The 288,358-nt window shown below is 41.0% G+C and overlaps 8 protein-coding genes, 1 long non-coding RNA gene and 1 other non-coding gene across 15 annotated transcripts; 3 read left to right on the forward strand and 7 right to left on the reverse strand.

Annotated features, from left to right (window-relative positions):
* The first annotated feature begins 7,964 nt into the window (after positions 1-7,964).
* Positions 7,965-93,704, forward strand: EYA3 (EYA transcriptional coactivator and phosphatase 3). 2 transcript variants are annotated; one of them, XM_010996888.3, is made up of 18 exons: positions 7,965-8,070; positions 30,844-30,940; positions 39,565-39,608; positions 44,439-44,518; positions 48,705-48,771; positions 51,370-51,506; positions 57,474-57,611; positions 63,769-63,854; positions 66,482-66,665; positions 68,550-68,689; positions 72,758-72,841; positions 74,085-74,174; positions 76,278-76,336; positions 78,316-78,476; positions 80,771-80,885; positions 81,855-81,976; positions 88,012-88,112; positions 90,018-93,704. In XM_010996888.3, the coding sequence occupies exons 2-18, from the start codon at positions 30,908-30,910 to the stop codon at positions 90,096-90,098; spliced, it is 1,722 nt and encodes a 573-aa protein (XP_010995190.1). In that variant the 5' UTR covers positions 7,965-8,070; positions 30,844-30,907; the 3' UTR covers positions 90,099-93,704. The 2 variants fall into 2 exon arrangements, with proteins under 2 accessions (XP_010995190.1, XP_010995192.1); XM_010996890.3 differs by lacking the exon at positions 57,474-57,611.
* A 2,662-nt stretch (positions 93,705-96,366) lies between these two features.
* On the reverse strand, positions 96,367-102,995 carry XKR8 (XK related 8). The gene is made up of 3 exons (XM_010996893.3): positions 102,602-102,995; positions 100,230-100,426; positions 96,367-97,896 (listed from the first exon to the last, which is right to left on the reverse strand). The coding sequence occupies exons 1-3, from the start codon at positions 102,892-102,894 to the stop codon at positions 97,187-97,189; spliced, it is 1,200 nt and encodes a 399-aa protein (XP_010995195.1). The 5' UTR covers positions 102,895-102,995; the 3' UTR covers positions 96,367-97,186.
* Positions 102,996-103,550: 555 nt separating this feature from the next.
* SMPDL3B (sphingomyelin phosphodiesterase acid like 3B) lies at positions 103,551-126,641 on the reverse strand. 2 transcript variants are annotated; one of them, XM_010996887.3, is made up of 8 exons: positions 126,284-126,640; positions 116,996-117,209; positions 113,714-113,811; positions 109,776-109,919; positions 108,593-108,765; positions 107,300-107,480; positions 107,086-107,219; positions 103,551-104,183 (listed from the first exon to the last, which is right to left on the reverse strand). In XM_010996887.3, exons 1-8 carry the CDS (start codon positions 126,369-126,371, stop codon positions 103,818-103,820), a joined length of 1,398 nt encoding a protein of 465 aa, XP_010995189.1. In that variant the 5' UTR covers positions 126,372-126,640; the 3' UTR covers positions 103,551-103,817. The 2 variants fall into 2 exon arrangements, with proteins under 2 accessions (XP_010995189.1, XP_031320340.1); XM_031464480.2 differs by lacking the exon at positions 103,551-104,183 and adding an exon at positions 104,246-105,132 and having other exon boundaries at positions 126,284-126,641.
* An 11,380-nt stretch (positions 126,642-138,021) lies between these two features.
* RPA2 (replication protein A2) lies at positions 138,022-151,103 on the forward strand. Its single transcript, XM_010996886.3, has 9 exons — positions 138,022-138,304; positions 138,548-138,657; positions 140,506-140,607; positions 140,736-140,849; positions 144,090-144,164; positions 144,679-144,795; positions 148,875-148,982; positions 149,156-149,250; positions 150,408-151,103. The coding sequence occupies exons 1-9, from the start codon at positions 138,292-138,294 to the stop codon at positions 150,490-150,492; spliced, it is 819 nt and encodes a 272-aa protein (XP_010995188.1). The 5' UTR covers positions 138,022-138,291; the 3' UTR covers positions 150,493-151,103.
* Positions 151,104-154,144: 3,041 nt separating this feature from the next.
* Positions 154,145-167,643, reverse strand: THEMIS2 (thymocyte selection associated family member 2). Of its 3 annotated transcripts, none has more exons than XM_010996884.3 (6): positions 167,485-167,643; positions 164,976-165,116; positions 162,071-162,481; positions 157,807-158,882; positions 155,229-155,385; positions 154,145-154,790 (listed from the first exon to the last, which is right to left on the reverse strand). In XM_010996884.3, exons 1-6 carry the CDS (start codon positions 167,576-167,578, stop codon positions 154,738-154,740), a joined length of 1,932 nt encoding a protein of 643 aa, XP_010995186.3. In that variant the 5' UTR covers positions 167,579-167,643; the 3' UTR covers positions 154,145-154,737. The 3 variants fall into 3 exon arrangements, with proteins under 3 accessions (XP_010995186.3, XP_064349948.1, XP_064349949.1); XM_064493878.1 differs by having other exon boundaries at positions 167,510-167,631; XM_064493879.1 differs by lacking the exons at positions 157,807-158,882; positions 162,071-162,481.
* LOC135322896 (uncharacterized) lies at positions 155,385-158,709 on the forward strand. The gene is made up of 2 exons (XR_010383915.1): positions 155,385-157,178; positions 157,704-158,709. It is a non-coding gene; the product is annotated as an uncharacterized LOC135322896 (long non-coding RNA).
* Positions 167,644-194,721: 27,078 nt separating the features above from the next.
* Positions 194,722-211,692, reverse strand: PPP1R8 (protein phosphatase 1 regulatory subunit 8). Of its 2 annotated transcripts, none has more exons than XM_031464477.2 (7): positions 211,546-211,692; positions 209,616-209,676; positions 205,241-205,316; positions 203,769-203,989; positions 202,091-202,235; positions 197,556-197,620; positions 194,722-196,179 (listed from the first exon to the last, which is right to left on the reverse strand). In XM_031464477.2, exons 1-7 carry the CDS (start codon positions 211,599-211,601, stop codon positions 195,826-195,828), a joined length of 978 nt encoding a protein of 325 aa, XP_031320337.1. In that variant the 5' UTR covers positions 211,602-211,692; the 3' UTR covers positions 194,722-195,825. The 2 variants fall into 2 exon arrangements, with proteins under 2 accessions (XP_031320337.1, XP_010992071.1); XM_010993769.3 differs by having other exon boundaries at positions 205,241-205,394.
* Positions 207,919-208,084, reverse strand: LOC116156987 (small Cajal body-specific RNA 1). The gene has a single exon (XR_004140952.1). It is a non-coding gene; the product is annotated as a small Cajal body-specific RNA 1 (non-coding RNA).
* Positions 211,693-216,282: 4,590 nt separating the features above from the next.
* Positions 216,283-248,541, reverse strand: STX12 (syntaxin 12). The gene is made up of 9 exons (XM_031464476.2): positions 248,292-248,541; positions 236,342-236,411; positions 234,686-234,785; positions 230,589-230,726; positions 225,217-225,260; positions 223,803-223,908; positions 220,560-220,632; positions 219,086-219,168; positions 216,283-217,813 (listed from the first exon to the last, which is right to left on the reverse strand). Exons 1-9 carry the CDS (start codon positions 248,407-248,409, stop codon positions 217,721-217,723), a joined length of 825 nt encoding a protein of 274 aa, XP_031320336.1. The 5' UTR covers positions 248,410-248,541; the 3' UTR covers positions 216,283-217,720.
* An 8,288-nt stretch (positions 248,542-256,829) lies between these two features.
* FAM76A (family with sequence similarity 76 member A) lies at positions 256,830-277,191 on the reverse strand. The gene is made up of 9 exons (XM_010993767.3): positions 276,993-277,191; positions 275,645-275,709; positions 273,155-273,209; positions 272,152-272,304; positions 268,141-268,298; positions 263,540-263,626; positions 260,671-260,806; positions 258,256-258,357; positions 256,830-257,628 (listed from the first exon to the last, which is right to left on the reverse strand). The coding sequence occupies exons 1-9, from the start codon at positions 277,071-277,073 to the stop codon at positions 257,542-257,544; spliced, it is 924 nt and encodes a 307-aa protein (XP_010992069.2). The 5' UTR covers positions 277,074-277,191; the 3' UTR covers positions 256,830-257,541.
* Between the last annotated feature and the right edge of the window lie 11,167 nt (positions 277,192-288,358).

The raw sequence follows: 288,358 nt of genomic DNA on the forward strand, positions 1-288,358 counted from the left end.
GTTCCAAAATTATATAAAAGCTCTTTGTCTTTTTAATTAAAAGACTTAGTCTATTTTTATAATGATATAATTTGGAATTCATTTATATCTGTCTTAAACTTTATGGTAACTCCTATGCTAAAATTCACTAGCTCTCTTCCTTATCTTTCTAAACAAAGGAGAATGGATAATCCAGTGCTTACCATTCTCTAAAGCACTTGGATTAATAGCTTCTCATCTTCTCAAGTTTCCTGATAAATATCAGGACTTTAGGATTTATTATAATTTTTTTCTGTATCTCTAAGCTCATAAAAGCTTCAGAGTATACCTTCTTTATATCCATTCTATTCTGGTTTTTAATCTCTTATATAGATATGTATCAGGCATAATGCTAAGCACTTTACATATATTTAATCTTCATACAGCCCTATAAGGGCTTCCTCCTTCTCCTTCTTTTTCCTTTAAGTGTATTTTAAAATCTCCATTTTAAGAGGGAGGGTATAGCTTAGCATGCACGAGGTCATGGGTTTCATCCCCATTACTTCTGTTAAAAAAAATCTAGTTATATCCACCCCTGCAAAATAAAATAAAATCTCCATTTTACAGGTGAGAAAAATGAGGTGCCAAGAAATTACTTGACCTGCCCAATGTCAGACAACAAGGGGAGAGCCAGGGAGTTCTGGGAGAACAGACACAATCTGTTTCCAGAGTCCTTGTTCTTAATCTCTACACAGTCCACTATGATGGGGCGAGGGGAAGAAAGTAAACTTTACAGATACGTATAATTTAGAAATTAATAGTCTTCTTAATCCTACCCACAAGAAATATCCATTGTTTTAATTTTAAATCTAGCTACAGAATACAAATACCCAGTTAACTGCATTCTTACGGGAAGGTGCAGCCAAAATTAAAAGCAAACATTCATCCATTATCTGGTTGGCAGGAAACCTGAGAGAGACTTCCATTTGATCCAGCTCAAGCTCTCGAATTGGACAGGGATAAAGGGTGGGAATAGCTCAGGTTAGTTGTGGGCAGCTGGCAATGATCCCCACCTAAACAGGAGGGGAAACACAAGTAGGAACAGGGGGCCAAAGTGGGTGAGATTAATGTTAAATAGGGTGAAAGCAGGGGCAGAAAGCAGGTAACCCCAGATGAGTCCAGCCAGAAAGGATGATCCAGCACCAGTAAAGCAAGGGGCTGGTCTGGTCTTGTGTTGCCCATGAAGACAGTCCCAGTTAGGTGGAGTCCCAAGGCTGTGCCAAGACAGCTGCTACTGGACATCTGTGCATGAAGATACTGTCTCAAGTATGCTCATCAAAATAGAAAGGCATCTTAGTAGGAGAGTGTTCGACACTACAGGGGTATGACCATAAGTGGGAATCAGGCATCCAGAAATGGTTGAAGTGGGGGCCATTATACATAGTACAAGAATGGATATACATGATGGCTTAAGCCAGCATTTCTCAACTGTTTTGATTTCAGGATCCTTTAACATTCCTAAAAATTATGGACTAAAAAACTAAGGACTCCAAAGGGCTTTTGTTTATATGGATTATAGCTATTGGCATTTTCTCTTTTAGAAATGATAACAGAAACTTTAGCAATAAAGAATACACCAGCAGCTATTCCATTACTCATCAGAGCAATGACAGTATCGCAGAGTCTCTAGAAAACTCCACCACATTTCTGAGAGAATAAGAATGAAAAATGTAAAATAACAAATTAGTATTATTTTAAAGTAGTTTTGATTTCACTTACTTCCTATAGCATCTCAGAGACCTCCATACTTTAAGAACAACTGGTCTAGATAATAGTGTCTTAAATTTGTGTAGTACTGTCTAGACTACAAAGCTCCTTGAATCAGGAAGGGTATTCTTATTCCCATTTTATAGCTGAAGAGCACACTGCTGAGGAGCAGGAGAGGGACTCAGCTGTCCTGCTTCCAAAGAGGTGAAGCTGAGACAGCATCTCAGCATTGCTGCTGCAAATGAACTTCTCAGGTATCCCATGTTCCTGGGACTTGCTCTCTGCTACAACACTTGTCATTCTACTCTTGGCTTTCTCTCTGCCAGAGGCCTGGTCATGTTCACCCTGCCCCTGGAAAGCTGTACAGCTGCCTGGGATTCCAGACTGTCTGGCAGGAATTAAAGGCAAGAACATTAGATGCTCAGATTTCCATGTGAGGGCGTCTAACGTAATCATCAGGTAAACATGGAAGGGTCTACTTAGAAGGCAGATAGTGGGAACTGAGTATTTCAATGTTACATTCACACCTTCTCAGTCAGGTTTCAGCAAAGGAAACAAAAATCATTCTAGGTGTTTAAAGCAGAAAGCAATTCATTTCAGGAAATTGGTTGCTTATGAAATCGTTGTAAATCATTGAAAATCTGGGGGGAAAAGGATCAGAGGCCAACTCTGGAATTACTGATTTTAAGAACATACCTCTCTCTACAACTAAGATTCAGGGGTCAGAAAGCTAGGATTGGGTAACTCTGCCTTGGCAGCCACTGTTGCTACAACTGCCTTTCCAACTTATGGAGCTGGAGACTAGAAATGGAGAGACTTCTGCAGGAAAACCCCATGACTCAATTATGACACTACTGGCCAGTAGAAACAGCCAAAGTGCAGGAAAATGGCCTTTTCCTCATTTCCACCTTGTAAATCTTACCCAAGGGCATCTAATTGGCAATACCTAGTTTTCACCCAGAATTCCACTTGTAAGGGAGCCTGAGAAATGCCATCTTTAACACTCCCACTTCTGCAGGATAGAACGCTCACTAGAAGGAAGTGGGAACGGATGTTGAACCCCAACTGAGCATACTCAACGCACAAGATTTCTGACTATGCGTTGATTGGAATGTGAGCTTCATGAGGACAGAGGATTTTGTCTGATTTGTTTTGTGCTGTGTCCTCAGAGCCTAGACTATTACAAATTAGTCACTAAATAAAAAGGTAGATACACATCAAAGTAAGTGTTTCCTCAAGAGCTCTTTGGGTGAACATCAGAAAGGTAACAATAGTGGCAAGAGGTCCAAGTTACTCTGACTGTGCCTGGGATCTATGTTGCCTTCCTTGAATCACGATGAGTTAGCTCTCTGACTAATCTGACCAACCAGTGAGGATGGAAGTATGATGCTGCATCAGTTTCCAGGCTGCCTTAAAAGAATGGCCAGCTTTGGAGATCTGTCTCTGCCATGTAAAGAGTTGAACTCCTCTGATGTAGAGACCATGTGGGGAGGCTCTGAGACTACACAGGGGGCCAGCTAAACCCCGCCTGTCAGCCATTCCCATCAAGTGCCAGGCACATGAGTAAGGCTGTGTTGGACCCTCCAGACTAGCCTAACCGTCAGTTAGAACATTACCAACTAACTCTGGGTGATGCCATATGGAAAAAAAGAATCATCCATCTGAGGCTGCCCAAATTCCTGCCTCAAAACTTGTGAGATATAATATAGTGGTTCTTTTAAACCACCAAGTGTTGGGCTAGTTTGATCCATAGAAATAGATAACCAGAATGCACTTCAAGTGTGATCTTAGTGAATAAAAAGCTGCCTGCAGTAAGGATGCAGAAAATGTTCCATGTATATCTCATGTAGATTTCCAGGGTTATAGTTTTAATCCTGTATGGTGAGGTGTCCTGAAAGACCTGAGTTTTGTTCAAGAATCATTCTCTAGAGCAACAGATCTTGGATGTTGCCAAATGATACTGATTTGTTGAGGGGGCTGGAATAAAAACAGTATCAGTAACCATGTGGAAAAGATGTCTGTTAAAGTGAAAATAATACATTTAGGAGACTGGAAATGCTTTGTGCTAAAGATAGCGATGGTTACTGCATATCCTGAAAGTGTAAATTTGGCCAAAACTGTGAAAAAAACCTATAATAATCTCTATGCAGGGCCAATTAGGCATAAAGTGACCCACATATTTATTACAGCAATGACTAGATTGCTACGAGCTCTTTTTCAAAATTAATTAATTATTGTGGTTAAAACATATCACAAAATTTACCATCTTAACCATTTTTAAGTGCACAGCTCAGTGTACATTTAACAGTAGTGTTAAGTATATTGACATTGTTGTGGAACAGAACACCTAAATCTTACCTTATAGAATTGAAAGTCTATACTCATTAAACAATTCCTCTTTGTTCCCTCCCTCCAGTCACTGATATATTTATGAATTTGACTTATGAATTCTGATAGATACCTCAGATAAGTGAAATTATATAGTATTTGTCTTTTTATGACTGGCTTATTTCACTTGGCATAATGTACTCAAGGTTCATCCATATTGTAGCATGTGACGAGATTTCCTTCCTTTTTAAGGCTGCATAGTATTCTAATGTATGTGTATACAATATTTTGTTTATCCATTCATCTGTCAATGGATATTGGTGGTGCTTCCACCTCTTGGCTATTGTGAATAGTGCTACTATAAACATGGCTGTGCAAATATCACTTTGAAACTCTGTTTTCAATTCTCTTGGCTATATACTGAGAAATGGGATTTCTGGATCATATGGTAGTTTTATCTTTAGTTTTTTGAGGCACGGTCATACTGTTTTCCCTAGCAGCTGAATCATTTTACAATTCCACCAACTATAGGTTGCTTTTAGAGGTGCAACTGTCATATCTATAATAAGATATTGCCTTAAGTACAATGGAGAGATCAACAGAAACAAAACCCAGGTCATTATCCTTCAGATACATCAATCAGGAGAGTTTAAGCTGATCACTATTTCAAGACAGTGATCATACATTCACTATGTCTTTTTAAATGAAATATGTAATTTAGAAACCTTATTTTTAGACAGTTTTAGTGTAATTGGGCTTGTGTTTTGATTTACATTTTGACTTTTGTTTAGAAAGACTTAGCTATAATATTTTAGGACTATTTTAATAACTTTTCTCTTGTGTTAAAATTTGGATGCATTATAAATCAATAAAAAAATGTTAAAAAATTGAATGCAATGTTTCAAATCTATAAAAAAATATATAAAAATATCTGAGTAGTTACAGCTCAGCTTCAGTAAAACCATAGTTTGGGCTTATTTCTTTAGATCTGTCCCCAAGAGTAGTGCAGTAGGGCAGGAAAAAAAAAAAAAACTCCAACAAACATTTCCACTCCTAATGACCATGACAGCAGCAAGCAAGAATGTTTGAAATCAGAGAAAAGAAACCAGTAAGTAAATGAATTCATACTTGCTCTTCCTGTAGTTTGAAAGGAATCATGGGCTGTGAAGTCTTGCAGACCTGGATTCAAGCCCTGGGTTCAAGTTGCTTAACTTATCCCTGCCTCAGTTTTCTCATCTGTATAATGGGGATAATCATAATACTTCCCCAAGATTGCTGAGAGAATTAAAAGAGAAATAAGAGCACTTCTATATCTACTAAGTACATAGTAAAGTGTCAAAAAATATCTGTAATTACTTTTTTGGTTTATTGGGCACCTCCTATATGCCAATCACCCTTCTAGTGCTGAGACTTCAGGTGTGAACAAGAGAGATAAAGACCTGATTGGGGCTTACTTCCAATGACAGACAATAAATAAACACGGTAATTTCAGATAGCAATAGGGACCATAGAGAAAAGGTAAGCTATGAGAAGGGAATGCAGGAGCTACTTTAGTCATGGGAGGCCTGTATGAAACCTTCAGAGGTGAAATTTAACTGAGATTAGCAAAAGGAACTATTCATTGGAAGCTATGGAGAAAAGTGTTTGAGAGAGCAAGAACAGTATGTGCTTAGACCATGAGACAAGAAAGCTTTGTTTGTATAAGAAGCAGAGAGAAGAATAGGATGGCTCTATCTGAGGATAAGGGAGGCTGGAAATGACATCTGAGAGTAAGGAAGGGCAGGCCAAGAAGGGCCTTGCAGCCCATAGAAAAGAGCTTGGGCTTTATTCTTAAGGGATTGTAAAGAAATTGGAGGGTTTTTATTGCTATTAGGTACAGTACTCTTTGCTTGGGGGAGAAATTTGTGTGCTTTCTTGCAGCTGTGTTTTAGAATAATGTGCATGTATATGCTTTAGGAGTAACTTTTCTGGGAATACCACTTTGGTTACTCATGGGCTCCCCCTGGTGGTTTTGGTGGCTAAACATACATGGTTTTTGATGAGCAATAGCCAAGCAAATAAGCCATTGACCCCAAGGCAAATGAGCAATTGATCCTTTTAGTCAACAAACATTAATTGAGTGCCCTCAGTGTGACAGGCTCTGTTCTACTGCTGAAATGCATCTGTGAACAAAACAGACAAACATCCATGCCCTCATGGAGCTCACATTCTGGTGTGTGTGCGTGCGCGTGCGCGTGCCCTGTCAAGAGGGAGGGAGAGATGTTAAATCAAGTTCACTTGCAAATTTTTGGGTGGGATAAATGTTATTATAAAAAAAAATTAAGTGAGGGAACTGGGCTGGAAAGTGCAGGGAGGGTTATAGTGCTTCAACTTTACATGTAGTGTCCGGAAAGCTCTCATTAATAGGGTGACATTTGAACAAAGATGTAAACGAAGCAACAGGGTGAATGATGCAGTTATCTGGAGGAAGATCATTGCAGAGGAATCATCAAGTACAAAGACCCGGAGTCTATGCACAGTTTAGAGAAGATTAGCAAAGAGGCAATGTAACTTGAAAGGAGGGATAATGGAGAGAGTAGATGAGGTTATTTGTATTGGAAGGTATCAAATCTGAGAGTCCTCTAGGCTTATGTAAGGATTTTGGTTTTCATTTGAAATAGGAATCCATTTGAGAAGGAACCTGATCTGATTAAGGTTTTAACAGGAGCCCACTGCTGCTGTGTTACTAGATCGTGGAAGGGCAAGGGTATAAAAAGAGCAAATGGTCACACATTGACTGTGGCTTGTATTAGTAGAGGCAATAAGTTATCTGGAAAGATTCTGAAGGCAGATCCTGCAGAATTTACTGATGAATTAGATGTGGGGTGTGAGAAAGAGGAGTCAAGAATCTAAGTAAATGATATTACTTAGTAAATTGTTGCCATAGGAAGAGCTGATCAGAGATGGTACAGCCAAAAAAAGAAGGGAAGAAAATACTTTAGAGGTGTATCAGTTAATTAATAGTGTTTAATTTTTCTGGATTTTCTGTCTTTTGTGAAATTAAAAAAATTTTTAATTTGTGATTTCTCATTCTAAAGATTCATTTTAAAAAATATTTTACTGATTTATTATTATATTATCTAATCATTTTATTTTGGCGGGAGGAGTAGGTAATTTGGTTTATTTTTAGAGGAGGTACAGGGGATTGAACCCAGGGCCTCGGGCATGCTAGGTTTGCGCTCTACCACTGAGGTATACCCTCCCTGCTAGAGATTTGTTTTTATACCTAACATTGTATTTGTTTTATGGATTTCCTTAAAGAGAGCCCCCAAATTGAATAAACTTCAGGCCCCCATGAAACCTGAATTCAACCCTGCTCCTTGCCCATATGGGGGTAGAAACTTAATGAAGCATTTAAAAATTATGTTTCTGATTAAAATTATATAAAATAATGTGCATGAAATAGAAGTTAAGCTCAACACAATATTAGGAATAAACTAATATTGGGGATTAAAAACATCACCTTGGGCTAGCCTCCCCTCAAAGTGCCTTCCAAAACTTCCCATTCTTTCTCTCACAATTTTTCTAAATCTACCAAATACATCCAACATTTCATGTTCTCTCTAGGGAGATAGGGATTCCATGCATTTTAAAAAGATCTTGAAAAATGAGTGTTGAGATGGCTTTTTTGTTTGTCTGTTTGTAACCAGGGTTGCTTGTGCCTCAGTGGTACCAAGACCCGGGGACAGCAAGAACCAGCCCAGTCGCACCAAGCACCACCGAGTTGCCGAGCGGGGCGTAACCAGGGGCGGGGCTCCCGGGGGCGGTGGAGTAGGCGGGGTCTAGGCCTGACACATGCGCCGCGAGGCTTCTGGCGGAACGAGGTGTGGATGGTGTGATGACCCTGGCCGCCGACTTCCGGTTCCTAGGGATGCGCATCCGGGTTACGCTAACGCCGCCGTTTCCTCCACCCGCCTGATTCTGCTGTGGGTCTGGACTGGTCCCCATGTCCTGCCCTGGGGCCTCTGTAGCCTTTGGGTGAGTCTCCGTCGCGGACATGGTCTGAGTGCAGCCGGTCGAGTACAGCCTGTAGAGGGACAGGTCAAGAGTTCTGTCCCCGTCCCTGCGGGTGGGGGTTCTCTTTGCCTGTCCCTTGTCCCTGCAGTACTTCCTGAGCTCACCTCATTTCTTTCCCCTACACCGGCTGAGTCTGTCTCGTCGCCGCTCACCTCTCGCCTCACTGTTTTTCCTTAACCTTATCTGCCCCTAAAAAGCCCTGGTTTCTTGCCTTTCGCCTTAGCGCTTTCTTAAGCCACTGCCTCTCTGTTTTGCTCCTGCTCTCACTTCCCCGACCCCTGATCCCGGGATCTCGCTTTTACCCACCAGGACGGCCCACCTCCTCGTGCTCACGCTGCTGCACTACGAAACAGCCTGTCTCTCTTTCTTGGGTCCGAGGTCCTGATCCCCTAGCTTTCCTCGTCTTTGACCCCTAACACCTCCCAGGACGAGTAGGTGGCATTTGCGCCTCCCCTGGGGTTCTCCCGCCTTTTCTTAGCTAAAGGAGGCTTTTGCCTAAGCCCCAGTCTGGGCAGATTTACGCCCAGGGGGATGTTTTCCTTAAAGCGCTGGGTTAGACTGAACTCTGGTAACTTCCGTAGTTAGGGAACAACAAAGGCGTTCCCAGTTCTTCGCTGGAGCACAGTTTGGGGGCCTTTCTCTAAAGCAGGCTAACAGGTGGCAGGCACACGGAACTGCTAGCAATTGGGCTTGTGTAATCTTGTTAATTGACAGGCCATGAGGACGTCCTGTCATTTTTGTGTTCTCTATCCCAAGAGAATGGATATGCACAGCTGGGGCAAAAATGCGGATGTTCTGGGACGATCAGCTCTGTTTTCTGCATGGGATAGTTGCTATGACAGAGGGCAGAGTTTCTTGGGAGTTTATTAGCCCCAGATATATAAGCTTATTGACAAAAATTTTAGTATGCTGTTAAACTGAAACGTTTTCTGCTAAAGAGTTTACTGTAGTAATTTCAAAGTGTATTTTCTTTAGTTGAACTCAGCGTGCGTGTGTATTTTTAACCTTGCCTCTTATATATTGTTTCTTCGTTTTTACTGTATTGACAGGGCTTCTATTTCTCTTCCTGTTTCTCCATAAACCAGACATTGGAGCACTTTATTACTTAACATATTCTTCTGACTTTTTTTTTCTTTATTGTTTTCACCTTAGTCTTAAAGCTTTTTTTTTTCTCTCATTTTGAAGCTTTAATTTCTCTGTAGGCTTTTAATCATCTCGAAAGTGAGGGGTTGATTTTAATAATGGTTAATGTCTTGTTTCTCAAATTTTGTGATCTGAGGTATATTTAGAGGCACAGAGTTAGATAACTTTTATTTTTGTCTTTCTAATGTTTTTGGTGTATGTCTAGCATTTGATTGCAGATGTTTTTGTGTGATCAGTTTCTGTAATCGTGAATTGTGTTCTAAAATTTAGTACTTCAGTGAACAGAATAAATACAACTTTTAGCATCTGCTTTTTGTTTGATTGCTGAGTTATAGAAAAGTCTTTCCCATTATGTATTATATGTGAGCATAGCATAGACCTTGGCTTATTCCATAATTGGGCTGATCCCTTCAGCTATTTTTAGCAAAGGACTTTGGAGCTTGGCCATATTAGTCCTAGAAGCCACAAAGAATGACCCTTCTGGTTGGCTTTCAGGACTTACCTAACTGGTGAGGGAAGCGCTTTTGTACCTCCTGGCTCCTGTTCAACCTGGCCTTAACATCCTTAAAAACTAACCCCATCCCATCCTTAAAAATGAACCCCAATGAGTATGAGCTCACACTCTAACTACTTCTTACCTCCAAGTTGGTGGATCTTTTTTTTAAAGTCATGGAAACTGTAGATAGACCTATATTTGGATTGATGGAAGGCCCTCTTTCAACCTTTTTAATTTCTGAACTTTTTAAAAATTAAAGTTCTTAGGAGTGTTTATTAAAGTATAGTTGAGTTACAGTGTTGTTTATTTCCAAATTTTTTATTTCTTAAGCATGTCTAAGTCTAGAACCTAGATTGATTTCTGTAGTTTGCAGCTGAAGAGAACCGTAGCTTTCAATCTTACACTTTCATTTTACAAAATATGGAAATCAGGATTTAAAGAATTGGTGGTGATTTTTCCAAGGTCATTTTTCACAAATAGAGAAGTTCTGTATGTACACTTAGGGAAATGGATTTTAGTTCTTTCAGAGCTGTAGGCTGGAGAGCACAATATACTATTTAGTGGTTCATTTCAATAAGTTTATGTCATAGGAATGAAAATTTTAGGATAAGAAATTTGTGACAGATTTTAAAAATCAGGGCTGAAGTCATTTTGCCTTCAAGGGGGACTCCAGAAAGAAACTATGTTGTACAGAAGTAGAAGTTGAAAAGTCTTAGGGAGTCTCTTTCTTTTTTTCTAAAACCACTTTCATCTATTATGATATAAATTCCACATAAAAGCCCTTACGTGGACGAACTTCCTATAGTCTCATTAAAGCAGTTGTGTTCATGGTTCTGTTCTTTGTACAGAACACTGATAGACTTTCTAATTACTGAGAAGCCACACCTCTTACCAAGCTGCCAAACAAACCAACAAAAAAACTCAGGAGAGGAAGCACTGTTGGTTTTCTGTAGGAGTTTCAGCTTTAGTTTGGTGAGGTCTTAGTTTGTAACCCTGAGGGCTCAATTTAAAGTACATTTCTGCATATTAGTTTCATACCAGGTTTTTTATTTTGTTTTGATTTGATTTTTTCATTAGTTTTTGTCATTTTACTTGATACTGTACTTTGTTTTACATGGTTTAGTTTCTATCCTTGGACACTAAGATATGTTTTAAGGAAAATTCAGTTTTAAAAATTCAAAAGTTTTACACCTTCACCGTGTCCTTGCCATTTGTACCTTGTGGTACGATGGGTTTTGTGATCTGCCTAAGCCACAAGATGACTTCTTTCTTCATTTGTTTTGCTCACAGACAAAAGGCATATAGGACATCTCTTTTGGTAGTTGTTCGTCTGAAAGATTTTTGTGTTCTGCATATAACAATGTGATACTTTAACTTATGCGTGATTTATTGGAGAAAGAATAGTTCAAAATAGTTCAACATAGAATAGTTAACATAGAAATAGTTCAAAATGTATTTAAGAGTATTAGGAGTAGTTTATTTTTCTCATGCATTCATTTAACTGGTTTATACCAAGGGGTTGAATTGTTACATTTAAAGTAAAGTGGACTTTCTATATGTTGATTAACTTAAAATACAGGTGTATGTTTTTGTACATAATATATGGTTTAAGCTATAAACTGCCTTACTGATATGTTTTATTGGCAGAAAACAAAACAATGGAATAAGCAGCCACATCATCATCTTGATAATTTTACTTGATCCCATCAACCTAAGTCCTAGGGTATCTAATTATTAAATGTAGAAATAATTAGGGCATTTTCTCTGTTACTTATAGTATATTTTAAAAGATACTTGGAATACGGGCTTCACACAGTTTATTTTTGCTATTTTTCCCTTTTAAATATATAGTAATACTCTTCAGAAAAAGAAATGTGTAAATAGTGCTGACTTATTGTAAGTAAGTTAACAGATCAGCCCAAGGCAGTCAGTGCTTAATAATCTTTAAAGATCTTGCTACAGATTGTGTTGGATGCACTTCATCTTATTAGCTGGGTTAATAGTTGTACTAATTAATTTGTTTTTATTCACCCTAGAAAATAATTAGCAATAATCTTTGTAATACGTTTCTTTCAGCAAATTTCTTTTTGATACCTACTTTGTACAATCATAATAATACATGTACAGACATTCATGTGAACTAGGTGACATTATACAGGGCTGATATTTACACCTAAATTTTTAATTTGATTTTATTTGTGCATATTAAGACTTAACCTGCATCATCATGGTATAAGAAAAAAATACAACATAATTAGAATTAAAATAAGCTGTAATCCTAAGAAAGTGTCACTTCTTATCAGTACAATGGTAAATGAATTTTGAAACTAGATTTTATGATTTTTCTTTTGTTTTCAAAACACTTAGAAATTTCCTATCATTATTTGATAGTCTGTATCACAGCTTAATTAATATAAAGTCATGTTCTTTGTTTTTAGGTACAATTAGATAATTTTCATTTGGGAAACTTTTTCATAGGTGAACTGTAAAAATCTGTAGTGGTAAACAGTAATTTTTAAAAAGCACATTTTACATAGTATTTACTCATGCCTGGAATTACCCTGAGTGGTTTACATACAGTATTAACTCACTAATCCTTACAACCATATGAAATAAGTACTATTCTTACCTCCATTTAAAACTGAGGAAACTAAGGCACAGAAGTTACATAATTTGCCCGGAGTAACACAGCTAGTTAGCAGGAGAGCTGGATTTGAACTTAGTCTTTTTGGCTCCCAAGTCCATGACCTGTTTGTACAAAGTTCTACTAGTTTAGTGATTTCTTTCATTATAGGTTAAAAATCCAATTTCTCTGAAACACAAAGTAACTGCTTTTGGTCAGGAACCTTAGGGGGGAGGTGTTTACCTGGCCTTTTAATAAATGCTGGCATAAGGCAAATTGCAAACCCTTTACTGTCTAGGTTTCTTAGATAGCAAAAACCATACATTAAGAAAGCTTAACAGGGCCATATCCTTACCTCTTTAAAAAAAGATCATATGAAAGTTCATTACTTTTGATGTATTTGGAGAAAAGGCAATATGCTTAATAAAATGCATTATATATTGCTAAAATGTTTACCCCTCGACATTAATTTTTTTCCTTTTCTTTGATCTGCATAATAGTACCTAAGTTTATGAAATAGTCTTAAACTCTGAAATCTTACTATCCCCAATATGAATTTATCAACTTTGAAATATAAAACAGAAGACTAAAACTGAAATTTCTGACTTACCTCTAATCTCATTTCCAAATTTGGAAGTTTGTGCAAAATTAAATGCATCCATCTCTTCAGGACTACCATGTTTACAGTAATATATTTAAATTAGTGTTTTTATTTTTACTTTTGAAAAGAGGAGGTGTGCTTTCATAAACCAATTCCTTTTAAATTAAAAATGCTATTAGTCATTTAGAGTATTATTAATCATATTAATATTACTATTTTGTACTTTTATTATTTCCAAATAAAAAATTTTGTTGCATCTCTAAAGGAAGGAGATGGTTTTATGTTAGTTGAGGTGCAGTTTAATTCAAGAGTCTTGGACTTAGATTTGATGAGAAGTTATTTTTCTGAGTATTTTGAAAACAGTTGTGAATCATGGAATCTGGTTAACAGGAAAAACTACAATTATTTCTGGTAAGAAGTGACACTGGTAAGGAATTCTACTTATTTTACTTCTTATATATTAACATTCCCCTTATTAATTCAGACATAATAATTAGACTATTTTTATAGTAGCTTTTGTCTTGAGTTTTTAAATTTTTGTCAGGAAAGTATTGTTATTGAACTGAAGTGTAAGCTTTGCTATGATGATTTACTTGGTATTTAGAATGTTCTTTACTTAGATTTAAACATTTGATTTTTCTTTCAAAAGCAACACTCTTTTATTTGTGGGTTTGATAATCAGTTTATTTTCTAAAATTTGAATAGTTTACACTCACCTGAAATTTAATAACGTAGCAATCACCGAATTTAGGAACATTGGTAGTTTGTTGCTATCAGCACTGTTACTATGGGAATAAATTAAAATGATTAGCTCTTAGGTGGAATTGAACTTTATTCTTTAGTTTCCATAGTAGTTGAAAAAGATTTAGGTCAGATTCACCTGTTGGTCCTCCTTTTTTCAAAATAAGAGGGTGTTTTAATTTAGCACAATGATGTTAATTTTTTCCGACTAGGCTGATGATATTAATATGATAATCTTTCTCTTTACCAACAGGATACTCTGAAATATGTGTATGATTTTTTCTTAGAATATTTCAGAATTTAGGGATTATTTTAGGATTAAAAAATAGTACATACGTATCTTATTAAAAAAACATATACTAGTAATCAGTGTGTTATTCCTTCACTGAATTTTTCAAATCTGTTTTTCCCTTCCACCAGTTCTTACTTGCTATAGGTTAGAAAACAGTGATTATATAACACTGATGAATACGTGTTCTTGAGAGTGAGTACTAGAGATTTTACAGAGAATAGACCATCTGTCATTGGTGTGGCATTTAATAGCTAGATGAACTGAAAATCTTTGCTTTATCTCATTTCTATGAATCTTCTGTTAGTATATATTTAGTGTCAATACCTCTCATTCTGTGAAATTGTTGTTTATTTGGAATAATTTTTTTAAACTATTGATTTTTACCCCAGTGGTTTCCTTTTTCTTTTTTCTTCATTTTCAGAGGCTTGCCTTTAAAAAACTATAATTTAGAGAACCACTAAATCTCTGAATGTTGTTTCATATGTAACTTGAGTGGATATTTTCCTCTCTTTTAACTGGCTAGTTCTTTAAAAAAAATTTTCTGGTAAAATGGCATTCAAATTTTTTTTTTATCACAACCCACTATGAGATGCATTTTTCATTGTTACCCAGTACTTATACACATATGTGTACATATTAATATTGAAACAAGTTTTGTGAAACAATATTTGTCTTTACTATTCATGATGCATTGTAATATTTTTTGTCCTATTTTGTTTTATTGCATTTCATTCAGAATAAACTGTTGTTGATTTCCACTATTAATGTGTTGTACCTGCAGTTTGAAAAATTCTAGTGACTGCTAGATTTTTTCCAATATGGTCCTTTTGGAATTGTTTGGGTTTGTTAGTTTTTTTTCTCTGAGATGTATCTTGATTCTTTTAAGCTTTTAACCTAAATAATTGTGCAGAACAGGTGAGAGAGGGGGACCCTGTTGCCCTGATTATTGTTGCTGTCACCTTTTTTCTTTACTGTCTCTAGGTACATCATTTAAAAACTATAATAAATAATACAAAATCATGTGGTTGAAAATGCTTGGTCATATATAGAGCTTCTGTCGTTAGAATCCTTTGCCAGTTTCCACCTAACAGTCAAAGTTTAGTTTGATTAAGTTGCTGTTCACAAACTTTGCTTCTGCTCTTGGCAACTAGTCAAGAGGTTACAAGGCTACTTTATTCTACTTTTTTCTGGCCCTAATCCAGTCTTTGTAGACCAAGAAAAGAGAACCAAGGAGTGAAGCAGTTTGCTCCTGTGTATATGGTCAGGTGAAAGTGACACGACTAGAGAGTCGTTAGTTTGTTACAGTGGGCTGTATTTATATTATCCCGATTCACTTCCGGTAATCACAAAGGAAAGACGATCATAGAGATACCAGTAGTTCCTGGCATATCACAGCTATTAGAGTGAGGCAGGGTCAGCAGGCATATGCTACTATTTTTACCACTACCACCTCTTAACACGAAATGACCACTTACTATGTGTCAGGCACTATTTAAAGCATTTCACTTGTATTAATTCATATTTACTTGGGAAGCCTTGGAGAAGAATGAGAATGAGAAAGGATAAAGAAAAAAAACTTGCCTTCTTAGTATCTTCTCATTACCTGGCTTGTGAGTTCTGGCTATTGGTGACTGTAGCATGGCATAGCATACATTTTTAGCTTGGTCAGCTTTTAAAAATCATCAGTCCTGTCTATGACGTTCTGTACTGTGGCGTGTAGCTGTGGTTTGAGACCTCAGGCTTTGAAGCTAGGCTGCCTGGGCTTAAATTCTCGGTTGGTAAGTTTATAACCTTGGGCAACTTACTCTCTGTACTTTAGTTTTCTCATCTGTAAAATGGTAATAATAATAAATAGTACCTATCTTTTAGGCTTATTGAGAGGATTAAGAGTTGATATATGTAAAGTGCTTAGAACGGTGCCTGATGCATAAGAAGCATTCCATAAATGTTAACTATTAATAACTCACAACTGACAGTTGAATCTCCTAAAGGTATTTGTGACCATGATGACTTCTGCATATTTGCTAAATAATAAGAAGTGATTGACATTCAATGTTTTATTGCCCAGGAATTTGAAAATAGCTTTCCTTGAGGATTTGGAGGGAAAGCTCTTATGTAGATATTTGGAATCAAAGCCAGTGACAAAGGGTGTCAGAACTACAACTTGTTTAAACTTACATAGGGGTCTCTTGTTATTTGGACTTGACCCTTAATAACTTTAATAGTTTACACTTTGAAAAACTAAGAGGAGCTAGTTAGTGAATTGACTTTCACTTAAGACCAGATTTCTTTCCTGAGTCTGTTTGTCTTGTGCCTGAAATATTTATTTATTTTATTTTTCCTTAATAAACAATTATATCATGCTTACTATGTGCCAGGCAGTATTCTAAGAGCTTTACATATGTTAACTCATTTAAACCTATGAGAAGCTTATGAGAAAGACACTATTATTATTTTCCCCATTTTTTGATGAAGTAAATGAGGCCCAGAAAAAAGTTAAATAATTCGTCGTAAGCTCCCACACCATTCATCAGTGTTAGAAGTGGGATTTGAACCTAAGTAGTCAGACTCCAGCGTTAATGCTCCAGGCTTGCCACACCTGCCTCTTACAGAGATGAGTTATGTTGAAAAGGGTAAAATAACAAGTGTTAAAACATACTTCAAAAAAAAAAAAAAAACAAACTTACTTCACTGTTCTTCCCTTTCTGTACCAGAATGACGGCACTGAAGTTATGGATGATGGTGTTTGGGCTGATGGATTTTTGAAAGAGTAAATAAATTTGGAGAAATAAAACATTAATAAAAGAACTGAACCTAGATTTTAAAGTTCTTCTGACAGCTAAAGACATACATTTCAAGACTTCATTCTCTTAATATAGTGTATAGTAAATTTTGCCTGGCTGTTAGAGAGTGGACTGATAGATGTCATATATAGATATAAAATGCTATATAGAATTTTGACTTTAGAAAATAGAATAGGGTATAATTTTTTCTATGTAACTGGAAGCAACACATTTATAGAATATTCATGTTGGAGTAAACCATGTGTCAGGCCATAGCACCTACAGAAAAAAAATGTGATTCTCTTAGAAATGTTGACTTCAGATTAAAGGAGGATGGAGATAAGTTTTGGAGACCGAGAGTTCTGTGGAGCCTGAGTCTCTATGCATTAAAGAAACTCTTGTGCTTTGTGACTGATGAGTTTCTAAAACCTGAAGAGAGGTCGAGAGAGGGCTTGGAAAGAATGTAGTGGAAGACTGTTGGATTATTACTAAACTCTCTGTGGCATGTCTAATTCAGATTAACTCATTCCTTCTCAATACTTTTTAATGTGGTTTTGAAATTTTTCCTGTGGAACATATCCCAGTTTTATTGGAAGCTTGTGGGGAAAAGCTTGTGTTAATTTTTCTTAAAGATTGTTTTATAGACAAATTCAAAAGATGATTTTCCAAGAAGTAATATTAGAAATTGTAAAAACAATTCTTCTATTCCTGATAAAATATTTTTCCTATTAAGAACTTGGTACAGCCTAAATGTATTTTTAAAAAATTCATTCTCAATAAGTTCTTGATAGTATTCTGTTTAGTCTAAAGTTACTGTAAATATTCCTACAGCTGACAATACCGTGATATGTTGGTCAGTCATGCCTCCCAAATAAAGTAGCCATAAGAATTTACCAACTTTACCACAGTCAGTTGGCTGGGTTGTTTATTTATGGAGGGAGTTAACTAGCATGGTGATGGCTTTGTCTGTCTGCAGAAAGTCCATCAGGGAAGGTGTAGTTGTTTGCAGTTTTTCTGGCCACAGAAATGTGATTTGTGCTGATGCCTGAATTGTGAGAGCTAAGGCTCTCGTGGGGTTATTTTAAAGGGAGCCTTAAGGGAGGTGAGCTGAGTGTAGGTCTTCTGAATATGTGTGTCTACTTCAGCATGACTCTTAAGTAAAAAGGACTCTGAGTGGTTATGTTAGTAGGTAAGCTAGATAAGTAGTTACCTTTTTTAAAAGGTAGTTGATTGAGAAAGGTTGTCATCAGCTGATGAGACTTCAGTGAATTTTTAAAAGAGAGGAAACAGTGAAATTGGATTGATAGAGAAACTTTGAGAAGAAATCACAGCTGGAATTATATGTAGAAGGTTCAGAAATATATCAGACTCCAAGTAAACAAATATAAAGAACGGAAAGATACCTGGAGCAGTCATCAGTTTTCTGGCCCTTGCTCTTGAGCATCTGGTGTTTGTCGCCTGGATAAAGCCCAGAGAAATGCTTTCCAAACATATGCTTTTCCTAACATATGGCTTTCCTTATAGTCTCTTCTCCCCGTGGCATTTAGTGTGTATAAATCAAATCATGTCATTCTTTTGCTTGAAGCACTCATTACCTCCCCAAACTCTGTATTGTGTGTTACAAGGCTGTGTGTGATCTGGCCCTTGCCTTCTTCTCAGGCCTCATTTCCTAGCACTAATTTACTTGCTATCATTGGCCTTTTTGCTATTTCTCAAACACGCCAAGATGTTATCCTTCCAGTTTCTTTGCACTTGTTTCCTTCTGAAGGCCTTCCTTCACATCTTATAACTCTCTCCTTTTCATTATTCAAATCTTTGCTGAAATGTTACCACCTCGGAGAAATTATCACCCAATCTGAAATAAGTCCTCTGTAGTCAAGCTCAATTCTTTACTTTGTTTTATTTTCCAGAGTACTTTTTTACTCTGTGAAATTGTATTACCTTATGTATTTGCTTATCTTCTTATTAGGATATAAGCTCCTTGAGGCTGAGGACATGTTCATCACTCAATTCCCAGTATCTAAACTAGTGCCTGGCACATAGTAGACACTCAATAAGTATTTTGCAAATGAATAAGTGAATTTTGAGTTTAGAAGGAGAAGCAGGCACAGCCTGAAGTAACTATAGACTTCCACAACAAAAGCAGAGGAAACAAGCAAAGTGAATAGCTAACTCCAGTGTTTCTCCCCAGGACAAAGCTATGATAGTTGCTCTCTAAAGTGAGAGTCCTGGCATAGGAGACCAGATTACTCTCTAATATTATGTGGTGTTCAGAAGAGACAGATTCACATCCAGAAAGCAAGTTACCTGAAGACATGGCCTAACTGTGTGTTTCACCCCTCTTCCGTAGTCACTAGAAGTGAATGTGTATAACTGGATCCTGCATATGGCAGCTGATGAACAAAGATTCTCATCCACTCTGAGGAAAAACTGTTTAGTGCGAAATTCCCAACTACAAATAAGAACTAATACTTTAGGTTTATCAGCCATTTAAGGAAAATTAATACTGTGAGACATAGGAAGTAAACCAACACTGAAGGAAATAGGGAATCGTATAAACTGAAGGAAATTTTAAAGATAAGCATTATTAGTAATGTCAGAGGAAATAAGAAATGTAAGTATTGAAATTTTTAAAATCAGAAAAATAGACTGAATAGCAAATTAGTAAGTATAAAGATTGAGCTGAAGGAGTTTCTCAGTTCAGATGCAGAGGATGTCAACAATAATGGCAGAGTAGGAACCTCTGAAAATTCTCCATAAAAGCAATGAGAATATTGGCAAAAATAGTCGGAATCAACCCTTTGAGAACTCTGACAAGTAACCACAGGCTTGCAGCAATCTGAACATTAATTCAAGAAAAGTGGCTGAATCTCAACAAAAACAGTGAACTTTGCAGTGTTTTAACTTGCATTGTTCCCATCCTCCTCTCTCCAGCTCCACAGTAGCTTTGAAACCCAGCAGCCCCAGTTATGGTGAAAACAAGCAGCCTAGAAGCCCCTGGAAGGGGCAGAACAAGATTGGAGCACCTTCAGAGCCCTATTCTCAAACAATTGTCATTATTTGACCTGTCTGGTTGCTCCTTGAAAGACTTCATCTACAAGACTGTATTTGACCTGACTGGGAGCTCACCGTATACAAACAGCCCTTTCCTCCTCAGGGTGTTCATTGAAAACAATTAGAGGCGATTATTGAACATATAAAATTCAGTTCTAGAAAACAGATTCAACACTACTTGAAAATAACATTCTACAACCCAAGGGTTTCATCTCTGAAATAAATGCATATATGGTTTTCAATATTAGGAAATTATTAATATACTGTATTAATTTATGAGAGAAAAACCATATGGTCATCTTTTTGAATGTCAGAAAAAGCGTTTGACCAAATTAATACCCATTCCTGACAAACATTCTCTGTATAATTAAAATTGATGAGTTCTTATTTAGCATAATTAAGAAGAAACTTATTTCAAACCAGAACCAGTACCATTCTTAGTGGTGTGCTAGATGTATGCTTATTAATATGAGGAGCAAGAAAAGGAGGCGCAACAGTTAGCACTGTTACGTAATATTATAGTGGAGGTGTAAGCCAGTATCATTAGGCAAGAAAAAATGAAGAGGTTAATGTAGGGAAAACAGGAACTGTTTTTATTCAGAAGGGGAAAATATATACACGAAACTCAACAATCAACCATCTTACTATTCTCATAATTAGAAACAATAAGAGACTTTGGTAACATGGGAGTTTACAAAATTCTTGTGCTAATATCAACAGCGTTCCTAACTATAAAAAGTAACTTCTTTAGAGCATATATTGAAAAATATTATAAACAAAAAGATAAAATACCAACATAAATGTGACAGATCTACTAAGAGACATTTTTTTAAAAGCTTAATTGGAAATTCTGTACTATGCTCTTAGATAGGGGAAGTCAATATTGTAAACTTGTCATTTTCCCCTAAATTTGTTTATATATTTAATGCAATTTAAATTAAAATATTATTTTTTAAAAACTTCATACCATTACTCTGAAGGTCATTTGGAAAGCATGTACTTTGCTTTTAGTGATTAAATATAATATGTGTATTGTCCTTTTTGAGTTACATTCAGAGGAGATTCCAGAATTTGAGGTTACTGACCTCTGTAGATTCAGTTCCTTTTTGACCAACCAGAAAATAATAGAAAGTGTCTGGAAAAATTGTTTCAATTAAGAGGCTTAATCAAGAAAAAGAATAAGTTTCTAAAATTTACTCTTCTTGGGTGGGGATATAGCTCAGCGGTAGAGCACGAACTTGGTGTTCACGAGGTCCTGGACTCAATCCCCAGTGCCTCTGTTAACGGGAAAAACAAAACAAAAACAACCTAAAAAAATAAAATAAAATTTACTCTTCTTGTTTACTTGTTTAAAGTTAACATTAACAGCTTTTATCGGTTAGATTAATCAAGCCTTTATATTTTTTATTCTATTTGATATATACATTTTAGTGTTTAGTTAAACAGCATTTTCAACACTGACATGAATTTTTGATGGACAGCAGCCAAAACACACTGTTATTATGATATCTTTCAGAATTTGATTTTAGCATCTGGCATATTCTACCCTGTATCCTGTTTTAGTGTTTTTCTTCTGGTTTCAGATAGTCTATGACTGTTTTGTGTTTGGAAAGAATTCTAGGGCTCTATTCAAGACATACAAAAAAGAAAGCCCAAAAGAAAGAAATACACGCCCCCCAACCTCCGAAAAGGCATTTGCTGAGTTAGAAGAATCACGTTTTTCTAATGAAAAAAAATTCTGATTATCCAGTGTCATTCTATAATCTGTTTGTCAATGTTTCTGATCCAGTGCTTTGCACAGTGTTACAAAATTTAAAATTAAATGTTGCTTTTATGGAGAAGCATACTACTCTATAGATATCACAAAATAACTTCACGAAAGAAACACAAAATAGAAACTTTAAATCAATACGGAAGAATATGAGCTTTAATCTCAAGACAGTTTGCCTAAGATTGGTAATTAAGGTCAATTGGAAAGGAGGACTTGTGTATCTTTCAGGTTTAACTCTAGCAGTATTTTTTTTCCCCAAGCAAAAAAAAAAATTATATATATGCTGATTTTAAGTGCTATCTTACAGATACTAATTCTTGAGTTTGTTCTCAACGCATTAGATGGATCAGTAAGATTTCTCAAGATCAGTGAAACATCTGGGACCACCAGTTTTACTGTTACCCTGGAAATTTCTTCCACTATAAATTTAGAGTTTGGCCCAGAGTGAAAGGAGGAGAATGCTAACTTTGTCGTTATGTTACAGTTCTGCTAGGCAAACTGTCCAATTATTTGGAAAGCTTTTTAGTGTTTTGTGTTTACCTTCTCCTTAATGCTTGGAAGCACTTTTGCAGCTGTATGTATAGTGATGTTCTGTTACCTTATTTATATACGTTTCTTCATTTCCTACCTTTGTTTTCAATTATGTATTTCATTCTGTGACCAGATGGCCAACAAACCCAAGCAGAAAGGTAATAGCAAAAATGAATGAGAAACAAAATAAACTTCTTTATTTGTGTTAATTTCCCATGGCTGCTGTAATAAATTGCCACAAACTTGGAGGCTTAAAACAACAGAGATTTATTCTCTCACAGTTCTGAAGGCCAGAAGTCTGAAATCAAGGTGTTGGTCGGGCTGCACTCCTTCCATAGGCTCTAGGGGTAATCCCTTCCTGGCCTCTTCCAGCTTCTAGTTGCCGCCAGCATTCTTTGGCCGTATCGCTCCAACCTCTGCCTCCATATTTATGTGCCTTCTCCTCAGTGTGTGTTACATTTCTCTCTGCCTTCATCTTGTAAGGATATTTGAGATGACATTTATGGCCTACCCAGATAATCCTGGATAATCTCCTCATCTCAAAATCCTTAATTACATCTGCAAAGACTTTTTTTTTTTTTTCTCCAAATAGAGTAACATTCACGAGTTCTGGGAATTAGGATGTGGACCTGTCTTTGGCCAGAAATGTTTCATGATAACTGTGTGTTTGGGGCAGGGGATTTCTTACTCTCTCTCTCTCTCCTCCTCCCTCTCCCTTCCCCCTCCACTCCTCCCTTCCTTCTCCCATTCCTCCCTCCCTCCCTCCCTCCCTTTTTTTCTTTCTTTCTTAACTTAAAACTTCAGCCTATTAAGGGAGAGAAACCTAAGGGTTCCTAAGTCCTAACCTCGAAGTAAGTAATACCTATGCTGTGATCCCTTGTTATGTATGTGATAATGAAATTTGATTTAAAGTATATCATTTGTTGCTTTTGTTTGAAGGGAACTTTTCAGTTAACACAGACTTCAAAATGATGTTCCACAAGTCAGTTAACAAAACCTTGTAAAGAAAGTTGGGACTTAGGCATCCTTGGTTAGAAATGGGAAAAGTGAAGATTTGAATTTTTTGTGCCTCTAAATGTATTGAAGGTTCTTAACGAACTGGTTTTAAGTAAATGTTTAGAGGAATCAAAAGCCTAGAAATTGTGCTTGATTGAATAAGTATTTATTGATTGCTTGCTGTGTACTATCAGATATTATAAAGAAAGTAGTCTCTGCCATCGTGGAATTTAGGATCAAGATTCCACAGGAATTTTAGGACCAAAGGAAATTAGTAGTTTTAACAAAATTGTTCACTGACAGATTTACAGATCACAGTAGAGGTCAAAGAAGTAGTTTTGAAGAATTCTTAATTAGTAAGTAATAATGAAGCAGGGAGCTCTTCCACTAATAATTTTATGGTTTTAGTAGGTTAGGAGATACTTTGTTTTTCTAAAATCATGATGCCCATCTCTAACTAGAATCAAAAAATAATTAATTTTAATATACCTTATAATTAAAATTACCTGTTTTATTAACTGTAGCTGAAAGTCTGTACACTATAAATTAAAAACATGGTTATAAAGAGAAATCAAATTATTTTTGCTAGACTGTACAAGAAATTTAAAAGTAGCATAAAAAAAGAATCTCATTGTAGGATTTTTAGGAGGTCCTTAAAGTGCGAGTTAACCAATAGAAAAGAAGTCTTGAGTTTTTAAATTTAAAACATTTTAAAATTTAAAAGCATGACCACGAAGTCAAAGTAATGTAAAAGAATAGTTAGAGATTTAATGAAGGAAAAGGAATAAATGGCTTAAGGTAATATTAGGAATGCAATTTTAAAAGGGAGCTCATGCTCAATTCTACATGAAGGGATAAGGGGAAGGCTTCAGAAAAGGGAATTCAGTCTTGGGTTCCACTGCTGATTCTGCTACTTAAAAACTTCATAAAGCAATGCCTTCACCTGTGGTTTTAGTTTACTCAGCTGTGAAATATGGATTAATTCTTTCAATCTAATACTGTATATTCAATGTAGCATCTTATGTTATATATTTTCTTGCATTCATGGAGTTAGTGATTTCTGTCCAAAGGAGTAAAAGCAAATATGAAATGTCTTCGATATCAAATTCTTTAACTCTTGGGAGTTCAACACTTTTGATCAGAACCAGAAAGTGAACCAACCCTCGGTTTGTGTGCAGGGTCTAACTTGACTTCTTATGAAAGAGATAACAGAGCAAGAAAATTAATCTGCCTGTAGTGTTTTAAGATTTGGGAGTAAGGGAGGATTACTGCAATTTAAATTGCTTCTCCCTCAAGTTGAAATTTTTTTCCTGAGGAAAAAGGAAAGAATAAGAGTGTAGGATTTATGTCCAATTTTAACTTAATGTCTTAAGGAACATTTTTATGGAAACATTTTAAAAGGAATATACTTAAACATTTTACTGTTCAAACCTTGAAACGTCCAACATTGTATCTCTTTGTATCTGTTTTTTATTCTTATCAAACTATATTTAAAGTATTACTATGATGCTGTAATTAATGTAAAATCTTGTGGTTTTTTCACCTTTTAAATGAGCTTGTATTGAAATAAGTTAGTTTCATTTTAATATTGAATGTTCACTAGTAGAATTACAGCATAGGTAAATTATTATCCACATGATAGTTGTTTCTGATTTTTCATTTATGTGAACAACAAACTAACTCAATTTTTAAAATAGAGTTTTGGCTTTTTACCCCTCTAATTAATTTTGGGGGGAAAGGCCAAGAAAAATTATTTAGGCCATGGGCAATTTTATGACCTCTTATATACTCTAACCAAAGAATAGTCTGAAGATAAATACAATTTTCCAGTTCTGCCTGAATATTTCTTATTATAGCCCAGATAACTTTAGGTTTTGTTGTTTAGATTTATTTTTGTAAATTTAATGGGTAAGAAGTAGTTATCTTAAAAATGTTAAAATGTATTCAGCTAGTAGTGGGAATCTTTTTTCCCAAGTGCTGATTTGATCTTGGTGGTTACTTAAACTGTGTCTTTTGATGGATGTGTATGTTAGTCATTGTTTGCCAAGCTAACAGTTGATTGGTAAATGTTGACTTGGTTGGGTTTATATTGTAGACATTGAGCTTTATCTGTCATAATTATTGCAGGTATTGCTTCCATTTATTATACACTTTTAATCTTAGATTTGTTATTTTTCACTGCATAGAAGTCTATTTTACATAACCGGATCTGTTGATTTGTTACTTATGCTTTCTTTCATTGCTCGAAATTGTATCTCTTTCCCACAGATGAGATAAAGATGCTACTCTGTTTTCTCCAAAATTACTCAAACACTTAGCTCTTCATATATTTAGAATTACCCATAGTGTATGGTGTGGATATGTTTTTCTCCACATTGATACTCAGTTTTTCTGACAATATATTTTAAATAATGGTTTTTCTCTATTTAGAAGCACTTTTAAGATTTGAGCATGATTTTGGTCTTTCTAATCCCATGGGTCTTTTTGTATTTTTTTATTGTTGTAAATATGCATAGCAAAATTAACAGTTTTAACCATTTGTAAGTGTAACATTCAGTGGTATTAAGTACATTCACAGTGTTGTGCAGCCATCACCAATATCCTTTAGTCTCTTTGCTTTATTTCTACTTTAACTCGAAACATTATTGCTGTTATTCTCAGGCAAATTGTTTAAATCTCTGAATCTTGGTAGCCCTGTCAATAGTGTGAGGATGATACCCACTATGTCTTAGGATAGTTGTGGAGATAAAATTAGGTAAGACAATGACTGTAAAAATACTTGGTGTATTCTATGTGCTTGGTAAATGATAGCTCTCTTATTGTCACTATTCTCATGGATTTCAGAGGCTCGTGTAAGGCAGATCTTTCTTAATTGCCTCTGTTATTCTCTTTTCCTCCAAGATATTCATCATTATTTTTGCCTAATTTTCCATAAGAAATTTTTAGGTATTGAAATAAACCTCCGTTTACTTCTTATTTGAAACCTGCTATATCTTTTCTATAGATTATGAAGCCTAAATTACTTTTTAGTATCATCCCCATTGACACTTAATGCTAACAAGCACTCTTCTGCTAAACACCACAGAAATGTTTTCTTATGTTTTGAAACTATTTTCCTGGTGTCTTTTCTGATTTTGCCTTATGAGACCTCCTCCTTTATAAATTAGAACTTGTTCTGAAGAGATATCTTTGGGCTTTGTGTTTGGTATTTTGGGTGTTGGGACACTTGTTTCTGAATTCATTGATAGAGCCTCTTTAGAATAGATCAGTTATTGAAAAACAATGCTTGAAGCAACTGTCTTAGAGCCATCTAGAAGAGGGTATTTTGCTTTTTGTTTTCATTCTTCAAGGCATACATATAATTATTTTTGAGGAGACCCTGGTAAACATTTGCTAATTACCTTCTTTTAAATCCTAAAGTAATCCACATATTTAATAAAAATCCTAAGTGATGTTATACCACTTTTGGGGGATAATTCTTTAAGTTAATTTGTTTATAACTATTATTGCCAAAATAAATGTAATTTGGGGAAACATGCTGTTCATTTTTCCCAAGGAAACATCCGTACCTTTCTCTTTGGTGTGCTCTAAAAATATGTATAAGACTTTGGAAAAAGTAGTAAATAGACTCCTTAAACACAATGTAATCAGTGATCAAATTTATGAGCTATGCAATTTCTATTTGTAACCGTATAAAAGAGAATTAACCCCTGAATATCTCTGGGCACTCCTTGCCACATGCAAGTTCCCCTTCTGGGACCTATAATCAGACTGTTCTGCTCTATGTAGACACTTAACCTTGATGTTGTAATTAACAGTGATGTATATTTTGTTTTCATTGAAAACAATTTGACCTTTATTCTGTCCTTTAAAATATATAAATAAATATATGTATGTACTTTATTTATTTTTCCCTTCCTGTACTTAAGAGCTATAATAACAGTTCTTGCTTGTGGCCATTTATAATTAAATTTACAATTACAGGATAAATAGTATGTTGAACTTGGTACAAAACAAATTATGAGGTAAGAATCTAATTAGAATTTTGAAATAAAATACTTGTTACTAGTTATTTTCCTTCTGGTTTCTAAGGATTAAAAATAAAAATTATGGTTGTCATGTTACAAAAGAATCCTGCTTTATTTATGAGCATGTGAAATCACAATATTTAAAATTATGAATCGAACCAAAATTACTGTTTTTTCACTGTCAGCACTTGCAGGTAGGGAAATGTGAAGTCTCAGGAAATACTATTTCTGTTCTTAATTATAGGTTTTCCCAGATTTCTCCCCATAAAGGCCTACGGATACTGACAAACTCTCTAAAAGGTGGTAAAATAGTTGTGTAACTGAAACTAAAAAATCATGAAAAGGTATTACTATCCATATGCCTTTAAAGGTACTTAAAGCAAAGATTAACTCAGTGTATTTTGTTATTTCATTGGCTGTTTGACTAAGCTGTAATTATATTCATTTACATTACATTAAGAATCCACTTTCCATTTCTATGTCAAACCTTTGTATTATTAGATATTTCAGGAGATGAATCTCGTTGAATATCGAATAATATCAGGTTATAGTAATGTTAAAAGCAAACAAAACACAATTAGATTAAACTCTAGAATTTGTACATGGAAGTGAGAATACTAAGATTTGTATCATAATTCTGTATTTTTTAGATTATCAAGTACTGGAGTACTATGTCTGTATTATACAGTACTATCATTTGATGGTTAGTAAGTGTGATTTTCAGTTGTGAGAATATGCCATTTTTAGAAAGTGGTGTAAGATCTTAATATTAAAAGTTGTAGGAGAAAGCTTCTATGTGGGGGACCAGAATGCTTCTGTGTGCCACCATATGGGCCCCCAAGCTCCAACAGAACAGACGCTCCTTTGTTCAGGACCTCGCCCTATGTATCTGTCCATCTGGTCATTAATCCATATCCTTTAATATCCTTCTATAATAAATCAGTTATCTAAAGAGTTAAAAAAAAGTTTTAGCACACTGATAAATGCTAGGAGCATGATAAATAATTGCATTCTTGTATTTAGTAAGTTATATTTCAGGTATTTGACATTACAAATTATTGAAAGGAAGGAAGAATATTGTATTGCTGGAAAGTAGTATTTTAGATGCTTGTTGTGGTAGAATTACTATAGTTACTATTAATATATTTCATATACAAGTTTATCAGAATGTATGTTTATAGACTTCACATATGTCACATATTACCAGTAGTATCCCAGAGGGTTCTGTAATAAATCATATGCATTCCTTATAGATTGCTTTTTTTTGTTTTCAAATTATCAAAATTGCTGTTAGTCACTGACTAATTACTTGATTTTTAAAGTTTTTTCCTAAATATAGAAATTACCTATGCCCCTTTTATTTTGCTAAATTGAAAAACTAAGAAAATAAAGGTAATTTTAAAGGTGGAAACAACAAAGGGTGCTTATTTTCAAAGAAAAGGAAATAGGAGAGGTAGAAAGGAGTATTTTCCAATTTTTCCCTTAAAGGTTTTCTTGTAACTTATAGAATTTGTCTCAAGAAAAATACAAAATTCTTCCCTTTCTGTTATAAAGTCAGTATAATATTACTATATTCTGAAAAACAAAATTCAATATTTTAACATTTTGTTTTGTATGGCTTGAGAATTTATTTCCCCACTATTAAGAGGAGTATTTCTTACCTTTTAAAATCCATGACCCCATTGGTCAATTAAAAAAAAAAATGTTCTCCTTTAACAGTTTTCATATTTTGAAAATAAATTAGTTTTTGTGTTTAAAAACAAAAATTAAAGCACATTTTATTGCATACTTTTTTTACATAATTTTTCTTACCTTCCTCTTGCTCAGAGATAGATTTTGTAACCCTTTCCCATGAAAAGGAGTATTCCCTCCCTCTCCTTTACTGACTCTACTAATTAGTGCAATTGTTATAGTTATAGCCTTCAATTAAGTAAAACGTGGAATATTATCACTTTTTGTTTAGGTGAGAGTTGGTCACACAAAAATTCAACAAATGAGGTATTAATGGCATTACATTTCTCTAACGATTTGGCCCGATTTAGCTCTTTCTTATGGGAAGAAATCATATATGTACCTATATGTATATTATGTACATTTAGACACTGTTGAAAATCCCATAAAGACATTTCAGTTTAAAACTGAGACAGATATAAGCTGGTAGAACATAAGTGTTTCATCTTTCACAGTTGTGAATCAGTCTCACGTCACATTGATTATGATCTTTGGAGTAGAGCAAAACAAGTGCAGGGAGGATAGCTCCTGTGAGCTTTAGTTATTGCGTGCTGTAATTCTGTAGCACCAGTTATCTACGTCATGTAGTATGAGAACTTAGTTTTTGAGGCTCTCTGGATGAACTACACGTGAGTGTGTTGAGCATCAAGTGCTTCTGACCTTTAAACTTTTTTTCTTTTTGACATTCTAGACCAGGACAGGGCATAAGTAAAGCTGTGTCAGAGTTAGACAGTTTTATATCCAATTGTATCCCTTATACATGTTTTCTCTCCTTTTTCCATTCTGGAGTGTAGCTCTAAAAGAAAGTGTGTTGTATTGCACCAGGATAGAGCAAAAAGAAGTAGAGTGGTGGTAAATTGGTACAACTGAAGTTTTTCATTTCCCTTTTTATGTTACCTATTTTCATTATTTCTGCAATAAGATTCTATACTTGCTTTTACCTTTGTATGTTAAGTTGGTTACAGTGATTGGTAAAAGAAGTGAAACCAGGTATGACCTTAATTAAAAGCATAAACAATCACATCTGTTTTGGAGAAGTGCTATTTTCATTTTTGTTAAATAGAAATGGAGTTTTTAGTTTTTGTAATTATTTAGTTTTCTAACATCTGCCTGTCTCACTGTCTGTCTCTCAGCAGCAGGGCACAGTAAGGTATTCTTCCCAGTAAATGTGGGGCTTAGAGTCCTGTTTTTTGTTTGTTTGTTTGTTTGTTTTCTTTTCTTAGTTTGAAAATCAGGACAGGAAGAGCAGGGTCTGAGAAGGTAAAGATTTTGCTTAAATAATTGACTAAGCAGTATGTTTATTAGAGCTTGTTATTTCAGAATAAAACTGGGTACTAGCTTTACATGATTATTTTCCTTAATTCTAAAATTCAAAGTTTCACTTTATTCATATTATTGAAATAGATCCAGAAGAATCGAATTTTCCTTTAAATTGATTACATATGTACAGATAATTGGTTGTGAAAGTATTTAATTGGTATTTCGGTTTGTCCTGTTTAAAGTGATTCTGTGTGTCTGTATTAACGGTTACGTAAATGTTCTACATTAAAGCAGGTTAGATGTTATAACTTATTGACTGGCTAGGCTAGTTTTTATCATTTTTAAATGTAACTCATCCTTAAAAAACTGTGTTTTAGTTATCTTCACATGGCTGTTACAGAATGTTTAATGCATTAGGCACTATAGTAACCATGTTTTATGTACAGCAAATGTGGTTCCATGTGTTGACTTTTGCAAGATATCATAAAAGTCATTTGGTAAACCTGTCCTGACTTGAGGTAGCATGTCAGTTTTGAAAAGCCACATGCAGATTTGAGATTTTGAGATTGGAGCTCACGTAGAAAGCTTGGGGTAACAAAATATTTTAAAAAATTATTCTCTGATGGCCTCAATGATAATGTTAAGAGTACATTAAGCTTTGAATCCCTCCTCTTTTTTAAACAGACTGTGAAGTCTGCTGAGAGACACTTGCAATCCAGTCACATAAGCATAATAAATATTGGTCCTCATGGAAGAAGAGCAGGATTTACCAGAGCAACCTGTAAGTACTTCCTTTAACAATTTAAAGTTGATTGTAGGAAAGCTTATCTTAAGAGATTTTATATATTCAGTTTTACTACAGATTCTAAATTAGAAATAAAATTAAAGAAAGGACTTCTTAGTACTTTCTAAGAAAATAATGTTGTATGTTCTTAAATTCATATCTTGCTAACTTAATGCTAAACAGTCGGCATGGAAAATTTAGCATTACAAGGTAAGTATTGTATTTGGAAATGTCATTTAAAAAATCAGTGGTTATTCTTACAGTTTTTAGAAAATAAAAGAGGACATCTATTTACTCAACAGTATATATACCACTTCTGCCAGAAAATTTAGTTTTATCTTTACCTAAAATCCCCTGACTTAATTTTTTAAAAAGTAGTAGTAGTTGAAGAAAGTATAATTTGACCACTAGCTAATTCTTAAAAATAGATGACCATCAAGAATAGGTTGAATTCTTAACTTCTTTTAAATATTTAATATAAATGAATAAAATCATTTTAAATGTCCCCAAGTGATACAGATTTGTTGCCTTACCATGGCTTCTTTTTGTTTTTTTGTCTTTCTAAGTGTATTTTGGCCCTTGGCATTTAAAAGAGGAAGGCAATAGTAATCATTCTCCTAAGATACTTTTATGTTTAAAAATATTTTCCTTTGACTGGTTTCTTTTTCTGAAATTAGATAAATACTGATTCAGTTGGCTATTCTGAAAGAGCCTCCTGCATTTCATACTAAGGGAGAATATAGAGTATTATGTGTTTACCTCTCTTTATGAAAATCCAGCCTAAAAAATTTGAATTTTGAATAGAGGTAATAGGGTATGTTTTCCATGTTGTAGATGTGTTCTTTATATCAGTGAAGGATGGACACCAACTTCCATTAAAATAATGAAATCCTTAATATATTTGTAATAATTTTTTTTTTTATGTTGAGAAATGTGTACTGATGATTACTTTGCCATTATTCTTTTAGCCCCTTTACTCAAGGTAAGTATAGAACTAGAGGGGCATAAGCAATTGGTAAAATGACTTTTGGAAACATTTGAAATCCTTGGTGGGACCTTAATAATCAGGGAAATGGTAGGGTTAAAAATTATCCTCATCAGTGTATCTAAGATATACACTGTAAGAACAAATAAGAATTAGAGACGCTAAATATATCAAGAGAGATTATGCCATTGGGTTTTTAGTGTAGTAAACAAAGATCTAGTTATAGTTTCAAAAGACTTATGTAAGTGTTGACATATTGTTGAAACGGGCATTGTTGTTAGTTACTTCTTTTATTTAAGGTACTGAGAATTATAAGGCTGACCTGCTGGTGAGTCATTTTTTCTGCTCTGCTTCATTTCCTTGCCATTCTGTTTAATTTCTATACCATGATATGCAAAACCTGATTATTACTTCAGAGAAAGTGAGAAATTAAAGCACTTTAAAAATAAATTTTCTGCTAACTGTAAATGGTGATTTTCATGGGGCATCATTTTTTTGTTGATTTGTGCCTGGGTCTTCATTTATAAAGGTGACCAATTAACAACATGAAGAGGTCGCTGCCACTAAAAGAAAAGTTTAATATTACTCACAACTCCCTTAGAAATGAGAGACCCGGCACGCCACACAGGGTCACGGGGTGAAGCACCAGTGTCAGTCAGGAGGCAGAAATGCATAAGGGAATCTTAAAATGTATCCAAAGGAAATGTATAGGCCACAGTCTTAACTGGGGTTTCCATGGGCAGGTTAGGTGAGACAGGGTAAACAATTTAGGATTGGCTAGTTTGAATAATTCCACGGGGCCTTTGGGGTGTAGGAGCTATCCCTAGGTATCTGGCCCTGGGTTGATTTAGAGGAGGGGAAACTGACTTTGTGTGTGAGAGTTAGATAAAGGAGGTGGTTCAGCATATAGGCTCTGAATTTGCAGGGGAGAGATAAGCAACTTTGACTCTTAGTTTGACCTCGTGATTTATGGTGCTGAATGGGCAAATACAGAATCTAAGAAAATATAGAACACTCATTAACTGTTAAAAATAATTAGAATAGGAAGAGTAAATGTCAGACTTTGAGGAGTAAAACAGATTTTCACAGGCCATAGCTGAAATCTAAAATTTGAGTGGAAAGAATGGTCCTGTCCCAATTTGATGATGACAAGTAAAGCCAAGATTTGTTTTTTTTTAACCTTTAATGAAGGTACTGGGAATTGAACCCAGGACTTCATGCGTGCTAATAAGCATGCACTCTACCACTGAGCTGTTACTCTGACCTCAAAGCCAAGATTTTTAACCCCATTGTTTACCTGTATACAGAGAGAAATGTTGCTGATGGGCATTACTGTTGGAGTTATTTTAGTACTGTTATTTAACTTGATGAGTTATCCCTCTCTTGTTGAATTCACTAGCTCTACTTTAAGATTTGTTCAGGTCATTGCACACAATGCAATATAAATCCTAATTTCAGGTTCTGTCTTTCACTTTTCCTTGTTGCCAGTCAGTCCTCAGTCCTCTGCACTTAGAAATGGTTCTCTCAGTGGTCATCACTATGTCTTCTTACCCCAGTCTTTATCTTTTTCAGCTGCTCTGAATCAGCTCATATTATTGTCCAAACTGGAACTCTATTGAAGAATGAAAGGGACCGCTAGCCTGACTTGGTTTTAGGAAGGAAGTGTAAATCAAGACTGTTTCTGGAGAATTGGAAGCACTTAAGTAACTCCTTTATAGCTATCAGGGTGCTTGCTAAACTCTAGTTTTAAAAGAGCATATATGCATAGGAAAAATTTTTAGAATATGCCAAACTGAGTGCTGATTATTTCATGGAGATTGTGGGGAATATATTTTATTTTATACATATCTGTATGGTTTGGATTTTTTAAAATATGAGCATATGTGCCTTTTGTATTTAAATTTTTAAAAGAAAATAATACCATAGACCAACGAGGCAGTGTGTGCATGCAACCATAGTGTGCTCTAAGCTAAAACATGGAAAAGGGGTGAAATTTGGGAAATATTCTTGACTGAGAACAATGAAAAGGACCTTAAAATTGTGTTTTTGGCTTGGAAGATAATGAGAAGAAAAAGATGGAACAAATGGCAAAAAGAGAACAACTATACTCAACTCCTAATTTTTGTCTTATCTATCAAGGAGAGACTTATTTTTAAGCCATCTTCTCATACCTGGATTAATGCAACAGCCTCCTTTGATTTTCTTGCATTGAATTTTGTCCCCTTCCTGGTCATTTACTATCTACACTTTATCAGAGTGATCTTTCTGAAATTCAGAGTGGATCATGTTTAAGGCCCTCTTGTTAGCCTCATAACAAAATTAAAACTTCTTAATCTGGTTTATAAGGACTTTCATGGTTAGGCTTCTTTTTACCTACACAGTCTGATTTTAAAATATATTTTGATTGATTGATTGATTGATTGTATTATTTAATTATTTTATTTTGACGGGGTTGGGAGAGATAATTAGGTTCTCTTTGCTTTACCTGTTTTCATTTTTCACACGTTAAGAACAATACGTGACTCCTTTCCCCACATACTACTCTTAAGGGAAACAGCCCCAGATTCCATCAGTTGCTGCATCAGATCAGAACCAGGATCTGATGTTCACTGGTTTGTACTAGATCCAAAAGTGACTTTTGGACCAGTAGCCTGTAAACTTAAAAAACATGTTTTTTGCCTCCTATCACAAGTCACGTCCCATATGCAATGGTGGAAAAGGCAGTTGTCTCTGCCACAGATTTTACCTTTCTCATAATTTGGAATGCCTCCTCTCACTCTCTACATACTAATTTCCTTATGCCAAGTCAAATTAATAATTAGATAATAATTGATAAGCATGATCAAAGAAAATGATATTAAGTGGTTTTTGTGTATAATTTCCCCTAGGTTATGTTCAAGCCCTTCCCTCTAGAATATAGAGTGTGACTTTCTAGTAAAGAGAGTGATATGCTTCTCTTTTTTTGGACAGTGCTCGATAAATTCTGACACAAACACCTTCCTTTTCATAGGGTTCATGCAGACTTCTGTTGGATTTATTATTCCTAAGATTACAGTTTATCTAGCACTAGTATGATTTAGGCTCTTGTTAAAACTTAGAATGTACTATAATTGTATACTTGTAAGTCATCTCATAGTAATTCTGGAATGACATTTGAGATGCATAATATAATTTTTTTTATCTAGAAAGTGGTATTTTCTTAATCCTATCTTGAAAGTTTGGGGATTCAACTTCATTTTTGCTGTCTGTAATGATAACACTAAAATACAACAGCTGTATAGCACTTTGTCTTTCATAAATAGCTCTCTCTCATTCTTTTTTTTTTCTCCCCACTCTGTCCCCAGTTTCATTTTCACAGCAACCTAGTAAAGTAGGTAGTCGTATTTTTCTTTTACAGATGAGAAAACAGATGCGGAGAAGTAGGCATACTGTGAATAAGCTCTCAGAACTGAGCCTCAAACCTGTATATTCTGAATTTGTGCATTGGATTGTTTGTATTCCCTTGCTCTGTTAATGTTTAAAGCATAATTATTTTTTTAGCAGAAGCGCAAATAGAACTCTGATTCGTGAATTTGCCAGTGGTTCTTCTTTTTTGTGTTATCTTTAGTCATAACATACCTGTAAGATTATGTCATTTTTTAAAATAACAACTTTATTGAGATACAGTTCATATCCATTTTAAAGTATATAGTTCGATGATTTTTAGAATATTCGGAGTTCTGCAACTATCACCAGAATCGATTTTAGAACATTTTCTTCGCTCCAGAAAGAAACTCCTGTGTACCCATTAGCAGTCACCTGTCCCCAACACTCCCAACCCTCCAACCCTAGGCAACTACTAATCTACTTTTCATTTTACCTGTTTGTGGATATTTCATATAAATAGCATCATGCAATATGTGGTCCTTTGTGACTGGCTTCTTTCACTTAGTATAATCTTTTTAAGGTTCATTCGTGTTGTAGCATGTATAATTACTTTTATTACTGAATATTGTTTTAGTATATAGATTTATTTTATCACTCATCATTTTATTTATATAGATTTATTTTATCATTTATCATTTCATTTATTATTTTATTTATCCATTTATCTGTTCATAGACACTGGGGTTATTTTCACTTTGGGGCTATTTTGAGTAATGCTGTTGTGAACATTCATGTTCAAGTTTTTGTGTGAACATATGTTTTCATTTCTTTTGGTTATATAGCTAGGAGTGGGATTGCTGAATTATATATGGTAACTCTCTGTTTAATTTTTTGAGGAACTGCTAGACTGTTTTCTTCCTAAGTAGCTCTGCTATTTTACATTCTGTCGGTTTCTGGATTGTATTGTGTGAACACATCTCTTTGAAATCCAGTGATTTTTATTATTGAAGTATAGTTGATTTACAGTGTTGTGTCAGTTTCTGGTGTACAGCAGAGTGATTCAGTTATACATATATATATATTCTTTTTCAGATTCTTTTCCATTATAGGTTATTGCAAGGTATTGAATATAATTCCCTGTGCTATACAGAAGAACCTTGTCTGTCTATTTTATATATAGTCTTGTGTATCTGTTAATCTCAAACTCCTAATTTATTTCCGCCTATCCCTTTGGTAGCCATATTTCTTTTCTATGTCTGTGAGTCCATTTCTGTTTTATAAATAAGTTCATTTGTATCATTTTTTAAATTCTACATATAGGTAATATATGATATTTGTCTTTCTCTTTCTGACTTCACTTAGTATGGTAATCTCTAGGTCCATCCGTATTGCTGCAAATGGCATTATTTCATTCTTTTTTATGGCTGAGGGGTAGTCCATTGTATACATATACCACATCTTCTTTGTCCATTCATCTGTCAATGCACACTTAGGTTATTTCCATGTCTTGGCTATGTATATAGTGCTGCTATGAACATTGGGGTGCATGTATCTTTTTGACTTAGAGCTCTCTCTGGATATATGCCCAGGAGTGAGATTGATAAATCATATGGTAACTCTATTTTTAGTTTTTTAAGGAACTTCCATACTGTTCTTCATAGTGAGTGCATCAAACTACATTCTCACCCACAGTGTAGCGGGGTTCCCTTTTCTCCACACCCTCTCCAGCATTTATTGTTTGTGGACTATTGAATGATGGCCATTCTGACCGGTATGAGGTGATACCTCATTGTAGTTTTGATTTGCATTTCTCTAGTAATTAACAATGTTGAGCATCTTTTCATGTGCCTGTTGGTCATCTGTATGTCTTCTTTGGAGAAATGTCTATTTAGATCTTCTGCCCATTTTTTGATTGGGTTGAGTTTTTGTTGTTGAGTTTTATGGACTGTTCATATATTTTGAAAATTAAGCCCTTGTCAGTCGCATTGTTTGCAAATATTTTCTCCCAGTCCATAGTTGTCTTTTTGTTTTGTTTATGATTTCCTTTGCTGTGCAAAAGCTTGTAAGTTTAAGTCCCACTTATTTTTGCTTATTTTGAATTAGTTTACCTGCCACTAGTGCCAAGGTAGCACATGCTTCCTATCCCTGACTTATACGAGGACATAATTGCCGAAATCAAGGTGAACAATGGGCCATGAAAAGTACAAACTTAGGTGGTAACATATCTTCCTTCCTCAGACTTTTTATGTTTAGTAGATATGATGTTAGGTGCATTTTCTCCATTTCTATTTAAATACATACTCTTTGTACTTAGTTGGCACTGTCATAAATAGAAAGTGAAAAAGCATAGTTCTTTCTTGAGAGGTCATTATAGTATATTTAAAATTTTTGCTCCAGGGCTTTTTTGTGTGTGAAAGTTCATTAGCTAAATTTGTTACTCTGTGGCTCTAGTAAAATTAAGACTGTGGTAAGTTAAATTCCTCAGTGCTCTGGTTTTCTTTGTGTGGATTACTGTTCCGGAGACCATAGACTGTTTTGCCTACTCAACCAACCATCTCGTAAATTCATTTCTTTGATTGCAAGGAAGATGAGAGCCTATATTTTGTCATTTATGAAATTATGCAGGCCAGTAAACTAAATGGGTGAATTTTTCTTGTCTTTAGCTTTGCAGTTTCCAGTCAAAACACCATTTTCCAGTGTTAACTCAAGTCAGCACATTTTTCTCGCATGTCTTTCAGTGAGGTTATGTCATACATTTGTAATAGAGTTAAATTCTTTTGTCATAGTATGTATACCATCCTGGGATCCCTTGACCTCCTGGTTGGTTTATGGTATCTTTTATCGTGTAGGAGTTTTGGATTTTTGTATAGTCAAATCTGTTTTCTCCTTTATGGCTTTTGAATTTCATATGCTTAGTAAGGGTTGTTCTCCCGCAAGGGTTTTGTTTTTGTTTTTGTTTTCTTTTTTCTTCATGTGCTTCTGTAATTTTGTTTTTAAGTTTTGAGAGGTATTTTTAATGCCCCTTTTTTCTTTATTTTATCTTTGTTGGTACATACGAAAATTAAAGCACATTCTATAACGTTTTGATATGCCATAAGCAAGAAACCAAAAGTATTTGCTTTATTTATTTTGTCATGTTTTCTCATGAGGAATGTCCATGAAAAATTGTTTGGGCCTTGTATTTATTATCTACCTTGTTTGAAATGTTAAATTTAATCATATTAAATAACTATATTCTCTCCTGATAAATTTGTTTAAAATTATTTAGTGGGGTTTCTGCTTTTGTGAGTACTTATTTTTTGTACTGGGTTGGCAGTACTCTTTGTAGTTTGTCAGCCTGCAATACTTTTAAGTATTCATAATTTGTATGGCCAAGCATAATAACATTCTACTATAGTTATTCTAGTCAGAGAGCTCTAAAATCAGATACTTTGTAATATGAAAGAGCAGGGGGAAAACCATTAGTAGTGTTAACCATAGATCTTCCATTTGTGAATTCTTAAACTGTTTGAATGGAAATGCTTTCACCTCAGAAGGAATTAGAAAAGATGAAAATATAGGAAAAAAACCAGGATAGTGTGAAGAATATTTTTTAAATTACCAGTAACCTGAAAAGAGTTTATGTTTTGGGGAGGATATAGCTCAGTGATAGAATGTGTGTCTAGCAAGCACAAGGTCTTGGGTTCAATCCCCAGTACCTCCATTAAGATAAATAAATACAATCTAATCACCATCACTCCCCACCCCCCCGAAAAAAGTATACAGTGCTATATGTTGACTGTATCTCAATAAAACCAGGAGAAGAAAGAAAAAAAATTTTTTAAGGTTTATTTTTATTCTTGGCATGTAAGTAATTTAAGTATAAAGACATTTCTGTTAAATAAGTGAGTAGATGCTAGCAAGTTTGCCATACTTACTGTATAATCACTTGTCTGTTAAAATTTAAAACTAACCTGTTTGTATCCAAGTTTGGTTACTTTATCAGGGTAAACATCCTATCTTGAGTGAAAATCCTGGTAAACACTTTACCTTGAATCTGAAAAATACTTTTTTCATTCCAAAAAAAAAAAAGAAAGAGCCCCATTTGAAAAACGAAGAAGTTGATCTCTAACTCTTAAATATAACAAAGATTCATTTAATAAATCTAAGCAAAGCAAAATGAAATAGTTACCCTGTAATTTATTAGTTAATACTGGGCTGCCATTTGAGTAGCTAGAAAATTTCAAAAACAGATCGCTACATTGATGCCTTTGTATATTTATTTTTGCAGGTGAAAAAAGCCAAGATGCAGGAATCAGGAGAGCAAACTTTAAGGTATGGGAAGTTGAATGTCTTTTTAATGATCCACTTAAAATTTTACTGGTTAGTTTACATATAGCATGATTTGGGTTGACAGCCCACTTTTTGCTTTTAGCATCAGTCTTCAGGTTTCGAAATTATTTGGTTTAAGGTGAAAAAGTTTATCCTTGAAACACGTAAGTACTGGTTTTTTTCTTATTTACTCATTATTTACTCAACAGTGTGATCTTCTCTCTCAGATCCTGTGATATGTGGAGGAGACACAATGATGAATATTATTCAGTCAGATGTACAGTATACAAAATAGGGGGAGAAAGCAGAATTAAAGGAAATCCAAGGGATTAATCATTAATTACCAAGTGGATATGGGACACCTTAGTCATTAGCTCCACTCCCCTTTAAGACAAGAGGCAGATTCTTGGCACGTCACGCTCTGGCTTCCACGACACCATGATTTTCAGTTTTCCACAGTTCTTACCTCCTATCGTTTGACTACCAACCATATGAACTAGGAACTGCATCCCTTCTAACATCTTAATTTCAAGAAACCTACTCTTACACCACCACACACACTGTCATTCCAGCTCATTTATACTACTGTCATGCTAGCCTCATGTCATACTGTATACTTCTAGTTTTAAATAATCTATCATATTTTCACTATCAACCATTAACACTTCCCTCAAAAAAGACTTCAGTGTTGTCCTTATGCTGCTGAAATTGTAAGACCTATTACTTTAATCAGTCCCTTACAAACATTCTTAACTTTCTTTCCCTTTTCCCTGTCATCCTTCTTTACCCAAACCTAAAGTTTAACAACCCTAGTCAAACCCAGCTATCTACTGATTCCATCCTTATTCCCAATCATCTGAACCTTGTGAGAGAAAAACAGAAAACTATGCTGACTGGTCTCAGTTTCCATTCATGAGTACATCTCAACAGGCACTTAAACACTCTTGATGGTCCAATCACCCTTCCTGGTTTGTTGTATTTCCTAGTCTCTAAAATCATTTTTCTTCTCTTCTCTCCCCCTATTCCCATTTACTCAGCTGGCGATCTTTCTCCCTAATTCAAAGAGAAATTAGAAACAGGAGCTACCTCATTTGTCTGTTACCAAGTCTACCCCCTAACTGCTTCTCTATAATATTCTCTGCTGCCCTTTTCTCTGAAGTTAATTCCCCAGCTCTTACCTAAGGCTGACCTCTCCAGTTGTACTATGGGACCTTTCACTTTCATCTTTTCCGGCAGTATCCCTTCTCTCCTTCAGCAGCTTCTTTATTGTGGTAAAAATACATAGCATAAAATTCACCATTTTAGTCATTTTTAAGTGTATAATACAGTGGTATTAAGCATATTCACTTTGTTATGCAACCATTACCCCCTCCAGAACATTTTTCATCTTCCCAAATGGAAACTCTGTATTCATCAAACAATAAGTCTCCACTTACCCCTTCTCCCAGCTCCTGTTAACCACTATTCTGCTTCCTGTCTCTATGATTTGACTACTCTAAGTAGTTCATATTAGTGGACTCATAAATTACCTATATGTGACTGGCTTGTTTCATTTAGTAGAATGTCTTCAAGGGTCATCCAAGTTGCAGCATGTGTCAGAATTTCCTTCCTTTTAAAGGCTGAGTAATATTCCATGTGTGTCTGTACCATATTTTGTTTATCCACTTGTTGGTTGTTTGTGTTAACTGTTGACAAGAGTTCCATTGAATGGAGTGAGATATTGGTGATGCTCACTTTTGGAGTTTGGGTGTTTTTGCTCTTTTTTGGAGGAGGATTATTTTATTTTAGAACATTTTTTTTTCCCATCAGGCACACATTGTTTATGTAACTGAACATAATTTTATTTTGAGGCAGTACGTAATTTTTCTAGATACCATTTAAAATATTTAACAAAATGCTGGAGTTAATTTACTGTCTTGGCGCTATTGTTTCTGTTTAATCTCTAGAAAGTCAGTTGAATATTTAGGGGGTTTTACTGTAAGATTCCAAATCCATCACATACCAGACCATCCAAATATACCTTCTAAGGTACAGAATCTAGAAATAATCTTTCAACAGCGGATATAACAGTGAACCCCCAGACTTATTTATATAAAAGACCAGTCATTATAGTAAGAAATGTGAAGTTCTTTTTTCAGTTTGTACCTTTCTCCTTGGAATCCTATTTAAATAGGTATAAGATGGGGCCCAGAAAACTATTTTTTACCCGTCATTCAGGTAATTATAAGAAATCAGCCATTTGGGGAAATAATGATATAACTATTAAGTATGATTTCTTACCCTTACCCTTCAATTCCCATTGTTACATCTTGGAATAGTATATATTAAGTGCTATTCCAAAAATATAGGCATTTGAGTAAATAGATTAAAATAAACTTTGATGGACATTTAGGTTGCTTCCATGTCTTAGGTATTGTATATAGTGCTTCTGTGAATGTTGGGGTTTTTTGAATCTTTTTGAATTAGAGTTCCCTCCAGGTATATGCCCGGGAGTGGGATTGCTGGATCATAGAAGTCTAGTTTTTTGAGGAATCTCCATACTATTTTCCATAATGGCTGTACGAATCTACATTCCCACCAGCAGCATAGGAGGGTTCCCTTTTCTCCATACCCTCTCCAGCATTTATCGTTCATGGACTTTTTAATGATGGCCATTCTGACTGGTGTGAAGTGATAACCTCACTGTAGTTTTGATTTGCATCTCTCTGATAAATAGCGATATTGAGCATTTTTTCATGTGCCTATTGGCCATTTGTATGTCTTCATTGGAGAATTGCTCGTTTAGGTCTTCTGCCCAATTTTGGATTGGGTTGTTTGTTTTTTTGTTATTAAATTGTATGAGCTGCTTATATATTCTGGAAATTAAAAAGCAACTTAAATGCCCATCGACAGATATCTGGATAAAGAAGTTCGGTATATTTATGCAATAGAATACTACTCAGCCATAAAAAAGAATAAAATAATGCCATTTGCAGCAACATGGTTGGACCTAGAGATCATCATTCTAAGTGAAGTTAGCCAGAAAGAGAAAGGAAAATACCATATGATATAACTCATATGTGGAATCTAAAAAAAGAAAAGAAGACACTAATGAACTCATCTACAAAACAGAAGCAGACTCACAGACATAGTAAACAATCTTCTGGTTACTGGAGGAAACAGGGTGGGAAGGGATAAATTTGGGAGTCTGAGATTTGCAAATGCTAGCCACTATATATAAAAGTAGATTTAAAAAAAAAAGCCAGTTTCTGCTGTATAGCACAGGGAACTATATTCAATATCTTGTAATAACCTTTAATGAAATAGAATATGAAAATGAATATATGTATGTGTACGCATGACTGGGACATTGTGCTGTACGCTAGAAATTGATACATTATAACTGACTGTACTTCAGTTTTTAAAAATGTATAAATTTTAAGTAAATAATTTTTTTTGAACTTCGTCTTTGGATTTACCTTAAAAATTAATTACATCTGAGGAAAAATTGTTTGAACATTCAGAATATACCAGGAAAAGAAAACTTTATTGATAGTGTACTTGGATATTAGAGGTCCATTAGAGGTCCATTCAGAAAAGATATGAGAGCATTAAGAATTTTGGTGCTACATATTTTTTTAATAAATAACACTTCTTTTTAAAATTTTGCTGTGTAGAAACTACTCTTACCTTTTATCAGTCAGTCTTATCTTTTGCGATATGTAGAGCGTCTGGGACAGTGTCCTCCACTTCTCCCTAGAATATAGAACAGCAGAGAGGATTTCTTGCTAGGGAACATGAATGAGGGAAGGAAGGAAGCCTGGGCTGGGGACAAGTTGTAGTATAATAATGCTAGCTAATGTTACACTTTACTTACTCTGTTCTAGTCTCTGCTCTAAGTACTTTTCATGTATTAATTCATTAATCCATATAACAGCCTTAAAAGGTAGGTTCTATAATTATCCCTCATTGACAGTTGAAGGAACTGGAGCACAAAGAAGTTCAACGGCTTAAGTCATAAAACTAGATTTGACAAAGTAGAGTATGAATCCAAGCAGTCTAGTTCTAGAATCTACACTCTTAAGCACTGTGCTTTACTGGTAGTTGAGGGAATAACTGCAGAGTGGAATGTAAGGTAGAAGGAAGAGGGAGGGCATTGTGAGGGATGAAAATTAATATAATCTCTATTCTAGAATTTCATTGAGAATCTTCCCAACATTAAAATGTCTAACATAATGACATGCTCCCAGTTTACACGATTTATCGTATGCAGTTTTTTCTTAATTTGCCTTATAAATTAAAAAAATAGATGTTGCTAAGTTTTGGTTTTATAACAAATAAAAATTTGGGTTTTTATTATAAGACAAAAAGTTGGGGGGAAGAGCAATATACTGGGATGCACCATTTTACGGTTCAGAACCCCTTCTTGGAAGCAAGCATGTATAATTTGAAAAGACTTCTCAAGTGATTATGAGAACCACTGTCTGAAATCAGGCATCTCTGTTCTTTCTTTCTGTGGTATTTTGGAAACAAAGTGACAGCAGTTTGAGGTATTATGGGATTTTTCTTTTACCACATGGTCTTTAGAGAAAATCTGACCTACCTGTGGCTTAGCTGGAATTTCTGAGTAATATAAAAACTGAAGTGGTCTAGGGATATGACAAAAAGCAGTAGAATGCTGAGGATCTTATCCCTGGCCCTAGCTCTTTAGGTAACTGCTATAAAACAAGAATAAATATATCATGAAGTAGACTTACCTTGCCTCTTACCTGGGAAGAAATTGGTTTGATTTAATTACTTTTAGCAATGCAGCAAATCAATCAGCAACTAATATATTCATTTTGGTTTTCCTAGTCAAGTAAGCAACCCTGAAGTCAATGATCAGAAACCTGAAACTTCAAGCCTTGCTTCAAACCTTACTATGTCAGAGGAAAGTAAGTACTATGTTCTGTGCATGATGGAGGAGGTAGTCCTATAACCAGGTGATGCTATTCTTTTGTAATTGGTTTTCACTTATTGCCTTGTTTGTCCCAGAATTCCAGAAGCCTTTCGTGTGTGTTTGCGTGAGTGTGTGTGTGTGTGTGTGTCTGTCTGTCTGTCTGTATCCTTATGCTCTCCTATAAGCTTTGTTGACATATCAGCTGAAGAACAAAATCACATGGAATCCACTCACTGAAGGAGTCACACTTGGTGATTTTGTTTTTGTTTGGACATTGGTTGGTCTAAAGGTAATAAATAGTGCTTTACTCAAAACAAGAAAAGTTTGTGGGCCAGCCTCTGACTGGTCCTCCAGAGGGCTTGATATTTTTCCACATTTCAAATAACCAAGTAATTCTACCTATCAATCTAAGCCAAAAAAAGAAAAATAAACCCCTGAGAGCCCAAGACTGATACTGGGCCCTGAGGGAGATCCAGCTCAGTAAGATAACACCCTCCACTTACCAACCCTTATACTCCTGTGGAACAGTTGTATTCATGCATTAGACAAAAATCTGTGGTATGTTCTGTGGTTTTTTCTTGTGGAGACCTAAACTTTCTCTAGCATACCATGGTGGTATGATCCATAGGGCAAGTAGTCCTTGAAATTAATAGCTATGCCATTCCATATTTTAATACACATTTTAAAAGAGTAAATTTGTATTAAGACACTATAAAAAGACACTTGTTTAGGAGATATTTCTTAAGATGATTATGCTTAATCTTATATGTATCTCATGTATTAAGCAATGATGTGCCTTTTTTAAAAAATTGGTATGTCTTGAATTGTGTATATTATTTCCCCAAAGATAACTGTTTCATTGGTTCTCAAACTTTTAGTGTACTTAGGAATCAAGTGGAGTCCTTGTTTGTAATGCAGAATTCTAGCCTCATCTTTAGTGATTATCATTCCGTAGATCTGATGTGGATGGAAATGCTGCGTTTTTAAGAAGATAGCTCTAGGTAATGCTGACGTGTGTGGGAAACTGTCCATGTAGTGGGGAACTGCTCTAATCAATGAAAAGTATCTCCTCTAATTTTTTGAATATCTCACTCATCCCCAAGAAAAAGAGCTGTTCCTTATATACTTCAGGGCCCAGAAGTAAGTTTTCTTGCTCCTTACAAATCATTTCTTTCCTTTTTTTCCTTCAAAAACTCTAGTTCCTTTGAAGTCTGTATTATGCCTCCCCCTACCTTTCTTTATACCTCAGACTGAAGTCCTAGTCTTTTATCTTTTAAAAACTAGATCTTCTTTGTTTTCTTTTCCATCCATACTCTTGCTTTTCTTGGTAATTTCAACATCCATGTAGATGACCTATCCAATACCCATAATGTCCCTCTTGCTTTCCTGTCCCTTCTTACTCAGCATACATTCTATGGTTCTTTACCGTAATTACTCCCTTACAAATACCTTCAATAATTTTGCCTCTTGTACACTCCTTGCTAAACCCCAGTCCTAATTTAATCCAACTCTTTACCTTCTGTATAAGTTCATTCAAATACCTAAATATTATTGAATAAATTATACACCTGGCTGACTGTTTACTTACAGGGCCTCAAGTGGACACCCAACATGCTTGAAAATCCTACTACATTTCCCTAATGAATTTTGCCTTTTAATATTTCATACCACTTCTTTTCTCTCACAGTACCCATGCTCACTCACCTTTCCCCATAATTAACTGATGACCCCTTCTCAGACAGAAGCTGTCTCACAGGACGCTCCCTTATTATTGTATACCACCACCACCAGATCTTCAGGCCTACCTGAGTTTGTACTCATGTTTCCTTGCTTTGTTCTTGTCAGAATGGAAATAGTATTCTTGGCTCCTGTCAAAGATAAGACCTTTTATTTGTGCTTTATATTCTGTCTGTTCTCACCTCCTCCAAGGACTTGGGTACTGTGATTATCCTAATATCATTCCTGCATCATTATGTTCTTCTCTTCTTAATCCATCCTGTCAATAAAGAGACACGATCCAGTGTCTATGATCTTAAAACACAAACAAAACCCTCCTTTGGCTCCACAGCCCCCACTAGTGGTAGACCTCCTCTTTGTTCCATGACCTATTGGAACCTCTGGAGAGAGTTGCCCTCACTTGCTTTCTCACCTCCCCTTCATTCTTCAACACTCTCAAATTTAGTTTCTACCACCACTCTTCCAATGAAATTGCTTTTATCAGCGTCATTAGTTACTTTCAGTAACTGAAAGTAGTAGTTCTAGTGGACATTTCTGTATCCTCATATCCTGCCTCTCACCATTTTTCTCCCACCTTTCTCCTTTGCTGGCCTTTCTTCCACTGTCTGAACTCTGAATGTTGGTGGGCCTCAGGATTTGGTTCTAGTCCACCATCTTTGCTCTTTCTGCATCCTCTCACCCATTACAATAAGTATTTTATACATTGTTATTGAATTCCAGATTTGTATTTCTAGTCTGAGTTCTCCCCTAATTCCATTTGTGTATCCAACTGCCTTCTTGACATCTCCACTAGATGTCTAAAAGGAAAGTCATATTTAAAATGTGTGAAAAGTTTTTTACTCCCCTAGCGCTCATCAAATCTGTTCTCTTCCCAAATGTCTCCATCTTAGGAAGTGGGTTAACTATCCCTCCAGTTGTTCAGACTGAAAACATAGGAATTATTCTGTATTCCCCTGTTTTCCTCATTCCTTTCATACAAATTCATCAGGCAGTCATGTTAATTTTACCTTCAGAATATATTTCAAGGTTTTGCCTCATCTCCACTGCCACTACTTTAGTGTAATTAAGTAGATTATGCTTTGACTCTTTATAATCCTTTCATGGTTTCAAGGCTCATTCATTCACTAGTGAAGTGAAAATTGGCCTAAATCTCCCAGTATGTTTTGTTGATCTCTTCTAGAATTAAGTTAAATCAGAGGAGGAGAAGAGCTTGGGTTTTTGAAAGTACTTGTCGACAGAGAAGGAAACATTTTGTAGAATTGAAATGAACTTACATTCTGTGTGATGGATGGTAAGAACTTTAGAACTAATTGGGATCCCCTTCATTTTTGTCAAAATGGTTATGGATGAACATAATCTACACATTGCTTTAATTATTTTCAAAGACTGAACAACGGCAATGGACAGGATTCATGATAAACTCACAGATATTGGTTTGTCTTACTGTTGGGCATGAATTGGCTCCTCGTCTGCTCTTGATCAGGGCTCCCTTTTTGGGTCAGACACTCAGGGTACCCAGCTGGACCTAAAGTTGGTTGGTTCACCCTTAGTCCCTATTCACAGTAGAGCATCCCCCTTTCCAGATGTTGAAGGAAGTTCTTCAACAGCTCGGGAGTGTGGTCCAGACTCTGTATGATGTACCTGTCTACAATATGGACTGAAATAGTGCTAATAATGAATAGGATTCTGCTACCTGTCAAACTTGAGTTGAATAATTTACAGCGTTTATCCCTGATGAAATCACGAGGGTCGAGACTTCAGAGTGCCTATTCTAGATGAAGTCATGGGGGTCAGGAGGACACTAGGTGTGAAAGTCTCTTTACTAGATAGTTTAACAGAACATCATAGCAGTTCCTCAGGTCTGCCTCTGCTTTGCCAAACTGAAAGTCTTTACCACAAAGCTGATAAAATAGTAGTATAGAAGCATACTTGCATCTTTTCTACTATTAATTATATATAGCAATACTTTTCTAATAAAATTGGGTACTTGCCCCAAATCTGTCTTCCTGCAGGTCATTCTTATGAACTTTTACTCATTCTAGGGTTTGGGTAAGCACCCAAAGAAATGAATAAGCTGAAGAAGAAGTGTAATTCCTAGACATGGATCTTGTATTTTAAGTTTGCCTGTGAGCACAGTAGAGAACTTAGGAAGTTCCTTCATCTCTGGTTTTAGATCAGTGATAGATAAAGGTAGAGATTAGTTGATGCTAACCTTCAGCTGTTTCCCATACCCCCTGCATTCTAGCTTCTTTTACTGTCTCTCAAAGTCTCTATACCCATTGTTAGAAGAGTGAGGTATTTCCTACTGCATAGTCTTTCTAAATTTCTGATGTCCAAGCTGTATTCTGTTAATTAGTTTGAAAGACTATACAGTGAGACATGAAATTTTCCCATTTCATTTTTGAAGTGTTCTAACTTTTTACCTGGTGATATCTTTCTTTCAGTTATGACATGCACCGATTACATCCCTCGCTCATCCAATGATTATACCTCACAAATGTATTCTGCAAAGTAAGTCAAATAATTATTTCAAAAATCTATTTGTTTTTTCTCTAGACTCATTGCAAATTTTATTGCAGAATTTAACTTGATATTTAAGTTATTAAATTGACATTTAATTTATTTTCACCTCTCTTGTTCTCTGTCCCTACTCCAATTTTTTTTATTCCCTCTAAATATAGAATCTATGTAACATCCTTTTAAAAAGTAGATAGTTGTCTGGAAAAGATCACTGTTACCCAGGAGCTCACTTGAAATGAATAGATAATGAACATGTAAAATACTGTTAGTGATCAAACATATCACTGATTGACCTCTGATTATTCTCTCTCTGGTCTATTAATAGACAGATCAATTTAAAAAAGCTGAAGCCAGTCTCAGACTGGACTTCTCAGCCTAATAATATGTTCAGTTTATTGTTTTAGGAGTGTCCTCAGAGTAGAACTAGGCTTGAAATTAGGTTTAGTGGATTGAAGTCACTGAGAGGCAGTATTTTCGGCCTTCAGGGGGTAGGAGCAGCATTTAAGATCTACTAAGTTAATCATCCCCAAGATGAGTAGGTGCAGAACAGTGTGTATACCAAGCTACCTGTTGTGCTTTGATAAAGAGTGAGCCTGCACATACATAGATACAGGCAAGTGTGCTTTATTAAACTAGGATAAACTCTTATGTGCTTACATAGGCAGGATTTTATAAAGAAATTGGTACCAGAGATGAGTGTTGCCTGTGAGACTATTACAAAAAGAAAACTTTTTATTTTCCTTTTTGTGCCCTTTTGAATTTTGCATCGGTTAAAAAAACAAATAAACTAATTGGAGAACGCATAGTTCTCCAAATTCTAATCTGGTATTAACACTAATAGCATCCTTGGGCCAGTCATTTTCACTTGGCTTTCTTCTTTGTGAGGTCACTGAACCGATTCTCTGAGATCACTGGGAAGGAGATAAGAAAATAATTTGAGCTATAAAGATACCATGTGAAAAAGAGTATTATGATTTTTATCATATCTGGAGATTAATCCATTTGAAATCACTAAGATTTTAAATTATTCCCATGAGATTTGATCATCAACTACAGCCTGAGCTATTTCTTGGTTTCAGATCTGGCTAATAGAAATACTCAAATTCAATGTCTTAAAATCTACTGCGATGTGAATATGTTGCATATTCCAAGTTCATTCATTCATTCAAATATTTGCATACCTGCTGCATTCAGGACACTTTATTAGCTATGCCGTCTATCTTAATGCAGACCTCCTTATCACTTATCTAAAGCATTTCATTTTTTAACTGCCTCTATTTCCATGTTCTCCCCTTCTAATCTGTTTTACAAAGTGATATCAAACTAATCTTTATTAAAGAACAGCTTTGCTCAACAGTGACTCCCAGTTGTTTCATATTTGTCTGAACACTTTTAGCCTGATATTCAAGATCTTTGCTGTCTATCTCTTCACTTGCTACTTCCCTTCCTTTTCTATACTTCCCTTAATAAAACCTACGCTCCTTGCAGGCTGAAGCCCTTGCTTTCCCTTCCTCTGTACCTTTGCCAGAGTTTTTCTCTTTTCCGAACACCCTTTCTTTCCCATTTTTGCTCTTTCTGTCTGCTAAGCTCACAGACCACTTTTTTTTTATAGACTTCCTTCATTTTCTCCTCCCCCAAAACTGAAAAAAAATCTTTTTCCCTTCTGAAACACCCCTTTCCCTCCCAATATTTTATTGTTGTGACCTATATGGTACATATGACACTTACTTTCTTACATTATAAATACAGCATAACTCACCAAATAAAATAACTGATGTCTAAAAATTCAATGCATAGAATGTGGCACCGTCTTATTCCGTGAATGAAATGACCAGGTCATCTAGTTTAAAATCCCGGAAGTTTCACTGTTGAATTCAGATCTCTAGCTAAACCAGATGTGATTGGCACCAACTAGTGGCAGTGTACTCCGGCTTAAATATCTGCCAGGCAATTCTATCTTTTCTACGACTCCCCAGATTTTATATGTTATATTGGTCCTATTTTGTAGTCTTGATCTGGGGATATTGGGTCCACCCCTACTCCCAGTTTTCTTAAGGTTGCTTGCCTTTTCTCTGCCAGCCTCACCCCCTTTTCCAAGTCCCACTTTCCTCTCAGAACTTTAGTTTGGCCCAGAGGGCTAGGTAGACAGTGGAGCCAGTTGCCAACCCTGTTCTATCCAGTCTTCTGTCATTTCAGGGTTTAGACATAATATTCAGGTATATAAATAATATAATATTTAGACATATGTAGACATAGTATATCTCTATATTTAGACATAAGGGCATATAAAGGTTTAATCCATACTTGTATCTCACGTAGGGCCTTGTACATAGCACACCGCAAATGTTTGTAGCATAATAATTGGACCTTGGGAGGATATTTGAAACTTTTTAAATTTTCTATAAAATTGTTTGTTAGGTAGATTATGAGTAGAACCTGGAAAGGAAAAAATAGTTCTACTTTCTGCCCACAGTGAGAGACATTTAATGTGGAAGGTTAGTCTCCTTACTGCTGATTCTTTGCTGTTAGTATTAGCTATTTCTCATGTGTTTTTCACATGAAAGTTTTTGTTTTCTTGAACTTTTCTAGACCTTATGCACATATCCTCTCAGTTCCTGTTTCGGAAACTGCTTACCCTGGGCAGGCTCAGTACCAGACACTGCAGCAGTCTCAACCCTACGCTGTCTACCCTCAGGCAACCCAAACGTATGGACTACCTCCTTTCGGTAAGACATCCTATTGAAAGCCGTTTCTAAGAATGTTGATTTTATCCCCCAGAAACTTTTGCTCTTTGCCCTAAAAGCAAGGATGACTGATCAGGAAGCTGAGAGATGGGTTGTTCTTGGCAGAGCATCTCCTCAGTAGGTGTGATAGAAGCTGGGTGTGCAATTTTCCAACAGTATATTTGATGCATATAACATAAAATCATAACTTTCAATACTCATATGATTACCAAAATTGAACTATTTCCAAGATACTAAGTCTTGACTGTGAAGCTTGGAATCTTCGGGTATTTGGAAAATCTTTGAGGAATTACTATTGATTTGACTTAACTTCAGACAAAACATGGTAACATAATAAATATATTTTGAGGTGATTAATTTCTTTCTAAAACCTAGTCTAAATATCCAGATAGAAAGATGCCTTATAGTTCTCTCTCTTTTCTTGTCAGTTTCTCTCTCTCCTTCCTCCCCCTGCCCCAAACTGATCAGTTGTTGCTCTGCTAAACCAAAAAGTCATCTTAGAAGGCAAAATCCCTAGTTTTGTACAGCCTTATCATGTGTATAGAGAGTTTTGTTCTTTGGTTCTAGGTATCTTAGACATGAACTATAAATTAGAATGATTTACTAGAAGTCAGTTTGAGATTCGTTGGTCACTTAATGTCTGCGCTGCTTTTCCTCTGTGTGTGTAAATTGATAGATATATTCAGTGTGCTTTATTGCCCCTTCCCTGCTTTCCTAGAACTAGTGTCAGAAAATTGAGAGAATACTATTTTTTAAAAATATGTAGTATGTTAATAAAATTATAACTCTGTAGCTTTTATTGAAACTAGCTGGGAGTTAGAAAAATATTTCAAACAGATCGCCACAGATTCTGGGAGTTGCCTGCTTTCGGTTTCTACATTCCTACTTTTCTTGGCCTATTGGGCTACTCTTATGTGATAGTGACAGCTTTCCTACTTTTTGACTTGTTAGCATTCCTTGACTCCTGATAACTACCAGAAACAAAAATTGGAGGTTATGTTTAACGATGCTGGTAGCTGATAACCTCATGCAAGAAGAGAAACAGGAATGCTCTTGTTTCCCTGCCTCATAGATGCTCTTGTTCATCCATGTCACAGTGCCTGTCAGTATCAGCCACTATACTAAAATCTTACATTTGTGGTATGTTTAACCAGCTAAGACTAAGTAGTCCTTTTGAAAGCAGAACTCTGTGAATATGTTTGTGTTTATTTCTTTTTGCATATATTAAAGCTAATTTTTCAACAGTTTGCTAATAATAGGCTAGCAAGTGTAAAGTATTTCACATTGTTTTTTAACCCTGTGTTTTGATTTAAATTCTTTATTAGAAAGCCAAATGCCTTTTATGACATTGTTGAACAGTTGGTTATTCCTGCTGCTCAGTGTTGAATAAAACTCCTATTGTATCTCTGAACTCAGATTATGGAATACCTAGCACAGTGCCATGTACAGATAGGTCCTAGATATTATGGTATCTTTAATGATCACCACATTTCCCTCATATTAAAGAAAGGAAGAAAATTCTGTAAAATAAATAGATCCCTGTTAAAAACTTGAAGGAAACAATGTTTACTTTATAAAGAAATATTGGTGATAACAGGCTCTTTTATGAATCTGTTTCTGTTTAATAATTGGGGGTGAGGGAAACTTGTTTCATAAATTTTTCTTGTATGTGTGTAAATACTTTTTAAAGTGTCTGTATTTTTAAAAGACATTTTCTTATGCTTTAACATATAGCTTCTTTTGTTTTATACTCAGATGTAACAGTCCATTTCTTACTATGTAGCACAAGGAATTATACCCAATGTCTTGTAATAACCTATAATAGAATATAATTTACAGAAAACAAAAACTGAATTTCTATGCTGTACACCTGAAACTAACACAACATTGTAAATCAGCTATACTTCATTTAAAAAAAAAACACTCCCTTTCTTTTTTCTTGTGAATATTTTGGTAATTTTATCATCTTAGTGTTGCCTATTAGCACTAAAAGTAAATTAGCTGGTCTGTTACTTTATTTCAGATGTAAATAGAGCTTTAGAAAATTGTATTGTATATCATATATTGTGTGTATATATATACAAAAATAATAATATATTGTAGTAACATTGAGTGCTTACTATGCCAAGCAGTATGCTGGAAATAAGTACTTCACACTTTACATTATTGTCTTATTTAATCCTCAGAACCATCTTAAGAAGTAGCATTACCCCTTTTTATAGATGAGGAAACAGGCTTAGAAGGATTAGATGACTAACCTAAAGTCATACAGTTAGTAAATGCCTAGAATTAGCATTGCACTCAGGTCTACTTAATTCCAGAAGTGCTCATAAATTTAGGTCTATGAAAAAGTTAATCTCAGAATTGAGTTTGAAATTTAAAAATTTCCTCCTCTTGAAGAAAATGAGAAAAGACTAGATGAAATCTAGGAGGCCCACATTAAGACTAATCTTTAAAGGTAAAGAAATAGTAGTCATGTCTTTTCAGAGCTGTATAGAATTGTGGAATGGCAGAAAGAGGATTAGAGGTTTAACTTCCAGTGATCTGAATGAGTATGTGTGAGGAAAGGGTACTCATTCCTTTTTAGGGTCTCTTAAAAGATTGTCTTAACTGCCACTGTTTTAACTTCTTTTAAAAGAACTTTAATATGAGATGGAGATTTGACAGTATGTATTAAGAGTCTTTAGGATATTCATGCCATTTCCCTAAGTAATTTCACTTCCTGGAATTTATCCTAGGGAACTCTTTAGAGATAACCACAAAAATGTACAAGCAAGACATCACAGTATTAATTTATAATAGCAAAAGATTGGAATCAACCCACATATTGAACGGAAGGGTATATGTTAAATTGCAGTATATCCATGGAATGAAAAATTATGTAGCCATTATAAATCATAGTCTTAAAGAATATTTAGTGTCTTGACAAAAGTTTTTCATTGAAAAAAGTAGTATATAAAACTAAAAACACAATGTAATATACCAAGTTAGTATTTTTTTAAAAACGTATAGAATAATTTGAAAGAAAAACTGTGAATGTTAATACAGGCAGTACAGATTTGATCTCAGTTACCACGGAATCATGCAAAGTGAGGACACAGTTTCAGTATGCACAGGTTGCAGTTAACACAGTCCAGTGCAAAAGCAAGAACTGCCTTTTTTTTTTTCCCGTGTGATGAGACTACGCGATTTTTTTGTTTACACTTTCCATATTTTTCTGATTTTCTATAATTGTATCTACTTACTGATAATTAGGAAAAGTGCTCAGATTAAATTACTTAGTATTTATAATAGCTCATCCCAGTGAGCTATTGAATCAAGATATTCTTTCATGTGTTTTTTTTTCCCTAACATTTGCATGTGCTTCAATTCCTAACCAAACTAATCTTCTCTAAAGATCTACTGCTCTGATATTATTACTACAAAGTGAACTGCTCAGATTAGTTTGATTAGTGACTAACCAATAGTGAAGATTTATGCTGAGAAACTTGGCTAGAGTTGGTGATAAGACCCCACTGTGGGGCAGCAGGAGGGTGGCACTCAGAGACAGGCTTCCTTTACCATTTTTAGACCAGCTGTTGCTCTCCCTCAGGCTCTTGGTGCTTAAAATGACTTGAGAAAGTTTGTAATTATAGGCAAAGAACAGGGGACTGGGAATCAGGAAGCCAAGATTTTGTTTCTTCTTTGCTGTTGGCAGTAGTGCTCTATGGTCAGACCATTTGGTCATGCTACCTGTTACTTGGAATTTCGGGAAGAGTGCTTTTAAAGGAAGCTATTTATATACTTAAAGAGGAGGGCTACAGTGATGCTGAAGGCAGTGTCCATATTGTCTTTTATTCCTCTGTTCTTCGTAAAATAACATTAAATACTTCATGTTTCTGGCCAAAAACATTCAAAACCAGCTGTTTCTCCTAGTTATCTCGGACATTTTGCACTAATTTTTGACCTTAAAAGAAGGACCAGTTTATAGACATTTTACATTTTGAAACTTAAAAATATATATAAATAAAATTCTCTCAGTTAATACTATTCTTTTTATCTTTTTAACTTTTTGGGGGGAAGGAGTAATTAGGTTTATTGATTTGATGATGGATGGATGGATGAAAGTACTGGGATTGAACCTAGGACCTTGTGCATCTAAGCATGCACTCTACCACTGAGTTATACCCTCCCCCCTCAGTTAATACTATTCTTATTAGTAAGATAATATTTTAGGACAGTGTAGTAATAAACATATTCACAAATCCAACACCTCAGGTTCAGAACCTATTTAGAAAAAAAATTACATTGATTACAGTAAGTCTGAAAGTGACTGTAACATTGAAATGGCAGTTTGTTTCTTAGAAAATGTGGTGGTCAACCACCAAGAATCTTAGTTCTGATATTCAAATTTCATATCATAAATGTTTAAAAACTGCAGTCTCAAATATTTTTATTGTTAAATGTCAGCAATAGCAAAGACTTTTTCTGTGGCTTACCTAGACAAGACTTTTAAAATCATCATGACCTAAGGGTGGAAGAGGGGGCCAGCTCTCCTAATTCATGCTAGAGGTGTTGATATTCCTTAATCTTCTCAGTAAATAAGATAATATTGAATTTGGAGCTATGGCTGACCTTGGTATTGATTTCTTACATAGAATGTGTTGGATTGATGAATCCTCTTGGGCCTAATTATCAGCATCAGCTGTACTGATCCAGTAGCCATAGCTGTTCAGGACACAGTGAGGTTTTTCTAAATAGACTTACACATAGCCAAAGTTACCGCAAAACCTATTCACTCATAAAGGAGATCCTTAGGCTTTCATGTAGAAGCAAACTTTGTTTATTGTTTCCTAGTTTACTGCAAATGAAAAAGGAGGTACAATCAGAAACAGATTGTCAAGAAGTAAGAGATCACAGAGAAAAGACAAAGTGGTATAAAACCTAAAAATCATAGAAGTGTAATTGAGTTCTGTTTAGTACTAGGCAGATGTCTTCACATATCACAATAGCTTCTGGGGATGTTTCTGTAATATACATAGCACAGCACCATATTGATCTTGGTAACAATAATTCTGAGAAAAGGTATGTTCTATCTTCTCCCTGCTAAGAAGGCAGGAAAGGATATAAATATATTCTAGAAAGATTGTCAGTCAGGAGCACTGTGATAAAATAAAAGTGAACAGTTATGAAATCTATCAGTATGAGATGGATTTATTATGTTCTGACAGAGAAAGATGTCTTTCACCTATTATGTAGAAAAACAAATTATGAACAGCATGTAACATCCCATTTTTATTAAAAAGAAGAAAAAAGATTAGTAAACACAGGAGAAATCTGAATAACTCTTACGCAAACTGTGAATGGGTGGTTAAATTTGGATGATGGAATTATATATGACATTGTTTTTTCTAAGTTACGTATTTCTGTGATGTTTTCAATTTATAAAAATAAGCAGGTATGTCTTTCCTAATCAGAAGAAACAAAGGTAACAAAATAACCAGCTTAAGAAGGCAGAGGGGTATATACTACATTTTAGAAAAATTTGGTGCTTGTTTAATGGGTAAGTGAATTTTAAACTTATGTGGAATGTCTCCCACCTTGATGATGCAGATAAATGATATATCACTGTACACAAACATCAGGCACTCTTTACAACAACAGATGGGTGTCAGTGGCTCTTTTTCTGAATCCTGGTCAATTTCCTCCACCAATGAAGTGAATTTATATACATTTCACTATTGGGGTTTTTGACAAGGTTTTTGTTTCTGTGGCCCCACTCCCCAGTTCTTTGAAATGTATTTGCTTGTGGTATATTACAAGTGGGAGAATCAATAATTTTCTCTTACAAGCAAATTTACTTTTGTTTTAAGATTCAGATTTTAAACCTACTGGCTGATATTTGAAAGCATAACCATGCTCCTCAGTCCCAGTGTATTGTTTGTAATTGGTCCAATTTATCTGATTCAGGTGCATTGTGGCCAGGTATGAAACCTGAAAGTGGTTTAATTCAGACTCCATCTCCAAGTCAACACAGTGTTCTTACCTGCACTACAGGGTTAACCACAAGCCAGCCAAGCCCAGCACATTATTCTTATCCCATTCAAGGTAAATAGGCATGGTTGTGTGTGTTTTGTTTTTTAAAAAATTACTACTGTTTTTGTTTTCAATCTACCTGTATCTCCAAATATACTGGGTAATACAGGATATTTGCATTTGTGCATGCTTTTTGTATTAGGCAAACTAGAACCTAGGAGTGTGGTTCATAGGTAGTTTAAGCCTCTGACTATGAACTGCTTAGTAGAATTGAAGACTCCCCTTTTGCATGTTGGTGTCCAGAAAACCTGCCTGACTTTGTTCTAGTCTGGTCTCAGTGGCATTTTGTCCTGTAAATAAGCAGAAGACTCCATGGGTTAGAACTTTGCTCACTTCTTTTATGTGAAGTCCAAGTAGAATAGAAAGTAAGATGAGTGCTGCTTTTTGACATGTGTGCTGCTTTTCTGCTGTGGTTTAGTCCTATCTCCACTCCCATTTACTATTGGTGGGAGCATTTTTCTTGTTCAGAAAGTTCACTTGTTTCTATTTCATGATGAAAAGCATAGCGTTAAAGCTTACACTCTAAACATCTCTGCCTTCCTGGTTCTTCCTGTAAATGGTTAATATTACGACAGGACTATTAGGAATGAAGACAGAGAAACTCAAAAAAGGCATGATGGAGTCACTTCCCTACCCTTCCAAGTACAGTGCAGGCAATTTGTCATTGCTCCAGATTGAGAATTAATGTCCATGTATCTAGCTTCTCATCTGCCTCCTTTCTTCTGATTTCTCCCTGCTTTAAAATTGTATTCATTATAAAATGGTGCTAGAGGGGTGAGGGTAGCAGAAACTGGTCTGAGATACTTCTAAGTTATGAACTTAAGTGATAAAAAATGTTTTGATATGGATCATAGTAAACAACATTTTGATTTTCAGTTTTAACTGTTTTCAATAAAATGATTGCCAACTACTTGTTCTTGGTCCATTGGGAACAGAACTGGTCACCACATTGTTAAGGCCTTGCTCTGAGCTACCGTTTTACCTCTTACTGTTTACTGAGTCTCTTCTTTTCTTACTCATTTTCACTTTTTTTTTTTGTCCCCTCCACCTTCTTGCTTTCTAAAATGGAAACAAATCAGGAAGAAAAAATTCAAGAGTGTGACTTTGTCTGTCTTCTCTACCCTCTTTCAGTTTTATAAAGTATTTCTCTAGGTTGGTAGACCTTTTATGTCCAACTGCAGGCAAATCTAGTAGCTAAGTCCCTCCTAAACAGCTGCATCCTTGATGACTACACCTAAGTCATGAAAGAAAAGCAAGGGGTTCTCTTCTTTTATACTAACAATCCTCTCGCAAGGTGTAGAACCACCAATCCTCTGTCATTGTATCTTAAACTTGAGGAACTGATAGCTATACTTACTTTCCCCTCCTTGTAAAACAAGAGGTACCATCTTTTGGGGGATCTTTTAGGACCCATTGCTTTAAAAGAGTCATGAAAATGTTCTGTAAACTTCATTAACCATTATCTTGTTACCTTTTAATACATTTTTTCCCTTTTCATCAATTAACCCAATTCCCCCCATTATGCTAATAATGATCATTATTAGTATTTGTTAAGTGTTTATTATGTACTTAGCATTGTTTTAGCAATAGACAGATGTTACTTGTGTAATCTCCACAACACACCTATGAGGGAAGTACTGTCATTAATCTCATTTTACAGATTTGGAACATAAGACACAAAGTGACTTGTCCAAGTTCCAAAGTTAGTAAATAAGTCAGAATGTAAGCTGTTCAGTCTGATTCCAGCACATTAGTATAATATTTATGATTTTCAATATTGAAATCATGATATCAATATCAACTCTCCCGTAATTGAGAACCTATACTAGCAAATATTTGAATTCATTTTCCTTCCCTTTTCTGATTAACCTATTGGCCCATTTTATTCATTAGAACTTCGGCACAGTAGAGATTAAGAAGTTGGCCATCAGGTTATCCATTTTTGCCATTTATTCTGGGAAAAAAAATTGGTAGGAAACAGGTTGAAACAATTGGCTAAAATGACAAATGGGTATTATTGGCACATTTGAATTACCTGAATTCTCCACTATCAGTATCATCCTCCCCCTATGTAAGTACCCAGTCGTTCCACAGAATAAAAACAAGGAGCGTCATGTTGATTTTTTTCTTTTAAAGTGGTCATAATAGCAGTGTCCCCTTATCCCCTCCAAAGCATTCAACAATTGACAGTAGCCCATCTTCCCAGGGAAATTGAGGTAATTATCTCAAAAAGGTAATACCACTTCTGGCTTGATCAACTCTGATCAGAACCTTTTCTTTAGTTTATACTTTAATCCTCATAAAGACCCTTTGATTAAATAGATCTGGCTTCTTTGTATCAATTTGGAGTGTCTGTGACTCTATGGCCCAATCTCTGTATATTTTCTTCAGTTGAGATGGTTTAAATGATAAAATTCAAGTAGCAAAATTAATTTCAGATATTTCCAAATTAATTTTAACTCAGTCTCGACTTTCAGTGAATATCTTTGGGCTCTAATATTGTTCGTAACACACAGTCGTCTTTCACTGACCAGATTTGTTTTGTTTTTTAATAGACTTTTATTTTCTAGTATAGTTTTAGACGTGTAGAAAAATTGAGCAGATAATACAGAGTTTATACATTCTCCCTACCCTACACACAGTTTTCCCTATTTTAAAGTCTCACATTAGAATGGAACATTTGTTACAGTTAATAAACCAAAATTGGTACGTTATTATTAACTAAATCCAGAGTTTATTCACATTTCCTTGGTTTTTACTTGATGTCCTTTTTCTGTTCCAGGACCCCATCCAGGACACCACGTTTCATTTGATTGTCATGTCTCCTTAGGCTTCTCTTGGCTGTGCAGTTTTTCAGACTTTGCTTGTTTTTTTGATGACCTTGACATGCTACTCATGAATCCCATGAGTATTTATTGAGCATTACTTACTGTAGACCGGGTGCTTTGCTAGATATTGGAGGTAGTGAATAAGAGTAAGATTCTGCCATCATGGAGTTTACAGACTAGTGAGGGAGACAGAAAACAAGCAAGTAAATAAATAGATTTTGAAAAGTGTTCTGAAAGGAAAAAAAGAATTGGTTGCTATGATTGGGTAAACAAGAAAAGAGTTAGCTTTAATAGAGGAGTCAGAGAGAGTCTGTCTGTGGAAGTAGACATACTGAGCAGGAGCCATCATGCTGGGAGGGCAAGAGGGACAGACCAGGCAGAATGATCCAGGCAGAGAGCAATGTTGCAAAGGTCCTTGAGTGGAAAGAGCCTCTCTTGTTTTGAGTAACTCAAAAGCCAGGTTGAGCAAGAGTAGTGGAAAGACATAAGTAAGATTAGACAGGTGGGTAGAAACTAAATCTTGCACCAACTTTTATGTACATTAACCCTCAGGTTTACCCTCCAGCAGTGGGGCAATGTCACTTAATTCAGCCGTACTTCTCACAGTTCTATAACCACAATCTTCAAAGATTAAAGCTATCTGTATCTTGACTGTATCAGGTGGACCTCTAGTGGGGCCTGGCTCTCAGAATGTTTGTCTTTCTATGATTTCACAGCTCCATTGTTGAAACAGGAGTGGGAACTATCCAGAAACAGTTGGCCATACCACTGGCATTTGGAGAGCTAATAGTTTTTAGATATATAGCAATAGGAGTTACCACTTGAGTATTGTTTGATCCTCTAAATTTATTCTTTTTGTTGCATATTTTATTGCTGCTGCTTTTGTTTTTTAAATCTGCAATTGAATTTTTTGTTGTTGAGACCTACATATATATATATATATATATTTATGTAATCAGTACTTTTTTTTCTTTTCTTTTTCCTTCTTTTTGAGGTCCCTGGCTTTTTAGTCATAGCTGTGTGGTAGGTAGGGCATGCAGTGATTGTGTATATTTTTAGGTGAGTTTAGCTTGACTCAGTGCTGATTACAAGAGCCTAAATAAATACATATTTAATTACTGTCCGGCTTTTATCACTAGAATTTAAATGCCCTGAGGGCAGGGCTTTGTCTTGTTCACTACTCTTTTCTTCAGTGGCTGGAATAGTTTCTGTGCACATAGAAGACCCTCGTTTGCTGAATGAATGAATGAATTACATGTGTTAGAAATGATTTGATTGGATTGGAGAAAGAAGTGTTATTGAGCCCTATAAACTTTCTAGGTTACCAGACCAACATTTCCTATGATGGAAGCCTCTATTGCTGAGAGGAATTTGTGATTTTTAGCATGGTACTTGTTAAAAACTCGGGATCAACAACTAGCTAGTCGAGTCATTGAACTTCTTGTCAGGGATAATTAGAGTGGCCAATTGTTTGTAAGGTCTCCCTTTTTAACCTTTAGCCCAATTCAGTAAGTGGTCTGAAAATTGTTAAATTTATAAAACCACCTTGTCAGTCAGGGTACCTTTATTCCCAGGTGTGTAAAAGATCAGGTATGAATGAGTTGTACCTCTGACCAGTTATAAATTAAGAAAGTAGAATAGAATTAAAGTAGAAAAGAGGACTATGTACTAGGACTAGGGCTAAAGAAAAAAATGAGCTAGAAATGGACTTAACTAGGAGAGATAAACTTAAGAGATAAAATAAATTCTTTTCTTTCCCACATTAAATCACCTGTGTTCAGCCAGTGGGCCTGCCTAGCATATACTGGTAATAGAATCTGGAATCTACTCAAAATTGTTTTCCCACAAGAATGATTAAAAACTACTTAAAAGTCATCCAGCTTATATACAGTGATTTCTTAGGACTTCCCTTTAGGGGGAAAAATATTGATGGGAAGAAAGTATCATCTGTAAGTTTATAAAATCAATTTCATTTAATTGTTGTGCTTAAGAAAGTAAACTCTTAAGAGTCCTTTAGTTCACCTGGAGGAAGGAGTACTATAGAAAAGAAAATCTCCCTGGAGAGTGAGGAAATCTGATTCCCTAGCTCAGCCACTGACTCTGAGGAAAGGGCACTGGATGAAGAATTGGGAGATATCCCAGTGGTCATATTGACTCTCTGCCACTAGATAGACTCTGTGATAGTGGGCAAATTATTCCATCTCTTCTTTGTCCCAGGTTTCTTAATCTGAGAGTTTAGGGTTGCAGCGATCACTGTTCCTTATATCTAATTTACCTCAATCTCTTGTAGACTTTCTTTTAAGCAGAGCACCCTTGGGGAAAGGGATAAAAATTCACTCTGATTTTGACCAGTATTCTCAAGTTTCTGCTGCATTTATTCCCTGCACTATTCTTAATGGAGGTTTTCCTAATAGCTTCCCTCTCTATAGAGGACTTTGCTGCTGATGGACTAGGTGGTCAGATAGTCTGGTCTACTTGGTGGTGAACCTTTATGGTGTGTGTGACTGCAGTGGGAACCGTGTATCAATGTGCTTAAGATAAGTGAAGGAGAGTAGTTTAAGAGCAGTACCTCACAATTTCATTTATTGGCCACCTGAAAAAAAAAAAAAACCACTGTGGCAAATACTAATTACTGAGGGTTTGATTAAAACCCTGGTGGAATCTGTGATAGAAGGGTGTGAAAAACTTAACCCAGATTCCTTACCCTGAGACAGGCAGTCAAAGTAGCTTTTATGTAAAGTAAATTTTTTACCTGACCAGAATAATATTTAATATTTTCCAAGTTTTTGCAGGTTTTGGTAAAATCATTAAATGCCAGAACATGGTGTTTGTTGATCCACATTAATAATCTATTATTTGAGTAGAGCCCAAGAAGCAACTCCAAGACTTTAGAATTTGGAGAACCACCTTGATTTCTCAAAGTAGTTGTGTTGCATCAGGAAAGGCATAATTTGGGGCAAGTGACAGTAAATAGGAATTACACGTGGATTTACCAGAACTCTTGTTTCTACTGATGTCAGTAGGTCACACTGCAGGTGAGTTAATTTTCAGTTGCTGGAGAAGATGGACTGGAGTGATCTGGTTTAGCTTCTGATTTCATTGGTATCATTAGTATGAACTAGTGCATTGTATTGTATTCTTCTAGGATGTTAGGGAGAGTTGACAACTCAAATTGAAACAGAAAAATGTGTGAACTGTTTTATTTCTAATCAAATCTGAATTAAGGTACAGCATGCAAAAGAGCAAAACCAGCATGTAGTATTTGTTTCCTTTGCCATTTCAATTTCTTTTAGCCTTTTGCATATTATCTTTAATATCTTTTAACACTTTGAATCTTATAGCTTCAAGCACAAATGCCAGCCTGATATCCACTTCATCTACAATTGCCAATATTCCAGCAGCAGCAGTTTCCAGCATCTCAAACCAGGTATGGTGCTACGTTTGTTCATCCTACTTGATATGGTTCATCTAGCTAGCTCTTCTCTCCGTGATCAGTTTGCCAGTCCAAGAAACAATCAACATGGGCTGTGATGAGAACTTTTTCTGGATGCCCTCAAAACTGGGACCTTGGATGGTTTCTCACGCTACTATCCAGTTTGTCTCATTCCTCTGCCAAGACTCTGAATGATATAATTATATCTGCTCCTTTATCTACTATGAGTGTGTCTACCTCTTACCCTGCTGCCACTAGAATGGAAGCTCTATGAGGGTGGGGATTTATGTTTCTATTTTGTTCAGTTATCTATTCTGAGAATTCAGAAAAATGCCTAGCACTCATATTAAAGGCACATAATAAATATTTGTGGAAATATTACTTCTGCTTTTTTATTTAGCCACTCATTTCTTTGTGAATTGTCTGTGGTCTGGTCTTTATCACTGTTCTACTAACTTTTTATGCTTAGATCATTAGTAACATCTTCAGTGTTTTAGGGTTTTTGTTCTTGTTGTGTTTTTTGTTGTTGTTTTCTCTGCAGCAGTTAGTATTTATCAAACCACTGTCCCGTGGATCTTTTTTTCTGGCTGCGTTTAACATTACTGTTCTAGTTCACTTTTTATATTTGAATGTTTTTGCATTTATTCATTCTTCTAGTCCATGAGTATTTATTGAGTTCCTACTGCTTACCTGGAACTCTTCAGGGAAACATCTCTCTCCCTTTCATAGCCTGTCTTTTTGATCCTGTCTTCTATCATGGATAGTCTCTATGTAGTTTTCCACATGTTTATTATTTCATCCCCAAGAATGTTTAATCACATTCACAACATCCCTTTACTGCCTCCAAAATGCAGATTTTAGTCCTGACCTCATGATGTACAGACGTACTGCTAATTAATGGGCTTTTTTCCTTCAATATCATATTAATTCCTTAAGTTGACCGTATCTGAAACCAGCTTTCATTCCACCATCCTTGTCTTCCAAAAGTAAACTACTTTTCCCTGTGGCTTCTCAATTTTTGTCAGTTGCACCATTTTAATGTACTTAGGCCTAAAACCAGACGAGTCATCCTCATTTTTTTTTTTCCCTTACCCATCCCTAATCCAACCATTTCTGGAATTCTGTCTTTTTTCATTTCCTACTTTTGGCCTTTTATCCCTTTTTAACCCTAAGTTAATCATCTCATCTTTGTTCTTCTGTGTGCCTTTCCATTTTCTAAAACTTACTGATTAATTTTCTCTAAATGCCACCTTTTATCCTGTCACTGACCTGCTCAGAATCTTTTCCTCTTTTTGTCTGTTTGAATTTGATAATCCCCATTTCCTGCCCCTACACAAGCTAAATACCATTGCCTAAAGAATCCAAGTCATGTGAGTTAATGCATCATTCAGGCTTACAGAGACCCTTTGCTTCAACCAAACTCAGTATCTCTGACCCTTTAATAAAACTTCCCAGGGCCTATTCATGTTCCTGTCTCCCCTGCCTACTTGTCTCACAAAGCTCTCTAACTGCCGCACTCTGCAGTAATAGTTGTTTTCCTCTGTGTTTCACTCATTTGACATATGGTTTATTGTCAATTTGTTGGAAATTTTTTTGTCTTCTCTCCTGTTAGATTTTTAACTCACTTGAGTTCAGCTAGCATGACTTACTCTTTTCTTTAAAATTCCCTTCTCCTGCCCATGCACCAGCACATACACACATACCCCCAGCACACACACACATACATACACACACACTGTGAATTACATTTGTTAGATGCTCAGTACTTTTTATAAATAATTGTCCTGATCAATTAGCTTCTTCCTACTTGTCACCAGTATCACTATCAATGGAATTTTTTTAGGATGTGTATTTGAGCTATGCATCATACTCTTTTTTTAAAAAAAACAATTTTATTAAGGTGTAATTGATATACCGCACAGATTTAACTTGTACAGTTTGATAAATTTTGTCACATATGTGCCCATGAAACCACCAGAAGTTTCCTTCAAATAAAGAAACTGTAAAGAAAACTTGTTTATTTTAAAAGAAAGAGAGATACTCAGTTTTTAAACAGAAACTTTAATGTAGGATATGTGCTTGTTTGTTTAAGCTCATCTGTCCTTAGAAGCACTGTATATATTTATAGCTCAGTGGTAAAGTGCATTCTTGGCATGCACAACATCCTGGGTTCAATCCCCAGTGCCTCCATTAAGGAGAGTGGTGGGGGAAGCACTACCATCTAGTGCAGTGGTTTATAAACTTCTTAAAGAGTAGAATCTTTCCTTCAAAAGTTCTGTGCAGAAATTTATGCAACAGTTCCATAAAGTAGAAAAAGAAAGAGCTGTTATAGTAGAAAAGGGACATTGTGTGTAGATTGCATGGGACACTTCTCTCTCAGCCTCACCCTCATCCCAAAGACTGCCCCTGAGGCATCTCCTCTTCACCCTTAGGTTTCCACAGAATGCATTTTGAAAATTGTTGGTTTAGATGGAAGACTGTGGGTAGGTAAATGAGAAGTCAAGTTAACATTTTAGTGAAATAATTATAAATAAGAGGGACATGAAAGTCTCTTGTGTTGAAATTAATGTTACGCTTCTTCTAAGAGTCTTATTTCCTCCCTTATTCCCTTTGGCCTATAGGACTATCCCACCTATACTATCCTTGGTCAGAGTCAGTACCAGGCCTGCTATCCCAGCTCCAGCTTTGGAGTCACAGGCCAGACTAACAGTGATGCTGAGAGTACCACCTTAGCAGCAGCCACATACCAGACGGAGAAGCCTAGTGTCATGGTTCCTGCGCCTGCAGCACAGAGACTTTCCTCTGGTAAGCACCGCAGCTCTAAAAACTTCGGCTTATGGGCATTTCATCCAACAAGTGATGGTGAAGATTGTTTTGTTCTGGTCTAAGTCACCATTACCATGCCATTGGCTTACCCTGTCAGGTGAGGCGTATTTACATTGGAGCCAAACTGTGGTGAGTCGGTGATAGACTGAATGTAATACCTGATGCTGTGAACAAAAGAGTATCAGAATAAAGGCTATTTATGACTCCCACTCCACTCTTCCTATGATTTTAACATGCTTATCACAGGAAACTTCAGAATCTTTTCTATACATTTTTCAAGGACTCTGGTTTTAGTCTGTGCATATTTTGGACTCCTGGTGAGGCCTCAAACAGTAGATCTTAACTTTTTCTGTTTCATGGATCACCTTAAAATTCTGAGTAAAGTTATGGTCCTTTCCCCTAAAGAAATAAATTTAAGCCCATAGCTTTGAAATGGACCAATGAATTATGATGCCCATGTTCAAAAACCCTGATGTTAAGGCTTATGCACACATCCAGTAAATATGTGCACGTACTTTTTACTTACCACTAGAAAATATGGTGGTTCACTGTCACATCGTATAACTCAAGGAAGGACTGTTTATTGTTAACATTGACACATCTTTAAAAACAGTGCTCTACATCACCTAGAGCAGTGTTCTGTGCATCTTGCCTCTACTGCTCTTCTAAGTAAATGGACACATAGACGGTCGCTGCTTCAAACTGGGATAACTTTGAAATAATTACATGTGTTTATACCTTACTTTTGAATTCATTTCTCTAAATATCTTTGTTCTTTGTAACAATTTTAACTTTTTAATAATGGAGAATTTTAAACATAGACGGAAGTTGTCAGGCTAGTACAATATCAACAATTAACAACTCATAGGCAATCTTGTTTCAACTATACTTCATCCAGTTTTCTCGTCAAATTCCAGGTATCATATCTCCAAGAGATAAATACTCAATAACATAACCACAATGCCATTATTCCATCTAAAATAATTCAACAGTAATTCCTTAATATCATAAAATACCAAAAGGTATTTATATTTCCAGTTTTCTCATAAATGCTTGGAGTTTTGTTTGTCTTTTTACAGTTTGTTTAAATTAGGATCCAAGTAAGGTCCATATGTTGTGATTGGTGGATATGTATTTTGTTTTAATCTACAAATCCCCCCATCTCTTTTTAAAATTTCCCGTTGTAATTTATTTGTTGAAGAAACAAGATTGTCCCATACCATTTCTCAGTCTGAATTTTACCAATTATAACCAGATAGGGTAGTTTAATACATCCTGTTGCCTTCTGTATTTTATTGTAAATTGGTGAATGGATCTAGAGCAGTGGTTGTCAACTGGAGGTGGTTTTGTGCCCTCTGCCTTCAATCCCACGTGCCTACACCCAGGGATATTTGGCAATGTATGGAAATGGTTTTGATTGTCACACTGGGAAGGAGGTGCTGCTGGCATCTAGTGCGTAGAGGCCAAGGACACTGCCAAACATCCTACAATGCACAGGACACCCCCTCACACCAAAAATTATCTGGCTCAAAATATCGATTGTGCCAAAGTGGGAAACTGATCTAGAAGCTTGATCAGATTCAGGTTTTATTTATTTATTTATTTTTTGACAAAATTACTTTACAGGTGTATTTGTCCATTGGGAGGCAGGCATATTCTAGTTATAACTCTCTTTGTGATGTTGGGAGCTGTTGATACTCAGTTCCTGGGTCTACATTTCCAAACTGCTTAAGTAAATTATGGTTTTCCAGCCTTGATTGCTGCAGTGTGATTCTTAAGGGCAGAAAACCTGCTGACCTTCCTGTTCGGGTTCTTATAGCCTGTGACTGCTGGCAATAGATGTCTCTCACCTTTCCTTTCCAGGAGACCCTTCTACAAGCCCATCTTTGTCCCAGACTACACCAAGTAAAGATGCTGATGACCAGTCCAGGAAAAACATGACTGGCAAGAACCGGGGCAAAAGGAAAGCTGATGCCAGCTCTTCCCAGGACAGTGAATTAGAAGTATGGGAAGAAACTCATTTGAGTTACCTGCTTTCTTTTTTGTCGTTGTTGTTTTTGTTTTGTTTTGTTTTTCCTCATTTCTTAAGTTAATCAAACATATATCTGAAACTCATGGAGATTTTGTGGTTCTATGTTGTGTACCCTTTCATTCCTGGACAAGAGAAAATGAATTGGCCAAGAGAAAAGAGAAATGTAAAAACACGTTTGTCTGTTCACATCGTACCATAATTACTTCAAGATCCTTTTCACCAGAAGCATCAGAAAAGCTTTTTTGAATTTAAGTAGCCAGGTAACTTTTTAAGGGAAAGAACAAACAGTTTTCTGTATCCCAAAGGAGAACAGAAAAAACAGTGCACGATACTCAGAAAGCAGAGGGTGTCACAGTAAAGTCATACTGTTCTCCATTTAAAAATCTCAAAATGAGAGGACTGAAGTGCTTTAGTGCAAGTTTCTGTGAAACATACAACCATATCTGGTAACTTACGAGATTGGCACTTACTTATTCTGTGATTAAACACTATAGGAATTTGTTATGGGCATGCATTTGGCTTCATTAGTAAAAAGACTAGAAAGTCATATAAAATTCTAATAATGGGGTTTTGATATTAACCCTTTTTTCATTTTTCAGTTTTTCTATAATGTGGTCTTTTAATAAGGCGAAAAAAAGCTGTATTTAAAAGTGAGTCCATTGACAATTGTTTACAAGACATAGGTAAATTGAGGCTGTGTTTGGAACCTCTCTTCTCTTTTGTTACTGGGGGGAAAGGGGGGCCGGGGGGAGAAAGAAAATCTAAAGTCCTGATACATTTCTTGGGAAAAACTGAGGACTCACTTATTGTTTTGAATTGTGATAAAGTATATATAATATAAAATTTACCATTTTTAAAGTGTGCAGTTCAGTGGCATGAGGTATAGTTACAATGTTGTTTGTTACTGCTGTCTATTTCCAGAACTTTTTCATGATCACAAGCAAAAACTGCACCCCTGCTCCCTATTCTCCCTTCCTACTAGCCCCTGGTAACCTCTGTTCTACTTTCTGTCACTATGAATTTGCCTATTCTACATATTTCATATAAGTGGAATCATACATACAATATCTGTCCTTTTGTGTCAGGCTTATTTCACTTTAGCATGTTTTCAAGGTTTATCCATGTTGTAACATGTATCAGAACTTCATTCCTTTTTATGGGTGAATAATTCCATTGTGTATACCATATTTTGTTTATTCATCTGTGATGGACACTTGGGGTTTTTTTCACCTTTGAGCTACTGTGAATAATGCTCCTATGAACACTGCTACACAGGTATCTCTTTGAGTCCCTCTTTTCAGTTACTTGGGGTATAAGGTATTGCTAGATCATATCGTAATTCTATGTTCAACTTTTTGAGGAACCACCAAAATGTTTTCCAGATGACTGCACCATTTTACATTCCTATCAGCAGTGCACCAGGGCTCCAGTTATTTCCCATTTTTTGGATAATCCATCCTAAAGATTGTGAAGTGGTATCTCATTGTGATTTGATTTGCATTTCTTTAATGACTAATAATGTTGAACATCTTTTCATGTGATTATTGGCCATTTGTCTATTTTATCTGAAGAAATGTCCAAATCCTTTGCCCATTTTTAATTTGGGTTATTTGGGGTTTTTTGTTGTTGAGTTTTAGGAATTCTTTATATATTCTAACTATTAATTCCTTATCAGGTATACAATATGCAAATATTTTCTGTGGGTTGTCTTCGCTCTTTTGATAGTATTCTTTGATACACAACAGTTTTAAATTTTGACCAAGTCCTATTTTTCTTTTATTGCTTGTGCTTTTGGTGTTAAGGATACAAGGTTATGAAGATATTCACCTATGTTTTCTTCTAAGCATTTTATTATTTCAGCTCTTAAATTTAGGCCTTTGATCCATATTGAGTTAATTTTTTTACATGTGAAGTGAGGATCTAATTTCATTCTTTTGCACATGGTTATTCAGTTTTCCCAGGACCTTTTGTTGAAAACACTTTTTCTTTCCCCATTGAATGATCCTGGTATCTTTGTCCCCCAAAAATCAATTGACCATGTATATAAGGGTTTATTTCTGGGCTCTCTCTTCTATCCCATTGGTCTATGTGTCTATCCTTATGCTAATACCACGTTGTTTTGATTATTTTGGCTCTTCAGTTGCTTGAGATTTCACATGAATTTTGGGATGAGTTTTTCTATTTCTTTCAAAAACACTGTTGGGATTTTGATAGGAATTGCATTGTGTGTGTAGGTCACTTTGGGTAGTACTGTCATCTTAGCAATATTAAGTCTTCCATTTGTGAACATGGAATGTCTTCCCATTTAAGTCTGTCTTCTCTAATTTCCTTCGGCAGTGTTTTATAATTTTCAGCGTGTAAGTCCTGAACTACTAGTTAAATTTATTCCTAAGTATTTTATTATTTTTTGATGCTATTGTAAATGAAATTGTTTTTTAAATTCCTTTTAGGGTTATTCATTGCAAATGTATAGAAATACAGCTGACTTCTGAATTCATCTGTTAGCTCTAACAATTTTTTTGTGTATTCTATAAGGTTTTTTCTGTGTACAATCATGTCATCTGCGAACAGAGATAGTTTTACATCTTCCTTTCCAGTTTGGGTGCCTCTTTTACCTTTTTTTGCGAATTTATTCTGGCTAGAACTTCCAGTACCATGTTGAATATAAAACAGTGATGAAAACAGTCATACTTCTTTTTATTGCTGATCTCAGGGATAAAGCTTTCAGTTTTCCACCACTGAGTATGATATTAGGTGTAGGTTTTTCATATATGGCCTTTATCATGTTAAGAAAGTTCCTTTACATTACTAGTTTATTGAGTGTTTTTATCATAAAGTGTATTGAATTTTGTCAAATGACTTTTTTATCAATTGAGGTGACTGTATGGGTTTTCTCCTCAATTCTGTTAATGAGATATTATTACATGGATTTTTCTACGTTGATCCATTCTTGCTTTCTGAGAACAAACCCCACTTGGTCATGGTGTATAATGCAGTTGAATTTTGTTTGCCGCTATTTTGTTGAGGATTTTTACATCAGTGTTCATAAGAAACATTGGTGTGCAGTTTTCTTGTGTCTTTATCTGACTTTGGTATCAGGGGTAATGCTGGTTTCACAGAGTTAGTTAGGAAGTGTTCCCACCTCTTCAACTTGTTGGAAGAGTTTAAGGATTGGTGTTAATTCTTCCTTAACTCATTGATCACCACGTCACCCAAATCTGGGTGACAGTTGTGTTTCCTTAGAGCCACCTGATCCACAATGGGCGATCAATGTGTTAAGAATTCACCAGTGAAGCCATCTGGCCCTGGGCTTTTCTTTCTTGGGATGTTTTTGATTATTGATTCAACCTCCTTACCAGTTAAAGGTGTATTCAGATTTTCTGTTTCTTTTTGAGTCACTTTTGGCACATTGTGTGTTTCTAGGAATTTGTTCATTTCATTTAGGTTATTTGTTGGTGTATAACTCTTCATAGTATTTTCTTATCCTTTCTATTTCTGTAAAATTGGTAACAATATCCCCACTGTCATTTCTGATTTTAGTAATTTGTGTCTTCTCCCTTTTTTTTAAGGCAGTCTAGCTAAAAGTTGTCAATTTTGTAGACCTTTTCAAAAACCAGCTTTTGGTTGTGTTGATTTTCTCTATTATTTTTCTACTCTCTGCTTTATCTCTCTCTGTTCTAACCTTCCTTATTTCCTTCCTTCTGCTGGCTTTTTCTAGTTCCTTAAATTGTGCGGTTAGGTTATTGATTGAGATCTTCTTTTTTAAGATCCACATTTGCAGCTGTAAGTTTCCTTCTTAGCACTGCTTTTGCAACATCCCGTAAATTTTTGTATGTTGTTTTAGTTCTCATTCATCTCAAGGTATTTTCTAATTTCACTTGTTTCTTTTTATTCATTGGTTATTTAAGATTATGTTAATTTTCACACATGTGTAAATTTTCTGGTTTTACTTCTGTTACTGACTTCTTGTTTCATTCCATTATGATTGGGAAAGATGCTTACTCATTTTTTTTTTTTTTTTAATATTTTCTTCACTCAGCGGGTATTTCTGTGGGACTTAGATGAAACCATCATCATCTTCCACTCCCTTCTTACTGGATCCTATGCCCAGAAATATGGAAAGGTAATTTGAATCTTTCTTCCTTTGTTGTAACTGGCCCTCCCTCTCCTGACAAGGTAATCAAAATCAGTTTCCCTGTTACCTCCATCTTACCCTGTTGACCTTTCACTTTCAGGTAAAACCTCACCTGATGGCTTGTACCAGGCAGGCTACTCGGTCAGGCAGAGTTAGTGATAAAACTAGAGACTAGACCTAGGACCAGTACTGAAAGCTGAAGTTGTTCAAAAGTGGTATTTTGTAAGACTGAGTATGGGAATGAGGCTCAAAGCAGAGTGGAGTCTCAGGATTATATGTTTCAGAGACTCATCTGTTATCCCTTAAGTCACTTTTTAACAGCCCAAACTGAGAATTTCATTTAGCTGAGTATATGCCAGATCTGTAAACTGAAAATACAGACAAAATATAAAATATCTTTTTAAAATAGATTATAACCTTCTTAAATGAGATACACCAAGCAGAATTTAACTTGTTTAGTCATCAGTATAAACATCAGTTTTGTTAGAGGGATGAGTTGTGTTTGAGGGATTGGCTGTATATTTCTATACTAAATTACCTTCAGGACCCTATTGTTTTTAACTTTCTATGAATACATTTTATAAAAATATCTGCCTCCTTTGCTCTCCTACTTTTACTCCTAATTATTTCTTATCGTCAATAATATTTCTGTTAGAAGTACTTTCCAGTGGCTTTTAGTATCTAGGCTGGCAAGCTGACATAAGCTCAAATGCTGTATAAAAAAAAAAAAAACTGGTTATCACAGTATATAAAAAAGAGCATTACAGCTTTTAAGTGAAGGGTTCATAGTCCATTTTAAAGCTAAGTGCATTGATTGTCCTTCATATATTTTGACTCTTCAGCCTTTCTTTACTTAATTTTTGGTTGTTGAGATTGTCAGATTACTGGCTTCTGGTGTTACAGTGTGTGTAAGAACATAATGGGTGTTACAATAGCAGTATTTTAGCAATAGTTAGAACTTCTCCTGAAACAGAAAATTTCCCCCAAAGTTAAGTGTTCTTTTTTTTTTAAGTGGTCTAAGTTTTCTAGAAACTAAAGTTCTGAAATGTTTAACTTTGCACAATCCCAAATTCTTATAACTATGAATGAAATTGCATCAGTGATAGTTAGACGCACTCTTGTGGGCCATTGTTGTTTTGGCCTTGACCCAAAATAATTTTGAAATATTTAAAGATCAGGACCAATGCTCTGAGTACCAAGTCAAGCAAATTTTCCCCTTACTGTTTTTCAGGACCCAACAGTAGTGATTGGCTCAGGTTTAACAATGGAAGAAATGATTTTTGAAGTGGCTGATACACATCTGTTTTTCAATGACTTAGAGGTAAGCATTTTAAAATTGTTTGTGTGCTACAGTGAAACATTTTGTTCAGTAACTATTTATTGAGCCTGTGTTTGTTGTATTTAGAGGAAATGTGGTCAGACAGGGTGGGTATGGAGAGGCCAGCTGGGCACTTAGGCATCCATAGTCTTGAAAGAATACTGCCTTGGTTAGGTCACCACAGTCTTGGTTCTGGGCCTCAATTTTATTGACTCAAAATTTGATTTTTGTTACCCTGTTTGGAAGTGACCTAGTTCTAGGGGAATACCAACCCATCGGGCAAAGCACTGATATATAAACCAACACTCTAATTTACTCATCTGTATTAAATACTGTATAGAAGGTGGGTTTGATTATTTGTGCTCTTCATTCTATTTTGACTGTTCTTCAGTTTTACCTTCTTAAAAGATAGTATCTTGATGTTGTCAGGGTTGTAAACGGCTGCTCTAACTCATTGTATTGTATTCATGTTGTTATTGTCCATGAATAGGTTAGCCTTGATCTCCAGATCATCTTAGAGTTAGGTGGAGGGAAACTAGGAAACATTGAGAGCTTCTTGGTGAATTTGTTTGGCTTTGACATTTGTAGTTCACTTTTGAGGTGAACATGGTGTAGTAGAAAGAGCACAGGACTAGGATTCAGAAAACCACAGGCTGCAAGTCCCAGGTTAGGAAAGTTATCGCCCCATTCTAGGCCTCAGTTAATCAGTTATCCTACACAAGTAACAATTGTTCTCTCTGAGGATGGGAATGCGTTGCTGGGACACAGAGGTGGGAAGGAGCAGACTTGTCACTTAATGTCCTTTTGAATTTTGAACTGTGTACTATATATATATATATAAAACCTAGTTGTTTTTTTTTTTAACAGTGAAAAAGTAAAATAAGCTAGCATTCTATAAATATGAAGTAGTCCTCTTTTTAAATACGATCTAGTTCTCCTCAACAGACAGTTCACCAACAAATTAAATTAATAGGACTCTAAACTCCAGTACTTTTGTATAAGCTCCACAATGCTTTAATCTCCCCTCAACTTCACATGTTGATAAGTTAGGACATTATAGTTTTTATTCAGCAAACATTTCTTGAAAACCTACTATATGCCAATAATTGTTGCCAAATTGTATTTGTAATGATTTTCTAGACATAGTCCTCACTCAGGACTGAAAGTTCTGTGAAGAATTTGACCTGAATGTGTTCCTGCCCCCCAGGTCAGTGGTTCTCAACTTTAGGGGGCATAAGAATCACCTGGGGACCTTGTTAAAAATGAAGAGTCTAGGACTTCACTCACAGAAATTCTGATTCAAGAATATGCATTTTTTAAAATCTTCCCCAGAGGATTCTGATGCAGATGGACAACACAGCACTGCCCTAGGCGGTGTCAGAGGAGTGACTCTTGTCAGTCAGGCAGCGGGTGGCATTTTATGTCAGTAGTCATGTGGGCTTAGAGGAAAGAACCTTGGATTCAAATTAGAAGACTCAGGCTCCTTCTAGTTTCTTTCTACCACTCACTAGTTTTATGACCTTGGGTAAATCACTTGACCTCACTTTTAGAACATAAGGAGATTGACTTAGATGACCTCTTCCAATTCCTAAGTTTGACTTTACAAATTTCTGTTTCAGTCATTCTCAGTTTTGATACCACACATACTCTACCAGAATCTCTTTCATCTGCAAAAATTTACTGAGCAGATGCTACATAAGGACACTGGACTAGACCAGAGTTGTACAAAGGAGATGTAAGATATTGGTCATGCCATAAGTGGCCTACAGTAGGACTTACAGTCTGTTACAGGACTAGGCATACCTGACAGTGTACGGGAGCTTGTGCTGATACCCGTGGGCTGTTGGAAATATGAACTATTGCAATAAGAGTATAACTGAGGGTTGGGATGCTTAAGGAAGATTTTATGAGGTTGGAGGAACGTAAATTAGGCCTTAAAACAAGTTGGACAATAAGGGGGGGTGAGAGTGATCCTCCACACATTAGAGAGACCATAAGGTATTTTATCATCCCACCATTGTTTGTGGTATTTTTACAATATATCATGGTGGTAATAGCATGTCTCCTCCCCAGACTGAAATAATGTGTGGTTTTGTCTTTTAACAGGAATGTGACCAGGTGCATGTGGAAGATGTGGCTTCTGATGACAATGGCCAAGACCTGAGGTGATAAAAACCAATGATGGCTTAAACATTAGTGCACCTGTTATGCCCAGGTTCAGTGGAAAACAGAGATGAATAAGAGCACTAAAGAGCTCACAATCTATTAGTGGAGGTAGAAACAAACATAGTTAACGAAGGCATGCGTTCTGAGAAGGTGACAGTAGAAAATGTGATAGAATACAGAAAAGAGAGTAATTCTGAGGGGTGTCGAAAGCAGCTAGCGCCAACACTGGAGTGGCTTTCTCAGCACAGACTACGACCTTGAAGAACGGGCAGCGTGATGGGATGAGAAAAAAACATTACACTAGTTTGTCTTTGGCCAGTTTTTTCAGTAAGGAAAAGTACGCCTCCTGATTAGTTAGTTTCAGAAACAAATAAGCATCAGGAATTTCACCAAGGAAACAATTGTGGGGGTCGGATGGTGTCAGGAATGATAGACAATCTTAAACATTAATATCACAGTGAACGCTAAACCAAGGAGGTCTCAGTGGCAAAAATTCCTGCTCAGTCTCCTCCTTTCTCTCTTGCCCACTGTCTTCTGGCCCAGTAGTCTTAGCTAAGAAGATCCAAAAATTTATCTTCCTTGTACTTAAAGACCTTTAGAAAAAACATTGTCACATCTTTTCACGTTAATTTGTTTTAATGAATTCTCAAATCCAGAGCAGAACTGGACATATCAGTAAGGGGCCTGGCCTTGTGGTACCGAGAATTGAAGGGTTTCACTTTAGGAGCAGCATCCAGTCCTGTATGTTGTGTGTTGCGTGGCCATAAGGGCGCATTCTTAAGAGATTTTACTGGCCTTTTTGGGAAAAAGCCTGGTCTAAAGCAGTTTATGATCCACTTTGAACCCTCGGTTTTTGTTTTTGTTTTAATTTCTTTTTTCTTTTATATGTATGGCTAACTAGTTATTACCGTCTCATGTCTTGGCATCTTTATTCTCTTCAATATAGAATCTCACATATAATTGAACTCTATTTTGGCTTTTGATTGAACCAAGTTGTCTCTAATTCTGTCAGTCATTTTTTAAGTCTTTATTTAGCAAGTATTAATCCCTCCCTGCCTGTTTAACTGTATTAATTATTTCTATTGCTGTGTAACAAATTACCCCAGAAGTTAGTAGCTTAAAACAATTAACATTTATCATCACATTGTTTCTGTAGGTCAGAAATTTGAAAGTGACTTAGCCAGGCAGTTCTGAACCAGGGTCTGTGAGATTGAAATCAAGAGAGCTGGAGCTCAAATCATCTAAAGGCTGGATTGGAGCTGGAGGACCTGTTTCTAACCTCTCACATATGGCTGATAACAGGAGGCCTCAGTCCTCACTATGTGTCCCTCTTCGTGTGACAGCCGACTTCTTTTAGAGCAAGTGCTGCAAGGGAAGCTTGGTCTCTAAGTCTGACACCATCACTTCCACCACATTCTGTGTACTTTCAAACAGTCCACACCCAAAGGGAGCAGAATTAGAAGAGAGGAGTATTAAAGAATTTGTGGACATTTTATAGCTACCATGGTGACTCATGAACTTAATAAACTAGTGAACAGGTTGCTGAAGATAAACACCCCCATTTTCTTACTATTATTAGAATTTGGGTTAGTTCCTTCCATTTTTTTCAATTTCTCCTTTTTACATAGTTGCAGTCATTGCATACGCAAAAGTTTTATATCTTTTTTTTTTCACTGTAAGATAATTTTTTGTCATTAATGAAAAGATGCTCAATTTGAAGCTAGCCTCGATGGGATGCTGATGCTTGAATTGTTTCTATCTCTCTTTCCTTCCCTCTCCATCCTTTGTTTGATAGAAGTAATAGGGGTAAGATGGAGGACTAATGAAAGATAGACTCTGACATACAGAGATTAAGGAAGAAGACTCCCAAAGCCTTGATGTCAGATGCCAGGAATAGGATAGAGAATCCCAAGTGGCATTCACCCCAAAAACTCCATGCAGTGTAGATTTTAATTTTCATCATCCTCTCTCTTTGCAGCAACTACAGTTTCTCAACAGATGGTTTCAGTGGCTCAGGAGGCAGTGGCAGCCATGGTTCCTCTGTGGGTGTCCAGGGAGGTGTCGACTGGATGAGGAAGCTGGCTTTCCGCTACCGAAAAGTGAGGGAAATCTATGATAAGCATAAAAGCAACGTGGGTGGTAAGTGTGGCATCCAGCCAGTCCAGTTTTCTGTTTCCTTCTGATTTCCCATTTTCTTTTCCAGGAATTCCTTAGAACTCCCTGGCTTATGAATTTGTGGCACAGTAACATTTTAACTCTGTATTAAAAAAACAAAGTTTAACTGAAACCCTTGGGGAGGAAGCTCTGCATTTCTCATGGACATCTCTTAGCATAACTTCGCCAAGTTCTCTTATTCTTTTTAGACAGGTGCCTTTTTAAGGGAATTGTTTTCCATAGATTATGTTTGATGACATGTATTTTACTCTAGAGTCACAACCATTGTCAGTCATATTTAATAGCTTGCCATGGTTTCTGAATGATTTATGTAACCATCAGGACAAATCGGGTAGAAATAGGGACTAGGTTTATAGTGGATGGAAAACTAGGTCCAGGATTATGGATTAGCAGTATCCATGTATTATGATTTGAAGGACCTTGGAAATTCTTTCTGCCTAGAAATATCTCAAATGTCAGGTGCCATTTTATGCCTAAAATTCTATTATTTAGAATTAGTTAATTAGTTACAGAATGTTCAGATTAAAAGAAACATTAGAGAACTACTCTGAATCCCTTGTTTTGCATTTGATAAAATTAATGGTACATCATGAGGGTAATGAGGGCAGGTCACATAGCAAGTTAGTGACCATACCACAGCTGGAATCCACATTCCCCAGATCTGGGTCCAGTGCACTTTACATTCATGCAGTTCCTTTTTAAGTGATATGCCTTTGTGAGAAAATATTGAAAACTATGAACCATCACCGTCAGACGCCTACTACATACACACAAAACATTGTCTGAAGTTTCAGGGATGCCCCAGACTGCCTCAAAGTATATTTCCCTAGGTCAAGAGAGCGCTCCTGCCTGCCATACCACCACAGTGTGGTGCAGAAAGTAAAAATAGTATGGTGCATTCCTGTTACAGCCCTCCAATACCAGAAAAAATCATAGGCATCTGGCTTTGGGAATCTAATTTACTTTTTTGAGATTCCCCTTTTTATTGCTTTTTTTTTTCCCTTATGATTCAGAGCCAGTACTTTTTATTTGGGCAACTCCATGTCTTCACTTTTCCTCTCTCACAGACGTTAGCCTTTCTTTTGTTCGTTTTCATATACAACCTACATGTCTGATCCTTTCTCTGCCCAGTGAGTGTCTGGACCTGGATTCCTGAAGAAAGTGACATATAACCCTTCATGAGAATCCCCCGACTCTACCCTGGGGAATTTATTAAAACTAATGTCCACTTGTATTTTGTAAAATACCAGTTAACAAAGTACCACATCATATTATTAGTTACGTATATGACCCATATGTGCTTATGTATATGCATAGTGACAAACAGATACTGGTTTGGTTTTTGTTTTGTTTTATCAGAAATGTTGAAAGTGATCTAATTCAAGGCTTGCATTGTGAAACCAACAATCTGAAAACAAATTATACGCAGTTCTATTCAGAGAAAAGCCTTCTGTTTTTATGGAGTATTGGTAATAGAATACAGGCTCTCTTTTTCCCTTCACTGCAGAAAATTCAGTGCCAGATTTATTATTAGAATATTATAACTCAAGTGTCCAGTAACATACTTCCATCAGATGAATTCTGTTTTGTTTTATGCTTAATTATCTGATCTTAAAGCAATGTTTTAGTCTCTTGTGAGCTGGAATTGTTTCAGAAGTACAGTACAAATAAATGATATCCAGAGAGTTGGTTATTCAACCTGGAATCTCAGGCTGATGTGTTCTGAAGGGGGTGAGTCATCGTGGGAGCTGTGTTTGGTAGTGGAAAGACTTCCGAGACCAAATGCCACTAACTTGCTATGTAACCTTAAGCAGCCCCCTTTCCTCCCTGGGCTTTGGTTTCTTTAGAAAGAGATTGGAAATGCTGCAGACTTTTCCAGCTGTAACACTAGTTTTTTTCCCCCTTTGGTTCTTGAGGTTACATCTAAAGCAGTGCTACTCGAAGTATGGTCCTGCATAATTCTGCAAATTATGTTACTGGTTGGTGATGAAAGGAAGAGCTTGTGCCAGAACCTAATCAGTGTTTCTGTCAGCTGATTTTATTTTTGTGGGCTGTACCACCCCTAGTGAAATATTCTGATGAAGAAAGTCAGAAAGATACTTTGAGTAGGCTGCTCTAGGGTTTTACCAAGGAGAGAGATGCTCAGTAGAATATTTCAGTGACTCACACCATTTCTAAATTGAATTTAGAAGTTGCACCCTTGATGCTAGCAAGGATATGTTGTCAAATGATGAATGTGTCTACTTTTATTCCCAAAGGCCTCCTCAGCCCCCAGAGAAAGGAAGCACTGCAGAGACTAAGAGCAGAAATTGAAGTTTTAACAGATTCCTGGTTAGGAACTGCATTAAAGTCCTTACTTCTCATCCAGTCCAGGTATGGAAATGATTCTTTTAGATCTCATCCTCCCAGAGATACACTTTTCTACCCCAGTCCAAGATAGGCCATTTCCTAAAACGAGATATGGGACAGGGCTGAGAGGAGTCTAATGATGCAGGGAAGTATCAGGTTAGATGGGAGGCACGGTTGTTTCACTCTTAACAGCACACCTTCAAGTTTTTGAAAGTTTTTACTTTTTGTTCACAAAATTATACTCAGTAACCCAGAATCTCCAGCCCAAAAGATGGGTGGGCCTGTGGTGACGACATCAAAATATACATGTAAGAGATATGTCACAAGTATCCTAAGTACAGGTAGCTCCAACGAAATGTACCAAAACCTACTCAGGAAGGCAGGATCCATTAAGCAAATTAAGGAGATTTCAGCTTGAAGCTTAGAATAGAAATTGAATATATACTCTTATTCGTCCCTCCCTCAAAGCAGGAATTCCAGATCCACAACCTAGTAGACCAGACAGTAAAACTGGCACCGAGGGGTGGATATCTGTGAAAGTAAAGGACCTATGAAAATAATGTGTTTTGTGGAATTTATGTTGCTACTGTGTGAAGAGCAGAAAGGACTTAAATCATATCTCACTTAAGGGCTGAGTTATTTCAGATAAAATAGTAACGGAAGCCTCGTTGTTTGTTTTCTGGAGTGTGCCGCCAGTGACATGGTGGTATTTGCTAACAATGCAGTGAGCCAGAATGGTCAGAAGGGAAATGAGACGAGAATCAAGGTGCTCCTCTGTGTCCACCATACTCTCTGTCCTTTAATATGGAAAATAAATAAACCTGAGACAACTAGAGCAATAACTGAACATTGGCACTGAACAAATACCATACCAGGCACTTAGAGGTTAATTTTTCACAAGTAGATCCTACAGACAAGACCCATTTGAATTCTTATTTCCAGGTTGGTTTGATTTCACCTTTTTCTTTTATTTTCCTTCTTTTTCCCTTCTAGAAAGAATTGTGTGAATGTTCTGATCACAACAACCCAGCTGGTTCCAGCTCTGGCCAAGGTTCTCCTCTATGGACTAGGAGAAATATTTCCTATTGAAAACATCTACAGTGCTACCAAAATTGGTATGGTTTGTATTTGTTGTCTGGCCTTACAGTAATACTTCCTACTTAGGATGTGCTTATTATCTACTGGTCCCACTTTACATATATATATCTGTAGTTCTCACTGCACTCTTCTCCTGTTATTACTGATGAGGCAGTTCAGGCTTAATGGTTATGTAGCTGCTCAAGTCTTCACAGCTAGTAAGTACATAAACAGGATTCAAATCCAGGTCTGTCGGACTTAAAACGTATCATGTTCTGTTCTTTTATAATATTTGAAAGAGCATATCTAGTTTAGAAATCTACTTTTGCCCCATTTCAAATTCCTCTTTCACAGAGAGAGCGCTGTAGTGTATAGTATAATCAGAAAACTAGATTAAAAATAAAGGACTAAGCTGTATACTAAAAAATGCTTAGATTGGAGGGGAGGATATAGCTTGGTGGTAGAGTGCATGCTTGGCATGCACAAGGTCCTGGGTTCAATCCCCAGTACCTCCATTAAAAAAAGAAAAAATCTAATTCCCCCTCAAAAAAACTTTTTTAAAAAAAAAAGAAAAAAGAATTTAAAAAGTACACTTTGGAAACTTTATTTTTTAAAAAATGGTTAAATCCCTCATGCCAATTAGGATGGCTGCTATCAAAAAAACAGAAAACAACAATTATCGGTGAGGATGTGGAGAATTTGGAACCCTTGTGCACTTCTGGTGCAATTATAAAATGGTGCGACTGCTATGGAAAACAGTATGGTGATTGCTCAAAAAATTTAAAATAGAACTATCGTATGATCTAGCAGTCCCCCTTCTGGATATACATACCCAAAAGAATTGAAAGCAGATCTCAAAACATATTGGCAGACCTGTATTCATAGTAGCATTATTCACAATAGCCAAGAGGTGGAAGCGACCCAAATGTCCATCGAATGAATGGATAAGCAAAATGTGGTATATACATACAGTGGGATATTATTTCAACCTTAAAATGGAAGGAAAGCCTGTAACATGCTACCACATGTATGAATCTTGAAGACATTGTGCTAAGTGAAGTAAGCCAATCACAAAAAGACAAATGCTGTGTGTTTCCACTTACTTGTAAGGTACCTAGAGTAGTCAGATTCATAGAAACAGAAAGTAGAATGGTGGTTAACAGGCTTGGGGGAAGGGGAAATAGGAGGTTTTTACTTGTGCGGATAGAATTTCAGTTTTGCAAAATGAATAAGTTCTGGACAGCTGTTGCAGTGTGAGTATATGAAATATTACTGAAAATGTACATTTAAAAATGGTCAGGATGATAAATTTTATGTTATGTGTTTTTTACCACAATTTGGGGAAGGGCGGAGAAAAACCTGAGGACTGGGATTCAAGTCCTTACACATCTCACTTACTAGCTCTGACCTTAGGGAAATTACTGTTATCTCCTGACCCTCAGTTTTCTCATGTAAAATAAGAAACTAGTAGAGAGGTTTTGAAAATCAAATGAGACTGTGTATGTGAAGATACTTTTTTCTCTACAAATGTTTTCAGTACCAAGTATATGAAATAGTAGGTACTCAATAAATTAATTAATTGGCACCAGGTTTATAAAAAACCAACATGTTCCTCTGAGAAGGCAGCAGAATGTCTCACTCTAATGTTTATGTGCTGTACATGGTCCAGGGAAAGAGGAATATGACAGCTATCTCTTTACCCGCCCCGACCCCCCCCCCCCCCCCGCCCCATACCCTTTATGCCTACAGTTCTTACTCCCTTTTACAGGAAAGGAAAGGGTCCTAGTTTGGAGATGAGTGGTGATAATTCATTTTTTAATCTACTACATTAAAGTGTCAGGCATTGCCAAGGCACTAGGACTATAGCAGTGACAAAATCCTCTGTCTTCATGGAACTTACCTTCAATCAGTGGTGCTAGGATAATTGGGTTATCCATATGGGAAAAAAAGCAGAATTGTATTCCTTCTGTATGCTATTTGCAAAAATAAATTCCAGGTGGATAAAAAATTTAACATGAAAAGCAAAACTAATTTTTTTTAGTTTACTTATTTTTAAACACTAATTTTTAGAAGAAAATATACAAAAGTATTGGTATGACCTTAAGGTAGGAAGGGGTCTCATTTAAGAGACCTCGTAAGTAGTATTTTAAAAAATGATCATTTTGATTGCATGAAGATTTAATTTTATATACAATGAAAGATGATTTAAAGTGACAAGACAAGCCACAGACTGAGAGAAGATATTCGCAATACATTTGCTTGTTAATTAGTATACCAAATTTATAACAAACTCCTGCAAATAAATAAGCAGCAAACAGCATAACAGAAAAAAAGGCACAAACCTTGGAACAGCCAATTTGCAGAAAAGGAAACCCAAGTTGTCAGTAAACATATTTGAAAAGTGTTTTAACTTCACTAATTAAGAATCTGCAAATTAAGGAAATGCAAATTAAAATATGATGCATTTTGCTTTTATCAGATTGACAAAATTTAAGTCTGACAGTGCCAAGCTTTGTCAAGGAAATGAGGACTCTTATGCTGGTGGAATTGAAAATGGATGTAACTCTTTTTGGAGAACAGTTTGTCAGTGTCTAATAAAGTTTGAAATGTATGTAACCCTATGATCAAGCAGTTCTACTTTTAGATATGTATAGTTTAGTGCAGGGGTCTGCAGACTATAACCCACATACCAAATTCTGCCCACTGCCTGTTTTTGTAAAGTTTTATTGAAACAGAACCAAACCCAATCATTTCCATAGCTACTTTCACACCATAGTAGCAGAGTTGAATAGTTGTAACAGATCATATGACCTCCAAAGCCTGAAATATTTATTGTCTCTTTACAGAAAAACTTTGCCAACTCCTTCCTTTGAGTAATTCTCATTTGCACAAGGAAACGTATGCAAGGAAAACAAATTTTTTTTGATGCAGTCTTGTTCATAATAGAAAATAATTGGAAACATGAACCTGTTCGTGGACAGAAAATAAATAAATTGATATATTCCAAATGATGGAATACTACATAGCAATTAAAAGTGAATAAACTAAAACTGCTTACATCCCTAAGGATTAATATTAAAAACAACAATGAACACAAAAAACACATTGTGGGTAGATATGTACAGTATGCAAAATTTATATAAAGGTAAAAAAAAGTTCACCACAATGCTGTACATTGTTTATGGATATATATGCTCCTGGAGAGAAAGGAGGGGGAAGAAGAGCATCAAGTAGGTACATGGGAAGCTTCAAATAGATCTATGCTAGCTTGTTCTTGTATTTTTTTTATCTAAAGTGTTAAGACAAAGCTGGGTTGGTGGTAGGTATACAGGCATTTATTTTTATTCTCCTTTTTTCTGTCGTTGAATTATTTCATTTACAAGGGATTTGAAGGGGGGAGGGGTGTACCTGAAACCCCCCCTTCAGATTTTGCTGTTGCTGCCACTGCTTTATGATACATTTCATAAGAACCCAGTGCAGTCAGTAAGCCTTCCATCCCTGAAAGGGAGGTTTCTGTAGTGCTTATTATACTCAGTCCTGGCACCCAAAGGTGCATCACACTAGTGGAAATGACTTTATTCCTTCTGACAGCAAGTGTGCTTACTGGGTGATCTTCTCATTTCGTCCAGAGCTAATTAGCAAAGCTGCAGTGGTACCTGGCACCATGGTAACCACAGTGAGAGGCTTGAGGCTTTTTGTCACAGAGCTATGAAATGAGAGCGAGGAGAGGAAGTGTTTGTTTGGTTCCTCTGAAATGATTTCAGAATTCTAGTTCTCTTAATGGCCACTCTGTGATCTTGGACATTGAAGAGAATTCTCAAAATCATTTCTGAAAATGTCAGAAGTGTTTTTGATACAGGAAACCCAGGAACCTGATATTCTCCAAAGGTGTGGTTGGTCTCACAGCTTCAGTTGTTTGACATTTGGTGAGCTAACTGGTCATTGGTCTCATCCTCCTGAACAGAAAAGCTCATCTCCAGGACTGTTTTGAGAGTATAAAGTGTATTGGAATTAGTTTTTCATGTAGCTACTTCTTTACTCTGAACTGTTAATAACTCTCTCAGTCTCTTAATCCTTTTATTTTTTTAACTTATTTATTTGGAGGGGGGAGGTAATTAAGTTTGTTTGTTTATTTTTTAATGAAGGTACTGGGAATTGAACCCAGGACCTTGTGCATGCTAAGCACTCTAGCATTGAGCTATACCCTCCCCGCTCTTAATCCTTTTAGAGAAAACATTCCTAATTGTATTTCATCCTTGATCATTACGTGCCAGGACAATGAAAACATCTCTATGTCCCTGTCCTTTAAATATGAGATATCCCCTTTGTTGGGTCTTAGGGGAAAATTCTAAAATCCTACTGACTTAAAAGTTTTTTTATAGATCATAAATTAGACTGTGAGTCCAGCAGAAGTTGACTTAGGTTGTAAGGATGTAATAATGGTTGGAATGGAATTAGACAAAGAACTCTTTGACACATAATAAAAACGTATTAAGAATTCAGTATTAGTTGAATTATTTAATGTTTAAATTGGGGCTGAAGACATGCACTAGAGTCATCCCCTGAATCATTTGTGAGATCAGTATTTACTCATCAAACATCGCCTGAATGTCCGATAGGAATGTAAGGCATGACAGTGCTGTTGTAAAATAGAAGCACTGAAAGGGACATGAGTGCACCTGAGTCAGGGCTTGTATTAAGAGTGGGAGACTGAAGCCCCAAGTGGACTGGCATTTGGTCCAGGTGACTAGTCCCCATGGCTAAGGTGCCACCTGGGCTGGGGATGTCGTAGACTTGGAATTGCTCAGACGTGCCAATCAGGACTTCTAAGTGTGGGTGTATAGGTTCTTGTCAATTATGATGTAATCATCTTAGGTCTGTGTATTTGTATATTTATTACAATAGTTTTCCAGCAGATGGCAGTCGAATGCCTTGAGGAAGAAGACCTTTTTATTCACACGGAACCCTGGTGCTAAGTCACTGGATCTGGCAAGAAGAAAGGATGAGGTTAATGTAGCAGGATAAAAAAAGCGAGCAGAGTTAGAGCCTTGCTTAACTGAAGAAGGTGGCAGAAACAGTAAATAAAATGTAGGAGACGATGAAGGAAGAGCAGGAGAAAAAATTTCCTTTTTATTTATTTATGCAAATCCAGTGTCTTTGCCACAGCAGTATCATCTGTTCATGTTTTAGGTGTTGGTTCCAGGTAGGATTTGAATTTTGACATGTGGCCATGGTTCTAAGAACGACCTGCAGTGGATTAAAATCACCTATTTCCCAAGGTCAATTTCAGTGATACAGTATCTCAGTTGCACTTACAAAGTATAATAGTGAGGAGATTCCAGGTGGACAAATGTTGCTGCCACATCCATTGGTGATCTGGGGTGCCTACCCCCTGACATAGGCCTGCGCCTGGGACTGTTTCTGGGAAATGTGGAATTGGAAGGAAATGGCTGTTTGTCTGTTGCTTGTTGCTAAACAGTAATCAGGAACCTATGCTTCCACTTTTTCTTACTGTCACAGTTTCCCCTCAGAAATCCTCCTTTCATCATGGCACAATGACCAGAGCCTAGACTTGGAGCCAGGCACTCAGAATCTAGCTACTAGCCTGTATGTGATCTGGGGCAAGTCATTCATCCTTTGGGTCCATTTTCATCTGTTAAAATAGCGGGTGGGATCCATCTCACCAGATGATTTTGAGAATTAAGTGAAGGAATACTTTGGAAACTGCTTGGTATGCTGTAAAGTACAGGAGGGAGGTCGTGTGCACGGCATTTATAGAAACTCCCCACGCTAAGATCTTAATCTTAGGGACTTCACCTCAGTGTGAAAGTTAAAACCAGAACCTAGAGAGCACAGTGCCTAGAAAGCCTGTTGCTGTTGTGTGTGGCACGATTTCACGTTCTTTGGGCAGAGGTCTCTCACTGCCACCCCTGCTCCCCACCAAGCAAACCATATGGGCTGCCAGGGATTTTGTCTCAGCACAGGCAGGTGAACCTAGCAGCAGCCCTTTTCTTTGGTATTGAAAAAAAGTTAGGGAGGAATGGCCTAATAGGAAATCTCTTTTTCTCATCAGGTAAGGAGAGCTGCTTCGAGAGAATTGTGTCGAGGTTTGGAAAGAAAGTCACATATGTAGTGATTGGAGATGGACGAGACGAAGAAATTGCAGCCAAACAGGTAACCATGGTAGAGAAAACTGTCTATGTGGGAATGCAGGGAGCAATTAGAAAAATGGTAAAACTCAGAAATCTTAGCTATCTGTTGTGCATTTACAGTGTTTTCTCTTCCTCCTCATCCTCTTCCATTTTTCTTTGAAGAAAAAAAGTTATTTTTTCCCCATTTGGAGTTTCCTTATAAGTTGTTAGATCCTTCCCTCCCTCCCTCCTCACTACCACTCTAAAATCTTTGAGTCCTGCTACAAGGATCCTTATCAATAAACCTGATGTAGGCCGCATCTTCTGTCTTTGTCTTAGAGGGCAGTGCCTTCTCAAGAGAAAGTCCTTCCTGCTCCTGAGCCCTGGAAAGATTGTTGTTAACCTCTTCACTATTCAGGTCCCAACTCTAGGTCCTCCCTTCTTAATACAGAAAACAGTAGATGAAATGTCTTGGCTATGGAATCTAAAATCAGGCATTTCACATCTCATGCATTTATTAGCTTTGTGACTTTGGACAATCTTACTTTCTTTGAGAAGTCTTCATCTACCAGATGAATTTACAGAAGTTTGTTCCCTCTCTATCCCACTTTTCTTCCTGCAACTCTGTTTCTTACACTTGGAGGCAGTGGGTTGCCTGCTAGGGCCATCTGGCCTGATTTTCTCCATGCAGTTAACACACAAACCTTCAGCAGCTGTGAATGAATTATGCGATTGGTAATCATGTGGCCTTATCATCGCATTATGTTTCATTCATTCACTTTATGTAGCAATTCAAGGACCTTTATTTATTTCATGTGTTATCCCTAAAGCTTTGATTCTAAAGCGCTGTTGCCCTCTGGGGAAGACACTTGTGGATGTAGGCATCAGTGCTTCTTGGTCTGAAGAAGAAAGGAGCAGGGGAGATAAAAGAACAACTCAAGTCAGTAGCAGAGTTGGTGTCTCTAAGCTGATGCTTGTAATCATCTGCTGTAGAAGAGACCCATTGGAAATGCCTTAGCGCTCTATCCAGGTCAGTCTCCTCCCTGTGAGGGATCTTTTCTGCAGCCTCTTTGACAGAAGGCTTTCTAGTCCTTGCTTGACTATACCTCCAAGGTTGAGGAGACTGCTTCCCAGGGATCCTGTTCCACCGTGGGGTCCACCAAGCTATTTGGATGTTCCTCCTTCCACTGAACTAAAAGTTCTCTAATTTTTGCATCCTGGTCCTAGTCTGGCACTTCTGAGCACAATGTAACAAGTCTGCTTCCTCTTCTGTGTATTAAAAGCCTTTTAAATATTTTGTGCAAGCAGCAGGCTTGAAAAAAACACTGAGCTATGTAGCACATGTGTTGTAGGACCTCAGTATTCGAGGTAACTTGCAACCAGTGTAAACAAGACCGTCAGTAAAGCTCATCTCCATCAGCTTCAGAGAACATGGTTTCCAACACCCGTGTTTTTGAAAGCCCTTCTTTGAAACGTGGCTTCCAGAATGGCACACGTATTCTGGACATGATTCTGATTACATAATATAATGGGATGATTATTTCCTAGATCTGTATGTTCTGCATCTTGGTCATGGACAAGATTTGGGCCTTGTAGCTCAAAGCCTTATAGGAAGCTGATCATTTGTAGGAAAATGTTACAATAGTACTAATTGCTTACGTGGGTCATTTTATTTGATCCTAAGGATCCTATAGAGTAGCTAGAACAAGTATATCATAAAATCAGAGTTAACACTGAACCCTCATGAAAATCTCCCACATTTGTAAGTATCCTATAGGATAGAAAGTCCTTATACATATGACTCACTCAATCTTTACGACAGTCCTGTGAGGTGGGCAGGAGTAGAGAGGGTTCCTAGGTACTTGGGTGCGAGTTCTGTGGAGGATGGGGTTTGGGTAAGTATCAGCTCCCAAAAGAAGGTGGACTAACCAGCTCCCCTTTCTTCCAGCACAACATGCCATTCTGGAGGATCACAAACCACGGAGACCTGGTGTCCCTCCACCAGGCTTTGGAGCTTGATTTTCTCTAAGAACTGGAATGAAGAGCCTACCCCATGAGCTCCTTTTTGCGTCTGAAGGGAGCTAGAGACCGGAACCAGCTGGGAACTCTGTCTTTCTCCATGGAATGCTGGCGAGAACACAATCACAACCAACAGCTGCAAGAGATGAAGCTTGTCTTTGCTCAGAGTGAGCTGCAGCCCTGTGTTCCTCACCCAAAAGTGGCAGACAGTTGGATTGAGAGAACAATAGACTCACCACAGCTACCGTGCTTTTAATTCTTCTGTTGTTGTTTTGTGTGTGTGTGTGTGTGTGTGTGTGTGTGTGTTTGTTTTTGTTTTGTTTTTTTGGGGTTTTTTTTTGTTGTTTTTTTTTTTGGTTTGTTTTGTTTTGAAAAAAATGAAGAAAAAGAAAAGGAATTTCTCGGGGCAGAGTTGCTCTCTGCGTCCATGACCAGATTGAGAACTGCTGTTAACTTGTGGTGATAGGATAAATGCAGCAGAGTTTTGTAATAACATCTCTTGCAGTCTTTATAATCTCCTTAGCTGTAGAACATATTCCCAGTGAATGTATATGTTATTTTTATAGGTAAGGATCTGGTCTCTGAAGCAGGTTCCCCCCGCCCCTTTCTTTTTCTATCAAGAAAGGGGTGTATAAAGTTTCCTTGGAAAATCATAACTGAGATATCTGAGATACCTCTCTGTGACAGGGGCACCTCTCGGCTGCTCCAGTGCTCTGTTCTCTAGGTGGGTTCCTTCCCGCTCTTCCGTCTCCTAGTTTGCTGGACTGTGGGGCATGGGACACTGAGTAACTTTAGGTGTTGGTAGTTCCCATTCTGGAAGCCTTAGGCACCTTCCCAATCCCTCTTCCCCTTTCGCCAAGTGGCACAACCCTAGGAACTCCTTCTCTTAGACAGTAAATTGTAAGCCTTCAGCTTGACTCTTATGCAAAGATTATGTCCCAGGGGGCTTGTCTCAAACCGGAGAGAAGAAACTAAGGCTTCTTAGGAATTTCTGCTTCTCTGCCTCTTGAAACAGGAAGATTTTACCTTTTCCTCCTGCAGAGAAGGCCCTTTCCCCAACAGATGCCCACCCTTACTGCCTCCTCCCCCTTCTTAGTCATCAGTGAAGGGCCCTTACCCCTTCCCTGTCCTCTGTACTCACATCCACCTCCCTGAAGCTGTGGCCAGTCCCTGGGCTTTGGACCCAAGTGGTCAATTCACTGAGAACAGGCTCATAATCACATTTTGGCCAAAACTACCAAAGGATTTGACTTCCTTTGAATCCTTTAAGCCCTGTGAAAGGTGTTCTGGGCATATATTTACCCAGATCATGGCCAGAAACTGAAGAGCAGTTTTCCCATGGAATACGGAATACCCTCCCGGCTTCTCAAATCCTGTTCTAAAATGGGAAACCAGAAGGCCAGAAAGACTTCTGATTTAAATGAGGTTAGACCCCCTACTCCGTGCCTGAAAACCTTATCTTGGGCCAAATGCAGGAACATCTCTCAACCCGACCTCTAGGACGACTGGGGGGTGCCCAGGCACTAGTCCCAGCCTTCCAGCCCAGCTGTGCTGGTGGATGCCCCATCCCTCCAAGACCAACTGGGGCATCTGCTCAGGCAGAATAAACTTCCCTAGAGCTAAAGAAGCTCAGCATCTCCCAGGCTGCATAGAGAAAGGTGATCATACAAACACCTCAGAGAGATGCAGTCTGGGTCCTTAGTAAGAGGCATCCTTGACCAACCCCAGCTATAATTGCTTGTACTCAGAGATTCTGCATGTCCGTTTCCAGAGATGTTGCAGCACAAAGGGGCCAGACTCCTTCCAATGCCAGATCACACAGATAGCAGCAGAAAAAGGCTGGTGCACACATTCCTTCAGAACTGGTTGGGAAAGTGCTTCATGACTCCCTTTTGGGGAAGAGGTTTTTGGAGAGGAGCTCAAGTCAGCTGCCTCTTTGGCCTGTTTCCTTTGGACAAGAGATGTGTGGTCTCGGGCAGAACTTCCCTTCGTCTGAGTTCAGCATAGTTGCCCAGATGCTGCTCTGCTCTGCTTGGTAATTGATCTTAGACAGCTCTGGGGCAGGTCTTCTGGGCAGTATGGCTGTTGGTTTCCTGCACTGTTGGTACTGTGCTTCAGGCTTATGAGACTGCAGAGTGGTACCCCAACATGCACGCAGGTCCACACACGTTTTCCTCTCCCTGCCCTTTGGGAGAAGCTTTTTATTCCTAGACTATGACTTGGACTCCTTTTTCAATGGCCTTTTCCCTCCTGCTCTGACTGTACAGCTTAGGTCTTTGCAAAAGGAACTTGAAATTGGCTAAGAGGCGAGGAAGCTCTCTGAGCAGTTGCCGTCTTTGCTGTTTTCTGGTTGTTTAGAAGGCAGACAGAAAATGGGAGCTTCCTGGCTCCTCTTTGCCAAAATGAATTGTCCAAGGAACACAATGCTGTTCTTTTGACCCTGTGTTTTCCTCCTCCCGAGCACAAAGATCTGGAAAGGAAAATAAGTGGGTAGCACCAAGAGCTCTTGGAGGCTGAGGTCCAAAGGATACTGTGAGTCCTTCTGTCACAGGGGAAGTCCTCTTTACCAGGAAAGAGTCCCCATGAAATAAACCACATGATAAGTCCTTTGCCCAGCTGGACACTGCGGGTTCTATAAGATGGGTCTGCACACTTTGTGATGAGGGCTGGGCCGTCTCTAGTAGGGGATCTGGAGTTATCAGGTGTGTCCTGGGTTTAAGAGGTGGCTTTACTTTCGAATGTAAAACTGACTGTGCCTTAGCATCACCCTGTCCGGTGCCCCCTGGGGCAGCTGGTGGTGTCCAGGAGAATGGATGCCTGCTCCAGATTTAGATGCCTGTTTAGGCTTTTATTTGGTTTGGGGTGTTCCTGTCTTCTGCTCTGCAAGTTGGGGGGGTGGGCAAAGCTAGTGTCCTGGGAGATTTGTGCCACAGCTTGTTCGCAGTTTACACAAACTTGTTCGCATTAAAGCTACAGGTAGAATCTGATTAGCAAACTCCAGCTGCAGCACATGGAGCTTCTACCTTGAATGGGTGTCAGTGCCACTGAACCATGGCAGGGAGGAGGAGAGGTGCAGAGCCACATTCTCCCTCTTCCTGGGAGAGCGATGGTCTAAGCTAAGGGGTGGTGAGCTTGGGGACTTCTCACTCCTGCAGAAGGGGCAGTTAGGACCCCTCTTAAGCAGGCTTTCATTTCTTACCACTAAATTAGTTTTTCTTTCTCATCCAAAAGTTGAAACTCCCTAGATTACTCACACTGTAGGAGCCAAATCTGAATTCTGAGATTCTAAAAGATCTTAAATCATCAGAGAAAATGTAGTTCTGCCCCACCTCCGATCAGCAGGCCCCCTGGTCCCTTCCTCTCCTGAGTCAGACGGCTCTAGCAGCAAGGCGACTTGGCTAGTTCCCAATGCACTGATGGGAGCCATCCCATTAAGGACGACTTCTACTCAAAACATGACCCTCTGGACTTCAGATGCCTCATTTAGCAGGAAAAGGCATTGATTGGATATATTTATGTGACTGCGGGCATTTGTGGCTGTAGAGTCCTTGACCATAATGTTGTATGTAATGGGAACTATCTTATAAACTTGAAAAAATAAAGTTTTTATTTTCTATATGGTTTGTTCCTGTGTCTTTTCTGAGTAGGGTCAGCCCAGTTGCCCAGCTGAGTAGGCTCCTAAGTAGGGCTTCATAAAAATCTGAAGAGCTCATTAGAAAGATGGCACCCTTGAATAACTGAGTCATTAATTTCACCAAAAATTTTTTTAAAAAAACCTAACCATTGGGTGTAAATAAATGTACATGAGAAAATAAAAAATATTTTTAAATAATTTGCAAGGGAAAGTTTATTTCTTAATTGTTTCTAAAATATATTGCTTTTCAAAATTTAGGACTGGAATACTAAGAGATTTCATTTGCTGTCAAATGTGCTGAAATTTAATTATTAAAGACAAATCAATACCTTGCTGTGCTGAGCTTAAAATGCCAAACCAATAAAACTGATAAACTGATATCAAACCTTGTTTGATTTGGCCTGATTTCATGTCACATCAACTTTCTCTTTTCATTTCTTTTGATTTGAGTCTTGACTGTTCATTGGTCTGGAAAACAGTCAAAAATCCTTTTCTCTTTTATTCCAATGAAGGAGATTAGAATTTGATTCTAGTTTCTAAGTATCATACACGTCAGACTATACGATGTATTTTTCCCCAAAATTAATTCCCCCAAGAAAAGAGGGGGTTGCCTTGTATTCTGGGGCATTAAATCTTTTCTTCAGAAGGTGCACATTTCCAGCCACGCTGTAGTTGAAGCAAACTTGCTATATCCTTACTTGGCCAGAATTACAAGTATTAGAGTTGATTGACTTTCAAGCTCAAAGAGTAAACACCTCCATCTCCCCTACAATAAGAACAAAATCTACGCATTTCTCAAGAATCTTTCAGTGGCAGGTTAAAATGAGCAAATCAAGGGAATTTTTTAAACTTCAAAAACAAGTTTCTTAACATTTAAAAAAATCTTGATGGAAATCTCCAAAAGAAATTTCTAATTGCAAGTAATGTCACTCATCTGTTTCAAATTCTTGATTCTGTAAACTTTACTTACAAATGAAGTGACCACTAAATTCCACAGCTTTTAAAATTACACACCTATTACCCTCATTTCACAATTTCATCAAGAGAGTACAGATGAGAGCTTAGCCAAAAAATGAAAAACACGTCTTTTTGGATTTTCTCAGGGGAAATAGCCTAAAACGCTGCGTCTGTTGTTTGGGCATACCTGGCACCTCCCAAGCCTGGTCTTCTCCACATATGATGGGAATAAATGTGGAAAAGTAAATGTAGCAAATATTTGTTTTAGTGAAACCCTTAGAAACCTATGTTTGAGGCTAGGATGGACACTAAGCTAGAGATTTATAAAGGCCAAGCCTGCCCTCTGAGGTCTCAACATTGATATTCCCCATGAGTTGAGAAAAATAATGACTTCACTTATGTGTGGTGCAAATGTGTGTGTTTAAATGTATTCACTTAAAAGAATGATCCTAGAGGCGAGAGTACAGCTTAGCGGTTGAGTACATGCCTAGCACGCATAAGGTCCTAGGTTTAATCCCCAGTACCTCCATTAAAATAAGTAAATAAATGTACAGGAACCATACCACAATGACGGTGTTAAAAATAAAAATAAATAAAACCCTAATTACCCCCTCAAAAAAATAAAAGAATTAATCCTTTTTCTGAGGTGGTTATATACCCTTGATATCACAAGATGATAAATGGTAGTTCTTTCTGCCCTTTTCTTAAATTGGCAACCACGTTGGCCATTTTACTGGCTCATGAAATTCAAAAGTCTGGAAATCAGCGGACTGAATGATTGTGGACATCCTTTCTGCCTCTACCAGTCTACGTATGTGCAAGGCACCAGCATCACCTGCCCAGAGCCTCTCCCTGATCCCAAGCCCCATCTCTGTATCTTGGCTCCAAGCCAATATAACTGCGGCAAGCCCTCCTTCATCCAGTCCCTGCTGGCTTGTTGTCTGGGATAAAGTGCATCTGTGTGGCTCTCACCCTCACCTCCTTTAGGGCTTATCAGTTTCTCAGGGAGGCCTTCCCAGCCAATCTATATAAAATTGTAACTCCCACCCACAACACACACGCTCTCCCTGTCCCCTTCCCCACCTTAGCTTTCTTTCGGCACTGAACACTATGTGATACTCTCTTTCTTATCCTGTCTATTTCATCTCCACTAGAATGAATGAATGAATGACAGAAATGAGACTATCCTGGGTCCCATCCCAGTGGTGACAAACCTTCCCTTCTGTCTCCAGCGTCCTTTTCCTGTTCCTTGTTTCTCCAAACCACAGAACTCCCAGAGCCGCAAAAGCTTCCGCCTCCTGACACCACTGTCCACGTCAACGTCTCATCACTTCCACTCTCCCAGTGAGCTCCCAGCAAAAAGACCTTTCTTCACCTGCGCTCGTAATCACTTCCTGATACCAAAGGTGTTCGTGGCCACTCCCGCCAGGTTCAGAGGCACAGCTGGTTAAAAGCACACACTAGAATCAGCCCAGACCTGGGTTCTGAGGCCCATGTGAGTGATCAACTCCACACTGGCTCACCAGCTCCTGACACTCAAACAAAATTGAAGAGTCTTGCCTAAGCCAGCACCCCTTCAGTCCCAGGACCTTTACCAACTTTGAGGGATGGACTCTGTGTCCCTGACCCCTTTTTTCCAGGCAGTTTTGAACTCGACAGTAGACTTAGCTTAATGACACAACTAGGCTGGAGGATTTCATGAAGTTTTAATAATTAACAACACTGTTCAACAAAAACCACACACACGTGTCTCTCAGTTACAGAGACACATACACCTCTTTCTCCCACACAGACTCTGAGGTAGAAAGTACACTGCCTGTAAAAAAAAAAATACTTAATGGAGTGAGCCATGGCCCAGACAGGTTCCTAAGGCAATTGGTTGAAAGGTCACCCCTTGAGAGCAGGGGCAGAGGCTGGGCCAACTGCACTAAGGCCTTGAAGAGACTGACAGGAGCCAGCCAGATGGGCAGCCCTGGCTTCCAGAATGAGTGCCCGCTCTGGAGGAGCTGGACAGTCTAAGGGATGAAGCTAGAGGGGAGCTGATCTGCCAAGAATAGAATGATGTTCCTGGCACATAAGATGCCCTCTGTAAACAATTGCTGAATGAACTGAATGACGGGTGGGGCAAGGGAGGCGGAATTCCACAGAACACATCCTGGAGGTCCTGGGGCAGGATAGGGGACCCCAGGGGTGGGACAGCACCTCCACCAAGTATTTTAGAGGTGGCCAGGGGGATAAAATACTAACACTGGGATGCTTTGGGGTACCGGCTATACCGGTCATGGGGTAGGAAAGGGGGGTCTCTTCTTTCCTCACAAAGTGTTTTATACATAACTGGGGCCCTTGACCCTCCCTTGAGGGCAGGCCTCTGAGCAGCTCTGGTCTCCCGTGCCTGGGACAGATCAGGCATCAAGTGCTTATTGAGTGAATCAAGGCTCATAGCAGCATAAGTAGCTTATCTTCTACATTGTCCCAACTGATTTCCATGTGTCCTTTAGTTCCCTTCCTCAAAGGACACCATTCACCTCTCCCTTCCTTAGCAAAGCAGGTGCATCCTTAGCCTTGGGGAAAAAGTTCTGAGCCAACCGGGCCATGCGCCTGTTCTGAGGCAGCGGACGCTCCTCGAGGGAGCGCAGACCCCAGGCCCCATCCACCCGGTCAGGCTCCCAGTGGCAGCTGGGGTGCAGCCAGCAGTAGTAGACAAGCCGCAGAGCCAGCCCCAGAAGGAAGCAGACGCCGGCGCCAGGCAGCAACATCTGCAGCAGGCTCCCGCTGGGCAGCCAGGTGACATGAGTCACCCAGGTGACCACCATGAGAAGGCTGTCACTCAGGAGGAACACCAGATGGATGGTAGCGCGGCCTCGGGTGGGACCTTCAGCCACGTTGAACCAGGAGAAATAAAGGACGGTGGCCACTGTCGCCCGGTACAGCCACTCGGAGCAGGGATCTGGCATAAAGTCCGTGCCCTGAAGCCAGACCCAGAACAGCAGCACCAGCCACAAGCCCAAGAAGTGCAGGACCACGTAGCGGGGGAAGAGGGCTGAGAACAGGGCCACGACCAGGACTCGGGGCCACAGCAGCAGCAGGTTCCACAGGAAGTAGATGACGGAGGTGCCCAGCCCTAGGCGGGGTGTGGACGGGAGGCAGGTGCGCAGGGCCCGGTGGTAGTCGAGCAGAGCCCATGAGATACCCACAAAGGATGTGCAGATGCTGACCCCTACGAAGAGGAAGAGGAGACAGGTGAGCCCTCAGGCAGCCTGCCCGGCGCTCCCTAGAGGCCACAGGTACCGCAGAGGCCCTCGTAACCACACTGACCTGGGTGTTACGACCCCCAGTTGGTTGAAGAGAAAACGATAGCTGAAGAACACTGAGTTCACACAACCCAAGACAGAGCTAGGATTCACATGGGGTCTGCCCTTCACCACAAAGCTTTCCTTGCAGGTGCTACCATGCTGACAGTTTTCAAGGACGAGAGGGTGTGTGACTTAGACACCCTCATCTGCACCCCTGGGCCTTGGTCACACCCTGAGCATTTTCTAGGGCCCTGTCACCCTTCCTTTCCCGGAAGAGCCCAAGCCTTCCTTGGATCTGAAAATCAGCCATCCAATTCGTCTTTCTCAGTCTCAGAAAGGGAAGCAGAAAATCCCATGGGGTAAAGCTACCTTCTGGGGCCAGGAGGGATGTCCCTGCTGTACAGATGAAACAGCCCCCACTCCCCTCCCCTCTATGCTCAGACTGGGCCCTGGTCTAGATTTTCCAAGACCCAAAGTTTACGGCGGGGAGCCTATCCCACCTCCTGCTCGCCCACCCAGGGAGGGGCAGCGGCAGCACAGGAACATCTCTAGAATGCTTCCTCCTTTGCCCCCTGCCCACTGCACTGAGTCAACAGATGTTCACTGGGAACCTGGTTTGGGCCAGAAACCCATTCCCAGCCTGGAATCAGATCTTCAGCCTTTCTAACAACCTGACACTCCACATCTCAGCAGAGCTGATGTTCCCCCAGTTTGCCCAACGCACCGCATTCTCTGACCTGACAAGCTTTGCCACTGATATGGGGTAGGCCCTCGCCCTGTTTCCCCTGGCCTACTCCTCCTTACCCTGCCAAGTTCCGGCTTGGATATCCCCTAGAATCACCCATCCTGACCCCACCCCATCCAACTTCGCTGTGCAGCTGTCCTGTAACATCCCACCCTGCTCTAGAGTTTTATCTCACAGTAAGTATTTCCTCATCTCTGAGCTCTTTCAGGGTAGGAAACAGATTCTGCTCCCCTGGGATCCCCAAGCAGCCCAGAACCTGGCACGTAACAGCAGCTGAATAAACGTTTGCTAAATAAAAGTTGGAAAAACCTGTCTCTTCCCTCAAACCCCCATCCCCACCCTGTCCATGCACACAGTGTAGACTGTCTCCATTTAGCCCTGCTCCTAGACACCCACTGCCTTTAAACAGACAAACAAAAATACAGTCATCCCTCGGTATCCACAGAGGATTGGTTCCCAAAATCCGCAGATGCTCAGGTCCTCCACTGAAACCTCCACATAAGGTGGAGGAGTACAGGCCGCCCTCTGAATCCGCAGAGGGAGGTGCACCCCGTCACCCAGCACCTGTGCTCCTGGGCCTCGGCCACACCCTGAGCATCTTCTAGGGCCCTGTCACCCTTCCCTTCTGGGAAGAGCCCAAGCCTCTCTTAGATCTGAAAACCAGCCATCCAGTTTCCCCTTCTCAGTCTCAGAAAGGGAAGCAGGAAACCCCATGGGGTAAAGCTACCTTCCGAAGCCAGGAGGGATGTCCTTGCTGTATGGATGGAACAGCCCCCACTCCCCTCCTCTCCACGCTCAGACGGCCCTGGTCTGGATTTTCCAATCAGACATGGAATTGGAGTCCTAACTTGGCCACCAGCTGGCCTGTAACCTTAGCAACTCACTTCCCTTTTACAGGTGAAAGTCTTCCCAAAGCTCGTCATTTACACACCTCTCCTGTGGTTTCTGAGGCCACTTGCCTCTCCCTTTTCAGATCACTCCACACGCTTTACTGTAACTATCACTTTACAGCCTATTGTCCTGGGAGGCCAGGGACTGTGTCTTCCTTATTCACTGGTGTCCCCAACATAGGGACAGACACAAAAGATGCTCAATAAAACCCTGATTGCATAAACGTGCCCAGTAATTTATCTACTGATTAACAAATTGCTTATTTTGCACAAGGCACCCTACACTTCCTCTGTTATCTTCAAAATACTAAAAATTACCACTAAGATTTTGTATGCCTTATATGCATCACTTCACTGAAACCTTTCATTAACCATATAAGGTAGGACCATTTATTATGTCTCTTTTCCAGAAGAAAACAAACTGATGACTCAGGGAGGTTGAGTCATTTGTCCAAACGCCTGAGGCTGGAGAGTGACTTTGGATTTGAACCCAGACCTGCCTGACTAAAGGATGTTTTCCTATTTTCTAAGCAGCCTTTATAAAAGAGTGAAAACCTTTCTGAGGTTTGCGGGAAACTTTCCCAAGCCGTCGATGGGGAGCTGGCCGCAGCCCATTACTCACACTGGTAGTACTCGGCACTGCCCCTCTGGAGCACGATGGCCAGCACCAGCGTGAGCTGTGGAGTTGTCTCCAGGAAGGTCTCAAAGAGTCGCAGCATGCTGATGTCCAGGGAGAGGAAGTCTGCGTAGGCCAAGTCGAACTGAGAGGGCGCCTCCTGCCGCCACACCAGCAGCCCCTGCTGCAGCCCCTGCACGCACCTAGGTAGCACACACGATGTGCCAAGGGGCCTGGTTAGCGTCCTGTGGCCTCCCTCCTTCTCTACCCATCAAGCAGATGCAGACGGGCTCTGATCCTAGCTCATCACTTACCTGCTGTGGGGCCGTAGGCAAGCGACTTAACCTCACTGAACTTGTTTCTTCATCTGTAAAATGGGGATAAATAAAACTGCTATGCTTCTGCAGTAGCCACTGTTCCAAGTTCATCACAAACCTTGTCCTATTTACTTCTCCCAACATCCCCATTTTACAGATGGGGAAACAGGCCCAAAGAGCTAATGAGCAGTGGAAACAGGATTTGGACCCCAAGCTGTTTGACTTTGAGAGGCAGACTCTGAAACTGCCTAAAATAATCATTCTCAAATTTGAGCAAGAGTAAGAATTTCTTAGGATCCTGGGGGAAGGGGAGCCCTAACCCTTAAGAGCACCTGAGCATGGGCAAGGCAGGTCACACTGTGCTAGAGAAAGCACCTTGGCTGTGGAGAGGAGGGAGGGGACAGTTGGAGAGCTTAGATCAGAAGCAGGGATCCATTTAAGAGGCCTGCCCAGAGAGATGGGGACAGAGATGGGGCAGACTTAAGAGAGTCCAGAGGATGGCCCTTTGGCATGAGGCGGGAGTGGAGGACACACCAAATCTCCCTCGCCCAGAACTGATCTCTGCTGGCTACTGGGAGGTGAGCCTGCTCACTCACTGTGAATTCATTCAGCAGATGATTACAGCCACTCCTCCTGGACGGACCTGACAGCACGCTAAGGGAGCAGATGAGAAGGCCCGGGCTGGGGCTCTCCTTCAGTAGGCGCCCTGGCCTCTGGCCCCCTGGGGCCCTAGCAGGGGCCTCAGCCTAGTCACAGGCAGGAACAGAGGCTCTGTTTTCTAAACCAAAGCTCAGTTCAGTCTGTCAGACTCATGCTCAACAGAAAGAAGAAGAGAAGGTGCAAGACGAAATTACAGATTCAGGGCTCACTCAGGACTGTAATAACTGCCCCTTCATTTTCAGCTGGGGTGTTACTGATTCCTGTGCAGTCCCCCAGGCAAAACTGCAACACTCAAAGCTCCTCTTGCCCATCCTGGAGACTCCACACAAGGCAAGATCTGGAGAGAATCTGTAAAGTGGATTCAAGAGCCGATCCTGGCTCCGGCCATCCCATCCCAACCCAGACCACATCAGGTCCTGACTTGACCCCACGACTCTGACCCCTCCATTTCAGTTTCCCCATCTTGAGAGGGCCCTGCCAGTTCTGAAAAGGAGCATAGCCCACACAGATGTTCCAGGCCCAGCCTGTGCCGGGTCCTGGCTGGCTTTAGGTGCATGGATGAGTCAGACCCCATCTCTGCCCTCTTGCTTGGTCTAGGGGTGGGGTGGGGTGTGGAGCAAGTGTTCAAGGAGAACACAACTGGGAAAGACAGGGAGCGAGGCACTGGTGGTGAGGGAACAAGCGCTGCTCTGGGGTCTGGGCTGCTGAAACTCCAGGGTTACCCAGCTGAGCATGTAGCTAGCTGACGTCTGTCGCATGCTCACTCTGCACTGGGGCAACTGACAGGTCTCATTTCATTTAATCCTTACCAAACAGAGGCCCTTCCCACTGGAATATGAGTAAACTGAGACCTGAAGAGGTCCAGTGACTTGCCCAAGTCCCCACCCACAGCTAAAGTAACATGGAGATCTGTTGCCCCTCTGTAGTCAACAGAGTCCACCGCGGCCAGGCACTGTGCTGGGCACTGTCCCCTCCTCTCTTCACCACAGGCCTGCTGGCCACATTTATCTCTAGGTCACTACCTCCTTTTAACTGAGGAGTAAACCGAGGCTCAGTGACAGGCAGGAATGAGGCCACAGGTGGTAAAGCCAGGATTGGATCTCAAAAGAGGTCTGACTCCAAGTCATGTGCCTCTCTGTCCTCTCACCTGGGCACCAGGAAGGAGAGGGATGATGAATTCTGTGGGCTGTCAGAGTTCTCTTTCATCAGGAGCGGGGAGCTCACCTGTTGGTAGAGGCGCCCACTAAACTTAGAGGGGCTTAGTTTCCTCTCCTGGGTCCAAGTCCTCACCGCTCCACCCTCTTCCCGGAGTCAGGACTCTCACCTGTAGGACCAGCCCAGCTGCAGGACGTGACGCTGACCTCCGTTCCCCCACCCTCTCCCCGAGGGCGGGGCGCTCACCTGTATAGGTAGCCCAGCTGTAGGAGATGCAGCAGCGCCAGGCACTGGCCAGGGGGCTGCGATGTGTGCAGGCCGTGGGGGTCGGAGCGCAGCCAGATCCAGCTGAACAACTGCAGCGCGACGGAGGCAAGGCCCAAGAGCGCCAGCACCAGTGCGGCCCACAGGTAGCGACCGCTAAGCACATACTGGCTCGCGGCCCACAGGTCGGCGCCCAGATCGATCAGGAAGGCGAGGGTGCCCAACACGCCCAGGACCAAGTCCCAGAAGAGGGCGGCGCGGGTCGACAAGGGCATGACCCGCCAGCCTCTCCTACTCCCTCTCTTCTGGGCTCGGATCGGCCCTCCTGGCCCCGGGAAGCAGCTGCAGGAAGGAGGCGGGCACAGCCCTCGGGGCCTCGCAGACCCGGGCTGCTGGGCGGGACTTCCCCGTCCCGCCCCGTCCGGGGAGGAGCGAGGTCCGCAGACCCTGCCACTGGGGCATCCGCGGTCCCGCGGTCCCGCGGTCCCACGCACCCACCCACCGCTGGCCCTGCAGCCTACCTAGGAATCCTCCACCCAGTCCCTCTGAGGCCCGAGGGCCCCGAGGACCGCTAGGCCCGAAGACGGACTGTCCTAGGCGCACTAACCTTAGCTTAGCAGACTTATAATTGCCTTGTTTTATATTTGAGGCTCCTGGAGGCCCAAGAAGGCGAAAATGGCCGGGAGATAAGCGCCCAGGCTAGAACTGCGATGTCTCACGTCTGCATTTTTCCAAAGCAAAACAACAAAACGTAAAGGCCAGTTGAGACCTTTCATTGCGGGACTTCGCAAACTAAGTGTGCCTCGACTCCGGGCTGTGTGCCGGGGAGGCCGAGGGCCGTGGATCAACAAGACGCAGCTTCCCTGCGGCTCATTTTCCTCCAATTATCCGAATGGGAGGAGAGGAGCACGTCAATAACTGTGCAAGGGAGTTGCTTTAAACATGATTTACAAATTAAAAAGAATAATGCACAGAAATAGATGCACGACGAGCATTGTGTTTTGGATAAAACATGAACTTTAAAGAACTGTGCTTCTGATGGGGTCCTTGGGACTTCATTTCCTGATCGGCTCTCCCTTTCCAGTTCATTCTGCGGACGTGGCGGAAAGGGTGGAAACGTTCAACTCTCGGGGGAGATGCTGCCCCCATTTTACCAGGAGGAAGGCGAGCCCAGCCTGCCCGCCGGCGGCGCTCAAAGTCACGGCACCAGCAGCGCGCTTAGGCCCAGCAGCGCCGCCAGCAGGAGCGCGAGGTGGGGCGCGGGCGCGGCGCCGGGGGCGCGCAGGCAGGCGGCGTACGCGTCGAAGGCCACCTCGCGCAGCGCGCACACGTGCTCGGCGCGGCAGGCATCGCCGCAGGCCTGCGTGTCGTAACTGACCGAGTTGTAGACGTAGTAGCGCTGCAGCGCGCCCTGGTCGCTGGCGATGCCGTCCAGCGCCGCGTGCATGGAGCGGGCGCCTGCGTCGGGCACCCCGTAGGCCTCCGTCAGCCGGTACTCGAGCTCCCAGCGCGGCGACCCCTGTGCGTTCGCCTGGCTCAGGTTCAAGAAGTACGTCACTATATCCTGCAGAGGGGGCGCGAGGCGGGCGGGCCGTGAGCAGCTGTTCCCTTCTGCCCCCAGTCCTCCAGCCTGTATTTGCCCCTAGATTCTAAACAGTCGTCATCATGACCCCTGTTAGTTATTGAGCATTTACTACTGTAAGGGTATGCTTGGCAGATATCCTCTGATTGAATCTGATGAGGTAACTGCAGTTATTCCCATTTCACAGATGAGGAAACTGAGTCCTAAAGAGGTTAATTCATTTGGCCAGGGTCCCACAGGTGTTCAGTGGCTGAGGCAGGATTGGAACCCAGGTTGCTTACCCCATGGCCTGTGCATTTTGTTCCATCAAGATTCTGGGTACACAGAAGATTCTCAATAAATATTTAGCGAGTGAATGGATAAAAAGCTACTTAAAAGTAGTGGGATGGAGAACCTGGCTAAGAGAGGTTAGAGAATTGTGGTTGAGGCCCTCTAGGACTCAGGTGCATTTTGAGGACTTAAATATGGAGGGGGTTTATCTGTCCAACATTTTCCACTTAAATTTATGGATCTGCTTCAGATCAGGAGAGAGGGGATTGGGGGATCTGCCATGTATGGATAGCAACTACCTGCCAGGAACATTCTGTTATTTCATTGAGTCTTCCCCAGAGCCTATGATCCACCAACCCATGTAAACAACAGACCATGCTCTTAAAAATCCTCAGACTTCTTCTCCATCTACATTTACTCTAGAGTCAGGGATCTAGGATATCTCCAGCAGTCCCTGGTTTTAAATGTCCTTTCTCAACTCCCAGATTTAATCTTTATGCCCACATCTTCCTAGAACTCCAACTTGAACACCCAGCTGCCTCCTCCCTCAGCATTTTCACTTGGATGCCATTCAGACATCCCAAAGTGAACAGGAAAGTCTTCTGATCTTCGCTCTGAAATCCACTCCTCCTGCAGTGATTCTGTTAGAGCAGGCAGATAGCTAGATAAGAGCAGAGAAAGGGGGACACAGACCAAATGGCAGGAGTTAGGCAGAAAGGAGGGGCACAGGCCAAATGCAGAAAACCACACATCATGTGAGCAGCAGGGATCCTTGGGCAGAGAAAAGCTGGAATCTTTGGGCTGATAAGGGGCCACACCTTTTGGCTTGGAGACCAACAAAGAAAGGTCAGAAAAGGCAGGAATTTCCAGTGTCCGAATGTAACCTTTTACTCATTATGCCCTCATTTCAATAAAATTAGCCTTGCAGATCAGAAGTACCCATCATGCACTGACGCCATGACTCTTACGATCCAGACTAAATAAGGACAAAAATCCCTACTCCCTTTGGGAAGGTGGAGTTGGGATGATAATCAGGGAATACGACTCCAAACCCTTCCCTCCCCAATGAATATTCCGCCCATTCATTTTTACACCCTATGTAACTAACTTGCCAAAGAAACTCAGGGCAGCTGCTCATCTAAGCCTGCCCGCTCTCCCCTGAGAGTGTACTATCCATCCTTTAATAAATCCTCACTTTACCTTTTTAATCTCTAAGTCTTATCTCTGAATTCCTTCTGGGACGGGGACAAGAACCTGGAACACCAGTTGCACCTATCGGACAATTCCTTCTGTAAGTAGCAACCTCATCCTTCCAGGCATTCCATCCAAAGCCTTGAGGTCCTCCTTGCCTCCTCTCTTTTTCTTACACCGTTATCCAATCCACCAGCAAATCCTGTCTGCTCTGCCTTCAAAATAGATCCAGGATCTGGCTGTCCTCACCACCCACCGCTGCCACCCTGGTCCATGCCACCATCCCCTCTCAGTGGTTGTGGTCACCTCCTAAATGACCCCCCTGTTTCTGCCGTTGCCCCCAAGAGCCTGTTCTCCACCCAGCAGAATGGAGATTTTGTAAAATTCCAGAGTCCTATTCATGGCCTACATGAACTGACGCCCCTTCCACCCACCCATCCCTTGTGACTTCCACTGTGGCCACACGGGCCTCCTTTCCCTAACACACCAGACACATCCCCACCCCGGGCCTCTGACTTGCTTTTCCTCCTCGTTCCTCAGATGCTCATATGGCTGGTTCCCTGAATTTACTCAGAATTCAGATGTCACTCTATCAGTGACGCTTCCTTGCCCCACCTAACAGCACACGCGCGCGCGCACACACACACACCATAACTCTCACCACCTGCCTCCTCACTCTGTTTTCTTTTCTCCTTAGCACTTATTTCATGCCACACTTAACTTTATGCATTTGTTTCTTGTCTGTCTCCTGTAAGAATCTCGGCTCCAGAAGAGTGGTGACTTTTGTTCACTTCTGTAACTCCTGAGCTTAGCACAGGGCCTGGCACATGGCAGATGTTTAACACATTTTGTTGAAAACGTCAAGGCATAATATTTCTTTATCATTTCAACAATCACAAGCACATCCCAGGAGGTGTGGGATTGCTCATTGAGTTAGAGGCCTGCTTGGCTGCGGCCCAGTCGGTATAGAGAAGACATGAGCAATGGGCCTGAGGTCACACTGTGAGAGACCTTGAATACCAGGCCAAAGAGATCCAATTTATCTTGGGGGCACTGGGGAGCCATTGAAGGTTTTTGAGCAGGAGAGAGGTAAGAAGTGCTTTAGAAACATTAATCCCTTCTGCAGTGTGCAGCAGATGAGCTACAGCAGGGCAATGCTGGAGGCAAGACCAGGTAGGCAGCCTTGACAGTGGTCCAGGGCAAAAGGAGATTTGGGGAAGAAGTGACCTGACTTGGTGGCAGGATGCAGAGGTAGATCCAGGGTTCTGATCCTGAGCTCTAGAAGTGTGGAAGTAACTTGACCTTCCTGAGGCTCAGTGGTTAATAGAGGATGGATTAGCTAGGAAAGAGTTAGGGAAGGTGGTGATGCGTTCAGGTCTCCCCTCCCTCCTCCTCTGGCCCCAGCAGCCTCAGGGCTCCTGACCTGCAGGTTCAGTGTGGCTTGGTCATATTCAAACAGCCGGATGCCTGGATTGTTGGCTCCGTTGACCACTCCAGGCAAGGTGGTTTTCCATGGAGTGACCCCAGGTGTAAGGAACATGACACTGATGGGGGCACCTTTCGGGAGAGAGACAGCAGAATTGAGAGGCTGGAGACAGGAGGGAGGTGGGCTGGCCATGGTCCTCCAGGGTAGGTACCTGCATCATTGTAGAACATCCGAAAGCTGTCGGTGTGGTGGTGCCCAAAGAACTGCCCCGCGATGACTTGGTGGTGTTTCCGGACCACCTTCAGGTACTCCTCGTTGAAGCCCTCCCGGAACCATGCTTTGTTCCGAGTCTTCTCAAAGAACCCCGGGGGCACGTGACCAATAATGTACACCTACGAGGAAGGGGTGCCCCGCAGAGGCTCAGAGACGCCTTCCCCACCCCGTCATTTCCACCTCTCACAACCTGCCCATCTCCCCAAAGGCCAGCAGGTGGGCTCAAAGGTACCGCCTCCCCCATCCCCCTCCCAGGCAGATTCCAGCACTCTCTCTGGACCAGCAATGAATGTACCGCATGTTTCCCCACCTCTGCCTTTGCCTACACTCTGCCTGCCACCCGGAGCATCCTCATTCCCACTTCGGTAAATTAAAACCTAGCTCAAAGGGCACCTACTCATGAAAGCTCCCTGATCCTTCAGAGACGAGTCTTCTCTTAGACCGCTCAGGCCCTGGAGCCAAACCTTCCTCGTGCCATTGTGCAGCATATGCTATGTGGTAATGTGTGTTTACATCTTATGTTTCTTGAGTCGCTCAGCTAACAGTTCCTGGGCCCTTGGCCCCCGTTGCAAGAGACAGAATGAGGGGTGGAACGGAGGGCAATTATTAGAACACGAGCTTTGGAGTCAAACTGCAGTTGGACCCCAGCTGTGTGTCACCTCTCAGAGCTTCAGTTTTCTCATCAGGAATGACACCTAACTGAGGGAGTTTTGAGAGTTAAATGAGATAATCCACACAAAACACTTAACATATCTGATGTATAGTCTGGCCTCAAAAGCACCAGCTATGAAATCCTGCTGGGATGAGCTGGTCAGAGCAGGGACTCAAGCAAATGAGACCCAGGGCTAATCCCCAGGGGGCTGCCAGCCCATCAAATGACATGGACACACCCCAAGGGCAGGGCATCCCCTCGAGTTCTCGCCCACAGTGTGGGCTGCAGCTGTGGTGTGTGGCATCTGTGGAAAGAGCACTGGACTTGGAGTTTGGAGACCAGGGTGCTAGTCTTGGCTCCACCACTTATTGTGGGACTTGAGACCCTCACATCGGCAATGGGCTCCAGGGTCCCAGCCTCACAGACTGTTGTGAGGATGGACGAGCCCTCCCCCACCCTAGTGCTGGGCAGAGAAAAGACTCTCTGTGATGTGGGCGTCTGGAGTGAGTCTGTGCCAAAGTGGGAGATTGTTCAGGAACTGACCCCAAAGAGGGAGGAGGAGGAGTGGGGAGGCCTTACCATTTCCCCTGCTCGGGACGCATCGGTCAGCACATCTTCCAGCCACCGGAACTGCTGGCCGGGGTCGGCTATGCCGGCTGTCTGCTCATTGTTGCTATAGTACAGATTGGTGTTGAGGACCACAATTCGCCCAGCCCCACTCGGCCCCAGCAGTTTCTCAGAATAGAAGGCACCTAGGACATCACAGCCAGGGAGAATCTGAAGGTGTCCCCTGCCTCCAAGCAGACACACCTCTATCCCCCTCCACTTCAGTTGCCCACCTTCTCCTTCCCATCTTTCCCACAGAAGGGGCATCGTGGTTAAGACCAAAGGCCCCAGAGCCAGGCTGCCTGGGTTCAAGTCCTGGCTCTACCACTTACTAACTGTGCATCTCGGGAAAGTTACTTTAACCTCTCTATGCCTCAGTTTCCTCCTCTGTGTAGTGAGAATAACACTGAGGTGTGTTTGCCCCTCCAGATCCACAGTCAGCCCTTCTCCACTCAGCTCTCTGCCCCAGGAGCTATGGACTAAATCAGTGGGCTTCTGTACTCCGAGTTTCTTGGGTTTGACCAACACGGAGCTCCAGCAGCAGGGGATGGAGGAAAGGAAGGAAAAGAGGTCAGATCACCTTGGGATGCTGTGTCTCCTAACTAATGGTCCTCAACCTGGTGATTTTGTCCCCGAGGGAACATTTGGCAGTGTTCAGAGACATTTTTTGGTTTTCGTAACTTGGAGGTTACTAGCAACAAGTGGGTAAAAGCCAGGGATGCTGCTAAACGTCCCACAATGCACGGGACAGCCCCCACCATGAAGAATTAGCCAGCCCAAATGTCAGTAGTGGCAAGGTTGAGAAACCAGCCTTAACTGAAGTCACTGCCTCTTCCTAGGGTTGTTCCGAGGAGTCTGGCAATGTGCTGAGGCCAGTGCCTGGCACACAGGAAATAATGAATATTCACTTATGATCCTCATTAGTGCTGTGGGGTTGAGAGCATGAACACTGGAATCAGCCCTGGATTCTGCTCTCAAGGCTGCCTCTTCTAAGCTGGGTGACCTTGGCCAAGTGACTTGGTATCTTCAAGCCTCAGTCTCCTTACCTGTAAAATGGGGATAAAATCAATCCCTATTTCATGGGGATGTTGTGAAGGTGAAATTAGATCAGACCTTGGCATAAAGTGTTCCTTATAGTAGCAAATGGTGTTAGTACCTTCTTTGAAGAGAGCGATGGATTCGTTACTGAGCCAGGGTCTCCAGAGCTCTGCTACCTGATTGTAGATATTGTTGCTCCTGGCTGGGAGCTGGTTTTTGGGGTGAAAGTCATGATTTCCCAAAGCAGCATAGACTTTTGTATCTGGGAGGAAAAAGAGAAATACAAAAATATACATGCAGAAGCGCTTGGTAGAGTTAATCATTTTCAGCCACTTGCTATCAGACCTAATAAGGAAGAGCTATAGCTCAGATAAGGAAAATACAGAAAATACAGAGAAAAGCAAAAAACCGCATCATAGGATCTGGCAGAACTTTGCTCACATCTAGGGAGGAAGAGCAGTGACTTCTTTAACGCCATTTCCAGCAGAAAGTTCCCTAGTCAGAAATGAAGCATGAGATGAGGAGGAGAAAGCTAGAAGATCTAAATACTCTTCAGATCCATCATCAGCCACTTCGTAATTTAGTGTTTCTTGTTCTTGTCAATTCCAGATCCATCCTACTGTTAGGGAAGGGGTCTGCGTCACTCTGGAAGGCCTTAGGAGTTTCACTCATTCACGAGTCAACAAATATTTGTTGAGCACCTAGTACATGCCAGGGTGCAGACCTGGGAACCAAGCACCCAGCCCCAGGCCCAGAGGCCTTGTGGTGCAGTAGGGTTGACAGGTACAGAGTAATAGCTGTCACAAAAATGGAAGAGCCGCTCACTGCGGGAGTGTATAGAAGGGGTAGCAGTGGGGGCCCGGGGCGGGGGGCCTTCATGAGGAAGTGAACCCAAGGGGGAGAGGGAAGCCCATCAGACTCATTTCCTCCTTGTGAGTAGCCTCATTCCTGCTTTTATTTTGTGTCTGGCCTGTAGGTGGTTGCTCAATGAATATTTGATGATAAATAAAAACTCCTCTGAGTTCAAGGCAGGACCTTGCCCTTATATGAGCTTGGCTTACCCCAAGGGGTGACCTTGAACCAATAAGAGAGGCTGGCACCTCCGATTCCCACTTGGGAAAGTGCTTCTAACAAACCCTTTACCCTGTATGTTGCCAAAAAAACCAGCCTCTGTATTCCGATAGCTGAATGGAGACTTGCAGGCAGAGTTTCGGGAGAATTAGAAAAGAACAACGTTATTGCTTTGCCAGGCAGAGGGAGTCACAACAGACTCATGCCTTAGAGACTGTGAGCCCCTCTTGGGGTAAGTGTCCAGGGGTTTTATAGAAAAAAGTGGGAACGGGGGTGATAACAATCAGGGTGTGAGCAAGGGCTACATTCCTGGTAAGAATTTGATGTTGTTATGGAGGAACTTAGGAGGGTCTGCCCATTTTCTTGAGGTTATCAGTCCATGACCTTCTTTCAAGGCCTCTAGGGTAAAAGGATAAGTTATTCAAATGCACAAGGAGGACCCCACAGGGTCCTGCTGCTTCAGGTATAGCCCTCAGGATCTGGAGATGCTGAGCTCTGCCAAAGGAGGAGGTCATAGAAATCCCATCAGGAATTATTCACAAAGCTAGAAGTCATGACTGTAACCACCTGGGAGAAACTCATCTCTCTCACATGAGAGAGGCACGCAGCCAGAAGAACCCATTTAAGAGGAAACACAAATCCCTGGAATCCCAAAGGCAGCTGAGAAGGCAGGGAATCTCTCCGGGTTTGTAAGCAGAGAAGGTAGGGGGGTCCCTGGATAAAGAGAAGCAGGCATGGCTTTCTTGATGTAAGAGAAGCCATTTTTGGCCCAAGCCATTTGGAGATCTAAGCTTGGCCACAATGCTTGCCCTTGAACAGGTCTCAGTAATAACGGTTTTAAGAGAACAAAGAATAAAACTGTTATCAGGCAAGAGAAGTGACAATAGCAAAGGTAATAAATCCGTTGTAAAGACTCCCAGTTCTGTTTCTTCAGTAAAGATTAGCCTGAAGCACTTTCTTGAGCTGTTTTGCAAAATTTAAAACCTCCTGGAGCAATCAACCCCCAGATCAGGTGGAACCTAAGGGATGATGATGTTGACCTCTTCTGACCCTTGTGACTTCAATCATCTAAAGCTTGGACTCTGTAGACCTTTGCCCCAATTATATGCTGAATTCTGCTCAAGCCTCTTCATGAATATTCATATACCACGCCCCTTCTTGAATATGCACATGCCCTTAGTTTAAAATTCCCCAATATTACCATTCGGGGAGACACTGCTTTGGGAAAGATGCCAGGTGCTCTCCTTACTTGCCGTAAGTAACAAACTCTTCCTTCTCCTGATCTTTGGCTTGGTTGTGTCTTTTGGCTTGACACCCACCAAGAGATGAACCCAGTTTCCTTCCAGGTAGCAGGTTTTTGCTGTTTCTCTGTGCCAGTCACTGTTTCAAGCTCCTTACAGGCATATGCACCATGAGGGTACAACCTGGCATCTTGTTCACGGCCAAGTTCCCTATCCCTGGAATGGTGTCTCACCCATGGTTGACACTCAATAAATATTTATTGCCTGACTACATGAGTGAATGGATTACCTTATTTAATCCTCATGACAACCCTCTGGGCAGGTACCACTACTTTCCTCATTTTGCACCAAGAGAACACAGAACGTCCAGGGGACTGCCGAGCCAGAGCGTAGCAGAGCCTGAATTGGGACTTGGATGGGTTTGCCTTGCACACCTGAGTTCACCATCAGCCATGGTAGAGAGGCAGGGGTCGGTGTTCACGGTGACTCTGGTGGGGAACACAGGCGGCACGTGGCAGGAAGAACACTTGACATGGAATTCAAAAATCTCAAATTTCAGTTGCTTCTTCCTCTCCAACAAGTTACTTCAGCTTAGTTATCTATTTAAGGGGGAGTGTTCTGCTTGACCTGTGTTGTTACCCTTCTCAAATAAGATAATGCCTCATTTCACTTCTTCCAATTTGTTCTTATTTTAACATCTCTCCAGGTGGAGCATGTCTTCCTACTGAGGCCACGAGAAAGCACTATGTCATACTTTAATGGACAACATTTTTTCCCTTAGCGATACATAAAATAATGGAAGCATCTTACAGTCAATGGTATCTTGGATTTAGGAAATTCAATACATGTGATCGAAGGGAGGGTATAGTTCAGTGACAGAGTGTATGCTTAGCATGCATGAGGTCCTGGGTTCGATCCCCAGTACCTCCATTAAAGAAATAATTAAATAAACCTAATTACCTCCCCCACTCCCCAAAAAAACCTAAACTAAAAACCACTTCATTTGGCTGGGGGTTTGAGGGGTGGGGAGTAAAACAAAACAAATCTTATTTTACCCTGTCTATTGAAGAATTTTATTACATTTTGAAATAAAACTTCCATCAGTACAGATTTTAAAAAAGTAATATGCTGGAAGTAAAAAGAGCATAAAAAATAAAACAAAATACTGCTTATTTATAAATAAATAAAACATGTAAGTGTGTTATGAACTGTGAAATCATAATTATAATTTACATTTGTGTGTTAAATCATAGTGATAAAGCATTTTCTTCCCCATTATTTCACTTTTATTCCTGAAGCCCCATGTGGAACAGAGAAAAGAACGCTCAGAGTTGGATCTGAGTTTGAATCCTCCCCTAGGAACTGACTAGCTTTAAGCCATAGATTCCTTATCTATAGACTGGGAATAACAATACCTGTTGTTGCCATGGGGGCGAGTGTCCTGGTTTGACTCTAGTAGTGACTTCTGCTGGAAGATGAACTAGCACAACCCTGTCTGAGTTGGGTTGAGTTGGGCTGAGTTACCTAGACTGGCAGCATCCAGGCAACTTCTTTGCACAAATTGACATTGATGGGATAAGGTGGCAGAAAGGTTGCCTTGGGGACAGATGTGGGATGGTGACAGCAGCTGGGGCCCCTCCTGGAGTGGCAGTGGGAGTGGTAGAGCAGAGATGGCTTTGCATGCCCAGCCGTCCCAGTTCCCTTGCATCAGGGAACACTATGGGGACCCAGGGCACAGTCTTACCTGGAAAGACCTCTCTGATGAGCTCAGTCAGACGCGCCACAATTTCCAGCACGGCCTCCTCTCCCAGCTTTTCATCGGGCACATGCGGCGTGTCATCACTGAAAAACAGCGCCAGGCCAGTTTGGTGCGGGCAGCTCAGGAAGAGGCACAAGGAAAAGAAGGGACGGCTCTACCGTGAGAAAAAGAGACTACGCAACTGGGCCTCGGAAATCCACTGAGGGGGAATGGCCAGGCTGGAGTTGGGAGTCACACAGGACGGAGTCCAAACCCAGGCTCTGCCACTGACCTGCTGTGGGTCCCTGGGCTGGTTGTTGAACCTCTCTGAGCTTCCATCAGCTCATCTGTAAAGTAGGGATAATAATGATACCTATTCCCAGAGTATGTGTGGGACTTCAATAAAGGGGGAAACGTGGATATATAAAATGTAGTAGCTGCTAGGTTGCAATTAATGTTATCTAGACAGGGAAGCTCTGGGGTTCCAGTCCCATCTGCAAGCCCCATAGGGAGCTTGGGGTGGAGAAGCCGGGTCTGAATTCTGCTTCTTTTCCCAAAGGGTCTAACGAGTTTGGAGCTGGCTTCAGAATATAAAATTCATATCTACTCTATGGCAGGTCTAGGACCTGCCCCCCAAGACCATTTAGTCCCCCCATTTTGAAGGAGAATTAATAAAATGGCCACACTCAGGCTAATAGATTGCTTGCTTTTATGCTTGCCCTTAAAACGGTCAACTAACCTGACTAACCGGTTGCTACTCACAGTTCCAGGCCCATTGTTAAAACTAAAGCTATTAATTTTACGATTTCTACTTTATTCCAGTAATTGAAAGTAGTAATCATGCTTGGTTTCTGAGTCATTCTCCAGGGAGAAGGTCATGGAACTGTAACCTTACAAAATAGCCTGAATTACCAAGAAGACCACACTGTGGGCGCTTATGAGATAAAGAGATTGAAAAAGTGACAGCCTCGAGCCTCTATAGAATTGGTCGCTTGGAAACATCATGACGCCACTCTAAGTCTTATGACAAGAAAATGATTCTATTGATTGTTATCGATGCTTTACTGTTTGAGCTATGGCTGTATAACCACCCTACCCCATCCCCAAGGTGGGTCCACAGTTTTGAAGGCCCCAGCCCGCTGTGAGTCCCCTTTACCTGGCAAAGCAATCAAGCTGTCTCATTCCTTCTATGCTCTAAGACCCTGTCTCTGAGTTTCAATTTGGCTCTTCAGGGATGGGGGCTGATCTTCCGGCAACAATTTGACAGACCTAGTTTCCTGGACTTACATTAGAAAGGCACAGCAAAGTAGAGGAGAAAGGGGGAGGGTAGGCTTGGGGGATGGTAGGAGCACCCACAATCTAGAGCTTGAGGACTCCGATGGACACCTGCCCAGCCCCTCCCCAGGGAAGTTAATTAGCTTAATAGTACTGATACCACTACCAGCAGCTCACACCAGCTTACTGTGTGCCAGGTACTTTCTGTGTGTTGTGCTCATATCCACTCATTCATTCTTCATAATAGCCCTATAGCATAGTTTCTGTTTTTGGTCCCATGTGAGAGATAAAGAAAACAAGGCACGAAACGGTGAAGAATCCTGCCTAAGTATACACAGCAAGGAAGCCGTGGAGCCACGGTTTAAACACAGTCAGCTCAGCTCCAGAGTCTATGCTCACATCCACCATGTCCTGCTGTTTCTCTGATCCCCTCATTAGGGCAGCAAGAGGGTCCTTTTAGCCTTGTCCTCCCTGGGGACAGGTCAGGAATCCAAAGACATCAGGACAAAGTTGCATTGTTTTCCTCCTAATTTGGAGGATTTAATTCTGTGTGATAGAAAACACATCCAGTTTCTACAGGTTATCCCCCGAGGGCTTGCAATTCCCTCAGAGAGGTCAAATTTCTTAGAAATTGAAGAATTATAAAGGGTCCTAGAGGTCATCTCATCCAATGCCATACACCTTTGCAAGGTCCCAGAGATTTCTCAGAAAAATCATGCTTCTGTTAAAGGATCATGAATTCCCCAGAGGGATGGGATCATGTCTTTTAGAATGTCATACGTTTCTCCAAGGGCCTCTCCTCGGAGAATTCACAGCCCACTCTGCCCACCCCAACCCCACCAGCAAGAGCCCACTCAGGAGCAGGAGGCCAGGATCATGGCCTAAAGCTCACTCTCTCAGATTGATTCCTGAGCCCAGGGAAGACAGAGCTGCCCGGGCCCCTCCTGAGACACTGTCACATTTCTTAAGTGTTCAGACTTGTTCCTACCCCTGCCGACCACCGAGTCCATTTGAGGGTCACTCCTGGTCACTCCTATGTCACAGTGAGGGATGGCTGGGGGCGTCGTGAGCTTAGTCCTGCCTTATAGAAATGTCCACTGAGGCTGGAAGAGGGCACCAGAAATCAGAGGTCCCGCCAGCCTTTGTCACCCACTCCCTGGCTCACCACTTCCTGCAGAAAGTCTTCCCCAGTCCTGCCAGATGGAGTCAGGTGCCCTGTGAAGGTCCTGCATACCCCCAGTGACCCTTTCTTCTCTCTGGGCTATAATGGTCAGTGGCCTTGTCTGTGTCATCCACAAGACAGTGAGCTCTTTGAAGGCAAGTCCAGGTCTTTGACATCTCCATTCCCCCATATCTACCAAGGAGTGAGCACAAGATAGGCTGACCTACCAAAGGAGGGAGGGAAGGAGTGAGTGAGTGAAGGGGGGACCTCGAGTGCCAAGAAAAGTCTGAGGACTTAACTGCTGCATCCTCGGATGAGCAGCAGAAATGGCATCTCTGTAGCTGAGCAGAAATCACCCCTCAAGCTATCTCCATGCAGAGCTGTCCTCTGACCAGTGAGAAGCACCCCCAGGGCCAGGGCAGCCCAGGGGTGGCCCACAGCTGACCAGGACACTTGGTCCCAATGCTGGACCAGCTTCAGCCCTTCTGCCTTCTTCCTTCCCTGCATGTAGATCACCGGGGCTTGGAGTCCTTAAACCCTGGTGGGAGTGGGACCAGTGTTCATCCCGAGTTAAAATCCGGGCACTCCCCACATGCCCAGACATGCCATGACCGCGCCCCCAGCCTCAGTGAGAGCTGCGTTCTGCTGAAGCTGGGAGACACGAGGTCCAGGACACAGGCCCTGGAATCCGCCAGGCCTGGGGTCCCCTGGACAAGCTTTGGGCTTTAGGTTCATCCTCCTCACAACAGGACTGGTGTGAGGACTAAGGGAGATGGTGTGGGGAAGGTGCCAGGCAGGCAGGAGGCACACTCGGCAGCCCTGGGGAAGGGTAGCTGTGTGGCTGCTCTCACCCAGTCCAGAGGATGAAGTCCGGCTCCGGCTCGATCTCCTTCATGGCGTAGATGGAGGAGTTGATGAGGACCCAGGGAGAATCGCAGAGGTAGTCGCCCCAGGGGCCCGCGCTGGGCACTGGCTGGGAGCTGGCAGATGGGCACACCTGGAGGGGGTCTTCGGATACCTTGTAGTTGGGGTCAAGGTGCAGGTCAGAGACATGCCAGAACTTCCCTGCGGGGGCAAGGAGACCCTAGTCAATCCTGGTCCCTCCCTCAGCCTGGATGGGAAGGAAGCCAGGGGAACCCTGGGGTGGGGGAGGGGAGCCTGCATAGGTGAAAGGAAGTTTTCTCTGAACCCAGGGTCTGGCCTTACCCAGGGAGGCATTGAGCAGAGCAGAAAACAGGCTTGACTCTGTCCTTGACCTCTGACCTTTGACAAGGCCCTTTCCATCTCCCCTCCTCAGTGTTGTGGGCTGCGTGACCCTCAAGAACCCTTCAGGAGTTCTAAGCACGGTGCTTGTTTTAAAGTAAAGGTGAGAGAGTGTCAGGGTTAAGTACCCAGGCTCTGGAGCCACATGCCAGCTGTGTGACTGCCAGCGAGTTGCTTCACCTCTCTGAGCCCATAACTAGAGCCAAATCTTTTCATGCTCCAGGGCCATATACACAAAAATCTGACCTGGCAAAAGGCTTACACACCAAACATGTTGTAAGATCATCTAATTAACACCAGCAAAAACCTGGGGAATATGTGTGGAAATGGAGCTTAAGAGTGCTAGCCCAGAAAAGAAAGGATGTAATTCAGATTGGGCTGAATTTCTCATTGCGGGTGTACTTGTTAGTGATTCTGGATGCGGGGTGAAATGCCAAAAATCTTTTGGTGCAAACAGAGAAGGGAATCCTAAGAAACCGGCCACACGGAGTGGATTAATCATGTGCACCCAGCACAGCGCCTGGAATAAGTGGTTTCAAAGATGCTTATTGAAGAAGGGTTGAACAGGTTTGGCCTCTGGCCTAGAGTCTTGTTTCTGGCTAAAACAAGGGTGAGGCCCAGAATTTCCTCACTTTTCACCATTGTTGTCACTTCCTCTTCCTCTTCCTGTATCACTCAGACTCAGAGTCCACAATCGACACCCAGGAAAATGAGGCTTGGCCTGGGAGGCCTGGCTTCTGTGGCTTTCAGGGTTGGATAGCTGCCACTCCTCCCCCCAAATCCCAGCCTGCCCCCAGTCACAGGACATTCTGTGTGGCTCTAAGGCCTGAAGGTAAAATCTGGCCCCTCACCTCACTCTTTGACTTTTCCTCCCAGATGCTTCTGAGCTTTTGTTCACCTCTCCTGATCTAAACCTGGTCTCAGGAAAGGATCAGAAACTAGTTCATACTAAGGTGCAAATGACTGATTTAGCAAATCATCATCCTTCCCATGGTCATCACATAGACATCCTCACCACAGCCCTGGAGGGACTGAACATTATCCCCATTGTGCAGATAAGGAAACTAAGGTTCAGAGGTCAAGATGCTTGAGATCACATGGGAAATGGTGGGCATCTTCTGGCTCCTGGTCTTCTCCTAGGAAGATGTTATTGCTAAGGAGGTAAAACCACTGCCTTTTCAACTATGCTTTTTGTAAATAGTCTCTGCCTGCATTTTAATATTTTCCCCCAAATCGAGAGTCTTTGTTTATAATGAGGGGAATTTAAACTTTTCGCACAAATTGTGATCACTAATATATTTGAAATTACTCCTACAGGGGCAAAATCCCAAGCCAGAGGGAAGAAACTAATGGTCTCATTTCAACTAGTAGATGGGCCGAGTTGGTGGGCTCTCCCAAGCCCCTGCACAGAGACAGGTCATACCTTCTTCCAAGCCTGAGGCCAGGCTCGCCCTTCTCTCTGACACATGAGCCCCTTGCTTCCTCTGCAGACCATGCAGAGACCATTCTCCGGCGTCTAGCAGATGCTTTCTCAACTAACCATAAGCACTGAGACATTCTGCCCCTTTGACGTCAGCCTTCAAAGTAGTCAATGAACACTTCTCCAGAAACTCTTTGACGGAGGCAAGGTCAGCTGTTGGTTTGTCTCTTCCTTCAAGTTCCAGATTAGAATTGTGTGTAGAACTGAAACTCCTTCCAGCCTCCCCCGCACTTCCAAAGAGCTAAGGGCGTATGTATATGTGTGTGTGCGTGTACATACGTGCGTGCCCGTGGCCTCAAAGGCCTGACTTCAGGAGAGTGGGAAGAGTGGCAGGCAGAGCCTCAGGTCCATGCAGGGCTCCACCTCAGGCTCCGGTCTCCTCTTTGTGGAGGCTGATCACAGACACCTCATCTGCTGCTTGGCCCAACCCAGCCCACTCGTCCTCCTCATAGGGCCTCTTCCCTGGTCCTCCTTTGTTCTCTTCATTCAGGCCTCAGCCTGAAGGTCAGCTCCTCAGAGAAGCCTTCCCTAACTACTTTTTCTCAAGCTCCACTTCCTCCCACCCAGCTGGTCACTAGCTCTCTGACTCTCCCAGTTTCATTTCTTCAGCATACTCTCATATATGAAATTATCTTGTTGGCTTGCTTATCTGCCATCTTCCATGTCTACAGTGTTAGTCCCACAAGAGTCTTCTTCATCTCTGTGTCCTCGGCACCCAGAACAGTGCTGGGGATGCAGAAGATACCCAAATACATATTTGATGCATGAGTGAGGCTGTGCAGAGGCTGATTAGACTGGTAAGCACTCAAAGAATGTTAGGCCTGGTGCCCTTCATGTGCTTCCCTCATTTCATCCTTGCAGCCATTCCGTGAGGTGGCATTTTTATGCCCATTTCACAGACAAGGAAACTGAGGCTCAAACCCAACTTCTCTCACCGCACAGTTGAGACATGATGTTGACTCAGAGCCCCCAGAAGGTGGCTTTTATAACACATTTATGTTACCCATCAAAGATGGGAGCCACAGGCTTCTATGGAATTAGTCACAAGCTGTGAGGAATTGAGCTCTAATTATCACTCATGGAGAAGAGAGTGGGCACAAGGATACGGAGGCAAGTAATTGAGTTTCTAATCCAGGCTCTTCCATGTGTTGGCTGAGGACTCTGGGCAAGCCAGCAGGCCCGAGGGTGTTTGACATTTGGCCTGTATCTCTGTGAGCATCAAATAAGAGAGTGAACAAGAAAGGGCTTGTCCAGAAGAATCTCAGTACACCACCACTGTCCCTGGCAATTACCCCCAGGGCCAGGTGTGAGACTGGGAGGGTGTGGGGATTTGGACACTGGAACACTTCGTCCTTTGGACCAGAGCTTCTTAAATATTACTGTGCAGACCCCTCACCGGGGAGGCTGGGGGGTATCTCATGAAAATTAAGAAGCTTTCTACTTGGATCCTACTACTTGGATCTTTTACAGTAAGAAAGTATTCATGTAATCCTTGAGTTTTAAGAAAAGGTATATAAATCTTAGCCGTTATTATTATTTGTTAATTATTGAGACTACAGATAAATTTGGCATCAAGTGCAGTGAGAAATTGAGGACACAGACCTGGGTTGGAATTACAGCTCCACTGCCCACTAGCTGGGTGAACACTGGCAACTGACTCTGCCTGTTTCCTCATCTATAAAATGGGAACAACAGCGCCCCCTACCTTTTATGGTTATTGTGAGGATTAAAATGAGAGCATATGAGATAACGCATAAACACTCAGCAGTTATTCTGACTTTGGTCCCTGGAGCTTCCGGAAAGTCCCCTTTCACCACAGCAGGGAAATGGGACAAGGGGAGTGGCTGTGTCCTTCCCCCACCGGCCCCAGCGTCCCCTTAGCTGCTGTCTTCTGCAGGTAAAGTGCAGGTCTGGAGCCAGAACTTGAAGCAAAACAACGTGAAGACAGACATTGTCCCTTCCCGGGTGGTCCTCCTTGAGCAGAGGGCCAGTGGGCACAGTGTACCCTCTAGTTTTAATTCTGAGAGCTCAGCTCTGCTCCCTGTGCCTGGGCAGGCAAAGCAGTTCTCCTGGCCCTCTTCCTCTTTCACCAAAGGGGCCACCAGTCCAAACTTGTCCACTGGGGACAACAGACCCAGGGCCCGTGGCCTAGTAGCTTTGTAAGGCCCAGAGAAATGTCTGAGACCTGAAAAAAAAAATGCATTGGCTCCAAAAAACAAAAACAAACTATGCCATCAAAATCAATAATTCATTTCAAAAGCAATATTAAAAACATCATTAAAAATCATGTGTAATGTGAGATCCTTTTACATTCATGATTTTACATTCATGATTGATTCCTGATGGGTTGGAGGAGACTTGCAAAAATCATTCCTAGAGACTAAGAAGGTCTTAAAGTGGCTGAAAGGTGAGTTAGCTTATGGTCAGAGACAAGAAAAGGAGACAGGAGAGTGACACTTGCCATTTATTTAGTGCCTTCTGAATGTCAGTCAGATGCTGTGCTAAGCCCTCTGGGCATGTAGCTTCACAATGAAATTATGAAATACACTCTGATACTGTACCCATTTTACAGATGAGGAAACTGAGCTAGTTAGTGACAGACCTGTGATTCATTAAATAAGAGAGTGAACAGAACGGAGTGTATCAGAACAGAAATGATCACAGTGCACTTTGGTAGTATGACCTTGGATATATTAAAAAAAAAAAAAAAGTCCCTGAAACTTTAACAGCACGTTACAATGTAGGTGCATGATCTCATTTAACTATCATTTAATCTCTCTGCTATTGTCCTTATTTTATAGATAGTGAAATTGAGGCTCAAGGTCACATAGATATTAAAGGTAGGATCTAGGTTTTCTGGCTGCAGGCAGTGGATTGGTTTTGAAAGGGCATGCATGAAATTTGGAGTCAGAGAAATCTTGTTTTGAATCCTGGCTTCTCCACACAGGTGATGGCAACTTGAACAAGGTATTTCCTCAGCTGAGCCTCAGTTTCTTCTTCTGCCAAATGGGGATAAAGATGCTAAGTAACAAAGAAGTGGGTGTATGGATGAAAGGAGTAATTGCATAGGGAGCACTTGGCTGAGGGGTGGACAAGACAGCCTGAGTGCTTAACCCCTGGGGTCCTCCAATTCTGGCCTCACTTTTTCATCTCTTCTGGAGCCTATTTCCTCAAGTGTAAGATGAGAGTATTGCACAAAGGTTATCGAAGGCCCTGCCACTTGAAACGGCCTCTGATTCCATGACTTTTGTCTGTTATGTGTGTAACCCACTACAAAGCAAACTTGGTTCCCGCTTCAGTCCTTTGTTTTAGACGCTAAGCAATAACCCCAAACACTTCAGTCATGATTCCTCTTCTGTATACACAGAGGGTGAAAAGCAACATTTACTGACCCCTTGTGTTAAGTGCATGGATCGCCCTCTCTTCACAGCCACTCCATGAGGCCGGCTTACAGTTCTCCAGAGAACTGTTTCCCAGCCTTGCTAACCCACACTGGGAGAACTTGTGGGTTTCTCTGCAATTAGAAGCTGAGGGATAAATGCAGTGTTGCCCAGGGTTTGTGCGGGAGGAGACAGAGTCAGCACGTTGACACCCCACCCAAGCTCAGGTGGGCTAAGGAAGGTGGCAGAGAAACTCCACCGTTTTATGCAAAGTGGGGATGGTTGCTCTCTCATTGGGTGTCTCAAAGGTTGGCCCTTCAGGAAGAGACTAGGATTCTGAAAAAACTTACACGTGCTGTGGAATTCTTTTCAAATTTAATTTCATTTTTAGATTATAGATGTATACATTCCAGAAAGTTTGGAGAAAAGAGTAAAAAGTAGTACCTATAAAACCCACCGTGGGGTGGGGTATAGCTCAGTGGTAGGGTGTGTGCTTGGCGCACACAAGGTCCTAGGTTCAATTCCCAGTGCCTCCATTTAAGGGGAAAAAGTAAATAAATAAAAAAATTTTAAAGAGTTGAAAAAAAAAACAAAACCCACCATCCCATTGAAAGGCATGAAGGATAAGGCAGCTAAGACTTGGTCCTGCCACTTCCTAGCTGTGGGATCTTCGGCAGGCATTGTGCCCCCTCTGAGTCTCATTTTCCTCATTGGCAAAATGGATATAAGGGTAATAGTAGCTACTTTACAGGGACTATAAAAATCAAAAGATTTTTTCATTGCATTTCCCAAATACTTTTTTTTTTCCTAAAGTATTGCCATCATTTTTTTTTCCGGTCATACATATATTTGTTTTCATATTCTTTTTCATTATAGGTTACTATAAGATATTTGAATATAGTTCTGAGTACTATACAGAAGAAATTTGTTTATCTATTTTATATATAATAGTATTTGCACATCTTGAACTCCCAATTTATCCCTCCCTACCCCCTTTCCCCCTGGTAACCATAAGTTTGTTTACTATGTCTGTGAGTCTATTTCTGTTTTGCAGATAAATTCATTAGTATCTTTTCTTTTTTCTTTTCTTTTCTTTTCTTTTCTTTTCTTTTCTTTTCTTTTCTTTTCTTTTCTTTCTTTCTTTCTTTCTTTCTTTCTTTCTTTCTTTCTTTCTTTCTTTCTTTCTTTCTTTCTTTCTCTTTCTTTCTTTCGATTCCAAATGTAAGTGGTATCATATGATATTTTTCTTTCTCTTTGTGTCTTACTTCACTTAGAATGACAACCTCTGGGTCCATCCATGTTGCTACAAATGGCATTATTTTATTCCTTTTTATGGCTGAGTAGTATTCCATTGTATACATGTACCACAGCTTAAACATCAAAATCATTGGACAAATAGGTTTTAAAAGGATAGCCTATGTCAAGGACCTAGCACAAGCATGGTGTATCATAAGTGCTCAGAAAATAAATGTTAGCCCTTCTCGGCTATTTTCCTTAGTGTTCGTTTTTACATGACATTATTTTATAAACAGATTGAAGATGTATAGCCTGGGTTCACATCCAGGCTCAGACACTTACTAGATGTGTAACCTTGGGTTATTTTTCTCTAAGGCTGGGTTTCCTCGTTGATAATCCCTACTTCACAAGGCTGTTGTGAGGGTATAATGTGAAAATTTTAGTAGTGCCTGCCACATAATAAGTACTTAATAAATGTTACTTAATATTTTCAATTTTGCTATATTATCCTGAAACTTACCTGCCTGGTGGTTTTACCACAATCTATTCAGCTGTTCTATTGTTAGCATTTTCCATTATCATAAACAATGCTGCAATGAACGTCTTAGTGCCTTTGGGGGCAGAGGAGAATCTTTTTAACCACTAAGACCCTGGGCCTGGGAAGGGGGTGCCCACTGATATCTGGATTTCTAAGAAAACATATTTAAAAGTGAAAGAGTAGGGGTAGGGGTGGGGTGGAGATTCTTTCAATCATTCCCAAGTCTCTGGTCAGCCCAGCAGGGCCCTGAGTCCCCCAGAGGGGAACTGGGTCTCTGTCCAGGTGAACAGTCACCCTCACAAGGAATGACACATCCTGTCAGGGCTGGTCCCAGAGGTGTTTCCACCTTTCAGTCACAGCTTTTAGATACAAGTCCTTTCCAGGCCTTTCCCTGGCCCTGCAGACACCAGTGTCCCTCCTCACTGGCCTCTGAGATGCACAGCCAGCAGAGTTCTTGTCAAGGTCAGCTGCTCCTGGGAACTGTCTGAGGAAGTGGACTGACTGGACGAACACTTGAGAGGCCACCGACCCTTTGGACTCTAGCCTGGGAGAACTGAGCAGCACCGGGGCCGGCAACGAGCAGACTCCGAGCCTTTTCTTCCTTTCTCTGCCCATTTCTGCAGCTTCCGGAAGGGTGTTGGGTCATCTCTAAGGTCTCATTCAAAGGCCTCCAGAAAGGGGCAATCTAGTCTCCTAAGGAAAACTACAGGTCCAGTCTTCCTCTCTAACCACACAGAAATCTAACAGGCATCTTGAACTGGACACAAGCCAAATCAAACTGCCATCTCCTCCTCCAGTATCTCAGCAAATGATACCTCTGTCCTTCCAGCTGCTGAGACTAAAATCCTCTAAGTCCTCCTTCACTCACACCCACCATCTGTCAGCAAGTCTTGTTTCTCCAATCAGACCATCTCCCACCACCCCCGCTCCCACCACCCCTTCTCTCCCGGGATGAGGGCAGTAGCCACCTCACTGGTTTTGCTGCTTCTCTTTTACCAGGGTGAGCAGCCATCCCAGAACTCAGGGTGCCCAACTTCAAGTGCTAAAACCACAGACTCAGACATCTTGGTCATCCAATCTTTACCCCATCACAGGCCAAGGGGATTTTTAAAAAATAGACCCCTCAGACCTCGTGTATGCCACGCATGGGATCTAACGCTGAGCTATACCTCCACCCCCAGACACATTTAAAAAAATTATTCATTTTTATTTATCTTTAATTTTTAAAAAATTTGTTGATGGGCAGGTAATTGGGTTTGTTTGTTTATGTCTAGTGGAGGTGCTGGGGATTGAACCCAGGACCCCATGCATGCTAGGCATTCACCACTGAGTTATACCCTCCCCTTTTAAACTCACACAAGTCAGATCTCATCACTTCTCTGTCCCAAACCCTCGAATGATGTCCCATTTCAGAGTTCTTAAAATTGCCTACATGATTATCCACGACCTGGCCTGCCTGCCTCCTTCCTCCCCACCCAATGCCCTCCCGGCCCCGTGATCCCCTGACATCCCTACCACGCCCCTCGCCCTCCTTGCTCCAGCCACGCTGGCCTCCTTGCTCTTGTTTACACACATGACCTGTTTGTCCCACTCAGGGCCTGTGCACTTTCCATCTTCTCTTACTGGAATGTTCTTCTCCGGGACGTCTACATGTCTCTCTCCCTCGCTGCCTTAGGTGTCTACTCAGATGTCACTTTATTAAACAGCACTTTTCTGGCTGCTCCACAAGTGTCCTGCCCATCCTCTCTGCTCCTTGATTCTGCTTTATTATTTATTCTCCATAACACTTGTTATCTCCTGGAATATTATTTCCTTGCTCATGGGCCTTTTGTTCTGTTTCTCCCCAGGTGAGGAAATGCTTCACCAGGACTGAGATTTTTTTCTTTTCTTTTCTGCCCATCTCTGGTTCAAAGACTAGTGCGTGATATGTCAAGGCCCTCAACCAACAGTTGTGGAGTGAATTCATGAATCTGCCTGCCACCTCCTACCTCTACCAGCTGGCTGGCTCTTACGTACACACACCTCTTAGCAAGGTCAGTGTCCCTCCCTTGGCCAGCTGTCACCTCCTCTTAAAATCATCAGGCTCAAGCAGACCCTCACTCTCTCACCCAGCCTCCCTGACCTAGCTCCCTGCCTTGCTATTTTTAGCACATTTTCAGCTTTCTGTGAGCAGCTACCAGCAGCCCTCTATCCTGAGTTCATAGTACAAAACAGAGCTATCACAGGCATTCGCAGTGCCTACCTGTTCCAGCCCTGGCGACTCCCCAGTAAGCCAGGAAAATCAGCAGCTTGGGCAGCCTCATCCTTGCGGCTTGCCTCACGGGAGCCATCGGGTTCTCCCCGAGCTGTTGTTGGAGTCACGGACTTCCTAACTAGGTGTTGGTGGCCACGTGCCAGAGCAGAACCTCCCGTCCTGTCACCAGCTGTCTCCAGTCACCTGAGGCATCTGGCTCCTCTGGTTTTCTTCCTTTGCCCTGCGGGGTGTGAGCAAGATTTGCCCAATAAGCCACACCAGCCAGGCCTTTGGACTCTGAAGTGGGAAGCAGCGCCTGTCCTGCCAGTTCCTCAGAGCGTGTCGGTCCAGCCGGAGACTGTATTCTCCAGGAAACTCACCCAGCCCCAGTCACTGACAGGCAAATAGCCGCTTTTGGAGTTTTCATGTGGCCCCGCCCCAAAGGAACAAACAGACATGTGTGAAACATCAGGCCTTTGCCATCAAAGGAATTTAACTGCTAGTTGGAGACTGAGATGCTTGACCACAAATGAACCAAGACTAAGAGCCATCCATTCATTTATGCCAGGAACCATGTCCCAGGGAGACGGAGGGGACCCAGGGCTGCCCTTGCTCTCAAGAGGGAGAGGTAAACCACTGGCCTGCAGTTCAGTGTGTTAGGTGGCTTGACAAGCTGGGAGAGGGGAATCTAACCCTCCAAAGAAAGTGAGAGGGCTTCTAGGAGGAGGTGACGTGGCTTCATCTCTTCTTTCATTATAGAAATTGGCAGACATAAACAGAAGTAGAGAGACTAGTGTAATGAACCCCCAATAACCATCCTCCAGTGACAGCAGTTATGAACTCATGGCCAATCTTACTTCATCTGTACCCCCACTCCATTCCCCATGGATTATTTTAAAGTAAATTCCTGAGATCATATCATTTTGCCCACAAACACCTTAGTATATATCTCTAAAAGATAAGGACTCTTTTTTTCTAACACAATCATAATATTATAGCAGATCTAAAAAAAAACAAAATAGTGTTTCTGACCCAGGTCCTGGGATTCATTAATCAATAGAAATTGATAAGAGGCCAGACGAGAAATTCAGGCAAAGCTTCATTGGAGCTTGTGCTGCAGCATCTGGGAGCAAAAACAAGAAACAGGTGCCCTTCCTTGCTTGGTCTCCAAGCAGAGCAGGCTCGCTCCTTAAATGGGGTGAGTGTAGGGGCAGATCAGTGGGCCAGAGAGGTGGCTTAGGTGGTCTGCCCACCTCCTTGGTGGTGCTGTGTTCAATATTGTTGTGTCTCAGAGAATAGGGAGGCAGAAGGAGAGAAAGAGAGATGGGGAAACAGCTGGTTGGTGGAGCAGTCAGAACACACATATTTATTAAGCTGACTGTCTTACATGGGCATGGTTCATGGTGCCCCCAAACAATTACAATAATAACATCAAAGATCACTTATTATCACCGATCACTTTAACAAATACAATAATAATGAAAAAGTTTGAAATATTGTGAGAATTATCAAAATATGACACGGAGATATGAAATCTGCAAGTGCTGTTGGAAAAATGGCACTAATACACTTGCTTGACACAGGGTTGCCAAAAACCAATTTGTAAGCAATTCATTATCTACAAAGTGCAATAAAGTGTAGTGTAATAAAATGAGGTAAACTTGTACAAGTAAGAGTTAGCCAGAAGAAGGGGAAAGTGGGGAGGAGGGTAGCCCAGGCAGAAGAAGCAACCGCTGATAAGACAAAAATGCTGAAACATCCCAGGAAGCTGTGTTGGGTGATACTGGGGCTTGTGGTTCTGAGCCGGGGGAGCAGGCAGGAGCCATGGAAGAGTCTTAACTAGGGCAGACATGCAACCCAATTAGAAAGATTGCACTGGCCCTGTGGAAGATAGGAATTCTGGGAGACCAGCAAGGCAGAGAAGTCCTGGTGAAAAGAGGTGAGGCTCTACGCCTGGGAGTTAGTAACTAGTGGTAGGGAGGAATTAAATAGACTGTGGCTGGGGAATCATTGAGGTGTTAATTTGTGCTCTCCTTATATGTTTTTTTTAAAACCCTGATCTAAGCAGGTAGCAAAGATGCCCTCCCTTGGGGAAGGATGTGGCCAGGTGGAAGGCCACAGCTTCTTGAAGACAGCCACCTCCAGGCTTTTGTCCTCTGACCTCCTAGAGGGGATAATGGAAAGGCTGGGGAAGCACCTATAAGAGAAGGAAGGAGGGCCCAGATAGGGCAGCAGAGTGGCTACTGGGTTCCAAAAGTGTCAAAGGGTACAGGAGGAAGCCGGTATTCAGACATGAAGTCCAGGGACATTTACTTGGATTCAATAAATATCAGATGTCTATTAGCTTCTGTCTTTTAGCTTCTTAAACCTAGAGAATACTATGCTTAGTTAAACATCAGAGAAAGACAAATACTGTATGATATCACTTATATGTGGAATCTAAAAAATAATACAAATTAATTTATTTGCAAAGCAGAAATAGACTCACAAACATAGAAAACAAATTTATGGTTACCAGGGGGAAGAGGGAGGAGGGGAGGGAAAAATTAGGAATATGGGATTAACAAATACAAACGACTATACATGAAGTAGATTAGCAACAAGGATTTGCTGTATAGCACAGAGAATTATACCCAGTATCTTGTAATAATCTATAATGGAATGTAATCTGCAAAAAAAATCAAATTACTATGCTGTATACCTGAAACCAACACAATATTGTAAATCATCTATACTTCAATTAAAAAAAAAAAGGACTAAAGCCCCATCCGTGTTCAGGCCCTGGGTCACCTCAAGGAGGAAGAGGGCATCAAAATAACTACCAAGATGAATTTTCTGCCAGTGTGGAGGGAAGAGGGCTTGGAGACCAACTGCTGTTGATTTAATGAAAAGAAGGAAGCGTAACTTTTCTTGCACTTGAGCCTACAGCCTGATTTACAACCACTGGACTCATTCTAGGGCTCCTGAAGTCACACTTGGAAGGTAACCCATGGGACTGGTGGGAAGGAGGGCAGGCAAGGGGTCTAGGGCAGCCAGTTCCCTGAGCGTTGAGCAGGGAGTTGGCAACAACTAGGCTTGAACTCGGAACAAGGGGGCCACCTCTCAGGGAGCCTTGGGGCTCCTTATAAACCTCTCTGAGGGGTACTAGAGTCTCACTCAGCTTTTGACTGGATACAGGGGCTTCTTTTAAATACCTCAGCTCTCTGGTCAGTGTCCCCAGAAAGCTCCCATCACTAACGCATAAGGTATCTTTGCACAAATAGAAAAAGGTACCCCTTTAGCCCTTTGTGTGACTAAGAAAAAGGTGCCTCCTTCCCAGAGAGACACAGCAGGGCTCAGAGTGGAGGGGTGGACGGCGGATTTAAGGCCCCACTCAGCCCCCTGCTGGGAGCCGTTACTTAAATGATAATGGCATCTTCTGGGTTCAGGCTGGCCTGCAGGCCCTGGGTTTGCTGAAAGAGGTTAAGTGAGGCGGAGAAATCAAAGGATTTGCCTTCTTACATACAAAACAACCACTCTTCTTCAAATTGCCTAAAGCACTTATTTGATTCTTGGCAAAGGTCATTGTCCAGAAAAGCGCTATCACTCTTAAGAGAAAAGCATGTGGTATGAAAGCAAGCATTCTTCATGATTTTGCTGTAGCCTCTGTAGTCCTGTCACCTCAGTAATGGATGTAAAACAAATACCGACTCCCCAAAAATAACTTTTTAATTTAAAAAAATTTTTTAAATCCCCTGATGGGGATGAGGGGGTCAGTCCTTGGGTGCCCATGACTTATTCCTGGCCTTAGAGCCCCTGGGAAGCCAGGCTGCAGCTGTGGTTGGCCTGGGGTTCAAGTCCACAGAGGGTTTAGTCCAAGAAGGTACAGAACAGGGCCATGATCGAACCCAAGAATATTGACATCTAGTCCTTTCACTCTGAAGCAGAGACACATTGCTGTTTTGCATTCATTCATTCACTCATTCATTTAACAAATAGTTACTAAGCAGCCTCTATGTGCCAGGCACTGTATCAGGTGCTGGTGATACAATTATGAACAAAAATAGATTATAGTTTAGTGAGAGAAGTAGGCTTCAGTTAGATTCACACAGATAAATGTAAAATTATAGCTGCAGTGGTGCCTGGTTTGGATGCCATTCTAAGGACCTTGAACTTTGTCCTGTAAGTCATGGGGAGCCACTGAAGGTTTTGGAGCAGGGGAGTGAAAAGATTGTAGAATAATTAATTGGATTTTCCCTTTGTAGCTGCAGTGACTGATCCAAAAGAATGAATATCTAATGATTAAACCTGAGAGGCCTCAAATTATACTGTAATTTGTGTCTTCTCTAAGCTGGGTTTTTGGTGATGATTGATCCTTTAAGAACCCAGAGAGAAATTCTGAAGTTGGCCACAACTGACGAACTCGAAATGCCCGAATACAAACTGAAGCATTCTGCTTCTGTTCTTGAGTTCCTGATCTATTTCTCCTTGTAACCCAGCTTCAATACGAAAGTGAGTTCAGGGGTGGCATAGCTCTTGGCCCTAAATAGGCACTAAATATGTATTTGTTGAATAGATGAATGATAGAGTAAATAAGACTGATTGGATTCATAAAAAAGTAATAAATTCAAGATATTTTAAACCTGCCTCTTTCCTCTAACTTCTACCTTAACTGTCCTTCTCTTTTCCGTTCCTTCAGCCATGGTTCAGACCCACATCACCGCTACCTTTGTTGTTTCTCCAGCTTCCTAACAGATCATCTTGCCTCCAGTCTTGGGCAATCCCTAGCTTGTCAATACTCCCTCACTCTGCAAGTGAGATCATGTTAATTCCTCTGCTCCAAAACCTTCTGTGGCTCCCTATGGCTGTAGGGAAAAGCCCAAAGTTCTTAAAAGGGATGCAAGCCAGGCATTGTCACCCCTTTGTAGGTATCTCTCTGTTCAATCTGTCCTCTTGGGCATGCATCCTCTTCCTGGGAACTCTTTAAAATTGCAAATATGTTTGAGAAAAGCAAGAATAAGCCCCTTTCATCTGTTTGGTTGGTGTAACAACATCAAAGTACTAAGCATTTGAGGGTAAGACATGCTGACCTGGTAAGGGGATGGGCAAAACGGAGGCACAGGAAGGACAAAGCATCTTGATGAAGAGTTGGGCTCAGGAGTCATGTGGAGCTGGGTTCAATCCAGTTCCTCTTTTTACTAACTTTATGACCTCACGCTGACTACTCAGTCTCACCCGGAATGTCCTGGCATACCACTGCATCACTAAAAGATTACAGGAACCAGGAGATATTCATCCACAGGTCAGACAGGCAAGCTGGGTGACTAACCATCTTGGTTTAGCTGGGACTGTAGGGATTTCCAGGACAACAGACTTGTGGTTTTAAAACTGGGAAGGTCCTGGGCAAACAGGGATGAGTGGTCACCCTGCACGTATGGCCCCTGCCTGCCTCACGTGTTTAATCCAGTGTGACTTACAACACTATTTTTTCAATATGCCTATGACATAGAAGAGATTGGGAAGCTCAGTTTCCTCATCTGTAAAATGAGGAAGATAATCATGCTTACCTGACTCGGATGTTGTGAAGACTGAGTGAATAAAGCAGGAGTGAGATAGTATAGCTCAAGTGGTAGAGCGCATGCTTAGCATGCATGAGGTCCTGGTTCAGTCCCCAGTACTTCCTCTAAGAGTAAGTAAATAAATCTAATGACCTCCCTCCACCAAAAAAGAAAAAAAAAAAAAGAGAATGAAAAAAAAGTGAATAAAGCAGGACATTTGATCCTGCCCTCTTGATCCCGAGGCACACCCAGATCCTATGTCCTTGCCAATCTAATGCCCTTTGCTCCAAAATATTTAAAAAAAAAACAAAACCTGTCCACAATGTATCTGTCAGCATAACAAACGTAAAGGACAGCAACATGCTATGTTAAGTTGAGAAAATAAATGCAAACTCCTAACCTTGACTACTCAGAGCGCTCCAAGAGCAGCAGACCCCGGCCCATCGACATCTCTCATAAGCCTCATGTGTACTGTTCTCCACTCAAAGGAGGGGCGCTGAGTCTGTGTCTTGGAAAAAGAAAAAAAAGTCAGGCTGGGTCGCTTTCTCTCTTGCCTTCTGATATGACCTGCAGTCTGTATATGGAGCGTGTATCTCCTAAGCCGTTTTCCCCACTGAGCATGACAGCCCGCACTCTGTCTATGGACTGTTTATCTCTCTAAATAAACTTGCTTTCGCTTGAAAAAAAAAAAAACAACAAAACCAGGCTGGATGGAGTGGAATTCTCTCCTGCTGCCAGAAAGCTAGAGACTTTAAAGAACATAAGCAGAGCTGATAGGTGAAAGGGACCAACCTCTCCCTGGCTGAGATGTGACAACTGCAGCATCAATAATAACATGATAATTATTTTATTATTGTTATTGTCATAGCTCTTGGAACCAGTTAAATCCGTGAAAGGCCATGAATTCATATAACAAGCCCAATATAAAAGCTCCAAGTAGAACACAAAAAGGTAGTGCTTGAAACACACAAGAATGGTGACCGTAATAGGATACGTTTAACTTTTTTATTTTAATAATTAAAATTAGCACACATGGGTCCTTTGCGTCTTTTATGAATTAGGTGTCAGTTTATAAAATGTACACATGAACTTGCTCTCACCTGGGTAAAGAAGCAATTCACCGGCCTGTGAGAAGTCAAATAGTCCCAGACAATGGGAACTGCGCAGAACAAGCCTGGCTGACGTGCTGGACTGCTCATAAGCAATAACCAAGAAAGGGAGGATGACAGGGTGTTCCAAGAGCTAATTTGCCAACCATCCCAGAATCCCGCTAACCCCAAAGGCTCTATACCTCCTGTTCTAGGAAGGGAAGCCTCCAAGTGGCCCCATGAATATAACAATATAATGTATTGATAGGAATACATGAATTTTCAAACTTGCAAAAGCCCCAATCAACATATCAAATAGGATAGCAGTTAATATAATGCTGCCCAAGTGAGGCTGAAAGCCCCTAATTTTGAGGAAAGACATCAGGTTGCATAAAATTAAAGCCTATGAGAAAGGTATGACTTTAAAAGTCTTACAAAAAGGAAGCTCAGTCTGGTCATCTGTGGCCTGGTGACAGTCCCCTAGACCACACAAGCCAGTCTTGAGTCCTGACCAAGAATCAACTGATTGAAGACCCAGATCCAATAATCTCAACTGGAGTAAGATGATAGTTCTTTTCCTTTTCAGTCTGACTGAATATATATATATATATATTTTAAGCTGAGGTACTGGGGATTGGACCCAGGACCTCGTGCTTGCTAGGCATACTCTCTACCACTGAGCTATTACCCTCCCCACTTGAAAGCCTGGCAAGAAATAGAAAAGAAACGAGAGGATCATAATAAAATAAAGCAAGCAATGATCCAAGGAAGCAGTGATCAGGAGGCTCCAGATTTTGTGGGGCCTGAAGCTTAATCAATTTGTGTGGCCCTATTTAAGAAAAAGAATTCAAAGTAAGGTGTTAAAGTAAACAGGTATCTAAACAAAAATGGGGCCTTGGAAGAGTCTGTGAAAGTGAGGGGACCTAAAACTTAAACTTCAGTAGCTTCATAATAAACTATCATTTTTCTGTTTTGTCTGCTCTTTAAGGTATTTGAAGTATTCATAAGAATCAATCATACAAAAACTTTCATTGCAGTTCAGAATTTTAAGGATATTTAATTAAGTTTATAAACTATGTTTAAATACCCAAAAGATTGATTTCAAGTTTTATTAGCTATTAGAGTTTAATAAATTGAGCAGTAAACAAAGAGTTGTGAGTGTTTGGCACCACACATTGATATTAAAAGAATTCTATCAGTATGCTCCTGTTCATAATGATTATTACTGGTAGAAATAATACTTTATGAAACTGAAAATGGCTACTCCACCCAGTAAAATTATCTTGACAAAAAAATAAAATAAAAGTAGAATCACATTTTGTGTATAACATTGAAAACTACCCAAAATCCCCTGAATCAAATTGTACTTGATAGAAGTAATCAGCACCCCTAAAACTAGAGTGCCAGATGTGAAAAGCCAGCAAAAGTTAGTATGGATGAAATCTAAATAATGAATTCCACCCTTATGGTAAAATCTGCCCAGGAAAGAATTGATTCAAATAAAAGGGATTTCTACAAAATTTAAAATGATAAAAATTAGAGATGGCTAACTCTCATTGTACAGAAAATTGAACAGGAAAATGAAAATTCATCGATGTTGAGACAGTTCTGATTCAAATACATGTATTTATAAAGTGGAGGCAAAATGAACTTTGAGATTAAAATGGCAGGCCAGAAATTTTGCGAGATAATATGGAAGCATTTAGCTGAGTTGATGCATGTATCTGGCATGTGGGTTAAAAAATTTCTTTTAATTGTGGTAAAATAACATTAAATTTACCATGTTAACTATTTTCAAGTGTACAGTTCAGTGACATTAACCACATCCCTTTTGTTAAGCAACCATCATCACTATCCATCTCCAGAACTTTCTACTCTTCCCAAATCGAAACTGTACCCATTGAACAGTTCCTTCTTCTCCTCAGCCCCTGCTAACCACTATTCTACCTTCTGTTCCTATGAATTCAACTACTATTCTATGTACCTCGTATAAGTGGACTTATACTCTATGTGCCTCATGTAAGTGTCCTTTGTGACTGGCTTATTTCATTTAGCATATCTTTTTTATTTTGCTTTATTTTTTAAATTCGTATTGAAGTATAGTCAGTTACAAAGTGTCAATTTCTGGTGTACAGCGCAATGGCCCAATCATGTATATACATACATATATTCGTTTTCATATTCTTTTTCATTAAAGATTATTATAAGATATTGACTATAGTTCTTCTGTGCTATACAGAAGAAACTTTTTCAAAATCTATTTTTATATATAGTGGCTAACATTTGCAAATCTCAAACTCCCAAATTTATCCCTTCCCACCCCACTTCCTCAGTAACTGTAAGATTCTTAACTATATCTGTGAGTCTGTTTCTGTTTTGTACACGAGTGTCTTCTTTTTTCCTTTTTTTTAGATTCCACATGAGTGATATCATATGGTATTTTTCTTTCTCTGTCTAGCTTACTTCACTTAGAATGATGATCTCTAGGTCCATCTCTAGGTTGATGCAAATGGCATTATTTTATTCTTTTTTATGGCTGAGTAGTATTCTGTTGTATAAACATACCACAGTTTCTTTATCCAGTCATGTGTCAATGGACACATTTTCATATTCTTTTTCATTAAAGGTTATTACAAGATACTGAATATATCTCTCTGTCACTTAGCATAATATCTTCAAGGCCCATCCATATTGCAGCATGTATCAGAATTTTCTTCCTTTTTAAAGCTGAATACTATTCCATTCTATGCCCATATAATGTTTTGCTTATCCGTTCATCTGTCAGAAGGTACTTGGGTTGCTTCCTCCTTGTGGCTTTTGTGAATAACACAGCTATGAACATGGGGATACAAATATCTGTTTGAGTCCCTGCTTTCAGTTCTTTGGGCTGTAACTCCAGAAACAAGCTGTTGAATCATGGGATGATTCTATTTTTAATTTTTTGAGGAATTGCCATACTGTTTTTCATAATGGCTGCACCATTTTACATTCCCACTAACAGTGCACAAAGGTTCCAGTTTCTCCACATTCTCACCAACACTTGTTTTTTATTTTTTTAAATAGTAGCCATCCTCATGGGTGTGACACCAGAATGTTTTTAAAGGATGTTTTCTCCTTTTCTCAGTCTTACTGTGGGTTTCCCTGGTAGCACTCTGCTTGGAGAGGGAAATGGAAGACTTCTCAGAAATCCCTTTTTTAAAAACAATTTTAAAAAATTTACCTTCTTTTAGAAAGTTGTTTGTTTGTTTGTTTGTTTTTGTTGTTGTTGTTTTAGTGGTAATACTGGGGAATTGAACCCAGGGCCTCATGCATGCTGAGCATGTGCTATACCACTGAGCTATTACCCACCCCCCCCTCAGAAACCCCTTCTATGTGAGAGGAAGTCTTCAACTAGTTAAAATGAAACCTTCAGAGATAAATTCACTGCCCCCTCCAAGGATAAATACTAATAATTTTAGCACTAATTGAGAACTGAGCCCTCTGCTGAATTTATCAGATAGACCATCAAGCTCTTGAAAAGATGTGCAAAAATCTTATTTTGATGTTTTGCATTGTTGTATTTTAAGACATTCTCATTTCATTTTATTTTTTTAAAAGTACAATCTCAGCTGAATTTATAACTAGTTGAACCTCAAATGAGGCTGATTACCCTGTGAACCCACACCTTAAATTACCCAAATATACTTATTTGCAAATAGTTTGTCCTATATATCATAAATATGCTCTTACTTGTCAGACTATGTGAGTTTGTCACCTTAGGCTTAATATAATAATGTTATCTTGATATGACTTTTGTTCTTGGCTGTATCTTATTAATTTCTCAGCAGTGATTTGGAGGCCAACAGAATTTACATGGGAAAAAATGACACACAAGCAACGTTTGGCCCACAGATATATTTTTTTTTTTTTGGTCTACATAGTGTTTTTCAATTTTTAAATTAACTTATAAACACTTAAAATTTAGACATCTTTACATATAAATGCAGATTTCTGGCACCTGCTAAAAAAAACCTTAGATGACCTGGCAACACTCAGCCCATATTCTTTGTCAGTTGCTATATCCTATTATACTTGTGTGATTGTTTTTCTTCGCGTGGAGAAAAAAGTGAAGACAAAATTTCCCTTCTATTACCCAGTCCAATATATTTAGTTTTCCTGCCTGACCCCAGCTGTCATTTGAGTTTGTGATCCAGTTCTAGGATGTTCAAGAAGGTAGAGTAACCACAATGGAATCATTCTTCCTGAGTTTGAATGTAGACTCCCCTGACCCAGCCTTAGTGTCCTCACCTTTAAAGTGGGGACAATAGCAGTACTTACCTACCTCATAGGATTGGGTTAATAAATGTAAAGTGTTTAAGACAGTGCCTACAGTTCTAGAAAAAGAAAATAAAATAGTCCAGAACCCCAGAAGCATGACTATGAATCCCAGTGAATTTCAGTGGCCAGCACAGAGCTTGGAGCAAAAGAGGCATCAATAAATATTTAAAAATAAATAAATGGGGTGAGGGGCAAACAATTTAGTAGTATTTAGAGCAAAGAACTGACAGACGTATTCCACCCTCTTGGAGGCACACAACCATGTCATATGAAGAACAGTTGAAGCTATGGAGGTTGCGGAGCTGGATTAGACTAGGGTGAGGAAAGGCTGGTTGTGGGGTGTCATCCTCACACCTTTCAAAAGTCTATCCTGGGAAAAAGTGTAGGCTTCTTATTGCCTCACTGGGGGTGGTGGTGGTGGGGTCAGGACAAGGAGGTGGCAATACAAGAAGAGAACCTGGCTCTTTATAGTAAAGAATACGCAACCCCACGAGGTGCTGTGAAGCTAGTATTTTGAGTTCCTCGGGTGTGCAAATGCCGCGCGGTTACGCCGAGATGCGTAAGAAGGGATTCTACTGTAACGCTCTAGATTGCGGCGTCGTTTGGTGAAAGTTTGATGGAACTTGAGGACGCCGAAGAAAGGAAGTGGTGTAACGTGTCACTCACTCGACGGGGGTGGGATTACAGGGTCTGAGACGCGGAAGTATCATTTTGATTAGTTACTTTCTTGAGACACCGCCCCAGTTCAGCGTCTCACAGCCCTTCCTTCCGTTTGCGCAGTCTATTTTGCCCTTAGTAACAATGGCCGTAGAGGCTTCCGGCCCTACCGGGAGCTGAGCGCGCGCTGTCGGGAAGCGCGGCCCGCGAAGACGAGAAAAGGCGTAGGATTCGTGAGCATTGATTGGCTGAAGCGAGAAGCTTTCTGGGCTCTGATTGGCTCTGTCGCTCCCGGGAAGGAGTTTGTGGCGCCAGCGAAAAGTAGACCGAGCGCAGCGGCCGCAGCAGGGTTCTGAGGGGGTTGGCGAACATACCAGACCGGGACCTTCTGGAACTCTTTCCTGAGGGAGTCGTGACCATGATGTGGAATAGTAATGATGAGTGGGGTGGCAGATGAGACTCAAGAAGTATTTAGCAAGAGAGGGGTGGCCGGAGAGGCGTGAGAGGGAGGGGGAGGGGCGGGGGCTGGCGGTGGGGGCGTGCGGGCCCCGGGAAAGGGGGTGGGGCGGGTTAGGGAGATGCTGGGACTGATTGGGGTGAAGTCTAGGGGGACCTGTGGATTTTTCAGAGGCTTGGAGGGCAGCACAGATATTAATACTGTTGTTTAAAACCAGGTGGATTTGAAAGCTATAGCAGCAGCAGCTCCTTCGGGGGACCGGGCGGCTACACGCAGTCCCCAGGGGGCTTTGGATCGCCAACACCTTCTCAGGCTGAAAAGAAGTCTGTAGGTTGAAACCGTATTTCATCCTATTTTATCCTGTCCTGAAGCTCCTCCCTCATCTGTGAGAGAAAATTTATATGGGGAAGGAAGGGTGTTAAACCCGAGCTGATTCGATAATTCTCAATTATTATCTTATCGAAACTGACAGAGTGCTTTAAGTTTGAGAAATAAAATTTCCTCGAATTTTGCGTCCACTGTTTCCTTGGCTTTGTTTTGAGGTTCACCAGTATAACTAATGAATTAGTCTTGTGGGAAAACAACTTGTATGTATTTTACATTCTTCGTGTATTGGAAGTCGTTTGTAAATTAAGTGTAACGAGGTGATCTAATGCGGTGGAAAAAGCATGCTCTTTAAATTCTAGTAGATCTGTGTTCCGCTATTGCTCTGATACTATTTGCAGGGTAACACTGGACAAATTTCTTAACCTTGGGAATCAGTTTTGCACCTGTTAAATGGGATTAATATTCCATATCTTACAAGGTTGTTGTGAGACTTAGTATTATATATATAATTATTCCTGCCCCAGAGTTGCTTTCAATAAATGGCCCCAGATAGTATTATTAAAAAGGACCTGAGCATTGGAGGCAGAATACGTGGTATCCAGAATCAAGTTTGCCTTTTAGTGTGTTTAGTGAAGCAACTTGCACCCTTGGTTTTGGTGGCCCTTGACTTTTCTCATCCAATAGTAGTACTAGTACTAGTCATGTCACAGGCTGGTTCTGAGAATTGGTAAATAAGGTAATGTATAGGAAGGTGATCTGTAAAAAGCTGTCCAAATGCTTGTTACTCACTCTTTCAAAAAAGTTTGCATTTGGTAGCTGCTATTGGTTTCACCCTTTAAATACAGGGTTTGGTGTTAAGATTGAGTGTTAGCAGGTTCTGTGTTTTATGTACAGATTTTACAGCAATTATTAATTCAAGGGACATGAGTCAATGGGAAGGAATTCATTGAAAATTCCCATACATTTAGCCATTGCTTTATATTTTTCATATGAATTATTTTGTTTCACTGTCAAAATTTTCATCCTTCAAGGTCCAGCGTGAATGCTCCCTCTCAAAATTGTCAGTAGATTTTTTTCTGAGATCCCATATAGTGCATCTTATTCTATAATGTTTCAAGATGAGGTTTGTTACTTACCTAGGTTAGGAGTGTGTTGAGGGCAAATCCGATTTCCTTTTACTCGCCTTTATGTCACCCAGATAACCTCTGACCAGTGGTAGGCAAAAAGTAAGAGTTTACACTGTTGTTAGGCTGCTTCTAGATGTGATTTAGGTGTCCTCTTCTGCCCATTATGTCTCTCCCTTTCCTTTAAGATGTCCAGTGTGGCCCAGCCCTTATCCCATTTTCTCCGTTTTTAACATTTGATTGTCAGAACATCTATCCTAAAGCTATACCTCTAGTTTTTTATTTTATCATGAGACTTAGAACAGCTCCAAATTTCTGTCTCTGCTGGCCATTTCTCAAACCCTTTCCAAATACCATCTCATCAGTGATGGAAAGCCATCTCCAGCTTGCCTTCATCCTAAAGCTGGAGTTTCTTCTTAAAAGTCTGTTCCACAAGCAGATCATCTTCCTTATGCTGTCTCCACCCTGGCATGCTCATTTTGGTGATTCCCTAGTACAGCACAAGTTTATCCATTCATCAGGGGTTTTGGAGTCAGACAAACCTGGATTTGAACTCTAAAGTGAGGCATTTGTTAATTATATAACCTTGGTTTTCATCTGTGTGAAGTAAGGAATAATGAGGTTCATTTTTAAGATTCAGTGTTACATGTAGCACTTGTCACACAGCAAGAGTCAAATGAACGGTTGTTATTTTCTTAATTGAATTTATGCATACTATTTTCAGAGAACCCGAGCTCAGCACATTGTGCCCTGTACCATATCTCAGCTGCTTTCTGCTACTCTAGTTGATGAAGTGTTCAAAATTGGGAATGCTGAGATTTCACAGGTATGTAAAATGATTTGCAGAAGAGATATTTAATCATATGAAAAGTGAAATAAAATTTACTTCATTTAAAAATACATAAATGTTGCTTTGATTTCCAAGAAAACCAAACTATTTTTCTTCTGGTTTAGGTCACCATTGTGGGGATAATCAGACATGCAGAGAAGGCTGCAACCAACATTGTTTACAAAATAGATGACATGACAGCTGCACCCATGGACGTTCGCCAGTGGGTTGACACAGATGTAAGCAGTTGCTTTTGAATCAGGGTGGGGTTACTTTTGGACTTTGGAGATGCTGAACTTGTTTAGTCTTATTTTTTAAAGGTGGTTTTTATTATAAAGATATAAGCAAGACATCAGAGGTAGAAACCCTAAAATGAAAGGCCAATACATTTGATTTCAGGAAAATTTAGAATCTCCTAAACTTCCCAAAATATTGTAAACAAAGTTAAAAGGCAAGTGATAGGACACACTAGACTGTAAACTCTGGGAGAAAAAGGATTTTTATCTTGGCACTGATCCCCAGCACCTAGTACACTGCCAGTTTCACAGTGGACCCTGAAATGAATGGGAAAATTTTTTGCAACGTATTACAGACATTTTACATTTTTAATTAATGAAAACTCTTACAGAGCAAAAAGCAAAATGCAACTGCACCTTAGGAAAATGGGTGAAGAAATGCACAAGTGATTTATATTAAATGAATATTAATTGCAACAACAATAACAGAAGCTTTAAACATTAAGATACCACTTTTATTAAATTTGAAAAGAAAAAAAAAAGAATGACAACGTCCACATTTGTTGAGAGCAGTAGGCAATTAATTTGTACAATGATTTGTCATTGTTTGTCAGGGGAAGTGGATACCATCCTACCTTGATGTTATGAGTGTAAGCTTTCTCAAAAGTCAGCTGATGATCAAAATCATCCATCACAGAAATGCTGACCTAGCACTCCAATGCTAGACATTTGCATTGAGGAAGTAATTAGACATGCAAAGACCTAGTTGTAAGAATGTTGATCATCACATTATTTATAATAGTGAAAAACTAAAACAAAAGAAAGCTCAATGTTAGCAGTAGGGTATTATTAATTAAGCTGTTTATATTTTTAAAATATTGCAGATGATGTAGAAATGGATGTATTGTGACATAGAACTGTTTATCATAAATTGTTCAGAGAAAGAGCATGTTGTGACCCCATTTTTGCAAAGCAACATGTAAATGACTGTATAAACATGGAGAAAATAGACTGAAAGAAGATACAAGCTTTTCATCCTATTTATTTATTTATTTTTAAAGGTGATGTCCATTTGTATTTCACATTTGAAACACACAATAATGATATTAAAGCTATTGCAGAAGTCTTCGTAATTGGAAGAAAAATTTCAGGTGTTTATTGAAATCCAAACAGGGTTAATACCCTTTTTATTTTTTAATTGGGCAGAAGGCCTCTTGGATTTTTTATGTTGTTTTGAAAACACATAAATTTGGATAATAAATACCTTGTATATTACTTTCACTTCAAAAACCACAAGTCGCCTGTGGAGAGATAACTTGGTAGACATGCATTCTTTGGTAGATACCCTTACAGGCATTTTTCTTTGTGCGTCTGTACATGTATTAGATGTATGCATACAGTTTTACATGAAGGATGATATGATATGGAGGTGCTCTGTAATCTGCTCTTTTTGCTCAAAACTATATTGTGGAACTGACTTAATGTCAGTAAATACAGATTTACATTCTCATTTTTGGTGACTACCTATTCCATCATGAGGATACATCATCCCTTTCTTAACAGTAGACCCAATCAGTGAACACTTAGCTTGTTTCCAGTCATTTGCTTTCAGAGACAATGTCCCAGTGAGTATCTTTGTGTACCACTTTTCATGATTGTGAGATAGTCTCCTTAAGATGAATTAAAACTAGGTTTTTGGGGAGGAAATACACATTTTACATTTTTAAACTTTTTTTGTTTAATCTTACATGTATATTTTTTGGTTTTTTTAAATTGCCTTCCATAAAGTTACCAATTTACATTTTATTAGTGCCCGAGGGTGCCCAGTTAGTTTTCCACACCCTTTCTGATGGTAGGTTTGATGAGTCTTAAATTTTTGTATGATAGTTTAAAAAATACAGTCTCGTGGAGAATTTTCTCATTTTTTAACTTATTTATTTATTTATTTTCTCATTTTTATTTATTTACTCTTTGGTTTTAGTGAGATTAAAACTTGTAACTTTAACATTAGTTGGTGGGAGGGATTGGCTTTAATTGTCTCTTTAAGTCCTTTGATTCCCCTGGGGTGTTTGTTTCTGTATTTCTATTTGCAAGAGCCTGAAAAAATAGTCTGTTAGCATAATTATGTTTCTCTTGTTTGTCTTTTAACTTTAAAAAGCTCTCCCTAGTCTCAAATTATTATTTTTTAATTGTTCATGTTTCCTTCTGTTATTTCTATGGTTTCATTTTATAATATATCTCAGTATGTAATTAAGTCTTTTTATAATTGAATAGTATATTTTGGTAGAAGGAGAAAGGCATAGATCCAGCTTTACTTTTTCCAAAGGGTTTTAAAATTTTCTATTTGGGAATACAAAGGTTTATCTGTGGTATCGATTTAGCTATTAAAATAATTGATACATGGAGTGAAATGCAAATAGTTGATAATCTCCAGGTGATGGGAATTGGAAGTTTTTTTATTTTCAAATACATGTATTTTATTTTCTAGATTTTTTTACTCATGTATTTTATAATCAAAAAAGAACTCTAAGACTCAGCTTTATATTCTTCCTATAAATAATGTATACAAATTCTGGAAAACCTAAAAAGAAATATTGAAATCATTTGTAATTATCCCAGTTAAGTATTATTAATATTTTGATGTATATGTTCCCCCACATGGGAAATCAGCTTTTTTCCATGAGTCACACCTGATTTTCATAGATAGTATAAATAGAATTCTGCATTATGATCTGCAATGGTATGAAGTATCTCATTATGCAGATGTGCACCTTTTGTTATTTAGTTTTAGGTTTTGGTATTTAGGTTTTAAATTTTTTAATATTAAAAATTATGCTATGATGAATGTTCTTAAAGCTCAGTCTTAATAATGCATGTTCTTAATTTTATTTCCTGAAGTTTCTAAAAGTAGAACTGCTGTGCTAATAAATATGTCTACCAGAAAGTTGTGTGTGTAAGAACTCTGAATGAGTGCCATAATTGTCTACTTTTTTAATGACGTGCGGAACATAGAACTTCGAATCTGGAAATTACCGTTAGAGATGTTTTTATTCCAATTCCTGATTTTATTATGTTTTTAAAAGCAAATTCTAAAAGGCAGGGCAAACTAGTCAGTGCCACATTAGGATCCTTTAGCTCTCCTGCTTTATAACTTTCTCTTTTTGTATATAATTAAAAAATTTTAAAGAGGCTTTCATCAACATCACTAAAACCTTAGTAACATGTTTGTATTTTATCTGTTAGGATGCCAGTGGTGAAAACACTGTGGTTCCTCCAGAAACGTACGTGAAAGTGGCTGGTCATCTGAGATCTTTTCAGGTAAAGTCAGGAAAAAATGACAGTTAAAATGTACTTGCTTGAAGCAATTTCTGGATTCATGCCTGAGTTTGGAATATTTAACATTTAGTTAAGTCTCCATGTTTAATGGGAGTTACATTGAGGTTGTTCCACTATTCTCTTCTTCCAGAGGAGAGGACAGGTTTCCTTAATATAAAACTAACAGAATGGTAGAGATAAAAACAGTATCTCCACCTACAGTTGCCATCTGTGGCATCTATTAGGTGTAAAGGGTAGATACTGGATTTGGGGTCAGGAAAGTAGACTCTGCTTGATTGTGCAAAATTAGGCAAATCATTGAACATCTCTGAGCTAGTTTTGGATTTTTTTGACTATATTTGGGTTAACCTTGAGTTTAAAATTTTCAGTGTGTAACATTTTCCCCCGTTTCAGTAAAATACTACAACCAAGAAAATAGCCAAAGTGTTTTAACCTGAAATTGACTTGAATTTCACAATCAACACTTCTGTTCACGTTTTTCTCTTTATTTTAACAGAACAAAAAAAGCCTGGTAGCCTTTAAAATCATGCCTCTGGAGGATATGAACGAGTTCACCACGCATATTCTGGAAGTAGTCAATGCGCACATGATGCTGAGCAAGCCTAACAACCAGGTGAGCAGCTTCACTCTCAGCAGTTTTTTGTTTTGTTTTTGTTTTGTTTTGTTTTTTTCTCTTCCCTGGAAGAACATAGACAGCTTCTGTGCTCTGGCTCTGATTTCCTTGACATTTTTAAGATTGAGCCAGAAAAAAGGCACCACTCATAGCTTTGCTATGTTATTTTATTCCAGAAGAAGCATTTATGTTCCTCTCAGGATTCCAAATTCCTCTGACCCCACTGGCTTGGATGGCTGAGACCGAGACAGCCTTCCAGTGGAGACACTTAATTATAGACTGAATTCTTAGCTCCAGGATTGTCAGAGAAAAGCCCCAACTAGGACAACATTTTGCTGTTTTCCTTCCAACATGTCTGCTAAACAGGAAAAATTACACACCAGCATTTGGTCCCTGAAATTTATTTCCCACTTTATATTGAAATTTGTCAACATTATTTTCTGTTACATAAATTTAATTTGGCAAGTCCATCTAGGACCACACAAAAGGTCTGCGGATTTGAGTATTAGAGTATCCTTAGGTGATTCTGGTGACAAGGAGAATTGGTTACAGTAGGAGAGACTGAAGAAGTGATGAGCCATCAAGGATGCTGTTGGCAAGTACTTTGTTAAGCACTGGAGATGTAGAGATAAATTCAGTGATTCCTTCATTTGAAAAATATTTATTGAGCCTAGTATATGCCATTCTTTATTCTAGACCCTTGGAATATAGTGGTGAACAAGGTGGATAAAGTGCCCTCAAACTTACATTCTTTAGAGAAATGGGTAATAAACAAGAAAACAAATACATAATTTTAGGTAGTTATAGGTGTTGTGAAATAAAATAAAGCAGAGTAGGAGTGATGGAGGGACTAAGAATGATACAATTTTAGATGGGGAAAGAACCGTCCAAGCAGAAGGAATGGAAAGTCAGAAGCCACAAGGCTGGAACAAGCTTGGCATATCTGAGACCAGCAAGAAGACCAGGCTGCCTGGAGTGAAGCAGGTGTCAAGGGAAGTGGCAGAGGGATGTAGGCAAGGAAGCAGAACCCAGATCACGTAGGGCTTCATAGGCTGTAGTGAGGATGCCTTTATTCTAACTGACACTAAGCCTTTAGAAGGTTTTGACTAGACAGTGATTTGCCTTTTTAAAAGGTCACTTGAGTTGCTGTTTAGAGAGTAGACTGAGGCACCAACAGTAACAACAGAAGTAATTCTGGGGAATGGTAGCAGCAACTGGGATAAGTGGCTGGATTCTGACGTATTTTGAAGGTAGAGCTGATAGAACTTATTGGTGGTTTAGATTAGGATATAAAGAAAAGGGAGGGTTCAAAAATAACTCCTAGGTTTGGGGCTTGAGTAACTTGATGGAGCTAGCAGGTTTGGAGGGTAAACTCCAAAGTTCTGTTTTGTACTTACGAAATATGACACATCCAAGTGGAGATCAGAATGAACCGTTGACTATGTAAGGCTGGGACTCAAGGGAGAGGTCAGGGCTAGAGATAGAGCAGTGGGAGTCATTCTTGTGTAGGTGGTATTTAAAGTCTCAGATGAGACGAGGTAAGTAGTGAGTTGAGTGGTCAGAGACCTGAACTCTGGGACACGCTAACCTTTAAGAGTCTAGAAATAGGACAGGAGCCAGAGAAAGTCAAAGAAGTTGCCATTTGGGCAGGAGGAAAACCAGGAAATGTGATTCTGTAGAATACTTTGAAAAGAGTATTTTATGGAAGGAGTGGAGTTCAGTTGTAGAATGCTGCCTAGATGTCAAGTAAGATGATAAGAGAGGTCTGTCAGATTTGGAAACATGGATTTTTACAAGAGAGGCTTCAGTAGAGGATAGAGGAGAAGTGAGTTAAAAAGAATGGGATTGGGTAGAAAGTGTAAGGTATTTATTTTATGGCTGTACTTCATAATATGTACATATGTATCAAATGTTATACGATGAAAATGGTTTTAAAGTGAGAATGGGTGGAGCTGCGAGTGTAGGCAGTTATATTGAGGAGTAAATAAAACAATCCTTTCCCTCAAAGAGTTTTCATTAAGCATTCAGATCACTTAGGCAGTGCAAGCAGTGATATAAGTGGCAAGTGCAGGGTGCCATGGAACCACAGAGAAGAGTTTCCTGTCCTAACTTGAACATTAATAAAGGCCTCCTGGAGAGGTGATGCCTAAACCAAGTCTTAAAAGATACATGAAGGGGGCTGCCTGAAGCAGGATAAGAGATCATTTCAGCAGAGGTATCAGGATAAGAAGGAACACTCAGGTCAGTATTGCTGGATCATAAAATAAGACCTCTGTTTCATCAGCATGCAACGTGAAATCAGCTAGCTTGAAAACAAGGATCCATAAATGATTTTTGGTTTTTTATAACCTCAAAGTAGTGAGTGTTTAATGAAAGTTTATTGAATGAATGAGTCCGCTGACCGGGTGGGATTTCTCCTGATGAGCTTCCACAATGTTCTTCTGTTTGTTATGGGCACTTAACATGTTTGATCTTCTGTCATCCTTATTTATTCAGTTCAGTAGATTAAACATTGAGCACGTACTGCCCACCAGGTACTGTGCAAAGCTGAAGGGGCTTGTGGGGGAAAGTGACAGGCAACCAGTGTGACGGCTGTTGTGAGAGAGAACAAGTCAGATGCTGTGAGAGCCCAGAAGGAAGGACACAGCTAACCTGGCTTGGGGGATGTAGGGAAGGCTTCATGAAGGTGGTAGCAATTAAGTTGGACTTTGAAGAATAAGAAAACTGTTCCCCAGGCAGACAAGGAGAGGCGCATCCCAGACAGGGAGCAACGTGGTCAGGTCAGAGGCATGTGTGTGACCGGCAGGAAGTCCAAGTGCAGTTGAGGACTAGTGTGTTGGAAAGAGATGGTCAAGAATAAAACAGATTGTGATGTGTCATTGTGGTAGGTCTTGAATGCTCAGGAGTTTTATATTATTTTCACAGGCAGGGGGAGCCAGCTGAAAGCTTTTAGGCAGAGGCGTGATGAAATCAGAAGTTATTACTTGTGGCAGTGAGGAGGGTTGATTGGAGGAGCAGAGACTGGCAGCTGAGACACCTGTCGCGAGACCAGGGGTAATGAGACTCGAGTCGAGCTATGCTCAAGGTCGTATTAATAGGCTGTGGTGGAGTGGAAGGTGAGCGAATGGAGACTCCCAGATGAATGAGGTCTGTAGGACTAGGTTTGGGTTTACTAATTGAGATGGAATATAGCAGGGTAAGCAGGTTTGGAGAGGAAAGTAGTGAACTTTATTGATGTGTGTGAGATACCTAAGGAGAGGTGTTCAGTAGATGGCTGGGAACAAGGATTTGTGGCCTAGGAGGAGGTCTGGAATAAAGTCCTGGGAGAACTATCAGCCTTTGGGGAGACAGTAGAAGAGGCTGAGAAGGGGTACTGGAAAGGTATAGTTGGCGAATTACATGGAGAACCAGGAGAATATGGTATCAAGAAGCCTAGGAAGGGATACGTTTCAAGAGAAGTGTCATCAACAGTGTCTGCTTCTGACAGGTCAGGTGTTCTGAGGACTGAAAGAGATGACTGGGTATGTTGATTGAAAAGTCACTGGTGACTTTGGAGAGAGCAATTTGAGATGTGTTTGGGGAGAATCCAAATAGTGCTGGGCTGAGGAATGACTAAAGAGAAAGGAAAGAAAAACAGTGACTATAGTCTATTACTTTTTTAAAGTTCAGTGGTTAAAAAAAAAAGAAAGAAAAGAGAAGGGTGATGATTACTGTCTCCTTTTCTCTCCCTGAAATGCTTCATGCCTAGTTGACACTGGGTAAATGCTTGCATGATTGAGCACCAAAGATAGAGACCAATATAGCAAACCTCCAGGTAATTTTCTTCTAAGTGCTAGTTTTCCTCTGGTTCCTCTCACATCCAAAGAAAAGGAAGAGCCAGGAAGTACCTTTCTCTCTTTTTGATATGATATGCTTCAGACGGTGACTTTATCTTCCTTTGAAATACTCATTACATAATTGTTATTGGGAAAACTCGGCTTGAATTGGTTTTTGTAAGCTGCTTATTAAAAAGCTATTTAAAAGAGCCGAGACTGTTTAAGTTGAATTTACTAATGTTGTAAACTTATTTCTTAATTCAGCCCTTAGCAGGGAGAGCACCTATCAGCAATCCAGGAATGGGTGAAGCAGGGAACTTTGGTGGGAATAGCTTCATGTCAGCAAATGGCCTCACTGTGGCCCAAAACCAGGTAAACACCCGAGTGGCTCCAGAAATGCAAAACATAGGCAGTCCTGTTTTATTACTTCCTTATGATGCTAAGGCTAAGTACTCGACTTACTTCTTTCTTATAAAGGGTCTCAGGTTTACGCTGGGGAGCTGATTCAGAGTAGTTGGTAAAATCTTTCTGATTTGAATCTTCAGGTGCTGAATTTGATTAAGGCTTGCCCAAGACCTGAAGGGTTGAACTTTCAGGATCTCAAGAACCAGCTCCAACACATGAGTGTAGCCTCAATCAAGTAAGTATTTGGTTTGTGTGAGCTTGGCCTCCAAAATTGTACCCATTTCCCCTTCCCAGGTTTCCTGGTGATGAGAAGTCAGTTTACAACAAAAACAAAACTGTTGACTGACAGAAGGAAGTTATTCAGTCGTGGAAAAATTGAAAGAGGATTCACAAAGGTGGTGCTACCCTTCACTTATTCGTTTGTACATTCAGCAAATACAAAGTCCCATTATGTGCAGAGGATATAATTTTGAGCAAAAATTGACCTGATACTTCTTGTGGAATTTAGTCTGAAGGAATGAGATCCTTAGCTCTTGGTCCTAGATGTACAGTCCCATTGGTATTACTGTCCCCACTTGGAGATGTGTGCATCACGGCGTCTAGATCTGAAGCCATTAGAGAGTCTTTCCAATATCCTTGCCCTGATAACCTGTTAGACAAACAGCTTCCTGATTCCAGTGAACTAATCCAGACACATAGTATTGTTGTGTTTGTGTTAGTTATTGCTAAAAATCAATTCATATTTTAGGTCTAGATAGAAATGAATGCTCAGGTCTGATTCCATTTCCTGTCTGATAAGGTGAGGATAGTAATTCCTATTGCAGAGTTACTGTGATGCCAAGGTGCAGAATGGCTGTCACATTAGTAGGTTCTCTATAAACTGTTCAAGTTACTGACGCTGACACTGAGGGCCTTACAGGATTTGAAGGTGGCATATTGCTTCTGGAAAGATGTTTCCTTTTCTTTCTGCAACTTTACTTCCCAGAGTAGGAGTTAGAGGATCAGTGAATGAGTGGGGAGGGAAAACTTTAAAATTGCTGTTTATACTGGGAGATTTTATGTGCATGCTGAACTACAGCTTTAGACCCTGGTTTCAGTTTGCTTAGACTGGAATTTAAGTGAGGTCCTATTTTCCTGCCTTTACACAGTTTGGGAGAGGGATCCATGGCAGCCCCAGTAGCCATTGTTTCTGTGGATTCCCTCAGCTTTACAATTTTACTGGCCATTTCTCCCTGCACTAGCCTTCCGTGAGCAAAATGGCTTGTGAATTCCTCTTAGCTAAGATAGAAAGTAGAAAGACAAGTGAAGTTTACATATTCAGCCATGTCCAAAAGGCAGTTTCTTTTCTTCTGCATTGGTTTGAAAATGAGCATTTTTTTTTTTTCTTTCTAGGCAAGCTGTAGATTTTCTAAGCAACGAGGGACACATCTATTCCACTGTCGATGATGATCATTTTAAATCCACAGATGCAGAATAACTAGATTTAATGGTACCCGAGATGTTTTCTAGCTGGGCCTGTTTTTGCAGTCTGTTGTCTCCAGCTGTGCATATGATTGACCAGTTGACTTCTAGGAAGTAGGTTTTATCTGTAAAATGTCTCAATTGACATCATTTTAAAACTTCCTGCTCTTCTGTTTTTTGAAGCTCAAATGGATATGGGCAACTGACAGGAATGTAAACCAGGGCAGAATTTCTTAAAGAAATTAAAAATTAGTTACAGCATCAGAACAGATGGACTTGGAAGAGGAATGCTGCCAGGAGAGTTGGGCAGTCTGACTTAAATAATTCTCGGGAGCTTCTATTCCTAAATTGTTTCCTGTTGAGAGAAGTTGAACTGAACTAGGGCCCACCAGCAGAGAGCTAGCCAAGAAGTCCACCAACCTCTGCCTGTTTTGTTCTCCACTCTGATTTTGTGGTATTACTTTCAGAATTGCACTTTCTTTCACTTTTTGCTGCCAAAAGTGTGTTTTTGTAAACATGGGGTTCTAGAGTGGCAGCCTCGTGGGGCAGAGGAGAGGAAGAAGTGTCACTGTGTTTTGTACAAAATAAGTACATTCATATGTTTAATAAAATAGTTGTATTATTGCAGTGACTTGTAAAAATGTTCTTTTTTTGCTGCTATAATTACTACTTTATCATCTCAACTAATTCTGAGATGAGTTAATGAGGTGTAACTTGCAAATTAAAGTTCCATAACTGCTTTAACTGTGTTTCTAAATGAGTTCTACCAGCAGCTGTGTGAAGACTCCATCTCTGGTTTCTGACAGTGAACAGCAACCTGGTGGTTATTTTCTTTATGTACAGAATAGTTCCCATCTGGGGAGCTGGGCAGATGCTTAAAAGTCAGTTAAGCAAGGATGTTTATTTGCAGGTATGGCCATTCTTGATTGTTTTCTAAAAGAAAAGACAGTGGCTAAAAATAGGTTTAAAAAAGCATATACATTTGAATATAGAATGCATGATAGGATACTTTTATGGGTAGTGGACTTCTCTTTCTAGTTATCAGGCTAGTACCCTCAAATGGGCAAAGGGGCGATGGCATTGATTGTGGGTAAAAGTCTTTCTTCTTTTGATTTTTGAATTTGATGATTTAGCAATCAAAAACTTACTCATAAATTCAACAAGTGTTTATGGAGTACCTACTGTGTCAGTCCCACTGGTCAGCTACTAGGAATATAAAGCAAAATAAGAGATTGGTGTCACAGGACTTGCTGGTTCAGCATTCTCAAAAGCACACCATAGCTATTCAGTGATAATGAGTTCCCTGCCATCTTGACATTTACACAGTCTCACAGGAGTTGTGTGGTTTCTGAACATCACGAAGGCCTGTGGAGCTGAGCACAGGCAGGCTGCTCCTCAGCAGAATGAGATCCCAACCTTTGTAGCACTTCTACCTGCTCAGGCCGGGGGAGCTTGCATTTTGGATGTTTGTGGTCACCTGGGATGTCGGGGATCCAGTGTTCTCTTGGCATATTGTTGAGACAGCAGGAACAGCAGTATGACCCAAGTTCTCAGAAAACTTGAGTCACAGCCAAGCCATGAGTCCAGCCTAGTCGTAGGAGAATCTCCAGGTGTACAGGTGGGGAATGAGGCTTGGGAAAATGGTGGTACTTTATTGGATTAACTAGAGAGAAGCCAGTAAGAATCTATTAATTCACAACGGACACTAATTCTTACTGGCTTCTCTCTAGTTAATCCAATAAAGTACCACCAGTAAGAATTAGTATTCGATGTGAATTAATAGATTTGTTTTTAAAAATGCAGTTGAGGGGAATTCAAAACTTGGTACATTTTTGAGCACACATCCCCAGGTTATATTCATTTATTCAGCACTTATTTACATCTGGTACTATATTAGTATGATATATATATTACAAAATACTCAAAGTTAGAAATGAAAAAGGATATTAAAATAAATATGAAAGGACCTACTAATACAGTTGACCTTTGAACATCATGGTTTGAACTGTGCAGGTCCACTTATACACAGGTTTTTTCCAATAAATACATACTACATGATTCGAACTTGCTTGAATCTGCAGATGCAGAGGGCCAACCATAAAGTTAAATGTGAATTTTCTTACTGTGTTGGGGGTTAGCACTCTAACCCCTGTGTTCAAGGGTCAACTGTAATTCCTTTCTGTTTCCAAGTCAGTCATTTTGTGTCCTCCCAGGAGTGTATTCACTGCTCAGGGGGAATCTCTAGCCCCAGTATGGCACCCTCCCCGCCAGCCAGTGGTTTATTCCAGAGGTAAAAAAACCCCAAAAGCTCCCTGAGGGTGGTGTCTGCCTTTGGTCCATTCCCTGCCTACCCCCATTGCTCTGGCAAGACATTCACAATAGTGGTTTTCACATAGGCTTTCCTTTTAAAGCCCATCTTTCCCGGCTATGAAATTGCCTCCTTTTTCCTCATGGCAGCATCTGCCCACTCAGAAATCCCCTTTTGTGGGAACTGGTGGCCCTCTCCTCTGCCCACCTTTTATGATCTTGCTCAATTTGGTGCCAAGATTAAATGCAATCATGGAAGTGAAAACTATGGGCATTTTGCATGTGGTCTTGTCCCCTAGGGGTTCTGTGCCAAGAAAGAACTCTGTCTCACTTGGTTGCTTATTGCTTGTCCCAGAATACTGTCCTCCTCAGGGTCCTCCTGTGCAGCAGAGATCATGTCTGTGGAGGACGGCAGGGGAACTGGTGTGAAGATGAGGGTGGGTGCTGGATATTGGGGACTGGCCCTTCAGCTTGTAGTAACTGCTCAGTGACCTAGAGAACTCCATGCTGGGGTGTGGAGGTCAGGAGGCCCAGGCAGTCCATGGTCCAGAAAGCCAGAGGGATGTTAGCAGGCAAAGGAAGGACACACTCGGTGTAGTGTCTAGAATCCTCTTTCAGCTCCTGCCACAGCTAGAGATGGTGCCACCTTTTTACTCTCTCCTGTCCTCTGCCAACCGTGGTGCTTTGTTCCGTGACTGCATCAGCCAGGAAGCCAGAGTCCCACCCCCAGAGGAGATAAGGCCCATGGTCTTACCTCACTGCTCAGGCCTGCACTGGGCTTGGAACCTGAGTCAGCCTCTGCACAGACACTGTGTTTCTTCTCTTACCTCACTATACTGCACAGTGAGGCTCTCCAGCTGGTTGGTACACACTCTCCTCAGCCCAGGACCATACTGTATTTTAAACACTAGGATGAATTCCGGGACTAGGAGACAGTGTGAGTGTGTGGAGAGGGTGCTGGTTGTAGAGACAGATACAGCTCTCTGACCTTGGTCAACAAGAATGATACTAACATGTCCACTGAATGTTTGTTACGTGCCAGGCACTGTGCTAAATGCTCTACAAATACTATCTCAGTTGGTCCTTAAAATAATTTTTTGAGGTAGGTAACTGAGTTTCATTTTACATGTGAACAAACTGAAGCTTAGAGAGGTTGAAACAACTTGTAAGGCACAGCTGATAGGTGGTGAGCAAGGATCCAGCCCAGGCCCGTGACTAGCCTGCTGCTGAAGCTCCAGACTGAGAAGCTTATCCTGATCTTTAAAATCAGGCCATCGTCTACCTCAGAGAGTTGAGGATTTCGATGGGGTTTGTTAAGGGTCTGGCACACAGACAAAACTTAATAAGTGATCATCTCATCATTTTTCCAGAAGCTCAGATGTCATTTTTATTCTGTGGTTTTAAAGTGAAGTAATCCTGGATGGTCATCTACAGCTGTCCTGTGCTGGGTGCTGCAGAGATGAGGACAGTCCTGGTCCCTCGGGCTTAGAGCCTGGGCAGAGGAGGGGGAGAGGGAGGAAAGAGTGGAGCAGGGGTGGCAAACAAAGGCTACCAGTACTGTGTGTGATCTGGATTGAGTCCCCTTTACCAAGAGGCAGGAGGCACCGTGCTGCCATCACCCAGGTGGGCAGTGTCCTTCCTGCACTAACCGGAGCTGGGGATGAAGGACTGAGTAGAATCCAGTTGGCCATTTGATAGCAAAGCTCCAAGGCTAAGTGAGCCAAACGCAAAGTGTTGGGCCCAGAGAAGCCAGCCCTCAGCGGCAGGAACCTAGAACCTGAGGGAAGCAGGAGCTGTGTCCGTCCCACTTCAGATCAGTCCCCACACGGCCATTCCTCATCCACAGTCTGATTTCTGAGAGACCTGTCCATGGTCTTCTGAAGGTTTGTAATGGTTGGCTGGTATCTTGGATTCCCTGAGAAGTAGCAGTTACGAAGGAAGGTTCCTCCAGCACCTACAGGGTTTTCGGAAACTTCTCAACTACTTCTTCGTAATCATGTTCATTATCTGCAAAAGAGTCCAAGTTAGTGAGGACCTTTGGCCTTAGGCAGGTTCCTTCCCCTCTAAGGGCACACCTTCCCACGCTGGACAGGGAAGGGGCTGGTCTGGACGCTCTGAGATCCTTGCTAGCACAGAAACCACAGTTTGTGTCTGAGCACTTTGCACACATGTTCCCTTGTGCCTTGGGGAGTGTAGTGTGTTGGGGGAGAACTCATCTTCCTTGCCAAGGCCCTGGAGCCCCTGGGAGGGATAGTAGGAACCCTTCAGTCTAAGCCCACCCGCTATAGGCCTGTCCATCCAACTGGGAGTGTAGAAGGGTCTGCCCATGGGCAGGGCCCTGCCGAGGTTATGGCCAGCACCATCAGAGGCCAAAGCAGCAGCAGAGGAGTGGTGTGGGGGAGGGGAGAAGCAAGGACCAGGCTGAGCAGGGGCTGATGGACTCACCCAAATCCTGCGTGATGGGCTTAGTGGGCCTGAGGCCCTTCTTGCAGCCAGGAGTCTGACTGTACAGATTTGAGCTGTCCTCGGTGGTCTTTGGCCAGGTCTGCACCTTGGGTTTGGGCAGCAGAGATGGTTCCTGCAGTTCTAAGATTTGAGAAGACTAAGAGGGAGAAAAAGCAGAAGTCAGCAGGGTCCCAAGAAATGGGGTAGCAGAGTCCATGAAATGCAATTTCCTTCAAATGTCACTTCCTCTGCTCCCCTCTCAACTTCCTTTTCAGAGTAGGGCTTCTCGGGACCCCTGGTGTTTTTGCCACAAGCACATGAAATGTTCTTTGGTGGGAAGAAAGGGGCCAGGGTGAGGGATGATAGGTTGAGGGCTAGAGATAGGGTGTCCCTGAGTTTCTCCACAGGGATTTGGTCATTGTCCTCCAAATCTTTGCTGAAGGAGAAAAAAAGCAGTTGTTACAACGCCTGAGAACAGAGTGCAGAGCTGAGGGGGGTCCCAGAAGGAAGAGGACTTCACTGCATCCCTACCATGTGCCAGATGCCGTATGCTTGCCTGCTCATTTTATTCTCAGGTGACCCTCTGACTAGCAGTTTCACTTGCACATGAGGAAGCAGGCTGTGAGAAAGCCGTGGGGATCCTCACGAAGGGGATTCCCTAGCTGGGCCAAGATTCGGACCCATGTATGTGACCTCTAAAGCCGCTTCTCTTCCCACGACAGCATGCTTTTGAGAGCAAACAGCATAGCTCCCTGAGGAGCAGCGGAGAACACCGCTGCCCAGAGAGGAAACGCTACTGGTTCCAGGCCTGCAACAGGGATCAGGCCCAAAGGAACTGCCAGGAACCAAGCCTGGGACTGAGGTCTCAGTTCTTTGTACCACATTCTTTCCAGCACTGTCACAGGGCCTGTGTTTCAGGTGTCCATTCCCAGTCCATTCTTGGTTCTGTCTACCCTACCCCCTGCCCCACAGATAGGAGCCCCTTCTGGAGCTGAGACCACTCAAGGTTTGTTCTTTCTTTTAAGAATTAAAAAAAATTTTTTTGGTAGGAGAGATCATTAGGTTTATTTATTTATTATTACTTTGTTGTTGTTTTTTAATGGAGGTACTGAGGATTGAACCCAGAACCTCATGCATGCTAAGTATTCTTAGCATTCTACCACTGAGCTAGACCCTCCCCTGCTTCATCTTTTTAACTTCTGCTGCCATTCCACTACCTCCCCCAGTACAAAATAGGAGTCTCCCCAAATCCCCAAACTCTATGCTTGTTTCAGTTCACAAAGTGCTTTTTATATAGATCATCCCTCCTGTTCTCAGCAGGGTTTGGTAGTTAGGTGCTCAGATCATGTGGTCAGACCCATTTTCAGCCTTGCTAGCTGTGTGATCTCAGGTAAACTACTTTATCTCTCTGTGCCTCTTGTTTTCTCAACTGTTAAAAGAGCAATCATGCCCACCTCAGAGGGATGTTGTGAGAGCTGGGTGGGGCAGTGCGTATGAGGTGCCTGCCCCAGAGTCAGTGCCAAACGAGTGGAGGCTAACACACTAGCACTGTGAGTTAGTGGTGTTACCCGAGGTTCACTGGTGAGGAAACATGCTCAGGGGAGTACAGGCCACAGAGTGAGTGAACTGGGATGTGAACTTAGTGTTTCTGACTCTGAACTTTCTCCCTCATGATTCCATTTGGTTCAGTTAATTCACCAGCACTTTCTGCCTACCTTGGAGTGTGTGAGGTCCCTGCCCCCACAGAACCCCGTTCTAGCCACAGAGACCAAGCACAACTGATTAAAACTACATGTCCCCCCCCCTCCAAGCTACGTACAATGTGCGGTGTGAATACAGAAGAGGGGGACCGTCACTGCCCAGGAGGAGATCTGAGCTGGCCCTTGCCCATGAGCCTGAAAGGAGGAAGAACCTTCCAGGCAAAAGGATGGGGGTGTCTGAAGTGCTGAGGTAGGAATCTCGGCATATTGGGGGAGCCTCAGGAGTGCCTCTGGCTAGAGTGTGAGCTATGGAGTGGTAGTGGAAGATGGGCCTGGGAAGGCAAGGCTGAATCAGCTCATAAGGCCCCTGGATGCCATGTTAAGGGTTCGCATTACCCCCCAGCAATGGGGAGCCAATGGTTTCAGAAAATGGGGCTGGGGCCCCCTGCTGACCAGAGAGGGATTTGGGAGGCCATTCTGACAGCTGTAGGGAGGGATTGAAGAGGCTGCTGAACTAGTTTTATGTGAAAAATGCAGAAGCTTGAACCAGGGAGTGACAGTAGGGTGGCAGAGAGAGGTAAGCACCATGAACTTGGAGGCAGGATGCTTCTGCTCCAGTTCAGGCCCCTCATTTACTGTGTAACTCTGGGCGAGTCTCAGAGTCTCTGAGACCTCATTTTCTCAGCTGTAAAATAGGGATAATCATACCAATGTCAGGATGGTCAGGATCGAATAAGAATAAAAGGTACTAAGTGTGCACGTTTACAAACTGCAGGTTCTGTACAACTGTAAGAGCAACGTGATGCTGGACAAAAACGGCAGGACCTGAATGATCCCAGCAGGTGGCCCCTCCCTGCCCACTTGGGTTCTGTTGGTACCTTGATGCCTTTCTCCTTGCTGCCCTGCTTCTTCTGCCCACTGAGGCCCTTACTTTTCGGAGGCCTGGGCGGGGGAGCTTGACTCTCGAAGGTAGGTAACTTCCGAAGGCGATAGTAGAAGGCCTCCGTCAGCTCCTCCACTGTGGCTACGGGGAGGGACCCAGGCGGCTGGCTTGGCGGCTCCTCTTCCTCCGCAACAGTCAGGTCCAGCCACCGCGGAGGGATCTCGAAGCACATCCCTGGCTTGGAGTCCAGGCTGACCACCAAGAAGGGTTCCACGATCTTCTCCTCCAGCCGCAGGCCCGGAAAGGAGGTCAGAGGGTCAGCAGGGTGGTTGGTGTCCTTGACCATCACCTTGACCTCACAGGGCAGTGAGAACTGGACAGTCAGATCCTGCAGGCTGTAGCGCCGGCCGTCGCTCAGCTCCTCCACGAAGCCGCCGGGAGTGTGGAGGGGCAGCATAATCTGTTCTTGGTGCTCGGCGTCCCCTTCGCACTCTTCTTCCCCTTCCTTCTCAGCCTCGTCACTCAGCCGCTGACACACCAAGACATCTGTGTCCCTGTCTTCAGCCCCCAGGGCCTGGTCTGACCGCAATACCTCCAGCCTGTCGCCCATGGCTAGGGACGTGAACCCGGGGTTCTCCAACCCCTCGCCCTCATAGTCCTTTGTGGCCACCACCCGGAGGGACTGGCCGGGCTTGAGGGCACCCAGGAGGTCATAGGCCGTGGGGAACTCTCTGGGCCGCCGCCGCAGCTTGCCCTGGTAGGCCCCGGAGATCATAAAGTGTCTGGGCATCTTCCGGCCCTTGGTGGAGGCCAGGAGCCGCCAGGATGGTGAGGCCACGCCATGGATGCAGAGCCTCCGGCCTTTCTTTAAGGAGCCCACCCACGGGCTGAGGAAAATCGGGGGCCCCTCCGGGACTTCCAGGATCTCTGTGGGCAGGGGAAAGGGGCCTCCCCGGGCCAGGACCTCGCTCAGCAGCAGCGGTTGGATGAAGTGGATGTGTTGAGAGGAGGCGGTGACGTCCTCCACGTCCACCTCCAGGGTGGAGGGGATCTTGACAACGGACCTGCGCACTGTGGAGGGGAGAGGTCAGCTCGGGGGCGCACCTTCCACCCCGTCAGAGGTCTGGGCCAGCTGACTTCTTTCCTGTCCTCATCTTTTCTTTCCTAACAGCAGTATCCTGTGGTACCGGGTTCCCTGCCCACTCTTCCACCTCTTTCTTAAAAGTTACTACAGAAAGTTTTAAACATTTATAAAAGTAGGGAAACTAGTATAGTGAACCCCCATGTACCTGTCACTCAGGTTCAACATTTAACTCACGGCCTATCTTCTTTCATTTATACCTCGTATCTATTTCCCTCCACTGGATCATTTTGAATCAGAATAATCATATTATGCCATCTGTGACTATTTTGATGTGTACCACTAAAAAGAAGGGATAATTCAAAAATTAAAAATAATAGTAACCACTGGGCCGTGATCACATCAAAACACTAATAATTTTGAATGAATATCCAATCGGTTCAACTAAATTTTCTAAAAATTTTAATTGGATTTTGAATGTAATTTGATAAGCTGCTTTTCCAAATCCTTTCTGGATTGAAATAGATAAAATCAAGAAAAACACTGACTACATGACCTTGGACAACTTCTTGGAACATTGATTAGGTAGTTCCCAGGGCATAAACTCTGTAAGAGAATGAGGAACACTGGCCCCTCCAACTGTGTGGATTGAGGCGCACCACGTGGAAGACAGAGCAAGGAATGTTCACCCCATTTTACAGATGAGAACACTGAGGCTCTGGGGCATGGTGGTGACTTTCCTCAGGTCACACTTTTGGGAATTTTGCTCTATGCCAAATGAGCTGATAATTGGTTAAAGCTGAGAGATGAGCACATGGGGGTTCATTATACTGGTCTGTTTTTTTCCTTCAAAATGCTTTCTAGATTACCTGAGCTGCTTCATTCCAGGGAAGCCAACTCCTTACTTAAAGAACTAGTGAGCAAAGCATAGGGTATTTCGTAGGACAGTCCTCAGAGCATGCAGAGCAGGGTTGGTGAGGCAGAGGCAGAACCTGGCCAGGTCTGGCCAGTCAGAGGCCCAGCCTGAGTGGAGGTAGAAGAATGGGAGCCTGGGGAACCTCTACAGCTCCAAACACAATGTTCTGTATTCCCTGTGCAAACTGTAACCAAAGAGTAGACAGGAGGAGGTTTCAGTTTAATAAATGAAGAGGGAGTGATGGGATTAAAATACCACTATTGCAGTTTCTAAGGAAATCATGGATCTAGGCAGTGACCATTGACAACCACTCACATCACAAACACTGACTCATCTGTTGTGTTACTGGATCTGCACCACACGGCAAGGCTGGTGCTGCAAGTCAAGTTGGTGGCAGACACAGAGCTGAATTCCTGGCCCCACACCTCACACGGCGATGAGAAACGGTGTGCCTCTTGCACACTTGGTCAGGCCCCTAGAGCTAACTGCCTTCATCGGTGCAGAAGAGTGAATGTATCCAGCATGACACTGCTGTCCCTAGAAAGGCCCACCTGCAAGCTTGGTCCTTGGCTGGCATGTGGGAACATGGGTTTTAGGAGGATGCCCACCATTCCCTGACAGGAGTGGCTCACTGTGCCTGCAGACAAGGTGGCTTATGCCCCAAACCTGCTTTCCTTTGGGGAGGCTGGAATTTTGATATGTGCCAGCCAGAGGGTGTCCACGTGACCAGCACCTGGGAAAAACCTTGGGCACTAGGTCTCCAATGAGCTTTCCTGGTGGACAGCATCTGACACATGTCACAAATCAGTGCTGGAGGAATTAAGTGTGTCCTGTGTGTGTGACTCCACCAGGAGAGAATTCTTGGAAGCTGCATCTGGTTGCCTCCAGACTTCACCCCATGAGCCTTTTCCTCTGCTGACGGCGCTTTGTCTTTTTGCTGTAATAAATCACAGCTGTATGTACGACTGTCCACGGAGCCTGTGAGCCCTCCTGGCGAAATCATTGAACCCTGGGGGCGGTCTTGGGGTGACACAACAGAAAATGCAGGGGACAGAGGAACATGTTACCACCACCACAAGGATGCTGGTAACGAAATCCAAAATTTGAGAAAAACTAGAGCACAAATGGCCTAGCCCCTTCAACAGATAAATTACCAGAGGAATAAAGAAGGGGAAGCTGGAGATGAAAAGAGACCTTAGAGACCTAATAATAGTCAACGACAACACTGTGGACCTTGTGTGGACCCTGATGTGAATAAAATGTAAAACAATGAGACAACAGAGAGAATTCAAACACCAAGTGGGTATGACCTCTAAGTGGTGGTATTAGGAGTTATTGTTAACTTTTTGGTGTGATGATGGTATTGTGTGTCTGTTAAAAAAAAAAAGTCATTTTTAAAAGAAGCATATATTGGGACATTTACAAAAGAAATGATAAGGTACCTGGGGTTGGCTTTGACGTAATCAGGTGGGATGGAGTGGGGAGAGGGGCAGAGATGAAACACAGTCAGTTGTTAGTTGATAATTGTGATTTGGGGTGATGGGGTCGTGGGGTTTGTCACTACTCTCAGCTTCTGTATATGTTAGACTTTTTCCATAATAAAGCAGTTTTAAAAGATTTTTTTTTTAAGGGCAAAGAATCCCCACTTGGCTCTGGAGTTTGTCAACAACCCAACCGTACTCTGCATAACTACCAGAGAGCTGAACCTCAAACCCTCTGCCCTCCAGGGAAGAGGTCCTAGGGCACCAGGTCTTCTGCCTCTGCTCCAGCTTGGCCTCTGAGCCACCAGCCCTGGCCAGGTTCTGCCTGTTTCACTGTTCCTCGCCATGCCGCCTCCAGCCTGTCCTAAGAAATAACCTACGAAGCAGCTGCGGGATTCAGCCAGACAGTGCCCTCCCACACAGGAGGGCCTTCACGAACAATCCTGCTCTCCCCAGAGACAGGAAAATATGTGTCTCCTGAGCAAATGGGCAAAGCTTCACTTTGTTACACTGCGTTTCTTTGTCTTAGCTGCTGTCAGGCTCACAACCCAACTTTTGCCTAATTTTATAAAGTACGTGGGAATTCACTCAGGTTATTCCCATTTTCACACCTAACTTCCACTGTTGGGGAATCCTGATTCTGTTACATTTTATATACCAGGTACTCCGCCTGGAATTCTTTGACTTTCCATGGGGATGGGGTATATCGTCCCATCACCAGCTCCTCAGGGACCCTCTGTCCCTCCCACTCCCGCCCCACCCACCTGCCCAGGGAACTCACTGTGCATGATGGCTTCGATCTTGTACTCGGGCCTCAGCGTCTGGGAGCACCAGGGGAGGGCAGGGCAGGTGAGGAGGCGGTCCCTCAGGGCCGGGTCCTGCAGGACCTGGAGCAGGGTCCGATGGGTGCCAGGCTCCAGTTCCCAGAAAGGCCCCTTCTGGGATAGGGGCAGATGCAATAGGACCTGCTGGGCCCCAGTGTCCAGCACACAGCGGGCACAGCAGGTCCCGAGGTGCATTTCCACAGCCACAAGCTTGAGGGGCTGCTTCTCAGGCACCACCCTGGCCTTGGTGGCAATTTTGTAGGTTGACATGAAGCAGATGGGCAGCTTCTTGGAGCTCTGGTTTGCAGCAGAGACCAGCTCCTCCAGGGTTCCATAGCTCTGGGGGCCAGTGAGGAGGCTGAAGTGGCCTATAGGGCACAGCAGGGGTGTCAGGGTCGGGCAGGCCTTTGCTGGGCTCAAGGCCACATATCTCATTATGGCTGCCAAGAACCAGCCAGAACCCCTGGGGGCAGGTGCCAAGGGTGGGCCAGCATCTGAATATCCGGGCTGCAGGGCTGAGGGACAGGAGGTGGCACTGACCATGTACGAATGGACAGTGAGGGGTGGAGCCAGTTCCTTCTGACACAGACAGGCACAGACACAGAGGCTCTGTCACCAGAGACAGAACAAACAGGGACGCATCTCCCAACAGACACACTGACCACTGCCACATTTTTCTACTGCCAGACCCCATCTGCCTCTAACTTTGTCATCTTCTCCTCCAGATACCTCACCACTGCTCCAATCCCACACACCAGCACCTATCACCCCATCCTGGATAAGTGAGCGCCATTGTCCCTCCCAAACTAGAAACCCAGGAGCTACTGACCCAATGACCTCTGACCACCCCCTTTACCCCCATCTGACTGCCTGATGGCTTGTCCCATCCACTCCACCTCCTATTCATTCTTCTGCCACCAGACTGGCCTATAATACCCCACACCTAGACATAACATCACTTCCGGGGGGTTTCTGCCCAGAATACTCAACACAAATGAATCTATTCAAGGAAACACCATACAAACCTGGACTGAAGCACATTCTACCAAAGTACTGATCTGGACTCTGAAAATATCAGTCAAGACAAAGGAGGGATGAGGAACTGTTCCAGCCTGAAGGAGACTAAAGGAGCCCAACTGAATGCCATGTGCAAGCTGGGACTGGCTTCTGGATCAAGGCAAAAACCTGGCTATCAAGGACATTATTAGGGCAGCTGGTGAAGTCTGAATACAGACTATGGGTTAGATAGTAGGATTGTAACCATATTAAACTTCCTGAATTTGATCATTGAACTAGTTTTGTGAGCAAATGTTCTTGTTTTTTAGGAGATATACTAAATGCTAGGAGTAATATTTAAATGTAAAGGGGCATCATGTCTGCAATTTACTCTCAAATGGTTCAGGAAAAATGTATGTATATACATACATATATAGTAATATCTGTTCATATGTGTATATATATAAATATATGTATATAAAGAGAGAAAGCAAATGTTATAAAGTGATCAATAATTGGTGAAATGGGATAAAACGTGTACAAGAGTTCTAGGAAGTCTTCTGTAAATTTGAAATTATTTCAAAATTTAAAAAAATTCAAAATACAAAATAAAATACATCACTGCACTATTTAAAACCCTCTTTGGTGGGGGAGGGTATAGCCCAGTGGTAAAGTACATGCCAAGCATGCATGAGGTCCTGGGTTCAAGCCTCAGTACCTCCACTTAAAAATATACATAAATAAATAAACCTAATTGCCTCTCCATCAAAAAACAAAACAAACAAAAAAAACAATTTTAAAACCCTCTTTGGAGGGAGAGGGTATAGCTCAGTGGTAGAGTGTGTGCGTAGCATGCAGTACTGGGTTCAACCCCCAGTACCTCCATTACATACATAAATAAATACCCAGGGGGGAAAAAACATCTTTGGCTACTTAATGTCTTCAAAATAAAGACTGAACTATGTCTGTGCCCCACACAAGCCCCAGGTGCTGGCTTCCACCCCCCTCACCTGGAACCCATGCCCTGGCCCGTTCTTCCCTGCTGGCAGTCATGGTAAACTGTACTGAGAACAAGCCCTCAGAGGGCGTCTGCTCTCTGCCTGGCCCTGTTCTAAGCGCTCATAGGTGGCAACTCATTTAACCCTCTTATCAAACCTGTTTGTCCTGTTACAGAGGAGGAAACTGAGGCCCAGAGAGGTCATGGGAACTCGCCACAGCCACAGCTAGTAGCCTGCAGAGCTGGGATCCCCTCCAAGGCGTCAGCACCCAGGCCCATGGTCCACCACGCTACATGCCTCCTGCAATGACTGCGCTATGAGGGGTTTCTGGAGGCTACTCCCTCCAGCTGGGAGCCTTTCTCCAGCTCAGGTGCCACCTCCTCCAGGAAGCTTGCGCAGATCTCTAAGGCAGGCCACTCTGGCCCAGAGCCCTCTCTAAAACCTGTGCCTACTTCTACTGTTGTCCTCCTCACTGCCATCCTGGAGCCTGCCCCTGGTTCATCCTGAGCCCCATGCCCCCAGCCCCCAGCACAAGGCCTGGCACGTAGTGAGTGGCAAGAAATATTTGGTGAGTGAATGTGTGAGTGAACACAGAAACATGCATGTGGACAGGGACCTGGAACAAGGAACACCCAGCCAAAAGGCAGATGAGATCAGACATGGATACTGAGAGGGTGTGGCCACACTAGCTCCAGGCATCGTCAGAGCACTGAGGACATCTGGGCCTTGGGGCTGGGTAGTGGGGGATGTGAGCGTTGTGTGTGCCAGCCCAGAGGGGTGGGAGTTTGTGCTGGGGTCAAGTGTGTCCAAGGGTGTGCCTGCCTGGAGGGTTCCAGGGCACTGAGGGAGACAGAGGTGCCCACCTTACCCTGGAAGTTGGGAGCAAGCACCATCGTCTGGCCTGTCTCCGGGTTCTTGCAGACCACCTTCTGGAGGTGAACCTGGGTGACCTTGATCAGGTCCCCTGTGGAGAGGCAGCACTCATTTCCAGAGATCTCGTAGATGGAGCCTACGGAGACACAGACTCAGTTTCCTGGTTCAGCTAGGGCAAAGTGCTGGGCAGCCTGGACCCTATTCCCCAAAAGGCCCTGCTCTGCCACACCTTTGCACGTGCTGTTCCTGCTGCCTGGAATGCCCTTCCCTGTCTTCCCTGCCGAATGGCCACTGGCTCAGCTGTCCTCAGGCAGCAAAAACTCTGCCTTTGCTTTCTTTTAGTGCTGACTGTACCCCTCTGTGGTCCACTTCTGTGGCCCTTGTCACATCCCCTGGCCTCCTGAACTGAGCTCACAGGGCGCGACTGACCCATCTCAGCATCACTGCAAGCAGCACAGGCCCAGCTTCGAAGCATGTGCTAAAGTCATGAATGAGTAAACAACCCAATAAATCCCAATTCCCTTGTACAGCTATGAAATCAGGCCCAGAGAGGTTCAGTGACTGCCCTGAAGTCACACAGAGCCAAACACTCACACTGGCATCTTCTTCAGATGGACTGTTTTTAGAGGAAGCACGGGAGTGAATGACGGGCCGCTGACAGGGTGGGCTCAGTAGGCAGTGCTCTGGGCCCCCACCTTCAAGCACAGCAGCCCCACTTTCCTGGTTTAAAGTGCTTAAAGCAGTGTCCAGAACATGGAAGGTACTCGATAAAGATTTACACAGGCAGTGCACAGGCCCTCCATCCAGCCGATGAGGGGCTGGACAGTGCAGGCTGATGAGCATTGAGGACACACGATTCTACCCCATCCCCAGGGCAGCCTCAGCAGGGCCCTTCAAAGAGCCCTGAGAAACTGATGAAAATCCCACCCCTCATCCCCAGGAAAATGCACACAGGCTTATAAAACAGTTCTGACTACAGTTTCAGGGGGTGGACCCCCCGGGCCAGCAGTAACAGCAGCAGTCGGTGCCGAGCACTTACTACATACCCAGTGCTGTGCTTGGTACTGCAGATGTGTCACTGCATTTAAGACCCATGATTGTCCCTGGAGGAAAGGACAGTTTCTGTTTCCTAAATAACAAAACTGAGCCTCGGCGAGGCAGAGAAGGTGGCCCAAGATTATCAGATAATAGGAGGCAGAAGTGGGACTTAGCCCAGGGTGTTTGCCTTCAAAGCTGGGGCTCCTAACCACACAGTGTCTGGTGCAGCCGCCTGCCCCACCAGAATCACCACCTGCCCTCCTCCAATCCACCCCCACATCTCACCCTGTCAGGTTCTTCTCTTACTCTCACTTCTGCCACTTCCTGTCACTTCCCACCACCCGGGAGAGGCAGAATGAGGAAACTCAGCTATTGAGACACACAGTGGGCAGGGCACGTCGAAGGAGACCAGCAAACAGAGCACAGATGCCTGCAGGAAGCCCCCAGAGGGGAGTCAGGGTTTGAATCCAGATCTATTGGATTCCCAAAGTGGACCTGGCAAGACCCCGTGGTGTGGTGGCCTGCCTGTCCCCTATGTGACCCTCCACATGTCTCACCCTTGGTCTAGACCCCACTTGGGGCCTCGGAACACTTTACTGGAAGCTGCTGGGGCAGAGCGAGGGGATGGATGGAGGGGACAGGATGGGGCAGGGCACCCATAAATAGTTTGCTTTCTAAGGAAGAAGCCTCCTCCCACCCCACCCAGACTCTCGCTTCCCTCTCTCCTCCACCTCTGCCTTCCCCACTCAGTTGCCCACAGCTCCTCCCTCACCCTCAGAGCTGCTGCCACTCCTTTCACAAACAGTCAACGCCTCCTCCCTTGCTCTTTCAGACAATGACTACTGACTGAGCACCAGCTGTGTACCCTTGCGAACCCGGCCGGTTGTGGCCAGGTGGGCAGATGTGCAAGTGTGCAAGAAGCAGAGAGCCAGGAAGACTTCCCAGAGGAGGAAGAGTCTTTTAGGACGAAAACTGAAGAGGTGATCAGATCAAGTACTGCCCATTGCCGGAGGGCAGAGGCGGGGTGAAGGGACTGAAGGAAGGCCCCGTAGATGGGCGTCAAGGCGGAGGAGTGGGAGAGCAAACAGAGGGGAGGGCTGACCTGGCGCTTCAAAATTAAACAACAGCTTGGCATCTTGAGCGCCCCAACGCCGCGACCCAGCACAGTCACCCTTAAGAAATGCACACCGGGGTTCCATCCCAGCTTGGCTAAGTTTCACCGGCCTGAGTGTCTGAGCTCATTTACTTCCAATCACCACCCTGCGGAGCAATCAGCAATCCCCCATTCCGCGGACGCAAAAGCCGTGGCCCGGAGAAGTCGGAGTGTGGCACCAAATCACAGTTTGGGCAGTGGCTGTGTCGGAATTTGAACCCGGGGTGCAGCTTTCCAGGTTCCTAACGCCCTGGCAGGGAGAGCCAGTCCGTGGCCGGGCCGCGGGTCGGAGGGGGCTCAGCCCTCCACTCACCCTGGAAATAGACCCCGGAGCAGACCTGCAGCACACGCGGGAGTGAGGCGGGGTCCAGGGAGCACACGAAGTCCTGCAGCGACATGGGCTCCATGGTCCGAGCGGCTCGCTGGACGCGGATTGAGTGGCTCGCCCGCAGCGGAGCCCGGCAGCCCCGCCTCGGTCGTCCTCGCGGGGCGGGGTTGGGCGGAGTGGCTCCGCCCAAGGGCTTGCGGGACGCGACGCCGTGCTCTCAGAGAAGCGATATCCTTCTCCCGGCCTCAGTTCCCTCATCTCTACAAGGGGGTTGCATGACCCACCTCTCACATGGATGGCACGACTTAGAAGGTCTAGATCAGGACCTGATACCCTGAAGGTCCTGAGTAAATATAAGCTAGTCCCCACGTGCCCAGTCATCAGTGATGTACCGCACCGTGGAGGGCGGGCGAGGATGAAGATGAAGGAAACCCCCCCAACTCCCTCCCAGTTCTCCCTTCCTCTCTGTTCTACCGAGGAAACGCGGTCCGCCTGTTGTAGGTCCGAGTCTCACTGGAGACACAGCCTTGCCGTTTAGGTCTGAGGGGGAAGATAGAGTATCTGGTCTCCTGAACCCCTCTCTAGGATACTCCGCGGTTCTCTACTGATGGGGAACTCACTACCTTTCCAGGACGCTCATACCCTCTGGACAATCCTACTTAAAAATTCTTCCTTGGAGCAACCTGAATGTCCATCCACAGATGATTAGATAAAGTTGTGGGGTGTGTGTGTGTGTGTGTGTGTGTGTGTGTGTACATACATATACATACACACACATACATATATATACACACACACAATGGAATTCTCCTCAGCCATAAAAAAGAAGGAAATAATGCCATTAGCAGCAACATGGATGGACCTGGAGATTATCATACTAAGTTAAGTAAGTCAGACACAGAAGAACGTATCATATGATATCACTTATATGTGGAATCTAAAAAAAAAAGACACAAATGAATTTATTTACAAAACAGAAACAGACTCACAGACATAGAAAACAAATTAATGGTTACCAAAGGAGAAATGGAGGGGAGGGATAAATTAGGAGTTTGGGATTAGCAGATACAAACTACTACATGTAAAATAGATAAACAAGGTCCTAACATATATAGCATTGGGAACTATATTCAATAGCTTGTAATAACCTATAATGGAAAAGAGTATTATATATATATATGTATAACTGAATGACTATGCTGCCCATCAGAAAATAGCTCGATGTTGTAAATCAACTATACTTCAATTTAAAAAAAAAAAAGAGGGTGTGATACAGCTTATGGTAGAGGGGTTCAATTCCCAGTGCCTCCATTAAACAAACAAACAAACAAAAAACGTAATTACCTCCCCCTCCTGAAAAAAAACAAAACAAACAAATAAAAAGAAGATATGAATGACCGAACAGCCCTAAAAAAATTATTCTTTGAGCTAAAGAGAAATCTGCTTAGGAGAGAGACCAGCCACTTCTCCTGACCCCACAGGGATAGATAAGGCTTTTCCGTTTCCCTGTCCCTCAGGATTTAGACCAGCTGAGGTTCAAACACCAACTCCTCCTGCTTGTTATGAAACTTTAAGCAAATCACTTTGGTTTTGAATTTTAGTTTCCTCATCTGTAAAATGGGGGAAAGAATCTTCTCTGAGCTGGTTGTGAGGATTAAAGAGATGATACAGATATTGTGGTTATAGACATTCTGCAAAATGCTTTATTTAATTTTTTGTTACTGTAAAAGTAACAGACTTCTAGTCAGAAATAACAAAAGTTTAAAAAAAAGAATAAACCCTAATTAAAGACGTTTGACAAATAAAAAAGGACTTTCTTTTTCCACCATCCAAATATAACTAATATTTTGCTGTTTCTTTCTACTCTTTATTCTGAGTAGCTGTATGTGGTTTTAAATTTTTTTTTATTTACAGTTAAGTTGCAAAATAGTAGTGATTTCCCATATATCACTCAGCTAGTTTCAAATTCCTCTGTTGCTAGCATCTCACATTACCAGGGTGCATTTGTCAAAACCACATTGCAGCATTACTGCTAACTGAACTGCAGACTTTGTTTCACTTTTATCTGTTTTTCCACTGATGTCCATTTTCTGGTCCAGAATCCCATCCAGGATTCTATGTTGCATTTAGTCACAGTCTCCTACCTGTGACACTTTCTTAACCTTTCCTTGTTCCATCTTGAGGAGAACTGCTCAGGTATTTTGCCAAATATCCCTCAATTTGGCTTTTTTTTTGGATATTTTGCTCATGACTAGACTGGCGTTATGGATTTTAGGGGAGGATACTACTGAGTTGAAGTGCCCTTCTTGTCACACCCTCTTGGCCGGGGGAGGGGGCACATGACATATCCACATGACTTCTCACTGTGATGTTAATTAACCTTGACTGCTTGGTTAAGGTGCTGTTTCCAGGTCTCACCACAATAAAGCTGCTATTTTTCCATCTTCATACTCTGTTCTTTGTAAAGAACCCACAGGATTAACTCAGCCCCACTTCCCAGAGGAGGCAGCATCCAAATCGTTATTTGGAATTCTCCTATAAGAAAGAATTGTCTCTTCTCCTCCGTTTACTTATTTATTCATTTATTTACTTATGTCAGTGTGGACTCATGTGTATTTATTTTATATTCTGACTATAATCTAATACTGCATTAGTTATTTTGTTGCTCAGATTGTTCCAGCTTTGGGAGTCCCTCCAGGCTGGCTCCGGGATCCTTTGCCGTGACCCCTTGCGGTGACCCCATTGCTCCCTTCTCTGAGCACTTCCTTACTGCCTGCTGCTACCAAATGCACCAGGTTCATCTTGTCTTTTCCCTGCTCCCGCCCAACAATCAGCCACTTCTCCCAAAAGCCCTGGTTCCTTTTATTGGAGAATGGTGTTTAGAAACGGTGCTCTGGTCGCTGAGAGTGCTCTTTGCCACTGTATTGCCTGTTCTTTTTGTTTGTCTTTTTCTTTCCTTGCATAGACATTTACAGACACCACTGCCTGCCCCATGACCCAGCTGAAATCAGGTCCAGCCCTGACTGACCTTCAGGAAGCTTCTGGGCAGGGGAGGGTATAGCTCAGCGGTAAAGTATATGCTTAGCATGCATGAGGTTCTGGGTTTGATCCCCAGCAACTCCATTAAAAAATAATAATAATAATTGGAAAAAAAAAAAGAAGAAGCTTCTAGGGTACAAACTTCCAGTTGCAAAATAAATGAGTCACAGCTAAGATATGTACAGTGTGGGAAATATACTCAATAACTATGCAGTATCTTAGTATGGTGACAGTTCATAATTAGATTCATTGTGGTGATCATTTTGAAATATATGGAAATATTGAATCACTGTGTTGTGTAACAGAAACTAACATAGTGTCATAGGTCAATTATACTTCAAAAAACAATCAAACTCATAGAAAAAGAGATCAGATTTGCAGTTACCAGAGGTGGGAGGGGAGGGGGAATTGGATGAAGGCAGGCAAAAGGCACAAACTTACAGTTATAAGATAAATAAGTATTAGGGATGTCATGTAGAACATGATAAATATAATTAACACTGCTGTATGATAGATATAAAAGTTGTTAAGAGAGAAAACCCTAAGTGTTCTCATCACAAGGAAAAGCTTTTTTTCTATTTCTTTGCTTTTGTACCTATATGAGCTGATGGGTGTTCACTAATCTTATTGCAATAATTGCTTCATGATGTGTGGAAGTCAAATCATTATGCTGTCCACCTTAAATTTATACAGCACTGTATGTCAATCATATCTTAATAAAACTGGAAGACAGATGGATAAATAAATAAATACAGCTTTGAAAAAAAATGAGAAGAAGCTCCTGGGTGATAACCCTCAACAGAAAATTTCAAATCCTCTGCTTCCACTTGGTCTTTATCTTGTGAGCATTGTCCCAAATTCTTGGCACAGAAGTGGACTTTCCAAAATGAGTAGGCAAAAGCCTACTGTGACTGACATGTTGAAATCATTTCCTTGCCATTACAATTTACAGTCGTATATTTATCTGCGCAATTATTTGCTTCATTGCACCTCAGCTGTTAGGTGGCTTCTCAAGGGCAGAGACTGTGGTACCCGTCTGCTCTGCCCGCCCCCCCGCTGCTGTACCCCCCAGCACTTTATGCAGAGCCTGGCACACGGTAGGTGCTCAATGACCAGCATCATTATTGTTGACTTACTGGAGGTATGGGTGGAAAATACTTCCTTGGGATGGATTCCTGAAGTGGAGTCTCTGAGTTAAATGGTGTGCTTGTTTTCAGAGCCTCTAAGTGTGAGTTTCAGTCCTGTTGAAAGGCAGCTGAGCCTCCACGGGGCCCGATTAGATAAGGAAGAAGAGGGGCATTTACAAGATCTGAGAGTAGCAGGACACAGAGGCACACAGGGGCCCCAGACCCAGGCTGCTAAGCAGAGGAGATGGGATGGAGGGGACATTTCCACATGTTTCCAGAAACATCATCAAGAGTGATTCTCTGGGTTCTCTCTGGAAGCAGGCCCGAGACAACCGTTCACTCCCTTAATCCTCCCTAGAAATAGGCAAGGGACAAGTCCTCTCCACTTTACAGATGAGGAAACTGAAACTCAGAAAAGTGAAGAGACTTGCCTTAGATCATGCAGAGAGAAAGTGGAGATGCTAGGATCCTAACCCAGCTCTGCTGTTCCTCTCGCCGGCAAGAGAACGTGGCAAGTCTTCATCTCTCCCCAGTGTGTTTCAGCAGACCACGTGTGTCAGACAGGTTTCTGTGAAGCTCAGTTTTGCCTAAAATTACAGTAGAGGACAAAGAATAAAAAGATGGGCTTTGGAGCTAAAGCTGAGCTCATATCCTGGCTGTGTGACCTTAGGCAAGTTCCTTAACCTCTCTGAGTCTCAGCCCCCTCTGTACAATGGGGACTGGCCAGAGCAGGGGTACTGGTGAAAATGACAGTGTAACAAAAGCACATGACTGGTGCTCGAGGTCTGTCTCATTATTGTTCCCCAAGGGCCTCCTGTGCCCGTGACACTTCTCAGAGAGCTCAGTTCTCTTTTCCTTCTCTCAGCACCCTGCTATCTATTTCAGGAAAATAAGCTTCTGAGTGAGAAACTGTCTTCTTTGCTGTTGCTCAATATACAAATGGAGGAAATGGAGTTCGAAGCCGGGCCTGTAGTTGGCATGGCCACGCCCTTTCCACCCCCAGCCTGGGCCTCTCCTGGTCCCTTTGAGCTGAGCCAGGAAGCCCAGGCTCACAGAGGGGCTGGGGGAGGAGGGGTGGTGCAAGGCCCAAGAGCTGGAGAACCTCGTTTCCCTCACAGTAGCTGTCAGGTTTTCAGAATCTGAAGGTGACCGGCTTGGGGCCTCCTGTGGGCAGACACTGGTCAGGGTGATTCCGAGGGACTGGGGCCCCTACTGCTGCATTGGCACTATCCACTCTTACCCGTGCTATCATGTGGCCTGTGGTTTCCAGGCAACATCCAGGGAGGCGGGGTGGTTTTCCACCCCTTTCCAGGGAGAGATGGGGACTAACGCTGATGCAGCGCTGGACGTGGTGGTTACAGTGTCTTTCTGTCCACTTAAGTGTCCCCCAGTGTGGCACGTTGGCCCAAGGTGGTGGAAAACATGCCAGCAGTCAGGAAGGTCAAGGCCAGAGTGTAGGGGCGAAGAGGAGAATGCCTCTGCTCCAGGGGTGAGAGAGAGAGCCGAGGGCCTCCAGCCCTCGGCACACTAGGGTACAAGGCATCTGTCCCACAGCCCAGAATCCTGTGGCCTTCTTCCTCTGGCTCAGGCCCTGATGGCTGTCAGAAATGCGTCCTTTCAGAGTCCCAAGTCAGTCTGCCACGTGATGATACCTCTGGATGTCGAGGGTGCCCCATCAGGGTGGACACATGTCGAGTTGCTCTCTCCCCAGGACAGTGAGACCGAATCTCCTACAGAGATAAGTGCGCAAAACTCACAGGAGGAGCCCCAGAAATGTACCTGGCACTGGGAACCACAAAGGCCTGAAGGGTGGTCTGTTGCATTTTCCTGTTTTCTAGATTTTCTGTAGCATGGTTTATAAATAAGAACAGCTCCCTGCCAAAGGCTCCTGAGACAGCGGTGGAGGCTGTCCTGGAGGGATGCCCCTCCCCTGGCAGATTTTCACTAGGGGAACATGACTTCTGGGGAAAGGTACTCAGTATCTGTGTCTCCTCCAGGATGAGCGCATGTCTAGTTGCAAAGCTTCAAAGGATTAACTCTGTTCCCTCCTGTGTGCTGGAAAGTCAGCCTCAAGCCCTCTTCAAGCCTGGAGATGCTCTCACAGTCCAGCCCCAGGGACTCAGGGAAGGTATAAGGGATGCTGGCCCTGGGGTTTGGGGGTCTGGGTCCCAGGACATCTTGCTGGGACCAGGATTGGTAGGGTGGCAGCTGAGGAGGGCTGGGCAGGAGCTGCTCAGGGATGGGAGCAGGCTGGTCCCCAGGAGGCTAGGGAGGAGCAGGAACACAGACAGAACCACAGTCCTTGGGCCTGGGGAAGTGGGTTTGAGCCCAAAGAACTTTGTGGCCCTGTATGCCCTAACTAGGACTTGATGGAAGTTGAAACTGCTTGGTTTCTGCACCAGATACTTCTCTCCAGAAGGGACTGCAGCACCTGCAAGGCTGCAGAGCAGAGGGAAGGAAATGGATCCAGTTCTGGGTACAGGGGTCAGGCTTTGGGCTCCAAACTTTACAAGAACCTCTAGGTAGTTTCTGGATTTGGGAGGAACAGCTGGCTCCACTGTCTTCTTTCAGCAGAGGTTAAATGAAGTTGTCTTTTCTAAGAATATTAATAATAGAGTTATCATGTGATTCAGCAATTTCACTTCTAGGTATATACTCAAAAGAATTGAAAGTGAGGACTCAAACGATAATGGTAAACCCACCTGTTCATGGCAGCGTTACTCACAAGACCCAAGAGGTGGAAGGAACCCAAGTGTCCATCAACAGATGAACAGATAAGTAAAATGTGGTACATACATAAAATGGAATAATATTCAGCCTTAAAAAAGGGGAAGGAGTTCCTGACACATGTTGCAACATGGATGAACCTTGAGGACCTTCAGCTCTGTGAAGTGTCGCAAAAGGACAAATGTGTATGATTCCACTTCTGTGAGGTATCTCGAGTAGTCAAAATCATAGAGACAAAGTAGAAAGGTGGTTGCCAGGGCCTGGAGGGAGGGAAAATCAGGAGTTATTTTTTTGATAGGGGTCAAGTTTCAGTTTTTCAAGATGAAAAAGTTCTGGGGACTGGTTATACAACAATGTGAATATACTCAGCACTCCTGACCTGTGCACTTAAACATGGTTTAGATGGTAAATTTTAGATTATATGTTTTTTTTTTAACATAATCTTTAAAAAAAGAAGTTATCTCAAGACTGTTTCTAAGCCTAAATCTAATGTACAGCATTGTTTACTCTCAGAAATGATCTGGCTGGTTCTGCGGTCCAGGTTGTAAACAGTGTTGCCCCAAACTTGGAAGTGTGGCTCCCTGGTCTTGGAGTAACATGTTCACTGCTAGGAATCCAGTGTCACTCTTATCCCAGACCCTTCGTGTGGGAAAGTTTGGGAGCCTCTTCCTGTCCCTGATGCTCTGATTTTCCATGTGCCCAGCCCTCTGCAGGTCTTTCATTCTCACTCCTGGGCACTGGTGGATCTTTTTAATACAGAGACTCACATCCTCCATTCTAGAAGCCTGCTTGTTTTTGTTGTCATTGTTTGTTTGCTTTTCTCTTTTTTGGTAGCTCCTTTTAGTTGTATGTTGTATCTTCTGGACCAATTCTTCATCTCCCTGAGCTTCTGTTCTAATTGCCAGAAGATTTCATAGGCTTCATCATCTAACCATTCCACCACTTTAAAAATTTTCTGTTTTTATATTTTTAATTTCTGAGAACTTTTGTAACTGATCAGGACCCTCTGGGGCCTTCCAGACCACCCCTCTTCTCATTCCTTTGCCTGCCTTTTGTTGGTAGAAAAACTTTAGCCTCCTAGGCTTTTCTCGAGTTCCAAAGAATAAACTTAATCAGAGAAGTGAGAAAATGCAGAAGCAAAGTAAAACAGTCAAGCGAAACAAAATAATAACAGTTTAGCCATTAAACAAAGTCAAGGACATTTAGTTCGTCCTCAAGGGCTATAGACAATATTCTGAGCCACGTCCCTTGAGCAGTTTTGCGGACACTGCAACCCCCAGCAGGTGGAAGAAGTGAACTGGATGCTGCCCACAAGCATGGAGACCCCAGACCGGTTGGAAACAAAAGGTTGATGATGTTGACTCCCAACAACCTCATCCCTAGCCAATCAGAAGAATGTCCACAAGCTGATCATGAACCTTACAACCCTCTCCCTCACCCTGTCTTTAAAAACCTTTCCCTGGAAGCCATCAGGGAGTTCAGGCCTTTTGAGCACTAGCTGCCTAGTCTCCTTGCTTGGCACCTGCAATAAATGCTGACTTCCCTTTACAACCCAGTATCAGTAGATTGGCTTTGCCGCACATGGGTGAGCAGGCCCAAGTTTAGTTCGATAACGCTTCTTTAAAATTCTACTTTTTATTCATCCTGTTCTTAGTTCATGGATATTCTGTATCATGAGGAAGAAAGGGAGTTGCCAAAGATTGTCTTCTCTTTTAACTCACTCTTCCAGAGAGAAAAAGCTTAGAAGTAATTAAAAGATGACTGGTGGAGGATGTGTTAGGTAGTTTAGATAGAAATGAGGACTGGGCAGGGGGAGAGGAAGGGGAAAAGAACAACCCAGAACACAAGGAAACTGAGCTGTCAATCAACCAGAGCACAGGGCACCTGAGTTGTCAATCAATCAATCAATCACTCATGAAACCAGGATATAAAAACAGGAAAAATAAAGGAGCTGCACCATTTTTCCTCTCTTGGATTGGCCTGCTCCCAGTTCTCGGGAGTGCGCTATCTTTCACTATATTTTTTACTTCACTAATAAAAATCTTGCTTATATCATGCTTTTTGTCGCTTGTCAAAAATTCTTTTTTTTCAGCTGACTAAGAACCGAGGTAATTCTTATTTCCCTTTTCCCGGCAATATTAATTTTGGTGCCGTAACTCGGATCGTGTGCTTAAACCTAATCTTTCGTCCTTCATTTCCCTCTCCCTCACAGAGGCCCACAGAGCACAGGCTCCTGGGGTCGGCTGTGGAAGCTGGAGCAAGGATATAGAGTGTGGAGCTCCAAGCAGTGCTGGGCCGGTCAAGCAGCTAGTGGCCCATCTGGGACCCCGCGCTGGGCCGGTTGCCTCGCAAGGGCACTGAGGCCATGCGCTGCCTCCCCCACACCCGCCCCAGCGTGCTCTTCCCCCTCCCGCCCCGCCCGCCAGGGAGCTCCAAGTGGAGATAAGCAGGCTTACTCCAAAACCACAGTAAACTAATCACTTCTGGCCCTTACACTGGACTGGCCTTAAAACAATACTGACCACCTTAAAACAATACTCAAGCAAAGGAGAAGCTACCAAACCAGGAAGAGAAGAAGATGACATGTGAAGTAGACAGCTGACCCAAGACACCGGACCAGTCCTTTGTACCAGTCACTTTATCACTCACGCCTTTATATACTGGTCTCTATCCTTTGCTGGGGTTCTTGGCTTCTGCTCTCTGACCTTTGCTATCGAGTTCTCTAAAAAACACCCTCCTTCAATCTCTAACTCTCTTTTTCCCACTGGTCACTGCAAGGTCCTATGGCTCCGACAAGGGAGCCTCTCTCATGGGCTATGACTAACTTACTCTCCAACCTAAAAGAAAACTCTTGGTTTCCCAGTGTGGCTGGGGCCACGCCCTTGTTGCCACTATTTCAACCTATGGTGCCCTGGGAACTCTTATAACCATATCCTGTTTGCCTTATTCACAGGCCAGCAAGTATTTGGCTGCCTCTTTCATACATCTCTGCCTTAGAAAACTGAGCTGCTGGAGTTCTAGCTCAAGTTCTCCTCTCCTGCTGCCTTCCCCATTCAGGAGCTTCCATATCGACCCTCTCACCCTAACTCATTCCTCTATTTTTGCTCCCTCTTTCTCTGGCTGTCCCAGTTGAGCAGCTTTCCTGTTCCCAGATCACCGACCACCAGCAGGGTTAAAACTGACTATTTCCTTGGACTGCAGAGACTCCTAGCTCATGGTAAGACTGTGGCCGCTTTCCCCATCCAGAGAGGAGGCTGGGACGCTGGGTCCTCCTTCTGCAGACCAATGACCCTGGGACACCAGGCTCTCTTTGGTCCATGGCTTCAGGGTACTCTTGGCTACAGGCAGAAGACTGAGATGGCAGCCTGTGGGCTTCACCTCGGGACACTGAGCTCTGAAGATCCCCCCCTTCCCCCCAGTATCCTGCCCTTCAAATCAAAAGCCAACAGTTGATCCCTGCCGGGATTCCCCTGGGCTATATCTTAGCCAAAAGCATGGCCCATAAATAGCGTAAATTCAACCACCTTGCTCCAGCTTAATCTCTTCTTCAATACACAAGGTAAATGGTCTAAAATACCATATATCCAGATTTTTTTTATTTGCTGAGGGACAGCAATGATCTCCTAAAGAAATGCAAAATAACCACCTTGGCCGTGGTTACTATCAGCAACCTGCTGTCCCCAACACCTCCTTGGGAGGAGGACTCCCTTAAACATACATCCTCCTCTGCTCTCCCTACCATATACCCCTCATTTAAAGGATAAATTTCTCATCCAGTATGCCCCCAATATTAGATTAAAAACTCCAAAAGGCAATCCAGGAACCCAGAGTAACTCTTGGTAAGTGCTAACCATTGCTGCCACAGGTTTTTCTCATAATCGAGATCAGGTGCAAGAGGTCAAGGCTCAAGAGAAGGAAAGGAAGGAGGCCAGGCCTGCCCAGATGATTACAGCCCTTCAAGGGCAGCCACCATCCCTAAATTCTCGGCCCCCTGCAGCCTGAGGCAAGCCTGATGATCAATACAACATCTGCCACTGACCTGGTCAATGGGCCAAGAAATGTCCCCCAGAGGACAAACCTCCAAGATCTGCCTACTTTTGGTGTAACAAGCAAGGTCACTGGGTGGCCGTCTGTCCCTCAAGCCAAATGGCCCATGGAGGAGAACCAGCCTGAGACCTGCAAATGGTTGCCTGGGACTAAAGAAGCCCCTCTAGTCAGCCCCAACGCAAGAGATCTTCATCCCTGGGCTGGAGCCGTGGGTACAAATAGATGTGGCAGGTAGGACAGTAACTTTTCTTTTGGATACCAGGACCACCTACTCTGTCCTAACTTCCTTATCCAGATCCTTCTCCTCTAGATTCTGTACCATCATGGGAGTCACAGGTAAACTGACCTTAAGATTCTTTGTTGTTTGTGGGATGAACGCTCATTCGCACATCTTTCTTACGCGTGCCAGCATGTTCTAGCCCCCTTTTAGGCTGAGATCGTCTTTACAAGTTGGGAAACTGAATTATCCTGGGAGAAAATCCCCAAACTTTCACCTCTTTACAACTCTTATTGCTGTCTCGGGAAGGAGAAAGACCTCCGGACCCAGAGGCCCGGAGAGTAAAATTAATCCTGCTGTCTGCGATCAAGGTGTCCCAGGGCGAGCAAAGACAGCTGCTCTGGTTGTCATTTCCCTCAGAGACCCTACCTGGTTCCCTAATCAAAAACAATATCCTTTAAAATCTGAGGCAAGGAAGGGCCTTCAGCCAATAATTTCCAAGTTCTTGCAGTGTGGACTCCTAATTCCTGTTAACTCCCCCTGCAATACACCCATCCTTCCAGTCATTCAAAAAGATGGGACCTATAGACTGGTCCAGGAGTTACGAATTCTTCATCTAGTGGTTCCAAATCCCTATGTGTTACTGGGAAACATACCTCCAGGAATGCAGTGGGACACTACCTTAGACCTAACAGAGGCTTTTTTTGTACACCCCTTACTCCCCAGTCCCAATATTTATTTGCCTTTCAGTGGGACTCACCCAATGGGTATCAACGCCAGCTAACCTGGACAGTACTACCACAGGGGTTTAGAGACAGTCCTCACCTCTTTGGGCAAGATTTGGCCCAAGATTTACAGGACTTACAGCTTAAAAAGGAACTATTCTCCAATGTGTAGATGACCTACTTATCTGCTCTCTTTCTCGAGAACAGGCCATCCAACATGCATGCAATCCAGTTTCCAGGTCCAAGGGCAAAATGATCAAACAAGAGGTAACTAATCTAGGAGTTGTTCTGACTCCTGGAAACCGAAGCCTTTCCCCTGAACGAATTCAGGGACTCTTACAACTCCCTAATCCCACTACTCGAAAACACCTCAGGGCATTTCTTGGACTAACAGGTTACTGTAGGCTTTGGATCCCTAACTATGGGTCTATAGCCCAACCTCTATATGACAGTTTAAAGGATAAGGATGACTCAGTACATCTCTAGTGGGGTCCTTCCCAACAGGAAGCAATGGAAGAATTTAAAAATCTCCCAGTAAGATCCTTGGCCTTGGGGCTTCCAGATCCCACAAGGCCCTTCCAGTTATATGTTCATGAGAGAGGAGGAATAGCCTTGGGGGTCCTCGCCCAGTGGCTGGGTCCTACCCAACAGCCATGGGATACCTCTCCAAGTGGCTAGATCCCACTACTCAGGGCTGGTCTTCCTGCCTAAGAGTGTTGGGAGCCCTCTCCACTCTCCTGGAGGAAGCTTTTAGCTAATTCTTGGGGCCCCTACACAAGCATACACTAATCACCAAGTTTCTGACCTTTTAAAAGGCAAGGGACATTTCTGGCTCTCAGACGCTTGGTTTCTTAAATATCAGGCATTATTATTGGAAAACCCAGATGTCACCGTCTCCATTTGTGGGACACTCAATCCTGCTATACTATTACTGTCATAAGATGAGTCTTTTCCCTTTCACCTATGTCATGAGACCCTATCCATTTCTCTAGGAGCTAGAACAGATCTCACTGACCAACCCCTGGAAACCTTGATGAGACCTGATTCACCAATGGGAGCCACATATTCTTGTGAACCTCTTAGCAATCTGTGACTGCTTTTCAAGCGACACTCTGGAGACTATCCCATCGCCCTAGGGGACTATGGATCCCTGTTAGATAAAACTCTTTCTTAAATGTCTATTGGCTCTAGTCTTTTCCCTTTTAGGGCCCCCACCAAACTGTTTTAATACTAGTTTAAAATGTCTCTGACATTAGGGTCCCTCTTTTTACTCCTCCTTTAGTTCACCGGACTAACACTCCAACATCTGTCTTCTAAAACCTAAACCAACAAAAAGCACAGAAATCAAAATTTTTAAGATAATTTTTCCATTTGTCCCTTTCATCCCTTGGCTAGGATTAGCTCTATATATTTGACTTCTATGTTTTTAACTTTCTTATAAAATGTGTTTCTTCTTGACTAGAGTCAAACTTCAAATATACAACAAGGTAATCAACCAATCAGCCAAGACAGCTTTTATACTAGCCCCTCGATGGACACCGACCCTTCGCTCACCACCTGTCCGGTGACAGCCAGCTAGTCTGGGACTCCAACGAGCCCCATCGTCGCCCCAGATCAGCAGGAAGTAGCTAGAGCAGTTGTCGCCCTCTACGTCCCAAAGATTTGGGGTCCTATGACTAGAAGGAGGAATGTTAGGTAGTTTAGATAGAAATGAGCACTGGGCAGGGGGAGAGGAAGAAGAAAGGAACAACCCAGAACACAAGGAACCTGAGCTGTCAATCAACCAGAGCACAGGGCACCTGAGTTGTCAATCAATCAATCAATCAATCAGTCATGAAACCAGAATATAAAAATAGGAAAAACAAAGGAGCTGTGCCATTTTTCCTCTCTTGGATTGGCCCACTCCCAATTCTCGGAGTGTACTATCTTTCACTATATTTTTTACTTCACTAAAAGAAAATCTTGCTTATATAGCGCTTTTTGTCTCTCGTCAAAAATTCTTTATTTCAGGTGACTAAGAACCGAGGTAATTCTTATTTCCCTTTTCCTGGTAACAGATGGAGGGAACAGAAAGTGCCCACCAAGCTGGGAAGATACGTGAAGACTGAAAAATGAGGCAGGCAGCGCCACATTCTCAATGGCTAAGTTTATTGTAGGGTAACTTATTCACAGGGTGGGATCCGGTGGACAAGGTTCCAGAAGCATTCACAGCTGCACTCCGCACTGCTGAGGGGCCGTTGGGACAATTTCTTAGTTAATCCAGGATATGAAAATACGTGCTTGGAAACAGGAAGTTCATTCCCAAATCAAGATTTACAAATGTGTAATTTGTCTGGCAGGCACTGGAAATATATCATTGAAAGTCTTCATTGTTGTGTGGAGACTACCAGAGCATAGAGGCCACCTGGACCCAAGGATCATTAAACAATGTCTATTAACTATAAAGATAGAGAAGTCATTTACTGCACGGTACAGTCCTGGGTAGGGTCAGTGGAAGGACAGGAGGAGCTGGGCAGGCCCAAGATGGTGTCAGTTATGCTAGCAGCCATGTGTTCCACCCTGACTGCTCAATGGCCCGTACAATCTTATCCATCATTCCTCCACGTAGACTCTAGAGCCGGGTACTGGAAGGTGGCTTGCATTCCTAGCCCACAGCAACAATATAAGCAGGAGCCAGAACAAAGGATTCCCACTAAACATAAAAGAAAACTAAGAACTACAGTTCCCCTCCTACCTGGGAGAGAAGTAAGCCAGCTGGTAAAAGCATCAGCAAAGGGAGGTTTATCTATTTGATTACTGTTCTCATATGGGAAAGTAAATCAGTTACGATGGACCTGGATGCAGGTATACACATGCACAGCATACCCGTCCAATTAAGGAACAAGTTTCTCCCTGTGCGGCTGTCAACATAGCTAAAGCCATAGTTTTGCAGCACCACCTCTTTGTTTTGAGTGGTTTTCTGGTTTAAAACAGAGATGTCTTGGGCGGGGGTGGGGGGGCCATTCAAAGCTAACGTGGTAACCTGTGCTAATGCCTGGATTTCTAGCATGGCATTTACACCTGTGTATTGAAAGGAAAATAGATGCTGGCCATTCCCACAGTGACATACCATGATGGACCTGCCACCTGGAATTAACAGCAGGAAGGTTATGGGGAACTTCCGGTAAGAAGGTATAAATATACATGGCCCAGGTGGGAAGGAAACCCCAAGGGGCATTGGCCCATCCACCCATAGGGCAGGTAAGGCACAAATAGGTTCCACGTATGCAGATCCCTTGTTTGGCAGTCACAAAAGCTCCTGCTGTAGGAAGCTTCTTCTTTTCCTGTCCTTTCAGTGTTTAATATCTTGTGAATTACTTGGCAGACTTCAAAGGGGAGCCACCCCATATGTCTTGATTTGTTTGGGAATGGCCGGTCCTTTCTATGCAGATGAGGCAGGGGGCAGCTATTGACCTCAAGACTTCGTGTTCAGCTCCAACCACCTAAGTCATCCCAAATGTGATAAGCCGTGGGAATCTGGGTGTCATTTGACTGGTTTCGCACCTGGGGAAAAACATTGTTTAGAGACACTATAATCATAGAAGTTTCATCAGTAGACGTCAGATCCCCGAGGGGATGTTTTGGTCACCAATCCAAGCTGTTGTTTCCATTCAGTGCAGCTGAACAGGTGAACAGTTCATAGCATCCCCTGGGCACTGGAGAAAGGCGGTGGGGCCGCAGACCCAGCAGTCAGAACGACTGTGAAACTCCATGTAAGCTGGGGCCCTGGAAAGGAAGGCCTTTCCTGTAACCAGTCAGGGGGTCCGTGAGGCAAACACTATGGGCGATAAGACAGATGTTTCCGGGATAAAAGATAATGCAGATCGTCATTCACAAGCAACGCGGCAGCCATCTTATCATCACTGGCCCAAACTGCTTCTGGTTTTGGGGTTTTCCCCAGCGACATCACACATTTTATCCTCTAATATCTTCAGTAGGTAAACGAAAATTCTAAAGGGGTCTCAGTGTGAACCCATATGACTACACCCACCTCAGCTCCTGGGCTAATGCTTCGGGAGAGGTGTTTTGGGTCTGCGTGGGGCCAACTCTCCTACAAAATACCAGAGTGGAGGCAAGTCCCATCACCCAAGGGGTCAGGACACCAAGACACCTGGAGGGGGAGACCCATTTAAATGCCAATGAATTACAGTATCACCAGGGGGGTTGTCCAGTGGCAGGTGCAAAACACAAACAAACAAAAAACCAAAGCAGGACCTTCATCCCACAGGGTAGGCGAAGACCCCCTCTTGTACCAGCGATCTCAACACCTTTGTTGTTGGTGTCCATTCAGGCAGCTGTTTATGCAGATTTTTAGCCCACAGTGAACAGTCTGATCACTTCAGACAGCCCAGGGGACCAAGATTTTAACTTGCTGTCGGGATCTAGGGCTTTTAAGGTGGCTTTTAACATCCCATTGACAGTTCTAGGACAGTTCATGGGATTGTGTGACCAACGGGAAGTCCAAAGACTTTCCTGGGCTTCTGCCCACTCTTATGTTTTGTGTCCGGTGAAATGAGTTGCTTGATCACTGTCCATCTGGCCCAGTGATCTGTACATAACTTCCAATTTTGACAGGCCTTTGATTGTAACCTCTGATCAGTTCTTACCAGCAGAGGCTTGCCCCAATCCAGCGGCTGTGACGGCACAGGTTTGAGCACATTCGTGCCTCTCCCACATCAGCAAAGGCCCTGGATATTCCACTTGCCATCTGGTAACAGATGGTCAGAGAGTCCAGTGTGCCTGTGGGGTGTCTCAGGGGGCAGCACCTCAAATTATCTGTGATTTGGGGGTCTGTATATCTGAGAGGCAAATGGAGCCCTTTTACTATTTCCCAAGTGGTTTTGGGGGCCTCTATGTCCCCACTATTGGCAGAGATATTCCACCACATCAGAGGGGTCTGTGGTTTTCCAGCAACAGGGCTCTTCCCTTGCTAATGCATCAGCCTAATGCGATAGCCAGGCAGAGCTGAGGGCGAGTGGGCTGAAGGGTGCCATGCGGGCACATTGGCACTGGTTGCATGCAGGCAGTCCAAATAGCCCAGTATTCAGCCCCTCACAGAGGTCTACTTAATATTTTCCAATTATCTTGATGCCACTGAGACATCCACACTGTCGAGCCTTTCCATCCTGCCCAACTGGCAATGGCAAGGTTGAGGGGCATGGGGTCCTGACTGATCACCAGCCACACCGCTCTGAGTTCTGCCCACTGGTTACTTTGTCTAGCCCCTTCCTCGAACCAGATGACATCTGAATTCAGGTGAACAGCTGTGGAGTACAGGGATGGATTGCCCCATAGTTGACATTCAGGTACCACAGGGGGCATCCCGGTACCTTCCTGTACCTGTAGTGGAGCAGGTGCAACAGGTGATGTCACTGGGGTCTCTGGGTGTGGTCACCAGCCCTAATAAAACATGCAGCTCACTAGAGAGGGAACAGTGCTAGAGGTGCTTCTCTGCTGAAGGTATGCAGGCCCCTCTGGAAGGAACTCAGCTGGACACAGGCACTCTTAGGCTTTAAAAACATCTCTTTAATCCACCTGCCTACAGGCAGGAAATTCCCTGTGCTGACCGGTAAGTTGGTGGTCAGATTCTTGGATTGTTGTAAGGCTAGGAAAGCTGCTAACAATGGTTCTCCTCTAGAACTATCCTGGTCCTCTGCCCCCTTCCGTAATTGAGACCAGAATCCTAGCGAGACTCTTTTCCCATTTTGTTGCTGCCTAGTCCCCATCCAAACCCTTCCGGGTATGTACTTACATCCAATTCACAACTTGCATCAGGCATAAACACCCTCAGTCCTTGGACTTGTTTGGCAACCACTTGGCCTTTTTCAAAAGTCTCTTGTTGTGGCATATTCCAGTCCCAGATTGTTCCTTTTTTTACTAAAGTATACAAAGGTCTTAATATCTGGGCAAGGTGGCAACACTGGATTGTGGTGAAGGAAGTACAGTCAGGCAAGGAGTCTGGGCAGCTAGTGTTCAAAAGGCCTGAACTCCCTGATGGCTTCCAGGGAAAGATTTTTAAAGACAGGGTGAGGGAGAGGGTTGTAAGCTTCATGATCAGCTTGTGGACATTCTTCTGATTGGCTAGGGGTGAGGTCATAAGGAGTCAACATCATGAACCTTCTGTTTCCAACTGGTCTGGGGTCTCCATGCTTGTGGGCAGCATTCAGTTCACTTCTTCCACCTGCTGGGGGTTGCAGTGTCCGCAAAACTGCTCAAGGGACGTGGCTCAGAATATTGTCTATAGCCCTTGAGGACGAACTAAATGTCCTTGACTTTGTTTAATGGCTAAACTGTTATTATTTTGTTTCGCTTGACTGTTTTTCTTTGCTTCTGCATTTTCTCACTTCTCTGATTAAATTTATTCTTTGGAACTCGGGAAAGGCCTAGGAGGCTAAAGTTTTTCTACCAAAAAAAAGCAGGCAAAGAATCAGTGGTGGGTCTGTCCCTGGAAGGCCCCAGAGGGTCCTGCTCAGTTACAATATGAGGTCTTGTCATAATTGCTTGTGGGATATTCTAGTTAGGCCCCTTTCTTAGTTTCCTCACTTTTGTTTTTTTCTCTTTGGCTTTATCTACATGCCTATTTCCCTGTCAGACCTTTCCAGTTTCACTGGGATCAGCTATCTCATCTGCCGCCATCTGAATGGGGTGATTAACCATGGAGCCAAAATGGAAAGTAAGATTCGTAACAAGCTCCTGGACAGACTGCAGGAGAAAGTCTTTCATGCCCGTTTCGTGTACACAATGGATCAATTTATTACAGGGTAACTCACAGGGTGGGATCGGGTGGACAATGTTCCAGAAGCATTTGCAGCTGCTCTGTGCACCGCAAGAGGCCCTTGGGACAATTTTATAATTAACCTAGGTTGTAGGGTTATGTGCTCGGAAAGAGGAAGTGCATTCTTACGTCAAGATTTATGAATGAGTAACTAGTCTCATGGGTGCCGGGAATACCTTAGCGAAAGTCCTTGTCATTGTTTGAGACTAACAAAGCAGAGAGGCCACCTGGACTTAATGATCATTAAACAGTATCCATTGCCCACAAAGCCCTTGATGACAGAGAAGTGATGTATCTCACAGTGCAGTCCTGGGTAGGGTCAGTGGAAGGACAGGAGGAGCTGAACAGTCTCAAGATGGGTCATTTGTGCTAACAGCTGACAGGTCACAATTGTAACATAATTATCCCTGCTCAAATGACGAATTAAGATAGCCAATTACTGTCTTAGGCTCCTTTTTGGGATTTAAAAGTTACTTCCACAGAGTGTTGTGTTGTACAATCTGAAGTCTCGTTGTCTTTCAAGTCTCTTGTGTCAACAACCCTTCCCAGGATCGATTTGTATTAACAGAGCTATGTGTTTTCCATGTGTTATCCCACACACCCCCACATTGGCCGGGGAATCGTGATGAATACTCTCATGAAAGTTCTCGTTTTGACCCCTATCATGTCTGATTCTTAAACTCATTTTTACAATGGTGCATAGGATGTATTTCTGTTTCTGCAGCTTCAGGGGAGCCTCATCTTTCTGAGGCTTGTCAGGGGAGCCTCATCTTTCTGAGGCTTGTTTTTGTAGTGATTGTTAATTAAGATTTTTATTCCTAGGGCCAGGCATTGAAATTTTATTAGTTAACACTATGAGAAAGAGCAGGGCTGAGGAAGCCAAGTTCTAGAACTAGAGAAGAGACAGAATTATTTAATAAATCCATTATTTAACCATACTGGAATCCAGAGCATTTGCTGCTTTGATACAATATTGTAGTTTGAGGTCAGAAATATATTCTTAGAAGATGAAGTTTTGTTTCTTATTCTCCTCATTTTGTGTGTTTGTGTGTGTGTGTCTGTGTGTGTGTGTGTGTGTGTGTGTGTGTGTGGTGGGGGTGGGGGGTGATTTTCAAGAAGAAAGGTGAAGATGCCTCTACTCCATCTTCCTGAAAAGGCAAACTTGGAGCATTTTTCTAGAGGATGTTGTACTTCCTTCCACCACAGGACCTTTGCATATGCCCTTTCCCTCTGCTTGGAATGCATGCCACCCTCTTGACTGGAAAACTTGTAGGGAAAACCCTCATCCTCCCAGGGAATTTCCCCCCCACTGACTAATTCTCTGTGACATCAACTGGGTGTTCTGCAATTCAACTCAATTCTGACACTATCTACCTGGAGATACAACCAGATTCTACAGGTTAAGGGCTTGGACCCATAAGACTCCCCACGTACATACAGAGGCCAGTCACAAGCCCAGGTAACCACCTGTGCTTCTGACCAACCAGCTATAGATTGGAAGTTCCAATGACCCCCTCCTAGGTTCAGTCACTTTGTGAGAGTGGCCCACAGAACTCAGGTAAACACTTACATACATTTACTACTTTATTAAAAATTATGTTAAATGATACAAATGAACTGGCAGATGAAACACAGGGTGAGATCTGACGTCTGTGAGGTTCCCAAGTGCAGGAGCCTCTGTCCCCATGCAGTTGGGGTCCATCCCCCTCCCAGAATGAGGATGTGTTCATTCACCTAGAAGCTCCTTGAAACCTGTACTATTGGGATTTTTAAATAGACATGATCAATTATCAACTCCATTTTCAGCCCCCTCCCCTCTCTGGAGTAGTTGGCATAGGTGTGTGTGTGTGTGTGAAAATTCTAAGCTTCTAATCATGGCTTGGTCTTCCCAGTGACCAGCCCCATCCAAGAGCCACTTAGGAGCCCCACACCAGTCCCCAGCAGGGTAACCTCAATAAAACAAAAAATGCTCCTGCTGTTCTTATCGGTTAGGAAATTACAAAGGTTTTAGGAACCCTGTGCCAGGAACCAGGTGCAGATACAGATACAGATATATAATTATTATCTCACAGTAACCATTTTCATCCCGAGTCACAACTTAAGCATTATATCCTCAAGAAGACTTCCCCGACCCCTCGGACAGAGTATGGCCCCTTATTACACCCTTGCTCAGTTCCATGAACCCTTTGTTCATTGCCCTCCTCACAAGGTGACGACACTCATTTGCGATTTCTCTTCTTAACATCTCTTCCCCTTGGGCTATAGGTTTCATGAGGGCTGGCTGTGTCTCTTTTTCTATTTCCACAGAGTCTGGGTTTGTTGAATAAATGTTGGGAAGATTCTTGAATGTGGAATCTGCCCTCACTCCCAGCCCCCACACCTTCCTCCAGATCCTCTGAGGACGACCCGCCCTGGTGTAGGGGGAAGGGTCCTGGGGATCTCAAGATCCTTGGGTTCCTGGCTTGCCACAGCCTCTTCCTTGTGATCTTGAGCCAAACAATTGGATCTAAAGCATGTGCCCTCACCACCACAGCCTGGCTGCCAGAGGTGCTTTTATAAAACTTGCATTCAACGCAGTGGGTTGAGGAAAGCTGCCACACCGATCCTGGCTCCGAGTAATACTCAGGCAGCAGCTGCTGCCACTCTGAGCCTCAGTTTCCCCAGCTGCAAAGGAAAGGGCTTGAAGGAGAAGGTCACAGGTCCGTTTCCCCCTCCTGTTAGGACTTTCTGGCCTTCCTCAGCCCCAGGGCCGGGTCCCACAGCCCCTGCACAGCACATCTGCCCTGCTGTCCTCTGTCCCCTCCCCTGGGTCTGTCCTAATCATCCCTGGCCTGAGCATTGCACGCACTTGAATTTTTATATGCAGGAGGGTGAGGGGAGGGCCTAGGGGCATGGATAGGGGAACTGGGCTCCCCAGGTGGTACATGCCGTGCAAAGGGCTTTCATTAAAGCTCACAACACCTGAGATAGGGTTATCTGTTTTTTTCATTTTACAGGTGGGAAAGTTTAGGCAGTGTGCCCAAGTCCCACTGCCAGGGAGAGACCAAACCAGGTTCCCAGGGTCCAACAGCCCCTTAGTGCTGCCGAGAGCAGAAACCCTAGGGTAAGTTCCCTTTCTCAGGGGCCACTCTAGAGCCCTCCCCTTAGAAACTCCCCCTCTGTCTCCTCATTGTTCTTACTTCCCCTAAAGATTTGAGAACCTGAAACGTGACTTCAGTTGCTGGTGTCTCCTCCCAACACTACTGGGTGGTTACCAAGTTCAAAGCTGAGACCCGCTGGGTGGCACAGGTGAAGGGATGCCGCCTCTGGACTCAGGCCACCCCTTTAGCTGGGATGGAGGCTGACACCACTGATTCACCCCATCCAGTGGGGCAGGATCCAAGGATCTGGGGAGGAAAAGAGGGGGAAAGAGCTTTGTAATATATTTCAGCTCAATGCTGTCCATATTGCTGGCCCACTGTAGATTTGCTGGGAAGTTGTGGTAAACACTACAGACACAGACCCTGCCCTCCCAGCACCCAGGTGGGAAAAACCCAGTGAATGAGAGTTACTCAAGCAGACCTTCCTTCTGCAGCCTAGGGACCAAGGAAGGCCGCCCAGAGGAAGTGAGCTGAGGGTGCGTGGGAGAAAAGCAGGGAGGATGCACAGAGGAACTGAAAGAAGCATCAGGAGGGAGCCTGAGAGGCCCCAGCAGGCAGTTTGGCCTTTGACACAAAAGTTTTGGGTTGAGTCTCTGAGGGACATCGGAATGAGGAGTGATGTGATGTGAATTGTATTTTAGGAAGACTCTGGAGGAAGTGTAGGCAATGGCTTGGTGGGATGGAGGGGCAGTCAGGAGGCTTCAGCAGCTCTTGGAGGAGACAGGAGGGAAGCCTCTCCTGGCTAGTGGGCAGAGGGGAAAGGCATTTAGGAGGCAGAGTGGAGAGGAATGGAGCCCAGGGTTTCTGGGTTAAGACCTCCCACCTGGGCAGAGCTGTTTCCAGCTCTGGTCAGAGTCTGGGGTCAGGGTGAGGAGGGGCAGGTGAGTGGGGCCATTGAGACAATGAGGGAGTGTGCCAGCCTGTGCCAGCCCTGCTGTCTGTGAGCTACTGATGGTGACACTGTGCCTGGACTTCCTCGGGTGACTGTCCACTTCAATTCCAGCTCTGAGCGTTCGCTAAATAACGGGGACCTGAGTCCCGGGGCCAGGCTGCCATCTTCAACTCCAGGTGGGGCTTGGATTCCAGAGTGACTACTGCTGCAGCCATCTGTGCTGGGTGCAGCACAGAGCCTCCCCCTCTGCTTTCTAGAGAAAACATCCCCTGGAGCAGTGAATTACTAAGCGAGAGAGGATTCTTCTGTCCCAACAAGTGATTCCAACCATTGGGGGCTCCAGGGGGCAGGATGAGACCTAGAGACCTCAGAGAGAGAGGAGGCCAGGTTGGGGAGAGAGCCTCTCTCTGCCTTGCCTGAAACCCTTCCTGCCCTGAGCACCCGGGACTGTGGCTTCTCAGGTAGAAGTCTTCAGAATTCCCCTCTCCACCAAGGCTTCAGTACCACTCTATGTCCATTTTCTAAGCCTGTCTCCAGCCCAGCCTTGAGCTCTAGGTGTACTTACAACTGCCCATTTGACATCTCCTCTGATGTTCCATGCCATGAAGTGCCTCATACCTGGCACCTTCCCCATAACCTGCTCAGTCTGTGTTCCCCTCTGCAGTGAATGACACCTCTGAACACTCAGATGCCCAGGCCAGGACCCAGGAGGCACCTGGATCTTCTTCCTTCTCCATTGACTTGTCCCTTCTCTCCAGCTGCCCCCGTGACCCAGGTAGCTTCATCTCACCCTCTAACAGCCTTGCCACTGTTCCTACTTCCAGCTTCGCCTCTTCCATGGCACTGCCCACCTCCTGCCATCTGCTCTTAAAATGCTGCCTTCTGATTAAACGCTTCCATGGCTCCCCATGGACTTCAGGGTGAAGTCTGAGCTCCTGACGACACAACCCCTCATGTCCTGGCTCCTGACAACTCTCCAGCTTCATCTCATGCTTTTCCCTTCCAGAACACTCTCTTTTCCGTCACCTCTGAGCACTTGCATTCTCCCAATCCTGAAATACCCACTGGCTTCCCCAGGCCTTTTGCACATACCCGAAACGCTCTTCCCCACTGCCACATAGGATCACCTCTATTTACCATCAGATCCCAGCCCTGATAGCTCATATCCAGGGAAGCCTTCCCATGGCCAAGCTGGTTAGGAACTCCTGTCCCAGCACTATTTCATTCATTTAACAAACTGAGTGCCTATGATGTGCTAGGCCTTGTTCTAGCCATTTTGAATACATCTGGAAACAAAACGGACAACAATCCCTGCCCCTAGCGGAGTTCACAATCAAATTGGGCAGGGGAGACAGACGTAAACAACACAGAGCAAATAAGTAATCGATCCAGTGTGGGAGAGGGTGATGGTACTAATGATGAAACGGAGCAAGGGAAGGGTGAGGTATAAGGGAGGTGGGGCAGGCTGCAGTTTTCACTGGAAATGGTAACCTTTGGGGGGAGACATTGTCAATGACCTTCAGCCAAAGACCACCAGGAAGACAGGGCAGTTATCAAGCTGGGTTTCTGACTAGTAGTGAGGGACGCTCCATGGGGACTGTGGGGCCACTCAGTAAGAGGGTTTTAGAAAGGACATGTTGTAGGATTTGGGCTTGGGTTAGTTGATTCACCCAGCCTGGCCCAGGTGTGGAGACTTGGAGCTCCACAGACCCCCAAAGGGGAGCAGAGATGGAGACAGAAGGGATAGGAAATTGAGAAAAATCAGAAAGGGATGGAAATCCAGAGCCTGTCATAGACCCCGAGCACAGACACAGGCAGCAACCTGAGTCAGGAGCTCCCCTGTGCTGGTCATAATCCTAAACATCAGGGCCAGGATGAATCCCTGCTTTAGAACTTGCCAGCTGCAAGCTCACTGAGCCTCAAGTTCCCCAGCTGTAAGGTGGGACACTACCAACTCCTCGCGGGGCTGTTGGGAGAGTTTAGGGGGACAACTCACATAAAGTGCCGTCAGGGCACCTGACAAGGAGCCAGACTCTTTTCCTTTCTCCTCTCATCTCCCAGGACAACCTGGGTCTTCACACCAGTCACCACAGCAGCTCCAAGGATGGGAGCAGGGCCCCGTCTGCTGGCTGACTCTGGAACTGCACCTCTGCCCCTGATCAGAGGTAAAAGCCTGCACATCCAATTCCCCCAGCAAGGAGGAAATGATTCATTCCACGTCAACAGACACCATCCAAACTCGGTAGGTGAGCACTTCAGCCTTCTCACCACCCCCAACATCAGATGCTGGGGGCTTTAATCCACCCGGACCCCCTCTGCTCCTGTAGCTGCCCCTGCTTACAGTGTGCACCCCCCACCACCTGGAAACATCACACCACTCAGAAGCTTTCCATGATCCTCTCCTCTTAGTTTCCCCTCCCCCCATGGAAAGCTGGGGAACTCTCTTTTCCGTATCTTCTCAACATTTGGACTTACCGCTAGATTTGTGAAAGAGTACTAGAATGCCTGTCTCCCCTGCTTTGAGACTTACCTGAAGTCAGGGGCTGCCTTATTCATCTGCTGCCAGAGGAATTTTCTAACATCTGAATCTGACCAGTCGCTGCCCTGCCTGAAATCTCCCCCAAAGACATCTCCCTACTCTGGGTGAAGAGGTTACATGTTTATTTGTGTGTATGTGTGATGTATGTGTCTCTGGATTTTCCAGTATTTCTACATGGAAATATCTTTACAGATTTTTTTTAAATAAAAAAATTTTCATTGACTTCCTGGTACCTTCAAATTCCCCAACAAATCTTATGGTGTGGGACCTGGCCTCTTGCTTTCTCATTCCTCCCTCCTGCCACCCACCAGCCATCCCCACATCCTCCTTCCATGCCTCTCTCACACTGGTTGTTCTGCCTGGAGAACATTCCTCCACGCAGCAAATCCCTACTCAATCTTCAAGGCTCAGATATTATCTCCCTAGAAGCCTCCCCAACCCCCAGGGTCTCGCTCATCTCTGCCATCCCCACTGTGTCTATCCCTCGATTAAAGCGCTCAGCATCTGAACAGCATCGCAAGTTTGTGTCTGTTTCCCGCTGGAAGGCAGGCCTCTAGTAGGCACGGGTAGTGCACTTCCATGGGCACAACTCACACATGTTCAATCCATGTTAGTTGGAAGGAATGAGTCCCCACTGCCATGGTTTGCTCACAAGGAAAATGAAGGATCCAGACACCAACTCACGAACGCTTCTGACTCAAATTCTATGATTTGATAATGATGAGCATATTTTAGGCAAGCAGTCACCAAACAGCTGATCCTGAGCGGGTTATCACCTGGGGAAGGGGCTGCTTTCTATTATGATGTCCTTCTCCGTGGAGTTCACCACCCTCTCCCACCCCAGGGAGGGGAACACCAGTCACCCCTCCCTCCTTGGCAGACGGCCCATTAGGGGCATAGGACTCTGGGGAAACCAGCAGTTGCTTCTCATCCCTGTGTCCCTCAGCAGCACTGTGCTCACGTGAACCACAGAGACTATTTGCTGATCCTCCTGGTGAACAGGAGGGACTTACCTACCCATGGGCATCGTCTAGAGCTGCATTAAGGGCGAGAGGCAACTGGGCCCCTTCCTGCAGCATTCATCTTTGAGGGGCAAGAAAACATGATTGGACTAAATCAGAAATATGGTGCCAGGGAAGCCAGGTTTCCACACACAGTTGCCTCCTTATGCTGAGTAACCACCAAACTCAGCCAGTTCTGCTTCCGCTGAAGTCAAGTGGGTCTTTGAAGGGAAAGACACAGCTTTGCATATTCTCTGTGGAGCCTTCTTTGAGATACCAATTCAAGTTTTACTCTGCAACTCAAATTCTGAAACCAAGTAACACACAGCATAATCTCTCACCAGGAAGGATTTATTTTATTATCTAAATTAGACTTAAATCCTTTATTATACCTTCTAGTAAGTTGTCCAGTTTGGGAAAAAAAAATTTTTTTAAAGTTCAAAACAAACATCTAGCTACAGCCTAGTGAGCACAATGGCGAGCCACCCGTGGCCAGCACATTCTTCCCCTTAATTCATCCCCGAGGCCTCGAGGTTCTAGTATGCAAGACACATCCATTCAATCCAAACTCTGGCTGAAATCCCTTCTAAACGTAATCAGCTTCAGCTTCCACTCACTCCTGTGCCTCTGGAGCTACAGCTCAACTTCAGGCAGCTGTAACCAGAGGGCAGTGGTTACACCCAGGACCAGGGCCCCACAGACCAGTCTCTCTTTCAGAATCTGCCTCCTGAAGGGCAGCAGGCGCCTCTTAACCCACTTTGCTCAGTGAGGCTTCAGTCTGGGGACTGGAATCTTTAATTAGAATCTCCATGTTCATCAGGGGGTATCTTTATTTGTGGTAATAAAACGGGGACAGAGCATCACCTTCCAAGCCTGACAGCTGTACCTCTGACAAATATTCCCTAATGACAGTGGGACTAGGTGATGGCGACTGAATCACAGACTGCACGAGAATGACAAAAGTTAACGTTTAATTTACAGTGTAATAAAGGTTACAGGTAAAAAGCTACACATAAAGCGTGAAAAGGCCTATTACACAAATGTACAAATCTCTGTACAAAGCTCATATCAATGTTTCCTACCTTCGTCTCCTATGTTTGGTAGCCAGGTCTAGCCTTGGAGCTCTGGATAACAAGAGCTCTTGTCTCTGTCCAGGGGGGAAAGAGCCTCCGAACCAATACCCAAAAATGTCCTCTTAGAGACATCCATTACTTACAAAGTAAATCTCCTTTTTAATTGGAATTGCTCTAACTGGTCATATCCTTAAAAAATTGCCTTCATAACACACTCGAAAAGGAAAGTAATGCCTCAGAGAGTAGAGGACAGTACTCTGGAATTAAACAAGAAACTTCTGCAAATAAGAGTACTCAGGTTTGACAAGAAAAACAGGTAAAGTTCAAATAATACTGTAAGTTTAAAACTATCAACCTGTGTCTATGGCACTGGTCACAGATGAAGGAAAATCAAAATGCTCTCATTCCAACAGAAAGGACAAAAGAAAAAAGCCTAACTACTGGACCTCAAAACCACTGACCCAGGAAAACTTTTTTTACTTTAATCCTTAGCTTAACTGGAGAATTCTAAACCCTCTTGTTAATCACCTGGAATCTGTGGCAACCCTTCTGCTACCTGGGACTCGCAGGATAGTAAATATAAATTAGGCCGCTGGACCCACAAGGCTGGTGATGCTACTGTCAGCTCCACAGCTCTGGATTCAACCTGAGGGCCTAGAGTCTCTCCCAGGCTATTTGACTTTAAATAAAAATGATCCTAGGAAGAAAAGAAAGAGGAGGTAATGAAAGGCCTGGGAAAGAGCCAGGGCAGTCTATTTAAAAGGATGTATGAAACATTTCTCTACAATGAAAGTGTTCTGAAGACAGGTCTTTTTAGGATATTTCAACCCCACCCCCAGTTTTGATATTACATGGTTAGGACCCCAGGAGACATTCTGAAAGACGATACTGCACACATGGAAAAATTTTCTCCCTAGTTCATTAGCTCCCCCATCACCCTTCCACCCCATCCCCACCCACTCCCACCCCTCCATGACCAAAAATATCAAATCAGTAAGGAAGGTGTGGGCTTCTTGCCCGGCCAAGCCTCTTTTGCATATTTCTTCTTCTTGGGTTCGTTGACAGCTTCAGGGTTATAGACGGCAGGGTTTGGTGCAGGGTTCATGTTCACTGCTGACGGCACGACAGGAGTCAAGTCCACATCAGGAGCGAGGTTTGGATATGGCATGGGCAAGCCACCAATGAGTGCTGTCCCATGGATGCCATGTGGCTGGGAGCCAGCTTCACTGTGCGTGGGGGGTAGGCCCCCATAGAGTCCTCCGCTGAATGCAAAGTTCTGCATGCGCCTGCTTCCTGATTCCTCCAGGCCCAGCGAGCCAGGGCCCTCCACCCGCTTTTTCTGTGGTTTACAAGGAACAGAATAGATAAGATGTGAGGCACGAGAGTGCTGCTAGACTCCTATTACAGTCCTATAAGAGCTGGGGAAGGCCCCTAAACCTCTAACATGAGGTCAGTGTGTGAGCTTTTCATAAAGTAAAACTCATCCAGTTTAAGTGACTATTCTTTACCTTAAGGCCATACACCTCCCTCTCTCTCTTCTTTTTAATGTTAAAATGCCTTTTTAAGAAACAGAGTTGACAGAAGATGGTACTAGGTATTTCAATTTTTCTTTTGGGGGAGAAAATAAAAATTGAGTATCTTCATGTCAGGCGCTCCATTTTTAAACATTAATCTGAGAGCAAAACAAATATGCAGTGACTGAAAGCAGTTTACTAGTTGTCTGGGACTGGGAGTGGGAAGGGAATGACAGCAAAGGGACATAGGGGAACTTTCTGGGGTAATGGAAATCTTCTGTATCTTGATTATGGTGATGATTACCGAGGCACATAATCTGTCAAACTTCAAATTATAAAGACAGCAGAAAATGCCAAAGAAAGAAGAAAAAAGAAAAGAGCTCAAGGGGAATTGTGACACAAATACTATGGAGTTGTACAGAAAAATTTCATCTCGTACTTTTTCACACTGGACTAGAAGTTCAATGAGGCTCTCCCTCACCTCTCTACTCCTTTTGGATGAAATAAAGACTAACTAGGAACTTGACACATCTTATCAATCTAATGTATTCCAAAGTTTTGTTTGTTTTTTTTAAGCAAAACTCTATACCATCTCTGACCAGAGTCTTCCAATCATTTTTGAATACCTCTGTTAACAGGGATTTACTTCTAGGGGCCGTTTGTTCCCTTGTGGACAGCCCTATCTGTCAGGTAGTTAGTTCCTCCACATGTTGAGCAATCAGAACATCTCTGTAACTTCGACCCTCTTGGTTCTTTAGCAGAGCTGACCTTTAAACTTAATCCAGATGTGGGCTGGCTTTCCTATCTGTACCATTCCTATTCACCAGATAAAGTCATGGCAAAAGCCAGAGGTGCCAGCAGAAACACAACAATGCCTCTTCTTTGCCTAATAGCTTACTTTGAGTCCAGAAGTGATGGCTCAAGAAAGGTGGGTCTCTGCACCCTGCTGGGAGGTAAACTTACAGACTCACATGAAACCATAATTTACATGCATCATCAAGATGGCTGGTCACCTGTAGCCTCTTTATGGATCCCTAAACATATACAGGGTAAAAGTATTTCCACAGGATGAAAAATGGGAAAGAAACAAAGAGTGTGTTTTAAAATTAAGCACATACTTAAGACTTACCTGTACACGAAAGAGTGGGTTTTTAAACCAGACTGTATGAAATTTCTAATACTGTCACAACGTGCTTCCTACCTTGACTGGGACCACTGCAGTCTGCACCATGTTCCGGAAGCGACCAACTGAGGGATCCACATCCTCTGCAAAAGGACATGAAGGAAGGGTTAGTTTGGTAATCTACCAGGAGGATTAAGGGTATAGGGCTCACTGCGAACAAAGCAATCACAATAATACATTAAAACAGTAAAGTACAGCTAACACTTCGAGTGTTTACTATGTACCGTGTTAAATCCTTGCACCAACCCTATGAGGTAAGTACCACCACAACAAACATTTAAAAGACAAGAAAAGAAACTCAGGCGTGGGGAGTAAGGGGATCGGCCCAGTCACCCTACTGGAGAGAAGCCAGGATATGAATCTAAGCAGCCAGAAACAGGCCTCTGCTCCGAACCACTGTGCTGTGCTGCCTTCCCCAAGTTCTCTTTCATTCCATACACTTCCCTCTTTCGAGGGGAGAGAAAAAAGAGCAGACATTATCAATCTCATGTTAATGATAAAACAGTGACACGTCAAGATGTCACACACCACATACCTTGCTAACACCTGCTTATTAGCAAATAACAGAATTAGGATTCAGACCCAGGGCTTCAAGCTTAACTTCAGCTTTTGACCTGAGCAACTGTGTACCTTGTTCTGCTGTGCTTCTCTTTATTGTGCTTCACAGACATTGCATTTTGTTCTGTTTTGTTTTGTTTTTTAACAAACTGAAGGTTGGTGGCAACCCTGTGCTGTCAGATGATGGTTAGGTATTTTTAGCAATAAAGTATTTTTAAATTAAGGCACTGTAAAAAAAACAAGTATGTAATATTTTAGACAATGCTACTGCACACTTAATACACTACAGTATAGTGTAAACATAACTTTTATGCACACTGGGAAACAAAACAAATCTGTGTTACTAGCTTTGATATTTGTTTTATTGAAGTGGTCTGGAACTGAACTCACAATATTTCCAAGGTATGCCTGTACAATTAAGACTCACTTAAGGGGAGGGTATAGCTCAATGGTAGAGCACAGGCTTATTTAGCATGCGCAAGGTCCTGGGTTCAATCCTCAGTTATCTCCATTAAAAAAAATAAAACAAAAAAATAAAGCTCCTATAGCCATTAAAAAAAAAAAAGAGGGAGAGAGTCACTAAAGGATCTGAAGCCCCTGTCCAAGTAGGGTGGGAGAGCAGCTCCCTTTTCACAGCTCACACACACGTTACCATACCCTACAAAGCTTCCAGCTTCATTCATTCACTCTGCAGGGAGAAAGCACTAAGATAAGTAAGGGACGTGCGTGCAGTCAGTCTCTCATGCCCCATTCCATCAGGCATGGAAATAAAGAGCAAGACACTGTCCTGCCTCTAAGGAGTTCACAGCTGTAAAGTCAGACAGGCTACAATACAATGGAGGTGCTTCAAGAGAGATGCAAAACAGTGTTCCTGGAGCACAGAACTGGGACAGACTCCCTAGAATGAACAGAATTTTTCTCATTGAAGGCTGAGTGTGTGGAAACAGGCAAGCACAGACTTATTATTCGTATTGGAAGCCCCTTTTATCTTCATATAGTAGTAGGAAAGGAATTATTTCCCTAATAGTAATAATAATTCCCTTATTTTAAACGCCTTGAAGGTGCTTGCTATTTAAAGAAACACTCCTGTGAATCTCTTTGGAATACAAAGATTCATTACTTAATTCGGATAATTAACCTCTGGTTTCTTTGTTTTAAGTCTGGCTTTTCACATATTAGGATGCCTGTAAAGAATATAGCCTGGTATCATGTTCACAAACAACTGCTGTTCAATGAATGAATGAATAAACTGCTTCTACATGGAAGAAGGAAGAGGAAAAGAAATCCAGGCTCATCAGCAAGAAGATGAGGTCTCTTAAAAAAGGCACCCATATTTTCTCTCATCACCATAGGAGCCCTGTTCCAATTATCCCTTCAGCAAGGAAAGCTAAATGAAGTGCAAGAGCAACTGGAGCCCAGGAAGTGTGCCTAATGAGGGATGCAACCCACGTGTGCAACAGGCCTCCAGAGGTGGGGGCTACGCCTATCTGGGGGAGCTTATCCTGTGCTGGCTGACAGGAACTCTTCTCGTTCTCCAGCCATTCTGCTCCTGGAGAGAGGATCTGCCCACTGCAGGATACCTCTGCTCCAGGAAGATTACCAAGTTCCTTGCTAAGTCTACTTCTGATACAAGAAAGTCTGCATAGGTAAAGGCAAAAGGGGTGGCAGAGGATGATGGTGCCGGTGGCTAACGTTTATCAAGGGCTATTGAGTGCTGAGTACTGAGGTATTTTCGCATATATTAATGATTTAATCTCCCCTCCAATCCTGTGAGGCTGGCAGTCTGGTAAGTCAGGGTCACAGAGCTACTAAGTGGAGAGGTGGGTTTCAAACATAGGCCCTCTGATTTCACAGCCCATGCTCTTAAATACTATGCCATACTCTGTCTGAATATACTGCCTTAATAAAGCTCCAGGGCAACAATTTGCAAGGAGAAAAAGAAAACATATCAGACCCTGAGTCCTGAAAAACACTTAAAAAGTTATCTCGTCTAGTGATTCCCAAACTGTTGGCTATTCATCAGTACAAAAAAGAGCTTGTTTAAAACTACAAATTTCTAGGTTCAACCCCCAGAAACTCTTACCTGGTACCCAGAAATAAGCTTCTCACATTAGTCAGCCAGCTCCTGCCTGAACATTTCCCTTGGGCATTCACTACTTGGAGGAGTAATTCGTTCCACTTTACACATTAGAAAGTGAATGAAAGTCACTAGAATGAATGCCCCAATCTCTTCCACAGGAATCTTTTAATTCTTCTTCTAAATATAAGAAGGATTCGTTGTTACTTTTTATGCTAAGCCAAATTACTTGCTACTCTCAGGCTCTGGTTTCGCCCACTCCTTCCTCCTGAAGGTCAGCCTTGCAAACATCCACACTCAGAGGCTGTACCTCCTCCAAAGTGTTCTCCCCTATGCATGGTTCCCAGCATTCAGGGACCACTTTCCATAGCTGGGAGTCTCCTCCACCCTCAAGACTACAGAACACATCTGGTCCTTAAGGCCATGTTTGAATTTAGTAACACATTTGTGAGTTCTGCTCAGAACACAGGCCACGGGGCTACTGCCCCCCATTATTCTATTAATGCAATCTTAAACTGTACTTGATTAGTTTCCACATCCCCCAATGACTTACACGGCATTTCCAATTAACTAAAATCCCTAGATTTCTTTTTTCCACAAGCTGTCACTGGAACAGGTTTTCTCCATTTAAATAAATGATATTTTGAAACTAAATGCAGGACTTAAAAATTATTCTCCCTGCATTTCAATTTGGGAAATAAAAGCAATTTGTTAGTTTGGGATCGTTGTTTCCACCCATTAAGATTTATTTCCAAACAAGATTTTTGGAATCCCAATTCCATCTTCACTATATAAACCACACCTTCCAGCTCTATGCCATTCACTCCCAGAGTACTTGAGTTATAACATAAGCCCAGTAAGTGAATGCTGAATAATGGAACAAATGGGTAGACTCATTGGCCTTCCTATAAACTGATGCTCTCATCTTGCTGACATTTCCATACAAACTGTAAGTCACGACATTACAGAGGCATGTCTTCAATGCAATTAATAGTGGCAGAAAGTTCTCCAATCTTAGACTTACCAGTCATATTCAGACCCATGAGGACAGTAGTGTCTGCTTTGAGGTAAAGACAGCAAACACCTATACTTAAATTTACTTAACCACTATGACACAGACATACTGGATCAGCAAAGGAGTGTTACAGCCTTGCTCTGTATACTGAATTATATGCGCCCTCTCTGTAGCTATTTCTTTCACACTGAAACTGGATAATGATTGAGTGTTCAGGGTACTCCACCAACGCACAAGCATACCTGTTTTATTGCACTTCATGGATACTGAGTTTTTTATAGATTGAAGGTTTCTGGCAACTCAGCATTGAGCAAGTCTATCAGCGCCATTTTCACAAGAGCATGACTCACTTCATGTCTCTGTGTTACATTTTTGGTAATTCTCACAATATTTCAGACTTTTCCATTATACTGTCTGTCATAGTGATCTGTGATTAGTCATCTTTGATGTTACTATTGCAAAAAGATTATGACTTGCTGAAGGCTCAGATGACAGCTAGCAGTTTTTTGCAATGAAGTGTTTTTTAATTAAGCTATGTACATTGTGTTTTTAGACTTAATATTATTGCACACTTAATATACAGTAATAGCGTAAATACAACTTTTATATGTACTGGGAAACCAAAAAATTCTTGTGATTTGCTTTACTGCGATACTCACTGTATTGTGGTGGTCTTGAACCAAAGCTGCAATATCTCCAAGGTATGCCTATACCATACAAAAATATCTCCCCTCAATATAGCACCTGTTCTAATTGAGTAATAAAGCATAGGTTTAAAAAAAAAAAAATAGCACCTGTTATCCTAAACCTTGTTAAGAAACATTACAACTGAACTACAGATTGTGTACACTACTCTCTGAGACCACAGCTTTTTCATCAGGAAAAACTAGAAAGATACCTCACCTGGGTTGATGATCTCATCATCCTCACTGAAGGTCACCCGTGAGTTCTTCCTCTTCCTCTTTGGTCTCTGAATGTCCAGATTTCCTTCCTCAATAGTGAGGGTGGAAATCCGCTTGTTGTGGGCAGTGTTGAATTCTGTCAGGTTCTGGGGCAGGGTTCACATGAGAAAGACAGGAATAAGTACACCGGAAACTTGAAGGAGAGTATTACCAAATAAAGGGTAGGAAGGTATCAGCAGCTAACCTTCACCTCCCCACACAGATGAGTCTCTTCTACATTCATGAAAGATTCATTACTGTCCCTAGATGCCTAATACAAGCGAGCCTCATTTGACAGAATGTGGAACATCTTTATTGACTAGTGGGCCCAGCAATAGTCAAAAGGAAGTGCTGAAAACACTTGAGTTGAGGTTTTGGGTTTTCTTGAAGAAAAGTTATGTTTTCATGCTGAGAATTAAAGGAATGTGACTAGGAAGAAATCCAAGAGTTGTTTTTAAGTAACAAAACAGAAATGAGAGAGGACAGCTTTTTTCCCAGTAGCTCTCTCCTTTAAAACTTGTTGCCAGTGCACTGAATATTTGGCATTAATATTTTGTTGCTCCCATCCCTGTGTCTGGCCCCATTTCTATTCATAACTATCCATCCATCTCAATGATTAACTTGGCCTCAGCACTGCTGCCTGCCTCTTCCCAACCCCCTGGACTTATTCCAATCTGCATTGCAGTTTGAGATATTCCAAATGTCTTGAGAACAAGGACCCAGAGATGACCTAACATACTGAACTAAAAGACAGGGAGGCATGGAAGCAGCCTGGAGGAGAATGGACAAGAGTGACTGCCTACGAGGCCCATGGCTATGAGACTACTTCTTTAGAACAAAATAACTTCTAAACTGTAAGATTTCTATAGTGTTTTTCTTCCTACAGGCTGGGAAACTGCCTCAGTATACACAGATAATAAATGCATGTGGGAGTTAAGGATAGGCTGGCGTTTGATACACCTGGATAGATCAGTCACACCAATGCAGTGACAGACATGTGAAGGCAACAGCTACATCACAAACTACTGGGGTCAGCCTCTAGAAAAGAAAAATCTTAGCACATTAAAATGAAATCTTGTAAAATTCAGGGCCCTCAGGGAAGCCAGGCTGATAGCAAAAGCAGTCTAGTTCTATTCAGAAAATCCTCGGGCTGTTTGGACAATATCAAAAAGAGCTACATAAATGAATGAAAGCTTCAGTCTCTGCAAGCCAGTGCTGTCCAGTCGAACTTTCTGGATGATGGAAATGTTTTCTACTGGTGCTACTCAATATGGTTAGTCACATGTGACTACTGAGTACTTGAAATGTGGTTAGTGGTTACTGCATTGGACAGCGCACCTCTAGGAAAATGTAACTACTACCCTTGGCTTCTAACATCCAGTGAAGGTGCACAAGACGACCATGAGGGTCTACTGGCAGGAGACCCAATCTCCTTCTTAGCCCTGGTTATACATAACCAAATCCACACAATGCAGCTCTCCAAGGGCCACACCACATTAACAAAGTGGCAAAGGCCTACCACTGGGCTCAAGAAAACCTCCAGCTGCTAAGTCATTGGCATTTCAAGTTACACAGAACAGCAACATAATACAAAAACCAGAGTCCCAAAAGACTTAACAATGACATAGATGTGGAATTACATCAAGCTCTGTTTCCTCCTCTGGAAGCCCCAGTAAGCCCTTGAGTTCATCATCCTCTCCACCCATCTTCTCATCTCCTTTCACAGCTGATGGCAATGTCTGAGGCTTCTCACGTAGAGTGTATGCCCTTGTGGATGCACCAAACGAGACTGTAGAATCGATGGGAATTTGCTGAGGCTTGTGAGGTTCCAACCGAATGTGACCCAAGAAAGTGCCGTGTGCTGGGAATAACCAAATCAGAAATGTAAGAGAGGGCAAAAAACAACAAAAAACCAACCTGAGTTGTCAAAGGGACAGCAGCTCTTCCTAGCACATCAGTTTTGCTTTTTAAAATGGAAATAGCACTGGGTCCACTTTGCATCCCTTGTCATGGGGTCACAATGAAAAGGAAACTCCACTAAATCCTGAATCTCTTCAGTGGATTTCTTACACATCTTCAGAGCTGCTGTTACCCCACACGACAAATACCACTGCTTGCTCTCTGCTGCCAGAAGGCTTGGCTCCATTCTGGGTCCAGCAGGAACAGCTCCAACCCAGCAATAACCATGTACCCCCAAGGCTAGAGAGAAGAATTGCTATGGTCTGACCTCTCCAGCCCCAAGTCTAAGGAACGTAGGAATTGCTGGCCTGGTGGCAGTTATGCTTGGGTTTTCCCCAGGATAAGAAAGGAGGTTGGTTGAAATGGGTGCAATATCAATAGCAAGGCAAGCCAAAATCCTACTGGAGAGTCTGAAGATTTTTCCATGTCCACATTCTGTATATTATGAAATGGAGAGAAAAGATGAGATAAATTTGCAAGTAAGTACTTGTAAGATGAGGCTCTCCAAAACCATTACATAGGCAGATTGGGTGTGTGTGTGGGTGTGTGGGGGTGTGTGTGTGTTGGGAAAGGAGTAAAACACGGTCAAGGTCCCATGCAGTCATCTCATTTGCATTTCTGGGATTGTCTTTGACAAACTTGAAAATCTTATTAGTTGGAGTGTGCTTATAGAATTAAAGTTGATATTATTAGTAGTCAAAGCAAAATGTAGCTGGAATAAAGAACCCACTATAAAAAACTAACATTTTTGCTCAGAGCTTTTTTTTGTTTTTTTAATGTCCTGTACCACAACTCTACTACATTAATGGAGCTCATTACGGCTTCTGCTTAATTTGGACCACAATCTATCATGGGCCTATAAACACTCGAATACCCATAATCCCTAGAGTTCCTGGCTGCTTTTTCTTGTTCTCTATATATACCAATTGCTTCCTCTGGGAACGTGCTCCCCAAACCCTCTTCTGTCTCTAGTCATCAATTATTTCAGGAAAATTGGATGTATTACAGCAATGGAGAAGGGCTGATTTAAAAACCAAACGTAAACTTCCTTGATGAGCAATAAAACACGGTATCAAAACTGAAGAACCCAAAGAACATTTTCACATTGCCCAAAAGGGAATGTGTGAAATGGGATGGGATGTGAGTTACTTACTACTGTTGAGATCTATTAGGAAAACTCTCTTCAGATGCTTGTGGTAGACCAAGGCAGCGTGGACCCGAGAGCAAGACTGGTGATCAATGGTAAAGTCACACAAATCAGGGTTTCTCCCAAATAAGTAATACTTCTTCTCATCAATAATCAGTTTCTAAATAAATATTAAATTAAATATTACTTAAAACTCGTTTCAACAGGGTTTAGCAGAAATTCTTCCGATCAAGTAACTAAAGAACCTTGAGTAAATAAAATTTGTCAAGGTAAAAAAAAAATCTATATCTATATCTATATCTCTCCTATAATTCTTCAAGATAAAGAGCTCAGAATGATTTATTAACATTTTCGGGGGGGGAGTGGATGGCAATTAATCTCCCCAAATATAGTGATCAAATGTTTAGTGTTGGTATGATAAAGCATTTCCTAATTCTATTAGATGTAAATGGCCTGCAAGAGTGGTTATCTTCTCTGCACTGGACATTTAAGATTTCACTGAATCTCAATTTTAGCTCAAGCAAGAAACAAGAATACAAAGCAGGCCTATAAACTAATACAACTGCTTTTCAGAAAGTATACATTCAAGTGAAGATTATCAATGGGTTAGGAAAGGAAGGGGATATAAACACCCATCTATATTCTAATCATGCTGCCAGAGCCCCAAAGTATTTTTGGAAACATCTTTAGGAACTGGAATTACATTAGACATCATTGAATGAGCCTCTAAATCTAACTTTATTATTCCATTTCATTTAAGTCACTCTTCCAAGATGGTCCAGCTGGTTAAGTGGTAGAGCTGGGGTTTAAGCTCAGGTGTGAATGACTCATAATGCTAATATTCTAAACAACAGTGCCATGGGTCTGAAACAATTCTGAGAGAAGAGCTCCAAAATGTTTCTAGTAGCTGCTATGGCACTGGAAAAAATAAAACTATATAATGCCCCCCAAAAATAGCAGAAAAGAGGATTTCATGGATCAGCAAACTGTTATTTAAAAAATTGAGGGGCTGACATAGCATGGTTAACTTTTATTTTACCAAGTGAAAACTTTTTTGGTCACCTATCAGTATCATCACAATCATTTTATAAAAGGCCTTATTATCACCAAATAAGTAAAATGACAAGGATAAAGGACCACTCTTTGAGCTGAATTTAGCTTTATGATAAACTCAATACACTGTCTTTATTTTTCTTTAAATCCTACATTAGTAAAGCCTTTGCCACAGATTGGTTGCAGACTGGGCTGTCATAGATGAGGGCCTCTAGGTGATTTTTTTTTGCTAACAATTCTTTCAGTTCTTAAAGTCTACAATTTGAGCACTTTGAAGAATAACCTTCATTCAGATATGTTATGTTTTTCCTTTAAACACAAGTTCTCACTAAGCTCTAGCTCACATTTCACACTCCACTCCTAAAATTGCTGAGAGAAGACAGCACAAAGCTGAGTAAATAGAAGTACAGGAAAGTTAGGATGGTACCAGGCTAAGAATCAAGAGGCTTATATTTCATTCCTGGCTGTCACTGAACTCACATTGGGCTACTATTCTCCCCTATGCTTTAGTGTTCTCCTTCTAAAACCAGAAATATACTTCACATACTAACAACAGTTAACAACGGCTGAGCACTTATGTGCCACACATTGTGCTATGAGTTTTATGCTGTGTCATTTCATCCTCACAACCACTCTGGGAGGTAGGTAGGTAATATTATTCCTATTTTTATAGATAGGAAAAATGAAACATAAAGAAAATTAATTAATATATGCAAATTCACACAGCTATTTATAAACTGGATTAGAAATTCAGGTCTGTCTTAGACTTCAGAGTCTAAGCTTTTTTACCCACTATGTTACATACTTTCTTCACTCTTCCTGCATCAAAAAATGCACCATATGGCAAAATAAATTTTAAGGAGTGAACAAGTACTATGGGTCACACTCTTATTTTTTCTTTAATAGTCACTTACTCAGTTCCTTTTTTGCTTAGCCTTTAAGGCTCAAAATAGGTATGTGGGTCACCTATGGGAAACCCTGTCCAGCAGTGCCCACTTGCTACTGGCAGAACTTATCCCAGGCCCCTAGGGCTAGGGAGCACCAAGATTTAACAACAGACTGACAGCTCAATCACAATCATCCCATGTCTGCTTACACCCAAGTATTAAGACTTGGGTTAAAAATAAGACACTGCTTTAGAATTGAGACAGCCCTGAAACGTCAACATCTTATTCTTTCTAGGTAATATCTATGTGAGTTGAATCTCACTGCATTTCTCATTCACTTTATATGCACATAGATTATGTCCTCATAAACTTAAATTTGCTAGCCACAGTCCTCATAGGCTGGTCTTAAAGAAACAGTATATAAGACCAGCAGCTCTTAGGTTCTAACATAAAATTGACCACATTTCTGTGATTCAAAGGTACCAAAGACATACCCAAGATTTAGGTGTTTAGAGCAGGGAAAAAAGAGGAAGAGCACCCAAATTAAATATACACATTCACTATTAAAGGCAATTCACTTACAGAAATGTTTAAATGTAGGGAGAAAATATGTCTTAGAATCAAGAACACATGCTAATTCTTGGACAATATGCATCTTGTCCAAGTGAATGAAATAATGCATTTGTCTTTCAACAGTCACTATAGCCACAATTTCTTGACTAGCTACAGCTAGTACCATTATCCAGTTGTGCCTCTGAGTTATAACTCAGAGTGTATCTTTACACACTGGGCTTAAAAGACTCATGGCTTTTGTTTTAATATTGCACTTCTTAAACCCAGCTATCACAACACATCACTAGCCTCTAACACAAGGCTAGGACACAGATAGCTCGGTTAGTATCGAGTGCTGCCTACGTCCTTAAAAAATAAGCACATCTCAGGTCTCTTCCTCTCAGAAACAATACAGGGATGTCTAAGGATTGCAACTTGACAGTTGTGTGGCAACTCAATTCACCTACGAGCACTGAAAGAGAACATTATCAGTTAATAGAAACCAGTAATAGGGATCTCTAACAAGTTAGAGTGCTCTGAAAATATAAATTATTTTGCAAAGGAATATATTTTCATTAAGGATAGGTCTCCTTGTCTGTTTCTTCTTGTTGCAAACTAAAGATTTACTAAATTCAGATAAAAAAAAGATTCCTATATGTCTATCTAGTAATAATATTTTATGTGTGGAACAGTCTATAGTAAAAAACATACATTTTAGCTAAATTATTCCCTTAAATAACCTTATGTTTTGAAACTTTTAAGATAGAAGAACCTAGGACAAAGGGGCTCTTAAGTGACTGGCTAAGGGCTTGATGAATTTAATAACAGAATTCATCACAACTGGTGCCTTAGTACTTTGCAAAATAGATGGGTATCTCTACAACATCCTGAAAGTGACAACAATGTATTTACAGAAACTTCAGGAGATCTGAGATAACCTTTCACTATGGAATGCAGTATTTTTAGTATATACACCAAAGAAAAATAACTACACTCAATTAATAGGGACTTGAACTTAATTCTATCTGAGCAAGCTAATATAAAATTGGTCTAAGACACGGAGACTCACAAATCCACAGCCATAGGGGGCATAATCTCTATTTCTTGGTGAATAAATGGTAGCACAAAGATTAAAAAAAAAAACCTCACACAACCTAATAGCTAATCAAAATTCATGTTCTAAGTTCTATGTGGTTTTCATTCTAGACACTTGCAGAAAAGCTGGAATTCTTCTAAATACTTCCTTTATAGTACTTATTTCAATCATAATCATGAGGTTTTTTGTGATTATGTCTTTCCCAACAGATAATTTCTTTGAGTGTAGGAACAATGTTTGTTTTGTTCACTGTTGTAATCCTTATGCCGAGCACAATAACTGGCACATAGTAAGCACTCAGTAACTGCTTTGAATGAATGAATTTCATCACCATTCCATTCTCTTTTATAGAGCAAGCATCTTAGTTGACTATCTTCTTTGAAGGGCTTGGGCTTGAATCTCATAAAAGCAACTTAAAAATTAAACTCACTCTGTATCATTCACTTTCTTCTTCAGTTATTGCAGATCTTGCACCTTCCACACAACTCCATGTACTCAGAGAGAAAGAACTCACCAAGTTATAGGGCATCCAGTTTGACTGAGGCCCATAGGCCCATGATCTATTAAAACCCTTCATTTGGAAAGTGAGATAAGTCACAAAAAACTGAGTGTCTGTGGGAGACACAAGGTTTGAATGTGTTATATCACCATGTGCTTTTAATAGAAAAAAAATCAGGATGAACAAAAGTAGCATTGCTGGAAAACAAAGCACAGGAGAGGGGGTGGAAAAGTGAGTCACTGGCAAAAATCTTTAGTGTGGTGGGAAGAAAAGGGAAGACATGTATTTCCATACCTCAATTAGCTTGTCTCCTTTGACTACATCCAGATGTAAACCAGGGGGGGGTTTACCTGCCCTGAAAAATAAGAGTGAAAAAAGTATTTTCAGGATGAGTTTGTAAATGCCATTTTACAGTCACTCTCCCATTCAATATTATAGCTCTCCTACCAGCCTATAATTAGTTCATGTTCAAGCAGAAATGTCATCTACTTCACTGTTATTACAGCTCCTTTCTACATTTGACACTTACTTCCCTAGTGATTCAACTGCTCTAAAACAGATTTTAGTGGATCTGTATTTAGAGCAGCACCAATGAAACCTGTATTTTAACACTGGATTAACACCTTGGAGAGAAAGCAGCACAGAGAGCGCAAGTACTATAGCTGGGGTTGTCTGGTCATGCGGAGTTTGAAGATCTGCCACTACCAATAATACCATGTAAAGGTAGAATAAATAAATCAGCTAGTGTTTGGGGTTGATCAAGATCAATCTCATCACAGAAGAAGCACACAGTATTGTCCTGAGCTCTGAGACCAAATAAGAGGTACATAATTAGGGAGCTAGGGAAACCCAAAACTATGCCCATGAAACCGGGTGCCAATAAATAGAAGAGATATTTGTTATCCTTGAACAGAACTTTCTCTATACTCTTATAACCACACCATTCAAGGGAGATACATATGTGTCAAAAGCACCTAACACAGTGCCTGGTGCATACCAGACACTGAGGAAATGGTAGGCGATCACACAGTCTCTTCTAACTGTAACTTTACTGTCCTGGTTCAACTTCTGAAATCAAAGCAGCAAGTAACCAAAATGGACATAGAATTGTAGACTGAAGCAACGGGGTGTTACAAAAGTACAAAAGGACCCAGAAAATAGCCACACATTCATTTGCTTCCTGTGTTTGCTCCCTTGAAGTCTGAAGGAAGAACAGCCTTGCCAGAGTCCCTACATTTGCACACACAGAAATGCATTCGTCCATATAATTGAAGTTGCAACACAGTCACCTCACAGTTCTGACCAAACACCCCTATGGCGGTTACTGGTAGGGCAGTGCATTGGACAAAAGCCCATTTTGTGTGAAAAACAGGGAAAACAAAGTTACATCCAAAAACATGCTTTCTGAATTCCTACTATGTGCCTGGCTCAGGCCTAGGAGCTGGGAATATAAAGATGCATCAGACAGCCCTTGCCCTTGAGGATCTCAACATCACGAGAGCCACAATCACACATAAACGTTACACTGTGATGAGCTACAGCAGAACTAGCTCTAAGTCGGATGGGTCTCCCTGCAAGGCAATTCATGTGTATTCATCTTGTACCCTACTCAAAGACTAAACTAAATTATTCCATTATTCCCAAGAACTTGCGAAGGGAGGAAAGGGGTTCACCTTAACAATCACTGATGCCCTCTGGTGCCCGGCTTCGCGTGGGTCGCTGAAAGCAGGGGTAGGTCAGAGCCGTTCCTGCCCTCAAGGAGCTCCCAGTCTACGAGAGACAGGTAAGTACCACACCCGGGCTGCAGCAACAACCGCGGGATGCCGGGCTCTGAGGTGAAGGCCGGGGCCGGGAAGCTAGCTCGTGCGCGCTCGGGACAGAGGACGGGGGGACAGGTACGGTTCTCCACAAGAGCACCAGGCACTCAGTCAGGAGTTGGGGTAAGTTCGGGGCCAAGGCCTCGAAGCGCCCCGGCAACGGAGTGACTGCCCGAGGGGCTGCCTAAGCGAGCGCCTCAGAGCCCCCAGCTGTGGGTTTCCTCAGTTCCTGGGCCCGGGCTGCGGGCTCCCCATTCCTCCACACGCCGCCCGGCCCGACGGACAGTTCTCCCTCAGTCAGTCCCTGGGTCTTTGAGCCGTTCGGCTCGCTGCGAGAAATGAGCTGCCCGGCCAGCCCAGGCCAGCCCAGGCCAAGCCACTCCAGCGCTGGTCGCCCCGCCACTCACCAGGTCGGGCAGTCGAACAGCGGGAGGCTGGAGCCGGAGTTCGCGGCTGCCGCCATCTTGCGTCTCCCCCTCCCATTTGGCGGGCCCTAAGCACGCCGGGAAACTGGAAGACCCAGAGGGGAGAGGCAGCATCCCGGCAGCCTGTGCGTATGCGCGCGCGCGCGCAAACACGTACGCAGTGACGCACAAACGCATAGGGCGCTTCTAGTGGTGGTGGGGTCTGGGGTCCGGTTTTGAAGTCTTTTACAGCGTTTTATAGAGCGGGCTTTCTCTGGCCAGGAGGTATCTGAGGGAAATAAGCTTGTAAGGAGGGGTTCGGTCTCCCTCTACGTCCTGCAGACACGCGCTCAGACTCTAAAATCTTGCGACTCCTTCGTTCTTTCAGGCTTGCATATTTAGCCTTTCGACCCCAATCTGGAGAGAAGCTAGAGGGCAGAGCTCAGAGATTGGAGTGATCACTCATTCTGTTTCTCCTCTTCTGGCCCTTCTCGTAGAGCTGCATGGACCGTACTCCCTTCCCCATCCGAATCCAAATCTGGTCCTTGAGGGCTTCTGTAGATTATCTTGGAAGCTACCTTAAGGGGCCATCTAAATTATGGATAAACTGGAGCCAGAGGCGGGTCCAGTCAGATGACTGGCGTCTAAATCTTAAATGTGCATGATTAAAATGGTTAATCAAGTCGAGATCCCTTTGGATTTTAAATTTTTGGTCATAGTGACTAGATAGTGTAAAGAAGCATTAGGAATCTGGCCTGCTTTAGGCCAACAGCTCCTGAAAGAGACCATCAGAAGGGTCTCTCGTGGCTTTGTCTACTGAGTGCTTTCTTATTTAGGCAAATAAGTATTTTATATGAATCATCTCATTTAATCCTCACAACTCTCTTAAAATAGGTATTTTGATCCCTAGGAGAAGGCTAACAGAGACTGAGTTGCCCAGTCTCACCCTAGAACAAGTGGCGAGTGGGATTCAAACCTAAATCTGTATGATACCAAAGGCCATGCTCTTTAATCACCACTATCTCTCACACTTTAATATTGGTGCAGTCATATTTATTAGCCTGCAACTGAGGCCCACCACTTTCACTGTTGTAGAAAACATGGGAGGGTTATTTGACCTGTTTTTTTTCTCTTTTAAAAAAACCAATTGCAAAATTATTGTTCACGCAGAAAGAGGCTCTGCACAGGAAGTTTTCTATGATGGAGTTATTTCTTTTCTTAATTCCCTGCTACTTGTCCTCTAGATTTTAAATAAAGCATCAGCCTGTTCAAAAGATTTTGCCTTTGGTGACATCTCCAGGCATTAAGATTTAACTGCAGCATAATATTAACTTGGAATTTACAATTATCAACTCTTAGGCAAGTAGGAGAATGACCTCTTCCTTTGGTCTTCAAAAGCACAGTAAACGTACCCAGCAAGGATGTTAACGGATCAGATCACTTATCAAATGACTAGTTAATATCCTCCTTCCCAGGCTTATGATTCCAAAGGTAGACTAGGATGATAGTTCTAAACTTGGTTTCAAGAAAACAAGCTATGGCTCCCTCCTTTAAGCACAAGAACTTGATTCTTTTTTGTTTATTATTATTTTTGGTGGGGGTCATTAGATTTTTATTTATTTTAATGGAGGCATTGGGAATTGAACCCAGGACCTCGTGCAAGCTAGGCATGCACTCTACCGCTGAACTATATCCTCCCAAGAACTTGATTCTTCAGAAGGAATTCAATAGTCTCAAGTGTTTTGAGTGTAATAGAAGAGCAAGGTACTTTTATCTACAGAGATGGTGCAGGCCTTTGAGGTTCCATGCCATTTTCATGAGGTGGTGTTGAAGCCATTTCTAACTATCAGTGACCTGCTAACATCTTATGTCAACTTTGCCTTTCAATTCCTCGGCTTCTGTGTGTGGTCCACTATTTTATCCCTTCTAGTGCTGAATATACACCCAAGAAACCTAAAGCTATATTCTTACCCTTATAATTCTTTACTCCCTGGCCATATTCCCTGTTTGCAGCACAGCTGATATTCACACTGGCCTCTGATGTAAGGGCACCTTACACTTACCTAGGCCTTATAAATCAAAATGCTCTTTGTTTGGGCAATAGTGATGTCAGTAGAGATCAGCAAACTGGAGGACAGCAGTCTAGGACACGAACCTTTTGAAATGTTAAGATTGATGGGCTAGCCTTTGGATTTTGGTACCTCAACTAAGATTTAATTTCTTAGACTTCGAGACTTCCTTAGAATAGAACAAAGACATTAGGAGCATACTGATGTAAAAAAAAAAAAACTGAGAACATCTTTGATATATGAGTGGTCAAATGGAGACACTGAAAAAAATTGTATGTTTGTGTATAGACAGTACAAGCAAGTGACTTCATTTAGCAGGATGGTGAATGAAAAGTTACAAGGTGCTGAGGAAAGAAAAGATGGTCATGAAAATTGAGTAGAAATTGCCACTGCTCCAGATTTTTAAAGGAAGCTTCGTGAAAGAGGTGGTGAGCAGGATAGTTTGTATCAGTGATGAATAGAGACAGTGTATAATGTCTCAAACGTATGGTTTTAAGTCTGCATGCTTGAGATCAAATTCTGGATCTGCTGCTCCTAAACTGTGTGCCCTTGGCCTCATCACTTACTTACTATGCCTCAGTTTCCTAATCCATAAAAACAGGACAAGAAAAATACATCTCCTAGACGGTTTTGTGGGTGTAAGAAAATAAATGTAAAAAGTAAAACATTTAGTGTAGTAAATTGCTTGTAGTAAGGGCTCCAATATTACCCAACAAATGACCATTCACATGCAGAGCACTTTCTCAAGCCTTTAAATTCCTGTAGTAGTAGACTGCCATTCCTGGCCTCAGCTTCTTCAGTTGTAAAGTGATGGGACTTGTCTAGATGAGTGGTTCAGACATTAGAGATATCATAGACCAGGAAAATAAAAATACTATAGGGGTGTCAACTTTTACTTTGCAAACTAAGGAGATTTAAAAATGAAGGCTGCCATCTAACATCACCAACTTTTCATTTTTATAATCTTTAAAAAGTCAGAAGGCCCTTACCTCAGATTCAAAGTGGTACTTTAAAAAGCCAACTACATTATTGTTCTCATTTCTCCATGGACTGTAAAAACTTAGTCCTTAATCAGAGTCACATTAGAAATCCTACTATTTCAAGTTTATCTTTTAAAAATTAAGTACTATATTGTCAATCAAATTTCATTTTGGGTAAATATTAAAAATGAACTACTCAGTTGGCCTAAAAACAGGATCAAGGGTTGGAATCAAAACTTTTCAAGCTATTTCCTGGCTAAATGGAGATTCTAAAGTAGTTGTATTTCACAGTGCTGGAAAGCAATACTAAAAAATCATTTGAAACCTAGGGATACGCTAAACATGCTTAGAAAAGCAGGTCATTCCTAGCCCTAGGAAACAGAATAGAATGAAATCTGAGTTGGGTTCTGGTCTGCATTTAGTGACTGAAATCAAAAGCTTCATCCCCATGACTGAGGACTGCCTCTGAACATAGAGCAAGAGGGGAATGAGTGGAGGAGGCTCGGGGTGTTTTACTTTGCACTGACTGAAGTGTAATTTCATTTTGATATTTTTGTCCAATGGTATGAGGCAGTGTTTCACCACACTTTAGCAAAACAAAACAAAACCTTCCTAGGGAGCATCAGTCTAGCAGTTAGCAAGTTCTTGTTCTGGAACATTCCCAGAGGAAGTGACCAGCGTGACATTTCTACTTTACCCTATATGACAGTATTACTGTTTTAATTCACTTGAAGAGAGAATATTCCATAAAGGAAGGAGAAAGGGGGAAAGAGAAAAGGAAAGGAACATAGAATTTTTATGTTCAGACCAAACCCCTGTGATCCTTATAGTCAGAGAATTTTATACCTATAAGAGAGCTATTGAGAAAACTTGGGGCCTGTGGGTTAAATAACTTGTCCAAACACCTACAGCAAGTTAATGACAGAACTAAGATTCTCCAGGCCTTCTATACCCAAGTCTAGTTTTTTGACCTCCAAACCAATGGTTTTCAACCATGGTTACACATGAGAATTAACTGGAGCTTTTAAAAGTCCCTATACCCAGGCTATAATCCAAACTAACTAAATTAGAATCTTGTGGCAGGGGCACCTAGGTATCAGTATTTTTTTAGTTTCTAGTGTGAAGCCATGGCTAAGAACCACTGCTCTAAACCACAGTGCCCCTAAAGGTGGACACAGCACAGATAAGAGGGATTCTGTGAACAGGTTTATTAGGACCACTTAGCAGAACCTCTTGGGCACTACTACAAATTCTAGGCCATTCAAATTCTAGGCCAAGGTCATATTTGCTACTCATTACTACTATTACCACCACCACTGGATTACACAGTAGTATAGAACAGAACTATGTGGCTTCACTTCACCCAAATTGAAATAGTTTTTTTACAATGAAGACTTTTTTCTAGCCTGGAATGTTATAAATGATGTATTCAGGTCCAGCTGTAATTCGGAACTGAAGGGGCAGCGATTGTAGAACCAAGGAATTAGCTCTGAAGCTGCTGCTTGGGCCACTGTGACACCCCAATAGCTCCTTCCTATTCTTCAAGGAAAGGACTACTGCAGCACCTATCCACTCCCAAACCAATCCTCACCTGATCTCCAGTCTTCTTGCAGGTCTCCATTTTTTCTCTGGCAGCACATTACCCAATATCTACTGCATTAGGATGTTAACTCATAAAAACTTACTACAAAAGCTTTTAAAATGTTTATTTGTATTAAGTGGGTGGAATGATGCAAGAGTGCAAAGAAACTTATGCATTTAGTCCTTGTTTCCCTGCTGTTCACATTAGTTTAGTAAAAGGAGATTAAGTAACGTTAAAAGGAGTGGAAGAAATAAATATAAATATATCCAGGGTAGCCAAATCCTCTAATTCACTGAAGGATGAACTGAAATTGCTGGCCCAATTCACGTTTATATGAGAGCGTAAAGAAATTACATTCCCTTTAACTCCTCTACACCTGTGAAAAAGGGGAGTGGACAACATTTATATTACAAGACAACAACCTTTTATTGAAACATTTTTTGTCTAAAACTATGTGTGAAGAGATTAATCTCTTATTCATAAATTAGGGTACGTCTAACATCACTATTTCAAACAAGTATTATTTACAAAAAAGAACCTCTGCTTTGCTTTATTGCCAGGTTCACAGGACTAAATTTTAAACCAACTTCAGTCTAGCTTTTAAAATCTTCCTGCCATCAAATGCCCAGCAACCTTTATTAGGATAGGGGGCAGCCTTTGACAGCAACATTCATCATTCAGCAGGAATGTAGAACCATAACTGAGCAACAACATCAAAAAGATTAAATCATTCCAAACAATTTCTATTTGCTTCCCAAAAGCATGCTTTGTCTAATTCTCCCCTTCTATACAGGTATGTGGGAGAGGGACCCCACAGAGTAGAGTAATGTTAATTAAATTAACCTCTTCAAAAGGTAAACAAGATGGTTTAGTGTCTATATAGATGAACTGCGGTAGATGACACTAGCAGATAATAAACTTTAAAGCCAGATTAACATGTATGCTAACAACTGGCCAGCTCACATGGTTACTTCGCATTTAATCTGAATCACATGTGCAGTTTTATACTCTCTAGTTAAATACATTGCCAAAATCTTTCAAAGTAGATAGGGAACAGGCTTCCTAGAAATTCAAATTAAAATGTTAAATAATAAAAATTGCTGGCTTATTATACAGTTTCTGACAAACTCCAATGTGCTGGGTGCCAGAAAGTCATTCTATCTCAGTTGCTAGTAAAAAGGTAAATCCTGTATACACATAAAAAGACAGTATTACAAGACTGTAGTGTCACCTGCCAAAACAAGAATATCTAGAATGGAATTTTCAATAAACACTTGGGATGAAGGCAATCAGAATACAAGAGGAAGCAAAATCCACATAAATTAATTCTTAATTTGAGAAATCAATAAAATGTATACATAAATTGATAAATACTGTCCCCACAGGTCACTAATTCCAAGGACTAGTTAGTAGTTAGTTTCTAACTAAATTGTTACAGGACGTTCTGGTGTATTCTCTCTTCTTGTGATCAGTTTGTTCTGGCAAGATTCCAATAAGCACTTGCCCTGGAAAACAGCTCAGCGGGAGAAGGCTCTGAGGCAATGACTTCATTTATTAACTAGCCACAAAGTAAGTCCCAAGATTACAATAATCACTGACAGGACAAGCACCAGGATACAGATCTTCTTCCGAGATTTCTTCTGAGGAGAGAAATATGTAAAGAAGACACTCATGAAACAAGTAAAAAAAAATGTATAGCTAAGGCTCCAAGAGTGCTTCATAAATCTGCCTCCTGGTAATTCAGAATCAACTCGATCCATGACTACATGGAGACCATCCCAAAATCTGAAGTTACTAGGCTACGCAGCAGCACAAGTTCTAATTCCAGGCTCCCAAATCCAATTTTGCAAAGAACTATTTATACCTATGTTGATAGGCATTATTTGCAACAAAATAAGTTATTTGTACATGTGTATTTTAATAAAGGTTTTATACCTATTATAAAATGTTTACTGTAAAAAATACAGGCAAACAGAAGAGAAAATTATCACCTACAGATAAAACTGCTGACATTTTTGTATTTCCTTCTGTATGATGTTTTGCTCACTTAATATTTTACCATAAAAATTTTGTTTTTATAAACTCTTCATAAACATCTCTTTTAATTCCCACATAACACAACACTGAGTGGATATATATAATTTACTTAATTGCTCCTTTGCTGTTGAATACTAAAGTCATCACCCAGTTTTTAAAAAGAAACACTATTATTAAACACAAATTCCTTTAAGTACATTCCCAGGTAAAATGCAGCTAACTTAGAAACATGGTAAATGACTGAATGCTATTTATTTCTAAAAACCCATACAACACCAAATTGAGGAGAATGAGAAGGACTTCATTCACAATATTTGTACACTGGGATAAAAACCCAGATAAAAGTCATAAAACCTGAGTTTCAACTGATATGTAGAAAAATATCACTTTACAGAAAGTAGAACAATTAAACCCTATTTACTCACAGAGAAATAACCCCCAAATTATAAGCCCCTATTAATTCATGGATAAACAGCAGTCAGAGTTGTTTCTGTGTCCATCCTCTGTGGCAACAGTCAACATAAAGTATCTGCAAAGTCCTACTTTGTTCCTATTACTATCCTAATTAAAATAAATTTTAGCTGTCTAGGTTATAAAATTAGCCTTATACCAGATTAGGTATCATGCTAGCTTACTGAATTAGCTTTGTCGCTAAGAGGCGTTTTTATGTCAGTTTATTCAAGGTCTGATGCCTTTTTGCAGATATCTCTGCAAAGGAAAATACTAAAAATGGAACTGGGACTGCAATTATGACTACCTGCCTCCAGCTTATTAAGCCAGAGCAAAAGGCTGCAGCTGTTCTCAATGTGTCAGTGTACTCTGACAGCCTGTAAAGTCTGCAGCACAGGGTGACTTTATTTGGTACCTGCTTTTACCTGATAGTAAGCGGCTCGCTGTAATTGATCAGTGGCTCTTTCTACATGCACCTCTGAGCTTTCCACATTGGCTTCTATGCTGTCTGCAAAAAGAGAAGGGCAGTGGATGTTTTACCACACTCAGATGTTTCAAGACTGCAAACTGAACAGAATTCTGATGCTATGGATCCTGGGTTCACCACCACCATTCCAACTATCCAGCCATGAAATCAAAACTTAACTAACCCCGTAAGAGAATAGCCCTATTCTTTGGAAACAAACACTGAAGTGTTTACGGGTAGAGGGTTACAAAGTATGCAACTCACCCACAAGTGGTTCAGAAAAAATCAGGTATATACATAGAGAGAGAGAAAGAGTGAGCACAAATAAAAAACAAATGTGGTAGAATGTTAACAGGGGTAAATCAGGGTAAAGGTTACTAAGGAATTCCTTATTATTTTCATTGTTGCAACTTTTTATAAACTTGAAATTATTTCCAAATAAAAAGCTTTAAAAAAAGACTTACTAATCCCATAATTGTGCCAGTTTCTGGAGATAAAATCCGGAAAGCTGACAGCTATTTCCCTAAACAGCCAAAGACTTGCCAAGAGGCTAGCAACTGAATGGAGCTGACTATTCATGGAAACCTCATTTTTTCAGATTCTTTTCCATTAGTTTCCAAACTATTCCAGTAATAGTTTATTACAAGATATTGAATATAGTTCCCTGTCTCTACAGTAGATCCTTGTTTATTTGTTTTACATATAGTAGTTTGTATCTGCTAATCCCAAACTCCTAATTTATCACCCCCAACCCTTTCCTCTTTGGTAACCAAAAGTTTGTTTTCTATGTCTGTGAGTCTCTTTCTGTTTTGTAAATAAGTTCATTCGTATCATTTTTTAGATTCCACATAAAAGTGATATCATATGATATTTGTCTTTCTCTATCGGACTTACTTTACTTAGTATGATAATCTGATAATCTCTGGGTCCATCCATGTTGCTGCTAATGGCATTATTTCATTCTTTTTTAATGGCTGAGTAGTAGTCCATTGTGTGTGTGTGTGTGTACCATATCTTCTTTATCCATTTGTCTGTCGATGGACATTTAGGTTGCTTCCATGTCTTGGCTATTGTAAATAGTGCTGCTATGAACATGGGGGTGCATATATCTTTTTGAATTAGAATTTTCTCCAGATATATGCCCAGGAGTGGGATTGCTGGATCATGTGGTAACTCTGTTTTTAGTTTTTTAAGGAATCTCCATACTGTTTTCCATAGTGGCTGCACCAATTTACATTCCCACCAACAGTGTAGGAGGGTTCCCTTTTATCATGGAAGCCTCATTTAAACTCCACATTTGAGAACACAGAAAAATTGCTAAGAAAATGAATTTAATAATTTAAAAATGGTATTCCTAAATTCCTAAGACACATCTTCCTAACTTCTTTGCCCACAAATACTATCAACTCACCTTTATGTTCAACAATACATACCAATTAGATCACCTTGATCATGGATCATCATGGCCAAATCTTTAAATATCTGATTGACATCCAAAATGTCAGCCTAAGGAACACACAAAAAAACAATTAACAGTAAGCAACATGTTAGAAGATTAATTTCCTCTATTTATCTGAAGTTTTGGCTACTAACATAACACATGTGTTTTAAAAACTTAAAAATCATGCTTTCTCTGCAAATAGGAAGTGAAAATAAAGATAATTATTAACATTTACTAAATGACTACTATGTACCAAGTACTATCCCAGATAAGTAATTAAAAGCACAGGCTCTTAGAGCCTGGCTGTCACCTACAAAGGACTGTTAATCCTCCAGTCTTGTACAACCTTAAATTAAGAACTTCTTTGGACCTCCCCTCTAAAATGTGGACAATGAGAGTATCCAGAGCATAGGGTTTTCAGAAGTACTAAATAAATTAATATGTTCAAAGTTCTTAGAACTGTGCAATAAATTCTTCATGATAGCTATTACTTAACTGGTCCTCATGACAACCCACTGAGACATGCATTATCCCCAATCTACAGAAGAGAAAACCAAGGCTCAAAGAGGTTTAATGATTTGTTTCAAGGTCTCACAGCTAGCAAGTGGCAAAACTGAACATTAAAAGTTCATAGTGTTTTCATTATGTTACATTTCATTATGCCTCCTTGACACTTGAATGAATCATTCAGTAACTCTATGAAATAAGTATCTCTGAGGATAATGAGGCTCAGAGAGGTTCTGTAACTTGTCACACAGCTGATCAGTGAGGAAACTAAGCACTGCAGCTAGGATTATACCCCCAAAGGCCATGTTCTTTCAAATGCAATGCACTGCCTTTCAGAGTACAATAAAAAATGATGCCTTCAAAGCAGTGACTTCCTAGTCATAACTTGGCAAGAATGATTCTTGCCAGCACCTCAGTTACTCACTAGGAGTCTACTTAGTTGGGACAATCTGCTAGTTGCTTGTGAATATAAAAGGGCTTGATAGCTAACTGAGGGGTAGAGGGATCAGTACACAATAAGATAAATAAGAAGAAAGGGGGTTATACGGAAAATGACTAATAAATGTTGAGCAGAGGAGGAAGACTATGGCAGAGGAGACAGGACTTGAGTTGTGCTTCAAGCAAAAGAGAAGTCATATAAAAAGAAAGGTTAACTGGGTTAAAGAGCAAACAGCCCCGCTTGGCTATAACACAGGTGTCATATTGTGATTCATAATAAGAAATATACATTTGGCCTTTGTCCCATTCCTAGTACAGAGCTCCTAAAACCCTTGAAATTTTCTAAGTGATAAAAGAGATAAAGATGTCTTTTGTTATTCATAACAAGCTACATTCAACCACTTCTGGGTTTGTGTTAATGACTTGATTTTTGGAAAACCCCTAAGGATAGGGGCTGGTTGCCAGGGAAACCAACCATATGATTACACATTTGGAACTTTCAGCTCCAACCCTAACCTCTGGGGAGGAGAGAAGCTAAACCAGTCACAGATAGCCAATGATTTAATCAATCATGCTCATGTAACAGAGGTTCCATAAAAACCCTAAATGACAGGTTCAGAGAGCTTGGTTGGAGAGGGCATGGGAGCTCTGCACACTTTCCCACATACCTTGCCCTATGCATCTCTTTCATCTGGCTGTTCCTGGGTTGTATCCTTTTATAATAAACTGGTAATCTAGTGAGTAAACTATTTTCCTTTCTGTGAGCCACTCTAGCAAATTAATCAAACCCAAGGAGGGGGTCATGAGAACCTCCAATTTATAGCCTGTTAGTCAGTCAGAAGCAGAGGTGACTACCTGCGACTGGCATCTGAAGTGGTGGGGAGGGGGCCAGTCTAGAGGGATTGAAACTTATCCCGTGGAATCTCATGATAACTAACTCCAGGGAGACAGTGTGAGAACTGAGCTAAATTGTGGGATATCCAGATGGTGTGGCAGAACTCCTCGATGTGGAAAAAACCCACACATTTGGCGGCTAGACGTGTCGGAAGTGTAGTGTGAGAGTAGAAGAGACACACAGGAGTGTGTTGTTTTGCCTATAGAACAGGGTTGGTTTGTTAGATATAGGAAATGATTGGATATGAAAATCCTGTCCTGGCCAAGGAACCTGGCCTTCTGTTAAATGTGAACACCCATTACTTTCCTGACATCCACTACCTCACAGTCTTCTCCTTAGCTCCATATGTCTCACTCCACTCCCTGCTATAACAGTATTTCTGATGTTAAAGGACCAAGTAGATGATTAGTAGCAATAGGTGAAAAAGAGAAAAGACATGACATCTTTGAAGGCAATAAAATAATCAAACTTGAGAATGAACTGTCCCATCTAAAAACAGACACTGGTGGGCTCTAGGGCAGCAGATCTCATGCTTGACTGCACATTATAATCACCTGGGAAATTTGTTTTAAAAAAAAATGCCCATGCCCAGGGCCTCTTGTGGACATCTGCCCATTTTTAACTGAGAAAAATAGAAAAATTACATAGTCCAAACTAATCATTGGTGGGTGGAGGAGGAGAGCTGGGGCATTAAAAAGAAAATCTCCAAGTGATTCTAAAGTTCATTCAGGATTCAGATGAAGGTCAAGGAGAAGCCCAAAGCTTCTCCTCTCTACAACCCTCCTCTCCCCACTGCCCCCAGGGATGACAGTCTTCTGTCTCCATGGAGGAGAACAGTTCTCAGGTTTAAGGATATTTTACTGGTCACGGTGCAATATTAAATTTGGAAGCTCAGGTAGGAAAGGGCTCGAGACCTCTCCCTCAACCCCCACCTTAAAAACTGTTCCTATTTCTCTGACCCACTGAAGTGATATCCACAGCTTGGGAGCAGACTTTGGGGTGCACATGAATGGAGAAAATCTTTTGGCCTGCCTTTATTCTGGGCTATTCAGACTAAGCAAAGGGCACTCCATAGAGCCCTACCTAACCTAGAGGTTTGGAGACAAAGTCTTAATGAGCAACAAAGTATTTGTTTGCTTTGCACTGTTCTCTATGCATATTCTCATGGAGACCACATAAGATTTGGCAATTGAGGAAAGGATTCAGGTATTCTCAGGCACCGTGGCCAATACCATCACAAGAGTAGCTAAAATTTACTACGATTACATTGAGACATAATATGCAAACCACACAAGTCATTTCATCCTTTTTCATAATCACTGAGAGAAAAACCAGGTGGATTAGAGAGTGTGGATATACTGAGTCTAACAAAAAAAAACATGACCTGGCTCTCACCTCCAGCTGCCGAATTGCCGTTTCCCTCTCTTTAATAAGTTCCAGATCCTGTTCCGTGATGGCCACCTCATCCTCCTGGCTCTGCATCTGGTTCCACTCCTCATGGCTGCAGGGAGACAAGCACATTAATTGATTCCTCCTCTCTAAGGTGCATCTAGGACACATCTGCAACATCTCTACTGCCAGCAGAGCTCATCCAAAGACATTACCAGAGCTCCAACTCTTCTGGTATCAATACAAGTTCCTGAGACCCACATTTCCATACCCAGAGGCAAAGAGCTGGTAACACCAAGAAAACAAAGTCTCAGCTTTCATGGGCAAAACTGAGAGGAAGCAGAATTATGAGAGCTGGGACTCCATCCTGTTTCCATTCGGGGCACACTCTGCAATCCTACAAGGACTTGCTAGACTAGAAGCGGGCAGAGATTTGAAGTCAGCAGAGTATACAGGCACATTCTCTTCCAGGGCCCTCTCAAAGTGTAAGCTGTGTTGGTATCTTGGGTACCAAATAGGTGGAGAGAGCAAGCTAAGTGACCTGTCAGTGCTTTGCCAATTAGTCCAACAGAATGACATCTCCTGGTTTTTAGGAACCTCCTTGAGGTTATACTTCAGGTCAAATGTCTCTTAACAGAAAACCAAAGTAAAAAGCTAATGAAATGTTATAACTCTTCTTTTCAGATACCATATGTAGAAGAAAAGGCACATGATAAAATACTTTGAAAATCCAGTATTAAGCATTTTTCCAACAGTATACATAAATCACACACCATCTCCACAATATTTAAAGAACTTCCTCCATATGCTGGAGATACAAAAATGAGTAAGTACCCCTGGCCTTTGAGGTGCTCATAGTATAGTAGGGGGAGATATATACATATCTATAGTGAAACATTTTACATTCTGAATTAATACCATCAATACATTTCTGTGGAATTAGTTAATTCAGTTTGGAGAAGTTAAGAAGGTAGATGGAGTTCAGCTACAAATTGTTTGCTTTTTCTTCTAATACTCCTAGAAGGATAGGTTGCCTGCACTTTAGAGATGAGTAAATAGAGACCCAAGAAGTTTGAAGAACTTAAATCTGAATTACAAGAAAAGTTATTTAGGCCTCCTAATCTGTAGATTAGAGGATTTATACTTATTCCTACTGAGCCAAACTCTCTCTCCAATACATAGACATCAGAGATTTCTTGAAAGTGTCTTATTCACCTTGAAATTATTCCTTTCACAATTCAAAGATCTTAGAAAAGCCCACAGTTTTGACTTTTTTATTTGGTGGATTATGAGTTACCTACCCCATGGCTGCCTTTATTTTTCCTCCCCCCCCCCTTTTTTAAATTGATTTTTAAAATTAAAAGTAAGTATAAAGTATAAAATCCCATCTCAACCATCCACCTCAGAATAACTCCTTTACCTGTCAAATGAGACCAGCTGTTCCTCTCGTTGCCTCTCCTCCGCCTGGAAAGCAGATGGCATTATTGCTGCTGTTATCCAGAAACATGAGACACACACACACACACACACACACACACACACACGCTTCCTAGAGGCAACATCCCTTGGCTCCAACAAGATCTGTAAGATGACACAGGGCTCTGGCAATGTCTCGACTAGGAAACGGGTGTAAAGTAGTTGAAAGCAAATCTGCATTCCAATTTGGGTTCAGAACAGAAACCATACTAAATAGGGTGGAGAGAACATGGGTAGGAGATAGGAATAAAAATAATAATGATAATCTATTTTAAAATTTGGAGGGAGGTGGATTAAAGGAAAGAGTTGAAAACCTGCAAGGAAACAAATTTTCAGAATGTGTGAAGATTTTTTTAAAATGGACATTTAAAGCATTATTAGGTACTGAAGTGGCAAACTAACTTCAAAAATCAGTCTAATGTATGCATTACTTTTGTAATTTAACAACAAACTAAGAAAAAGTGTTAAAGGAGCAATCTTTTCCTATTTTTGAAAAGCCTTCCCTTTTTATAATAGCAATAGTTAAAAAGACAAGCAAAATAAAGAAAAATTAAAAATTCTACCCACCCAGAGGAACATTGTGGGTTTTTAAAAATTTTTACCCTTTCCCCAGATCAAGAAACAAAACACTGCTCATGTCCTAAAGTCTACCTATGTGTCCTTCTCCAGTTACAATTGTAGCCTCCCTCTCCTTTAAAGTAATCATTATCCTGACTTTGTGATAGTCATTTTTTGGGTATTTTTAAAATAGTGATATGTATGCTTATTTAATATAATTTTTCCCAAATTTGAACTTTACATGAATGGAATTTTTTATTGAAGTATAGTTGATTTATGTTGTGTTGGCTTCTGGTGTACAGCATATTGATTCAGTTATATATATATTCTTTTTCATATTCTTTATCATTATAGGTTATTACAAGATATTGAATACAGTTCCCTGTGCTAAACAGTAGGTCCTTGTTGTTTATCTATTTTATATATAGCAGTTAGTATCTGCAAATCCCAAACTCCTAATTTATCCCTCCTCACCCCCACCCCCCTGTAACCATAAGGATGGAATTATACTGTTTGTGTTCTTCCATGCTTTGATGGGATCACATTAGATTATGCCAGATCCATTCCTGATGCTGAATGTAACTGGCTTATTTTCTCTGTTGTACATCATAGTAGCACAATGTACTTATCTATTCTGTTAATTGACATATGGATGTTTCCAATTTTGTGCTACTACATATAATGCTTCTATGAACATGCTTGTACATATATCTTGGTACAAACATACGTGTTCTCTAGGGTAGAACTGCTGAGTCATAAGGTGTGCATGTGTTCTGAAGTTACAGCCAAATGTTTTCCTGCTGTTGTTCCAATTCATACTACCACTGGCCAGGTAGGAAAGTTCCTGTTGCATCATATCCATAGCAACAACCCTCAGTGTTCACAGAATTTAAAAATTTTGCCCATCCTTTGGACATGGAATAGTTTCTCATTTTTTTTTAAATGTTAGCTTTACTGAATGATTTGGGAAAGGAATAGCATTCTATCTAGTGTGTAGAGGGGAGTTCCAAAGGGCTAAGGGAAGGGAAAGGTTTTCAGACTTTTTATTTAATTAATTACCTTTTTAAATAGAGGTACTGAGGATCGAACCCAGGACCTTGCGCATGCTAAGCAGGCACTCTACCACTGAGCTATACCCTTCCCTCTGTCACTGTGGTTTTAATCTGCAGTTCCATGACTACTAAAAAAGTTGAGTACCGTTCTATTTGTTTGACCATTATTCAAAATAATACTAAGATGTTATTTGCCTTTTTCCCTGTGTTGAAAAAAACAAAAGTGGATAAAACTACTACTGACACTTTAACACAAATCAAGGCAGTGACACCAAACTGCACTAGGATTCTTGTATTCTTTATCACCAAACATGGAGGTGGGGGGAAGCCAGTTTGTCCTTAATGAAGCCATTAAAATTATTAACTAATTAAATCTCAATACATATCTTTTTAATATTCTGTGTGATGAAATGGAAAGTATAAATAAAGCACTTCTATTGCAAACAGAAATACAATGTTTGTCTCCAGGAAAAGCACATGTGCAATTGAGTTGCTGTGTGAACTAGCTACTTTTTATAGGGAACAGCATTTTTACTTATTCAATATGGTTTAACTTACACATAAAACTTTTATAAACTTCTAAAAGTATATAAAGGTTTAATAAAATTTGTTTATATACACACGTTATATACATATATATACACACACAAACTTTTATATACATGTGTCATACATAAAAGAATAACAATCTATGGTTACTCAGATGGATATTTGAAAGACAAGTTCTTGAAAATAAACAATGTGAGTCTGTCACCTCAAGGAAAAAAATAAAGGACAGTGTTTGTTGCTAGTGATAAAAATCTAGGTTTCAAATTAAAAAAAAAAAAGAATTCTGGAAAACTTGTACCTATCGCTTGTGAACTTGAGAGTTTCCCAATATTTAAAGACTTCTGTGAACAAGCTGAAGATAATATTTGATTTTTTCATATTATAGAATGAAATATATCAAAATTGAAAAGACTTGCATAACTAAGGGAACCAATATTTTCCATATGATAAATACATGATGTTATAAAAATCATGCACGGATAAAAGATCCAATCAAAGCATAAGACAGACCAACAGATTTTAATGTATTAGAGTATGAAAAATTCATTAGTATGGTTTTAGATTTTACAATACAACTAACTTTTGTCAAGTTTTGATGTAGTATCAAAAAAGAATATCAACAATGATCTGAAGAGGTTAATTAAGATACTTCTTCCTTTTCCAATTTCACATCTCTGTGAGGCTGGATTTTCTTCAGATACCTCAACTAAAAAACAACCTATCACAACAGACTGAATACAGAAGGAGGTATGAAAATCTAGCTTCCCTCTGTCAAGCCAGATATTAAAAAGATCTGCAAAAATGGAAACAATGCCATTCTTCTTACTAAATTTTTTAATTGTTTTGGAAGATAGTTTTAATTAAAATCTCATTTATAAATTTATGTTATTATGTAATAGTTTCATTATTATTTGTAAAAGAACTAATAAGTGGTTTTTTAATTTCTCAGTTTTAATTTCTAATACAATATATATCAGTAGGTATCACTGACACAAACAAAAGCACTTTGAGGTGCTTAATAATTTTTGAGAGTGTAACAGGGTCCTGAGATCAAAGAGTTTGAGAAACGACTGTTCTATTGGGTTGTGTCTTTTTCAGATTGATTCCTGAGAATTCTTTATATATTCTGGATACCAGTCCTTTGTCAGTTGTACATATACCAATATGTTCTCCCTGTTTGTGATTTGTCTTTTCACATATTTACCACTTTCTTCATTCCTTTGTGCTTTTCAGATGTACTATCCAGGATCTGCTTCCTTCTGCCTGAAGTATAGTCTTTAGAATGTTAAGTAAGGTGTGCTGATGGCAAACTCTCTTTTGACTGAAAGTGTCTTTAATTAGCTCTCTTTCTGGATATCATTTTCACCGGGTTTAGAATCCTAGGCAGGCAATTATCATTCTTCATAACATTAAAGGCAACACCAACTGGCTTCAACTGCTGATGTTGAGAAGTCAGCTGTCACTCTACGGCATCTTTGAAGGTATTCTATTGTTTCCCTGGCTATTTTTATGATTTTCTCTATGTCTTTGGTGTTTTGATGTATCTCTGTGATATACCTAGAGTAAGAGTTTTTTTATTTATCCTTCTTGGGATTTATTGGGCTTCTTGAAACTGTAGACTAGTGTCCTTCATCAGTTCTGAACTATTACCAGCCATTATCTCTTCACATATTACCTCTGAGGTATGTCTGCTCTATTCTCATTCCCCAATTCCAATTAAAACTATTTTATGTAAGGAGAGTATAGCTTAGTGGTAGAATGCATGCTGAGCATAAGGTCCTGGGTTCAATCCCCAGTATGGAAGAAAGGAAGGAAGGAAAAAACCTAATTACCTACCCACTACAAAAAAAAAAAAAAAAACAAAACCAAGAACACAAACAAACAAAAAAACTACTTGAAATCCTTTCACTTCATTCTCCATTTCTCATAACTTTTCTTCCCTGTTTAACTTCTTAAACCCCTGTCCTACATGCTGGATAATATCTCCTGACCTGTTTTCTAGTTAAACCACACATTCATGAAGTTTTTAATTTACTATTATATTTTTCAATTCTAAAAAATTTTTGACTCTCTCCAAAGCTTTTTGTATTTCCTGCTTTCACAAATCTGTCCAAGATTTTCTATTTCTTTAAATGCAATAACTAAGTTGTCTTATAATTCTAATATATGAAGTCTTTGTAGGTCTATTTCACCTCATTGTAGTTTCTACTAGTTCTTATTCAGGGTTATTTATTTATGTACCCTGGGCTGCTCCCTACACTTCAAAAATTATTTGAAGGTATTCTTTTAGGGCTGGGATAAAGGTATCTAAACAGAGAGGATTCTTCTTTGCTTCTGCCTGGCACCTAGGTACTCTATTAGTCCAAGGCTACTAGAAGCTCAAGGCTTTTGGACCATTCAGGTAGTTGAATTTGGGCAGTAAATCTGCCTGAAGGTTACTCTGTGGTACAACTTATTGTCTGGGTTTCCCCGCCCTCCTGCCATACTCAGTGTTAATGCAATCTTTTTTGCAGTCTGCTAGGGGAAAGAAGGGCTTACTTTTAGTTTTTTAGGGTCCAGTTTAACTTTAGGAGCATATTCTTTTAGATTATCCACCTTGCATGGACCCTGGGCTTTGACTTTTGTCCCCAGTCATGCCATGACGACATCAAAACTGAATTCAAGTTTGCCCTCAGTAAATGCATTCAATGCAAAAGTAGTTCCAGTGTTCTGCCTGTCCCTATGGGAATCACACCTTCTCTTAGACTTTGACCTTAATATTTTCATGGCTCTTTGATACTTTTGAAAAACTGGTTTGTTAAAATCTAGTATTTGTTAATTCTTTTCAAAGAGAAGGCTAGTTCAAATAACTTAGCCTGCTATATCCTAACATACAGGTTTATTCTTTTTTCAAGTTTTTAACATAAGATCAATATAATAATAAGAAAGAAAAAAAGAAAAATTACACACAATTCTGTTAATCTTCATGCATATTCCTGTCTAGTCTTTGACCATATGCACACTTTTTTTTTAAAGTTGTACCAATCTGACATTTTCACAGCAGCTAATATCTATGTTTATTATTTGGGGCAAAAGGTCCCCACCTCCCCCCCCCAAAAAAAACTTAGGAAAGAACATCCTGAGATCTGCAGAGGCCTTTTTTTGGGAATAAACTTACAGAAAGACGAGATCCAGCTCTTGCTCTGGCAATACTCTCCTTTTCCTTTTCAGATACCCTTCTCTGCACAGCCTGGAAATTGTTTAAGGCCACGGAGAAGTCATTCATGAGACGTTCCTTCTGAAGTTTCTGCTGGCGCTAAGGAAATTAAACAAGAACTTGAAATTTCGTATTAACCAGAATCATTTGGTTTTAATTCCCATTAAAAGCAAAATGATACACTCTAAGGATTCCCAACTAGGGAAATTATTATGAAATAGGCTCTTCCTTAAATTAATAAATTTGTTCTTTGCTAACTCAAATCCCTGGATAATACTATAAGATTAAGTCAGAATTTTCCCTTGTAATCTCAGAGAGAATTGCAGTCAGAATTTTAGTTCCCTGGAGAATCTAAAAACAAAATAAATACTTATGGACTCAGACTAGACCCAAACAGAGAGATTTTTTTTTTTTGCTAAAAAATCTATACTGAGTTCACATCTTACCTGAAAACCATAGGATCATTTTCTTTCACATTGGAGTGAGGTTTAAAATCTTTGAGAACCTGAAAACTACTTTGTAGAGTTACAGGCTATCTTTACTAAGCTTACTGGTACTACATCTCAAAAAACACATACTGAGAGTGTGCTGAGAACACAGAAGTTAAAACTTACGACCTCAAACAGCTTACAATCTATCTTTAGATAAAGAATTTAGATATACAAGCCACAAATCAATACAAATAATTGCTATATTCAATTACTATAGAAGTGCAGGGGGCAAGTACAATCAGTAAGAACCCAAGTACTCAAAAAGCCTCAAGAGGAAGTAGACACTGAAGGAAAAATAAGGTGTGAATAAGCAGAGGATCTAGAAAAAGATAGTCTGGCTGGAACCAAAGGCTTCTTCATGAGAATAGCTAAAAGATAAAATTGGAAAAGCAGGGAAGGGGCTGGCCACAGCAGGTTTGAAATGTCAAGCTAATGAGTTTGGGATTCAACCTCCAAAGAACAAAGAACACCAAAGATTTCTGTGTAAGGAACATGACAGATACAAAATGATAACTTAGAAAAATTAGTCTGTGATGGTGGCCACAATGGAATGGGAAAAAGAAGCAAGTCAAAAAGATGACTGCAATTATCTAAGCTTAAGGTTAGCAAGACATGGTATCAGTAATGAGAACACCAAGACATGAATCTACGAAACATTATGTGACTGGCTGTGGGTAAAGGGGAATAAAGTTACACTTGGAAGAGTGATGGTAATATTGAAAGCAAATTTAGATGAGGAATTTATCCTTTTTCTGGGATTTTTATTTTTACATAAACATTATAACAATAAGGGGTAAAAAACCATCATTCCCCAATCTCACTATCCAATAATACTATCTTTTAAGTATATCATTAACATTTTCCATGTTAGCATACTCTTCACAATTATGGTCTTTGTTATATAATATTCCATCAAGGTGATCTAGTAAATTTTATGTAAACATTCCTTCCAGACTGTTCCATTTTAACTATTCTAAATAAAGCCTAAAGTGAGTCCCATTGTAACAGCTAATATTTATACAGTGCTTATCACGTACCAGTACTGTTGTTAAGTACTTTAACCCATTTAATCCATATATCAACCTATAAATTAGGTACTATTATAGTCCCTATTTTACAAATCAGAACAACAAGGCACAGAGAGGTTAAGTAATTTGCCTAGGATCACACAGTAATTGGCAGGGGTAGAATTTAAATCCAGGAAATTTCGCTCCAGGGTATATAGTTGTTTTTTTTTCTTAGAACTTTTTTCCCTCAGGACAAATTTGCATGAGTGGGAATATTAGATCCAAAGGCACAAACCTTTTTATAACAATACGCACTGTCATTCAGCTTAGTTAAGGGATTTGGGTGAAACAGGAGGAATTCAGTATAAGAAAACACCTTAAATTTTACATGAAGGTAGTATATTCAGGAAGAGATGTCAGAACAGGAATTGGGAATATGGGCCATATACTTAGAGGCTTAGGGGGCAGTGCTGGGAAAAAGATCTGGGGATCATGTTCATAAAGGAGACAGGGAGCTCATAAAAGTAGAAGACTCCTAAGGGGGGAAGCACAGAGTAATAAAATTAAGACAGTTAATGGCAGAGCCTTGGGGGCACGCCCACTTCTAGGAAGATAAAGTCAGAGAAGAGGCTGAGACTAAACCTGGGGGAAGAGAAAATAGGCCAGAAAGGGATCACCAGAGTTGGGGGACAGAAGAAAAGAAGATCATGGAAAGAAGAAAGTTTCAGTGAAGACAGAATGGGCAAGAGGATCAACTGAAACAAAGAAAGGTGAATAAAAACTCAAAAAAGGCCACTGGATTTGGCAATTAGAAGATCACTGATGATAGTACATAAGTATGAAAAAAAGCTGAAAGTGTAAGGGCTAAGATTAATTAGATAAAGAAAGAATCAAAAGGGAAAAGAATATTCAGCACAAAAGAAGGAAGGGAATCAAGGATTTGTATTTCACCAGAGAGAAAATGTTTGTGGATCCATTTCATGCTCTTAATGGTCCAAGATAATGGCAGGGAACAATAGCATGCATAGTCCAAAAATAACTTTTATTTGATTTTGGAATACATTAGATCTTTTTTATTTTTGTAGCATATTTAACTTTCTATTGATATTTTGCTTAGGCTACTATTTAACACTTAAGTACCTTCAATACTGTTTACATCAGACTCATAGACTCCCTTTTTATTACTACTAAAACTATCTACAAGTGTGTATTTCCTAAGTGCACAGCTGGGAGGAGGAAAAGGATGATTTGAGAACAATTTTGAGATAATGGATGTTAAGGGGGAACCAGTCCATAATCGAAATATCAGCATGAGCATCAACTAAAACACACATATATGGATAGACACAGGGGATTACATTAAGGTTAGTACTTTGTAGCAGATGACAAAGCTCCTAGTTTTGGTTCCTTTCTTTTGTGCAGGGGCAGAAGCAAAACTCCAAAGACTGAACATGTATTTCATTAAACAGCTTGCCAGGTATGGGTTAAACTGATGATTTTCAAACTTTTTTTGATGGAGACAGAATAAGAATGAAATCTTAACCTAGTACCAAAAATACATATATGTATGCAACAAGTTTCATGTAACAACCTTTACCCTTATTACATGGTTACACACACTAATATTTCTACTCTGTTTCATTTTTTAAAAATGATGATCACAACACACTAAAATTATTTTATGTTCCAACAGCCACAATTCACAGACAACCTGGGATAGGGAAGTGGTAGGTTTCATCTTTACAGCAATCAGAGATAGGATATCATCATAAAAAAAATTCAGTAATAAAAAGCAATGTAAGTCAAATGTTCCCATAAATGGTGTAGAAGCTAAAAATGAAATGGAATCACAATAGGCTAAGACAGATGGAGAAGGGTTTTGTCCTGAGAGGATTTGAGGCAGACCACGAATAATAGGTTAAAAAGTCAAGCCACAATTGGAGGAGGCATATCTGACTTCAGAAATGTGAGGAGAAAAGGCATGACACGTCAAGAGAACAATGAATTTCAGTAAAAATTGTGTTTTTAAAGGATTTAAATGAACACTGAAGAAAATGTCTTGAAAAGAGAAATCTTTTCCCCTGAGCATTTCCTCAACCTGAGACCTGTAAATGACTCATGATGGAACATGAAAGGGACTACAAAATATAAAAGACATTTGCTTGAAACTTATAGATACTGGATACAAAACAAACTAGGATCAAGCCTAAAAGCATAAAGCTGCTAGTCAAACCCCAATAAGATGTAAACATTGAGATTCTTCTTCAGTTAAACCCATTTTACTAATGTATTAATATAGTATTACTAACAATAGCCACAGCCACCACATACCGAGTACCTACTAAATGCCAGGCACTTTGCAAGGTCTGGCACATACATCTTTTCTGTTGTCACAACAGACACTTATCCATTTTATGGGTAAGGAAATTGAGGTTCAGAGACGGTCTACCTAGCACCAAAGGCCAACTTATTCTTGTTTCACACACTGCCTTTCCATTAAAACAAAGACTTTTCTTATTAAAAAACACATAAATAAACCATAAACCCAGAAAATACCAACCTGTTCTGAAGTAGATAAAGGAAGGGGCAAGGACCCTAATTCCTTCAGTAATTCATTTGTTTCCTTGGCAAGCTGATTTGTAGAGTGTTGTAACTGCTGCCTAAGAGAGAAAAGACATGTTTCAGGATATTCTCACTTCTTGAGAGCTGCTATAGTTAGTATCAGTTTGTCCTTAGAGTGTCTCAGGATGCAAGGGATGAAAGGACAGTTGAAGAAATGGGTTCCTCGATGTCCAGGTTCACAAGAAAATTCCAGAAATACTATCTGGTCAAACTCACGTCAAGTTGGCTTCATATTAACAAGCAGAGAGAACCTGCCTCAGTGAAACCTGCTGATTAGGTATTTTAACTCTACGGGGAGAAAAGAAACGCAGTATCAGCAGTTCTGATATAAATACAAGAGCAACTGCTCCCATACCTCAATCTAATAGTTTTAACACATTGAACTCTCTCCCAAAACTCTCACAGTGATATGCCCAGGAGTTCTGCATCATTACTGTCTGTCACAGTCCACTGACTAGCAACAGAATCCAGGCACTGGGGGTTGGATGGAATGTGCCTTAGAAGCACAGCTTCCACCCTAGGGAACAACTTCCAAAGATCTGCTCCCACGTTCCTGTCTGAAGCTGATGCTTTTTCAGCTTTATCCTTGGCTCCCTACCTGTCCTTTATGCTTCACTTTCTGGCTCTTGCCTCCAAAACAAAGAAGCCCTATACTGTATTTTTAAAAAAATGTAAGGAGTAGAGGGGGAAGGTTAATTAAAAAGGGAAGAAAATGTGCTATTTTAAATGGGATTGAAAGGTAGTGGAAACAGAGCTCCTTTCAGTCATGGTTTCCTCTTCTCTGGCCATTTCTACAAAGGTTTTAAGGGAGGACAGAGAAACCACATTACTCATCATTAATGTTTTTTCACTGCAGAGGGGTCTCCAAAATAACAAGCAAACAAAAACCTAAGGGAGTCAAAACCCAGAGGACGTCAAAACAAAACAAAACAAAATAAACCCCAAGAGGGAGTCAGTCAGGAGCCCGAACACCCCAGACAGTACTAACATATCCAGAGCTATTTCACATCTCCCTGGAAAAAGCCCAAAGTAGTAAGTCATTCTTTCACTTAACAATGTCTAGGAGATTGCCCAGTATATTTTAAAGGTGAAAACCAGCACTTCTAGAAGCAGAGATGGAATCAAGAAGGATGTGATAAAAAGAATCTCAGGTCCACACCACCAGTCCACTATTCTCTCCCTCACTCTCCTTGGGTCATCCTGAATACATTTTGCTAATATTATATACAGTTGGAAATCCAACTAGATTAGACAAGCTCTGTAGATCATCATGAATCCTCTGCCAACAAGGAAGCTCATTTAGGCAGAATGCAGTTTTAGAGTGGTAGGGATTCCCTCTCTGCTTCCCTAAATTGTTCTGCTAAACTGCCTAAGGCAAGAAGGAAGCAGAGTTCAAGGACTTTGAGAGGCAATGGAGATCACAACCCATTAGTATATTTTGTTGCTCCTCTTGCAGATCCAGCTATTACCTCATGTTCTACTGCCTCTCATTCTGACTTCATAGGCCTGAAACTGAAGCTGCCAGACAGCAAGGACATAAAGTGTGTCCTCAAAGGGCCCTCACAGATCCCAGCCTTGTTAGGAAGGTACTCACAGATTTTCCTGTAGCCTGCTTGAATCCTGCTTAGTTCCTAGTTGGCTCATCAAATTCTTTATCTGAGCAGCTGAGGAGAGGGGGAAAAAAGATTTATTAAAAAGAAAAATTAATTCATCATAAGCACCTACTTCTCAGATCACTGGACTCTCTCCATTTCCTAGATAAGTACACATAACTATTGGAAAGCATGCTATAACCAAGACCTTGGCATATATATTCCCTTTGAAAACTACTTATGAGGAATGCCTTTCTCCTACAGAGTAACTATGTCACTAAGTAGAGGGTGGTGGTTTTGTTCGTCACTCCCAAAGAACTTTCACATTTTGCCAGATTTCCCATGGCACTGGTTCAAATGTTCATCACTTTTGGAATGGCCGTAATACCAAATATTAATCCACAACAATAAAAATTTAAATCCACTAATATGCAATAATTTTATAGAGAAAAGTTTTGGAAAGACAATGTACATTTATTATTAATAATAAGTTACCACTAACTGAGCACCTCTATGTGCTCGGTACATATAAGAGCTTTGTATATATTATCTTATTAATTTTCATAGCAACATCCTGAAGTAGATGTATCTTCATACTGCAGAAGAGAAAATAAATTTAGAGAAGTTAAGTATCTTATCTAAGGGTACACATAAGCAGCAGGGCAAAATATTTCAATCCCAGGTACAGCAGACTCTAATGCCTGTGTTCTTTTAACTATGCTGTCTGTAGACAAATAGCGTATGGTTTTATTCAGATAACTCTACCTTTTTGCTAGATATTTTGCTAAGATTAGGGATGGTCATGTTTGAATCCTAGATGTTTAAACTCCTAGTCCTGGACTAGGAAAGCAGAGGTCCACAGGAACTGATTTTCTATCAGTAAGGAGGAACACTAACACCAGCCTGCCTGGGAATCTGAACACCCCTGTCTCTCACTGATTTTTACAACAGGAATAGAGCCCTTGATGTCTTGTGTCCTGGCTGACAGGGAGGGGAGGGAGGTCTATTCATTTATTCATTTATTCATTCATTCACTCATCATTCATTTATAGACACTGGAATTTTACTGTATGATTTTTTGTTTGTTTGTCTGTTTGCATGCTTGCATTTTAAGAGCATTCGCTGTCTTCTATTGCAAGTAGCTAGAATACAGAACACAATAATAGAGTACTCTTTGCCCAGAGGAAGTACAATATCCTCAAGTTTCACTAGAACTTTAAGAGATGATATAACACAATAGGGATTTGGTTCCTCCGGCCAAAAGACAGTCTCCTTTGTGAAGGATCTTTCCTATCCCTTCAGGATTAATGCCAAAGTTTCACTTGTGAAATACCAGACTGCTAAATGACTGGCTTAGTGAAACAAGATGAGGAAACCAATGTATACTGTATAATTTGTATATATTATAGGATCATATACATACAAGGCTTCCATATCCAATGAAAAAGAAGCATCACCTATTAGAATTTTGAATTGTAAAAATTGTTCCTTACAATAGAGTGCTCCTTAAATAACAAAATTTGGTGGTCATAGTCATAACCTTGCCCCTAATTTGGTCATCAAGAGCAGTAAAAAGGCAAGCTAAAATTTATTAACTACCAGCTACCTTACAAAAACACTGATGTGTTAATAGCTTCTAAGTCTATTGAGAAACAAGGATCAGGCAAAATCTTCTAGATGACTGCTGGGTGACCCTACTCCTAAGTTAGAAACTGAACAACCTAGGCCGAAACAGTGTGTACAAATTATTTCTCCTGTAATTAATAAATAAACAGAAACTTCAATTAAATGGAGTTGAGAGACCAGAAGGGGGCGCTCTCACACACTGCCACAACAGCAGAGACCAACAGGAAGAAGACTCCTCTCAGCCCATGAAAAGCCATGGACCCTTTGTTTACTATAGCTCCCTCCAACTTCCTTTTCCCCCTTTACAAGTGTTCTTCCCTTGCCCCAAGGAGACTTACACTTGACTTGCTGTGATTGAAGACCCCAAATTGCAGTTCTCTGCTGATTCTGAATAAACCCATCTTTGCTGGAGAATTATCTGGTAGACTCTTTGTTTTAGGTCAACATTCCCTAGGCCAAATTACTGTGTCGTCATGGGTATTACTAAGCAAAAGTTTCCAAAGTCAAGAACATATAGGTTTGTAACATTACAAATTATTTTATCTTAAGACCATGTTTCTTTAAGCAAAAATGTAACTCCAATTTTATAACAGAAATACAGAACTCATTTGTTTAAAAAGCTGCCTTTCCTAAAATACATCTATTCTATTAAATGAGGGTTTTTAGCTTATTAGTTCCATAGGAAAATGTAAGCACTGTAATATACTGCATTCTGCTAAAAAAAAAAAAAAAGCATTATATAAGATATAAACAATCATTTTTCATCACTAAGATGTGTAATGTCCTTCTTAAGTCAAGTGGGAATCAGAATGTCACTAAAGCTATCAACTCCTTGGCCATACAAATAATTTCAGAAAGAGGACAGACATTAGCACTTACTGAGCATTCATCATGTGCCAGACACTGGGCTATACATACTTGATGTAGTATAATAAAAAATATATTTGGTATTTGTCCCCAGTTCTTGGCACAGAGCCCCTAAAACCCTTGGAATTTCGTGAGTGATAAGAGTGTCTTTTGTTATTCATAAAGAGGTCCTTTTAACATACTGAGTTTACCTACTGAGGTGACTAAGAGTAGGGCCCCTGATAGCCTTAGTTAGGTGGAGTGAGTCACCAGAAAGACCAAGTGATTAGCAGGTTGGAAATTTCAGCCCCACCCCCCAACCTTTGGGAAGGGGAATGGCAGGAGGGAGGGGAACAAAAAGATTAAACTCTATAAATTCTTGAACTAGATTTGATGAGCTTCCTGATTGGTGAACACAGGAAGATGCAGGGAGAGTGTCAGGCTCAGAGAGAGCAAGGAAGTTATGCGCCTCTTCCTACATACCTAGGCAATCTCTTCCATCTGGATGTTCCTGAATTGTATCCTTCTATAATAAACCAGTAATCTAGTAAGTAAATGTTTTCCTAAGTTACATGAGCTGCTAGCAAACTAACTAAACCTAAGGAAGGGGTTATGGGAACCTCCAATATAGACCACTGGTAACAACTGGGACTTAACCATTGGCATCTGAAGCAGGTGAGGTGAGAGGAGTCTCACAGGACTATGCCCGTAACTTACGGAATCTGATGCTAACTCCAGGTAAACAGGGTCAGAATTGAGTTAAAGTGTAGGACACTCAACTGATGCCCAGAGAATCTGAGAACCACTTGCTGTGTGGAAAACCTACACATCTGGTGTCAGAGGTATTGAGAGTAGAGGAAACACGGGAGAAGTGTTTTTCCTTTACACTTGATAAGCATTATCTTACTAGATTCCAACAACCCTTAAAATAAGCAGTATTACAGACAGGCACAATGAGGCTCATGACTGTTACAGAACTCATTAATTCATTCATTCCTTTAGAGTACATATGCTACACTGTTATATGCTCTAGAAGATAACTGCTTTCAAACTTACATTTTAAGGAAAAGAGATAAGCATATATTGGTGGTAATAAATGCTATAAAGAAAAATAAATTCAGATAAGGGCTGGAATGATGAGGTAGGGAGAGGGTACTAGTTTACACAGGGTGATCAGAGAAGACCCCTCAGATAAGGTGACACAGAGGAGAAACCTAAAGGAAGTGAAAGATCAAGTCATGAAAAATATCTGGGGGAGCAGCTTTCTAGCAGAGTATTAAGCACAAAGTCCCCAGGGCAAGAGCACTTGTTGTGATGGAGGAATAGGAGACCAGTGTGGCTAGAGTGCACAAGAGCGAGAGCAGAGCCAGATTATACAGGGCCTTGTAAACTAAAGCAAGGACTCTGAATTTTAATGAAGTGGAAAGCCACTGATGGTTTTGAGTGGAGTGTCATAATAACCAGAATTCAAACCCAGGGCTGATTCCATTAGCTATATTCTTTATGCCTCATTATGTTCTCTCAAAAGGCTGACGCTTAAAGGAAATGCACAGAACGCAGTGACAGAGAACAGGCCTCCATTTCCCGGTGTTCCACGTAGCCCCACCTTGCTTAGTGGATACCTCTCTAACTTAGTAGCTCTCTGCTCCACAAAGGCTGATGTCCTTGCTTTTATCTGCTCCCTCCCCCAACTCCCTCCCACCTGTGGGACTGTTCCTGTGTACTCACCACAGTCCAGCAGAGTGCCAGGCACCCAGTGGGTAATAAATAATCGCTGATTAGTTGAGTTAGCTTCTGTTTTATGTCATGCTGCTTCCTTTAAGGCAGAAGATATGAACACAAGCTAAGAACAGTGAGACCTAAACTCCAAACCAGAGATGACCACTAACTAGATGTATGGCACCCGGCAAGTCATTTCATGTTGCTGGGTCTCTTTTCACCAATTGTATATGATATTCAGGTTTAATTAACACATATTGAGTACTTACTATTTGTCACAGTACTTACTATTTGTGTGGGTGGGGCTTTTTCCCTCATTAAATTTTTACAACTATGTAAGGACTAAATGATCTCTAAGTACTCGCACCACTGCTTGGTGCTAAAATTCAACAATAATGAAGAAGCTCTAATTCCAGAATGATGCTGTGTAACCAAGTGGTATTTTCGTAAGCCAGAGTTTGGCTTATAGAGACTCCACCCATGTACGAATGGAACTGGACTGACTATATGCCTCTGGAGGGCAGAGACTACATTCTACTCATTTTTGTACTCCATAACCACACACACATACACACCCCTCCAGAAAATAGTTGGTTGAATATAGGGTGACACATAAAGGTAAATGTTACCAGTGTGGTAGTTCTAAGAAACCAATCTCATCTTACCGTCTTTATATAGAGCACTCTCCTTAGAAACGCTAGACATACGTCAAAGTTTCAAGTTATTAATCATCTGTTAAAACTTACTAAATACCCTAGAGAGCAATGGGGATTTTATAGACTATGGGGGGAAAATCAATTAAAATTCAGCTGTTGTTTGTGTATTCTCAGCTAAGAACTTTTTTTCACCTAGACTTTTCTGACTTCTTTTGTTTGCTGCGATTATCTGAGTTGGGATGGAGTGGTGGGAGGCAGGGAGTGGGGGTGGGAGGTGTGTGGCAGGCATGGGAGTGCAAGGACTTTATAAGGGCACCTGCTCGCTAGCTAAGCACCAGAATTAATTCTAGTCTCTATCAATTCTATCAAAATTCCTGAATATTAAGATATTTTCCTAAAAGTTTTCAGCAAGATTCATGTATCAGATGCCCCAAACCTCAAATAGTAAGAGCAGTAGTGTCTTAGTTTACTGGAACCCAAAGCAGCAGAATTTTTTGTATACTGCCCTCCATGACCACCAATATCAGGATTTATTCAAAAACAGTAACTCAATGACCCATCTATTTTACAACTGAAAACCGTATCCTTTAATAAACCTAAAGCAGAAAAAGAAATAAAATGTTTACATATACACTTATTTTCACTTGAATGTGCTTAAAATGTCAAACAGTAAAGTGATACTTTTTAAACGATTTTTATCAAAATGGTTTGAATCTAAAAGGGTTTTGTGGTCAGCTTGGTTAATGAGAAACTCCTTTTCTAAGCATTCTAGTAAACAAAAGCTTTACTTTAGACTGATTTGTTACATTTTGGATGAAAATAATTGGGTATCTATCCTCTCTGAAATGCTGCATAATCCTGGGAACCAGACAACTAGGTCAAATGTAAAGACCAGACTTTCAGTTTGTGTAAGCAATTTTGTTACTTTTAAAACTAGGCCTCAATTTCTCCTATCACTGACCTCTCACTTTTTTAAATTAATTTTTTTTTTATTGAAGTACAGTCAGTTACAATGTGTCGATTTCTGGTGTAAGCACAATGTCCCAGTCGTGTGTGTGTGTGTGTGTGTGTGTGTGTATTCATTTTCATATTCTTTTTCATTAAAGGTTACTACAAGACATTGAAATCAGCCCCTTGTGCTCTACAGAAGAATTTTTTTAATCTGTCTTTTTTTTAAATTTCTACTTTTTGGGGGTGGGGTAGTTTTATTTATTTATTTATTTTCTTAATGGAGGTACTGGGTATTGAACCCAGGACCTTGTGCATACTAAGCACACAGTCTACCACTGAGCTATATCCACCCCACCTTGACCTCTCATTTTTAAAAGCATGTCCTGGCTAAAACTTTTAAAAGACTACAAAGCAAATCAACTCATTGCACATTACAGCTGACTTTCACACTAGGAACTACTCTAAGCTGAACATTCTTTATGTGCTTTTAGCTGATATCAGCATTAAGCAAAATCTGAATCTCCAAATGAACCTTAATCCAAATCAAAGTCTAGTCATATCGAAAGCAACTACCATACAGATAAAAATTTCTTCACTTAACAGATTCTAATGCTCTAATTCAGTATATTAAACAAATACAAATTCAAAGAAAAAACATTACTTACATCAAATGAGAAGATGATAGCTATGTGACAATTATGACAGTGAAGGTATCTCAGCGTCTTACTCTGAAAATTAGGTTTACATTGTTTTTGCATAGCTACGATGAAAATGACCTGACTTTTTTTTCATTCTAAACAACTGCCATATTTTCTTGCCTCTTAATTTTTAACACATTGACCTGACTTTTAAAAGTAGCTACTATACTATAATAGTAAAGCTCTAAGCTAAAGTGAATTAAAATATACATATCTGTATATATATAAACTAAAGTGAACTTGTGTACTAAATATCAAAGGTATAATCTTCTATTTACCATTCCAGTGATAGAATATGTAATGATTAAGAGCAAAGATTGTGAATTAAGACTGCCCGTGTGTTATTCCTGGTTCTACCACTTCCTAGGAAAAGGTTCCACTCCTCTGTGCCTCAGTTTCCTCACCTAAAAACGGGACTAACAAGAGAACCCTCATGTGGTTGTTGTGAGGATGAAATAAGATAATAAGAAGCTAAATTTAGAACAGTGTCTGGCACTCAAAAGAACTCAATTAAGGATAGCTATTATTATCAAACTCAAGACCACGAAAAATGCACTTAGTGATGATAAAATCAATTAAGTACATAGTGAAGGCCAACTACATAGCCACTGCTGTGCCAGGCACTGAAGCTGAAGAGAATTGTACAACGCATGGTCGCTGTCCCCACAAAACTAATAGTGATCTCTCAGTTGGAATGACAAGGTCAAAAAACATGAATTAAAGAATATAGATTAAAGTAAGTGCTAAACTGTTAAAGGGAACTGCTTGCAAATTCAAAGAAAAAAACAATAGCTAACATTTCTTAAACACTTGATGTCGCGGGCACTGTTTTAAGCACTTTACATAAATTACCTCATTTAATTCTCACAATCCTATCAGGTAGAGATTATTATTAACTCCATTTTATAGATGAGGAAATTGAGAAATAGCAGTATGTTTACACAGCAAGTAAGAAGCAGATCTGGGACTCAAACCCAGGTAGTCTGACTCCTGAGCCTGCTCACTTATCTACTAAACTACAGTGGGGCAGGGGACTCAACCAATAATATCACCATTTACTGAATGCCTACTATGTGCCAGGCACTAACCTAGGCACTTTCAAACATCCCATTTTAACCATACCATTCATTTTACAGATAGAGTAACAGACAAAGAGGGGAACTAGCTTGCCCAAGGTTAACAGAACTACACAGAGAAGCAAGGACTCAGTCACAGATCTGCTGAGTTTAAAATCCAAGTTCTTTCTGACTTCATCCTCTTTCAAAAGCAAAGGAAGGCTTAGTTACAGGGGCAGGATTTAAGCACAACTCAAAGGATTTGTATAATTTAGGGAGCTAGTGAGGTAGGGAAAGATTAAAGAAAGGAGGACCAGAATGAGCAAAACCTTGGGAGCAAAAACCTTGGCGTGTTTAGGGATATTAAGAAAAATAGCCTGCCTGTAGCAAAGGGTGAGGTAGAAAATACGATGAATTTGGGTTAACATGACAGAGTGCAAGCAAGGTGGCATCTTAAGATCTGATGCAGCAGACAACAGGGAACCACCGCAGGCTCTTGAGGTGAGTGGTATAATGAAAACAGGACTTTGGACACAATGCTGATAGCATGATCAGGATGAACTGGAATGGGAACAGAGACACTGAACACATGCTGCTGGAATGCAGATACTGAGATCATGAAGACTTACGAGGGTGGCAATGAAATAAAGAGCAAGGGGCCAATATGAAAATGACTTTGAAAGAACAACCCACAGGGTTTCACAGTAATAGCTTTAAGAGTTCAACTGCCTTTTATTTCAGTAGTAAACAAAATCATATCAATAAATTAGCAACATTAAAGGACAGAAATGCTATTCTTTAATCTCTTCAGGGATAACTTGGAGCCTGATAGGTTATTTCCTTTATCTACCTCAGCAATACTTGCCCAGACCCTTCATTCCACAATAGGCAGAGTCAAACATTGTTCTGTAGCCCACACATACGGATAACAACCCTTTGCACCAGGCAGTCCACCTTAGCTGTACCTGTAACAACACACGCAGGGGCCTGCCGTATTTCAGGCTGATAACACTCAGCAATTCCAAACCTATGTCTGTGGCTCAACAACTGAGAAAAAAGAATAGCTATTCTCTCAAATTTTCAATGGCTACAGGTCCCTGCAGGACTATACAGATGTGGGTATATGTCTGGGAGCTCACATTTAGACTGCATACTTAGGTATGCTGGCCATGTCTAGGGGATGGGCACTAGCCTGATAACTGGGTAGAAGCAATGTCATCCCACTAATTTCAAATTCCTAGTGCTGATGTAACAATCCCAAGGGAAGAAATTCCAACTCACACTGCTTAGGGTCACAAGATGAGGGAGGAACCACACACAGCACAAGGTAAATAAGGCAGGAAAAGGTCCAAGATGGTAGAAAAACCTTATTCATTCAAATCTACTAAATACAATTTATTAAGCATCAAGACCCTACTGTATGATATGATCTCTGACTTACCTCTCTGGCCTCTTTTCCTACGAAATTCCCCTTCTCTAAATGCAGTCCTGCCACACGAGCCTCCTTGCTATTCTTTGAACACACCGAGGTTTTTGCTCTTACTATTCCCTCTGCCTAGAATACCCCCAGCTACTCACATGGCTCCCTCCCCCACTTCATTCAGGTGTCTACACACACATCACCTCCTCAAAAAGGCTTTCCTTGACCAACTGATCTAAAATATAACACACCCACCCTCTTTCTCTCCTTAGTCTCTCTCTGCTTACCTTGCTTTATTTTTCTTCATAGCACTTATCATTATTCAATATTATTTAAATATGTATATGTATGCATATGTGTGTATATATGTACACACACACACATACACATGCTACCAGGGAAGGGATTTTGTGTCTTACCACTCCATCCCCAGTGCATAGCAGGTGCTCAAAGAATATTTCTTGAATAGTGAATGAATGAATCTATCACATGTTTGGGTCTGAAGTAAGTACTAGGTATAAAAAGATGAATAAGCCATGTTCCATTCTTCAAAGGAACTAACAACCTAGCAGGAGAGGTAGGCACACCACAAGAAGAGAAAATTCCATAGCCTCAGGTATTCTCCATAGTTTCCTATGAAGGTAGGGGGAAAAAAGGCACTTGTAAATTGTTGAAGTATTAACTGCTACAAAAGTGTAATATTAATTAAAAATTATAAAAAGGCTAATTGCTTTTAAGAGATCTGGTTTCAAATTTAGGTTTTGCCATTTGCTATCTGGGCAATTATTTAAACTTTCTCAGCCTGTCTCCTAACCCATAAAAAGAAATAATATTGGTTAATTACTTCAGAGGGTTGTTTCAAAATTAAGACAATGCATGTAAAACACTTATATTGCCCAGCACACAGTATATACCAATGTCAGCTATTAATGTTATTAATAGTTGTCTCTAATCATCCCTTGAGCCTGATGCTTAATCAACAACTAAATCTTATCAATTCTATCACCAAAGATACCTCTCCTATCCTTGCCTTCCTTCTTTTCATTTTCAGTTCCTGACTGATGTCTCTGATTTCAGTCTCTCTCTTCCAACTCAATTTATACATTTCTAAAGAATTAAGTCCAAACCCCCTTAGTTTGACACTTAAAGCCCTTCATGCTTGGGCTCCGCCTTACCTTTCCCATCCTATTTTCCACTATTTTCTGGAATCCACTACTTTAGCCAAATTAAATCACTCTGCTTCTGTGTACACCTCATGCTTTCCCAATAACATGCCCTTGTTCATTTTATTTCCTCCTGGAATGCTCTTCTTTCTTTACTGTCAAAAGTTCAAATCCTTTGCACTATCTTTCCAGACCGATCTCAAATGACATAATGCCTTCCCTGGTCCTTCCCAAGTGAAAATAGTATCTCTCTCCTCTGAGTAGCTATCTAATTTTATTATATCTCTTCTACAGTATCGATCCCTTTCAACTTTATATTTCAGTTGTTATGTATACCACAGGCTCCCTGTTGAAAGAATCCATGCCAGTTCCTATATATACTACATGCCTGGTACTCAAAAAAATACACATAGAGTGAACATTTCACAAATAGACCTTAAAATCAGATTTGGCCTCAACAAGAAACTTTTGGCCTTGAACCAGAATTTTCTGATATCACCTGTATTACAACTCCCTCACAAAAGGAAATTTGAACTCAAAGTACTACACTTTCTAACCAGTGGTCATATTCATTTTTGTTTTAAATTTCTGAGTTTAACAGACCACATATTCTTCTTTGCACTTCCAGAGTACTCAGGCTCAAACACTTTCCATCAGAAACTTTTCCCCCCTCCAATTCAATATTATAAATTTAAATTTTAAAAGCAAAGTGATAAATTGTTCTTTAAAATATAGAACATAATTGTAATTCAGGACCAGCTAGTTCCACTTATTAGCAGGGTACAGCCAAGCTCACAAAAACACAATAATAAACAACAAGGATGATGATACCATTCTTTCTAAGCAGTTGCTGCTGCTGACCTCCTGTCTATAAGGCTTTGAGCTGATTTTCAGGCACAAGAAACAGCCTGTATTTGACTCATTCAACTACAATCTCATTCGACCCTAATGGTGGGGAGGGAATTTTAAGACAAGCAATGACATTTCTGAAATTCACCACCAACTCTAACATGTCTTACTTGCTATGTGACTGTGGCCAAGTTTCTGAGCTTCTCTGTGTATCATGTTTGTTCAAGTATAACTAAACAGGGAAGGAAAACAAAAGCCTTGAAATCCAAAAATATACACAAACCCTTTGCTACAAAAGACAAAATAATGTAAATTGACATATTTTTGGTGAATTTTCTTTATTGAAGCAGAAGTCATCTCACCCTTCGAATACAAATCATTGTATCCGATTTCCAAATTCATTACAGGAAGAACTGTATTAATGTCACCAAAATACATGCACTCTCCTCTTTCCTTAATTGAAAGCCGCTGACTTCCAAGGAGCCAGAAGCCGAGCACAATGTAAAGTCTAAATCAGTAAACAACTCCTGACCAAACTGGCCCAAGAGGAAAGAGAGGTGGGTGGAGAAAGGCAGATGACAGGAAAAACTCGGCTGACCACTGCGCCAAGTCAACTCACTCACTGCTCTCGAGAGGACAGACGGGCGGGCGGGCGGACACAAACACACAAACACACAAACACACACACACCCTCCCACCCTGGAGCTGTCAGGACTACTGTCCTGACACCAACACCGTAAGGGCAGAACTCCTGAGAAGAAACTAGAGCATCAGCTGGGGCTCAGGACCCTCGGGGAGCCTGGGCCTGGCAGCCTCTGAGATGGCAGCCCGCCGCACCCAGAGTGGAGCGCCCGAGACGGCCTCAGGTGTGGCTTTGGCGGTAGCCCAGGCCGGGCTCCGCGTCCCGGCAGCCTCACCCAGGCCTGTCCCCGGGACGACCCCCGCCTCCCAGCCCTGTCCCCGGCTCACTGGCTTGGCTGATCCGCTGGATGTTGCCACTGCACGTTTGGATGATGCTGTTGAAGTCCCGGAGCGGGGGCCCCGAGGCCCCCGGGTTCCGGTACATGTCTAAGGGACCGTAGGACATGACGAGGAGCGGAGACCGACTCGCCCTGCACCGCACTCCCACCGGAAGCAGCCGCCAGACCCGACCCGCAGGCTGACAGAGAATCGGGAAGAGAAAGGCGGGGAAGGGGATGAAGCTGCGTGCGCACTAGCCTCCACGCAGCGCGCACGCGTCAGCCTCGCCCCGCCCCGCCCCGCAAGGCGCAGGCGCCGCTGGAACTGGTACCAGGGACCGTACTTTAGAGACTTGACGCCCTGGGTCTTGGGGGTGCGGGGCGGGGCAGTGACGTCACTTCGCTGGGGCTCGGGTTGGAGGATCTACGGTGGCGGTGTTGTTTTTCGCCAGGGCACAGTGACAGAAGGCAGGAATTTTCGATTAGTGTAAAATTGTACCAGATGATTTCAGCCCTAACATCTTATTCTGTTCTATTCCGAGAATTCAGGCCCAAATATGGAGAATTCGACGACCTTTAAACTCAGATTCGTAACCAAACTCCTAAAATTCCTGTCTCTAATTCCATCCTCTAGGGCTTTGGTGGGATTTGTGGAGCACTTCTACGGTTTACAAATCACTTTCATTCCTGCCTCCACCCCTTTTCTAGTCGAAAAAATAAAATGATGATAATAATGAAAATATTTATTGAGCATGTTTTATGCGTGACATCTCACTGCAATTCAGTTGTTCATAAGCTCTTTCGCAGCAAGGGACGATAGTCTAACTGTATTTTTACCTTCAGACCAGATAATGGACAATGAATTTTTTAAATGCTTAAGTAAAGTAAGTTGACAAAGTAAACGTTCTTATTTTTCCTTTTACAGTTGATAAAATTAAGACCACAGAGATTAATTTGCTTTTCTGAGATCTGACTGCAGAACCCAAACGCTAAGCTAATTCTACTGTCACCTCGCTACTTCCCTAAAACGCATTCTCAAGTGAATATTACCAGATTCATTCTCCACCTAAATCTGTCCCTAACCAAGGTTTCTTGGAGAACTAGACTTTCAAAAATTTTAAATCATTACGTAAAGTAATTTGGAGTGTATGACCTCAATGTTCCCAGAGAAGACTGCATTTTGTGAGTATATGGTAAATGGAAAGACATGGGTAGGATTTTGGTTTCAGAGGCGCTCAAGATAGAGAGTAATGAAGGGGAACTGGCAGTTTGTTTCCTGTGTTCTTCACCCCACCTCGTCCCAATCTGCTTTACAATCTCTGGGGAATGGCCAAGAGAGGAAGCTGCTTGCCTGTGTGGGAGGGGACCCCAAACGGGTGACTGAGCCTGTATTCAGCCTTAGAGCTTTTGTAAGCAAGGCTCTCTCTATTTTTCGTTGGAGCATTTATAAGAGCATTTTTTTTCCTCTTTAGAAGGGGACAGATGCCATTTGGGAGCTCTCATTCTGGTTATTAACACCCTACCATTTCTTAGAATCTATACTTTAATGTCATATCTTACAGCAAATCATGTAAATTGTACTTTTTACCTATAAAGTAGTCTTGAGAATATTTTCATTTATATTTGACTCTATTTAAAGTGAAGTTCAGTAAAGGCATTTTTCTCCTAGGATTGAAGAGAGAGTGGTGGTTGTTATTGTTAGTTTCTATCTCCATCTAAAATAAAAAAGTGGTTTGCCATCTGTGCCTTGGCTATCTTGTGCTATGTCTCATAGCAATACATTTGTGCCTTGCAAATACTAGATGTCAAATGAACATTTGTTGAATTTATATACAAATAATTTTTTAAAACTGCAGTTTCTTAAAGGCCCATCCAGGCATTGTGAACACACTTTTTTATTAAGTTATCAGCCATCCCCAAAATAAAGCCCATCTGATAAAGACCACCTGTTGTCTGACAAAGTTAGGTTTATTAACTTAATGCTGCAAGGGGGACTGCACACCAGAAGAATCATGGGGCATCTCACCAAGCACAGGAAAAGATAGAATTATTCTAGGATTTGGAAAGACGGAGTGTAGGTAAAATATAAAAGAAGCAATGTTTCTGATAGCCTCAAAGCACATCAGGCTATGTGTAAAGGGATTATCATCAGGCCTGAGCTAGCAAGAGGACTCAGGATCCTGTTTCCTTGGAAACTACAATGTGAAGCTAAATGTGGAATGCTGTATCTGGAAACCCCTTATCTGAAGCTCTGCACCTGGGTTGGAAATTGAGGCTACTTCTCTGTGTCAAAGTTACTCAGATCCTCCAGGCAAGAATGGAATATTCCATTCTTACTGATACTTCAAATAGCAAATTTTCTGAATAAGTTGTACTTGTAGAAAATGAGGTTTCTCAGCATTATATGTTTTTGCTAATTGACAAAAACAGTTTTCATGGTTTGAACCTATCAAGGTGAGATTAGCTCCTTGGTAGCAGATAAAGAAACTGGTGTTCTCTAGAGGTTCTGGGTACTTGCCCAATGTCGTGCAGCTATTAAGTTGCAGAGCTGTGATTCATACATATTCTATGACCCAGCAATTCTACTCCAAACTATATACTCAACAGATATGCACCCATCCATATGTGTTCCAAAAACCAAGTACAGGAATGTTCATAGTAGCATTTTTTAGGAACATGCAGCATTTTTCTATATTAATTTTTATTGAGTTATAACTGCAAACAATAAAATGCACAGATATTAAGTGTTAATTTCAATGATTTGGGCACTTATATACACTCATATACCCACCACCCAAATCGAGATATAAAACACTTTCATCATCACCCCAGAAGATTTCCTCAAGCTCTGCTCCTTTCTAATCAATTCCGCTTATCCCCAGAAATCACTTTCTGATTTTTATCATTACAGATTAGTTTTGCCTGTTCTTAGACTTCATCAAGACAGGGTCGTACTTTATGTATTCTTTAGTGTTTGGCTTGTTTCAGTTAACATAATGTTCTTGAGATTTATCCATGATGTCGCATATATTTGGTTTGGGTTTTTTTATTGCTGAGTAGTACTTTATCATATGATTTTACTACAATTTGATTATCCATTCTCTTATTGATAATCATTCAAGTTGGATTTTTTCCAGTTTGAGGCTATTATAAAGCAGGCCAAAGGAGCATTTACTTTCACAAGTTTCAGACTGGAAGCAATCCAAATGTCCATCAACAGAAGGATGGATAAATTGTAGTATCATAGAGCATGAAAATAAATGGCCTACTGCTATGTGAACAATGTGGGTGATCTTGTCCAAACATAATGTCTAGCAAAGGAAGCCAGACAAAAATGAATACATTCTGTATTATCTTGTATTTATTAGGTTCAAAACCAGAAAAATTAATCTGTTAGCAGAATAGGGGGAGTGTATATCTCAAGTAGTAGAGCACATGCTTAGCATGCATGAGGTCCTGGGTTCAATCCCCAGTATCTCCTCTAAGAATAAATAATTAAACCTAAAATTACCTCACCCCACAAAAACCAACGAACAACAAAAAAGTCAGAATAGTACATAGTTTTGAGGAAGAGAGGGAGTGAATAGGAATGGGCACATGAGGTGGGCTTCTTGGAATGCTGGTAGCAGTCTTTCTTTATCTGAGTAGTGATTATATAAGTGTATTTACTTTGTGAAAATTCATCAAGTCATATACTTGTGATGGGTGTCTTCTGTATACGCACTATACTTCAGTAAATTTTTCATACTAAAAAAAAATAAAGTATCATCATTACCAATAAGTCAAGCTTTCTGGGGAATGTAAGGAAGGGTCAGTGGAGAAATTCAAAGAAGTTTGCAAAGAGGATTGCATTAAAATTAGCACTGATCATATATTGCTAGTAGAAATGCAAAACTGTACAATCACTTTGGAAAACAGTTAGGTAGAAAATTAAACATAAATTTACCATGCAATCTGGCAATCCCCTCCTAGGTGTTTACCCAAGAGAAATGAAAACACATGTTCATGTAAAGACCTGCATACAAATGTTTAAGTCAGCTTGATTCATAGTAACCAAAAACTAAAAATAACTCAAATGTCCATCAGCTGCAGAATAGATAAACAGATTGTGGTACATCCATCCAATGGAAAGCTGTTTAGCTATAAAAAGGAACAAACTACTGAAACACAGAATAAATTACTGAGACATGCAACAAAATGGATGAATCTCAATAGCACACGCTAAATGGAAGAAGTCAGACACAAAAGGCTACATACCATTTGATAGAAATCAGATTAAGAGTTGCTGGGGGCTGGAGTTGGGGAAGGAGATTGACTGCCAAAGGGCACAAGGGAAGTTTTGGGGCTGGTGGAAATGTTCCATATCTTGATTGCAGTGATTGTACACTGCATACATCCATTAAAATTCTTTGATCTATAGACTAAGAAGGATAAGTTTTACTATATGCAAATTATATCTTATTAAACTTTAAAAAAATGGCACTCCAAGGATCAGTACAATGAAGTAGCACACAAGAGGAGCTGTGTGTGGATCTGAAAAAAAGATGTAAAAGTTGTAGGTTGCATGAGTGTTCTGGTGGCCTAAAAGTGATCTTGGGATAAAGTAACTTTGGAAGCAAAAAACAGGTGAACATACTTGTGATGTGTGTTTCTAATTTGTCACTTTGTTATTTTCCCGCTCAAGAAACAGGGAAAATGTAGATCGTGTGGAAGTCATTCATAGTAGCAGCTTACAAAATCGAGTACATTCTGTTAGCACTGTTCTAGAGACTTCTACATATATTATTTAATCCTCACAACAACCCTAAGGTAAGCAGGGACAGAACTCAGACGCGGGAAGTCTGAATTCAGAGCTAACCACAGCATGACACAGTATTGGTAATCTGCTTCCGTGACAGCCTGCCAATCACTACCAGGCAAAGTCCTGATTGATTCCACTAATATGAACTCCTTTCCCCAAAATGGCAACTTTCATTCCTGTCTTAAATATCCAGAGATTCATATAGATTCAATTTTATAGCCCAAAGTTCAATGTGGTAGCCAGCTTCCAAGATGGACCCCAATGATTCTGCCTCTTGATATGAGCCTGGGTAGTCTAGCCATATTGAATAGTGTCAGTTATTTGTCCTCTGTAACCAGCAGAGTTTGCAGAAATGATGGAGTGTGATGTCGGAAGATAGGCCATGAAAGACGTTGCAACTTCTGCCTTACTCTCTTGAATTTGGTTTGGTTCCAAAATCTACTCCCTATGTGGCAGATTGTATTTTTTAAAATAGCCACCACAGTAGCTTCTATCCCACATGGTTGTGTATTTCGTCACCTTCTCATCAGGAAAAGTGATCTGCGTACCCTCCACTTGAGTCTGGATGGACTTTTGACTGCTTTGACTAACCAAATGCTGCAGAAGTGAGGTAATGTGACCTCTGAGGACAGGTCAGAATACGTAAAGCAGCTTCAGATTTGTTCACTGGATCACTTGTGCTTGGAGTCTTGAGCCACCATGGAGGACATCTGATTACCTTGAGGCCACCATGCCAGATAGGGCCAAGCTATTATATGGAGAGCCCTATGTAGGTGGATGCTTCAGTCAACATCACTAGACTTTCAGTCATCCCAGTCCAGGCACTAGATAGACAAGTAAATAGAGCCTTCAGAGAGATGATTTCAGCTCTAATAAGCATGTTGTAGCTTTTGAATGTTCCTAGCTGAGGACCTGGACATTATGGAACAAAGTCCATTTACTCCCACAGTGCCCTGTCCAAATTCTTAATCAACAAAGCATATTTAAATGGTTGTTTTAAAACACTAAATTTGGGGGGAGTTTGTTATGCAGGAATAGTAATCAGAACTCTGTAACTCCTGAAAGTTTTGGCCTTCATGAAAATGGCGTCTCCTCCAAGATCCTTGAGCTGGCCGTCAGGTGAGGGTAGCTATACTGCAGGTAACATATGGTCTTAAACTGCCAAGGATGGGACCTAAATTACTTTTAGGATTATTTAGAGTGGTCGAAGACCTTCCTAAAGAACTAGATGATGCCTTTCTCTGTTTATACTATATTCTTCCCCTACAGTGGTTTTTAAGGCTGATTAAATGGGTAGATTAAGATAATTCACACAATAAATGTGAATTATCATAAACATAGCCTACTGTCTTAGTCTATTTGGGCTACTATAACAAAATACCACAGACCAGGTAGCTTATAAACAACAGAAATTTCTTTCTCATATTTCTGGAAGCTGGGAAGTCCAAGATCAAGGAGTCAGCATGGCTGTGTTCTAGAGAGGGCCCACTTCTAGGCTCATAACTCGTACCTTCTGGCTGTGTCCTCATATGGTAGATGGAACAAAGGATTTCTTCGGAGCCTCCTTTATGAGGGCACTAATCCTATTCACGAGGGCAGAACCTAAGTACCTCCCAAAGGCCCCACTTCCCAATACTACCATCTCTAGGGGTTAGGATTTCAACATACGAATTTGGGTGGCGGGGGACAGGGGATAAACATTCAGACCATAGCACTTATTAAACTCTCTTTAGAGAAAGTAAGTTGTCAGTGAGCCTACAGAACAGAATGACCAGGATGTGGCAGTGGTGATGTCTGAAGGGCATCTATTTTTACTTTAGAAACCCACTAGCACCAAGGTTTCAAACTAATACATTCCTATCCATGAAATGGCATCCCAAAAAACTTTCATTCATACCTTGTGAAGATTCATCCTGTATTACATTTTGAATAATGGCAAATATAAAATCGAGGAACAATGGTATTGTCCACATTCCACTAAATGGAAACCCCAAGAGTACAGTAACTTTGTCAGTTTTCTTCACTCCTGCACCCTGACTGCCTACCAGGGCTTACATCAAAGCAAGCACTTAAACTGCATAAAATCACAGAAGAAAAAGAGAATGAATTTATTCTCTGATGGACATGAAACTCCCTATTAGCACAGTTAGGCTTTCAGTTTTTTAAATATACAAGCAAGACAAACTGATTCTTCTAGGTTGAAGGGAATTATGGGATATGTCTATTGGTGAACCAGCAAGAAATAAATCAATGAAAAAAAAAACCAACAATTATATTTGAGTCAATATGAATTTTTATTAACACACATTTGTCAAAGTCTGTACAAACCAAAACATTCCTGTGTTTTAAAATGTCCATTATTACAAACATACAAATAAACAAAAGGTGTTACCAAAAGTTAGCTACTCAATTTCATGGTAAAACAGTGTCATGGTTTTTAAAAACCAAAATTTCAAGACTGAGGTTTCTTCCTTCTCTTTTTGGAACTTGTGGAAAGTTAGAAAATGTGTGGATTTGCTTTATATTAAATGCCAAGACCTTAAAAAAAGATTTAGTATAAAACTAAATGTTTTTAAAGTGTTACTTCATGTAACAGAATTTCTCAAGTCTTTAAAATTAAAAAAGAAAAACCATGACTGTAACTTTTTTCACAATCTTTTCCCCATAGTCAATGTAAATGTATCTGAAAAATATTATCTGACGGTTTATCTTTACCTAAAAGTTTCTCATTCAAAAAGTTACAAAACTATTTAGCACTGCCATTTCCCTCGCTTAGAAGGGAAAATTACATGCCCTACTAGAGTGATATGTAAGCGACATGGTCCATTGTTCCTCTTACCAGAAGGAAGCCACCCATTTCCACATCTCTGTCCAATTATGTGCATGGCTCCACTCGTGAGTAGGCTCACAAACTAGAAGCTTTTGCTTCCAGGAAATGCCTAGCAAGTGAAACTTACTGCTACACTTTTGGTAGACTGAGGTACAAATATCAACTGCCCTTATGATTACCTCTAACTACAGTACCCCCTGCAGTAGTGATTCCAACGTAGTTGGTTTTACTGTTTCACGGCACACTACATATCTCTAACTTCTTTCACAAACATCATATAGAGGACCTGAGAGTATGGCTGGAAATACAAATCTATCATCTCTCCTGGAAAAGTAAATCCATGTGCCTATTCGGTCAAGAAGGGAAAACAGGACACAATGCTGGCTGGGGCCAAGCTGTTTTTAAAAAGCACCTGTTTTCAATACATTTCCATTAAAAGCAGGGAGTGTACAGGCTAGGGTGGGTGAGGAGGAGTGGAGAGAAGGTACAGTGACATCATTTCTCCCAGTCAGAGTCCATACTTGAGCAGCTCATACCAACTGCTGAAATGCTCTGTAGTTCACATACTACCCCATTTTGAATCATGTTTAAAAAAAAGTTATCCGACAATGGCCCAGTATGACAACTGATAAAGCAAGTAAAGAGTAATTGTTTTTAAAAAAGAGATGGCAGTGTGAGAATTTAAAATCAGTCACATAAAACAGTTAGGAAAGGGATGGGGGCGGGAAGTGTCCAGTACAACCTGGACAACCTTTCTTTCTGCCCTTACTTAGAAAGACAGACTGTCCCAAACTTTGCTACCTCCCTTAAGTATCTTCTTAAATGCTCTTCTAAGAAATCCTCCAAAAGGCACTTAACTCCATACTTACATATTGAATTTTTTAACCTTAGCAATCAGTTTTTAAGACTCCAAGGTAATAAGAAAGAAAAGATCTGATTCTTTTTCTAAAAGCTAGAGAGTAGGACTTTTTTTCAAGAGGCATCACTTTTACAAGAACAAGCTAGGCTACCATTATTCCTTTATCAAGAAAAAGTTTCTTTTTTTAAAAAATAAATAAAACTCTGACTATACATAATACAAAGTTCATACATAATATACCTGGAAAAAAACCCAAGAGTATACCCTGAAGCAAAAGGTTTATTGGAGAGAGAAAGTCTCTGCCATTGTACCAAGTCTTAAGGTGGCAGTTTTCAAAGTTCAGAGGGTGGCAGTGATATGTAATTAATGCCAAATTATTTGCTCATGGGTATGGCAGGATGCAATGATGGACAGAAAAAAAACATTCTGCACATAACACTGAGCAGTGACCACCACACACACAAACAAAAAAGTACCAAAAGAGATAGAGACAGACAGACAGAAGTACTGAGGGAAGGGTGGAGGGGAGAGAAAAGAGTGAGAGTGTGAGAGAGTTAGAGAGAGAGAGCTCAAAACCCCAAACATTCAAGCATGCAGTCATAGCACAGTACAAACCAGGTGTTTCCATTCAGCCCACTGCAATCGCACAAAGGACGGTAACTGTAATAAAATAAGAGATTTCTTAAAGGTTGCAATTCCCAGAGAACAGCCAGGTTGCCACCCTAACCCAGGAATCCATTTGCTGTTGCCGGGAGCCTCTTTGTGGTCTCTCATGGAGAGGTTATAGCTCCCGACTTCTCTGACTTCTTGCTCTTGGACAGGGCAGCTGCCTGCTTCAGGAGCTCTCGGTTTTTGGCCTTAAAAAAAACAAAACAAAACAAAAATCAGTGCAGGAAGGCTATTTTAGCAGGATAGGATATGTTTTTCATGCAGATGCTAAGGCAGACAATGTAGAGGTCAGGAAGAGAAGAACAAATTGTAGAGGCAGAAAACAACAGAAAGCTCTAGGGCTTGGTTCAGGGGGAAGGAAGTATTTGCTGGAGGTTATAGTCAGTGTACTTGAATCTCCTGGGAGTCACTGTCACAAAAGGATGCTTTATGCAAAACAAACAAAACACGGAGTGCCTTAATGTGCCGGATGAACAGAATCTACAATTCAGACATCTGGAATCACATCTGGTTTATCCAAAAATCAAAGAACACATTAATTCCACTGTTTTTGAGGGAAAAAGATCAGAACACATCCAAGAATGAAACAAAGACAAATTTGACACAACATTGTAAAATGACTATAACTCAATAAAAAAAGTAATAAAAATAAAAATAAAGTGATTGAAGAAAGATCAAAAAAAATGAAACAAAGACAACTAAAAGATGGACTAATGTGATTTGTCAATTCTTTGAGAAAAAAAAATCTAAGAGATGATCATTTAAAATACGATCAGCTAAATACACCAGAGTAACTGTATTAAATAAGCAGTCACCTGCAATTGTTCTGTGACTTCCTTATGGGTTTTCTCCATCTGGTTCATTTTGGCTCTCATCTGAGATTCCTGGTATTGAAAATCAGCCTTCAACTCTGTGATCTGACGGGAAAAAAGCAGTGACCAGAAGAAATTTCTGTGCAATGAAAAATGTTTTGGTATCAGAGAGCTAAATGGTCCTCCAAATTAATGAAACCCAGGGCTTTCCTAAAGATCCATACCTATATCAAAGCCAGGGAATGATGTATCTTACTTTTTCTAACAATTTCCTGAAACTTACCCAAAATCCTGAAGCAGTATTTATGATACTTAACCACTAACAGGTTTTAGAGATTTCATGTATTTAACATATGCAATAATCTTCCAAATACTCACCTTCAAATAATTCAGTGATTATAACAAATATGACTGATAGTTTGAGAGAAGCCCTGAGAATAACAGCTGCTGCTATTTACTGAATTTTTACCCTGTTCCAGGCAAACTGTTTGATTATATTATTTCATTCAATCTTATCATAACCTTCTGGGGAGGAAATAATAATTCTTCCCATTTTACACCTGGGAACATCAAGGCTTAGAAAGGGCTAAGTAACGTGGCCAAGATCAAACACATTAGCAAGAAGCAGAGCTAAAATTCAAACTCCAGGCCTTCTTCTACTGACTAGGCTATTCAAGGAGTACAGAGAAGAGATGTCTAAATCAGAGAAGTGATGTGTGAGCTGAGTTTTTAGGTACAAGCAGCAACTGGCACGTGAGGTAAGGAAAAGGGCATCCAAGCAAAGGGAACAGCATGGGCACAGGTAGAATGCGAGATACTCGAGAGCCTGTTCAAATGACTGATGAGTGTGGAGAGTGGCAGGAGATGAGGCTACAGATAGGCAGGCATGATGCGGGAGAGCCTGTGTTCCAAGCCAGGGAGCGTGACCTTGATTCTGAAAGTTACAGGAAACAATCTACTATTTGTTTTTGCTCTTTAAAATCCTAACTTTGCAAAGCACTAGTGTTCATTTTGTCTCTATTTTGTAAAAATCCTTTTATGTGCTGCTCTGATCTAGTTCATGAAGGAAGTATTCTTGCCTCCACTTTTATCTGATAGTCATGTAGTAAACTGGAAACAATACTGGTCTCTTCCCATGAATCTCCACCTTATTGGCAGAAAAAAGCACAGCACAGTAGAAAGAATGGTAGAGTCAGAAAGACTTGGATTCATTCCTTTGTTTTGCCATTTATCAGCTATGTGATTTGGACACATCATTTAATCTCTTTAGGTCCATTTCCTCATCTGTAAAATGAGGTAGAAATCAGACGGAAAGAACGCATGTAAAGATTTTAACATTATGTCTTTGTTAGCCATTCAGAATGAATCACAGCATTCCAAACACAGTGCAAGACAACATACAGCCTAAGGGAGAAAAAGACCTAACAGAAGAAACTGGAACCAAAGAAGAAAAACACGGAAGGCATTCTTCATCTATGAAATGATAATAATAATTCCTACCTCAAAGTGTTGTTATGAGGATAGATGAGTTAATACATATAAAGCACTTAGGATAGAGTCAGGCATGTAGTCAGCAACCAATAAAAGTTAGCTATTGTTATTACTGCTATTAAAATATTAAGGCAAAAATGAGATACTCTCTAAAAATCTGAAAATAAGAAATAATAGACATGAATCAAAACAAGGACATATAAAGCTCCCCTAAAGATGGAGGATGACTCTTAGGCCAGAATAAGACTTCACTGAAGATATTAACAAGCTTAAAGAATGGGTCACTCAGGAAGCAAGCTGTCAGCAATGGAAGCAAAGTGACGCAGTCATGGAGGAAGGCCTACCTAAACACTGCCCAGGGAGGAGAGAGAGCTGGCCCACAGAGTATGAGTATTACTGTCCCATGGATACAGCCATCCCAAAAATAGAGATGGAGGCATCCAGTTCCCTTAGCCCGAGAGCATTAAAAATTCCAATTACATAACTACCTCCCAATTCCATGCTCATTCGTCACCCACTGATTACAGCCTTTCTAGATAGCTTATGCTGAGAAGAGTACTCTGCTGTATGCCCTACTAGGAATTAAGAGGCAGACATTGTTGTTTTATACATCATCTCTGTAAGCTTGGTCAACATGAGTCTTCCCTTAGAAGTGGACGCTTCCTCCAAACGAAAGAAAGAAAAATCAATTTTCTAAACCCATTTGACTGTAGTGGATTCATGATGGTAATACAATGCTAGGAGTCATCTTGGCAGAAAGCAAGCTTCTCTCCAGGACATCCCAAACTTGCCACTGGATTTCTCTCTCAAAGCATCAATGGTAAATACCCAACAAACATTCATCAAACAGAGTTAGCATCATGCCCTGAGTCACACACTTTACCCACTCGCATCACTCTGGTCTGAGAAATATTAACTAAACAGTACCTTCTTCTCTTTCTCTAAAATCATTTGATCTTTTTGATGCAGCATCTTCTTCAGAGTGGCTACTTCTTCCTTCAGTTGGGCAATGATGACAAAGTGGTCAGTGCCTGGTGAGTCCAGAGCCAGATCTGGGGAAAAGCTAAGTAGAAAAATGGAAGGGAAAAAAATGAGTTGGATGGATAAATTTTTTTCTACCTGAGGACACATCATAGGCCACTTGACTGCAAGTGCAAGGGCAGGAGCAACTATCTGAATCCCCAGCAACAAGCACAATGCTCCATATACACCTGACTCAAGAGTATTCGCTAAACTGCACTGGCAAGGTGGCCATCAGACAACTATACCAACCAAAGCCACAACCCAGAGCAGCATCTTTGCTCACATTCAGGAAAAAAATGCCATCTCACAAGAGCCAAGGATATTCTGTTTCAGGTTCATTGAACATCCACAGTTATTTATGGGTGAGAGAGTCCATTTTTTTGATTAGATAATTTCCCTAGAATCTGGATAAATTATCAACTGTAAGCTTATACATTTTTCTTTAAAGCGCCCCATAGTTTTTGGCTCTTTGTTTTCTGCTCCAAAGCCCATGATGTGGTGCAGCTGCTGAGAAGCTGCTATATTCCACCCTAAGAGCAGTCAGTCCTTTTAAAAAATGATAAAAAGAAGATGAAATTAATACAAAGGAAGCCAACTCCCCCATGCTACAATTGGCCTGTTGATTGTCACTTCTGATGTCAAGAATTCTGTGACATTTAGTTAGGAAAGGAACAAAGAGGTGGCAAACTTCAGAGTCACATCACAACCTGGGTTTTCAACAGAATTCTCCCAGTAACAGTCTCTGAGCACTTCAGTTTGTCGAAGTGCCAGGTGAACTCTGTCCTTTTAGTAGAGTCTCTTAACCAGGACCAGTTTCAGGGAATCTGTAAAGCTCTGAAATTGTGTATACAATTCTGTGTATATATATACAAAGGGTGGTTTCTAGGGTGAGGTTTTTCAGGCTGGTCAGAGGTGTCTCAGACCCAAACAAGTTAAGGAATCACTGCCAAGAGAGTCAAATCCCACCCTTCTCTAGAGACTTCCCAAAGGAAGCACTTTACTTTTCCCAGGGCAACCTTTAAGTAAAACACAAACCTGTTTTTCCTCAGCAGATACTGCGATACTGATTCCCAACTGCCTATACCAATATAGCAACTACTCTAGATCCCTCTTGTTGTTGGTTCTTTCCTACATCTCCAACAACATCCAGTAACCAGCAATTCTCTATACAGGTAGAAACTCCAAATAACGAGGTAAACCACTGGACATACTTCCTCATAGTCACCAAGTCAAACATTTCTATGGCTAGAATGGGAAGACACAGTCCATTGATAAGAATATTCCCCCTCAGTCTATATGAAGCATATAAGAAGAATGGATCACTGCTTTTCTAATTGATAAATATGCAGAATTACTGGATAACAAAAAGTAAATGTAAAATAATAAAACAAGGCATACAGAGGAAACTATTGAAAGGACCCATCATCAGTCTCCACTGGTTTCAATACCTGCCAGGGGACTGTCTTCCCTCAACTCAACAGAATCTATTTAAACCACAATTAGAGTGACAAATAAAATGGAGTAATGGGCTAGTATAAATAACTTGTTATCCCCAAAGCTCCTAATACTCTGCTCTACCGACTTCTTTTTTTAATTGAAATATAGTTGAGGTACAATATTATGTTAGTTTCAGGTATACCACATAATGATTTGACATTTGCATCCAACATGATCATAAGTCTAGTAAACATCAGTCCCCATATAAAGTTATTATTTTATTGACCATATTCTTTATGCTGTATATTATATCCTCGTAACTTTGTTTTTACTGCATAACTGGAGGTCCATCTCTCTTAATCCCCTGCACCTATTTTGCCCAACCCCTTCCTTACACCGAACCTTCTGGCAACCACTTATTTGTTCTCCATATCTATGAGTCTGTTTTCATTTTACTTCGTTTTGTTTTTTAGATTCTACATGTAAGTGAGATCATGCAGTATTTGTCTTTCTCTGACTTACTTCATTTAGCATAATACCCTCTAGATCCATCCATGTTCTTGCAAATAGCAATATTTCATTTTTTATGGCTGAGCAATATTCCACTGTGTGTGTGCGCACGTGCGTGCACGTGAGTGTGTGTGGACATACATCATATTTTGTCTACTGATGGACACTTAGTTTACTTTTATATCTTGGCTATTGTAAATAATGCTACAATGGACATTGGAGTGCATATATCTTTTCAAATTAGTGTTTTTTTCACTTTGGGTAAATACCTAGAAGTGAAATTGCTGGAAAATATGACAGTTCTATTTTTAATTTTTTGAGGAACCTCCATACTATTTTACGTAGTGGCTCACCTATTTACAATCCCACCAAGACTGCACAAGGGTTCCCTTTTGTCCACATGTTTGCCAGCATTTGTTATCTGTCTTTGATAACAGCCATCCTAACAGGTGTGAGGTGCTACCTCTTTGTGGTTTTGATTTGCATTTCCCTGATGATTAGTGATGTTGAGCATCTTTTCATGTATCTGTTGGCCATACGTATGTCTTCTTTGGAAAAATGTCTACTCAGGCTGCATTGGGCTGTCTCTCATACGTTATCCCTCACAGACTGAGGAATATTGCAGTCTTTTAATGGCAAGATTGAATTTATAAACATATATCAGTATTGCTTATTTATAAGACATCACGTGGCTAGAGTAGTGACCCTAAGAAGTTCACTGATAACCACAGATTAGCTCCATGGCAAACCCTAAAATGCATACCTGTTTCAGGAACTATTAATGCATTTCAAACAGAAGCATGCACACATACTCAGATTGGCTTACCTGTCTCCATTGGTTGTGATTGACTCAAACTTGGATTTTTTCTTTGGGATTTCATTTTGAATTGAAGACGTAGAAAGTGTTTTCTGACTATTAATGGCAAAAAAAGAGAAAGACACATATTAGAAATCAAAGATTAATAAAACATCAATATGGAAGTCTTCTCAAATGGGACCAATGTAATACTATAGCTCTTCTATGCAAGAGCTAATTATTCTTGACCATTAAAATCTACCAAAGTGTTGATTTCATAGGTCTTGGATGCCTGGGTAGCTCATTTCCATGGTCCCTCCCCACCCCCCAAAATTCTTGGCCTTAATTAAATATTTTGTGCTTTATTAATAACTATGAGAGCAGAGTCAATGGAACTTCAATAAGAAGTATAATCTATCTTATAGTTTAAAAAGTACTTTCACATTCATTGTCTCACATGCATATTGTAAGTCTGTGAGGCACATACAAGGGATTAATTCTACTTTGCAGAAACTGAAGCTCATCAAAGTTAACTGACCTACCCAGGGATAGACAGCTAGTTAGTAGTGAAGCTGGGACTAGACATCAGGTTGACATATTTGAACTCCAAGTCTAGTTCTTCTTCACTTTATTTCTGTGAATCTACTGGTATCTGAGTCCCACAACAACACTAAACGTCAGTTTTAGCTCTAATAAGTTCACCCCCTAAAACTGGTCTGCAACCCCTTCACTTTGATAGATACCCAAATGCTAAGCCCAAAAGCTGCTTCAGATCTTTTCTTACTTGGCCTCTTTTCAACATTTGATATCATTGACCATACCGTCCTTTTTTCCCCCTGACTTTATTGAGAAATAACTGACAAATGTAATTGTATATATTTAAAGTGTACAAGGTGACAATTTGATATACATGTACATTATGGAATGATTACCAAGATCAAGATAATTAATAGACCCCTCACCTCACATACTTATTTCTTTTTTTTTATAGTGAGAATGCTTAAGATCTACTCTCAGCAACTTTCAAGCATATAATACCATATTAACTATAGTCACTAAGCTGTACATTAGATCCTCAGAACTACTATTTCTTATGAAGTTTATATTCTTTGACCTTCACCTCCCCATTTCCCTCTCCCTCAGCCCCGGCAACTACCATTCTATTCTGTTTCTACAAAACTGGCTTTTTTTTTTTAAAGATTCCACATAAAAGTGATACCACACAGTATTTGTCTTTCTCTATTTGGCTCATTTCACTTAGCACATGCCCTCCAGATGTATCCATGTTATCCCAAATGGCAGGATTTCCTTCTTTTTTTATGGCTGGATATTCCATTGTGTATATATATCCCACTTTCTTTACCTGCTCATCCTTCAAAGGACATTTAGGTTGCTTCTATATCTTAGATATTGTGAATAAAGCTGCAATAGACACAGGGGTGCAGATATCTCTTTGAGATATTAATTTTATTTCCTTCAGATACATACCCAGGAGTGATTGCTGGATCATATAATAGTTTTATTTTTCATTTTTTGAGGAAATATCATACTATTTTCCATAATGGCTATACCAATATACATCCCACTAACAGTGTATAAGGGTTCCCTTTTCTCCACATCTTCACCAGCATTTGTTCTCTCTTGTATTTTTGATAACAGCCATCCTAACAAATGTGAAGTGATTATCTCACTGTGGTTTTGATTTTCATTTCTCTGATGATTAGTGATGTTTAGCACCTTTTCATGTATCTACTGGCCATTTTGTATCTACTAGACATTTTGGAAAAATGCCTATTCAAGTCTTTTACCCAATTTTAATTGGATTATTTGCTTTTTTGCTATAGAGCTGTATGTGTACTTTGTATATTTCAGATATTAACCCTGATACTTGTTTTGCAAATATTCACACCATTTTCCTTGAGTGCTTCTGGAATCTGTTCTCAGCCTCTGATATGAGTTGCATCATTCAAGAGCATTTTTTTAAGAGCATGGTTTTAACAATTATCTATCATAGTGGTTGGTACTTATGTTCCTCAGATCACCTACATCAGAATCATTTGGGACGTTTCTAACACAATGCAGATTCCTGGAGTCTATCCTACATCGTACTGAATTAAACTCTGGGGTAGGGCCACAGAAATCCACATTTTTAAGTAGTCTCTACTACCACTGACTCTTACATGCTACCAATGACTCATGTTCAAATCTCTCTTCCGAGTTCTATGCTAAGCTCCCACTAAATAATAATTTTTTTGTTCTTTCTCTCTCTCTTTTTTTTTTTTTTTTGATGTCAGATCTTATTTATTGCTACTATTAGAACATCTCATTTTTAACTGGGCTCAGACTTAGAAGTCAAAGCTCTCAGAGAGGACAGCCACCATCTCTTGGCAATCTGTTCCTGGCGTTACTCTTTGGCCTCCTTCCTTCTCTTAGCCAAAAGTTTAGCATGTTCTGCAGCCTTTCCCTTATTTTTCTTAGTATGTTGTTTCTTCAGAGCAATACACCAATGTTTGTGTTGCAGAAGATGTGAAGTAGTAAGACATTGAATCTTGTGTACTTTGGTCCTAGGTTTCTTACCTTCTTTAAGGGCTTTCTCACAACATATCGGTGGACATCATCTTCTTCACAGAGACTGAAAAGTCTGCAGATTCTAGCTCTTTTGGGCCCCAGGTGATGCAGCACAGCAGTATCAATAAGTACAGGAATATCCTTCTCCCCTTTTTTTTCACAATGACCAAATTGAGAACACACAGATATACAATGCAATCTCGTACAGATCTGTGTGTGCTTTCTGCAGCCCTACTGGGCCTGTAACAGGAATGCCCTTTACTCAGTGGCAGGGGGACAAGGCCGTGGGTCAACATCCTGCTTCGTGGGAAAACCTTGTTTGTTGTTCCCACCACTGATTCAGACCACATAACCCTTCCATTCCTCACCTAGAGTGTCTGCAGCAACTTCCACAGCCATACAGTTCTCGTAATGGTATGAAGTTTGCATTCATCGTCCACTTCAAGTGAGTTTCTGGCAGCCAGTGGCTGGTCAGCTTCATCCTAAAGCAGCTGACTGCCTCCAAGTTACCATGGAAAAGGCTAAAAAATTCTTCTTGATGCTTCAGCCTCAACTTTCCACAACTGAACTTCTCTTCTGCCCTGCCTATATTCTAAGGATCTATCCATTCACCCATGTAAGAAACCTGAAAATTATCCTTTACTCATCCAGCTTATGCCCATTTATCTGTTCATCAGATTATCTAATTTACTCATAAATTCTCCTTCTAAAGTCTCTTCCTGAATTTGCCTCTTCGATGCTCAGTACCACTGCCTTAGTTGAGATTCTCTATTAACATCTCTTACTGGCACTCTTATCAAAAAAGCTTTTTAACTAGTCCCCAGTCTCTTTTTCCTCCAATGCATTCTCCATAATAGTCTGTGTTAATTTTTTTTAAATACAGATTTATTCCCTCCCCTGCAAAATTACTTTCAGTGGCTTCCCGTTAATGCCAGGGTCAAATTCATGCTGTATTTCTCCTCCTATTCTCCAGCTCCCAACCATAGGCTCCAGCAAAATAAAAGGAGTTGCTGTTCTCTAGAGTTCCCTGTGGTCTCATGTGCCCTCCGTGTCTTTGCAAATGCTATTCCCTCAGCCTGGAATGTCTCTGCCCATTCCTTATCTGATGATTCTGACTCATCCTAAGATCTAGCGCCAACACCAGCTCTTCTCTGAGCCTCCTGTGCCTGACTTCCCGAGGCAGTTAATTACTTGCCTCTCATGCCTGTATCTTGACATGTTTCCGTGGTACCCACTGAATTATCCTGCAATGATCTGATTACAGGTCTGTCTTCCCTACAGACTGCACACTCTTAGAGAGCAGTGTGATTCTTTTACTTATCTCTGCACTCCTTGTAGATTGCCCAGCCTATAAAAGTACTTAACAATGTTTCTGAATGAACAAACAAAATCACAATAGTGATAATAACAATGAATAACTAAAATGTACCGAAACTTCCTATATACCAGTTATAAAACTAATCACTATGTACATACTATATAATTTATTTCCACAATAACTCCATGAGGTAGCATTATTATTTCCCTCATTTTACAGATGAAGAAACTTGCCCATGATCCCATATAGAGACTTAGGCAGGATTCGATCCAAACCAAACTCTTAACAACACTACAGATACTCTGAAAGGAAGCTGAAGACAACGAAGAAAGGACTTCTTTTTGACTGGCTCTCACAAGGACAAACCTGGGATATCTAACAATCTGCTATCCAAATATGCATAAAAAAGCTGCATCCCTCAGACAGTGAACTGTCCAATCTTCTAGGGAGAAAATCCACTCTAAGGATGGGGTGAACATTACATGTGAAAGTGGAATAAGTTCCACAAACTTTTAAGACACAGTACAAACCAAGTCAGAAAATCCTGATGCCTTAGGGAAGTCTCTCTGGTCCTTGGAAAGATACATGAATTATAAAACATGACAAAGGAGATTCCTTCTAGAGACTAGTAACTAGAGAGAACATGGAAAATTTATACAAAATGGTATGCTCCACGGCTAACTGTGTGAGTATTACATCTGACCTACCAGCACCTCTAGTCCTATCTTATGCATCTCGGGGTTACCTGTTATAATGGCTACCACCACTCAGTCGACTGTACTGCTCCTTCTCCTGGTGGCTGGCACGGGAAGAGCTGCTCAGGTGCTTCCTCTGCTCTTTGGTCTTCTGGAGGACCCGCTTGTATGAAAGTGTGCACAGCCAGCACAGCAATTTCCCGTCTACCTGAAAGATGAGGAGACAAGATAAAGAAGAAGGAATGTAATAGTGCAGTGACTGAGAACATGGGTCTTAGGAGCTAGAACCTTTGGTTAAGTCCCAGATCTGCCACTTATGAGCTGTGTGACCTTAGGTAAGTCACCTGAGCTCTCTTGGGGTCAATTTCTTCAACTATAAAATGAAGGATAACAGTACTTACTTCAGAGGGCTGGAGTAAGGATTTAGTGACATAATGTAGGTAGAGCATGGTGCCAGGCATACAAAAACTGCTTTAAAAATATAAGCTGCTAATTTTTTGTGTCTTATGGTTTTGTTTTTCTTCAACTTAACAAAAGCCAGGGCAAAGCTCCCACAAGAATTTCAAAAGACACAAATACCTCCATGGTGCTCACCAAGGAAAATTCAGCAGGGAGAAGAGAAGACAGAAGATGACATATAAAATTTATACTTGTTTTAATACCTTATAAATGGCTCACGAAATGGTATGCTGGATAGCTTTTCTCAGATGGGAAGAATGTCTCCAGAAAAAGACTGATTGGCGACTAGCTTCCAGGGTCCCAGTCCCTGGTGGTGGCTTACCATGGCACTTTGAATTAGAAAAGTTGATCCCTTTGGGTAGAAGCAGCTCTGCACCACGGTGCAAAGCACAGGGCTAGGAAAGCAGAATGTGGCTTCCACAATCTTGTGAGGCTGGGGCCTCTGTAAAGCACTCAGACTGCAGTCTGGTATAGGTGGCAGGGCAGCAGGGCTGGTTGGAATTACTCAGGGGAGGGAGTGTGCTGATATTTTATGGAATTTTAGTTTTCATGTCTTATCTCTGAATTAGATCTTGTGCCCCATCTCGAACATGGGTAGGCCATACTATCATTTATCTAAAATATCTTTCATGTTGTTAACAAAGCCTCTTTGCACCTCACCCTCCCAACTTATTAGCAAGCCCATCAGTCTGAATCTGTCCACTTCTTTCAAACTCTACTGCTTCCATCTATGTAAAGCCATTCTCAGTGCTCACAACTGCAAGACCCACCCAAGTGATCTCTCTACCTCTTCTCCTGGGCCCGTATAAATCATTTCCACATAGCTGCCAGAGAGGGATCCTTAAATGTAAATCTGATTATATCTCTCGTCTCTTAAAATCCAATGGTAGTGGGGAGGGTATAGCTCAACCATAGAGCGCATGCTTAGCATGCATGAGGTCTTGGGTTCAATCCCCAGTACTGCCTCTAAAAGTAAATAAATAAATAAACAAACCGAATTACTTCCCCCACCAAGAATAAAAACAAAAAAATAAAATACAAAAAACCAATGGCTTCTCATCATTATCTAGTACAAAATCCAAACTTTTTCCCATGGCCTATATTGATTTAAAAGTAGCCCCTACCTGCCTCTATAATCTCATTCCCTAGTTCACTCTTCCCATGTGACAAGCTCATTCTTGCCTCAGGTCTTTTCATAGCTGATCCCTCTTCCCAGAATCTTTGCCCTCCAGAGCTTCCCATGGCTGCTTTCTTCTCATCATTGCAGTTTCAGCTCAGATTTTATCTCCTTGGAGGGCCTCCTGATTGCCCAATCTAAGCTGGCCTCCTCAGTCATTCTCTTTCTCTACCATATAACTCTATTTTCTTATAGCATTTACATCTAAAATTTGTGTTCATTTATTTCCTTGTTTATTCTCATCCATCTCTCACACACATGAATAAAGGCTCTGAGAGAATAAGGTCTATTTTGTTTAGTTCATTAGTGTATTTCTAATACCCCAAACAGTATCTGATACATGATAAGCATCTAATTATTTGTTAATAAACATATAAATGACTTTTGAAACCAAACTTCAGTTTGGTGCATTTCATGGTTATGGGATATGGCCTGAAGGCCTGATTTTAAAATACTCTAGAAGACCTTGCCCAGGAAAGAGCTTTCACTGAAGGAGGGTTTGAAAACAAGGCAACTGCACTGAAAAGAGAGCCAACATTAACATGAGCACCACACACCAAACCACAGGACACTTTATTTCAAATTTCTCCTTCACAAATCAACTTTTAAAATATAAAAAAACCCTTCTGAGAATTAAACTATCATAAAGCAATAATCATAGATAACACTGAGTACTTATGTGCCAGATCCTTTTTGAAGGGCTTTACACATAACTCACTTGATAACAATGATGAGGTCTGATCAGCCTCATTTACAGATGAAGAAACTGAGGCACTGATATATTAATTTGCCCAAAGTCACACAACAAATAAGTGACAGAACAAAGATTTCAACCCAGACACTCTGAGTCCAGATTATTCACCCTCAATCCCTAAGCTTAGTCCTCCTAAAGTTTGTAAATATGTATTCAGGGTGCCTGAAAATATCCAAACTCTTAAGATAGGATTATAACTAGAAAGTAAAACTTAATGAACTCTAGGGTAATCCAATTAATAACATAGGTACCATTTATTCAGGCTCAAATTAAGTGTTTTATATACCTATCTCAATTAAATCTCCCTATGTCCTTGTGAAGTAGCTACTGTTATTTCCACTAGAGAGATGATGAAACTGATGCATAATGAGAGTGAGCAATTTGCCCAGGATCATTCAGCTAGGCTAGGAGTGGGATGGAATTCAGGTCTGTGGGACCTAAAAGCTTGTGCTCCAACTATCATTATATGTTACTTTCCAGTTACTAATTCAGCTTCTCCAGTATCTTGATTCAGGGAAGAGGTGCCCCGGTTTGCAGGCAAGAGTATTCTGGTCAGTGGAAAGTTATTTCCTCCCATTGTAAATTAATGAATTTGGTTAGCAAGAGTCAGCTTTTGAGAGTCTAAGCATCTCTGAAAAGCACCTCTGGACACTGAGAGTTTCTGTACTATGTTCTTTCATTCAAAAAATATTTATTGAGCACCTACTATGTGCCAGGCTGCTGGTAATACAGCATGAAAACAAGACAGACAAAGCGCTTACATTCTAGTTGGGGTTGTCAACATGTAAGCAAATAAACAAGATAATTTCTCACAATGTCACATGCTGTGAAGACAATAAGCAGGATAATATGATATAGTGACCGAGGGAGTTAGTAAAAGAAGGTCTCTGTGAGAGGTGGCATCTGAGCTAAGACCTGACATGAGGAACCAGTTATGACACTCCAGAGAAGGAAAAGCAAAAGTCCAGCCAGCACAAAGGTGGAAATGAGACTCTGAAGGACTGAAAGGTGGACAGTGTGGCTGGACCAAGGGGAGACGCAGGGAGTGTGATGAAAGATAAGACTGAGAGTCAGGTATGGACTCTACAGGCCACGGAAGGAGCTTGGGTTTTATTATAATGCAACTCTAAGCCACTGGAGGGTTCTAAACAGACCAAATCTAAACCATTTTAATTCCACCAAGGCACCATCATTACACACAGAGCTTCGTCTATATTATCTTTTTGTGAGCTTTAACCTCAATAGATAGAAACATTTAAAGAGTCAGACAGTAAAACTGGTAATAGACTATATTTTGCTTAAGTTGCAATCTCTCATTTACATTGTTCTATAGAATTTTGCCAATCACCACTTCACTTATAAGGGATGCTGGATCGCTGTAATTCAGATTCTGATGAAATACTAACCCATGAAATGTTAGAATATAATGGGTCACATTTGATAAATGAAGAAAACAAAGGCTGACAATCATATGTGCAGTCGAACTGTGATAATTCTACCTAGTAAAACTGAAAAAGGAAAAAAAAATGGCTGACTATCTTCTTCAAGGTCAATAACAAAACCTGGGAGAGGAAATGAGAAATCATTCTCTGTTATATGTCTTTTTAACATACTGGCCCACCTTAATTTCTCTGAATAAAAAAAAAAATCAAGAAAAACACAGAGATTTACCTTCTTTCTATCATCTTTCCTGTCAAACGCACACTGCTGCTTGCACTGTTCACAGGAATATGGTGGTCCATACTTCTTCTCTGAATTTGTGCAGCGCTGGCATTTGTTGCCAATAAATGCCGCAATTATGTTGCAATACTGACAAGGTTTGGGCTTAAAGAGGAAAAAAAAGTGTCACGTAAGTATATCATAAAATACCAGTGTGTTTTTTAAAGCAATGATTTCTATTATACATAGCTCATTAGTTGTGGTAAAAATGCATTCCCAACTTCATAAATTTCCTTTTACATTGATCAAATAATGCCCAATTCCTAAAGAACTATTATTTTTTTTTTTTTTGTGAAGGGGAAGGTAATTAGGTTTATTTATTTATTTTAAGTGGAGGTAGGAAGGATTGAACCCAGGAACTCATGCGTGTTAACCACTCTCCCACTGAGCTGTATACCCTCCCTACAAGGACTACTGATTTTAAAATAAACAAACAAATAACAAAAAATCATTAGCATATATGCTGGGACTTCTAAAACAAATTCAATAGAACCAGCTCTTTGAAGCCACCAGCAGGTGCTTCCAAATTTCCAAAAAGGCCTCTTTGCTGTTATCAGTGTAGAAATATGTTGGAGAATGCCTGACAGGACACAGTATGCTGAACCCTAACACTGAGAGTCAAAAACCAAATCATTCATCAAAATGAATGGTCAACTGTTACCAAACAAAGAGGTCAAGTCATAGGATTCATCTTCTCTTTGTATACTGGTTACTGAAGCTGCTCAAGGAAAATTATAATCACAATCCTGCCATAGTGACTATAAACACAGAACTCCTTACTATGAAGTGTTAGCTAAGTCTGAAAGCTAAAACACTAGATAAATTTTTCTGAGAACATTTTTACACATAACAAAGTCTTCTAACAAAAATATTGTAATTATATTAATAGTCCACAGAAAGCAAGGTCCTGAGAGACTTGAGTACCCACTGTTAGGTACAGAGAAACTCTACTTACCGTTCCATACAACTGCACATTCTGAGCACATTTCTTGCAGATTGTATTGGTTTTACTGTTAAGGAAGAGACACAAGGCTTCGTAAGAAAAAAGTTGTTTTACTTACAATGTCTGAAAACTGATTCTTCCTTAAGCCTAAGGAATTTGCTCATTACTAAGCACTAAGATAAAATATGGTCTGGGCACTTGGTTAACTAAAGGTTAAGTATCTGGCAAGTAACTCTTTTAAATATTTTGTGGTTATAAATTATATTACCTTGAATAAAACAAGGGTTTGGTTAAAATGGAGAGTGAGTTATTTCTGACTGACATCTCTAAACATCACTAAGTAAAATTATCAGATATGGAGAGGACCCTCAAAAAGACTATTAGACCAAAATGGACTAGTGGAAAATAGATTAATTCCTCTCAATTCAGATGACCAGCTGAGGAATTTGACATGAGGAATAAAGCATCTGTGTTTAGAATAAGTGCAGAGGTTGTATCCACATTGACCTTACTCTGTCTGTGTTCTCTACAAGTATATGAAAATCCCAGATGTGGGAAATAGGTGCTAACACCAAATATTTTGTCAATATTTCCAATTTATCTAAGAGCTAACCACTGAAAAAAATAAAAGCACCCTTTACTTTGTAAAGATCCAGATCATAAAATTACCTAAATCTTAAATTAATAAACTGCCTTGGGGAAAAAAATCATCTTCAAATAAAGTCATCTTCAAATAAAGTCATCTTCAAATAACCCTTTACAAAGAGGGGTACAAACAAATGCTTAATGTTTAAGAATAGTTTAAACAATAGTCTGGAGTTAGAAATAAAATCACATAAAAATCCAGTATATTCATTATTTGTGATTATTCATTATTTGTGATTATTTTCCCATACAATTCCTATCAAACTGACTATAAAGTTAAAAGACAAAAGGAAAACCCCAAAGTAGAAAACATTAAATTAAAATGAGATATTCAAATAAAATATTTCCCAGGCAATTTTCTGCCAGTTTAGGAAGTGAAATACATTGAAAGAGACCTCTAGAAAGAGGATTAGCATTAGCGGTTCTGTGATACCGAACATTTGGGTTTATTCTTAGATTTATTACTGAAGGATTGGGATGTATATACATATCAATATATACAAATGCTCCTGACATTTTAGAAAAAAATCCCCCCAAAAAACCCTATTTCTATAATCCATCTTGAATTAATTTTTATGTTTGGTGTGAATTAAGGGTTAAACTTCACATCTCACCCTACACACAAAAATTAATTTGAGATGGATCATAGGTCTAAATGTCAAAGCTAACATAAAGCTTATAGTGTATATTGTGTATGTTTCCATTTATATGAAGTTCTAAAACAGGTAAAACTAATCTATGGTGGAAAGGAAGTCAGAACAGTAGTTGCTTCGGTGATTGACCAGGATGTGGCAAAAGAAGACTCTCTGGGGTGATAGTAATGTTTTATATTTTGATGGGGTTTGGGGTTCCACAGTTGTATACTGCGTGTAAAACTCATCAAATGATGCATTGAAGATGTGAGCGTTTCACTGTGTGCAAATTTTACCCCTAAAAAATTAAAAATCATAAACAAATATTGAACTGTAGTTAATATTATGCATGCTGAAGTGTTTAGGGTCAAGTATACTGATGTCCACAAATTTAAAATGTATCACAAACAAGATGTATTCATATACTGATGGAGAGATGGATAGATGCAAATACAGTAAACGTAAATTGCAGAATTTAAGAAGTGGGTAGATGGATGTTAACTGTCTAATTTTTTCAACCTTTTATTTTTGTTTGAAAATATAACAAAATGGGGAAAATATTAAAATGAGGCTGATTAAAATTGGGCTTCTAAGTCTATGTGTGAGCTAGCAAAGAGACCCCAATATGCTTAAGGCAGTATCACCTACAGCTACAGCTCCGCAAAAGTTGAACTTACTATACCAATAAACCACCTTGCAGATATTAAAAAGTCCCCCAAATATGTGTTCACTCACACCTGTTTTTCACACTTTTCAAAATGAGATTCACACAAAGCAAGTGTAAAGAAAGGTAAATGAGTTTCAAATGTGACTAGGGTTAACAAACTTTAACAGAACTGTCACATTTCCAAAAGTACCTTCTTTTGGATTATAAATTCTTCAAGCTCTGTACATAAACATATTAGAGCATGAGGATCATGTTTTACTGTTGTGGGATTGGTTTCTTAGTGTTGAAAAGTTCAAAACCACAATATAAAATTATCAAGGATCTGAAAAATAAATAACTTTAATAATTGTAGCAATCAATGGGTAACTAGGGAACAATATGTGTATTTTACACCCATCAACATATTATAATAGGAAATAACAGAATCTGCATATAATGCAATTGATTACAGGTCTGTATATTACAATGAAACTGATTACAGATCTGTATATTGAAATGCATTACAGATTCTAAGAGGAAAAGCCTATTAACACCTTGCATGGTCAATGAAAACTGTACCTCTCCTGCTGGTACTCAGTCCTACAGTAGGTGCACTTCACAACAGGGTGTGCAATCCGACATTCCTGAAATGAAAAGAGGATATAATTTTAAAAGGCAGTCAGAAATGGAAACAGTCTTCAGTAGGAGTCAGAAGACCTGGGTACTATTCCAAGCATAGCCACTGTGCTTGAGTGAGTCACTTAAACTTTCTGGGACTAATTTTTTTTCTCTGTAATACTGGCATCACCACCCTGCATTGATGTGGGAGTTAAGTAAGAATTTATATGGAACTAGTCATAAATTGTAAAACAAAGGTATGTATGAATAAGTTTCAGACTAGGGAATCAGAAGCCCTGGATTCTAGTCAGATTTTTCCTCTGACACTGTGTGATTTTTGAGTAGGTTCACTTGTGATATCAAAGCGCTGGATTAAAATCATTTTAGCTTACATATATAATACTCCTTTAAAATCAAAATACACATGTATGCATGTACACAAACAGAAATATGTGTTTTTTGGCCAAAAAAGGCACCCAAACATTTGAGTTCTGTCATATTTAGTAAACAAGAAGTAACAAAATCACGGCCATTTGAGGCAATAATGACATACAATTATGAGTTATCCATACCAGAGACACAAACTCTGGATTATCTGGGGATATCTCAACATCACTCTCCAGCCGACTTGGTGACTTTTAACTGTCGCCTCACAGCACCTCTATTCATTTAAACAGGCAAAGCAAGATAAAGCAACTTAAACGAAAAAGAGAACTTGGACCTATAGGAGTAAAATCTGATCAGCAGCTGGTTAGGGCGAAGACTGAAGGTCACTAACTAAATGCTGAAAAATCACCTTGTGGCTTCGTGCGCTTGATTGTGGGGCTCTACTATAAAGCCTCGCTACCTCCAACTCAGACTGGCTGAAAAGTGCCCATAAGGCGCCCAAGTTCAAGACGATCCTGCCGGGCAGCACCCAACTCTGGAGTTCAGTCCCAAGCGGTGCAGGGGGTCCCTAAGCCTGAACCAGGCAGAGCCCGGCAGCGGGGAAGCCAGCCCACGAGGGATCTCCGGCGCAGCTGGTTGGGGGCAAGCGGGGTACCCGCTATCCCTCCCCCGACCTCACGGGGTCCGAGAACAATCCCTCACGGTTGCTAAGCACCCGGACACGCCGGCCGCGGGGGCCTGGACGGCACCCGGGTCTCCCCCGCGTGCCCTGCCGGCCCCCAGCGGGGAGGGTGCGGCTCCTGAGATAGGCGGGCCTGCCACGCCCTGCCCGGGGGACCCCGCCGGGCGTCCCCGCAAAATCGGGAGCTCCGGGCCGCGCCTCTAGCGTCCCAGTTCCCGGCCGCCGCCCCAGCCCGCGCACCTTGCACAGCTGCTGCCCCTGAGACAGCGCCTCGAAGGGGAAGCGCTGATGGCACTTGGTGCAGGCGTAGAGTGCCGCCATGTCCGGCCCGGGCCGTGCTCACCGCCCCGCCGGCCCGGCCCACCGCTTTATCTGACAGTCTGAGGTACAACCTGGCGGCGGCAGGCTGCGGGCTGCGGCAGGCGGGCGGGCCCTCGGGTGCGGGTGGACCAGGATGGGCGCGGTGGCGCTGGACGCCTGTTCACTGGTTCATTTCGACGTCTATCAAGCACAAAGGGGCGGGACACAGAGCTTATGACGACTCTGATTCGGTCTGGACTGGAGTACGCCACTTCTGACGTGCGCGGCCTGGATTATGTAAAGCGCAGTCACGCGGGGGCGCCGCTGGGAGGGATGGTCTCCCGCCAGGGACCTCGGAAGCGCCCAGGCTCCTCCCACCTCTCTTGTTCCCGCCCTCTCTCTTCTCTCTGCCGAGGGAGCATCCGCTCTTCTCGCGATACTTCCACGGAGTTATGATATTTTAGTTTCCATGGAGTTGCCCTCTGGCAGCGGGAGGGGCGCGGTTGGGCGGAGTGCGACGCATTGTTGAACTGGAACTCGGATCGCGAAGAAGATCCTGGGCTTGTGAGAAAATGCCTCCATCATCGGGGCAAGAGGGGCCCGCACAGCTGTCTCGCTTCAGGGAGAAGAGTAAACCGTGAGGGGCAACTTAGAAGGGTCCCCTCTGTCTTAGACCCCTAAAAAGGGAACTCTGGGGTCGCTGAGATCCAGAAAGAGAGAAGCCCCAGAGAGATCACCCCTATGTTGTGGAAGACGGGTGCTAGCGTGATGACAGCCCCTCCGGGAGAGAGAAGACGGATACTACGGCGAGGCCCTCCACCCTTGAGAGTCCTCGTGCCCTGCAGGCCCCCGCGGAGTGGGGTGCAGTTGGCCCGAGGCCCGCTTCCTGTGTCTTACCCAGTTGTACCCTCAGCTTCTTTCTCCAACAACCACCAGGCATTTCCTGGTTAGGCCAGACGGTCAGAAGGCAAGCCACACTCTCCGAGCCTCTTTGCCTCTCTTCAGCCCCCAGCCTGGAGAATCAAGGGGCTGTCCAAGGAATTAGAAACCTTGTTCTTGAGGCTTTGGCAGATCTTCCTTCAGTCCTGACTTTCTAAGTCTCTGCCTATAGCTGCTCTTGGGCTTACATTACTTTTGGCTCTGCCAACCACCTGACTGGCAGTAACTGCAGTTTTACCTCAACGTGCTTTTTTTTTTTTTAAAAAATATTTGAGGGCACATTTATGGCTTCTAAATCCCTGCTCCCCCACAGACTGACTCTCTTTGATACCCAAATCCAGCCTCCTCCTTGTGCGTTTACCCAAAGATGTGTATTAATAAAAGATCTAGTCTCTAGAGTCAGAAAACTAAGGTTCAAAATCACTGCTCCACATCTAGCCATGTAACCTTGAACTTCTGGACTTCTCCCTATTGCTGAATTTCTTAAAGCCCCGCTTTCCTCAGTTGTATAATTGGGTCATTGTGATGATCAAAAAGAGTACATAGAGGGTAATGCAGGGAAATTACTTAATGGGTAAGGGGTTTTACGTTGGAATAAGGGAAATGTTTTGGAACTGGATAGAGGTGGTGGTTGCACAACATTGTGAATGTACTAACTGCCACTGAATTGTTCACTTTAAAATGATTAATTTTACATTATGTGAATTTCATCTCCAATTTTTTTAAAGGATGCAGGATGCCTGGCTTTGAATTTGAATAAGTGATAGAACCTGGCTCCATCACTTAGAAGCTGTATGACTTTGGGCATATTAAAAGGAAACAGATTTTCTAGCCTCCGCGCTCGGTGGGGACTTGCTGCGCTGTGGGTTCCGGGGACGAGGGTAGCTCGGACCTCATGGACGCCTGTTCTCCGATGGCGTGGTCGGAGTGCCGGGCAGGGGCGTGGCTGCCGTGAGGCTAGAAAGGTTCCCGCCGTGGCCGGGACTGGTCCAAGGGTCCTTTAATGCGTGGAGAGCAGCGTCCTGGTTTGGCCCGCCCCATGTTGTCCGTGGGACCTCAGGCGGCCCGGGTCTGTGTTCCCACGCCGGCAGATGGGGCGATGGGGTTGAGGGCATTTGAGTTATTGGTCATCGACTGTATGTCAGGGAATTTTTCATAGAAGCGGGGATTTCTTGCATGTGAAACAGAAGGCACGTATGCTTACACGTCAATGTGACATCTGGTCAACACAGAAGTTAAGTACCATTTAAAGTTTAGATCTTGATAACTGTCTCAAGGTACAGAACTTGGTGGCAATCAAATGATTATCACCAACTTTGCAGATGAAAAATGGGTGCTTGAAGCAGACTGCTGCTAGCTGAATAGTTGATTATCTGGGAGCACAAAGATGACCTAAGGATGTGTTCTTAGTGAGGAATTTGAAAACTTGATCTTCAGGAATTACTTAGATTATTTAAAATTTCTAGGAGTGATAAAATTACTGTTTTGGACAGTCCATAAATGTACATATGAAACAGTGGGGCCATAAATAAATTTAATGTGCAAAAAAAAAGCAAACAAACAAACAAGAAACAGTACATGGAACTTGGTACTCTAGATAAATTTATTTAAAAAAAAAACTGAATTTCTTCTAGGGAGATGCTGGTGCCATGGATCACATAAAAAACCCAGCCTCCCCTCTCCTCACACACATACTCCACACTGGGGTATGGACCCCTTCAAGTTTCTATTTCGTCTGGTTCTAGTCTCTACTATACTATTTACCAGTTTTGCAATTACCTATTTACTTGTTTTTTATCCATTAGACTATGACATTACAGAAAAGAAAGACCACATTTGGGTCCTCTGTATCCTTTTCACCAGTGCAGGGCTAATTAACACATTCACTCAACAAATCTTTTGAGTATTTACTCTGGCTCTGGCTTAGGCACTGAGGATACACTGGTGTGTAAAAGAGATATGATCCCTGCCCTTGTGAAGCCAGCAGTCTCGTGGCAAAGACGGTTAGATAGCAAGGACTGTGAATGAAAAAAATCTGCTGCAGGGATAAGAATAAAGTTGGGATGGGGAGAAGACAGGGGGAGTCACTTGGGTAGAAAAAAGATCGGGGAAAATTTTTCTGAGGAGGTGCCAAGTCCTGAAGGTCAAGAATGACTTAGACAATATGACTTAGCCAAGAATGTTCTGGGCAAAGGAAAAGGTGACAACCTTGAGGTGTGGAATATTGCTTGGCATGTTCAAAAAACAGAGGAGAGGCCAATATAGCTGGGGCTTAGCTGGACAGAGGGCAAATGGAGAGGTTGGCAGCAGTCAGCAGAGACCAGATGGGTAAATCCTGTAGCTCCTGATATGGCTGTAATTTTTTTTTCAAAGCATAGTGTATGAAGTATAATGGGAAAGAAGCCATAGGCAGTTTTTAAGCAGACAAGTGATAGATTTATATTTTTAAAAGACTTATCTGGCTGCTACAAAGAAAATAGACTGTAGGGGGCCAGCGAAAATGCATAGAGATCACTTAGGAGGCTACTGCAGTCATCCAGGTGAGAGGTGGTGATGACAAGGTTGCAGTGGAGAAAAGTGGAAGGAGTCCAGATATATATTGGAGACAGAGTCAACAGGACTTAGAGATGGATTGGATTTAGGAGGAGGTGAGGGAAAGGAAGAAATTATGGTCTATGTGCAAGCTGTGTGTGGATGATGGTATCATTTCCAGCAAAGGAGAAGACTAGAAGGACAGGTTGCAGAGACAAAACCACGAGTTTTATTTTTGACATAGTAAGTTCTGAACACTTATGGGACATCCAGGGGCAGACGTGCACAGTGGCTCTAGTCTGTATATCTCTTAGAGGGGAGGTCTGGGATGAGAGAGTTTGGGGGAAATTATCAGTGTATATATATGTAGTATTTAAGGCCCCAAGACTGGATGATATTACCTTGAAAGCCTGCAGAGAGAAGAGAGCAGTGCTCCTTCCTGAGTCAAGAGAAAGTCCATCCAACATTTAGAGGTGTGCTCAGGCGGAGATGCCTGCAGAAGAGTCATGAGCAAGATAGTTCAGAGAGGGGAGGGTGATTTCCCAGAAGCCAAGAGAAGAGCAGGAGACATTAGTCAACAGTGCGATCAGCTACTGGGAGACTAGCGTAAGGACAGTAACTGATGTTTCCAGAACTGATCTGAACACACACACCTGTGTTTTCTGAATGTCTAGCCTGGCAAACCTTATCCCTATTTCCCTTTATCTAGTCTCCCTCCACGCATCTTGGACAGCGGCATTTGGGTGTGTCCCTGCAGGAGCAACAGAAAAGAGAATATCTCTAGCAGTATTGTTCACAGTAGCAAAAGAGGGGAAGGGGGAAAGGAAATAACCACTGACAGAGTAACAGATGAATGAATTGTGCTGTGCTTAGAGTATCATGAAAGCACACAGCGGGACACTTAGATTCAACTGAGTCAGCTCTCCCAGAGTGTCATTGCTTGCCTCCCATTCACAATCTCCAGAAAACCTTCATATTAAGGAGGATAGTGTAAACAAAATAAAATTTAAAAGGAGGGCTGGTGTAAGTCCAGGATGGAAGACGGGGAATTGATAAAAATTGAAACTGATATAAAATGGATAAACAACAGGTTTATTCTGTATAGCACAGGGAACTATATTCAATATCTTACAGTAACATGGTTAAAAAGAATATGAAAATGAATATATGTATGTTCCTATATGACTGAAGTATTGGTCTGTATACCAGAAATTGACACAATATTGTAAACTGACTATACTTCAATAAGAATATATTTAAAACATTTTTTTAAGAGTTAAAAAAATTGAAACTGACTTCTATTGACAGGTATAAATTCCTGATCCACAAACTCAGAAATAAAACTGTTTTAAAAACTGAATTTAAGGAGGGAGGGCAGTGGTAGATGCTCAGTGGTAGATGCATGCTTAGGATGCACAAGGTCCTGAGTTCAATCTCCAGTGCCTCCAAATAAATAAATAAATAAACCAACCCTAATTACCCCCCCAAAATTAAAATAAATTAAAAAAAAACTGAAGTGCATGAACAGGCACCTAAATGAAGTGAAGGCATCAACCCTGTGAAGATCTGGGGGAACCGATTCCAGATGGAGAGAGCGGTAAGTTCAGAGGGCCTAAGGCTAAGAGCACTTGGCTTGTCTGAGTAACAATAAGACCAGTGTGGCTGTCCTGGAGGAGATTGGTTAGGGAGGCAACCAGCAGCCAAATCCTCTAGGGTTTATGGGCCATGGTAAGGAGTTTGAATTTTATCCAAGGGTTATGGGAAGTCACTGGAAGATTTTGAGCTGCAAAGTGTGGGATCTAATTTGCATTTTAAAAGATCACTCTGGCTAATCTAAGATGAGAATGGACACCGGAAGATCAGATAGATGGCTAGAGGTGATGGTGACTGGGACTAGGGAGAAAAAGGTTGAGAAGGTGAAAGGCAGTCAGATTTGGGATAAGTTTTTTTTCATCTCTTTTATTGTGGTAAAATATAATTTTCCAGTTTAACCAGTTTTAGGTGTACAATTCAGTGGCATTAAATACATTCACGATGCTGTGCAACTATCACCACATAGATCTATATCCACCCATCTATATATTTATATCCAGAACATTTTCGTGATCCCAAACAAACTCTGTATCCCTTAAGCAATAACTCTCCCATCTCCCCCTCCCTCCAGTCCCTCGTAACCTTTATTCTATTCCCTGTCTGCATGAATTCCCCTAGTCAAGATACCTCAAAAAAAGCTGAATAATAAGATATTTGTCCCTTTGAGTCTGGTTTATTTTCAAGGTTCATCCATATTGTAGAATGTATTAGAACCTCATTCCTTTTTATGGCTGAATAATATTCCTTTGTATGTATGTATCACATTTTGTCTATCCATTCATCTCTTGATAGACATTTGAGTTTTGTCCACATTTTGGTGATCATAATTAAATAATGCTGCTGTGAACATCGATGTTCAGGTATCTGTTTGAGTCCTTGATTTCGATTATTTGGGATGTATACCGAGGAGTGGAATTGCTAGATCATATGGTAATTCTATGTTTAACTTTTTGAGGAACCTCCAAATTGTTTTCCATAGTGGCTGCACCATTTTACATTCCCGCTAGCAATGAATAAGGGATCCAATTTCACATCCTTGCCAACACTTATTTCCTGTTATTTATTTATTTTTAGTAATAGTCATCCTACTAAGTGTGAAGTGGTCTTCTCAATGTGGCTTTGATTTGTATTTCTCTAATGATTAATGATGGGTATCTTTTCATGTGCTTATTGGTCATTTGTACATCTTCTTTGAAGAAATATCTGTTCAAATCCTTGCCCAGTTTTAAATTGAATTGTTTGTTTTTATTGTTGAGTTGTAGGAGTTCTTTGTATAGTCTGGATATAAATCCCTCATCAGATACATAATTTGAAAATACTTGGTCTACGGCCATACCACCCTGAATGCATCTGATCTCATCTGAAAATATTTATTCCCATTCTGGGCTGTCTTTTCACTCTCTTGATAATGTCTTTTGATGCATAAAAGTTTTTGATTTTGTTGAGGTCCAATTTATCTATTTTTTCTTTTGTTGCCAATGCTTTTGTTGTGACACTTAAGAAACTATTGCCAGGGAGGGGTATAGCTCAAGTGGTAGAGTGCATGCTTAGCATGCACAAGCTCCTGGGTTCAATCCTGAGTATCTCCTCTAAAAATAAACAAAGAGATAAACCAAATTACCTTCCTCTCCCCCACCAAAAAAATTAAAATAAATAAATTTAAATAAAGAAAGAAACTATTGCCAAATCCACGATTATGAGGACGGGATAAGTTTTGAGACTAGAACTTAAGTGGCCAGCCAAGGGACTGTACACTGATGTGAGCAACAGAAAGGAAGAAAGGATGTGTATCCCGTGTTTTTGGCTTGAGTGGGTGAACACCGCTGGTATTTACTGAGATGGGAAGAGTAGCGGAGGAGCAAATTTAAAGGAGAAAAGCAAAGCTTCCATTTTGGTCATGATAGTTTTGAAATGATTGTGAGATGAATAGGCAGTTAGAGATACAAACCTGGGGTACAGAGTATCAGCGAGGGCTGCGAGTAAAATTTGGAAGTCGTGAACCTGCAGGTGGTTTCAAAAGTCATGAGATCACCTAGAAAGAGTGAAGAAAGAATTCCAAAGACAGGCCTAGAGCTCCAAACTTTAGGAATTTTGGAACTGAGAATGGGGTGGAGGAAGTAGGAAGTGATAATAAGCAAACGAGACTCAGAAGGTACAGTCAGTGAGGTAGAAGGAAAACTAGGAGAGTTTTGAGTCTCAGAAGTTGAGCAAAGAAAGGGCTTCAAGAAAGAAGTGATCACCTTTGGTAAAGGATGGATGTGTTTAGTGACTGACATGAATTGTTTTCACTGGATTGGCAGGGGGGAAAGCCTGCTTGGGATGAGTTAAAGACAGAATGGGGAGAAGAAAGGAGAAAGAGAATTGGAAGTGAGGCAATGGAGTCAGGGAATATGGAGAAGCACTTAGACAAATGGGAAAGCAAAAATAGGGTAATAGTTGAAGGGGGCATGGAAGTCAAGGGCAATTTTGCCTTTTCCCCCCCAAATACAGGTTTTCACAGTAAAGGGGAACTCTGTGATACAGGAGAAAGAGAAGAAATTTTCAGAAACAAAGTCTTTGTGTAGGTGAATGGATGGGATCCAGTGTACAAGTTGGAAGTTGGCCCTGGGCATAGCAGGAGGAGTAATTTAGAGTTTTCCCCCACATACTCCTCAGGGCCTGCAGCTAAATTCTAGGAGCCTTCTGAACCACAAACAGAGGTGGAATGGAGCAAGATAAGGGATGTCTAGTCTTTGGGGAAGAGGTGTGGAGTGTCTAGTCTTTGTCATCTGTTTACACTGACATCTTCCCATCTGGTGTCAAGTCACCTGACTGTGTGGCTTGCTGCTGTGTGTGCCTCAACCAGACCACAAAGTCTGTTCATGCCTTCCTGCAACATGGGCCACACCTACTCTGCTCAGAGCCACTGGAGAAAATGTTCTACTGCTTCCTGTGCCACCCTCAAGCATGAGGAGTCATGTCCCTCAACTATTCCTTCTCTACGGCTCCTGGACTAGGTTGAGTGTAGGATGTCCATGAGGTTTGCCACCTAGGGTAAGGCTAGGCTGCTGTAATAAAGAGAAGGAACAATCATTCAGTGGCTTGAACAAAATAGGAGTTTTTCTCCTATATAATTGCAGTGGGCTGAATATTTATGTCCTCTCCAAATGTCTATGTTGAAACCTAGTCCAGAATGTGATAGTATTTGGAAGTGGAGCCTTTTGGGGGGGATTAAGTCAAGAGGACTAAGCCCACATGAATGGGATAAGTGCCCTTATAAAAGAGCCCCTGGAGAGCTCCCTTGCTCCCTCCACCATGTGAGGACACAGAAGAAAGGAACCAGGAAGCAGGTTGGCCTCATCAGAGACCAAATCTGTCAACTACCGAACTGTGAGAAATAAATTTCTGTTGTTGATAAGCCACCTAGTCTATGGTCGTCAGTTATAGCAGCCTGATTCGACTAAGGCAATGTGGTCTAAGGACTGACATTCAAGGTCATCTGGTGGTTGTGCTCCATGTTGTCATCTAGGCACCCAGGCTCCTTCCACTGCCTGCAGTGACTGAAGCTAGTTCATGTGGGGTTCGACTGTGTGGCAGGAAAAGTATAAAGTCCTTGGATCTTTTCTCTTTCTTCACTCATCCTGTGTGATCTCATCTAATTCTTAGCTCTTCTACCACTGACAGCTTTGAAATTTGTCTTCAGTATGGCTTCTCTCCTGAATTTGGTGTCTAATAAGCATCTCAAACTTGGTATGTCCAAAAATGTCCAGTTCCTTCTACAGTCTTGTTTCAGTTAACAACAGTTCCATTTTTCCAGTTGGTTGGGCCAAAAATCTTGATGTCATCTTTGACTCCCCTCTTTCTCTCATCCCTCACATCTGGTCTATCAGCAAATGCTAGGTACCCTTCACTAGTTGGAACTCTCGTTATACAAACTCAGAAACCAAAAAGGCACAGATAAATATTTTGAAATATATCCTTCAGTTTCTGAGCCCTTAATATCACTACCATCCTTCAACGTAGGCCCTGTGTTTTAGGGGACCCTGCATATCACAAACACATATGAGCTAAAGAACACACAGGGGTGGGAGAATAGCTTAGTGGTAGAGCATGTGCTTGGCATGCACAAGGTCTTGGGTTTAATCCCCAGTGCCTACGTTAAGGGGAAAATTTTTTTAATTTTTAAATAATAATAAATATACATGGGGGAAAAAGAGACCAGAAAAAAAAGATGGGGAAAAAAAAAAGAACGCACAAGTGCCTCTGACTCAGGATCTGACGCTCAGTGCTGGCACAGCACAATCCGTAATCATAGCATCCACTCTAGGACTAGCACCACTCAGGCCCCAGGGAATGCTTCTAAAATTCCTTGCCGTGTGTCCTCAAAAGTCGACTTTGTTGATTGCTGTACAGGTTTACAGGTTGTGTCATTGCCAACATCAGAGACAGACACTGCTTCAGAGACCGGAGAAGACTGAGAAGAGGAAGAGCTTAGGTAAGAGAAACAAGTTAGTTGACTGGCCAAATCCTTCCTCTCTAAGAATATGACCATAGTATTAAATCCTTGCATAACAAAGCATCACTTGCCAGTAGTGCCCAGTGTCCATTTTCTTGCTTCTCTTCCAGTTTTAATTCAAAATGAGAGGTACTCATAAATTACCTTGGCTTCACATGACAGCAATGGGATATTTTCCAACTAAACAAGTCCCATTACTCATCTGGGTATGTATAGATTTAGATCATATGTAAAGCATAGTACTAATTCTTTCTATTAGCATTTGGATGGATTTGAACATGAAAATAATAGAAAGTTTTATTTTTAAAAAATGAATAAGATTTCTTTATTAATTAGAAAATTAATAAAATTTTCAAAAACAGTATATTAGCTTTAAATTTAGATTTTAAATGTTACATTACTGTATGTATCTTGCTTTTTTATTTGTAATAGGTGATTTAAATCTTTTGGAGCAATTTTTTTGAATTTTAAAATATATAATAGAAATTTAATTTTTTACGTTCATATTTATTTTCATTTTATTTTTAACAAAAATATATTCAAATTTTGTGTATTTTGCAAACAATTACATTTTAATTTTAATTCTTTAGATCAGAATTTGGTAAACTTTTCTGTAAAGGGACAGATACTTAATATTTTTAGGCTTTGTTGGCCATTATGGTCTCTGTTGTAACTACTCTGACATTGTCGCATGAAAGCAGTCGTGGACAGTGCATAAATGAATTAATGTGGCTGTGTTCTAATAAAACTTTACTTACAAAAACAGGCTATAGTTTGCCAAGGCTGTCAAGAGAACACAAATTATGCGAAAATTTTGATTATGAAAAATATTAGTAATTTTCCTAAAACAAGATCAAGAAAAATATGTTCTAGATGTGTCAGTACCCTTCAGCCAAAGACTGCCAGAAGCACACCTGTAGTTAAATGAGTTGGATTCATAACTCCCAGCAGGGAGGGAGAGTACACACCACTGGGAATCACGGGATGTCTCAGAGGTTGTTAGAAGGAACCTGTTATAGGATCTGGGTTAGGGCTGAGTGACATGGGGGAGGGTCTAAGAAAGCAAGTGACTGCTCTAGGTTGGATGACAGAAAGCAAGGGCAATTCTGTGACTGGGAATTTCAATAAATCTTATCTGTAAAAGGAGGAGACTAGCACAAGGGTAAAACTAATTGGTAAGAAGTAGCAGTCACTCATTTTACCTAAGGAGGGGTTGTTGGGTATTTTGTGGGTGGCACAGTGACCTTGTCTATGCTTAGACAAAATATAAAGTGGCCTTGTTTTGTCTCATTTTATCATGGACTCAGAGTAACTTTGTCTGGGATTGGTATTCTGTGAGATCATTTACATTCAATAGCATGACCTAGCTGTGAGTGCCAGGCCAGCCTTTTTCTCTCCTCTGTTTTTTTGAAGAATCAGTATTTATTATGTTAATCACCTCTGTTGCTTTTCTCTCTATTACATTGATTTTTTCTCCTCTGTATATATCTTTTTAATATTTTTATTGAAGTATAGTCAGTTTACAATGTTGTGTCAATTTCTGGTGTACAGCACAATGCTTCAGTCATATAGGAACATACATATATTCATTTTCATATTCTCTTTCACCATAAGCTATAAGATATTGAATATAGTTCCCTGTGCTATACAGTATAAACTTCTTGTTTATCTATTTTTCCCTTTCTTATATAGAATAAATACATAATAATTTATTAATTGCGCATGTATTTTCTTATTCCTCATCCAA

This window comes from Camelus dromedarius, chromosome 14 (assembly GCF_036321535.1).
Source record: "Camelus dromedarius isolate mCamDro1 chromosome 14, mCamDro1.pat, whole genome shotgun sequence".
Taxonomy (NCBI): Eukaryota; Metazoa; Chordata; class Mammalia; order Artiodactyla; family Camelidae; genus Camelus; species Camelus dromedarius.

Excerpts from the sequence above, each read along its gene's own strand:
- EYA3 (XM_010996888.3), top strand. The coding sequence starts at position 30,908 with ATGGAAGAAGAGCAGGATTTACCAGAGCAACCT. Across the intron at positions 39,609-44,438 it reads TCAGGAGAGCAAACTTTAAG|TCAAGTAAGCAACCCTGAAG; the intron begins GTATGGGAAGTT and ends TGGTTTTCCTAG. Across the intron at positions 44,519-48,704 it reads CCTTACTATGTCAGAGGAAA|TTATGACATGCACCGATTAC; the intron begins GTAAGTACTATG and ends TCTTTCTTTCAG.
- XKR8 (XM_010996893.3), bottom strand. The coding sequence starts at position 102,894 with ATGCCCTTGTCGACCCGCGCCGCCCTCTTCTGGGACTTGGTCCTGGGC. Across the intron at positions 100,427-102,601 it reads CAGCTGGGCTACCTATACAG|GTGCGTGCAGGGGCTGCAGC; the intron begins GTGAGCGCCCCG and ends TGTGCTACCTAG. Across the intron at positions 97,897-100,229 it reads CAGTGCCGAGTACTACCAGT|GGGTCAGCATCTGCACATCC; the intron begins GTGAGTAATGGG and ends TCCTCTTCGTAG.
- SMPDL3B (XM_010996887.3), bottom strand. The coding sequence starts at position 126,371 with ATGGCTCCCGTGAGGCAAGCCGCAAGGATGAGGCTGCCCAAGCTGCTG. Across the intron at positions 109,920-113,713 it reads CATCAGAGAGGTCTTTCCAG|ATACAAAAGTCTATGCTGCT; the intron begins GTAAGACTGTGC and ends TTTTCCTCCCAG. Across the intron at positions 107,481-108,592 it reads CGTCCCGAGCAGGGGAAATG|GTGTACATTATTGGTCACGT; the intron begins GTAAGGCCTCCC and ends CCTTCCTCGTAG.
- RPA2 (XM_010996886.3), top strand. Across the intron at positions 140,608-140,735 it reads GGAATGCTGAGATTTCACAG|GTCACCATTGTGGGGATAAT; the intron begins GTATGTAAAATG and ends CTTCTGGTTTAG. Across the intron at positions 149,251-150,407 it reads ATGAGTGTAGCCTCAATCAA|GCAAGCTGTAGATTTTCTAA; the intron begins GTAAGTATTTGG and ends TTTTCTTTCTAG.
- THEMIS2 (XM_010996884.3), bottom strand. The coding sequence starts at position 167,578 with ATGGAGCCCATGTCGCTGCAGGACTTCGTGTGCTCCCTGGACCCCGCC. Across the intron at positions 165,117-167,484 it reads CTCCGGGGTCTATTTCCAGG|GCTCCATCTACGAGATCTCT; the intron begins GTGAGTGGAGGG and ends GTGTCTCCGTAG. Across the intron at positions 155,386-157,806 it reads GCAAGGAGAAAGGCATCAAG|TCTTCTCAAATCTTAGAACT; the intron begins GTACCAACAGAA and ends TCTCCCTCTTAG.
- PPP1R8 (XM_010993769.3), bottom strand. The coding sequence starts at position 211,601 with ATGGCGGCAGCCGCGAACTCCGGCTCCAGCCTCCCGCTGTTCGACTGC. Across the intron at positions 203,990-205,240 it reads CCTAATAGATCTCAACAGTA|CACACGGCACTTTCTTGGGT; the intron begins GTAAGTAACTCA and ends GGTTATTCCCAG. Across the intron at positions 202,236-203,768 it reads AGGAGGAAACAGAGCTTGAT|AACCTGACAGAATTCAACAC; the intron begins GTAATTCCACAT and ends ACCCTGCCCCAG.
- STX12 (XM_031464476.2), bottom strand. The coding sequence starts at position 248,409 with ATGTCCTACGGTCCCTTAGACATGTACCGGAACCCGGGGGCCTCGGGG. Across the intron at positions 236,412-248,291 it reads CCAGCGGATCAGCCAAGCCA|CTGCTCAGATAAAGAATTTG; the intron begins GTGAGCCGGGGA and ends CCCTCTCCTCAG. Across the intron at positions 223,909-225,216 it reads CAGCTGGTCTCATTTGACAG|CCATGAGGAGTGGAACCAGA; the intron begins GTAAAGGAGTTA and ends GTCTCCCTGCAG.
- FAM76A (XM_010993767.3), bottom strand. The coding sequence starts at position 277,073 with ATGGCGGCACTCTACGCCTGCACCAAGTGCCATCAGCGCTTCCCCTTC. Across the intron at positions 275,710-276,992 it reads AGGGGCAGCAGCTGTGCAAG|GAATGTCGGATTGCACACCC; the intron begins GTGCGCGGGCTG and ends TTTTCATTTCAG. Across the intron at positions 258,358-260,670 it reads TTTTAGAGAAAGAGAAGAAG|ATCACAGAGTTGAAGGCTGA; the intron begins GTACTGTTTAGT and ends TTTTCCCGTCAG.